We start from the raw sequence: 219156 nt of genomic DNA, 5'->3' as shown, positions 1-219156 counted from the left end.
ATACATAACTAAATGTAAGCGAAAACTATTAACTAATCCTGAAAGGGAGGATGTTAGAGGAGGGTATGACAGGAGGGGTGTCATTTTTTGATAGTTCTGTAACCAAACAAAGTTTATGGCTATAAAAATTATGGTTTGTCTAAGCGATGACGATTTTATAATGAGTAATTTACGTTTAATTTCGTACTTTGTGGAGGGGTGGTGGATAAAATAGAGGAGAAGATGTCAAAAGAAAATGTGTAACATTACGGGAAACTCAGGACTTTAAAAAACATTGTTTTATAGAATTAATAATCTACAACATAAATTATTAGTTAAGATTTTACAGTATACTAATTGGTATAACATAAACAAAATGTATTTTAATACAATTTTGAATGTAAGACATCAAAAGTTTGCGTCATGAGCAGTTGAGGATACCAGGGACGAGAGGGTTAGTATGTTAAGTTTAACAAAGTTAGGATTAGGTGTATTCTCTAGACATAAAAAAACAATAAACATTTAACATTCGGAAGATAAGATTAGGATTAAACAGATGGATAATTAGTAATCCTCTTCTTTTTGGATTTCGTGGATTGCTACAGATACATCTCCAGCCGGAGCTTAATGAGTTACATGACTATGAATAAACTTAAGGATTTTTCCGTCCTCCCAGTAGCTCAACGGTATGTCTGCGGACTTAGATCGCTAAAATCCGGGTTTCGATACCGTGGTGGGCAGAGCACAGATAGCCCATTGTGTAGCTTTGTGCTTAATTAAAAACAAAACAAAGGATTCTTCCAAATTTTGCTTTATTGCGTGTGTCACTACATTCTTTAAATCTAATTGATTTTCTAAAGTTTTACAAGTTGTGAGTGAGACAGCTGATCTTTTGTCCTTAAATTTACTAAAACTTTTATTTTGTTTAAGTTATGATTTATTTCACTGCGACAGAAACATATACAAAATTATCTTTCAAAAGTTAAAGGAACCCTCTATTATTATTTTTTTATCGTTTAATGTGAATTAGTAGACTGTAAGTTGACGGTAGCCTTAGTTGTGTATCAGATTTTCTTTCTTGCATTTAATAGCAACCCCAGTAACAACTTCTCAATTCTTTGTTACTTCTGAGCACCCTTTAACTTCCCATTCTCTCCTTTCACATCATTGATCACAACTCCAACCTGAACACAGTTTGTTTCTCTATCACGTATCTTTCTTGTTGTTTCACTGAATTTTAGCTCATGTATATCCCACAGATTATTTCTTGGGGCTCGGGCTACTACACCCTGGTTACTGGTTCATGAGGATACGGAACCTGTGAACAGGGTTTTCGTGTTTAAGATATGGACATAGAAAACAGTTTGAGTTACTGTCTTAAGCTGCTTGACTTTGGAACAACTTATTGACCTTTTCTGGATTCTTAGGATGTGGTTATACATGAGCCACGGGTACTGGTTTACTTCATGTAGCCACGTGCTCATGTAGTCACGTATCGTTTTACAGTTATAAATTAAAATAAGTTGGATTTTTTTTTTAATTTCGGGAAAGGTCATTGATTAAATCTTTTAGTTTTTATTCTAATCGTTTGTTCTTGATGACTCTACTACGGTTTTTTTATGTTAACATTCACGGTTCGATTCTCCGTGATGAACACGACCGAACGAGTAGCTTGGGACCTAACAACAAACAAATGGTTAAACATTTATTAAACATCAATTTATTCAGCAAGGTGATTTCTTAGGCCACATTAAACGTATCAGATTACGTGATAGTTTAACTTTTAAAACTTTAATATCTAAATAGTAGAAGTAAAAAAAAGCAACATTTATTTCTAACAGTTTGTCGAACGTTACAGACTTTAATTAAGAACTACACCTCTGTTTTATCAGATATACTTGTTCTAATAAAACCACGCGTCTCCTCAATAACATCGAAAAATTCTGATTTACGCCCTAATCTATACACATACAATGAAAACAACGTCTTTTGATTAAAAGTATAAATCCAGAATTTTCAAATCCAATTTCCTTCTCACTAAAAGTATGACATCCTAGCACCACCGTGTAGAATAAATTACAATTAAAAAAGTAGAAAAAAATCAAATTTTCTACATACTGAAATCATGATATCCTAACGCCATCGTGTGGAATACACTACACTTAACAATGTAGAGACAGACACCAATGAGAAAGTTAAGCAAATACAGCACGTGATACGTTACTTTAATTAATATGTTGGTGGAAATCGGTATGTTTAACCTATGTATAGAACATTAGTAAGACTACGCTGTACTGCCCTAAGCCTAGCTTCACGTGACAGTTTTGTCTCACTGACCAAGCAAATTGATTGGACAATCAGATAAACATTTTAGTTCAAGAAGTTGCTCGACAGGGAAACCTAGAAATTCTTCAACCTGTGCCACTGGGAGATGGGAGATCTGGGTTTGCTCAGCATGTCTCCCCAATGCTTTGTTTCTGTGGGTCCACTTCGTGAAGACAGAATGACCTGTCCAATTGCCTCGTTCCTGCCCACGGTGTCAAAATCCATTACAGTTACCACCAGGGACGTTTCTCGAATTCTCTCCCAAGAAATTACGAACTGAAACGTCTCATTGAAAATCGGGTCTAAGGTTTTCCTATGAACTTGTGTCTTTTTCTTCTCAACTCGTTTATCTCCCCGATGCAACCAGATCTTAACGTAAGGATCTACGAAACAACCAACTTAATAAACACGACTGAATTATGATATCTGGTAAAAACAACACTTTATGAACTGTAATTGCGTTAAAGACTTGCAATATGATATGAAGTTTTATATCTAATAAATACTGACAACATATACAGATAATGAGAGGTATCCATCAAATACTGACAACACATACAGATAATGACAGGTATCCATCAAATACTGACAACATGTACAGATAATGACAGGTATCCATCAAATACTGACAACATATACAGATAATGAGAGGTATCCATCAAATACTGACAACACATACAGATAAAGACAGGTATCCATCAAATGCTGACAACATGTACAGATAATGACAGGTATCCATCAAATACTGACAACACATACAGATAATGACAGGTATCCATCAAATGCTGACAACATATACAGATAATGACAGGTATCCATCAAATACTGACAACATATACAGATAATGAGAGGTATCCATCAAATACTGACAACACATACAGATAAAGACAGGTATCCATCAAATGCTGACAACATGTACAGATAATGACAGGTATCCATCAAATACTGACAACACATACAGATAATGACAGGTATCCATCAAATGCTGACAACATATACAGATAATGAGAGGTATCCATCAAATACTGACAACACATACAGATAAAGACAGGTATCCATCAAATGCTGACAACATGTACAGATAATGACAGGTATCCATCAAATACTGACAACACATACAGATAATGACAGGTATCCATCAAATACTGACAACATATACAGATAATGACAGGTATCCATCAAATACTGACAACATATACAAATAATGACAGGTGTCTAATAAATACTGTCAACATATACAAATAATCACAGGTGTCTGATAAATACTGTCAACGTACAAACATAATGACAGGTGTCTGATAAATACTGTCAACGTACAAAAGTAATGACAGGTGTCTGATAAATACTGTCAACATATACAAATAATGACAGGTGTCTAATAAATGCTATCAACACATACAGATAATCACAGATGTCTGATAAATACTGTCAACATATACAAATAATGACAGGTGTCTAATAAATGCTATCAACACATACAGATAATCACAGATGTCTGATAAATACTGTCAACATATACAAATAATGACAGGTGTCTAATAAATGCTATCAACACATACAGATAATCACAGATGTCTGATAAATACTGTCAACATATATAAATAATGACAGGTGTCTAATAAATACTGTCAACATATACAGATAATCACAGGTGTCTGATAAATACTGTCAATATATACAAATAATGACAGGTGTCTAATAAATGCTATCAACATATACAGATAATCACAGATATCTGATAAATACTGTCAACATATATAAATAATGACAGGTGTCTAATAAATACTGTCAACATATACAGATAATCACAGGTGTCTGATAAATACTGTCAACATATGCAAATAACCACAGGCGTCTCACAAATACTGTCAACATACACAGATAATCACAGGTGTCTGATAAATACTGTCAACATATACAAATAATGACAGGTGTCTAATAAATGCTATCAACATATACAGATAATCACAGATGTCTGATAAATACTGTCAACATATACAAATAATCACAGGTGTCTAATAAATACTGTCAACATATACAGATAATCACAGGTGTCTGATAAATACTGTCAACATATGCAAATAACCACAGGCGTCTCACAAATACTGTCAACATATGCAGATAATGGCAGGTGTCTAATAAATACTGTCAGTATACACAGATAATGACAGGTGTCTGATAAATACTGTTAACATATACAGATAATCACAGGTGTCTGATAAATACTGTCAACATATACAGATAATCACGGGTGTCTAATAAATACTGTCAACATATGCAAATAACCACAGGCGTCTCACAAATACTGTCAACATATGCAGATAATGGCAGATGTCTAATACATACTGTCAGTATACACAGATAATGACAGGTGTCTAATAAATACTGTCAGCATATACAGGTGTCTACTCACTATGGTTAACATATATGGATAATCACAGCCACTACTGGTACGTTTTTCATAGTTTTATGAGGTCTGTATTTACTAATATAATTTATTGAAGTGTAACTAACTTATAATTATAACTGTTTGTAAAACTTGATGTCATTATTATTATCTCTTTATGTGAACCTGGATTATTGTGAATAGTTTGGACCAACCTGAATATCCAGTTATGTCCTTTGCTTTTAGGTTTCTGCATTTCACCAGCGTGATGGATAACTCGCTCGTGCGGGGTATGTATAGTAAGGTAATTAATATCTCACCAAGCTAGAAAAAGAAGTCCACATTGACGTATTTTACTTTTCATGTAAACCAGTTTTATGTTTACTAACAAAGCTCTGTTTTATGTAAGACAGTGTAGACAGCTATCGACTTTGTTAACATTATTTCTCCAGAAAGTATTTCGTTTACTTGAAAATGCAATAAATCACGCCATAGAACATCAATATTTTATTCGTGAATTACAGAACCAGGCTTAACAAATCTACTATTTACATTCTCTTCTTAATGTGATTTGCCTTTCTTACATAACGAGTCTAGATAATGAACATTCATGTAATAGATTTATTTATTTGTGTCAGTTTCACCGATTTCTCTTTTCTTTTTTCTTTTTGTTTCCAGCTTGCTTTAAAAGTCCACAAGTTTGTCGTTAGGAAATGCAAGTATACAATACAAATGTAACTAGGAAATAGTTCAATGGAAGCACTCCATTCAAAGTGTATGAATATCCAGCCAAAGGGTAGTGTCCCTGTTTCTCAACTGAGGGATAACGTCCTAGTGTCCAAACCGACCTATAATGTCTTTGTTTTTGAACCGAGGGTTAACTTACCTCTATTTGAACCAATTTATAATCTCTCTCTGTGTGAAGGGTCCGACATGGCCAGGTGGATAAGGCACTCGAGGGTTGCTGGTTCGAATCCTCCTCATGCCAAATATGATCACCCTTTCAGCCGTGGTGACGTTATAATGTGACAGTCAGTCCCACTATTCGTTGATAAAATAGTAGCCCAAGAATTGGCTGTAGGTGGTGATTACTAGCTGCCTTCCCTCTAGCCTTACACCACTAAATTAGGAACGGCTAGCGCAGATAGCCCTCGTGTAGCTATGCGTGAAATTCAAAACACAAACAAAACCCTCTGCCTGAAGCAATTGATAATGTCTCTGTGTTTGAACCAATTAATAATCTTGCTCTGTCTGAACCAATTGATAATGACTCTGCGTTTGAACTGATAACTTACGTCTGAAATCACTCACTAGGGAAGAAGCGCGAATTACCTATTGTTCTCTCTCTCTAAATTAGTTCCAGACTGTTCGGTAGTGAAAATAGCTATAACAGTACGTATTGTTGTCTTTCTTTTGTTAAACTAAACTGTATTTCAGATTAAAGCATCTTTTTTCATAATTCGAACTTTCATAATCTTATTTTATTTTTAACATCTAAAGTATTTGTTACACATTTTAGGGTTAACATATAACTTGATGTGTGTCGGTTTATTGTCCCATCTCTGTAGGACGTCTAACCTTCTTTACCTTCATGTCTTCCGCTGCTCTAATACACTTCCACAAACAAGGTTTCTTTGTGAAGTCCACTTGGGAAAGGGGAAGATAAACTTCTCCTATTGGATCGTCACGACTAAAGCGGTCGTAATCGAAGACGTGTAAGTAAAGGATAGACTTCTGGAGCTTAGCGAGAGGATAACCTGCATGGTAACGAAAGCGCTTTAGTTGCTATTTTATCCACCAAGGCCATAGATAACAGCTTTTACTGACTAACAATATGACCTAATTAGCATCTTAAATCAGGGTGTTAATGTCTCACTGTATGACCTTATAAGTTTAATTAGAAAGTGAGCATGCATAATATGTCTGTTTCTTTTTTCTTTATATAAAGTTATTCTAGAACAATCTGTACAATCATTATTAGGCTTAGCCACAAAGCTTTTTTTTTTAGGGCGAAATATTCAAAATGGATTATTTACGTTAAATACATCTGTTTTTCAGAACTGTATACAATAATCATTCACAATAATGTGAGATTTATGTTGGTAGTAGTATCGAGCTTTTATTTATTTTTCAGGCTTTCTGTTCATGTCCATACCCTAATCAGCAGTAATTACAACCTTTCACAAGTATATTTAAAATAACGAAAATCACACAGTATACTATCTGCGTTCTGTCATCGACCCAGAATTAGAGAGTTTACCACTGAGTCGCCAGGGCATGATTACTACACTGGAATGATACTTAGAAATAAGAAATGTAAGTAAAGTAAAACGTACAATAAAACTAGGTGTCGAATATCGTGTCTTTTGAACATAACAAAAACGGAAAGTTTGAGAGCTTCGCATGACGTTCTATGATGTTACGTCATTTCCTGTTGGTTTTGTAATGAATTTCCGATATTTAAAAGTTCAATTTGTTTCATAAAATTAAAGTTAGAAAAATCTTAACTATCTATAAAAAATAGATCGATACACTTATGGGAAAAATAAAAGTATAGTATGCTCTCAGATGAACAAAATAAGTAACTAGAATGAATAATTTGTTGAATATAAGATGATTTAACAAGTACTTCGATTCACTGATTATATTCTCTAAATACTCTAGACCCCAGGTTCGTCTATGATATAAAGTTCAACGCTTGTTGTAAACTGGGATATCATGGTCTTTTCTAAATACTCTAGAGCCCAGGTTTTTTATATCTAAGACATAAAGTTCACATTTGTTCTATCCCAAGAAACGGTCCTTATCCAGCTATTAGCAGAGATTAAACCCAAACATAACCTCTCACGGGGGCAAGAGCGGGTAGACCAGAAACGAACCATCCTTCAAGTTATATGCACCAGATTCAAAAGATAAGAATAATATCGATAATTATAGTATATTATTATAATCTAGTCAATAATGGGTTTGTATGAAGATGTTGATATTCAAAACCTGGTTACAGTATATAGTGTTGGGCGTGTTTTATTGAATAAATTTGATTCAAAACATTCAACCTGGTATAAAAACCGTTTCTTATTAGATCGGAACATTAAATAGTATTCATGTGTTATAGCTATAATAACACTGTATACTATCAATAAGTTTGGATAATTTATTCTTTATGTAGACTATAGATAATCGTTTTATTTTTTTTATTGCTAGAATGGGTAAACTGACTTACCTTCAAAATAAAATGTTTCGTTCCACCGAGGGCTTAAAGTTCGATGTTTAACTTTGGTTTCAAGCTTGTGTTTTCTGTCTGGAAGCAAACAAATCCTCACATAGGGGTCGCTAGTTCCTATCGAAAAATAAACAGTTTATACGTAGCTCAAATATCAAATTTATCGAAATTTAGCTCATTTATATAACTAGGACACATTCTACGATATCGAGACTATGTACGTAAAACGTAGTACCAGAAGGGGGTTTATTGTTTTAAAATGCAATCGAAAGAGTTTATAGTTGTTTTAAAATAAATATAATTACTTTAAACTTAGAGCTATAAATACACAAGTACTGAATAGTTTTATTAGTTAGTTCTGACGTAATAATAAAGTTCTAGAAAGGACGCCTGTAGATTTCATTATAATGAAATAAGACAACAGTTCTATGTACCCTAGTAACTTGCTTCTGTTCAAATGAACTATTAAGATTATAATAAAAGTTGAGCTTTAGTAATGATAATTTATTTATTTTCTGCTATATACACTAGGATAATATTATTATGTGAAGATATATATGCGTGTTATATACTAGGATAATATTATTATGTGAAGATATATATGTGTGTTATACACTAGGATAATATTATTATGTGAAGATATATATGTGGATAATATTATTATGTGAAGATATATATGTGTGTTATACACTAGGATAATATTATTATGTGAAGATATATATGTGTGTTATACACTGGGATAATATTATTATGTGAAGATATATATGCGTGTTATATACTAGGATAATATTATTATGTGAAGATATATATGCGTGTTATATACTAGGATAATATTATTATGTGAAGATATATATGTGTGTTATACACTAGGATAATATTATTATGTGAAGATATATATGTGTGTTATACACTAGGATAATATTATTATGTGAAGATATATATGTGTGTTATACACTAGGATAATATTATTATGTGAAGATATATATGTGTGTTATACACTAGGATAATATTATTATGTGAAGATATATATGTGTGTTATACACTAGGATAATATTATTATGTGAAGATATATATGTGTGTTATACACTAGGATAATATTATTATGTGAAGATATATATGTGTGTTATACACTAGGATAATATTATTATGTGAAGATATATATGTGTGTTATACACTAGGATAATATTATTATGTGAAGATATATATGTGTGTTATACACTAGGATAATATTATTATGTGAAGATATATATGTGTGTTATACACTAGGATAATATTATTATGTGAAGATATATATGTGTGTTATACACTAGGATAATATTATTATGTGAAGATATATATGTGTGTTATACACTAGGATAATATTATTATGTGAAGATATATATGTGTGTGTGATGTGAGAAAGAGACAAAACGACCGCGCGAAAAACTTAATTCCAAGCGAAACACGAACAGATGAAATTTGTTCTAAATATTTAAACGTGGAAGTGATTTCACTCTTCAAAGTGTGAAGAGTCTTGTTTATTTATCCTTTGTCCACTGCTGGTACAGCGGTAAGTCTACAGATTTACAACGCTAAAATCAGAGGTTCGATCCTCTCGGTGGACACAGCAGATAGCCCAGTTTGGCTTTGCTAAAAGAAAAACACACACATATATCCTTTTTATTCACGAGAAAAAATACTTGAAAACAAACAAGTACAAAAAAGACTTACTCTTTGAAACGAACCTTCGAAAGCAACACAAAGAAGCACGCCCAGGAAGTAAAAACTGTTAGGTCATTTAACAATAACTTTGTTCTACTGAGGACGTGAGTTTTAAACATTTACTCCAGTTTCTTAGCAGTATCTGTTGTCTGTTTTAGAGCAAAGCCACAATGGGCTATATTCTGTGTCTACACAGGGAAACAAGTCACGGATCTTAGCAATGTAATTCCGTAAACTTACAGCTGTCTCTGATAGTGACTAAATCTAAAGAGTGCATTATCAAGGCTGTGAGTTATAGACTGAGTAAACCCTCATAGGGGGTCTTTGTAGAAGAATGATTATTGTGGACGAGGATCGTACTATATTTATGACTATTTTAGAAAGAGGATCGTCGTGAACTCGGGATTATCTTTAAGTGAGATATTTCTCCTGAATAACTAAAAGTAATACCAGTATTCTAATTATACAAGAAAGAAACACAAACTGTTGAAACTCCCGTATGCTAGTAAGTTTGTCTTTTATTACCAACCATATCCATTTTGATTCACGAAAACTACCAAAGTGGTTTTAAGCAAATATTTGTATACGGGTCTCCAAGGTGGGCCAAACCTAGATGCACCATTTCATAGCTTTATAGCGAAACAATAACAGCTATACACGAACTTGCAACATGTTAACTACCTCCTTAGATAAACAGATGAGATAAAGAGTCAAACAGATAAGATCTTAAGGTAAAAATTAGAATGAAAGTAAATCTATTATTGTCGTGTTAGTTGTACTTCTAGTTTCCCTTGATGTCCATCCTATTTTGGCCTCCACTGCATGAAAATAGGCCCAACTTCCTACATCCTATGTTCAAGTTTGGTATCTTTGAAGAAGGACAACTTATAATGTGGTTTAGTTAACCTAAACTAACGTGTGTGAAGCAGGTTTATAACGCTCAGAGTAAAGTTTGCTTGTATCTGATAGTTTTTGATTGGGTAAAATATGTATCTGATAGAGTAAAATGCTCTCTATGGATGGTGTCAACTAAAACATTCAATCCCAACGAAAGTTTCATATTCTACCAGTGACGTCTTTAGCCGGCAACCCCTTGGCTTGAAGAATCTTCAGGGTGAGAACAGACGAATAGATGTCGAACTCTAAGCTGAACTGGATCTGTCCTGCTGCCTCATCTGGTTCACTCATCTCACGTGCCAAATCTGCGGCTGCTTCTTGTTGCTGAAGGACAAACAATAAACAACAATTTTATATCTATAAAGTACAGTCACGATGTTGACTCTTGATTAGTTTCAATGTAAACTGTTGACTGGTTTCAATGTGAACTAGTGAATCGTCTTAATGTAAACTGTTGTTTGGTTTCAATGTGGACTAGTGAATCGTCTTAATGTAAACTGTTGACTGGTTTCAATGTGATCTAGTGAATCGTCTTAATGTTAACTGTTGATTGGTTTCAATGTAAATTGTGATTCATGTTAATGTAAACTTTTAGTTGTTCACAATGTAAACTGTTGATTCATGCCAATGTAAACTTAGTTCCTCACAATGTAAACTGTTGATTCATATCAATGTAAACTTTTCAATGTGGCAGGTGTCAGTCCAAAGTTATGTGGTCCAGTAAGAGAGGGCATTTAATAAGCTAACATGTACTAAGCTGTTTCATTGAATGAAGGTGTTTAATTGAGATTGAGGACAAAATTAATTAGGTGATGGTAAACAGTGAAAACAACAACAAAAATCTTTTATTTTCTCCTATCTAGAAAATAATTCGTGCTACCCCTTTTTATACGGAATAAAACCGTCTATCAAGTCTGTAGTACACTCGCTTGTAACGCTGGAAATAAACACACCATGTGCTGAGTTGACTCAAATAAATAACATACTTTCACACTAACAGCAAATGTTTATAAACATATACGTTATATGAGATATAAATTGGTCTATTTTATTTATATAACAAAGAAATATGATGAGTCTACTTTACTTTGGTTTTGTTGTGACAGCTTGCAAATCGTTCTTTTTCTATTTATTTCTGCTTAAATATACCCACTTCTTAAATATACATACTCCTTAAGTTTCACTGATCATACAATGATATTTAAAGCATCATGGGATTTAAGCTTTTTACAAGCCATCGAAGAATAATTACAATTATATTTGTTATAACATGTAAGTTAGTATTAGGCATAATAAGTTTTTAATTTAGTCCCTTTCAAGAATTAAAACCCCAGCCCAAGACGCTTTTAATACTGTTTAAACTGTTTCCTAAACTTTCAAGCAGTTTTAGTTGCTAAGCCACATTCATCACGCATGCCAAAGTTTCCCGGTGGCAAAACTACAATACAAACGTCCAAGTTAAAAACATAATGTAGAACAACACAATCAATCACTGACACCAACTACAGTTCCACTTACCTCCGCAGTAGGAAGAAGTGCCTGAAGAAAGGACATGGCACCTGCACTATTACTGCTCGTGCCTTCTTTTTCACAAGTTTCCGTAAGTCTAAAAATCATTATGGTGGGAAACACGAGTGTTAGTTTAGAAAAAGCTGGTCTAATAAGAACTTGAAATAATACAGAGTAAAACGTTAAGAGACATTTTCATCCTGCTTAGCGAACAATATCAGGCCTACTCAAGTGACCTGTAAAATACAGTACTTGCACAGTGAGTATTTAGTGAACATTAGGAGACAAAATCTACTCTCTGAACATAAATACGATTCTTACTCAACGACTATTGAGACTCAATCTACTCAATGATTATTAAAAAAGTAGTTTTACGAAGTGAAAATTCATTGTTCTAAGTAAACATTAAATTACTTTCATCTAGAAGAGTAATATAAAACTAATCTTACTTACTCAACCTGTTGCCTGAAGTTCAACAGAGGATTCGTCCATTAAGAATAACGGGAGGGTGAGAAGCAGCAAAGAAAATATGACAAATTAATATATGTGCAACCCCTACAACAATACAATAAATCAATCATGTTAGGTCTGGGTTTAATTGATGTTCATACTGTTACAGGTTACATGATTGATAACCTATTACCTTGATTACCTTTAAAACTTACAACACACGAACTAAAAAGTAAAGTTGTAGTAACAGTTGATTGTAACACACTAACTGCAACATAAAGTTATAATTACAGTTGGCTGTGGTTAGATGGTTGTAAAACACGAACTACAAAATAACGGTGTAATAACAATTGGTTGTGGTTAGTTGGTTGTAACACACGAAGAACAAGGTAAAGTTGCAATAATAGTTGGGTTGGTTAGTTGGTTGTAACACGAAATACAAGGTAAAGTTTTAATACCAGTTGGCTGTGGTTAGTTGGTTGCAAAAAAAATAACTATAAGATAAAATTGCAATAACAGTTGAGTGTTGTTAGTTCGTTGTTCGCACTAACTACAAGATAAAGTTGTAATAACGGTTGGATGCGATAGTTGGTTGTAAGACACGAACCACAAGGTAAATTTTTAATAACAGTTGTTTGTGCTTAGTTAGTTGTATCACAAGAAGTATAAGGTAAAGTTGTAATAACAGTTGGTTGTGATTAGTTGTTTGTAACACACTAACTATAAGGTAAAGTTGCAACAACAGTTGGCTGTGGTTAGTTGGTTGTAACACACTAACACAAGGTAAAGTTGCAACACCAGTTGGCTGTGGTTAGTTGGTTGTAACACACTAACACAAGGTAGAGTTATAATAACAGTTTAGTGAGGTTATTTGGTTCTAACACATTAACAAGAAGGTATAGTTGTAATATCATTTGGTTGTGGTTACTTGGTTGTAACACACGAACTAAAATATACAGTTGTAATAACAATTGGTTCTAGTCAGTTGATTGTAACACACGATCTACAAGGTAAAGTTGTAATAACAGTTGGGATTAACACTCGAACTACAAGGTAAAGTTGTAATAACAGTTGGTTGTGGTTACTTGGTTGTAACACACGATCTACAAGGTAAAGTTGTAATAACAGTTGGTTGTGGTTAGTTTTTTTTGTAACACACAAAATACAAGGTAGAGTTGTAATAACAGGTGGTTGTAACACGCAAACTACAAAGTAAAGTTGTAACAACAGTTAGTTGTGGTTAGTTGGTTGTAAAACACTAACTATAAGATAAAATTTCAATAACAGTTGGGTGTTGTTACTTCGTTGTAACGCACTAACTACAAGGTAAAGTTGTTATAACAATTGGGTGTGATAGTTGGTTGAAACACATGAACTACAAGGTTAAGTTGTAACACAAGTTGATTGGGTTTAGCTAGATGTAAAACACGAAGTACAAGGTAAAGTTGTTATAACAGTTGGGTGCGGTTACTTGGTTGTATGGCACGAACAAAAAGGTAAAGTTGTAACACCAGATGGCTGTGGTTAGTCGGTTGTAACACAATAACATAAGGTAAAGTTGTAATAACAACTGGGTGAGGTTAATTGGTTCTAACACACCAACTACAAGGTAAATTTGTAACAACATTTGGTTATGGTTAGTTGGTTGTAACTTACTATCTAAATGGTAACGTTGTAATAACAGTTGGTTGTGGTTCGTTGGTTGTAACATTCTAACTACAATCTAAAATTGCAATAACAGTTGCGTGAGGTTAGATGTTTGTAACACACTAACAACAACGTAAAGTTGTAATAACAGTTGGCTGTGGTTAGATGGTTGTAACACACTAAATACAAGGTAAAGTTGTAATAACAGTTGGTTATGGTTAGTTGGTTCTAACACACCAACTACGAGGTAAAGTTGTAATAACAGTTGGGTGTGGTTAGTTGGTTGTATCGCACGAACTACAAGATAAATTTGTAATAACATTTGGTTATGGTTAGTTGGTTGTAACACACTATCTGAAAGGTAACGTTGTTATAACAGTTGGTTGTGGATAGTTGGTTGTAACACGAACTACAAGGCAAAGTTGTAATAGGAGTTCGGTGTGGTTAGTTGGTTGTAACACACTAACTACAAGGTAAAGTTATAATAACAGTTGGATGCGACAGTTGGTTGTAAGACACGAACTACAAAATAAAGATCTAATAAGGATTGGTTGTAACACACGAACTACAAGGCAAATATCTAATAACAATTGGTTGTAACACATGAACTACAAGGTAAAGATCTAATAACAATTGGTTGTAACACATGAACTACAAGGTAAAGTTGTAATAACAGTTGTTTGTGCTTAGTTAGTTGTATCAGAAGAAGTATAAGGTAAAGTTGTAATAATGGTTGTTATTAGTTGTTTGTAACACACTAACTATAAGGTAAAGTTGTAATAACAGTTGGGTGATGTTATTTGGTTGTAACACACAAACTACAAGGTAAAGTTGCAACACCAGTTGGCTGTGGTTATTTGGTTGTAATACACTAACACAAAGTAGAGTTATAATAACAGTTTAGTGTGGTTATTTGGTTTTAACACATCAAAAAGAAGGTAAAGTTGCAATATCATTTGGTTGTGGTCACTTGGTTGTAACACACCAACTACAAGATACAGTTGTAATAACAGTTGGTCCTCGTTAGTTGGTTGTAACACACGAACTACATGGTAAAGTTGTAATAACAGTTGACTGAGGTTAGCTGGTTGTAATATAAGGAAGAATAAGGTAAAGTTGCAATAACAGTTTGGTGTGGTTAGTTGATTGTAACACGAACTAAAAGTTAAAGTTGCAATAATAGTTGGGTTTGTTAGTTGGTTGTAACACGAAATACAAGGTTAAGTTTTAATACCAGTTGGCTGTGGTTAGTTGGTTGTAACACACAAACTACAAAGTAAAGTTGTAACAACAGTTGGCTTTGGTTAGTTGGTTGTAAAAAAAATAACTATAAGATAAAATTGCAATAACAGTTGGGTGTTGTTAGTTCGTTGTAACGCACTAACTACAAGATAAAGTTGTAATAACGGTTGGATGCGATAGTTGGTTGTAAGACACGAACCACAAGGTAAAGATCTAATAACAATTGGTTGTAACACACGAACTACAAGATAAAGATCTAATAACAATTGTTTGTGCTTAGTTAGTTGTATCACAAGAAGTATAAAGGTAAAGTTGTAATAACAGTTGGTTGTGATTAGTTGTTTGTAACACACTAACTATAAGGTAAAGTAGTAATAACAGTTGGCTGTGGTTAGTTGGTTGTAACACACTAACACAAGGTAGAGTTATAATAACAGTTTAGTGAGGTTATTTGGTTCTAACACATTAACAAGAAGGTATAGTTGTAATATCATTTGGTTGTGGTTACTTGGTTGTAACACACGAACTAAAATATACAGTTGTAATAACAATTGGTTCTAGTCAGTTGATTGTAACACACGATCTACAAGGTAAAGTTGTAATAACAGTTGGGATTAACACTCGAACTACAAGGTAAAGTTGTAATAACAGTTGGTTGTGGTTAGGTTTTTTGTAACACACAAAATACAAGGTAGAGTTGTAATAACAGGTGGTTGTGGTTAGTTGGTTGTAACACACGAACTACAAGGTACAGTCGAAACTACTTCAACATTATCTTTCCAATCCAATACGATTTCAATCCTCAAAATAATGAGAAGTTAATGATATTTGAATTTTTTTATAATAATATATAAATAATAATGTTCTCGACAGTTTTTACAGAACATGTGATTTGATATATTCAGAATCTCTTGTAAATTCTCTTAAATTTCACATAAAGCCAGCTTAGAATTTCATACACGGCTCCTACTATAAACTCTTATTTATACGTTAAAGCAAAAGCAGATTAAAACCAAGAAAACAAAATCATTATAGCATAAACATGGGTACATCTTTCTGATAGGATAAAAAACAGAAAGGAAATAGATGATTTGTGACTATTGGATAAGGGAACTCACCAAAATATAGTAAATTGTTTGATATAATATTAAATTCATATTGAACATGAACTTGATGTTTCATACGAATGCTATTCCTGTGTATTTTACCCAACGACTTACAGGACAGCTTGAGTGACCATTGGTCCTGCTAACGGGGTTATGAGACGCTTTGCCGACTGCTGACGTCTATCCTCGACATTGTGACGAGCCAAATCCTTTACGTTTTTTCTAGGAGTTTCCTGGTTGCTCTGAGATGGCGCTTTTCCAACCTTTAGTGGCTCCATCTCATCTGGACCAGTTTTTTTGTTTGGTCGTTTTCTCCAGTAGAAACAACAGAAGAAGATGCTGATCCCCATGGTGACCAAAACAGCTAACGATCCAAGAACGGAAGCTATTACGATTGTTGTTAGGTCCATGATGTTTCTCCTGGATGTAACAACATGATATGGAGTTATACATTTAGTTTTCTGGAAATCGTATTAGTATTCACGTATAATTATTATAATAGAAGTTATTTGAGTGTGATCAAACAAAAGTAAACTTAAGCTATAAGTCGTATCGTTTGCATAATCCTTTCTTAATGGAGCTACTTTTATTATTAAAAATAGAATATTTCCAGCTTGTCTCCTTTTTTAAATACATTTTTTTATTTTCTATTCTCTTCTAAAAATATTATTAAATTTGCTGTTGTCTCCAAATGGCACAGTGGCATGTCGGCGGTTTCAATATCCTTAGTGAAAAGAGCACAGATAACCCTTTGTGTAGCTTTGAATTTGACAACAATAATAATTCACTGATTATATTTATATTTTATTTAAAAAAAACGTTATAGACTGTTTGACTGAATACAAATAACACCAAGACATAGAAAATAGATGATGTTATTTTACTACTTTGTGTTTACTTAGTGATTAAAGTCATTATTTCATTACAAGTTACAGCTTTTATAGTATGGAAAATATTTTCAACATACACACAACGTTTCGATTACTGACATGATCATTCTTAATTCTGTGTACTTGATAATGATCGCACCAATGATCGAAACGGTGTACTGTTTTTAAAAATATTTTCCCTTCTGTAAAAGCTGTAACTTGTAATGAAATAATGACTATAATCACTAAGTAAACACAAAGAAGAACTATCAATAAATAATTAAAATTTTTAAAAGTTTATTAAAAACAAATGGTGGCGCTAGTTTATTTAATGACGTCACGAAGATAGTTTGTGTGTATTTTTTGCAGTAAATGTTTACCTGCACTTAACAAACAAGAACTGATGAGATGATACTCAAAACAAACTGTTTCCATGTTCTTTTGTGTAAGACAGTAGTTATGGTTGTGGAACGTTCAAGAAGTTATATCAGAAGAAGAGTTGAACAACTGGCTTTTTAATTATCTTGAAGTAGTGTCTGTCCGTCTCAAACCACTGAAGTTTCGAATATTCCGTTATATTCGTGAATAAAGTTTACTTCAAATTCAGTGAGGTAAAATGTTTCTTTGCTTTCTCGGAGTAATATCCAGACAAACCATGGTGGCTGCAAATGTTTCGTCTCTTTAAAGTGACATCCGCGTCAAATTTCTGGGGGATTCAAATTTTCTTTGCTACAACAACTTTTCTTGGAGGTTGAAAACCTCTCCTTGGAGTATTTCCTAAAAAGAAATGTTGTTTTCAGAGCAACATATTTTGTTAAATGTTTCAAATTATACACTAGGATATATATAAAACATTTTGATAACTTATCACATTACTGATTCTTGATTATACGGAAGTAGGCTTACACACGGAATCCATCACGCCTTTACAGTATTCAATCGAGTAAGTCAGAATATAGTATGTAAGATAAAAAATATATATATATATAATTATGCTTGTTGTTAATTTTATACAAAACTACTTCAGGACTGTTTATACTAGTCATCCTTAACTTCTACCTAATAGATAAGAGGGAAGGTAACTAACTAGCAACACTACGGCCACTCTTTACCGATGAATATTTGGATTGATTGTCAATTACAGCCCCCCTTCACGGCTGAAAAGATGAAGGAATTTGAGTCAACGACCTACAGATGATTAGTCGATTGTCATAAACGTAAAAAAATATAATTCTGATAAGAACCACAACAGGAATGCCATAATGCGATTACTCATAGTTTTATATGAATCACTCTTGTAACAAATACACGTATTAGATTGTGTACTTCCCTTCATATACACCACTCGACTCGTAATCTAAGGATCACGAGTTTGAATTCCCGTCACACCAGACATGCTCGCCCTTTCAGCCGTGGAGGCGTTAGAATGTTACGGTGAATCCCACTATTCGTTGGTAAAAGAGTAGCCAAAGAGTTGGCGGTGGGTGGTGATGACTAGCTTCCTTCCCTCTAGTCTTACACTGCAAAATTATGGACGGGTAGTGCAGATAGCCCTTGTGCAGTTTTGCGCGAAATTCAAAACAAAAACAAATAAACAATCCCTTCACATACCCATTATATGGGACAACTAGCTCCTGAGACGTGCTACCACTAGGTAGGTTGTTTTTATATGGAACAAGTAGCTCCTGAGACGTGCTACCACTAGATAGGTTGTTTTTATATGGGACAAGTAGCTCCTGAGACGTGCTACAACTAGGTAGGTTGTTTTTATATGGGACAAGTAGCTCCTGAGACGTGCTATCACTAGGTAGGTTGTTTTTATATGAGACAAGTAGCTCCTGAGACGTGCTACCACTAGGTAGGTTGTTTTTATATGGGACAAGTAGCTCCTGAGACGTGCTATCACTAGGTACGTTGTTTTTATATGGGACAAGTAGCTCCTGAGACGTGCTACCACTAGATAGGTTGTTTTTATATGGAACAAGTAGCTCCTGAGACGTGCTACAACTAGGTAGGTTGTTTTTATATGAGACAAGTAGCTCCTGAGACGTGCTACAACTAGGTAGGTTGTTTTAATATGGGACAAGTAGCTTCTGAGACGTGCTATCACTAGGTAGGTTGTTTTTATATGGAACAAGTAGCTCCTGAGACGTGCTACAACTAGGTAGGTTGTTTTTATATGGGACAAGTAGCTCCTGAGACGTGCTACCACTAGATAGGTTGTTTTTATATGGGACAAGTAGCTCCTGAGACGTGCTACAACTAGGTAGGTTGTTTTTATATGGGACAAGTAGCTCCTGAGACGTGCTGTCACTAGGTAGGTTGTTTTTATATGGAACAAGTAGTTCCTGAGACGTGCTATCACTAGATAGGTTGTTTTTATATGAAACAAGTAGCTCCTGAGACGTGCTACAACTAGGTAGATTGTTTTAATATGGGACAAGTAGCTTCTGAGACGTGCTATCACTAGGTAGGTTGTTTTTATATGGGACAAGTAGCTCCTGAGACGTGCTACAACTAGGTAGGTTGTTTTTATATGGGACAAGTAGCTTTTGAGACGTGCTACCACTAGGTAGGTTGTTTTTATATGGGACAAGTAGCTCCTGAGACGTGCTACAACTAGGTAGGTTGTTTTTATATGAGACAAGTAGCTCCTGAGACGTGCTACAACTAGGTAGGTTGTTTTTATATGGGACAAGTAGCTCCTGAGACGTGCTATCACTAGGTAGGTTGTTTTTATATGGGACAAGTAGCTCCTGAGACGTGCTATCACGAGGTAGGTTGTTTTTATATGGGACAAGTAGCTCCTGAGACGTGCTATCACGAGGTAGGTTGTTTTTATATGGGACAAGTAGCTCCTGAGACGTGCTATCACTAGGTAGGTTGTTTTTATATGGGACAAGTAGCTCCTGAGACGTGCTGTCACTAGGTAGGTTGTTTTTATATGGGACAAGTAGCTTCTGAGACGTGCTATCATGAGGTAGGTTGTTTTTATATGGGACAAGTAGCTCCTGAGACGTGCTATCACTAGGTACGTTGTTTTTATATGGGACAAGTAGCTCCTGAGACGTGCTATCACGAGGTAGGTTGTTTTTATATGGGACAAGTAGCTCCTGAGACGTGCTGTCACTAGGTAGGTTGTTTTTATATGGAACAAGTGGCTCCTGAGACGTGCTACAACTAGGTAGGTTGTTTTTATATGAGACAAGTAGCTCCTGAGACGTGCTACAACTAGGTAGGTTGTTTTAATATGGGACAAGTAGCTTCTGAGACGTGCTATCACTAGGTAGGTTGTTTTATATGGGACAAGTAGCCCTGAGACGTGCTACAACCAGGTAGGTTGTTTTATATGGGACAAGTAGCTTCTGAGACGTGCTACCACTAGGTAGGTTGTTTTATATGGGACAAGTAGCTCCTGAGACGTGCTATCACAAGGTAGGTTGTTTTATATGGGACAAGTAGCCCTGAGACGTGCTGTCACTAGGTAGGTTGTTTTTATATGGGACAAGTAGCTCCTGAGACGTGCTACAACTAGGTAGGTTGTTTTTATATGGGACAAGTAGCTCCTGAGACGTGCTACAACTAGGTAGGTTGTTTTTATATGAGACAAGTAGCTCCTGAGACGTGCTACAACTAGGTAGGTTGTTTTTATATGGGACAAGTAGCTCCTGAGACGTGCTATCACTAGGTAGGTTGTTTTTATATGGGACAAGTAGCTCCTGAGACGTGCTACAACTAGGTAGGTTGTTTTTATATGGGACAAGTAGCTCCTGAGACGTGCTATCACTAGGTAGGTTGTTTTTATATGGGACAAGTAGCTCCTGAGACGTGCTACCACTAGGTAGGTTGTTTTTATATGGGACAAGTAGCTCCTGAGACGTGCTACAACTAGGTAGGTTGTTTTTAAGTATAAAAAAGGATAAGGGAGCGTAAAGAATAATGAGTTAATAAATCGGTTATTTTTCACATTTTATTTATATCTTTAATAAAGATTAGTTATTAAACAGCTGCGACAACCTTGGATTAGCACTGTATATTAAACGATACAGAAGTAATTTTGTTTTATTTCTAAAGGGGCAAATAATCAGAAATGAAATCCAAACAGTCTCTTGAAATTTCAATGTAGATTGAAGCTTTAAAGTTTAGTAATGACGGAGGTTAAAGTCTCTCATTAAAGTTTATTTGTTTTGAATTTCGTGCAAAGATACACGAGGGCTATCTGCGCTAGCCGTCTCTATCTTTGCAGTGTAAGACTAGAGGGAAGGCACCATGTCATCACCACCCACCGTTAACTTTTGGGCTACTCTTTTACCAACGAATAGTGGGATTGACCGAACATTATAACGCCCCCATGGCTGAAAGGGCGAGCGTGTTTTGTGTAACGGGGATTCGAACCCACGACCCTCGGATTATGAGCCGAGCTCTTTAACCACCTGGCCATGCCGGGCCCAATCGAGTCTATTGTCTATTTGTTTAATGACGATGTAGTTTTGCTATAAGAAACACACACAAACCCACTCCTTTATAATCGAATAATAATGAATAAGAAGGATGCTAAGTAAATTTTTATAAATGAAAATGAAATTATGTAATTCAGTCGATAGTAAGAAAATAATGCACAAACAAAAAACAGCAAGAACACTGAAGTAAAAAGATTGATAGAACTTTACAGCATAATAACAATACAACAGAAGTAAAAGGATTTGCAAGTCTTTGAAACACCACAACAATACAACAGAAGTTAAAAGGTTGGTAGATCTCTGAAGTAATAAAAACAACGAATTAATAAATAGCATATTTTAAAAACAACACAAGAACAGAAAATCAAGAAATAACTATTGTAAAATATAAACTACAACCCAAAGAAACTTTATCTAATTAACTAACAAAAACTTTAATTTGTTTCCAAATCAAATGAAATAATAGAAAAATAATATAACATAAAATTATTTTAAAGAAACAATATTAAACAATTACTATCTTTAAAGATATAACTTTAAACACTTCACTATTTTTAAAGAAGCAACGTTCAGCAGTTAAATGTTTTAAAGAAACAATATTAAATATATAACTATTCCTAAGTAAACAATATTAAATACATAACTGTGTCTCAAGAAACAATATTAAATAGATAACTATTCCTAAATAAACAATATGAAATAGATAACTGTGTATCAAGAAACAATATTAAATGAATAACTATTTCTAAAGAAACAATATTAAATAGATAACTATTTCTAAAGAAACAATATTAAATAGAGAACTATTTCTAAATAAACAATATTAAATAGATAACTGTTTTTAAAGAAACAATATTAAATGATTAAATTTTTCCAAAAAAAAAAATTAAACGTGTACTATTTAAAAACAACAATATTAAATAGTATTTATCATATTTACCTTGACAAGGAAATCATGAAGATAAAAGCAAACTACAACTAAAAGACAGTGGTGATCACTTCCTTGTTTACATATGTAAATCCTTTCGTAAATATTTCAGTATTTGGACAAATTCTACTCAGATAGTTTGTTTACCTCAAAATGTCACCTCTTTAGGTATTGAATAAACAAAAGATTAAACCATTTCAAACAACAAGCTTTATTGGAATTACTTATACACTTGTAAAATCCTTCAACGCAGGGAGATAGATAACTTTGTTCAATAGTGGAACTGTAGTTTGTTTCTTTTGTGAGAGGTATTTCCATGTTTAAAATCAATCTGTTCATCCTACATTGTATTTGTCTTACGTTTACTTAGTGAACAGTCACGTCTTGTGTATTCTGTACGTTTAAAATGTCTATAAAATATTGTAAGTATAACTTTTAAGGTCAAGCTGTCAAAACAATCATTTTATTTTATTAAATCTAAGAATATCACATTTTTTATCAGTTTATTTGGTTTTTTATAACTTTTAAAGATATATGGAACAAATATCAAACCAATTTAGTAATTTGAAAGAAGTCTTTTGCATGGGATACAGAATTGGGATTACGACCGAAAGCATCGATAGCAGATATGATAGCGAATTGATTAAACACAATATTTTAATTACTTTAAGTTTAACTTTTATGACACCGCATACTCCTGGTTATGTTAATGGAGTAAATTACTTTTACTGAACTTATCGTTAGATCTTGTCTATGTAGTTAGTTTACTTTGATTAGAAGTTTTCTGTAATAGCAAGAGAAATTTTGAGAACTTCATCTTTTGTTTTGTATGTTTTTTATTACACGAAGCTTTAAACGTTTTATACAGCTGTGCATGTGAAGAAAGTTTTACACACGGGAGGGTTTTCTGCACTTTATAAGACAATGAAATATTCAACAGATAGAATTGAAGCGTCAACTTCAATCTTTATGACTTCTAATGCTATTTTATTTTTCTCTTCTGATAATCTGAACAGATTACTACAGACAAATGACGATTTCAAAATTGCTCAGAAAAAACAAAAATATGTTAGAAGATCACATGTTTGTTTAAAATTACAGGGAAAATACAATGATCGATTTCTTATTAACCTGGTTATTTATGTAATACTACAGAAGTGAGACAATATACTTGAAGGTTTAACTGACAGGAAATTGACCAGGATGAGAGCTATCAAGCGTAATTTTCTTTGGCGTCACTAAATTTCCAAGTTAACTTAATTCTTTGACACTAGGTAAAATAAGTTTAAAGTAGTTTCCTTTTAATCATGATTCGCCATTATGGAAGACAGACAGACAAACTGAAGTCACATACATTACTGTACGTACGTGTTTGTAATAAGAGCATGGGATGTAGCATTGGTCTACTTAAAGTACAACGTGTTGGTAATAAGAATATGGGATGTAGCATTGGTCTATTTAAAGTACAACGTGTTGGTAATAAGAGTATGGAATGTAGCATTGGTCTATTTAAAGTACAACGTGTTGGTAATAAGAGTATGGGATGTAGCATTGGTCTATTTAAAGTACAACGTGTTGGTAATAAGAGTATGGAATGTAGCATTGGTCTATTTAAAGTACAACGTGTTGGTAATAAGAGTATGGGATGTAGCATTGATCTACTTAAAGTACAACGTGTTGGTAATAAGAGTATGGGATGTAGCATTGGTCTACTTAAAGTACAACGTGTTGGTAATAAGAGTATGGAATGTAGCATTGATCTACTTAAAGTACAACGTGTTGGTAATAAGAGTATGGAATGTAGCATTGGTCTATTTAAAGTACAACGTGTTGGTAATAAGAGTATGGAATGTAGCATTGGTCTATTTAAAGTACAACGTGTTGGTAATAAGAGTATGGAATGTAGCATTGATCTATTTAAAGTACAACGTGTTGGTAATAAGAGTATGTGATGTAGCATTGGTCTACTTAAAGTACAACGTGTTGGTAATAAGAGTATGGGATGTAGCATTGGTCTACATTAAAAGTACAACGTGTTGGTAATAAGAGTATGGGATGTAGCATTGATCTATTTAAAGTACAACGTGTTGGTAATAAGAGTATGGGATGTAGCATTGGTCTACTTAAAGTACAACGTATTGGTAATAAGAGTATGGGATGTAGCATTGATCTACTTAAAGTACAACGTGTTGGTAATAAGAGTATGGGATGTAGCATTGGTCTACTTAAAGTACAACGTGTTGGTAATAAGAGTATGGGATGTAGCATTGGTCTACTTAAAGTACAACGTATTGGTAATAAGAGTATGGGATGTAGCATTGATCTACTTAAAGTACAACGTGTTGGTAATAAGAGTATGGGATGTAGCATTGGTCTACTTAAAGTACAACGTGTTGGTAATAAGAGCATGGGATGTAGCATTGGTCTACTTAAAGTACACGCAATTAGGATTCATTTAATGTGGCCGAACATCGTGAGATATTGGAATTACGGCAGAAAACATCGCTAACAACAAATGAACCCAACTTATGAAATAATGCATTTTATTCATTGTAATAATAAATGTAAAAACATTATATTTAAATAGATTTTTCTATTATTAGGTAGATGCTTAGTTCTGATCTGCGGAAGTAACTTGCTTTGATCAAAAGTTTATATTAATACTATCCGTTTGTTTACATTCTATGAAGCGAGGCTACAAAAAACATACCAGAGTTTCTAGAACAGCATAAATATGTCCTGTCCTACATAACATAAGACTATTCACGAAGTCTTTTTATACTTGAATTGATTCTTGGCACCATCTAATCAGAGCTGTTCGGAGCAAAGTAAGAAATTACCATGTAAGTAAACATCTTTGGTTTCAGTCACGTCAGTGGCCCTCGAGTTCTGTTTCTAATGACGTGAGTACAGAAAGTCGCCAGAAGAAATAACGTTCCCTACGCCTACCTCCGATGTGTCAATTTCTCTTACAGAGTCCTCAGCTAAATGTTTAGGTAACGACTACAGAATAAAAATGTTTCCATCTCTTAATTTTTCCAGCGCTTTGTGTTGTTTACTGTCATCATGCAATCATGACCAAATGAGTTAAGCAATCACCAGAGGGCCACAGAGAGATAGAAAATCTCGTGCAGAAAGGGTATTCTCATTGTACTTTCAGTATTTTCCAAATCTAGGATAACGTAGTTGGTGGTTTCATTCTATATTTATACAGAATCTTGTCGTACTTAAATCCATTCGTTCCGATAGAGGGCATGGTCTAGAGAAACTAACTGACCAGGTTTTATTTATTTTAAAATTTTCGGTATGTCTGTTAATAGATTTACGTCATACTTTAATAACTGTATAATGAAGAGACACATGTCTTTCCCAACTTTATTACTATATAATGTAGACACATGTTTTTACCAACTGTATTATTTTCACTATATTTCTATAAATGTCAAATGTTTACTTTCTTATTGTAACATTTTGTATAAAACGTTTTATTCAAAACGAAAACCCTAAATTTTCTTTGACATTTCCATAAAGTTTTGATATAGTTTTGGAAGAAAATGGGGTTAGGGTCAAATACCCCCTCTCTTTTTAATAAAAACAATCAAGTTCTGTGAACTTTCCATTAATTTTGACGTATACAAAGAACTGGTATTGTCATGAGTGAAAGTTTGTTCGTTCATTCGTTTGTAGTTGAGGATAAAACTACACAATGAGCTATCTGTTTGTGCTCTGCCCAGCACGGATATCGATACCCGGTTTCTAGAGTTGTAAGTTCGTAGACATAGCGCTGTGCCACTGGGAAGGGGACAAGTAAAAGTTGGAGAGTGAGCACATCAGTTGAACATATCTCAGGTTGTGTGTGTGTATGTGTGATATCAGTGATATGCTTTTCTGTTGTCTTCCTGATGTCTTCCAAAGTGAAACATTCCAGAACTTATATCTATATATTCATAAAGTATGTTTGTTGCCATCTGTCAGTGTCAGTTTGGTATTCTTCGACTCCAAATAAAACAAATTATGCTTCGTACTATTTTCAATTCACTAGTCTTCTCGACAGAATTTCTCTTCGTTTTTTATTAAGACAGACTAATGTCTTTTTCATTTTGAAATTCGGATCTTTCAACTGTTGAAGAAATTTCCATTCCGGCGAACATTAACAAACCTTACATACTAGAAGTAGATGGATTCTTTAGTCAGGAATGCCGAGTTATGTCAGTCATTTTAAATTTACTTGAGAAACATTAAAGTAAAACGAGTTAATTTAATTCTCCATTGAACATTCTTGCCAGTGGAACTATCAGATATTGTCTACAGTTTCCTTGGTTAACCACTCGCTGTAATAAAGACGTGAGATATCAACCGCCATCTTGAAAGTTTTATGCCTGTAAAGGGTAGGTCATAAGAGCCTTTCCCCTTAGTCCTCATTAAGGATACTGACCTTGTTATAGGTCAGTTGTTGATCAAACAACGGAGAAGACAAGCGCAATAAGAAGGTTATTTAGAGTGACTATGTCCACACATGAAGTGAAATTCATTTCTTACATTATGAAACATGTGACGAGAATAAAACATAAAATATAGACGTAAGCCATCTTTCTTAGTTGTCCCTGAAGTCCTGAAATTGATATAAAAATTATTATCATTTCTATGTATTTCAGGTTTGGTTTTGGTTTGTTTTGAATTTCGCCCAAAATTATACGAGGGCTATCAGCACTAACCGTCCCTAATTTAGCAGTGTAAGACTACAGGAAAAGCAGCTAGTCATCACCACCCACCGCCAACTCTTGGACTATTCTTTTACCAACGGATAGTGGAACTGTCCGTCACATTATAACGCCCTAATGGTTAAAAGGGCGAGCATGTTTGGTGTGGCGGAGATTCGAACCCACGACCTTTAGATTACGATCCGAGTGCCTTGGACACCAGGTCATGCCGGGCCGTATGTGTTGCAGTGAGACGCTACTTTGTTCATTAACCATGTCAAATTTTATCGTAAGTTTAATCTTTGGTGACGGTATTAAGGTGACAGTCATTTCCACGTTTTGTTGGTAAAAGAGTAGCCCAAGAGTTGGCGGCGGGTATTGTTCATTAGCTTCCTATCCTTTAGTTCATCACCTCAAAATTAAGGAAGGCTAGAGGAGGTAGTCCTTACACATTAATGTTTGTGTTAAGAACTTATATAAAGAATAAATGTTACTCTTCGATCAAGGTATTCGATATTAGTCTTTGGTCGTTACTGGTCCTCTGGTGGGACAGTGATAAATCATGGATTTACAACACTAAAATACAGGGTTTGATTCTCTACAGTAGACACAGCAGATAACCCAACATGGTTTCACTATATAACAAAGAACATAACAAACCGTAAGTGTGAAGCACATTAACATGATCACTTATTTGACTTCATTATTTAAACTTTGTTCGAGAAAATATTACCGAAAGAATTGCAAAAATATTCATACCATTTTAGAGATTTATTAAGCTTGATAATTTGAAAAAAAATATTCAGTAGAACTGTTACAATAAAATTAATTATATTTCTCTAAGTTGAAGGGAATAAACCAATCAGAATCTCCAGTTCAAACGTCAAAAGAAGACAGCTCAGGAATAGTTTGAATATGTCAATATCGGAAGTACAACAGATGTTTTTATTATGTAATATTAAAGTCAACCCTGACGTTCGTGTGACATGTTAATTCTCATAAATGTCTTAGAATTCACTTGTAGTTATTAATTTTGTAAGATATATTTTTCTTGCTATTATTATGTTTAAAGAAGAGTTGTCTGATAGGGTAGGCCCGGCATGGCCTAGCGCGTAAGGCGTGCGACTCGTAATTCGAGGGTCGCGGGTTCGCGCCCGCATCGTGCTAAACATGCTCGCCCTCCCAGCCGTGGGGGTGTATAATGTGACGGTCAATCCCACTATTCGTTGGTAAAAGAGTAGCCCAAGAGTTGGCGGTGGGTGGTGATGACTAGCTGCCTTCCCTCTAGTCTTACACTGCTAAATTAGGGACGGCTAGCACAGATAGCCCTCGAGTAGCTTTGTGCGAAATTCCCAAACAAACAAACTGATAGGGTATTTAAAATAACCCAGTAAGAAATAAGCTCATTGGGCTCGTGCTGTCTAATTTCATATCAATTAATACTTGGAAAATATTTGTCTTGGCACTCTCACATTCCAGAACAAAAACAAACACGAGTTGTCTTCTCTGGTAACGTTAAGAAAAACTACATTACGAACCTTCAGGAAACAATATAAAAAGATAGAGTACACTTTTCTCACAAGAAGGACGGCAAGTGCACTCGTGAATGTTCAGAAAAATTTTAAAGTGTGCCACACCCAGAAAAGATACAAACATGGCACTATATATATCTTACTTCTACCATTTTAAATAAAAAATCACTTGCAGGTTTACTTACGATGACACTACAAACACAACACTATCTCTTTCTTCTTATACCATGAACTTCTTATATTTATGACGATGACACTAAACACAACACATTTGTAGAACAACACAATTTACTTTACTTATGACACTACAAACACAACACTATCTCTTTCTTTCTATATCATAAACAACACACCATTTGCAGGTTTACTTATGATAACTAGAAACGCAACACTATCCCTTTCTTCTTATATCATGAATTACACAACATTTGTAGGTTTACTTATGATAACTAGAAACGCAACACAGTCTCTTTCATCTTATATCACGAACAACAAAATATTCGTAGGTTTACTTATGACGACACTAGAAACAAAGTAATATGTAAAGGAAGATGATATAACGATGAATGTTTAGTTAACAGATCTAGAGCTAAAACTATGTTACTTTTAAAAAGGATTAGGAAATAATCCACTCAAAGATGAAACAAACTTATCCTAGTGTGGATTATACAACTAGCCTTTTACTCTATCAGTCTTTTCATATTTGAAAAGAGCGCAAATAACAAGCGTCAGCAACAAACATAAACTAAAGGAAATCCTCAATAGCTGCGGAATTTCGAATTTTTTTAGACAGAATTAGAGTAAAGTAATCTATGATACCTTTAGCGTAGTGAAATGGTTTGACATCCTGAGTTCAAAGTGTGATTAGGTCTCAAACTGATCAAGAGGTGAAGGAAGTATGACCTATAAGTTTGTAATTGAAAAATTCCGAGCCATTTTATCAGCCACTATGCCGCGGCTAAAAATGTACAATAAACTGAACTGCTTATTAGAAAGGAGAAATAATTAACACACGAAGTTTAATGACCTTTCTTATATGTCTTTCAGACCAAACTGTCTTTTTAAAGTATTTATGTTAAAGTTAGAACAATTTAAATCTCCAGTCGCGGCATAGCGACGCAAAGAAAGGTTTCGAGTTTTTCAAGTTCAAACTTTTATATCATATCTCCGTCATCTCTTGACCGATTTGATATCTAATTACAGTTTTGGACTCAGGAGGCCAAACCCTTTCCACTGATGTATTTTAAAGCGCCAAAGGTCTCATATATTAAATTAATTTAATCGTGCCTAAAATAATTTGAAGTTGATGGTAGGCTGGTAAAGATCCTGATGAGTAATAAAAGTGAATCAGGTTTACCACACTTGGTGCACAAAAATACAAGTATAAAACCCAAATGTATCTGGTGTGGGTATTAACACCCGGACACGTCTTAGGAACGAGAGTATAAACGGATACCGGATTGTAGGGGGCGTTGCAGGTGGATGTTAGGTTATTAATTAGTATAAGGATGAAGGTGTTCCTTTATATTGGTTTAATTTTGGTTTTAGTTACTGTTTAATTAAAGCTTCTTTGATTTTGCGTTTGTTTATATTTGTTTTCCTGCTTATTATCTGAGTGTTTTCTATGGTTATCTTGTGTTTATTTGATTTGCAGTGTTCAAAAACGTGTGAAGGTGTTTTTTGAATACATTTGGTGTTTACTGGAATGTTGTGTTTTGTTATAAGTTTTTTTCCAAATGTTGGTTATTTTTCGTTGATGTCAAGAACATATGGTATGTAGCAGTATAAGGTTTTGTTATTTGTTGTATCTTGGGATTTATTGTTGTTGGTCTGGGTGTGTGCGTTATAATATTTTTTCGCGGTTTTTTGAGGAAATTTGTTGATTTTGATAAAGTGTTGTTTTATTTTGTTGATTTCATCATTAATTTTATCTGGTGAACATAATTTTGTGGTTATGTTTATTTGGTTTCTTAATAGGTTGAGTTTTTGTTTTGTTTCATGTGCTGAGTCCCAGAGAATGTATAATCCATTATGGGTGATTTTTCTGTGGCTTTCTGTTTTGAACTGTGTATCGTTCTAGTGATTTTGAGGTTAAGAAATGTTATTTGGTTAGTTTTTTCCTGTTCACAGGTGAACTTAATGTACGGGTGTATCGAGTTAAAGTGATTGAAAAAAATAAGTGTGTGTTCTGTACATGTGAATCCAGCAATTGTATCATAAACATATGTGTTCCAATATGGTGGTGGGTGTAAGGCTGAATTGATCGCTTGAGATTCAATGTGTCATAACAATGTTGGCTAGAACTGGTGACTCGGGATTCCCCATACTTAGGGCATTTATTCGTAAGTAGGTTTGGTCATTAACATAAAGTCAGTTTTGATGGTAATGAATTCTATAAGGGTTGCTACTTGGTTGCTGAGGATGTGTATCAATGGGTTGGGATTTTGGATATAAAGTTCTAAAGCTATCTTACAGGTGTCATTGGGTGCGACTTCTGTGAAGAGGGAGATTACATCAAAACTGACCATTAAGACTTTATGATTTAATTTATAAGAATATATTTAAAGTTATAAGAGTCTCTAAAAAAGAAACCGGCTGATGTTACATATTTAGAAAATGCTCATGTTATATAATTACCGAGGTTGTAGTTAAATGATTCATAGGTCGACATTATGACTCGTAGTGGACAATCTGGTTTGTGAGGTTTGAAGGTGCCATATAGTTGTTGTGTGCATGAGTTGCTCTTTCGTAGATAAGAATAAAGGTTTTCTGAGATTTTCTTGGTGTGTTTTTTCATTTGTAGCAGTATTTTGTTTGATTGATTTTTATGTGTTTTTGGTGGAATATGTGTTTACTAGTTTAAGTTTGTTTGTATCTGATAAGATGCTGTTCATTTTTTGAATGAATTCATTTGTTTTAATTATAACTATAGTATTGCCTTTATATGCTTCTAGAATTTTAATATTGTTGTCTTGTTTTAAGTTGTTTATAGAATTAACATCTTCTTGTGTGAGGTTGTGTTTTTTTAGTTTTCTTTTCTGTGAAATTATGTTGATAGTTTTATGTGGAAATTCTTTGAAAAGGTTGATTAAGATACTGTTTTAAGGTGTTTCGCGGAAATAGATATTTTCAGTTCTACCTGGAAAGATAGGTTGCTGGTTGTCGGTGGAATTGTTGTTGAAGTTATCTCCTTTACGGTGGTTGTTTTCCGTTGTTTTGTTGGTGTTTTCAGTCTGTGTAGATGTGTTTTCATTTCAAGTGGGTTTCTCGTTATCAAGAATAATAAAATCCTACTTAAAATAATTACAAGTGCCACCCAACAGTTGTTGTAAATAAATCAAGTTTCATTGTAACCCTATAGATGCTGCCACATTATTAATTATAGTCGGTTTGTAGTTTCAGAGTTATGTCCATCGAAGGGGGGTGGGGGTTGTTGAAATAGGAATTTTAGCGTTGTGAGTCCGTAAACGTACTGGTTCACAATATTGATTAAGAAACTTTGTACTGTTTGAGATGTATTAAGATAAAATTAATCCTATTGGGAACTGAGTCCGTTTTCTTTCTGTGTTTAACAATGGAATCCCTTTTACAACAACAGTATTGATTTGAATATAAAAACATAAGTTTTAAAAATAAATATGAAACAAACCAAGTGGTTCCAGAGTCGTGCAATCTTTACTGTTTATTTGATGTAGAACTCAATAATAAACTCTCTGCTGTCTAAAGGGATAAACTTCATGACTTATAACGCTTACAACTAGGGGTTCGATCCTGCAATGGTTACAGCGCAGAAAGCAAAATGTGCAGCTCTGTGTGTAGAAACACAATAAACATATAATTTGATATCAGTGTATGAACAAGAGCGAAAAACTTCAAAATTGTTATTGGAACTGTGGAAATCGTTTCTAAAGAAACAAACATGAAGAAAAAATGCTTATTATCTTAAGAAGTGTTGAGTATTATTTTCTAAATAAAAAAACATTCGTAATAAATCAAAATTAAATAATAAATCCAGACACAAAATCGCCATATCTGTTAAGTGAATGAAAAAAAACTTTAAAAAAGGTTAATATAAGGCATGCGATGTTAGGGTTAGATTAAAAGAGTTAGTTGGCTGTTTACATGATCACAGAACAAAAATAGGGTTAACGTACTGTCACTTGGATATTTTAATCAAATAATTGATGAGGCAGTCTACAAGTTTGAAAACGTAGGTGGTTTTGATAAATTTCATGTTCTTTCAATTAGACAAAATCCGCGATTGAATTTTAGAAGGAAAAGATCAAATGGTCCCTTCAAAATTAAATTTCTTCCAAACAAAATCGAGCAAAAAAGAAGTAGAAAATGATTTCTTAATGTCTTTTTCTACGAACCCTCGACTTTCTTTATACTCAAATGTGGAGAGGGTTGGTACTCTACTGTTTAATTTTGTGTTCTTAAGTCTGATTCACAATGGCGTTTGAAATGCTTATCGAAGTCATATTTTAATTTCAACATCAGTAGCTTTCATACTGTGAATAAATCTCCGTGAAAACGATCTGTGCCTTGTGATAATTTTTATTTAATGTTTGTTAATAAGCAAAAATGTAAGAAATCTTTGTTGTCTTGTAAATATTAAACTTCTGGGGCTATAATAAGCTCTGACGTGTTTGACGTTTCATAGATCACGGAATTAAAACGAGATAGAATTATTCAGTGTATGGAAACATACATGAGACAGCTAGTTCTCTCTCTCTACTTGTGGATTGATTCATGAGTATAATTCCTCCCTAACGTTTATAAATGAAGAGAATAATGGTGTAATATGATCGAGTAAGAAGTATTATAGGATAATATATGATGATGAATGTAATAACGAAACTATAGCGAATAAGTTAAAATGATGATGAATGTAATAACGAAACTATAGCGAATAAGTTAAAATGATGATGTACATATAAATAACTGGTCAAGATAATGAAGTTTCCATGATTATTTAAATACGTTGTCTTATAGTTTACATGATTATTTAAATATGTTGTCGTATAGTTTAAATTATCATGTAGATACTAGCAAAAACCCACAAAACCTTTGTTGTTAAGTGATATTTTCATTACAACAGTATTTCTTTAAATAAAAGAGTAATTGAATAATACAAATAAAGTATAACTGCTGATACCGAAATGTGTATGTCCACTGATATTTAGGCCATGCTTTATAAAACCTCAATTAATTTTAGGCCTAAGTTCGATAAAGAGATAAATTAACACTGTACTACCGTTTACGTTTTTCATATTAGTTTGGTTAGGATTAAATTATACCTATCCATAAATACATTTATAATGCTACGCTAGGACCTAAAGTCAGACCGTTTTTTAAAAAAAACTTCAGGCTTTTAATGTTATTGTACTAAATAGTTAATAAATAAAATACTTATCCACCTTTTTTGTTATACCTTCATTTACATAGCAGTAGTAGTGTCGTGTTTGTTCTGCTTTCGAGATATTTAGCACTGGCAGGCGCTTGCACTGTTTTTGTTGTTTTTTGGGCTAAAACTCTTACAGCGCTTGCTTATAAGGCGTGCTGATAGTAGAATTATAGTACGACAAGATTTCGGTGTTTGTGTTTAAAAGTATTTTGTGTTATTCCAGAAATCCTGTAGTTAAAGAAGTACTGTTGCTATAGAGATACTAATCTTAGCATATATGTCATACAGGTCTCTGCTAATTTGTCATAATAGCACGCACGCATCTTAATATCCAAATACGCAAATACAAGTCATTTCCGTAACAAACGCACGAAGAATCGTGTTATTTTATACATATTGTATTATAGATTACATGATTTTTAGATACATATATTTTATACTCACAAGTTTTTAGATATACTGTTGTAGAGCTACATTGTTTCTTTTAGTTGCATTTCACTGTTATTCCTTAAATCTATCCACGTCTCCAATATGTGCAGCGGAAACAGGGCAGAAACCATGAACCCTCGCATTTACAGTCCGGTCGCCTTAACTCTTGACTACGTCTAGTTTATGAGAATGACACGTTTCATTCATGATAAAACTGAATCCAACATAGTAAACTAGGTCTTTACTTTTAATTTGCAGTAGTCTTAGATTAAGCTTTGATAAAATCCTGAATCTTTGTTACACTTTGTTGGTCATATTTATGGTCATTATTATTGTCTCTAACAATTTGCCTGGACTGAACCCAAATTAATATGGGATTAAATTATGTTGAAAGAGGAGCTGAGGTAATCTCGTTAACAGTGACCAACTCGTTGGACTTCAAGTTCCTCGGGTTTGAGCCGTTGTTCCACCAAACATGCGTCACACACACACTATTCCGTTAACCATACAACCAACTAGCTTTCTTATATCTGGACCATAATCTGGTCCTCAGTTCAAAATCAGGGACGGATTTTTCTGAACCCTACGGGTCACTGACTTAGTCTTTTAGTTCATGCGTGCACAATGGGTCATTGTAAGTAAACAAAGAAGCAAAAAATAGTCGAAAATTAATTAAACCTGCACAAACATCTTCGACTTTTTTTGAATTTTAAGTTAGTAAATATGCATGTGTTGTTTATAAGTAACATGTTAATAAAGTATGTTGAAGGTTTGAATAATAAAATAAGCTTTTATATATCGTTATAAACAATAAATAAATAAATATTTCATGAAAACGAATTACTTTTAAGGCGTCCGACTATAAACTGAATGATAAATTTCACACAAGCACCAAATCCTTTCTTTAAAGCTAGCGAAAACTGTCCATTTTCGACTAAACTAACGATTCACTGTAATATTTAGTGTTAAAAATCATTACAGAGGGCACTGTTTTTGTTTCACCTAGCAAAAAGAGCAATAGAAAAGTAAAATGCGGATGTGTTGGGTATGTAAAGAGATCATCTGACAAGAGAATCTGTCGAAGATTGAGTAGAGTCGATTATCTGATTGATATCAAACAAGATCAACAACACAATTACAGCAGGTGTTTCTGACTTCTGGAGAAAACGAAAAATAAGAGGAACAAGCAGAGACCTCTAGCGTGGTTCCGTAGAAGTACAGTGCAACTACCTTTGGTTTATCTCTTCGTGCTGTGAAGTCATATGGCTTTGTAAATAAATTTATTTTAAAAGAGATTGACCTGTTACTGGTAAATAGAATAGCTTTTACTACCCACTGCTCAAGAATGCTATAGGTGATTACACAGTCGTTGTGCCTGATGGTGAGGTAAGACCTTTACCCTAAAAATATGTTCCTGAGTAATGTAAATAGTCTAGACGTAATTATAATATCGTCTGTAATATACGCTTTCCTGCTAAAAGTAGATGTAATATCGTCTGTATTGTGGGTTTTTCTGCGTGACATAGCTGTAATATCAGTGATGTCGAGAAAACCCACTTGTAGAGAAATATATATGCCATTTTTATGAGAAGAGCGAACATATGGTCAAAACAAAGAAAGAAAGAGGTAACGGCTCGTTTGGGTTGAGAAAATATTTTATGTAGAAGAGCGAACAACGTTTCGACCTACTTCCCAGACACTTTCTAAAGTTATCGTCAGGTTCATATTTTAATTTTGTATTGCAACAAAGTAAAGAAACCCATACTGAGTAACGTAACTGACCGGAATTGACAAAAGTGGAACAAATTTAAAGGCAAACTTAGACAGATAAATACAGTTTCAGTACAATTCAGTAATAATTGTTCGATAAAGACGTCAATCGATAAAACTGCTTGAGAGAGTAAATACAGACATACCCTCGAAAAGCGCTGTCTATGACCTACAAAAAACCCGGTTTACCGAGCATGTTTTATGACGTTATGACGCTAGCCTGGTATACCGGCATACGATGCGATAGGGTTAAGAGCCTAACCCCGAATATGCGGGGCCGCGAATGGGGAACCGCGAATAGGTGAGGGTATACTGTATATAATTTTATTATATTTAATATAGGTATAAAGGCGTTCCTTTATATTGGTTTATTTTGGGTTTAAGTTGTTGTATAGTAAGGTTTCTTTAATTTTGTGTTTGTTTATGTTTGTTTCTTTATTTAGTATTTGGGTGTTTTCTATGGTTATGTTGTGTTTATTTGACTTGTAGTGTTCGAAAACGTGTGAAAGTGTATGTTTGTGTTCTTTCAATCTAGTTTTCATTTATCTGCTTGCTGACGATGACCAAAGAAGGTCGAAACATTGTTTGCTCCTCTACGTAAAATTTTTTCACCCAAACTAGCCGTTTTTACATATATAAACAAACAAACAAACAAAAAATTAGTATGTAGTTTAATGATATATTTTAATAATAGGCTTAACAAGCATACAAACAGATGATTTACTTGCGTATATAATATAATGAAATAGAAACCCTATAACCCTCTAAGTTACTATAATAACAATAGATTTAACAAAAATACATGAAGAGCAGAAACACTAGACAATGGAGATCATGGTCATTGAAAATGAATGACACAATTCTGGAACGTCACATAGACAAAATGAAGTTTGTCTGAAATGAAAGTACTACAGGCTTTTGTGTAACGTTCCTTCAGCATGGTATGGGTATTAAAACGTTTGTTAAAATAAAGTAAAGAACAACGTTTCGACCTTCTTAGGTTATCTTCAGATACATTTTTACGTCAAGTGGGTTTCTTGACGTAATTAATTATTATTATTTATTATATTATTTTTAATATAGGTATAAAGGTGTTCCTTTGTATTGGTTTATTTTGGGCTTGAGTTTGTTGTATAAGTAAGGCTTTTTTAATTTTGCGTTTGTTTATGTTTGTTTCTTTATTTAGTAATTGAGTGTTTTCTATGGTTATGTTGTGTTTATTTGACTTGCAGTGTTCGTAAACGTGTGAAGGTGACTTTTTATGTTCTTTGAATCTGGTTTCCATTTTTCTACTTGTTTCTCCAATATAGAAGTCGTGGCAGTTATCACATTGTATTTTATAAATAATGTTGGTGTGGTGTTTGTCAGTGTAGTTTTTACATACTAAATAAAGAAACAAACAAACAAACAAACGCAAAATTAAAGAAGCCTTACTTGTACAACAACTTAAACCCAAAATAAACCAATATAAAGGAACGCCTTTATACCTATATTAATATAATAAAATTATATATATATCCAAACATCTAACACCGCCCTCTACATTCCGACACTCAGTTACACAACCCCTTCCAAACATGTGGTCAGCTTCTGGTCAGTTACCTCTTTCTTTCTTTGTGAACCTGACGATAACCGAAGAAGGTCGAAACGTTGTTCTGGCCTCTGCATAAAAATTTTTCTCAACCCAAACGAGCCGTTTTTGCCTATATACAGCTGTAATATCGCCTGTATTATAAGCACCCACATCGCGTTATCCTATTTCTATTTCTATATCTATTGCTATTATTTTATTTCTTATGCGAGACTGGTGGATGAAGGTTAAGACTGATAGACAGTGTATCGTCACCTTCAAAACCCAGGTTACATTTTATAACCACTCATTATATCCTGTGATATTTTCAATTAGTGCAGCGTTTTTTGTTTAATTTATTTTTGTTTCGGCTTGTTTTAACAAACTTATATATCTATAGATATATAGACACATATATGAGTACATATATATATAATAATAAACTTTACAATTAGTGTAGCATTTAATTTATTCTCCTGTTATTTTATAACGACGAAATAACAAGACATTTTTAAACTAACATCTTTCAATATGTGATCATTTCGTTCTCTTTGTAATGACATAACATCAGATCTGAGCAAGTTCAAACCCTTTCACTCCATTGTTACTATACTGAAAAATCTATGTACCTTTAAGTACTAAATTCCGCATTTCTTTAACCATTATATACAGCATGTTACTATTCTCTAAAATGTGGTTGTGAAATCAGAGAGACCTCACACGGTTAGTTTTAAAATAACTACAGATTATAATGTTTCCCTAGAATTGTAGGCCTTTCGATCCTTCTCTCGGTGCGAAACTTTTCGCTATCCACAACTTTTTCTTTTATTATGCCAGAAACACGTGAACTATAAACATTTTAACTAAGGCTCATTACGATTCAACATGAATGGAACAGAGACTAAGGTGCATGATCTCGGTACATTTTTACACATACTTATGATTTGAAATTCGTGATAGACCAGTTCAGAGAAATGTACGTTTAAAAAAAATCTGTAGCCTTAGGTAAGTTTAGAAAAAGAAAAAAAGAATTAGGCTTATAAGGTTTCTCTAACATTCGTTCTATAAACTTCGACTTTTAAATAATAGTTATGGGACAGGAATTACTCCACCTATCGATCGCGTGAAGAAACGTTGTTCATAAAACCATTTAAAATACGAAGGTATGATGAAACACGTTGAATAAGGTTATAAAAAACACATAAAAATACGTACGTGATAATAAGATGGAATAATTTTCGTGAAGTTCGTAACTAAAGAAGCCTAGTGTAGAGGTGTCTGTTTCAAACAATTGATTTTTGTATATTACGTCACGATATGAGATTCACGAGAAACAGCTCAAAAATCAAACACGTAACCAAAACAAAAAGGTGAAAATACTGGACTTAAATTTTATTTGGTTCCTTCCAAATACTGTGGTTGTTAAAAGACCTCCAGTAGATTAGCAGTAAAATTACGAGTTTACAAAACTAAGATCTAGGGTTGGATCCTTGCGGAGCATAGAGTACAAGTATCCGCCCCTCGTGTAAATTTGCGCTAATATAACAATAACAACATTTGGTTTTATGAAATTTAGGGGAGAAGTAGGTTAAACACTTGAATTTTGTTTTATTGTGTTTAACCTTTAGAGTAAAAACTGGAGATAAACGTGTGTATACTCAACCAGGATAACCATAAGGTTATTATACCTGCTGGTATACAATTGCTGTTTATTTTACGTACCGGCTGACATGTGTAAAATTAATTCAAAGTGTAATTAAATATTCTTTATTTAATGTCATGAAAGATAGGTATTGTTTATTAATCTATTCAGCTCGTGCGATGTTTGTACTGTCGCTAGACCAATAGAGAGAGACTTAACAATGTTTAGACTGTCGCTAAACCAATACAGAATGCCTTAAGAATATTTTTAAGAACTTGCTACTTTTCTGAACTAGAACGAATTTAAACGGAATGCTGTGAAACTTAATGGCTGCGACATAAAACCGAGTGCATCTCACAGTGGAACTAATAAAAAAACTAATTATATTTCATTTTACGTCATAAATCAAACCGTCTTATTTGGTGTGGTTTATTTATTGCTTATGTATCTCGTATCACCACACTTTTAATAGAATTTTCCTTGGTCAGTGAACAATAATGAACTTTCATTAAAATCATTTAAGCGTACGGTTTTCTCCGAAACAGCAACCGACAACTGAAGCTCTCCTGAGTCTATTAATTTGCCCCACTTTCTACTCATACGCCATGTTACTTTCCAGGGTAATGGATAAGTCTGAAATACTTCTAAATATGATCGACTGGTTTAAAGTACTTTGTATTATTATAATTTTTTTTTATATTACGTTCAGTGTAAAAAGAATTATGGTAAAATATAATATCTCATTTACGGTTTACTTCGAGATGTTTTTACATAGTTCAACGCAAGCCCTCTGAGGAACACCAGGGGAGGGATGAGTCAAATGTTTTCTGAACTCTATACGTAGTACTAACATCACTTACAGTCAGGTTCAAGGGAATTTCATTCTGGATTACATCGGTTTATACACAATATTGACAGTTTTTTTGTTTGTTTTTTTTAGTTCTCGAGTTACACTAGATCTGGAAATACACTGCTGGCCAAAATCTTAAGGCAAATGAACATAAAGAAAAAATATGTATTTTGCGTTGTTAGACTCAACCACTTATTTGAGTAGAGCTTCGAAAGATGAAAATAAAAAAAGGAAAAATAAAAACTTTTATCGCATTTAATAGGGAAAATGTGAACACTATGAAATTAGCCAGAGTACCAGCTGGTCAAAAGTTTAAGACCATACTGAAACCAAGCGTTAATCAGTAAACACGTAACGAAATTTAGTCATTTGTGTTCAAACATTAGCGTTGTCAACATCTCCCACTGACATCTCCTGTGTTACATTGGGTAAAAACATAGCAAAGGCTAAAAAGTTGACAGAGTTTGAACGTGGCAGAATTATCGAGCTGCAAAAGCAAGGTCTCTCTCAACGTGCCATCGCTGGTGAAATTGGGCGTAGTAAAACTACTGTTGAAAATTTCTTAAAAGATCGTGAGGTATACGGAACGAGAATTTCATGTGGCCGGCCCAAGAAAATTTCGCCAGCATTGAGCAGGAGGATTTTGGTATGATCTTAAATTTTTGACCAGCTGCTATTTAGGCTAATTTCATAGTGTTCACATTTTCCCTATTAAATGCGAAAAAGGTTTTTTTTAATTTTTATTTTTCCTTTTCTTATTTTCATCTTTCGGAGCTCTACTCAAATAAGTGGTTGAGTCTAACAACGCAAAATGCATATTTTTTCTTTATGTTCATTTGCCTTAAGATTTTGGCCAGCAGTGTATGTAAATAAAACGTGCAAACACAGCACATTTAGATCTTTTTTAGAAAGTGCTCAAAGTTGTGTATAAATATATGATATAGCACATAACAAACACAGAAATAACCCAGATATATGAAGAAAAACAACATAGACAGAGTATAAAAGAAACAAAGAGGTGTACAACAGAAACATAGATATATACAACAAAAACATAGAGGTGTACAACAGAAACATAGATATATACAACAAAACCATAGAGGTGTACAACAGAAACATAGATATATACAACAAAACCATAGAGGTGTACAACAGAAACATAGATATATACAACAAAAACATAGAGGTGTACAACAGAAACATAGATATATACAACAAAACCATAGAGGTGTACAACAGAAACATAGATATATACAACAAAACCATAGAGGTGTACAACAGAAACATAGATATATACAACAAAAACATAGAGGTGTACAACAGAAACATAGACATATACAACAAAAACATAGAAATGTACAACAGAAACACGGAGATGTACAACAGAAACAGATATATACGTTGGAAACATAGAAGTGTACAAAGTTTTCTTCAGAGAAGATATCAGTTCTCACGGTAAATACTGTGTAGACTGTTGAATATCTTTAGTGACAGTTATAAATAAAGAATGAATAAATAAATAAATTCGAATAATTATGTAGCTGTAGACAGCCACGTCTTTCCTCATCTTTGGAATAGTTGTTGTAACGGTAAAGTTTTGAAAAAGTATTGAATTTATTTGACATTTCCAGACAACTGGGAGGATTTGAAGGTTCACAACATGAACGGTAATTGTTCGAATAAAGAAAACAAGTTTATATAAATATCTACTGGCATTAATTTCTACCAAATTCACGCTTTGTGCTATATAGGGGGCGCTCATTTCTGAAATAGAACGTAAATATTGCGCTAGAGCTAATGTTGTTGTTCGGTTTAATTTTGCTGAGAGGAAAAGTTTCACATTTTGTCTTCTAGATACAAATGTATTGATTCGTTTTAGTGAAATATATACGATTAACTTTTAATTTGGTATTGGAAACTAACAACGAGAATATCATTTCATACAATGTGTATGCAATTACTAATCACAGTAATGGAACGTTTCTATAAAATACCAAATGGATAAGTCCGTGGAAAGTCCATCAGAATATTTAATTTTAGAATACTTAGAAGTACACTCTTGGAAAGACATTGAATTATTTCCGTGAGTCACGTTATAATTTAGCGCATTGTAAATACGTAACGGTAAACAGTTTTTATTTCACCATTGAATGGGAAGCAATTAGTTTTGAAAAGTATAAATTATTATCATGTTTGTAATTTTATAGATTGTTTAAACATATGGAGTAGTAATATATGAGTGGCTGTATAGTAGAAAGTGTTATGAATAAGGTTTAAATTAAAACCACTGCTTGGGTGGTGTAAAGGTGTGATGTTCTCAAAAGTTTTCATTTAGAGGCGTGTCCGAGTTCCATAGTGTATTAATAAATGCAGAAATTAAAAAACAACAACTACTAAAATTGTAAACAATCAAAGTATTAGAAATAACTACAAGAATCACAATACCAAGAATACCTTTGTTTGTTTTGGAATTTCGCACAAAGCTACTCGAGGGCTATCTGTGCTAGCCGTCCCTAATTTTGCAGTGTAAGACAAGAGTGAAGGCAGTTAGTCATCACCATCCACCGCCGACTGTTGGGCTACTCTTTTACAAACGAAAAGTGGGATTGACCGTCATATTATAACGCCCCCACGGCTGGGAGGGAGAGCATGTTTGGCGCGACTCGGGCGCGAACCCGCGCCCCTCAGATTACGAAGCGCACGCCTTAACGTGCTAAGCCATGCCAGGCCCCCAAGAATATCCATTATAAAACAACAACTAATAAATTGTAGACTATCAAAGTATTAGAGATAACTACAAGAATCACAATACCAAGAATATCTATTATAAAACAACAACTCATAAAATTGTAGACTATCAAAGTATTAGAGATGACTACAAGAATCACAATACCAAGAATATCTATTATAAAACAACAACTCATAAAATTGTAGACTATCAAAGTATTAGAGATTACTACAAGAATCACAATACCAAGAATATCTATTATAAAACAACAACTAATAAAATTGTAGACCATCAAAGTATTAGAGATGACTACAAGAATCACAATACCAAGAATATCTATTATAAAACAACAACTAATAAAATTGTAGACTATCAAAGTATTAGAGATGACTACAAGAATCACAATACCAAGAATATCTATTATAAAACAACAACTAATAAAAGTGTAGACTATCAAAGTATTAGAGATGACTACAAGAATCACAATACCAAGAATATCTATTATAAAACAACAACTAATAAAATTGTAGACTATCAAAGTATTAGAGATGACTACAAGAATCACAATACCAAGAATATCTATTATAAAACAACTATTTCTACAAGTAACACAATTAGAATTACGAAAAATATTTGTGATATTATGAAATTTATTATAAAGAATTATAAAAATCTCCCTGACATTAAAATGTTTATTGCAAATACCTTTCTGATATTGCCACGTTTGTCATAAACTATATGTCTAACATTAAAATATTCATTACAAAGATCTTTTTGACGTTACCATTTAGAATTATGAAACTTCTCTTGTGTTATTTTTCTTTGTAAAGAACATACGTGTCCGACATTAAATATACTCTACCAATAATTTAGCAACCAAACAAACAGATAAAATAGATTAACGAATATAAATTCTAGAAGAGCTAATTTTGTAGGATAATTATTCAGTTTCTCGTGTAATAAACGTGATTGCCGTGTAATGGAACTTAGAATTTTGTTTTCTTCGAATAATTGAGGAAAGAATCGTTGGTAACGAGAGTTACAATAGCTGAGAATTGTCAATCACTTTGTAAAAGTCGAACATGCTCTTCAGAGAAAAGCGTTTCGAAAAGAATTAGCGAGTTTCAATAAAAGGTGACAAACAACATGTATAATTTCATGAAATATGTCTTGAGTTTCGTAACGACTCGTGTTTCAATACGGAAGTTTAAATAAAATTAAATTTCTAAAACTATTGGCCATTTAGTGATTTTACGTCAGTGTTTAGAGGCTGAATTTGCGAATATACTTTTTTCTTTTTTTACAAAAATGTACAAGTTAATCTTTCGTTTGGTATATCAACCACGATTTCTCCAGATCCGAAATACAAAACAAAAGCGCCATAACATCCATTTTTTTCTTATAGTTCGACTTTCTATCAGTACCAGCCTGGCATGGCCAGGTGGTTAAGGCACTTGACTCGTAATCCGAGCGTCGCGGGTTCGTTTCCCCGTCACATCAAACATGATCACCCATGCCAGCACAGATAGCCCTCCTGTAGCTTTGCGTGAAGTTCAAAACAACCCGGGTGTTCCACTTTTTTTCCAAACATTATGCACAAATTCTTCTTAAATTCTAGACCAAGAACACGTTTTGTCGACCACCAAGATAACACTTGAAAACAGAGTTGTCAAATACTTTTTTATTAGTTACTCAACAATGAAACCTCAAAAATAGTGTGGACATATTCCTCGCGTGTAAATGATAACAATGAACACACTTTGAACATAAGTATAAAGATAACAATAAACCAATCCTCTCTTACGTTTTGCAACACGAGACGCTGTGTATCGTCGCATTTTCAGGACTGATCTATATTTTATTCTATAAGATCTAAGTAAAAGCTGCGGTTTAAACGCCGAAATTTGATGAAATATAAGGATAACATAGGTCTAAAACTGTTACAGCTAGTGGAGGTTAGAATCGTTCATGGTTATTAAGTTAAATATTTAGGTTTCAGTGTTTTCAACTGAGGGATTCCAAGTTTACTTCAAACACTATGTTTTCAGCTGAGGGATTCTAGGTTTACTTCAGGTACTATGTTTTCAACTGAGGGATTCTAGGTTTACTCCATACACCATGTTTTCAACCGTGGGATTCTAGGTTTACTTTGTTTTGTTTTTGAATTTCGCACAAAGCTACTCGAGGGCTATCTGTGCTAGCCATCCCTAATTTAGCAGTGTAAGACTAGAGGGAAGGCAGCTAGTCATCACCACCCACCGCCAACTCTTGGGCTACTCTTTTACCAACGAATAGTGGGATTGACCGTAACATTATAACGCTCCCACGGCTGAAAGGGCGAGCATGTTTGGCGCGACGGGGATGCGAACTCGCGACCCTCAAATTACGAGTCGCACGCCTTAACGCGTTTGGCCATGCCGGGCCGCCTCTAAGTTTACTCCAGACATTATGTTTCGAACTGTGAGGTTTTAGGTTTATTGAAAAGGAATACATTTCTCATCCATCTTTCCATTTGATACTGTAAAATGTTCACGATCAATGTTTCACGTTATCTTTACATCAGAACATTATACACAAAGTTTCTTTAAACGAGGAAGTTTCATCTACAAAGGAACATAAAACTGGAAATTTAATCCTGTAACAAAGAGCAGAAAGTTTATTCGACTTATAAACCAGTTGATCGATCAATCAATCGATAGAAAGAGAACAAAAGTTTTATCGGGATGATATCGATTTAAAAACATTCATGCTTTCACCAGAAGAGACTTCAAGTCACTTTAAAAAAAACAAACATATCAAGGTTTTCGTCTGTTTTACAGTCTTACTCTGAAAACCTGCTTTTATTTTTGAATTTATGGAACAGAACCCCCACAGCAGGAGGTTAATATTATAGTTATGTGTAACCGTACAGTTAACCATTATCGTACGACGCCAACAAACAGTGTTAATTAATTAATAAAAAGGTAGTACGTATTTGAAATTGACGTACAACATTAAGTTTCGGACGTGTCACTTTAATAATACATAATTTCGATTTGGCATCTTGCCAACATTGTCTTCCTCGGTGTTGTTCATGTCCTTTATTATTATTATTATTATAATTCAAAACTGCTGTAGAAAAATAGTGAATATTAATAAAAAACACTTTTTCGTTCCATATTGTAACAAAATTCAATAACAATTTCCTTCCTCTAAATTCATTATATATAAATAATTATATTATATGTTACAGCATATAATTATTTTTAGTTGTTTGAATGCCCTAAAACGGCATAATTAAGTTATATAAAAACTTTGTTTTCTCGTTTTACTGGTTTTCAATGAAAACTGTTTAGAATAATTAAAAACTGTCTGTTGAACCATTACGTTTGAAAATTGTTAAACAAAATGAGTGTTAATGAGTTTCATAATTCAGTTTGAATAGAATAAAAAAAATTCTTGATTTTTTTATTTGCTCTCCAGAGACACAAATGTAACTGTGTGACTCCACATATAAAAACATAACTGTGAGGTCCCACAGACACTAATACAGCTGTGTGGTTCAATATATATGTAAAAACGGCTGGTACGAATAGAAAAATAACTCTATGTAGAGGAGCGAACAACGTTTCGACCTTCTTCGGTCATCGTCAGATTCACAAGTGGGTTTTTCTCGTCATCACGAACTGTGTGGTTCAATAAACACCATTACAACTGTGTGGTTCCACAGATACTAATGTAGTGGCGAGATCCCCTAACTACTAATAAAACAATGTCCCTCCACATATTCCGTCTATTCCGCCTGCCGTCCTAAATTAGCAGTGTAAGACTTGAGGGAAGGCAGCTAGTCATCACTGCCCACCGCCAACTCTTGGGCTACTGTTTTTACCAACGAACAGTGGGATTGGCCTTAATATAATAACGCCCCCACGGCTGAAAGGATATTTATGTTTGGTGCCACGGGGATTCGAGCCCGAGACCCTCAGATTACGAGTCGAGCGCCTTAACCACCTTGCCATGCCGGACCTCTGAGTATTCATTAGTTAAAGAGTTGCCCAAGAGTTGGTGGTGGGTGATGATGACTAGGTGCCTTCCCTCTAGCCTTACAGTACTAGATTAGGATAGCTAGCGCGGAGAGCCCTTGTGTAGCTCTGCGCGAAATTTAATGAGAAACAAACAAACTATGACCAATGTAATTAAGGCCAGTCTTTAACTACTAGAACGTTGACTCGACACGTTTCGTTCTCTTCTGCATGGTCAGTGTTATTAAACAGAGATGTATTTGAACATGTGTAGCGACCTTCTTTAGAAAAAAGTTCACGCGGATCTGTAAACCTGTACACAGGTCACATGACCTATTTTTAAAATAGTATAAATAAGACACGATTACGTCTTGCAAGTCACTCGTGAAGATAACGTTGTAACATCGAAACATATAGTCAACTTTCTTGGTGGTCATATCATAAGCCAGTGAAGTATAAACAGACTCTTGTATTGTCAGATAGAGTAAACATGTAATCACTACAGTGTGAATCATCAGGTAAAGTAAACATGTAATCACTACAGTGTGAATCATCAGGTAAAGTAAACATGTAATCACTACAGTGTGAAACGTCAGATAAAGTAAACATGTAATCACTACAGTGTGAATCATCAGGTAGAGTAAACATGTAATCACTACAGTGTGAAACGTCAGGTAAAGTAAACATGTAATCACTACAGTGTGAAACGTCAGATAAAGTAAACATGTAATCAATACAGTGTGAATCACCAGGTAAAGTAAACATGTAATCACTACAGTGTGAATCATCAGGTAAAGTAAACATGTAATCACTACAGTGTGAATCATCAGGTAAAGTAAACATGTAATCACTACAGTGTGAATCATCAGGTAAAGTAAACACGTAATCACTACAGTGTGAAACGTCAGATAAAGTAAACATGTAATCACTACAGTGTGAATCATCAGATAAAGTAAACATGTAATCACTACAGTGTGAATCATCAGGTAAAGTAAACATGTAATCACTACAGTGTGAATCACCAGGTAAAGTAAACATGTAATCACTACAGTGTGAATCATCAGGTAAAGTAAACATGTAATCACTACAGTGTGAATCATCAGGTAAAGTAAACATGTAATCACTACAGTGTGAATCATCAGGTAAAGTAAACATGTAATCACTACAGTGTGAATCATCAGGTAAAGTAAACATGTAAACACTACAGTGTGAATCATCAGGTAAAGTAAACATGTAATCACAACAGTGTGAATCACCAGGTAAAGTAAACATGTAATCACTACAGTGTGAATCATCAGGTAAAGTAAACATGTAATCACTACAGTTGAATCATCAGGTAAAGTAAACATGTAATCACTACAGTGTGAAACGTCAGATAAAGTAAACATGTAATCATTACAGTGTGAATCATCAGGTAAAGTAAACATGTAATCACTACAGTGTGAATCATCAGGTAAAGTAAACATGTAATCACTACAGTGTGAAACGTCAGATAAAGTAAAAATGTAATCACTACAGTGTGAATCACCAGGTAAAGTAAACATGTAATCACTACAGTGTGAATCATCGGGTAAAGTAAACATGTAATCACTACAGTGTGAATCATCAGGTAAAGTAAACATGTAATCACTACAGTGTGAATCATCAGGTAAAGTAAACATGTAATCACTACAGTGTGAAACGTCAGGTAAAGTAAACATGTAATCACTACAGTGTCAAACGTCAGATAAAGTGAACATGTAATCACTACAGTGTGAAACGTCAGATAAAGTGAACATGTAATCACTACAGTGTGAAACGTCAGATAAAGTAAACATGTAATCACTACAGTGTGAAACGTCAGATAAAGTAAACATGTAATCACTACAGTGTGAAACGTCAGATAAAGTAAACATGTAATCACTACAGTGTGAAACGTCAGATAAAGTAAACATGTAATCACTACAGTGTGAATCATCAAATAAAGTAAACATGTAATCACTACAGTGTGAATCATCAGGTAAAGTAAACATGTAATCACTACAGTGTGAATCATCAGGTAAAGTAAACATGTAATCACTACAGTGTGAAACGTCAGATAAAGTAAACATGTAATCACTACAGTGTGAATCACCAGGTAAAGTAAACATGTAATCACTACAGTGTGAATCATCAGATAAAGTAAACATGTAATCACTACAGTGTGAATCATCAGGTAAAGTAAACATGTAATCACTACAGTGTGAAACGTCAGGTAAAGTAAACATGTAATCACTACAGTGTGAAACGTCAGATAAAGTAAACATGTAATCACTACAGTGTGAATCATCAGGTAAAGTAAACAAGTAATCACTACAGTGTGAATCATCAGGTAAAGTAAACATGTAATCACTACAGTGTGAATCATCAGGTAAAGTAAACATGTAATCACTACAGTGTGAAACGTCAGATAAAGTAAACATGTAATCACTACAGTGTGAAACGTCAGATAAAGTAAACATGTAATCACTACAGTGTGAATCACCAGGTAAAGTAAACATGTAATCTCTACAGTGTGAATCATCAGGTAAAGTAAACATGTAATCACTACAGTGTAAATCACCAGGTAAAGTAAACATGTAATCACTACAGTGTGAATCATCAGGTAAAGTAAACATGTAATCACTACAGTGTGAATCGTCAGATAAAGTAAACATGTAATCACTACAGTGTGAAACGTCAGATAAAGCGAACATGTAATCACTACAGTGTGAAACGTCAGATAAAGTGAACATGTAATCACTACAGTGTGAAACGTCAGATAAAGTAAACATGTAATCAATACAGTGTGAAACGTCAGATAAAGTAAACATGTAATCACTACAGTGTGAAACGTCAGATAAAGTAAACATGTAATCACTACAGTGTGAAACGTCAGATAAAGTAAACATGTAATCACTACAGTGTGAAACGTCAGATAAAGTAAACATGTAATCACTACAGTGTGAATCATCAGGTAAAGTAAACATGTAATCACTACAGTGTGAATCATCAGGTGAAGTAAACATGTAATCACTACAGTGTGAATCATCAAGTGAAGTAAACATGTAATCACTACAGTGTGAATCATCAGGTAAAGTAAACATGTAATCACTACAGTGTGAATCATCAGGTAAAGTAAACATGTAATCACTACAGTGTGAATCATCAGGTAAAGTAAACATGTAATCACTGCAGTGTGAATCATCAGGTAAAGTAAACATGTAATCACTACAGTGTGAATCATCAGGTGAAGTAAACATGTAATCACTACAGTGTGAATCATCAAGTGAAGTAAACATGTAATCACTACAGTGTGAATCATCAGGTAAAGTAAACATGTAATCACTACAGTGTGAATCGTCAGGTAAAGTAAACATGTAATCACTACAGTGTGAAACGTCAGGTAAAGTAAACATGTAATCACTGCAGTGTGAATCATCAGGTAAAGTAAACATGTAATCACTACAATGTGAATCATCAGGTAAAGTAAACATGTAATCACTACAGTGTGAATCATCAGGTAAAGTAAACATGTAATCACTACAGTGTGAATCATCAGGTAAAGTAAACACGTAATCACTACAGTGTGAAACGTCAGATAAAGTAAACACGTAATCACTACAGTGTGAAACGTCAGATAAAGTAAACATGTAATCACTACAGTGTGAATCATCAGGTAAAGTAAACATGTAATCACTACAGTGTGAATCATCAGGTAAAGTAAACATGTAATCACTACAGTGTGAAACGTCAGGTAAAGTAAACATGTAATCACTACAGTGTGAATCATCAGGTAAAGTAAACATGTAATCACTACAGTGTGAATCATCAGGTAAAGTAAACATGTAATCACTACAGTGTGAATCTTCAGGTAAAGTAAACATGTAATCACTACAGTGTGAAACGTCAGATAAAGTAAACATGTAATTACTACAGTGTGAATCATCAGGTAAAGTAAACATGTAATCACTACAGTGTGAATCATCAGGTAAAGTAAACATGTAATCACTACAGTGTGAATCATCAGGTAAAGTAAACATGTAATCACTACAGTGTGAATCATCAGGTAAAGTAAACATGTAATCACTACAGTGTGAATCATCAGGTAAAGTAAACATGTAATCACTACAGTGTGAATCTTCAGGTAAAGTAAACATGTAATCACTACAGTGTGAAACGTCAGATAAAGTAAACATGTAATTACTACAGTGTGAATCATCAGGTAAAGTAAACATGTAATCACTACAGTGTGAATCATCAGGTAAAGTAAACATGTAATCACTACAGTGTGAATCATCAGGTAAAAAAAACATGTAATCACTACAGTGTGAATCATCAGGTAAAGTAAACATGTAATCACTACAGTGTGAATCATCAGGTAAAGTAAACATGTAATCACTACAGTGTGAATCATCGGGTAAAGTAAACATGTAATCACTACAGTGTGAATCACCAGGTAAAGTAAACATGTAATCACTACAGTGTGAATCACCAGGTAAAGTAAACATGTAATCACTACAGTGTGAATCATCAGGTAAAGTAAACATGTAATCACAACAGTGTGAATCATCAGGTAAAGTAAACATGTAATCACTACAGTGTGAATCATCGGGTAAAGTAAACATGTAATCACTACAGTGTGAAACGTCAGATAAAGTAAACATGTAATCACTACAGTGTGAATCATCAGGTAAAGTAAACATGTAATCACTACAGTGTGAAACGTCAGATAAAGTAAACACGTAATCACTACAGTGTGAAACGTCAGATAAAGTAAACATGTAATCACTACAGTGTGAATCATCAGGTAAAGTAAACATGTAATCACTACAGTGTGAATCATCAGGTAAAGTAAACATGTAATCACTACAGTGTGAAACGTCAGGTAAAGTAAACATGTAATCACTACAGTGTGAATCACCAGATAAAGTAAACATGTAATCACTACAGTGTGAATCATCAGGTAAAGTAAACATGTAATCACTACAGTGTGAATTATCAGGTAAAGTAAAATGTAATCACTACAGTGTGAATCATCAGGTAAAGTAAACATGTAATCACTGCAGCGTGAATCATCAGGTAAAGTAAACATGTAATCACTACAGTGTGAATCATCAGGTGAAGTAAACATGTAATCACTACAGTGTGAATCATCAGGTAAAGTAAACATGTAATCACTACAGTGTGAATCGTCAGGTAAAGTAAACATGTAATCACTACAGTGTGAAACGTCAGGTAAAGTAAACATGTAATCACTGCAGTGTGAATCATCAGGTAAAGTAAACATGTAATCACTACAGTGTGAATCATCGGGTAAAGTAAACATGTAATCACTACAGTGTGAAACGTCAGATAAAGTAAACATGTAATCACTACAGTGTGAATCATCAGGTAAAGTAAACACGTAATCACTACAGTGTGAAACGTCAGATAAAGTAAACACGTAATCACTACAGTGTGAAACGTCAGATAAAGTAAACATGTAATCACTACAGTGTGAATCATCAGGTAAAGTAAACATGTAATCACTACAGTGTGAATCATCAGGTAAAGTAAACATGTAATCACTACAGTGTGAAACGTCAGGTAAAGTAAACATGTAATCACTACAGTGTGAATCACCAGGTAAAGTAAACATGTAATCACTACAGTGTGAATCATCAGGTAAAGTAAACATGTAATCACTACAGTGTGAATTATCAGGTAAAGTAAAAATGTAATCACTACAGTGTGAATCATCAGGTAAAGTAAACATGTAATCACTGCAGCGTGAATCATCAGGTAAAGTAAACATGTAATCACTACAGTGTGAATCATCAGGTGAAGTAAACATGTAATCACTACAGTGTGAATCATCAGGTAAAAGTAAACATGTAATCACTACAGTGTGAATCGTCAGGTAAAGTAAACATGTAATCACTACAGTGTGAAACGTCAGGTAAAGTAAACATGTAATCACTGCAGTGTGAATCATCAGGTAAAGTAAACATGTAATCACTACAATGTGAATCATCAGGTAAAGTAAACATGTAATCACTACAGTGTGAATCATCAGGTAAAGTAAACATGTAATCACTACAGTGTGAATCATCAGGTAAAGTAAACACGTAATCACTACAGTGTGAAACGTCAGATAAAGTAAACATGTAATCACTACAGTGTGAAACGTCAGATAAAGTAAACATGTAATCACTACAGTGTGAATCATCAGGTAAAGTAAACATGTAATCACTACAGTGTGAATCATCAGGTAAAGTAAACATGTAATCACTACAGTGTGAAACGTCAGGTAAAGTAAACATGTAATCACTACAGTGTGAATCATCAGGTAAAGTAAACATGTAATCACTACAGTGTGAATCATCAGGTAAAGTAAACATGTAATCACTACAGTGTGAATCTTCAGGTAAAGTAAACATGTAATCACTACAGTGTGAAACGTCAGATAAAGTAAACATGTAATTACTACAGTGTGAATCATCAGGTAAAGTAAACATGTAATCACTACAGTGTGAATCATCAGGTAAAGTAAACATGTAATCACTACAGTGTGAATCATCAGGTAAAGTAAACATGTAATCACTACAGTGTGAATCATCAGGTAAAGTAAACATGTAATCACTACAGTGTGAATCTTCAGGTAAAGTAAACATGTAATCACTACAGTGTGAAACGTCAGATAAAGTAAACATGTAATTACTACAGTGTGAATCATCAGGTAAAGTAAACATGTAATCACTACAGTGTGAATCATCAGGTAAAGTAAACATGTAATCACTACAGTGTGAATCATCAGGTAAAGTAAACATGTAATCACTACAGTGTGAATCATCAGGTAAAGTAAACATGTAATCACTACAGTGTGAATCATCAGGTAAAGTAAACATGTAATCACTACAGTGTGAATCATCGGGTAAAGTAAACATGTAATCACTACAGTGTGAATCACCAGGTAAAGTAAACATGTAATCACTACAGTGTGAATCACCAGGTAAAGTAAACATGTAATCACTACAGTGTGAATCATCAGGTAAAGTAAACATCTAATCACAACAGTGTGAATCATCAGGTAAAGTAAACACGTAATCACTACAGTGTGAATCATCGGGTAAAGTAAACATGTAATCACTACAGTGTGAAACGTCAGATAAAGTAAACATGTAATCACTACAGTGTGAATCATCAGGTAAAGTAAACACGTAATCACTACAGTGTGAAACGTCAGATAAAGTAAACACGTAATCACTACAGTGTGAAACGTCAGATAAAGTAAACACGTAATCACTACAGTGTGAATCATCAGGTAAAGTAAACATGTAATCACTACAGTGTGAATCATCAGGTAAAGTAAACATGTAATCACTACAGTGTGAAACGTCAGGTAAAGTAAACATGTAATCACTACAGTGTGAATCATCAGGTAAAGTAAACATGTAATCACTACAGTGTGAATCGTCAGGTAAAGTAAACATGTAATCACTACAGTGTGAAACGTCAGGTAAAGTAAACATGTAATCACTACAGTGTGAATCATCGGGTAAAGTAAACATGTAATCACTACAGTGTGAAACGTCAGATAAAGTAAACATGTAATCACTACAGTGTGAATCATCAGGTAAAGTAAACACGTAATCACTACAGTGTGAAACGTCAGATAAAGTAAACACGTAATCACTACAGTGTGAAACGTCAGATAAAGTAAACATGTAATCACTACAGTGTGAATCATCAGGTAAAGTAAACATGTAATCACTACAGTGTGAATCACCAGGTAAAGTAAACATGTAATCACTACAGTGTGAAACGTCAGGTAAAGTAAACATGTAATCACTACAGTGTGAATCACCAGGTAAAGTAAACATGTAATCACTACAGTGTGAATCATCAGGTAAAGTAAACATGTAATCACTACAGTGTGAATTATCAGGTAAAGTAAAAATGTAATCACTACAGTGTGAATCATCAGGTAAAGTAAACATGTAATCACTGCAGCGTGAATCATCAGGTAAAGTAAACATGTAATCACTACAGTGTGAATCATCAGGTGAAGTAAACATGTAATCACTACAGTGTGAATCATCAGGTAAAGTAAACATGTAATCACTACAGTGTGAATCGTCAGGTAAAGTAAACATGTAATCACTACAGTGTGAAACGTCAGGTAAAGTAAACATGTAATCACTGCAGTGTGAATCATCAGGTAAAGTAAACATGTAATCACTACAATGTGAATCATCAGGTAAAGTAAACATGTAATCACTACAGTGTGAATCATCAGGTAAAGTAAACATGTAATCACTACAGTGTGAATCATCAGGTAAAGTAAACACGTAATCACTACAGTGTGAAACGTCAGATAAAGTAAACATGTAATCACTACAGTGTGAATCATCGGGTAAAGTAAACATGTAATCACTACAGTGTGAATCACCAGGTAAAGTAAACATGTAATCACTACAGTGTGAATCACCAGGTAAAGTAAACATGTAATCACTACAGTGTGAATCATCAGGTAAAGTAAACATCTAATCACAACAGTGTGAATCATCAGGTAAAGTAAACATGTAATCACTACAGTGTGAATCATCGGGTAAAGTAAACATGTAATCACTACAGTGTGAAACGTCAGATAAAGTAAACATGTAATCACTACAGTGTGAATCATCAGATAAAGTAAACACGTAATCACTACAGTGTGAATCATCAGGTAAAGTAAACATGTAATCACTACAGTGTGAAACGTCAGATAAAGTAAACACGTAATCACTACAGTGTGAATCATCAGGTAAAGTAAACATGTAATCACTACAGTGTGAATCATCAGGTAAAGTAAACATGTAATCACTACAGTGTGAATCGTCAGGTAAAGTAAACATGTAATCACTACAGTGTGAAACGTCAGGTAAAGTAAACATGTAATCACTACAGTGTGAATCATCGGGTAAAGTAAACATGTAATCACTACAGTGTGAAACGTCAGATAAAGTAAACATGTAATCACTACAGTGTGAATCATCAGGTAAAGTAAACACGTAATCACTACAGTGTGAAACGTCAGATAAAGTAAACACGTAATCACTACAGTGTGAAACGTCAGATAAAGTAAACATGTAATCACTACAGTGTGAATCATCAGGTAAAGTAAACATGTAATCACTACAGTGTGAATCATCAGGTAAAGTAAACATGTAATCACTACAGTGTGAAACGTCAGGTAAAGTAAACATGTAATCACTACAGTGTGAATCACCAGGTAAAGTAAACATGTAATCACTACAGTGTGAATCATCAGGTAAAGTAAACATGTAATCACTACAGTGTGAATTATCAGGTAAAGTAAAAATGTAATCACTACAGTGTGAATCATCAGGTAAAGTAAACATGTAATCACTGCAGCGTGAATCATCAGGTAAAGTAAACATGTAATCACTACAGTGTGAATCATCAGGTGAAGTAAACATGTAATCACTACAGTGTGAATCATCAGGTAAAGTAAACATGTAATCACTACAGTGTGAATCGTCAGGTAAAGTAAACATGTAATCACTACAGTGTGAAACGTCAGGTAAAGTAAACATGTAATCACTGCAGTGTGAATCATCAGGTAAAGTAAACATGTAATCACTACAATGTGAATCATCAGGTAAAGTAAACATGTAATCACTACAGTGTGAATCATCAGGTAAAGTAAACATGTAATCACTACAGTGTGAATCATCAGGTAAAGTAAACACGTAATCACTACAGTGTGAAACGTCAGATAAAGTAAACATGTAATCACTACAGTGTGAAACGTCAGATAAAGTAAACATGTAATCACTACAGTGTGAATCATCAGGTAAAGTAAACATGTAATCACTACAGTGTGAATCATCAGGTAAAGTAAACATGTAATCACTACAGTGTGAAACGTCAGGTAAAGTAAACATGTAATCACTACAGTGTGAATCATCAGGTAAAGTAAACATGTAATCACTACAGTGTGAATCATCAGGTAAAGTAAACATGTAATCACTACAGTGTGAATCTTCAGGTAAAGTAAACATGTAATCACTACAGTGTGAAACGTCAGATAAAGTAAACATGTAATTACTACAGTGTGAATCATCAGGTAAAGTAAACATGTAATCACTACAGCGTGAATCATCAGGTAAAGTAAACATGTAATCACTACAGTGTGAATCATCAGGTAAAGTAAACATGTAATCACTACAGTGTGAATCATCAGGTAAAGTAAACATGTAATCACTACAGTGTGAATCATCAGGTAAAGTAAACATGTAATCACTACAGTGTGAATCTTCAGGTAAAGTAAACATGTAATCACTACAGTGTGAAACGTCAGATAAAGTAAACATGTAATTACTACAGTGTGAATCATCAGGTAAAGTAAACATGTAATCACTACAGTGTGAATCATCAGGTAAAGTAAACATGTAATCACTACAGTGTGAATCATCAGGTAAAGTAAACATGTAATCACTACAGTGTGAATCATCAGGTAAAGTAAACATGTAATCACTACAGTGTGAATCATCAGGTAAAGTAAACATGTAATCACTACAGTGTGAATCATCGGGTAAAGTAAACATGTAATCACTACAGTGTGAATCACCAGGTAAAGTAAACATGTAATCACTACAGTGTGAATCACCAGGTAAAGTAAACATGTAATCACTACAGTGTGAATCATCAGGTAAAGTAAACATGTAATCACAACAGTGTGAATCATCAGGTAAAGTAAACATGTAATCACTACAGTGTGAATCATCGGGTAAAGTAAACATGTAATCACTACAGTGTGAAACGTCAGATAAAGTAAACATGTAATCACTACAGTGTGAATCATCAGGTAAAGTAAACACGTAATCACTACAGTGTGAAACGTCAGATAAAGTAAACACGTAATCACTACAGTGTGAAACGTCAGATAAAGTAAACACGTAATCACTACAGTGTGAATCATCAGGTAAAGTAAACATGTAATCACTACAGTGTGAATCATCAGGTAAAGTAAACATGTAATCACTACAGTGTGAAACGTCAGGTAAAGTAAACATGTAATCACTACAGTGTGAATCACCAGGTAAAGTAAACATGTAATCACTACAGTGTGAATCATCAAGTGAAGTAAACATGTAATCACTACAGTGTGAATCATCAGGTAAAGTAAACATGTAATCACTACAGTGTGAATCGTCAGGTAAAGTAAACATGTAATCACTACAGTGTGAAACGTCAGGTAAAGTAAACATGTAATCACTGCAGTGTGAATCATCAGGTAAAGTAAACATGTAATCACTACAATGTGAATCATCAGGTAAAGTAAACATGTAATCACTACAGTGTGAATCATCAGGTAAAGTAAACATGTAATCACTACAGTGTGAATCATCAGGTAAAGTAAACACGTAATCACTACAGTGTGAAACGTCAGATAAAGTAAACACGTAATCACTACAGTGTGAAACGTCAGATAAAGTAAACATGTAATCACTACAGTGTGAATCATCAGGTAAAGTAAACATGTAATCACTACAGTGTGAATCATCAGGTAAAGTAAACATGTAATCACTACAGTGTGAAACGTCAGGTAAAGTAAACATGTAATCACTACAGTGTGAATCATCAGGTAAAGTAAACATGTAATCACTACAGTGTGAATCATCAGGTAATGTAAACATGTAATCACTACAGTGTGAATCTTCAGGTAAAGTAAACATGTAATCACTACAGTGTGAAACGTCAGATAAAGTAAACATGTAATTACTACAGTGTGAATCATCAGGTAAAGTAAACATGTAATCACTACAGTGTGAATCATCAGGTAAAGTAAACATGTAATCACTACAGTGTGAATCATCAGGTAAAGTAAACATGTAATCACTACAGTGTGAATCATCAGGTAAAGTAAACATGTAATCACTACAGTGTGAATCATCAGGTAAAGTAAACATGTAATCACTACAGTGTGAATCATCGGGTAAAGTAAACATGTAATCACTACAGTGTGAATCACCAGGTAAAGTAAACATGTAATCACTACAGTGTGAATCACCAGGTAAAGTAAACATGTAATCACTACAGTGTGAATCATCAGGTAAAGTAAACATGTAATCACAACAGTGTGAATCATCAGGTAAAGTAAACATGTAATCACTACAGTGTGAATCATCGGGTAAAGTAAACATGTAATCACTACAGTGTGAAACGTCAGATAAAGTAAACATGTAATCACTACAGTGTGAATCATCAGGTAAAGTAAACATGTAATCACTACAGTGTGAAACGTCAGATAAAGTAAACATGTAATCACTACAGTGTGAAACGTCAGATAAAGTAAACACGTAATCACTACAGTGTGAATCATCAGGTAAAGTAAACATGTAATCACTACAGTGTGAATCATCAGGTAAAGTAAACATGTAATCACTACAGTGTGAAACGTCAGGTAAAGTAAACATGTAATCACTATAGTGTGAATCACCAGGTAAAGTAAACATGTAATCACTACAGTGTGAATCATCAGGTAAAGTAAACATGTAATCACTACAGTGTGAATCATCAGGTAAAGTAAACATGTAATCACTACAGTGTGAATCGTCAGGTAAAGTAAACATGTAATCACTACAGTGTGAATCATCAGGTAAAGTAAACATGTAATCACTACAGTGTGAATCATCAGGTAAAGTAAACATGTAATCACTACAGTGTGAATCATCAGGTAAAGTAAACATGTAATCACTACAGTGTGAATCATCAGGTAAAGTAAACATGTAATCACTACAGTGTGAATCATCAGGTAAAGTAAACATGTAATCACTACAGTGTGAAACGTCAGATAAAGTAAACATGTAATCACTACAGTGTGAATCATCAGGTAAAGTAAACATGTAATCACTACAGTGTGAATCATCAGGTAAAGTAAACATGTAATCACTACAGTGTGAATCATCAGGTAAAGTAAACATGTAATCACTACAGTGTGAATCATCAGGTAAAGTAAACATGTAATCACTACAGTGTGAATCATCAGGTAAAGTAAACATGTAATCACTACAGTGTGAATCATCGGGTAAAGTAAACATGTAATCACTACAGTGTGAATCACCAGGTAAAGTAAACATGTAATCACTACAGTGTGAATCACCAGGTAAAGTAAACATGTAATCACTACAGTGTGAATCATCAGGTAAAGTAAACATGTAATCACTACAGTGTGAATCACCAGGTAAAGTAAACATGTAATCACTACAGTGTGAATCACCAGGTAAAGTAAACATGTAATCACTACAGTGTGAATCATCAGGTAAAGTAAACATGTAATCACAACAGTGTGAATCATCAGGTAAAGTAAACATGTAATCACTACAGTGTGAATCATCGGGTAAAGTAAACATGTAATCACTACAGTGTGAATCATCGGGTAAAGTAAACATGTAATCACTACAGTGTGAATCATCAGGTAAAGTAAACATGTAATCACTACAGTGTGAATCATCAGGTAAAGTAAACATGTAATCACTACAGTGTGAATCATCAGATAAAGTAAACATGTAATCACTACAGTGTGAATCATCAGGTAAAGTAAACATGTAATCACTACAGTGTGAAACGTCAGGTAAAGTAAACATGTAATCACTACAGTGTGAAACGTCAGATAAAGTGAACATGTAATCACTACAGTGTGAAACGTCAGATAAAGTAAACATGTAATCACTACAGTGTGAAACGTCAGATAAAGTAAACATGTAATCACTACAGTGTGAATCATCAGGTAAAGTAAACATGTAATCACTACAGTGTGAAACGTCAGATGAAGTAAACATGTGACTTGAGAATAGTTACTAATATTTACTGAGGTTACAAACAACTTGTTTGTCGTTTTTTTTTTTTGGCTAAATAACGTCTTTAAAAAGAAGGTAAAATAAAAAATCAGTAAACGAAAGTGTGAAACGCAGCGATCTATTATGTTTGTCATAACACAAACAGTCAACAATAAGTTGAAGGTTTAATCAGTGATGACGAGAAAACCCACTTGTAGAGAAAAATACATATGTAAATACGGCTGGTATGGATTGAGAAAATTTTTATGTAGAGGAGCGAACAACGTTTCCACCTTCTTTAGTCATCGTCAGGTTCACAAAGAAAGAAAGAGTAACTGACCATCGGTAACTATCGGCCAGTTGCCGTTTTTACATATATAAGGTAAAGGTTTGTTCATGTTTGTCATAACACAAATAACCAAGAACAAAGAGAAGGTTTGTAGCTTTAACTTATGAATGGTTTAGACAAGGTAGATATTTTGATATTTATATCAACATGAAGTGTAGCTTCAACATGTGAATGGTCTAGACAAGTTAGACATTTTTATATTTATATTAACATGAACAATTGTGTAGCTTCAACATGTGAATGGTCTAGACAAGTTAGACATTTTCATATTTATATCAACATGAGGAGAATAGTGTAGTTTTAATTTGTGAATATTATATAAGTGTGAGGATATTTCTTGTGGTCTACAGGAGGTAATCGCATTGATGTTTATGCTACATCACAGGTTTCAAATCCCTTCATGTTAAATATCGAAGGAGAAATTCACGAGTCCCCACAGAGAGTCCTTATCGATGGGCAGTTCCAGAGACGTGTCTTCTCACTGAAGTATCATACAAAAACAAAGTACATTATTAACTTTAGTATATTTAAGATTGCTATAACTGCTGATGCTAAAACTGCAGATTTCGTAACACGCAGGTATTGGAAGCTGTTTTATATCGTAACGTTTCTGTCGGCGACCGAATGTTATTATTTGAACATTTCGAAATATATCACAAAAAGAAAATAATATAATATCGTTTTTTTTTTTTTTTGTAACTATTATATAAAACACGTAATAGTTGTTTTTGTTTTTACAGCGTTAAACTACACAATGAGCTGTCCGCGCTGTCCACAATGAAGACGAGAACTGGTGCATTATTGGAAATATATGTATATACATATAATCGTATGGTATTTCAAGCTTTTAAGCTACGAGATTAAGTCTACATTCCACAAACAACTTTAAATAAGTGCACTCGAATTTTCTGTTTTACATTACAAATTGTTAACAGTTTCATCTGAAATGGTCGAGTTTGTACTTCTATTTAACACAGAAGTTTGAACAAGTAAATGTGTATATTATCGTATTTATGTATATCAATATGGAGTCATAACCATCAATTACACATATTGCTGTTTTATATTTCATCGTATTGTAGTGACTAATCTATGCTACCTTGTTAATCAAACATGGAATTCTCTTTGTTTGTTCTAAGCGCGAAGCTACACAATTATTTATCTGTGTTCTACTAACCATGGTTATCAAAACCCCAATTTTAGCGTTATAAGTTCTCACACTTAACGGCTGTGCCATTAGGAGGGGGTTAAGGTTTGTATTGTTTGATTTTTGTATATTCGACTAAATTTATTTATTGATTAACTGCTCATAGTCTTACCTAATTTGAACTAAGAGAAAGGTAGCCAGTCGACACCAACTACCGCCAACTATTATAGTACAGTGATGGTCCCTAAATGTTGAAGGCGGTTTCTCATTTTTGGTTTATTTTTTGTGGTAACGGCTAATTAACGGAATTTGTAACTGAAGCATCTTATACACATATCTGGTACTTCAATAATAGCTTATAATTGGAAGATTAATTAAACATATTAGTATTCAAATTTTAGGCCTATTCTTCATATTTGTCTTTCTCGTATCTTCCTCGCGGCAGCGAATAATAAATAAAACGCTATAATGACGTCCACGCTATCTGCACCGAAGTAGACATGAGTAGAAAAGACGCGGCTGTTAGGATAAAAAGACTTCTTCGCGTGTAGAATAAACGGTTTAATTTTACAGAACCCTCGCACGTCATCGAATTACGAACAGCGAGTTCATAGGAATGGAATGCATGCTTCAATAAAATATTCTTTCCATTCGGAGTTCATTTTTGTGTAACCGGGAGGAGGAAAATGAATATCTGATAGTAATATGCTCAGTCTGCTGGTATAAACAAGTGAAACGGATTTGTTTAAATAATGTCGCAAGAAAATTACACGTGACGTTAAACTACAGAAGAAAAAAACCCACACCTTCATTTACCTCCCCTCGGAAGGAATAATAATTTTGTTAGGACATAATTAAGACTTCTTTTAGTTTTTCTACAAAAGGTTTGTTTGTTTGTAATTAAGCACAAAGCTACACAATAGGCTATCTGTGCTCTGCCCACCACGAGTATTGAAACCCGGTTTCTAGCAGTGTGAGTCCGGAGACATATTGCTGTGCCATTGGGAGGGGCCGCAAAAGATATTTTTTATCCTGTGCTTGTCGCAAGTCCCAAATGGGAAAAGCTATATATCTGCTGTATATCAACTGTATATAATTTCTATATCAGCTATATATCATTTCTATATCTGCAGTATATCAGCTTTATGTCTAGCTCTTATGTAAAGCTCTTATTGGTTGTTAAGGTAAAAGGAAAGGTAAAGCTATAAAAACTACCATGAAATGTGTTCATCTCACAAAACTACATCAATCATCATGAACTGTGTTCATCTCACAAAACTATATCAACCATCATAAAGTATGTTCATCTCACAAAACAATATCAACCATCACGAAGTTTGTTCATCTCACAAAGCTATGCCAACCATCACAAACTTTATTCAGAACACACATAAAAATATTATAAACTATATTACGATAATTTATCTAAGGTTACAGTTCACTTCCTGTTTCGGCCAACAAAAGTAATTTTTCTGCCTCAATGTTTCGGTCGTCATTCAGTCATCAGAGTTTTTCGCCACAAGCTGTGCATCAGACACATATTTCATATTTTTACATACTACTGTGTAGCACTAACTGTCTGATCGTTTACCTGACAATTCCCTAGTAAAACAGACGAATAAGTGTTTACCTCTTTATTAAAATACAGCGAACTATTCTCTAGTTATTTTGTCTTTTTTTTAAAGTTATCGATGAACATCGGACGACGGAAATATAGCTTTTAATCCATTATACTTGCTATGTTCAAAATAACAGTGGAAGCAACGGTATCAATAGGAATTAAAATAGTTTGTTCAACAAGACACAAATTACCATTGTTCTAAACAATATCACAAGTTTTACCACAGTCTAAAATTACCATTGTTCTAAACAATATCACAAGTTTTACTACAGTCTAAAATTACCATTGTTCTAAACAATATCACAAGTTTTACTACAGTCTAAAATTACCATTGTTCTAAACAATATCACAAGTTTTACTACAGTCTAAAATTACCATTGTTCTAAACAATATCACAAGTTTTACTACAGTCTAAAATTACCATTGTTCTAAACAATATCACAAGTTTTACTACAGACTAAAAATATCATTGTTTTAAACAATATCACAAGTTTTACTACAGCCTACAAATACCTTTGTTCTAAACAATAACATAAGTTTTACTTTGTAACTGAGCTCAGAGAAATTAAAGTAATTAAATTAAAACTAACATATAAACGTAATTAAAACTAACATATAAACCTACTTACGGTTTGGATAACGTTTCATGTTAAAAATTATATGTTCAATATTAAGGACACATAATTCGAAACTATAATTAATGAAATGTTTGTAAATTTCACCAAGGAAAACACAATCTTATAAGAAATGCTTTTGCGTGAGTAGAATTTGTACATTTGATCAATGTGGTACCTTAACTAAGTATTATACTACCAAGAACTGAACCTGCGGTTGAGTAGGGAGGCCCAAGGTTTGAGCCATTTTCATTTTTAGCTGTAAAACTCTTTAACTATGACGGTCAGTTCTGCCCATTGCTTAAGAGTTGTTGTGTAGGTAATGAATGCAGCTGATTAGTCAGCTGCTCTGAATCAAAGGCGGCTCTGCTAAACCCCAAGAGGACTATTATGTTCGTTTAGCTTGAGGGTCATATAAGGAGCTTCCCATGTTGACTGGATGAACTTATTCTAAATAACCGTCTTTTAGTCAAGAAAGTGTTTCCAGTTATAATACTTGGTAGAACAGGTGTAGGTTTGATATTTATTTTAATCGCTTACTGTAAATAGATTCTGACAATACAGAAGTACCGTTTCAAACAATATGGAGGCTAGTGTAGAACGGAAGTGTTGTGTTGAAGATATTGTCTAGTAGTGGTGCCTGAACAGGAAGTGTTCGAGTGAGGTATATCCGCTTCCGTGACAAAATTAGGATATCGCACATCACAGAAACGCTGTTTATCGTAAAATATGTGGTAATCAGGTTTCATCTTGCCATAAAGCACGTGGTAACCAAATTTAATTTTGTCAAAAACATGATTACCATGTTTCATTTTCCCACAAAATGTTTGAAAATTAGGTTTCATCCTACCAGAAACACATAGTAACCAGGTATCACGTTGCCATAAAACTAGGTTTCTTTAGTACGTATGTAAAAACTACACCCTCATCTTAAAAGTACTGGAATCATAAAGGTACCATCAATCATTTTGTTCTCCTGACCACTGGAGTCCACGCTAAGACAGTATTTTATTTCCTTGTTTCCATTCGGTGTAAATAAGTTTATATCTACTGTTATCCTGTCTATAAACTAAGATGCTATTGAAAATCATGGTTAAAATAATAAAAAAAAAACATTTCTTATAAGTTAAAGAGGTTAAACCGAGAGTTCCAAGTTATGAGTGCAAGAATAATTTCATTGTCAAATAACGCTATCTTCTCACACAAAAGTAGTCAAAAAGTTGGCGGTGGGTGCTGCTGACTAACTGCTTTTCTTCTAATCTTTCAGTTCAAAATTGGGGACGGCTATGCGTAGGTAGCCCTTGAGTAGCTTTATTTTAAAATTGCAAGCAGTTGATAAAAGTTTAAAAAGCTCTAATTTAGTTCACAGTTAATAAAGGATAACAAAGAAATCCAGAGCGTTGCTTTGCCCGAATATCCGAAACTAGTATTGTTTAACTCTCAAGTTGTTTAATTCATATTGTTTAACTCTAATACTGTTTGACTCTCTGCTTTCTTGTTACTGATAAAAATAAACGATTGGCATTTTCATCCAAATCTCACAGACACTTCATTATGTATTTATAACTTTTAAAGATTTAGTTTTTAAGACAATGCAAAACAAACTAAGCGAGAAACGATATATCTGGAAGTTTTGCTAGTTCTGAAAACAGAATAAGAAACGTTGTTGTTTATTTAGTTTGTTCTTGTCTACTAAATATTATTGTTGTTTCTTTTGTTTGTTCTTGTCTACTAAATATTATTGTTGTTTCTTTTGTTTGTTCCTGTCTACTAAACTTATTCTTTAGCTTGTTCTTGTCTACTAAACACTAATGTTGTTTTTAGTTTGTTCTTGTCTACTAAGCACTATTGTTGTTTCTTTAGTTTGTTCTTGTGTACTAAACACTATTGTTGTGTCTTTAGTTTGTTCTTGTCTACTGAAAACTACTGTCGTTTTTCTAAGTGTACTGTTGTTTTCTAAAAAATGTTATTGTTTTCGAAAGATAAAATATGAGCAACTTGCACTCAGATCACCGCGGGGAAACAAACTCCGATTTTGTATTTCAGAACGACTGGTATGGGTATTAACACTTTTACTAACAAAGCAAAGAACAACGTTTCAAACCTTTCTACATCATCTTCAGGTTAACAAAGAGAGAGTTTGCAACTGACCGTTGCCCGGCACATATCCTAGGGACGAGAGTATAAACGGGTAAGGGATTGTAGAGGGCGTTGCAGTTGTATGTCAGGTTATTAATTAGTTTAGGTATAAAAGGCTCCTTTATATTAGTTTAAATTTGGTTTTAGTTCTTTTGTAAATAAGGCTTCTTTGATTTTGCATTTCTTTATATTTGTTTCCCTACTTAGTATGTGGGTGTTTTCTATGGTTATGTTGTGTTTATTTGACTTGCAGTGTTCAAAAACGTGTGAAAGTGGTTTTTTTTTTTTGTTCTTTGAATCTAGTTTCCATTTTTTTGCTTGTTTCTTCAATATAGAAGTCGTGGCAGTTGTTGCATTGTATTTTATAAATTATGTTGGTGTTACGTTTGTCAGTGTAGTTTTTACATAATATGGACTTTAGTTTTGTTCCTGGTTTTTGAATAAATTTGATGTTTACTGAAATGTTGTGTTTTATTATAAGTTTTTTTTTCTTCCAAATAATGGTTATTTTTTCGTTGATGTCGAGAACATATGGTATGTAGCAGTATAAGGTTTTGTTATTTGTTGTATCTTGGGATTTATTGTTGTTGGTCTAGGTGTGTGCGTTATAATTTTTTTCCACGGTTTTTAGAGGAAATTTGTTGATCTTGATAAAGTGTTGTTTTATTTTGTCGATTTCATCATTAATTTTCTGGTGAACATAATTTTGTGGCTATGTTTATTTGGTTTCTTAATAGGTTGAGTTTTTGTTTTGTTTCATGTGCTGAGTCCCAGAAAATGTATAATCCATTATGAGTGATTTTTCTGTGGATTTCTGTTTTGAATTGTGTATCGTTCTAGTGATTTTGAGGTTAAGAAATGCTATTTGGTTAGTTTTTCCTGTTCACAGGTGAACTTAATGTACGGGTGTATCGAATTAACGTGATTGAAAAAAATAAGTGTGCGTTTTGTCCATGTGATCATAAACATATGTGTTCCAGTATAGTGGTGGGTGTAAGGCTGAATTGATCGCTTGAGATTCAATGTGTCATAAAAAATGTTGGCTAGAACTGGTGACCCGGGATTCCCCATACTTAGGGCATTTATTCGTAAGTAGGTTTGGTCATTAACATAAAGTCAGTTTTGGTAGTAATGAATTCTATAAGGGATGTGTATCAATGGGTTGGGGTTTTGGATATAAAGTTCTAAAGCTGTCTTGCAGGCTTCAGTTGTTGGAACTTCTGTGAAGAGGAAGATTACATCAACACTGGTTATTAAGCCTTTATGATTTAATTTATAAGAATATATACTGCTGGCCAAAATCTTAAGACCAATGAACATAAAGAATAAATATACATTTTGCGTTGTTAGACTCAACCACTTATTTGAGTAGAGCTTCGAAAGATGAAAATAAGAAAAGGAAAAATAAAAAACTTTTTTAGCATTTAATAGGGAAAAGGTGAACACTACGAAATTAGCCTAAATATCAGCTGGTCAAAAGTTTAAGACCATACTGAAACGAAGCGTTAATCGGTAAACACGTAACAAATTTTAGTCATTTGTGTTCAAGCATTAGCATTGTCAATATTTCTCACTGACATCTCCTGTGTTACATTGGGTAAACACATGGCAAAGGCTAAAAAAGTTGATAGAGTTTAAATGTGGCAGAATTGTCGAGCTTCAAAAGCAAGGTCTCTCTCAAAGTGCCATCGCTGGTGAGACTGGGCCTAGTAAAACTACTGTTGCAAATTTCTTAAAAGACCCTGAGGGATACGGAACAAGAATTTCAAGTAGTCGGTCCAAGAAAATTTTGCCGGCGTTGAGCAAGAGGATTTGACGGGTTGTCCAGTAAGATATCAGCCGATCGTCGAACCAGATTAAGGTCCTTACGAACGCAGAATGCATTTCAAGAATAATAAGACGGTATCTACGAGAGAAAGGCTTTAAAAACTGTAAACGTCTTCAAAGGCCACGCTTCCTTCCAAACCACGAAACAGCGCAGTTAAACTTTGCTGAAAAGCACCAAACCCGGGACGTAGAAAAGTGGAAGAAGGTTTTGTTCTCTGATGAAAAAAAATTAACCTTGATGGTCCAGATGGCTTCCGACGTTACTGATACAATAAGGATATTCCACCGGAGACATCATGATTTAGGGTGCTTTCTCCTTCCATGGAACAACGGAGCTTCAAATTATACAGGGGCGTCAAACAGGAGCTAGCTAAATTGGCATGTTGGAGAGAGCATCCTTATTGACTGAAGGCCCTCGCTTGTGTGGAAATGATTGGATCTTTCAGCAGAACAACGCTGCAATTCACAATGCCCGCAGGACAAAGGACTTTTTCATGGCGAATAACGTGATTCTTTTGAACCATCCAGCGTGTTCGCCCGAACTGAACCCCACTAAAAATGTTTGGGGGTGGCTGGCAAGGGAAGTCTATAGAAATGGACGTCAATTCTAAATCTTCGTGAAGCTATCTTCACCACTTGGAATAACATTCCAGCCAGCCTTCTGCAAATGCTTGTATCGACCATGCCAAAGCGAATGTTTGCAGTTATTCGCAATGATGGGCGTACAACTCACTACTGAGACCTTTTGTTGTGCATTTTCTACCCTGTTTAGGACTTCTTTTTAGTATGGTCTTAAACTTTTGATCAAATAGTATTTAGGCTTATTTCACAGTGTTTTCCCTATTAAGTGCTAAAAGTTTTTTATTTTTATTTTTCCTTTTGTTATTTTCATCTTTTGAAGCTCTACTCAAATAAGTGGTTGAGTCTAACAACGCAAAATGCATATTTTTTCTTTATGTTCATTGGCCTTAAGATTTTGGCCAGCTGTATATTTAAAGTTAAAAGAATCTTCAAAAATGGAGCCGGCTAATGTTACATATTTAGAAAATGCCCACACTATATATTTACCGAGGTTGTAGTTAAATGACTATAGGCCGACACTATGGGTCGTAGTGAACAATCGAGTTTGTGAGGCTTGGGGCTGCCGTGCAGTTGTGGCGTGAGTGAGTCGGTCTTTCTTCGGTAAGAATAAAGGTTTTCTGAGATTTTGTTGTTTTTTTATTTGTAGTAGCATTTTGTTTAATTGGTTTTCATGTGTTTTTTTATTGAATTTGTGTTTATTAGATGAAATATGTTTGTATCTGATAAGATGCTGTTCATTCATTTGTATTCATTATAACTATAACATTACCTTTATCTGCATTTAGAATTTTGAACTCGTTGTCTTGTTTTAGGTTGTTCATAGAAGTAACTCCGATTTTGACGATTTGTAAACTTCCACTGATCTACTGAAGGACAGTACTAAGTTAAGGCAATTATTTGAGTTGAAGAAATAGAAACAACTAGAAGGTAGGTGAGAAGTCTAACCATATGGAGATTAGAGGAAAAAGGGCTTGGAAGAATTATTTAAATTACAAAGAGATAGAAAAGAAGTGAAGATATTGCAATAACTGTTGTGGACACAGCATTCTTTCTGGTCATAGGTAGTGAAACGCTAACCACAAGTAGTGTCAGCTTATTTTGAAAAAGAGCAGTGGCGGAATGAAAGCAGTATTTTATAAAACATTGTTTTATATGGTTTCAGTATTCTATATGATAACATTGTTTTGTATGGTTTCAGTATTTTATATCAAAGTATTGTTTTATATGGTTTCAGTATTTTATTTGACTTTCTATCTTCTTTATATAAATACTCTTATAAAAAATTATAGCCCCTGGTATAAAAGTTATTATTGGGATAACGATCGAAATCATTCTACCAGCCAGAGTGTCCACTGATGAAACAATACATTTTAATCAGTATTAGTAGGAACGTCATACTAAGTTGGATATATATATATATATTGAATACTGCATAATGTATTTACTGTAAACAATGAATATCATGTAACCCAGAAAGATAAAATCTTACTTCTATAGTTACTACATTGGCGTAGTGGTACTGGATACTTCAATATATGTATATATACTTAGTTTTACAGCACATAGACGGTAGGAACAAATTGTGTTAAGGGATGATAATACTAGACAATGAAGCGAGAACTGATATGGACAGTTGCTACCTAAATTATCTAGAGTGTTGTTAATTTGATGTGAAATCCACCGATAACTTTGTTACCATTACTCGATTAACTAGTGGGATTTCTCCCTCATTATCAGTCCCCATACGAGCATTACCAAATATTATTAAACAAAACCAGAAAGAACTCCAACCATATATATATATACATATACATATACACACATATATAGTGATTATAAAATTTATACCTAATTAATCAAATCTAAAGCAAGCACAATCAAAACACACAGTAAAGATTAAACCTACTAACATAATCGTTATTAATCAGTATTGTTAACAGAATATTCTACAGACTAGTTGCAAAATCGTTATTAATTAGTATTGTTAACGGGATGTTCTACAACATAGTAACATAATCGTCATTCATCAGTATTGTTAACAGAATGTTCTACAACATACTAACATAATCATTAATAATAAATATTGCTAGCAGAATGTTCTACAGCCTAGGAACATCATCTTTAGTAATCAGTATTTTTAACAGGATGTTCTACAACTTTGTAAAACAATCGTCACTAATGAGTATTGTTAACAGGATGTTCTACAGCCTGGTAACATAATCGTTATATATCAGTATTGTTAACATGATGTTCTACAATTTTGTAACATAATCGTTATTAATTAGTATTGTTAACGAGATGTTCTACAACCTAGTAACAAAATCGTCATTCATCAGTATTGTTAACAATATGTTCTACAACCCAGTAACATAATCGTTATTCATCAGTATTGTTAACAGGATGTTCTACAATCTACTAAATTATTTTTCTACTTTGATTACTCGTGTTTGTACCCAGTTGTCCTATGGGGGAAGTTTGAAGTTGTAGAAAGGAACGTCGTTAGGAGCAGGATGAGATAATTTCCCAGTGAATTAAGTCTGATGTGCTCGAGTGACTCAGTTTTGGTGATCCATGAAGAACTGCTCGCGTCATTAGTCCATTGGGGGAAATTATTCTAAATCAGAATTGCATCGTCATTATCCCGTTACTTCAAATAAGAGAGATTGTAAATTATTTTTATAGAATAACTTAATTAAAAAATACTCAGATTTTAATCGGTTAGACAGAGTGGTAAGAGTGTCAACAGTTCCAGAAAGCGGGTTTGCATCTTTGAAGGCAAGGATGGATTAGATTTTCTTTTCGTACAGATATAGAGTCTATATCTCGAAGAGAGTGGCATCAACAATCAGTACAGCCCGAACGTTAGGGATTTAAAATGAATTTTAGATCGGGGAAAAGGTTTATGGGGCGTGGCTATAATAACTGTGAAGGCAGAAAGGCACGTAAGAGCGAAGAGTTGTGAGTGTTTGAGAAGTTTTATCGGTATTACATCGTCAGCTAAGTAACGAAGAGTTGTGAGTGTTTGAGAAGTTTTATCGGTATTACATCGTCAGATAAGTAACGAAGAGTTGTGAGTGTTTGAGAAGTTTTATCGGTATTACATCGTCAGATAAGTAACGAAGAGTTGTGAGTGTTTGAGAAGTTTTATCGGTATTACATCGTCAGATAAGTAACGAAGAGTTGTGAGTGTTTGAGAAGTTTTATCGGTATTACATCGTCAGATAAGTAACGAAGAGTTGTGAGTGTTTGAGAAGTTTTATCGGTATTACATCGTCAGATAAGTAACGAAGAGTTGTGAGTGTTTGAGAAGTTTTATCGGTATTACATCGTCAGATAAGTAACGAAGAGTTGTGAGTGTTTGAGAAGTTTTATCGGTATTACATCGTCAGATAAGTAACGAAGAGTTGTGAGTGTTTGAGAAGTTTTATCGGTATTACATCGTCAGATAAGTAACGAAGAGTTGTGAGTGTTTGAGAAGTTTTATCGGTATTACATCGTCAGATAAGTAACGAAGAGTTGTGAGTGTTGGAGAAGTTTTCTCTAATACTCAAATGCACGACTGCTTGAACTATGGACAAGTGAATACAGCTGTGTAATACCATTTCGATGTATAAGCGGTTATAATTTTAATTATAGGGTCGAATCCTTTAGGGGCACAACAAATAGAGCCCACCTTGAAGTACTGTGTTAAAAAAAAACACAATATTTAGGAAATATATATGTAAAAACAGATGGTTTGGGTTGAGAAAAATTTTATGTCGATTGTTATTGTTTAAAATTAAGCACAAAGCTACACAATGGGCTATCTTTGCTCTGCCCACCACAGGTATCAAAGCACGGTTTTTAGCGTTGTAAGTCCGCAAACATGCCGCTGTGCTACTGGGGGCGTTTTATGTAGAGGAGCGAACAGCGTTTCGACCTTCTTCGGTTATCATACTTCACAGATTATTCTCCTGTACTTTATTATTCCATATATTATCAATAATGTATGGAGTAATAATGTACAGAACAATAAGGTATGGAATAATAATGTAGAGAACAATATTGTGGATAGTAATAATATACACAACAATAATGTATGGAGTAATAATGTACAGCACAATAATATATGGAATAATAATGTAGATAGTAATAATACACACAACAATAACGTATGGAGTAATAATGTTTAGAATAATAAAGTGTGGCGTAATATTGTACAGAACAATAATGTATGAAGTATTATTTACACAACAATAATATATGGAATAATAACGTACAGAACAATAACGTAGATAGCAATAGTGTACAGAACAATAAGGTGTAGAGTAATAATGTACAGAACAACAATGTGTGGAGTAATAATGTAAAGAAAAAATAAAGATAATAATAATAATATACAATATAATATAGTATAATAATAGTATTATAATACAATAATATAATACAATATATACAATAATCTACACAATAATATAGTGTAGATAATAATAATTTAAATAACAACAATGTAGACACTTTTAACTTACAGAACAACAATGTATGGAGTAATAATGTACAAAACAATAATATAAGGAATTATAGTGTATAGAACAATAATGTAGATAGTAGTAATGTACAGAACAATAAAGTGTGGAGTAATATGGTACAGATCCACAATGTAGATAGCAATAATGTACAGAAAAATAATGTGTGAAGTATAAATGTACACATCAATATTGTATGGAGTAATAAAGTTCAGAACAAAAATGTATGGAGTAATAATGTACAGAACAACAATGTAGATAAGAATAATATATATAAAGTAATGTATGGAATAATAATGTAGAGAAGAATAAAATATGGAGTAATAACATACCGAACAACAATGTAGATGGTAATAATGTAGAGAACGATAATGAATATAGTAATTATACACAAAACAAGAATGTACAGAACAAAAATGTAGATAGTAATAATGTACAAAACAATAGAGTACATAATAATAATGTGCTTCACAATATTATACATACCAATAATGCACAGAATAATAATCTGGATAGTAATAAAATGCAGAATAATAGTGCACATAGCAGTAATGTAAAGGACGATAACGTACATTATAATAATGTACAGAACAATAATATAGATAACAATAGCATATTGAACAATAATGTATATAATAACAATGTAGATTGTAATAATGTTTAGGAAATGATTTAGACAGTAATAATGTACAAAACAGTAATCTAGATATCAGTAAAATACCGGACAACAGTGTATTAAGTAATAATGTACAAAACAGTAATCTAGATATCAGTAAAATACCGGACAACAGTGTATTAAGTAATAATGTAAAGAAATATTATATAAATAGTAACAATGTAAAGAAAAATAATGTAGATAGTAACAATGTAAAGAACAATCATGTAGATAGTAATAACATACAGAACAGTAATGTAAATAAAAAAATGTAGATACTGATATTTTACGGAACAATAATGTATCGAGTAGTAATGTATAGAACAATAATGTAGAAATTAATAATGTACAGAACAATAGTGCCCATTGTAATAATGTAGATAGTAATAATGCACATAACAATAGTCTACATAGTAATAATGTGCAGAACAATAGTAAACTTAGTAATAGTGTACAGAACGATAATGTATGTAGCAATAATATACTGAACAACAATGTGGACAGTAATAATGTATAGAAAAACAATTTAGATAGTAATTATATACAAAACAATAATGTAGATAGTAATAATATATAAAACAATAATGTGAATAACAACAGTGTAAATACTATTAATGTACAGAACAATAATGTGTGGAGTATTAATGTACAGATCAATAATGAAGATAGTAATAATATACACAATAATATAGCACTGAGTAATAATGTTCAGAACAATAATATATGGAATAATAATGTACAGAACAATAATGTAGATAGTAATAACGTACAGAACAATAATGTGTGAAGTATAATGGTACAGAACAATAATGTAGATAGTAATAACGTACAGAACAATAATGTGTGAAGTATAATGGTACAGAACAATAATGTATGGAGTAATAATGTACAGAAGAATAATTGTTGAGTAATAATGTACAAAAGAGTAATTGTGGAGTAATAATGTACAGAAGAGTAATTGTGGAGTAATAATGTACTGAAAAACAAAGTATGGAGCAATAATATACAAAATAATAATGTGTGGAGTAATAATGTAAAAATATTATATAAATATTAACAATGTAAAGAACAATAATGTAGATAGTAATAACATACAGAACAATAATGTAAATAACAACAATGGAGGTACTAATAATTTACTGAACAATAATATATCGAGTAATAATGTACAGAATAATAATATATAAATTTATAATGTACAGAACAATAATGTATTTAGTAATAATGCACAGAACAATAATGTATAGAGTAATAATTTAAGAAGAGTAATGTATATAGTAATAATGTACAGAACAATAATGTATATAGCAATAGTAATAATGTTCGGATCAATAATGTTGAGAGTAGTAATATACAGAAGAATAAAGTAGATAGTTATAATGTACAGAACAATAATGTAAACAGTAATAATATAAGGAACCATAATGCAGATATAAATAATATAGAGAACAATAATATATGGAGTAATAATGTTCAGAACAATAATATAAATAGTAATAATATACATAACAATAAGGTATGGAGTTATAATGTTCAGAACAATAAAGTGTGGAGTAATAATGTACAGAACAATAATGTAAGGAGTAAAAATGTACATAACAATAATGTATGGAGTAATAATATACAGAACAATAATGAAGATAGTAAGTAATAATATACACAATAATATGGCACTGAATAATAACGTTCAGAACAATAATATATGGAATAATAATGTACAGAACAATAATGTAGATAGTAATAACGTTCAGAACAATAATATATGGAATAATAATGTACAGAACAATAATGTAAATAGTAATAATGTACAGAACAATAATGTAGATAGTAATAACGTACAGAACAATAATGTGTGAAGTATAATGGTACAGAACAATAATATATGGAATAATAATGTAGAGAACAATAATATATGGAATAATAATGTAGAGAACAATAATATATGGAATAATAATGTAGAGAACAATAATATGTAGAACAATAATGTAGATAGTAAAAATATACACAACAACAATGTATGGAGTAATACTGTACAGAAGAATAATTGTGGAGTAATAATGTACAGAAGAGTAATTGTGGAGTAATAATGTACAGAAAAACAACTTATGGAGCAGTAATATACAGAATAATAATGTGTGGAGTAATAATGTAAAAATATTATATAAATAGTAACAATGTAAAGAACAATAATGTGGATAGTAATAACATACAGAACAATAATGTAAATAACAACAATGTAGATACTGATAATTTACGGAACAACAATGTATCGAGTAATAATGTATAGAACAATAATGTAGAAATTAATAATGTACAGAACAATAGTGCCCATTGTAATAATGTAGATAGTCATAATGCACATAACAATAGTGTACATAGTAATAATGAACAGAACAATAGTCTACATAGTAATAATATGCAGAACAATAGTGAACTTAGTAATAGCGTACAGAACGATAATGTATATAGCAATAATATACTGAACAACAATTTCGACAGTAATAATGTATAGAAAAATAATTTAGAAAGTAATTATATACAAAACAATAATGTAGATAGTAATAATGTACAGAACAATAGTGTATTAAGTTATAATGTGAAGAACAATAATATAGATAATTATATATAATGTAGAGAACAATAAGGTAGATAGTAATTATATACAGAACAATAATGCAGATAGTAATAATATATAAAACACTAATGGGAATAACAACAGTGTAGATACTATTAATGTACAGAACAATAAGGTGGATAGTAAAAATATACACAACAATAATGTATTGAGTAATAATGTACAGAAGAATAATTGTGGAGTAATAATGTACAGAACAATAATGTATAGAGTAATAATTTAAGAAGAGTAATGTATAGAATGATAATTTAAGAAGAGTAATGTATAGAATGATAATTTAAGAAGAGTAATTTATAGAGTAATAATGTACAGAACAATAATGTAGATAGTAATAATGTATAGAACAATAATGTAGATAGTAATAATATAAAGAAGAATAATGTAGATAGTTATAATGTACAGAACAATAATGTAAACAGTTATAATATAAGGAACCATAATGCAAATAGTAATAATATACAGAACAATAAGGTATGGAGTTATAATGTTCAGAACAATAAAGTGTGGAGTAATAATGTACAGAACAATAATGTATGGAGTAATAATGTATAGAACAATAATATAGAAAACATTAATATATGGAGTAATAATGTTCAGAACAATAATACAGATAGTAATAATATACACAACAATTTATAATGTAAGTTATAATGTTCAGAACAATAAAGTGTGGAGTAATACGGTACAGAACAATAATGTATGGAGTAATAATGTTCGGATCAATAATGTTGAGAGTAGTAATATACAGAACAATAATATGTGAAGTAATAATGTAAAGAAAAATAATGTTGATAGTAATAATATAAGAACAATAATGTAGATAGTAATAATATAAAGAACAACAATGTAGATAATAATAATATACAGAACAATAATGTATGGAGTAATAATGCACAGATCAATAATGTGTGGAGTAATAATGCACAGCAAAATAACGTATAAAATAATAATGTGCAATACAGTAAGGTATGGAGTAATAATGTACAGAAGAGTAATTAATGTATGGAGTAATAATCTACAGAGGAATAGTGTACATAAGAATTATGTAGAATGTAATTATGCACAGAACAAAAGTGTACCTAGTAATAATGTGGGGCCTGGCATGGCCTAGCGCGTTAAAGCGTGCGCTTCGTAATCTGAGGGTCGCGGGTTCGCGCCCGAGTCGCGCCAAACATGCTCGCCCTCCCAGCCGTGGGGGCGTTATAATGTGACGGTCAATCCCACTATTCGTTGGTAAAAGAGTAGTCCAAGAGTTGGCGGTGGGTGGTGATGACTAGCTGCCTTCCCTCTAGTCTTACACTGCTAAATTAGGGACGGCTAGCACAGATAGCCCTCGAGTAGCTTTGTGCGAAATTCCAAAAAAAAAAAAGTAATAATGTACAGAACAATAGTGTTCATAGTAATAACGTTAGAATAATAATGTCGATTGTAATAATGCGCAGAGCAATGGCGTACATAGTAATAATGTACAGAATAATAATGCACACTGTAATAATGTACAGAACAATAGTGTACATAGTAATAATGTACAGACTGACAATATAGATGGTAATAATGTACAGACTGACAATATAGATGGTAATAATGTTCAGAACAGTGTTGTAGATGATAATAATCTACAGAACAATAATATATGGAGTAGAAATGTACAGAACAATAATGTATGGAGTAATAATGTACAGAACAACAAAGTAGATAGTAATAATCTAGAGAACAATAATATAGATAGTAATAATGTACAGAAGAACAATTTAGATAATAATAATATGCAGAACAATAATGTAGATAGCAATAATATAATGAAGAGTAATGTACAAAACAATAGTGTACATAGTAATAATTTACATAACAATACTGTACAGAACAGTAGTGTACATAGTAATAGTGCACGGATTAGTAATATACGAAGCATTACTGTACGAAGTACGTGCGAATGTCATAGTACATAAAATAACACGGTCCCGCTCACGTTAAGGAATTATTTTGAAACATGACAGAGAAACATCTGGTTTGAAACATCTCTAAACCAACAACAACAAAGAAAACAACATATTAGATGACTAGTATGATTACTGGTCAACAATAGAGGTTTAAAAATCCATCTGTATCCCTAGTTTACTAACATGATGTTTTATGGGAGAAAGCAACGCACGCGTATAACCCTTACACTAGTAGGAACATCAGGATAATGCCCTGTTTCTGAAATGAAACGTGAGGATTAAACCTTATAAACATAATAAAAACATTAGGATATAACTGTGTTACTGGTACTTAGTAGTGTGGTATAGAACACTATAATTATATCCTAAAATTTACTCAGTAGTCTTGTATAAACACTAGAATTATATTCTAAAATTCACCCCGTAGTGTGGTACAGAACATAAGAATTATATCTTAAAACTCACCCATCTTGAGATAACTGATTGTTATTCTTAAGCACATTCTCCATTAAAGTTGGAAAGTTTTGTGGTCAGTGAAGTTGTGTTTTTCTACCACAAATTACCATTAGTCACCATTCTACCATTAGTCACAAATCCAACACCACCCGAACTTCAAGAAAATTTGAAAAATCGATCTTTCTTCGTTTTGTTCGGCATTTAGTAAATATTCAACGAGCTGGTTCTTAAACTCCATATTACGTTAGGCCTGGCAGACGTTATGTACCATTAACCAGTAAACTAATTATATTTTCCTATTAGCATTCAGCTGGTAAGTATTTACGATAAGTTTGTGTTTTTATCTACAATTTCGTCGTCCAAGTCTCTGAGAATTAAAAATGCTATTAAACTTTTATATGCAAAAGTCATGTAATGAACATTAACCTGCCACGAGGAGAAGTGGAAAATGTGGCTGTCTTTCGTAATAAATTTAATGGTATACATCACATGTTGTATTATGAGATGTAATGTGGTTTACTGAGGAGACAAAATGGGTAGCATTTCGAGATATTCCCCAGTAACACCAGAGTACATATTAGTTCACATGCATAAAAGACTTAACTACACGTTCAGCTGACGGAGTTACTTTCACGTGGATATCGCAACATTAACATATCTTGTCAACTTGTATAATTTTCAATCTATTTTCTTCTCCTGCAAAACCCCAGACAACACAAGGCTCTTGTTTTGGGCTAGCTGTGACACCAATGGCACAATGTTGCTATTTTTGGGTTTGTTGAGATATCGGTGACACAACACTGCTTTTGTTTTGCGTTGGCTGTGACACTAGCGACACAATATCGTTCTTGTTTTGGTTAACTATGACACCAGCAATGTGATGTTGTCATTTTGTGGGATTTATTGTGACACCTATGACACATTGTTGCTCTTGTTTCGGGTTACCTTTGACACAAGCGATACAATATTGTTTATACTGGCTAGCTATGATTTTTTTCTTGTAATATCTTATGTACTATGAAACTCCCCAGTGCCTGTGGACTCACAATGCTAGAAGCCGGGTTTTGATACCCGTGGTAAGCAGAGTACCGTAAGCACATCTTGTAGCTTTGTGCTAAACTACTAAACAACAACAATAAAACAAGCGTAGCATGAGAAACTCTAGTTTCTGTTAGATAAATGACAGCTCTTGAAATAAAATTGGCCAAACGAGTTTGTTAAAAAGATAAACAGAAAACAAAGGAAAGAACAAAACAAATACAATAACAAAAGTAAAGCGAAACGAATATTTTTAGTAGTTACTCGTAACACCACAATATAGCGACAGACATTTGTAACAATATATTATTTTCAGCCCACTGATGAAGTTTTCGGTGGATTAATTAGTTTCATTTCAAAATTTCTTTCGTGAATGTCCCTTCTTTGTATAGACCTAATTCTCTAACACAGATGTATAGAAGAAACATGCTGAGGATACGTTACAGTTACAAATTAACTGAAGCCACGGAAAGTAAGGAAAACAATATCTTTCAAACATTTGAAACGATCTTTGATGGCTACAGTTACGTTACCAAGAAGGGGATCGCAGTTTAACACAAAATTACTTGGGATTCTGAGCTAACAGGGGGATCTTGTTACATTGTCTTAGTTTCAAGAAAAATATATTGTTCGTGAGTGACTGTTAACCTCAATGATAAATAGTTGTTTTGGATGACTGTTAACCCCGTAATCAATAGTTGTTCGTGAGTAACTATTAACCACCGTGATAAGTAATTGTTCGTGAGTGATTATTAACCACAGTGATAAATAGTTGTTCGTGAATGACTGTTAACTTTTGTGATAAATCACTGTTTGTGAGTGGCTGTTAACCTCAGTGATTTACTAAACAAATGAAATGCTGGCTCAACCTGCATTACTGGTACAAAACTGTTATTTCCATGGAAACAACCAACAATCACCGAAATATTTAAAGAAAGTTTATGGTGGAAACAACACATTCGTGAGTTTGTAATTTATTCCATCTTCTAACGAATAATGTTGTATAATGTGGGTAGTTAAAGACACGAGAGAATCTTCAATAGCCGCAGCTGTAATTAGATCTCAAATTGAGTCCAGAGATATAGCCATGAGCCAAAAGTTTCTTCTTGAAAAAAAAAAATTCAGATCCATGATATGATGTACCATGGTAATAATGTTATATAACCTGAGTAGTTAAAAATAATTCACACTTTATCGTCACTCCATTTTATAACGATTAATATTGTGTTATTTGTCTGGTATTTTCGTATGCTATCACTTTCTTCATATTTTGTCTGTGTGAAAGTCGGCGAAAATTTTATACTTTACTTCCTGTTTTATTTGGTTTTGGTTTCGTTTTTCTCTTATGGCTCTATTCTTGGCGCCATTGAGACTTTTGATAACATCCCTTTTTGTGAGTGATGTCAGAATGACAAACAGTTCACTTTTGTTTAGTTACTTTTAATCTTAAACTTTCACTTTCATACAGTTTTGCTAAGTAGTAAAGTATATATTTTCTGTTAAAGTAACTGAGTTTTCTAGATTTCAGAATGACATTTCGAACTCTGTATTGGATGCCAGAGAAGGACTCAAAGTGAAGTCCAAGTTCTCAATCCTGAATTGTCGTCAGAAAAATCAGAAGCTTTTTGTTTGTTTGGTTTGTTTTGTAATTTCGCACAAAGCTACTCGAGGGCTATCTGTGCTAGCCGTACCTAATTTAGCAGTGTAAGACTAGAGGGAAGGCAGCTAGTCATCACCACCCACCGCCAACTCTTGGGCTACTCTTTTACCAACGAATAGTGGGATTGACCGTCACATTATACACCCCCACGGCTGGGAGGGCGAGCATGTTTAGCGTGACGCGGGCGCGAACCCGCGACCCTCAGATTACGAGTCGCACGCCTTACGCGCTTGGCCATGCCGGGCCCAAATCAGAAGCTGTATTTCAACTTTATATTCTAAGATTAAGAGAATGGTTATTTAATGTCGTTAAATGTTTTACAAAATAATCTTAAACCTAGTAACAAGATTAAGTAAGTTTCTGAATATAACAAAAATAAATCTGGTATTTATTTATAAATTAAAATGTGATTAAAAAGAAATTAGAGTAAAGAATAGCGGAACATAAAGGGTTGATAGAAAATGTATATGCAGTAGAACAAACACAAACAACACAATTTTATGGAACAAAACTACAATCCTAAGGTATTACAACTTTATATATTCGAAATTCGTAGGAAAAACTACAATTCAGAAAATAAAAATAAAACCGGGAATGAGTCACTCCACTGATATAGGGCGCGACACTTTGTAAAAGTGTCGAACTTTTTACGCCGAAACGTAATATCACGGGACTTAGAACAATACATAGTGTTTGTTTACAGTTAAGCACAAACCTACCCAATGGGCTATCTGTGATCTGCTCTCCACGGGTATCGAAACCCGGTTTCTGGCATTGTAAGTCCGCAGATATACTCAGATACTTTTGTGATATAATTAATAAAATAAAGGTACTCAGTGATACATCTGGTACAGTAAAGGCACTTAGTGATATATCTGCTATAGTAAAGTGATACATCCAATCACACAGTGGTCTTTTTGTAGAAAAACCAACGAAAGGAAAAAACTTCATAACATTATTTGTAGCTGGAGTTTAAAAAGAGAGGATTATAGATGTGGAATAGGCTTAAATCGAAATCAAAATTCATATTCTAGTATTAACTTATAAAAATGGTTGAAGATATCTGTTAATATGAAGCCCTCTAGCGTCTGGAAAAATAATACAGTAGTATTCTAGAAATAAACCACATGAAACAGAAGCAGACAATAGAAGAATCCATAAACACACCTGATAAACAGCGAGTTGGCCCGGCATGGCCAGGTGGTTAAGGCACTCGATTCGTAATCCGAGCATCGCGGGTTAGAATACCTGTCACACCAAACATGTTCGCCCCTTCAGCCGTGGAGGCGTTATAATGTGACGGTCAATCTCACTATGCGTTGGTAAAAGAGTAGCCCAAGAGTTGGCGGTGGGTGGTAATGACTAGCTGCCTTCTCTCTAGTCTTACACTTCTAAATTAGGGACGGCTAACAACAATAGCGAGTGATTTTTAACTTTATTTTCTTCGTTCTTTGTCTTTTGGAATTTGTAGTCCATACTGAAGAAACTTCCACATTTTGATAATAAAGTTAGGAAAGAAAACGGCCTTTAATCTCCAGATAATTATTAGCGATATTTAACATTACCCGATGTATCGCTTCTGTAGTTTCTTCGGAACTGAAAAGAACGTAGTTAAAATAAACGTTCTATTAAAATTATGGAAGGTAAGTTTTATGTTTTTGATTGGTTTTTCTGATCCAGCTTTTGTATTTATTATTTGTAACTAGTTGATAAAGAGAAATAAATGACTATTTATTGAAACAATAAACTTTATTATACCCATGAAAATATTTGGTATTTTAATCCTGAACGAAACCTTATAAATTACAGACAAGTCGGAGAACCCAGCATTCAGACACTGATGATTTACAAGTGATTACTAGAATGATGATAACAATTTGGCAGTATTCGCCGCCTATATAATTATTTTGAAACAAAGGGAGAAAGGTTTTCACTAGCAGCCGGTATGTTTGAACCTTAAACTTTCCAATACGCAGACCTATACGATAACCACTAGACCAACTTCGATTTATCTACTAAATAATGTTTGATAGTTTGTTTTGTTTTTGCACTCATTTTAGAAGTTTCATAAAACTCTTGATAGGTTAAGAAGCAGATACACAGCAGAGAGATTGAACTTCCTTTACTCCTATCTTTAAATCTATGTTGAAAGATATTCAGAGTACAACATTTGAGTTCAACATAAACACGTAAGGAACAAAAACAAAGTATTACAAATGTTACTGTTTCAAATGAGACGGGCTCAAGATGGCCAGATGGTTAAGATATTCGACTCTTAATCTGAGGTTCGTGGGTTCGAATCCCCGTCACACCAAACATGCACGCCCTTTCAGCCGTGAGAGTGTTGTAATGTAACGGTCAATCCCACTATTCATTGATAAAAGAGTAGACCAAGAGTTGACAGTGGGTGGTGATCACTAGTTGCCTTCCCTCTAGTCTTACAATGCTAAATTAGGGACGGCTAGTGCAGGTAGCCCTCGTGTAGCTTTGCGCGATATTCAATAAAAACCAAATCAAATAAAACGTTCAGCTGACTCCACGTAGAGTCTGCATAATTTTAAAGTTCCTTGTTCTATTACACTGCACAATAAAGTTTTTGCTTCTTGAACACTGTTGGGTGTTCCCTATAGATTTTTGGCTGCTGATCACGAAAATCGCATCCAAATTTGCCCATCACGTACCGTTTCATCGAAATCTTCAGTTTCACCAGGACATTGCTGCAATGGAAAAACGATATCAGGGCAACTGGAATCCGTCAATGCTTGCTGACTACTATTGGAACGTGATGCACCAGGCATTGAATACAAACGAAAATCAGGAGCAAAACACTTTTAATTATGTTGAACTTAATAGCGTATTAGAAAAATAAACGCAATTAAATACGTTATTGTCGGTAAACAGTTAACTGTCTGTTTTTCAAAGTTCCTACGTGTTGAAGCAAAACCAAAACTATATTTGTGCATACCCATCAGGTATGGTACCTGTCACAAATCAGTAAAAATTTTTCAGGAAGCAAAACTTTTCAAAAAAATTGTTGTACAGTGTTATTTATTCTGCCTGAGTAGCAGTGTAGTCAGAGATAATAACTATTGTACATTATGTATTTCAGCCTCATAAGTGTTTTTTATTTGTAAAGCCAAACTGGTTTATTTGCTATTACGGAGAATCAAACCTCGAATTTTAGCTTTGCACACCTGTATACCGTCTGTTATCTCACCGAACGACCCATAATGTTAGTTTTTTTCCATTTGCAATTAATAAACTAAAGTGCCACAAAAACGAAATCGTTAAAAGTACAAAGATAAAGCTACCTGATGATGGCCACACAAGTAGTCGATACATCGCAATAAAGTTAAGAAATGAATATAATCCACTCAAAATAAAGTATTTGAAAATACAGAGACATAGTTTCCTGATAATGGCCACACAAGTGGTCGATACATTGTAATAAAGTTAAAAAGTAATCTACTCCAAATCATATCTTTTATAATACAGAGATATAGTTTCCTAATGATGGCCACATAGTGGTCGATACATTGTAATATAGTTAAGAAATAAAAATAATCCATTCATAAGTTGTATCTGTGGAACTTTATTTGAAGTACATATTGGACTCTCTCATCTCTTTATTACCTGTTTTTGTTATGTAAGATTAATGCTTGTATTGACAAAATTATCATTGTTTTTTCTCGGCTAACTATTAACTGATTGTGACCAAAGCGAGTACATAACAAATCTAATATATCGATTAACCAGAAGTAGATAGTGTCAAAAAACAAATTTATTATAATTAGAAAGCATTGATCTATCAATCAGAAATAATTAAATATTTTTATAATAGCTTTCCTAGGAGACGAGGTAAACTTATTAAATTTGTGAACTAAATTAAAAATCTTAATAAATAACCCAGGGTATTGTCTTGGATACTTGAACTTCTAGAATGTTAATCCTTGTCTTAGATATTAAAACATTCCAATATTAGAACTTTTCCAATGTTAAACCTCGTCGTAGGTATTAGAACTTTGACAACCCTTAGTCTTAAATATTAGAACTATTAGAAACTCGTTAGAAATAAACATTTTCGGAAGTACAAATCCTTTAATTGAAATATATGAGAATTATTTGCCCTCCCTATGATATGATACTACGATTAACAACTTCACTATTAATCCTTGCACTGCTTAGTTTATTATACATTTTTTACATAATAATAAAACTAATCGAGCTATGCATACTTGAAAATCAAATAAAATATTTCTCTAATAGATGTTTATTTGCGGTAAACAGTTCGTTAAGCCTAACAGAATGTATGTGTCAAATGTGATATTGACCACAAGACAAGGAGGTTGTTTTTTTTCTTTTTCCATTTTTACTTCTATTTGTATTTCTTTCAGTCATAACTTATTAGATTATTGAAACTATGACAAATGTGGTTATAGATTAAACCTTAATAATATCAGGACGTGCGTAAAACTCCAAGCCCTTTCAGCTCATGTTATTACAGTTAGCTTGTTTCTTATAGTTGAAGTTGAACTTTTGTAAAGCAGGTATTCTGACAGTTAAGTACAAAATTTGCAGACGTTTGAAGACTCAACAGATTTAAAGTTGAAAAAATTATTTCTAGCTAAAATTGTGACAGTGAAATACTAGCCTTCTCTAGAACTAATTTTTAACAGTGAACTATCTATAGGCCTAATTCTTAGTAAGTATGAAACGTCTATAGACTTAATTCCAAACACTGAAAACGACGAGACTTCTATAGGGCTATTTCGCAACAGTGAACTACGAGACTTTCCATATGCCTAATTCTTAGTAAGTATAAAACGTCTATAGCAGGGTCCCCAACCGGTGGTTCGCGACAACCCAGGGGATCGCGAAGCCTTGGCAGGGGAGTCGCGTAGCCTTGTTAGAAGTAGCTTGGGATAACATTAATTTTATTTCATCAATTACATTTTCATGCTCATACATTTTTTTTTGTTTTGGTGCAAAGTAAAACGTGTGCTACGTTAGTTCAATGTCATTAGGTGATATTATGGGTGTATGTATGCGTGCCTGTGAGTGAATGTGCCTGTGTGAATGTGTATGTGTCTGCAACTGTATGTATGTGTGTACTAGTGAGTAGCGAGTATGTGAGTGCACGCGCATATACGTATGCTTGTGTGTCTGTTTAGCTGTGATTAAGTGTGTGTGTGCTCGCTGTCGACACGTGAGTCACATGTCCGTTGCTGATTGGTGGATGACGAATCGCGCGACTGGCCACGCTCCCTTCCCTCCCAATACTTATCCCATCATTACTCTACCTGCACCCCCCCACAAGTAGTCAGTGTAAGATCTACAGTTGCCAAAGCGTTCATTATTCAACATTTTTATTTTATTTTAACAAGGAGATAAGTAAGCAGTAAAGATGAGTTGTGTCCATGACTAAACGGCGCAGATACTGAGAATGCTACCTCAACATTGGCTTCACCACTGTGCTCGCCAACGACGGCATCGAGAAACCACAGTGTGTTTTGTGCCATGCTGTCCTGAGTGCAGAGTCAATGAAACCGTCAAAACTCAAGCGTCATCTCGAGACGAAACATCCAGAACATGCAAAGAAGGGTTTGGATTTCTTCAAACGGCATGAACGATGTCTTAAAAGCCAAAGAATCGATAGAAGTGGGTCGTTTCAGCAGCAGAGTGCAGCCGTAGTGGAAGCTTCATATGAGATTGCATTCGAAATTACTAAACAAAAAAGCCTCACACGATTGGAGAAACACTTTTTAAACCCTGCATGATAAAAGCAGTAAATCTTATTCTTGGAGAAGCCAGTGCAAAGAAGATGCAGCAAGTATCCCTGTCAAATAATACTATACAGAGGCGCATTTCTAAAATGTCTATGGATGTGAAGGAACAGGTTTTGACTGAAATCAAGGGTTCCCCTTTGTTCTCCTTTCAGCTCGACGAGTCAACAGATGAAGTTCATGTTCTCAGTTACTTGTCTTCGTGAGATACATTAATTCAGGTGACATCAAAGACGAATTCTTATTCTGCAGTGCACTTGAAACTACAACAAAAGCTGATGATGTCATGAAAAAAGTTTCAACTTTTTTTCAAGACGAAGTTCTTCAATGGGAAAACGTGTGTGGGGTTTGTACGGATGGGGCACCGGCTATGCTAGGATCGAAATCAGGATTCCAGTCGAGAGTGAAGAAGCTAGCACCTCAAACAAAGGTCATCCACTGCATGATTCACCGATATGCTCTCGCCAGTAAGACTCTCCCTGCCTCTCTGCAGGAAGTGCTTGAATCTGTAATCAAAATTGTAAATTATGTGAAGACTTAAGCATTCAACACTCGCCTATTCAAAGAACTATGCAAAGACATGAATGATGACCACAAAGTCCTTCTCTTCTACACAGCAGTACGTTGGTTGTCGAAAGGAAACGCTATTAATCGTGTCTTTGAAATGAAAGATGAAATAAAGCTATTCCTGGAGACTCAAGAAAGGAAAGATCTTGTAGCTCACTTCGAAGATGAAGTATGGAATAAAAGGGTTGCGTACCTAGCCGACATTTTTGACCAGCCGAACAAGCTCAATTTGAAGCTTCAAGGAAGGGAAACACATGTTCTCCTTTTTCAAGATAGTCTTCGGGCCTTTGTTTCCAAACTGCAGAACTGGCGTCGGAAAACCAATCTTGGAAACATTGCTATGTTTGAAAAACTTTGTGGAGTGACGGATGAGTCTCAGATCCAACTGGATCAGTTCCTCAAGGATGAGATTACCGAACATCTTCAGTCTCTAGAAAAGGAAGTCGAGCGTTACTTCCCTGAGCTATCACAGGAGCAGGAGGCCCTGGTAAGGAACCCATTTTGTACTAAACTTGATGTATCCAGCATCCCAGATGATATCCAAGATGAATTTCTGGATCTAAGGAACGACTCTTCAGCTCGTGATCTCTTCAACGTGAAATCCGTGACTCAGTTCTGATGCGCTATGTATCAGTCATGCTCCAAAGTCAGCATGATAGCTTTACGTGTCCTTGTTCCACTTGCTTCTACCTACTTGTGTGAGGCAGGATTTTCCACTCTTGTCAATATAAAAACAAAGAATAGGAACAGATTGGATGTTGGAGATGACATGAGACTGACTCTAACAAACGCTCGGCCACGAATTTCAAAGCTTGCTGCTGAAATGCAACATCAGGCACTAGCTGGGTTGGATAGCTGTTCAAACCTATGTTAATATTATTTTAAGAAATATATGTTCTTTTTGTGAATTCTGGTTCGACCAATGTGATTTAATTTGCTAATAAATAATTACAGAATTTTTAAATATTTTGTTTAGATGTTTCTTTCCCTCTCCTTCACAGAAAATAAAAGAAAAATTAAGCTGCTGATAGTAAGCCCTAAGTAGGGGGTCACATGGGTTTCAAACTTTTAGGTAAGGGGTCGCGAGTGCCAAAAGGTTGGGAACCCCTGGTCTATAGGCTTAATTCAGAACAGTGCAAACTATGAGACATCTATCGGCCTAATTCTTAACAGTGAACTGTGAGACGAATAATCTTAACTCCTTACAGTGAACTCGAATATGCAGTTTTTAGCAGCCTTGCAAACAACAGTCTCAAGATAAAGAGACTTCTGTTAGTGAAGAAGATCGTAAAAGAACAAACTGAAGGAGTAAGTAGACTGAGAGGTAAATCTGAAGATCCATAAAACATATCTATCTGGGCACGGTTAACCATGCCCACGGTGTGAAGAATAATCTTGAAAATCGTTAAAAGAAAAAGTTAATGTTTTGAAGGAAAACAGGCAAATAATACATTTTATAAAGATGCAAGTACAAAATTTATGACAGTATTGTATTTGTATTGAAGTTACAAGCTGTAACAATCACCCCTTTTAAACACTAAGTTCTTTTTTGTTTTACCTTTTGCCCCTTACTTTTCTTTTTTACCCTGTTTCCTTTAGTTTGCGCTCAATTATTGAAAGCAGTAAACTGTTCACATACGAGCTGTGATTCTTAAAGTCATATCAGTGAAATATGCTATTTTGCCAATATTTGAATAGAAATTACTAAAATCTACGAAAGTGTAATAAACCATGTGAAACATTTGTGTATCTCAAGACAGCTGGTATGAGCATTAAAACTTTTATTTAAATAAAGTAGAGTACAACGGTTCGACCTTCTTATGTCATCGTCAGCTTAACACTATTTTAATAAAAGTTTTATTACCCATAATAGCCTTCTTGAGATACATTTTTACTTGAAGAGGGTTTCTCGTCGTCACGAATGTAAAACATTTGTTCAGTGTCGCTCTTTACCTGCGTTTTTTTCCCCTTAAGAAGAACTGAAAACAAAGAAAGCAATAATTACTTCTAAGAGATTTTATATGTTCTGTACAAACATATTTTATTAGTTATTTTTTATTTATAAGTAATGAAATTTCATTTTTCACATAAAGTTGTGTTGTCCCGTCGCGCCAAACATGCTCGCCCTCCCAGCCGTGGGGGCGTTATATAGTTACGGTCAATCCCATTATTCGTTGGTAAAAGAGTAGCCCAAGAGTTGGCGGTGGGTGGTGATGACTACCTGCCTTCCCTCTAGTCTTACACTGCTAAATTAGGGACGGCTAGCACAGATAGCCCTCGAGTAGCTTTGTACGAAATTCAAAAACAAACAAACAAACAAGTTGTGTTGAATTCAGAACTTGGCACGTCGCCAAAGATGGCAGCTCCAGCTATTTGTCTTGCTTTGATATCTTTAATCAATCAAATTTGTTAGATTCTAATACTGTGAAAAAGATAAAATTCACCCTTCCTTTAGCTGTTAATAAATCAAGACTGTTAGAATACTGTGAAAGAAACAAACTTTACCCTTGTTTCAGACATTACATTCGGAGAATTGTTTATTGTGTTGTTCAGACATTGACTGTTTCTTAAAAAATACTGTGCCCTACATCTCTGTCTTACATTGCTCGAAAGAAAAACGTGGAATCAGCCTTAGCAAACAAATTCTGAACGTGTCCTATAATATCCTCTAATATTGCAATTTTCATTCAAAACTTAGCAAAGTAGAATCATTTATTGACAAGAATTAATAAAACAAAATGTATGATATATTTTTACATAGGTAAAAATACAATTCATATAAAAAGTACTGTTTATAATTTAAATACTAAAGGATCTGGAGCAGTAATAGTTTCACGTTTAAGATCGACAGGAATGTTGGTAGTTTTTGGATAGAAAAAAATGTGTAGAGATGTGAGTTTGAACGTAAGGCCATTTTCATATGACATTCTACAACGAGTACAAAACGCCCTATGGTTTATCTTGCCGTTGCTAAAAAAACCAACACGTTTTATCAAAGATATCCACAAAAACACAATCAGCTGAGTAGTGTTTTGGAACAAAAAGAACAAAACCGTTTGAAATAAGATTAATTAAGACTTCAGAACTAAGATTTATAAAGTAAACCTGCTACAAAATCATTCTTAAATGGCCCAGCATCGCCAGGTGGTTAAGGCACTCGACTCGTAATCTGAGAATCGTGGGTTCGAATACCCGTCACGTCAAACAATCTCGCTCTTTCAGCTGTGGGGGCGTTATAATGTGACGGTCAATCCCACTATTTGTTGGTAAAAAAAAAAAGCAGCCCAAGAGTTGGCAGTAGATAGTGGTGATAAGTAGCTGCTTTCCCTCTAGTCTTACTCTGCTAAATTAGGGACGGCTAACGGAGATAGCCCTCGTGTAGCTTTGTGCGAAATTCAAACAAACAAACATTCACTTGAGTTTAACACCTAAAATAACTTAATACTTGTAAAAAAAGTAGTGTTAGATCCATGAATTTTATTTAGAATATGAAAACAAGAATGATATCGATATAATTATACTAACTAGATAAAGAAGGTGAGGGAAATATTTCGCTACGATTGTTTATTACCTTTGTACTTAAACAGTTTTATGACCACCTTTACTTAAAGATTTAAAAGTAGGTATATCCTGATATTTTTGTACGTAAATAAACACAGACTCTCGTTAAAACACTTGTGTTATAAGCGATTTAAGAGGCTTCGCAATGATCAAGTGTTCAGATAGATTTTTGTCAGGAAAACTGGCAGGAAATTTTACGTTACAATTAAAATGTTGGTTTACGACCTCTCATTGTTAGAATGCTTTAAATAGTTAACGATAAGTAATTATTAGAATATTTATACGTATGTCTATGAAGTCCAGCCAGATTCGTTTGCTTGTTTTTGCCAGGTTTCGAATTTTTAAACCGTTTTTACTAATGAAACATAAGTAGAACTTGTGTGTTACAATAAATACATAAATACTCGACTGTTTTAACTACAGTATTTCCAGACTGATTGAAGTTTAAATATTATATTTTATGTCCATATTTATTAATTAAAGAGATCTGTTTATGGCTTAGTTTGCATGTGATTTTGTTTTTCACACCATCTACGTTCCACTGCGAGCTGACGAAAAACACAGTTTACAAGACAGAAACCTTCCCGTCTTTTGAGAGAATCTCGAAGACCGTTTCACCAAGTACCTGAGGTTGGTGCCATCAGTATCATGTTAGCTTCAAGTACAGTAGTTGTTTCAGAGTTCGTTGTGGCGCCACGAACCGTCTGACGGTCATCTACTGCTGGCAATGACAAGCACAGGTATCTCGATGATGAATAAGTACGAACACATTGTAGTCCCTGAACTATGTTCCTCTTCTAAACACATTGTAGTCCCTGAACTATGTTCCTCTTCTAAACACATTGTAGTCCCTGAACTATGTTCTTCTTCTAAACACATTGTAGTCCCTGAACTATGTTCTTCTTCTAAACACATTGTAGTCCCTGAACTATGTTCCTCTTCTAAACACATTGTAGTTCCTGAACTATGTCTAAACACATTGTATACCCTGAACTATGTTCTTCTTCTAAACACATTGTAGTCCCTGAACTATGTTCCTCTTCTAAACACATTGTAGTCCCTGAACAATGTTCCTCTTCTAAACACATTGTAGTCCCTGAACTATGTTCTTCTTCTAAACACATTGTAGTCCCTGAACTATGTTCTTCTTCTAAACTCATTGTAGTCCCTGAACTATGTTCCTCTTCTAAACACATTGTAGTTCCTGAACTATGTCTAAACACATTGTATACCCTGAACTATGTTCTTCTTCTAAACACATTGTAGTCCCTGAACTATGTTCCTCTTCTAAACACATTGTAGTTCCTGAACTATGTTCCTCTTCTAAACACATTGTAGTTCCTGAACTATGTCTAAACACATTGTATACCCTGAACTATGTTCTTCTTCTAAACACATTGTAGTCCCTGAACTATGTTCCAAATAAAAGTAAATGAATTTTTTGAATGCCGCTTCTAATTTTCCTTAATTTGAACGTTTCTTCACGAACGAACCTCAACTGATCTTCCCAGCCGCGTGCTTGAATTATTTTAATTTTGAAAAATTCCCTAAATGCTGGGAATCAATAATGGGAACAATAATCAAGTACAGAAGATTTCTAAGAATAAACTATTCAAAATATTCTAAACAGAACCTTATAATGAGAAAAAAAAATCCAATTTAACATGATTAAACAGATTATATTCAGATTATATGAATATTAGATGTATAAACATATTTACACTGATTTTAAAACTTTCGAAGTTACGTTACGTCATGCTACAGATACTGCACTGTACCAGCGTTGATCTAATGCAGTTCTAGCACTTATTGGTTCCTGTTTCTTAAACTCAGGTGAGCGAATTTGGTAACGGAATATATTTACACACTATACTGTACATCTCACTAGGTGTCCCTCCTCTTCTGTATTATACTAATGTACAGAAAATGCTTATAAAATAAATTATTCTGTAAGTTGCAGCGTTTATACAGGAGTCCAAAAGAGAATACAACCGTATTTTGCAAGAGAATGGTCTTGTGATTTCTATCAATATTAGCTGTCAGTTGTCGGGGAGACCTTGAAACAACCAGCTACAAAATACATACCTACAAATACAAGAACCGAACCACATAAATAAACTAAAACCATTACTACAACTATCTTAATGCTGTATAATATCTAGAATTACGTCATTTCTAGCAATATGAATGTTTCTCATTCTAATTTCTTTAAAACAGATCTAAACACGACAAAACAAACGGAAATGATTATCAAGTTATATCCTATTTCGTAGTTACCTAAAAAGGTAACAAAGAACAGTATGTCGTTTGGTAAAAGTATGACTCTCATAACGACAGAAGTTAAAATAAAACGAAAATGATTTTTTTTTTATTTTACTTTTATGAATTATTAGACGAGCAGTTAGTTGCTTACCACGTGACTAATGATAGTGACATATTTAAACAGAACATTGAAGTTCCAATTATATCGAACAAAAACATAGCAGCTACTGATACATTCAAGTTTCTTTTCAGACAACTCGATTATCGCAATACTAACAATAAATACTTACATGTGAATAGTATCCGATAAGAAATACATATGAACAGTTGAGAACCCTTCGCCACATGTAAATGGTATTCGATAAAAATAAATGTGAAGAGTTCAGAAACCTTCCTTTACATATAAATAGTATCTGATAACAATAACATGTTAACAGTTCAGAATCCTTGCTTCACATATAAATAGTATCTGATAACAATAACATGTTAACAGTTCAGAATCCTTGCTTCACATGAAAATAGTATCCGACAAGAAATAGATGTGAACAGTTCGGAATACTTGTTTCACACGTAAATAGTATCTAATAAGAATTACAAGTGAATAGTTCAGAATCCTTGCTTCACATGTAAAGAGTATCTCATAAAATGTAATGTGAAAGTTCAGAATCCTCGTTTCACATGTAAATTGTATCTGATACGAATTACATGTGAACACTTCAGAATCTTTGCTTCACTTGTAAATAGTATATGATAAGAAATACATGTGAATAGTTCAGAATCGTTATTTCACATAAAAATAGTATCTGATAAGAAATAATGTGAAGAGTTCAGAAACCTTCCTTTACATATAAATAGTATCCAATACCAATAACATGTCAACAGTTCAGAATCCTTGCTTCACATGAAAATAGTGTCGAGACAAGAAATACACGTGAACTGTTCAGAATCCTTGCTTCACATGTAAACAATATCTGATAAGAATTAATGTGACATTTAAGAATTCTCGTTTCACATGTAAATTGTATCTGATAAGAATTACATGTGAACACTTCAGAATCGTTGTTTCACATGTAAATAGAATCCGATAAGATGTAATGTGAACAGTTCTCAATACTTCCTTCACATGTAAATTATATAGGATAAGAAATACATGAGAACAGTTCAGAATTATCACTTCACATGTCAATAGTATCCGATAAGAAGTGATGTGAACAATTCAGAATCCCTGCTTCACATATAAATAGTATTTTACAAGAAATACTTGCGAACAGTTCAGAATCCTTGCTTCACATGTAAATAGTATGTGATCAGAAATATATGCGAACAGTTCAGAATCGTTGTTTTACATGTAAAAAGTATCCGATAAGAATTACATGTGAACAGTTCACAATCCTTGCTTCACATGTAAATGGTATCTAGTAAGAAATAATCTGAACAGCTCAGGGTCCTTACTTCACATGTAAATAGTATCCGATCAGAAATACATTGTGAACAGATCACAATCCTTCCTTCTCAAATAAATGATATCTGACAAGAAGTAATGTGAACAGTTGAGAATTTTTACTTCACATGTAAATAATATCTGAGAAGAAACAGATGTGAACAGTTCAGAAACCTTATTTGACATGTAAGTAGCTTCTGATAAGAAGTAATGTGAGTAGTTCATAATCCTTGCTTTATTTATATATAGTATCCAGTAAGAAGTAATGTGAACAGCTCAGAATCCTTGCTTTACATGAAAATTGTATCTGATAAGAAGAAATGGGATGAGTTCAGAATCCTTGTTTCACGTGAAAGTAGTGTCAGATTAGAAACGCATGTTAGCAGTTCAGAATACTTCCTTCACATGTAAATACTATCCAATAAGAAGTAAAGTGATGAGTTCGAAATCCTTGTTTGACATGAAAATAGTATCCGATAAGAAATATGTGAGCAGTTCAGAATCCTTTCTTCATATGTAAAGAGTATCCTATAAGAAATACATGTGAACAGTTGAGAATCCTTGCTTGACATGCAAATAGTATACGAGAAAAAATTATTTGATGAGCTCTGAATTCTTTTCTCACATCAAAATGGTATCTGGTAAGAAGTAATGTCAATAACTGAAGATCCTTGCTTCACATGTAAATAGTATCCAGTAAGAAGTAAATTTAAACAGCTCAGAATCCTTTTCTCACAAGTAACTATTATCTAATGAGAAATACTCTGAAACGTTTCAAATCCTTGCTTTACATATAAATGGCATGTTATAAGAAGTTAACAATCCTTATTTTACATGTAAATAGTATCTGTTAGAAAGTAGTTTCAACAATTCAAAACCCCTGCTTCACATGTGAATAGTATCCTCTAATAAATAGTGTGAACAGTTCAGAATCCTTGCTTCATATGTAAATAGTATCCGAGAAAAAGTAAAGTAACAGTACAGAATTCTTATTTCACATGTAAATAGTATACCATAAGAAGTAATATGAACAGTTGAGAATCCTTCGCCACATGTAAATGGTATCTGATAAGAAATTATATGAACGGTTCAGAATCCTTGCTTCACATGTAAATAGTATCCGATAAGAGTTAATGTGAATAGCTCAGAATCCTTCCTTCACATGTAAATAGTATCCGATAAGAAGTAATGTGAACAGTTCAGAATCCTTCCGTCACATATCAATAGTATATGATAGAAAATAATGTGAACAGTTCAAAATCCTAGCTTTACAATTAAATAGTATCTGACAAGAAATACGTGTAAACAGTTCAGAATCGTTTTATCACATTAAAATAGTATCTGATAAAAAATACATATCAACAGTTCAGAATACTTTTTTACATATAAATAGTCTGACAAGAAGTAATGTGACGAGTTCAGAATCCTTGTTTCACATGTAAATAGTATATGATAACAAGTAATGTAAACAGTTTAGAATCCTTGTTTCACATGTAAATAGTATATGATAACAAGTAATGTAAACAGTTTAGAATCCTTGCTTGACATGTAAATAGTATCTGACATGAAATACATATGAACAGTTCAGAATCTTATTTCACATATAAATAGGGTCTGACGTGAAATAAGTGTGTACGGTTCAGAATCCTTTTTCACATTAAAATAGTATCCGATAAGAAATATATATGAACAGTTCAGAAGCCTTGCTTCAAATGTAAATAGTATCTTATGATAAGTAATGTAAACAGTTTAATATCCTTGCTTCACATGTAAATAGTACCTGATAAGAAGTAATGTAAATAGTTTAGAATCCTTGCTTCACATGGAAATAGTATATGATAAGAAATACATAAGAACAGTTCAGAATCCTTCTTTTATATGTAAATACTATCCGATAAGAAATTACGTGAATGGTTCAGGATCCTTGTTTCATATGTAAATAGTGTATGATAAGAATTACATGTGAGAAGTTCAGAATCCTTGCTTTACATGTAAATAGTATCTGATAAGAAGTAATGTGATGAGTTCAGAATCCTTCTTTCACATGAAAATAGTATCCGGTAAGAAATATGTGAACAGTTCAGAATCCTTATTTCACATGGAAATAGGGTCTCAGGTGAAATAAGTGTGTACAGTTCAAAATCCTTTTTCACATTAAAATAGTATCCGATAAGAAATACATGTGCACCCAAGAGAATCCTTGCTTGACATGTAAATAGTATTTAATGAGAACTAATGTCAATAGCTCAGGATCCTTGCTTCACATGTAAATAGTATCCAGTAAGAAATGATGTTAACAGTTTAGAATCCTTATTTCACATGTAAATTGTGTATCATAAGTAATGCATGACAACAGCTCAGAATCCTTGCTTAAAAAGTAAATAGTGTCTGATAAGAAGTAATGTGATGAGTTCAGAATCCTTCTTTCACGTGAAAAAAGTATCTGATAAGAAATACATGTGAACCCTAGAGAATCCTTGCTTGACATGTAAATATTATCTGATAAGAAGTAATGTGAAAAGTTTAGAATCCTTGCTTCACATGTAAATAATATCCGATAATAAATAATGGGAACAGTTGAGAATCCTTGCTTGACATGTAAATACTGTCCGAGAAAAAGTAAATTAACAGTACAGAATCCTTCTTTCACATGTAAATAGTATACAATAAGAAGTAATGTGAACAGTTCATAATCCCCCCGTCACATGTAAATAGTATCCAATAAGAATTAGTGTGAATAGCTCAGAATCCTTGCTTCACATGTAAATAGTATCCGATAAGAAGTAATGTGAACAGTTCAAGATTCTTGTTTCACATGTAAATAGTATCGGATAAGAAATAATGTAAACACTTCAAAATTCTTGTTTCACTTATACTTAGTATCTGATAAGAATTACATGTGAACATTTCAGAATCCTATCATCACATGTAAATTTAATCTGACAAGAAATACATGTGAACACTTTGTACTCCTTTTTTCTCATGTAAATTACATGGGAACAGTTCTTAATCCTTGCTTCATAAGTAACTAATAAGAAGTAATTTGAACAGTTCATAATCCTTCCTTTACATGTAAATAGTATCTGATAAGAAGTAATGTGATGAGTTCAAAATCCCTGTTTCACGTGAAAATAGTATCCGTTAAGAAATATGTGAGCAGTTCAGAATCCTTGCTTCACGTGTAAATAGTATGTTACAAGAAATACATGTGGAGAGTTTAGAATCCTTCTTTCACGTTGAAGTAATATCTGTTATAAAGTCATGTGATCAGTTTCGAATCCTTCCTTCACATGTATATAGTATCTGATAAGATGTAATGTAGAAAGTTCAGAATTTTTTCTTCACATGTATATAGTATCTGACATGAAATACATGTAAACAGTTCAGAATCTTTGCTTCACACGTTAATTGTAACCAATCAGAAATACATAAAAATAGTTAAGAATTTTTGTTTCATATGTCATTAGAATCTGATAATAAATACATGTGAATAGTACAGAATCCTTCTTTCTCATGTAAATAGTATCTAATAAGAATTAATGTGAACAGTTCACAGTCCTTTCTTCAGTTATAAATGGTATATAATAAGAAGTAATGTGAATAGTTGAGAATTATTCTGTCACAAGTAAATATAATCTGATAAGAAGTAATGTGAATAGTTCAGAATCCTTTCTTCACATGTACATTTTGTCCAATAAGAAGTTATGTGAACAGTTCACAATCCTTGTTTCACATGTGAATAGTATTCGATAAGATTTACATATGAACAGTTCACAATAATTGCTTCATATATAAATAGTATCTGATATGAAGTAATGTAAATAGTTAAGGATCCTTTCTTCACATGTAACTTGTGTCCAATAAGAAGTAAAGTAACAGTACAGAATCCTTCTTTCACATGGAAATAGTATCCGATAAAAAGTTATGCGAATAGCTCAGAATCCTTGCTTTACACGAAAATAGTATCCGATAAGAAGTAATGTGAACGGTTCAGAATATTTGTTTTACGTGTAAATACTATCTTATAAGGATCACTTGTGGACAGTTCAAAATCCTTGCTTATATAAATAGTATCTGATAAAAAGTAATGTGAACAATTCAGAATTATTCCTTCACAAGTAAATTGAATCTGATAAGAAGTAATGTGAACAGTTCAGAATCTTTCCTTCACATGTAAATGGTATATGATAAGAAATACATGTGAACAGTTCAGAATCCTTGCTTTACGTGCGAATAGTAACTGATAAGAAATACATGTGAATGGTACAGAATCCTTGCTTCACATGTGAGTTGTTCAGAATTTTTCTCTGGAGCCAACCTCCCAGTGACACAGCGATATGTTTACAGATTCACACCGCTATAAACCAGGATTCGGCACACGTGGTAGGCATAGTACAGGTAGCTATTTGTGCAGCTTTGTGCTTGACTTCAAACAAACCGTTTGTGACCTTTGAATGAAAAGGAAAAAAGCATGGGGTAAGTGCACAATGGATTACGTCACCGGTGAACGGGAATGAATTTATTTGCTGGCTATCTAACTTTTTGAAAAATAGGACATGTAAAGTAGATGTGAATGGGGCCCGCTCAGGGTCCTTTTCACCTGAGGCAGGAGTCCACAGGGAAGGGTAGTTAGCCCTATATTATTTATCATGTATGTGAATAATATGTCACTGTCGGACCTAAATTTAGGTTTAACATCACAATTTGCTGACGATGTAGCAGTCTGGAAACGTGCCCCCACTCCTTCAATAGCAGCAACAAACCTCCAACCAGTCCTGAATACTGCCAGAAATATAGAATAAAAATAAATATTCCGAAAACCCAACTAATATTATTCATCAGATTAAATAAACTGAAAAAAGATCCACCAAAGTTATACATGAACGGATCACTTTTGCAGACTTCTGCTTTGGCTAAATTTTTAGGATTAACTTGCGATACCAAATTAACGTAGATGCAACATACTAACAATATCCTGACTAGAATCTGCAAAAGAGCAAATTATATAAGAAGTCTGCCAGGTAAAAATCAAGGTATATCACCTGATAATTTAATAAAAATCTACAAAATATACATTAGACCTATAATAGAATATGCATGTCCTGCCCGGATAAACATAACACAAAAACAGTTACAGAAACTACAAAAAATACAAAATTCAATCTTAACTTCAGCTTATAAAGTACCACGTATTACTTCATCCACATTCATGTACAAGTATGAAAACATAGAGACAATATCTGAAAGATTCTTGTATAATGCACTAAATTATTTTAATAAAAACTGGCATAAAAATGATTTACCATGTATCTACATACATGATGAACATAGTCTTAAGTAACCCTCTCCTATGAATATATATTTAATAAATATAAATCAAGCTGCCCACAATGCACTAGACACTTGAAACTAGTTTTATTTCTTTTTTTAAATGTTTTTCTTTCTTCTTTTCTTTTTTATTTGATTTTATTTATTTATTTATTATCATTATTATTTTATTTTTCTGATAAATATATATGGAAAAAGGAAAATACATATATATATATTTATGTATATAAGAATAAAAGTAAAAAAAAAGGAATAAAAGAGGAAAAAAATAATAAATAGATAAAGGGAAAAAAAAGGGCAAATCAAGACAATACATGGACATTACCCTGAAAAGGGCCGGAGTACTGTGGGTTACTCTGGCCCAAAAGCACTACAACAATAACATAACAGTAGCCGACATGAAAGCTAGGGATGGAGGAAGGGGTCTTGTGCAAATGACAGACATAAAAGCTAGGGATGGAGGAAGAGGTCTTGCGCAAATGACCCTCCTGGGTATTTAAAAATTCAATATACCCAAATACCTACAAAGAAGAAGCGAAGCGGGTAAGTGCAGTTCACGTGAATTTGTTTATTGATATTACTCTCGGATTCATGTTAGTTTAAGAGATGTAAACCTTTAAAAAGAATCTTGAAACACTCATTAGAACTCAACGTACAGCGAAGATAGCTCAGAGATATAGATAGTTATAATTATATAGAAGGACAACTCATTAGCACACGAGTCAACAAAGAAACTGTATTAACATTCATTTCAAAGACAGGGCAATTAGTCGATCGTATAATTACATAATTAATGTTGTTACTAGATGTGCAAATTAATTCGTAGGATAATCATTAATTAAATAATTGCTGTTACATATTTATTTTTGTTATGTGTAAGTGATGTGGTAATGTTTTATATTACAATAAATTTATTTCATGTCGCTTTGAACCAAACAAAACGAAGATAATGATAGACTGTGTAAATGTGTACATCTAAGACGTACAATAAATCTTTACTGAGGATGTAACGTGAATTTTAATTGTTATTTAAGCATTTACTGACGTTTACAGGAGACTTCAACTTAACATGGTTAAAATTAACTTTTTTTTATAACGACACGTTATTAAAATGCTGTAAAAAATAACAATTTCATTTCGGAAAAAATTATACATGATACGTCGTGAAATAACGAACGTGTTTTATGAATTATATTTAAACAAACGTAATGGAACTTTGTATTGTTATATGTTTGATAAAAACAACAAAAATGTACATCAAATATGATCGATATGAAAGGTTAACATATACAATAGGGTAAGTTAGTACCAGTCTGTGATGAAGGTTAACACCTGCAGTAGGTTTGTAGGCTTAAGAGTATGTGCAGTGTAATTACAGGAATGATATGTGTTTAATCAAACCAATTTCTCTTGAAAATCTTTTATGGAATGTCAGTACCTAGATTAAACAAAATAAAAAAGCTGGCCAGGCACGTTCGATTTAAGGTAAATGATCACGTACACCACGTGAGAAACTAAGCACCTGTTAACTAAACAGAAAACTGTAACTTACTTCTCACTGAAGGGTATGTGTGAAAACACTGATTAAAGAATGAACCTATCGTCAATGGCCACGATTTCATCATATGTATATTTAATTGGTGTAGTTTTGACAGGTGGCGAACAACGTCTGTTGTTCGTGTTGAAGCCAGTGTTTAGTGGGTTGTTTTATCACACTGATTCTTTAGCAGTAGTTTTTTTATCTCTACGATAAATTAATCTAATCATCGTTAGGCCGCCAAAGATTAAGTGTTGTGAGTCAACATAAGGGTATAGTCTCGTTAGCAGTGACCTCTGTATTATTTAGCGAACAGTGACACATGTAGAATTGGAGAAACAGCCACATCAGCAGTGAGTGGCCTTAGTAGGGTTGAGTCAAAATCTTTGTTCAGGAGGCCTCTGTGGTATTGAAAGAATTGCTTCGCTAAAGTAAATTAACTAGATGTTTTGTAACACAGTCCTGAGAATTTAAACTTCGTGCGAGTTGTTTTGGTTTTTATAACAGATTTTCTATTATTCAGCTAGCAGATTTTGAAAATAATATTCATTTTTTCTGTATTACATAAGGATTTTTTTTTACAAATCGAGAAGAAGAAAAAACTTACGTTATCAAATATACAACAAATGTTACAGAATATGTTTAACTTCTTATTGCCATAGCGATGAATAAATAATAGTTAAAATAATAAAAAGTATGTCAAAATGCACCTACAACTAAATATTATCCAGAAATGACGTGTTATTCGGCCTATTAACCGTTTATATACTGTCGGTGTGTTTCTTGTGGGTTCTTGAACAACCGATAAGATTCTCCCGTCGCGATTGGTCTAGAGAACTCTACAGCCAGTGGTTGTCAACATTTTAAGTATAACAAAATGTGACGCGACTTCAATGAAAATGTTTTACTTATGTAAAAGCATATGTGATGTTTTGTAAAATATTTTTTTCGTATTCAGTGTAAAGGAACTACTGTGGAACGTGTTAAAATTCCAAGACAAATAAAACCCTAGCAGGCCTGTGTAACAGAGTATTTTCTACTTCCTGGGATTGTTGCAGTCTTGTGTGTGTGTATATATATATACACACACATACATAAAATGTATCTATGATCTGTAACATACTTGAACCTAGTACAGCATGGTTAGTATCTGTAAAACTGTTTTCACGAATAACAAGAATGTTGAATTAATTTCTTTCTCCACCGTGCTTTTATTGGTACTGTGATGTTCATTTTAAAAACAATAAGTGCCATGCCGTTAGTGGTAAATTTGCTGAACATTGATAAATCTATCATTTTGTGGTGTAACATAAAAGGTGTAACAAAAGTAGGAACCAATGGAGGGCTCACTGTAACACCCCTCTTGTTACTTAAAACAAAATGAAATATTTCGAGGGTGATGTGAAGTATATGTCTTTAAAAATTAACTCGTTCACCGAAAACTCGTTTTCATAAAGACGTTTAATCCTAGGTTATTTTAGGAGTTCGAGACTAATAAAGCATTCGATATCAAGTCCAGAAACTGTAGAAATTTGAGTGTGTTTATAGGTAAGCCAATTACTGTTGAAATATTTAAGCAAGTGTTTGTTCCTTGTAACTAGTGTATGTGTATAACCGTCAACACTACCCATTATCAACTCTTACGGATTTGTCTGTCACCCTTACAACGCACATCACAGTTCCAGAGCGTGAATTTTTGTGTGGTAGTGGGACGCGAACCATGGAACCTAGTAACAAATAAAACCACACTTTGAAAGAATATGATAAAGCAACAAAAATAAATACAACTTTTAAACGTGGAATTAAAATGATGACCCAAAGTTGTTTCCTTTGTTCCGAGAGTCCATTCACCACTCTGAACAGTCGTGATAAAAGGACATTACAATTAAAAAAAAAAATTCGTATTCAACCACAGGTTCAACATGCAATCTGTTTTACTTGCCGAGGTCGGTTTAGTATTTGTTTTTACCAATGTTATCTAAACAAGAAAAAAAATAGAAGAAAGGCTTTAAAAATGATAAGAAACTAAAAGAAAAAAAAGAAACACTATAAAGTACATCACGAAAAATGTGCATGACACGATAACTGTTAATTTAATATATCGGTTTGGTTTGAATTTCGCGCAAAACTGCACGCTAATCGTCCTTAAATTAGCAGTGATAGACTAGAAGGAAAGCAAGCTAGTCAACACTAGCCACCGCCAACTCTTGGGCTACTCATTTAGCAACGAATAGTGAGAATGACCATAACATTATAACACCGCCGCAACTGAAGAGGTGAGCATCTTCGGTGACGGAAATCTGAACCCGTAAGCCGCAGATTTTGAATCGAACGCCCTCTTACTACTAGGTCATGCTTGGCCTTAAAACTACACTGCTGGCCAAAATCTTAAGGCCAATGAACATAAAGAAAAAAATATGCATTTTGCGTTGTTAGACTCAACCACTTATTTGAGTAGAGCTCCAAAAGATGAAAATAAGAAAAGGGAAAATAAAAATAAAAAAGCTTTCTTAGCATTTAATACGGAAAATGTGAACACTATGAAATTAGCCTAAATATTAGCTGGTCAAAAGTTTAAGACCATACCAAAAAGAAGTCCTAAACAGGGTAGAAAATGCTCAACAAGAGGTCTCAGTAGTGAGTTGCACGGCCGTATTACGAATAATTTCAAACATTTGCTTTGGCATGATCGATATAAACGTTTACAGAAGGCTGACTGGAATGTTATTCCAAGTGGTGAAGATGACTTCACAAAAATCATGCACTGTTTCGAATTGACGTCTATTTCTATAGACTTCCCTTGCCATCCACCCCCAATCATTTTCAAAAGGGTTCAGCTCGGGCGAACACGCTGGATGGCCCAAAAGAATCATTGTATTAACCATGAAAAAGTCCTTTGTCCTGCGGGCATTGTAGATTGCAACGTTGTCCTGCTGAAAAATCCAGTCATTTCCACACAACTGAGGGCCTTCGGTCAATAAAGATGCTCTCTCCAACATGCCAATGTAGCCAGTTGCTGTTTGACGCCTCTGTATAACCTGAAGCTTCATTGTTCCATGGAAAGAGAAAGCACCCCAGATCATGATCGAAACTCCTCCATGTCAGGTAGAAAATGTCTCTGGTGAGATATCCTTATTGTGCCAGTAATGTTGGAAGCCATTTGGACCATCCAGGTTACATTTTTTTCATCAGAGAGCAAAACTTTCTTCCACTTTTCTACGTCCCATGTTTGGTGCTTATCAGCAAAGTTTAACCCAGCTGTTTCGTGGTGTAAAAGGAGACGTGGCCTTTGAAGACGTTTACGGTTTCTAAAGCCTTTCTCTCGTAGATGCCGTCTTATTGTTCTTAAGCTGCATTCTGCATCCGTAAGGGCCTTAATCTGGTACGACAATCGGTTGGTGTCTTGCCGGACAACCCGTCGAATATTCATGCTCAACGCCGGCAAAATTTTCTTGGACCGACTACTTGAAATTCTCGTTCCGTATCCCTCAGGGTCTTTTAAGACATTTGCAACAGCAGTTTTACTACGCCCGATCTCACCAGCGATGGTACGTTGAGAGAGACCTTGCTTTTGCGGCTCAACAATTCTGCCATGTTCAAACTCTGTCAACTCTTTAGCCTTTGCCATGTTTTAACCCAATGTAACACAGGAGATGTCAGTGGGAGATGTTAACAACGCTGATGCTTGAACACAAATGACTAAATTTCGTTACTCGAGGGCTATCTGCGCTAGCCGTCCCTAATTTAGCAGTGTAAGACTAGAGGGAAGGCAGCTAGTCATCACCACCCACCGCCAACTCTTGGACTACTCTTTTTCCAACGAATAGTGGGATTCATCGTCGTATTATAACGCCCCCACGGCTGAAAAGGCGAGCATGTTTGGTGCGACGGGGATGCGAACCCGCGACCCTCAGATTCTGCAGCACGCCTTAACCCACCTGGCCATGCCGGGCCCATAAATAATTTAACGCAAGGCTGTACTTCTTCTGACATTTTCACCTTGTCAGTATATGTTTAATAACGTGTGGTTTACGGTTTGTTTGACACTAAAACAGTATATTGTAACTTACTTTTGATACTACGTTAATATTTTTGTTTGTTAGATAGATAACCATTAGACTAAAGTTTAGCTCAAACTATTAGCTATATGAATACGCCACCTATATTGCTTTAATCACTAAAGCAGCATGGGTGGCGTGTTCAATCTCAAAATGCTGTCAAAACTAACGCTTCGACATGAGAACTAGTTTTATCATGTATGTACGATGCTTTTCTAAATTGTAAATCTACGACACAAAAATAGAACGATTCGTGGGAATTAATGACAAATGTGAACAACACAAAGTTTAAAATATTTTCGTAAAAAATTACTAAACTACATTTTTCTCATCTGATTTTTTTAATATAAATTTCTCTTTTAACATGTGCACCTAAGCATTTCCGGTAGACAGGACAGCAGCCGAACCAACATTTTGTCACAGTAATTATTGGGCTTTTTTAACGTACAGAATATCCTCTCTGTAGCTAAAGGCTGGAAGTGGTCTGTGTGTAAGACTATGTAATGTTCTACTCCTATTGGTTGTCCGTTGTCACAAGAGCTATTCAGCTGCTTATAGAGGAACAACTGTTATCTAGATCTTGGAATCAACATATCATAAATATACAAAGGTGTACTTTGTTAGTTTCCTGTGCGATGCTTCATCAGTTCAGTTGTTACGAAAGCGTATAGAACAAACCCCAACAAAATAACTACTGTGAACGAAATTGACGAACAATAAAGAGACAGGAGTGTTTGAAATGATTAAATTGATAACAGAGCTATCAACTAAATATTTGGGTTATTAGTGTTTGTAGTAGAAGTGGTTGATTATAAATTGGATAATTAGTTTATATTGAAATATTTTATAGCGTATTATAAATTTATCAAATAACTTTGGACTAAAAAACACTTAACATATTCTCCTTCGTTACTCTAATTAATATATCATATGGAAACTAACTATAACAGATGTCATGGAAAAGTACAGTAGTTTTAAAGAAAGGTTATAACGGATGTCATAACAAAGTACAGTAAGTAAACAAAACTTGTTATTCATATCCAACTATTCGCAGATATAACATTGTAATAGATATTATTAAAATACACATCAAACACAAGTAAACGTATTTATTTTGAGCTAGTAAACGCTGCATATGAATAACAAGAAAAGGTATTTATCATTGAGCCACTAAAAAAGTACATATTAATAACAAGTGAACGTTTTTATTGTTAATCTACTAACAACAGTACAAATGAATAAGAAGTAAACTTATTTATTGTTGATCTGCTAACAACACTATACATAAGTAACAAGTGAGGGTGTTTATTGTTGAGCTTCTAACAACACTACAGGCATATAGGAAATAAAGGTATTCATTGTTGATCTATTAACAACACTCTACATGAATAACAAGTAAACTACTTTATTGTAGAGCAACTAACAATACTTCACCCGAATAACAAGTAAACGTATTTATTTTTGAGATACTAACTACATTACAGATAAATAACAAGTAAAAGTATTTATTGATGATCCACTAACAACAATACATATTAATAACACGTAAACGTATATATTCTTGATGTACTAACAACACTACACATGTATAAGATCTCAACGTATTTATTTTTGACTTAGTAACAACAGTGCACATGAATAATGGTAAAGGTGTTTATTATTAGGCTAATAACCACACTACACATGAATAACAAGTAAACGTATTTATTTTTGAGTTGGTAACAACACTGCACATGAATAACAAGTAAACGTCTTTATTGTAGAGCAACTAACAACACTACCTCCCGAATAACAAGTAAACGTATTTATTTTTGAGATACTAACTACATTACAGATGAATAACAAGTAAAAGTATTTATTGATGATCTACTAACAACACTACACATGAAAAACAAGTAAACGTATTTATTGTTGATCTAGTAACAACACTACACATAAATCACAAGTAAACGTGTTTATTTTTAGCTACTAACAACAGTAAATATGAATGACAAGTAAATATATTTATTATTGAGCAATTAACAAATGTTCATATTAATAACAAGTGAACGTATTTATTGTTTATCAAGTAAACACAGTATGGATAAATAAAAAGTAAATGTATTTATCATTAACCTGCTAACAACACTGTATATAAATAACAGGTAAACGTGTTTATTATTCTGCTACTAACAACACTAAGGTATACAACAAGTAAACGTATTTATTTTTATCTACTAACATCACTGTACATGAATAACAAGTAAACATATTTATTATTGAGCTACTAACAACAGTACACATGAATAAGAACTACACGAATTTATTTTTGAGTTTGTAACAACAGTGCACATAAATAACAAGTCAAGGTGTTTGTTTATTATTGAGCTACTAACAACAGTACAGATAAATAACAAGTAAACGTACATATTTTTGAGCTAGTAACAACGCTGTATATGAATAACAAGTAAAGGTTTTTATTATTGAGCAACTAACAACAGTACAGATGAATAACAAGTAAACGTATTTATTGTTGATCTAGTAACAACACCATATATGAATAACAATTAATAAACGTGTTTATTGTTTTTAAACTACTAACAACACTACACATGAAAAACAAGTAAACATGTTTGTTGTTTAGTTACTAAGAACACTACAGATATATACAAAGTAAACATATTCATTGTTCAACTACCAATAACACTACAGGTATATAACAAGTAAATGTAATTAATGTTTATCTGCTAAGAACACTATACATGAATAACAGTAAAGGTATTAATTATTAAGCTACTAACAACACTACAGATGAATAACAAGTAAACGTATTTATTGTTTAGCTGCTAACAACAATACAGATGACTAACAAGAAAATGTATCTAATGTGAAGCTACTATTGACAGTACAGATTAATAACAAGTTTTATTAATAACGTATTTATTGTCGATCTACTAACAATACTACACATGAATAACAAGTAAACGTATTTATTATTGAGCTATTAACAACAGTACAGATGAATAACAAGTAAATGTATTTGTTGTTGAGCTACTAACAACATTACACATGAATTACAAGTAAATGTATTTACTTTTGAGCTTGTTACAACACTACATATTAATAACAAGTAAACGTATTTATTGTTTATCAACTAACAACAGTACATTTTAATATCAAGTAGACGTATTTATTATTGATCTACTAACAACTTTATCCTCTACGTTTAGTTTTACCTATCGTACAATTTTGTGTGCACAGTTCAATAGTAACGACGATATGTGAGATACTAATAGAATAGACATTGCCTACCTGTAGTCGTTAGGTTAATCAATTGAACGTGCTTTGTCATGCACTGTGCACGTGTTCAACTCTCGTTCTGTTCTTTTGTTATAAGTACACTTTTTAAGTTATTCAATAATCCTACTTAGTGTGTAATATAAGTGTTATTAACATAAAGTGAACACGCTGTAAACCTGTTTTATTATTCTTCTCTTTCGTTGGCAGTGTGAACTTTAAATAGATGTCTTTTCACTCCGTATAGTCCTAACCCTTGTTAAACACACAACATGTTTTCTGAAGTTTTATCATTCCCAGGGATCCTAGGTGCACAATATTCGTACGCTGTTGTATAGTGTTATGTAAACAAACCGTTCTTTTGAACTGGAAGGGTTTTTCTTGCCCAAATATTACCTTAACCAGTACCAGAAACGGGTTAAAAAGAAATATTTTTGTTACGACATTTTCTCCGTACTTTTGATATAATAAAACAACTATTTTTATTAGTTAATTTTTTTTTTTTATCGTGGTAACATCCTAGTGAACTTGAATCAAGTTGTACACGACATGACTGAGCGATATGCTTTGGTTTTTCTTGTGTTTTTTATAATATAAGGTCTTTTCACCGTGAAGAAATAAATTTGTTTAAGATTTAGCTGGTTACAGTTTTACAACTTACCATTGTCATGTTGGTTTAGTGAAATTAATATAAAAATTAGCCAATAATCATAAAAATCACAGTTTTTAGTTCAGTGTCTATTGTATGTGTATATACTCTTAAAAACTATAAAATATATCTAATAAAACACAGTATTACCTTGTGTCCAAACGTAACCTTATCTTCTGTTCAAAGCATAGGATAAAATGAACTTCAGATGGTCGGAGTGAGATATGTTATTTTCTTTGTATTCGATTGACCATCAGTTAAATCTGAGCATATGGTGTAAGAACACCAAAACGATATCTTGATAGTTTTAAACGATTAAAAAGCCGGAATTTTTTTCTTTAAATCTATATTGCTTATTCTTTATTTACTTTGGTTTTCTTTGTCCCTCATCGTTTATTATTAGTTCATAGGTTTGGCCTTTAACCAATAAAAGAAACAGTAGTTGAGAGACTCTGTAATAAACGTTTAGTATGAATACCAGTAGGCACCCAGGACTGGTCAGTTTCATATGACTACTATATAGTAGTCTCTAATGACCCAATATCTCTGTAACTGTAGCCAAGAAGTATAAATACCAGTAGGCACCTTGTAGTCAGGAATGGTCAGTTTCATATAACAACTATATAGTAGTCTTTAGTGACCCAACGTCTCTTTAAACTCTAGTCATGACTGGTCAGTTTCATATGACTATTATATAGTAGTCTCTAGTGACCCAACGTCTCTGTAAACTGTAGTCAGGATCGGTCAATTTCATAAGATTAGTATGTAGTGAGTGGCCTTTAATGACCCAACAATGGCCAGTTTCATACGAACTGCTATATAGTGGCCTCCAGTGACCCCATGTCTCTGCAAACTGTAGTCAGGAATAGTCAGTTTCATACAGACTACTATATAGTGACCTCTAGTGACCCAATGTCTCTGTAACTGTAGTCAGGAAGTATGAACACCAGTAGGCACCTTGCTAGATACAGTAAAAATGTGGACAGCGGTAAACAGACTGCATTTGGTTCTCAACTCTTCACAGTATTCAGTAAAATATGTCAGACCAATATTTAAGGAAGACATAGAAAAGACTGGCGTGCTGCGAAGAGTTGCTACACACATGCTGCCCGGCAACGTAGTAACATGAGATATGTCCCACAGGTACGGGAACTATTGTTTCTTGAACACGTTTTTTGTCTGTAAAAACTTAAATACACAACACCTACTCAAACTTTTAACTTTTAGCATGTCACAGACTGCTGTCTCTATTGGTTAATACTTCTGTAAACTGTAATCAGGATCGGTCAGTATCATATGACTAATATATAGTAGTCTCTAGTGACCCAGTGTCTCTGTAAACTGTAGTCAGGATCGGTCAGTTTCATAAGACTAGTATGTATTGGCCTCTAATGACCCAACAATGGCCAGTTTCATACGAAGCACTATATAGTGGCCTCCAGTGACCCAATGTCTTTGTAAACTGTGGTCAGGAATAGTCAGCTTCAAACAGACTATTATATAGTAGATTTTAGTGCATTAGTGTCTCTGTAAATTGTAGTCGGGAATGGTCAGTTTCATATGTACCACTATATAGTGACCGTAGCCAGTTTACACCTCGGACAACTGGATGTGTCACAGTTGTAAGCACTTCAGCTATGATTTCAAATAAAACTGTTTGTCTAAACGTTTTTGCGCAAAACTATTAATTTCTAACTGATGGACTAGAGTGAGGGAAGACAGTCAACAGCACCTACCATCCCCAACACTTGAGGTGTTTCCATCGAAGAATGCGACTCGACTCTCGCTTTCATAATCCCCAAAGCTATTGAACGCCATTTTTGTAGCAACGAGACGAGAACCATGGAAATTTAGGTTTACAGTCCCGCACATTAAACACTAGGCGACGCCCGGCTTATGCAGTTATGATTAAAGTGTGAATATTAGTCGTATCGATCACATGCGCCACAGAGAACTTTATATTTTCGTGTAATCGATTCTCTACTGAAAAGGAAGCATTATGACCAATGACGCTAAATTTAGCAATCGATCTTAGTGGTGGGCACAGTGCAAACAGGTCATTATACTACTCTGCATTTTAAAACGAAACAAACTATTGAAATTCAATCAAATTCACGAAAGCCGTGAAGTTTTGACGTAAACTGTGGCAGAACAAACAGAAAGATTGACTGAGTGCTGAGAAACCCTTAATATCTTGATATTAAGTTTCTTGGTCGTTTTTAAACCTCCCAATTTAGAGCTAAACCCAGGTCGAGTGTCAGTGGATGCGTTTTCTTTTGGCAAAGCCACATCGGGCTATCTGCCGAGTTGTATATCCGTATACATAGAGCTGTACCAGTGGGGAACAAACTCAGGTCGAAGGCTTAAAATTCTAAAATTCCAGGTTCGATCTTAGTAGTTCGCTTGTATTTTTTTTAAAATATTTATAAATTATTAAGATTTACTAGAAAATTAATATTTATTTTTAGATATATTTAGATAGTCTAGGAATAATGAAGTTTACGCTGGCAGAAATATTAGAGATAGTACACAATGGAAAACTGAACATTTTCAACATCAGAGATGCTAATGACGTAGGAGGCCATAGATTACGGAGCAGTCACTCCGTTCTATAGTTCAAGTTTTAGTTCTTTAAACTCAGTATGAATGTTAAGCCTAATTGACGATCTAGATTTCTCTTATCAGAAAGTAACCGTGTTGTTACTTACAAAGGATACGTAAGCCACACAATGTCAAGCAGGAGATGTAGGAGAAGGTTTAAGCCTAATATCTTACTGCTATTACAGGATAGCGTAAAGTACACGAAAAAAAAAACTCACTGGAATATATGAACTTAGTATCACGTTCTTCCCTGCAGTTCGTATTCAGTTGCTTTAGGCCTGACATAGCCCGGTGGTTAGGCCACTCATCCAGCGAGTTGCGGGACCAATTACTTTCATCAGAAACGTTCGCCCTTGCGGGCGTTATAATGTGACTGCCAATCCGCTATTCGTTAAGAAAGAATAGTCCAGGAGTTGGCAGTGGGTTTTCTTGACTAGCCACCTTCTTTCTTGTCTATTACTGCTAAATTAAAGGCAGCTAGTACAGATACCCCTCTAGTAGCTTAGCAGTAAGTATAATTAGCTCTCGAGTTGCTTTAAGTGAAATTCAGAAAACAAATTACATATTTTATTTATCTCACCAGATTTAAACTCTTCTTCCTAATATAATCCGATCCAACTACAAAAAATTCTTTAACTTTGAGAGTTGTAGTCACTCGCTACTAGGAGAGCGAGTCCTGAATTTTAACAACCACCCCTCTAAAAGAAACGAAGCAGTCATTATACCCAGAATCAAATATCCAGTAAACCAGACACTGCAGTGGCAGCCATTATACCCAGAATCAAATATCCAGTAAACCAGACACTGCAGTGGCAGCCATTATACCCAGAATCAAATATCCAGTAAACCAGACTCTGCAGTGGCAGCCATTATGCCCAGAATCAAATATCCAGTAAACCAGACACTGCAGTCGCAGCCATTATACCCAGAATCAAATATCCAGTAAACCAGACTCTGCAGTGACAGCCATTATACCCAGAATCAAATATCCAGTAAACCAGACTCTGCAGTGGCAGCCATTATACCCAGAATCAAATATCCAGTAAACCAGACACTGCAGTGGCAGCCATTATACCCAGAATCAAATATCCAGTAAACCAGACACTGCAGTGGCAGCCATTATACCCAGAATCAAATATCCAGTAAACCAGACACTGCAGTGACAGCCATTATACCCAGAATCAAATATCCAGTAAACCAGACACTGCAGTGACAGCCATTATACCCAGAATCAAATATCCAGTAAACCAGACACTGCAGTGACAGCCATTATACCCAGAATCAAATATCCAGTAAACCAGACACTGCAGTGACAGCCATTATACCCAGAATCAAATATCCAGTAAACCAGACACTGCAGTGACAGCCATTATACCCAGAATCAAATATCCAGTAAACCAGACACTGCAGTGGCAGCCATTATACCCAGAATCAAATATCCAGTAAACCAGACACTGCAGTGGCAGCCATTCGTATATAATTATAAAATATATTTTGTTCATTTTAATATAGAAATGATAAAAGGTATAAGATTTTTTATCTTTACATTAAAAAGGTTGTGCGACTTTGCGTATAATTATTTTAATATATTTGCTTTTACCACTTTTCTCGAAATGCGAATGAAAATACAAACGTAATCAAGTGTTAAAAAATAAACTAATTTGGCAGTTTGATTACACTAACCAGGTAGTAGCACGCATCGTAAATTTAAAATGGTGACTGTATAGGAATCAGCATAAACTGTGAATTTAACGAATGTATTAGGACATTAGATTGAACGGCTATATCATATTATATCACTCCTATGTACCAAACGTTTTCTACTGTGACCTTTCACTCACAGAGAAGACGCCATATTTTGTACTGATGACGTCAACGAATAGGTTAACCAAGTTTAAAGTTATAACAGTTAAATGACGGAAAATAAAAACATAAGACAAATAATACGTTCATTTCTCGAACACCAGGGGCTGAATGAGAAGGTGCTTCGGCTTTTTATAAAACACTTGAGTTAAAAACACTCAAATGTGGGAGGAGAAGCTATCCTGAATGTACAACGATTAATGATGCGACAGTCTCTTCACTTCCTCTCATACCACTTCTGCACTTCATATAATGCAATGCCTCCACGTCCTCTCCAATAGTGTCTTCACTTCCTCTTACACAGTCTCTTCACTTCCTCTCAAGCACTCTCCTTACTTCCTCTTATATTGTCTCTTCACTTCCTCTCATAAAGTATCTTCTTTTTCTAATACAACGCCTTGACGTACTCTCATACAGTCTCTTCACTTCCTCTCAAGCACTCTCCTTGCTTCCTCTTATACAGTCTCTTCACTTCCTCTCATAAAGTCTCTTTTTTTTCTAATACAATGCCTTGACGTACTCTCGTAAAGTCTCTTCACTTTCATTTTCATTCATACCGTGTCTTCACTTCCTCTTAAGCACTCTCCTTACTTCCTCTTATACAGTCTCTTCACTTCCTTTTTAATAAGTATCTTTTCTTCCTCTTTTAAACAGTGTCTTCATTTCCTTTTTAAACAGTATCTTTATTTGCTCTAAGGGTTACTTTCTCTTACGCTGTTTTGAGCTACTTTCCTACTTATGACTCACATATCCAATGTTTAAAACTACTTATACAATCATTTAATTGTAGTTTTCAGTGATAAACTCCTTGACATTACTGTCCAAGCAAACAATGGGTTGGAGTGCAGTGTACCATAAAAGTGTCTGTAATTATAGCTGAACAGAAAAACAGTTGTGGCATTCCATGTTGATGACAAAAACTCTGATTTTCAGTTTAAGCCAATACTGGCAAGATGAAATAAGATTTTATGGTTTTTAGAGTGTTGTGTTTTTTTACCACAGATACGTCCTTAACCTTCTTGGTCAAGATTTAACACGTTCTTAACCTTCTTGGTCAAGATTTAACACGTCCTTAACCTTCTTGGTCAAGATTTAATACGTCCTTAACCTTCTTGGTCAAGATTTAACACATCCTTAACCTTCTTGGTCAAGATGTAACACGTACTTAATCTTCTTGGTCAAGATTTAACACGTCTTTAACCTTCTTGGTCAAGATTTAACACGTCCTTAACCTTCTTGGTCAAAATTTAATACGTCCTTAACCTTCTTGGTCAAGATTTAACACATCCTTAACCTTCTTGGTCAAGATGTAACACGTCTTTAACCTTCTTGGTCAAGATTTAACACGTCCTTAACCTTCTTGGTCAAAATTTAATACGTCCTTAACCTTCTTGGTCAAGATTTAACACGTCCTTAACCTTCTTGGTCAAGATTTAACACGTCTTTAACCTTCTTGGTCAAGATTTAACACGTACTTAACGGACTTGTTATAGAAAAAAAAGAACGAAAACAGTAAATTAAACTTTATAATTAATTTTGACTGTTTTCAAAATATTTACAGTGAATCATTAATGAAAACTCATTTTTCAATAAACTGCATTTTATAGGATTACGTTTTTTTTTATCCCGAATATTTAGGCTTATTTGTTTCCTGTTTTTCGGCATCTTTTGGCGTTTAAACCGTAAATTGCTACTATTCATATGTAATTGTTGGTTGTAATGTTTGTTTTTGAATTTCGCACAAAGCTACACGAGGGCTATCTGTGCTAGCCGTCCCTAATTTAGCAGTGTAAGACTAGAGGGAAGGCAGCTAGACATCACCACCCACCACCAACTCTTGGACTACTCTTTTACCAACGAATAGTGGGATTGACCGTCACATTATAACGTCCCCACGGCTGAAAGGGCGAGCATGTTTGGCGCGATGGGGATGCGAACCCGCGACCCTCAGATTGCGAGCCGCACGCCTTAACACGCTTGGCCATGCCGGGCCTGGTTGTAATGAGAAAAATAACAGTCATGCAAAACGGTCTTTGAAAAGGAATCTTTCTCACACACTTTTAATGCCAATCCAAATCCATTTTGTGTTAACACAGAGTCTTGCGTGACGTGTTTTAATAATGGGGGATCACGTATTATTCGATCATTTCACCATTTCTTGTATTACCACCTTTTCAGCAATCACTATTTGAGTGAGGGAAAGTTGTTACTTGCATGAAGTGACACTAATGGTACGATCTATCCAATAGTGAGTTGTTATTGTTTGTTTAAGATTTATTAGTAGTAACTTCCAGTTCTACGAGTCAATAGTTTCTACCTTAAATTCTACAGGGAGATGCTCGTTGATGGGAAATGTTTTACTTCACCGAGCGGCTGATTATACTTGAACTTTGGAAGCCATTAAATAACAACAACGAAAATCCCACTAGAGAGCTTACGTGGTTTTTGCTAGGTTGACCGGTTTGCGTAAAATTACATTACCTCCCACAATACATTAGTAAATATTTGCACGTTTCTCAAGTAATGTCGAACCGCGTTACCAGCCTTTCACAAATAAAATGTTACTCGTAAAAGTGGAAATATTCCATTTGGAATTTCATAAATAAAAATCATAAACATGGAATATTCCAGGAAAAAAACAATTAGTAGTTCAGCCCGTAGTTTAGTGATTAGCGAGCTACGGCTGTAAGCGCGATGATCCATGGCTCACGTCCCGTGTGACTATGGGTGCACCTGGAAATATGATGTTTACGTACCACTATTGAACAGAGAAGAGTGGCCCAAGAGTCAGCGGTGGGTGTTGTTGATTAGTTGCATTTCCTTTAGAGATCATTGCGCACACAAGCGTTTTATGGTCTTACGCACAAATTATTAACCGTCATTCTGTTGCGTAGGATAATATACTTATTACATGAGTTAAATTTAAATTTCATAAATTCAAGCGAACAATAACAAACAGTGTAATATTTGGTGTAAAGTATGAAGACAGAATTCTAATACCTGGAATAATTTCAGAAGAATTATAGCATATATTTCAACTTTCTTCTTCATGTGTATTACTTAGTGTCTCTGACAAGTATTTCTTTGATTTTTATATGAGGTATTTCATGTTTCCTACACCTAAGTCTGTATGTGTTTTTCTTATAGCAAAGCCTCATCGAGCTACCTGCTGAACCCACCGAGGGGAATCGAGCCCCTGATTTTAGCGTTGTAAATCCGTGGACATACTACTGTACTAGCGGGCGGGGGCTAAGTCTGTATTTTTATATAAGACATTTCATGTTTTCCACACTACGTCTGTATTTTTATACAAGATGTTTAATCTTTTCTACACCAAAGTCTGTGATTTAATATGAAAAATTTAATGTTTTCTACACCTACGTTTATGTTTCTATATAAGGTATTTCACATTTTCTACACCTACGTCTGTGTTTTCATATGAGATATTTCATGTTTCCTACACCTACGTCTGTATTTCTTAGTGGTTTCAAAATGAGATATTTAATTGTTCATACAATTACATCTTTAAGTAAGTGGAAACATAACTGGTCGACTTTTCCTAAAGAGTTACACGTGTATGTGTTATGAAAGGTAGAAATTCTCTGTACTTTATGTTGAACTAGTAGTAGAGAATATTTTATTGATTTTTGTAGAACATTTCTCGAGTGCTTCCGTCTTCAGCTATTGAAAGAAAATTTCTTGGGGACCCGATAGTCCAGAGGTCTGGACTCGTGGACTACTTCGATCTTCGTTTCTTTGCACTTTCTTAGATGGTTGGTTTATGTCTTTGTGTGAGTCCTACTTCTATATATGTGTCTTTATATGCTTTTGTTTTATTTTTTAGAGTGTTGGTAACATATTCTTAGTATTGTAATAATAGTTTTCCTCACTCGTACATGTTACAAGTCTCATCGAAAAATGTTATAACAATACCAGTGATCACTGATATATCACTTAATCAATTACTACAACAATAGAAATATTCACTGATACATCTCTCGATTAACTGTTATAATAACAAAAATACTTACTCAAACATCTCTCAATCAATAGTTACAACAATAAATAATATTTACTCATACATTTCTTGATCAATAGTTACAACAATATATAATATTTACTCATACATCGCTTGATCAATAGTTACAATAATAGATAATATTTACTCATACATCTCTTGATCAATACTTACAACAATAGATAATATTTACTTATACATCTCTCAATCAACAGCTGCAATAATATATAATATTTACTCATACATCGCTTGATCAACAGCTACAATAATATATATTATTTACTCATAGATCTCTTGGTGAACTATTATTAAAAGAGAAGTGTCTGTTGAAACGATCGGTTGTTATAATAACAGAAATATGTATCGTTTACCCACACTTGTCTTCACCAGTATCAAAATGCAAAGATCGAACTCTGAAAGCTAGTAAATTTCATAAATGTGATTCTCCAGAAACATTTAGCTAAAGAATTAGAAATGTAGCTTCTGATGGGATAAAAACTGTTGTAAGTACCGTACGTTATGGAGAAAACATCCTTTCTAATAACAACTACATATGGCTTATATCTTTCTTTGTATCAAAACACAACAGTTGTACCGATTCAATTACGCTATTTACACAGTATAAAGACTTGAAGTCGTCTTTCCTGTCACGAGAAACTGGATGCTACGGGTTCTTATGGCTTGCAGTTACTTATACACTGTTCAATACGGTTTGTTTGATTTTTTTGTTGTTGTTTTAAAGCAACTAATGCAAGAATCAATTATTTCGGTAAGGCTTAGTTCTCATATTTTAGTGTTGTATAAAAATTGGCGATATACGTATCCAAAGTTTCCAATAAACTGTATAAAGGAAGTTGAGTACAATAACAGGTCTAGAATGATCCAACACTTGTTTGTTTTTATTATATTAACTAAAAAGAATTTTAAGGGAGCTAAAATATCTGATAACTGCCAGGTTTATTATTATTAGTATAAAGTCTGGCTTTAGAAGAGCCCAAACTAAAAAGTTCTATTTCATACTGTGTAAATGTTAAATAGCATGTTTCAACATTAGTGTCGAGCATAACACAAATACCTCATTTTGTAGCTGTGGGCTTAGCAACAAGCAAACAAACTTAACGATCGTGGACAGTTATGTTAAACAACTCCCTAGTAGTCATTAAGCCCCCTGGTGGTTATTGTATAATAACGATTGCATGGTTCTTGGTATGCATCACATTATTTAGAATGGTATAAAATCACGTGTGATATTTATTGTTTTGCTTCTGTTATAACTGGCATACAATTATATATATATAATTTATAAAATAATATATAAATTATATATATATATAAGATATAAAATAAATATTTGGAAATGGTTTGTTTGTTTGTTTTTGAATTTCACACAAAGCTACTCGAAGGCTATCTGTGCTAGCCGTCCCTAATTTAGCAGTGTAAGACTAGAGGGAAGGCAGCTAGTCATCACCACCCACCGCCAACTCTTGGGCTACTCTTTTACCAACGAATAGTGGATTGACCGTCACATTATAACGCCCCCACGGCTGAAAGGGCGAGCATGTTTGGCGCGACGGGGATGCTAACCCGCGACCCTCAGATTACGAGTCGCACGCCTTAACACGCTTGGCCATGCCGGGCCCTTTGGAAATGGTCTCAGGGTTTGTGGTTTTATCGAGAGGGAACAGAAAATATTGGTCACCACATAAAGGCATTCAGAAATAAATGTCCCCGGGTGGGGGGGGTCAATTTCAGCAGTAAATTCACTGTCGCACAGTGCTAAAATCTGAGGTTCAATTCCTCTCGATGTATTATGTGCAGCTAGCATGTGTGAAAAACTTGTACATACTCATAACTATAAAAACTTTCGAAGAAAAATGTTTCATATTTATAAATGCACCGACAGTTAGATTTGGGTTTAACAACACGACCGACGATAAGATTCCAACTGAACCATGCGTGCTTTAAGTAGCCGATAACCTAAACAAGGTTCGTTAAGTTTTGACATGTTTTGATTTTCATTCAATAAAAAACCTTACTCTCCACTCGATTAACAACGGTTTGCAAGGAAATGAAGAAAGGCGGCCATTTCTTGATTACCCACAACTTAAAATGGCAAACTCAGTTAAACTTCTCTTAATAAATGTAAACTTTGGAGAGTTGTGAGGACTAAACTATTTCTCCTGTATAATCATCCAGAAAATGTTTTTAAATTACGACAATTCTTAGAGCAACAGCTGAAACATAAAAACCTTGTACATAATTCTAACCACGACAATGATTGGGCAGTCTCTCAGACAATTACGTGCTGCCTGTTTTCGTCTTTAGTTTTCGTTTTCCGTTTTTGAATACTATATCGTTTTAACTGCTTATGGAAATCGGTACATTAATCAAAAATAATTAGAAAATGTTGCGTCCTCTATCAAGAAATCGATGTTGGAAACAGAGGTAGTGTTTTAATGTCAAAATATGATGTTAGTTTATAGAAATTTCGTCTTGCTTCCATACAAATATATTTCGAACAAAATCCAAAATTAGACAAATTTAACAGTGGTACAAACAACAGCAATAAAGTAACAGTAAAACTAAGAAATAATAAAAAGTGCTGTTTTCACCACGTGAATAGTAAAGCTCAAAAGTTTCTACCAAAATTTGACAATTTTTCTTTAAAAAAGTTTGATTGTCTTCCTAAGTAACTTTTTGTAAAAGTAGCTTAAAGATCAAGGTCAAACATTTTTTTATAAGTAAAGCAAACTAGGATATTTGAGATAGAATGAGGATTATAGCATCTAATCCTAGGTTTTTAAAGGATGGAGAATTATTTAGTGTGTATCTTATTTGAGAGTGCAAAACTCTTTAGTGTGTATCTTATTTGAGGGTGAAGACCTTTGTAGTAGCTTTTTTATTTGAGGGTGAGGTCTTCTTTAGTGCTTATTTTACGGTGTCACTGAAAACAACCAAACTATGGGGCGGAGGTTTCTCTCTCTTTCACCCCTGAATGTTTTAGGCAGGTTATCAAATTAACAGCGAACTAGAAGTTCAGACTGCCTCAGATTTTCCTAAGTCGATTGATCTTCCAATTCTTACAAACCCAACACAAGTGGGATGTTTCACAAACTCGATAAAGTACACGATACAAATGTTTAATGCGTTAAGTCCGGTTCACTGACTATTTTCACATTAGCATCTTTGAAATTTTCTTCACCATATGTGAAGTCACAATATATACTAATTAGTACAAAAGGAAAGATCGTCCTTGTATCAAACTATTCTTTATGTAGTTATGATAATTGATCAAGGAATGATTTAGTGATTGTCATCTTATGGCCTTGACAACCATTCAAAGTATCTCTTAGACTCGCTCATGGTCTTCTCTGATTCACAACTGTTGTTCAAAGAAGAGAGGAAAACTCTTCGCTTATGTGGTTCCTTTTCACCAAAAGATGGACAGTATATCCTTTAGGTGAAAGAACAGAGCATGCTGAGTGGCATGCCTTCTCTCGAACCTTGGACTTTCTGATATGCTACCCGGCATGCTAACTACTAGGCGCTTCCTGGCCCTTTGTAGCAAATAACGTTTGAAAGATACACATTCTTTTATAAACAAAATATTTATCCGAATAGCTCATCTTAAATCTCTAAAGAAAAGTTTACTTATCTTTAAAATATCTCTACATCTACATTCACTATTTGGTTACTTGATCCTTCTAGAAAGTTCCATTTCATTGAGACTGAAGAAGTTTCCAAATATAAAGCTACACGCAGGACGCCTCATTAATCACGAAACGTGTCATTCAACCCAAGGTTACACTTTTATTATTTCAAACTGATGAAAAGACGCCAGATTTCTTTCTTACTTTTCCGTCATTGAAAGATATTTTAAAGATTTTTTTCTGAATATATACACAATATTTCGACAGCAGTTGCCAACTGGAGTTATATATTCATTTTGAGGTTTTCTAAACCATTCGAAGCTAAAATATTTCAAATCAATCTATAATTTATACAGCATGATACACTAACTAGCATCAGTATGGTTGACTGTAACTCTTCAACAGACCATCATTAAAGTATTACAACAGACCATCACTAAAGTATTACAACACACTTCAACAGACCATCATTAAAGTATTACAACAGACCATCATTAAAGTATTACAACAGACCATCACTAAAGTATTACAACAGACCATCACTAAAGTATTACAACAGACCATCACTAAAGTATTACAACAGACCATCATTAAATTATTTTAATTTAATTTAATAAGAAAACACAAATGCTGGACTAACATTTCAGTAACAGCAATAAGATGAGCAAGTATCACTTAGGTATTAGTTGTTACTTTTCTTGTATTCCATGCTACAGTTTCCGCTGGGTGGTTTAAAGAACATTCGTCTAGTGTCATGAGATACGTTTCTCAACATTTGTTAAATCTACAGTCTTGAGGAGCACGTTTCACGGGGTTTTCCGTGATGACAAGAAACCCACTTGAAGTAAAAATGTATTCTCAAGATAGCTGGTATGGGTATTAAAACTTTAATTAAAATAAAGTACAGAACAACGTTTCGACCTTTTCAACTCATCTTCAGGTTAAAAAAGCGAGTTTGCAACCAGCCGTTTTGAGAGCATATTTTCACAGGGTTTGTTAATTATGTTGTTCACATTTTAAAATAAAAATCTCTACTATCTTTAAAAGGTCACTGTAAGAACCAGTTTCATAAGGTTTAATCTGTTTTCAAGTTTTGAAATGAGAATATTCAGAAATATAGGTAAGTGCTTTCACACATAGACTTCGTGTTTTTTTTGCTAGACAGAATCACATACGCAATAAAAGCCAGTAACTTCACGATTACTCTAATCATCAGACTCGTAGTGACCATGAGTTGGTTTCGTTAGAAAAAGGATTATTTTGAATAAAATCTAAGTTTCATTTGACAGAAATCAACAGCCCTTCTCATGGTCAGCAGGTGGCGAGAAGCAGTCAAGTATAAAACGGGACATACAAGACAGGCCAGTATTGCATGTTTAACTTTTTTATTTAGAGAACTGGTGTATGAAAACAGATCTTCTCTTTCCTGAGATAAGTTGTCCCTCAGTACTTAAAGAGGCAGTTGCTAAGAGGTCGCTAGAATTGAAAATTAAAGAAGGAAAAAAAATTAACGCAGCTGAGGAAGTCGTGGAGCCTGGAAATATTGATTCTTGGTTTTTAAAAACTCTGAACTGTTGGAGTATCGGCAAGGTTTAAGAGTCAAGAGATCGTTCTGGAAGCAGACAGAAATGTTTGAGACAAGAGTTTATTCTTCTGCCCATTTAACATCTCTACAAAGAACGAGAAGTTCAACCATTTAAAGAGAGCAAGTAAATCGAATCGAACACCATTTCTTTTTTTTGTCTTTTGTAATTAATGTCAATTTCCCCGCAATGAAAGTTGTTAACAACATAATTAAAACCTTACATAATAAAATCGCTTATATTTGATTTATTGAATAATTTGTCTTAAAACAAAAACGTAAAGCATTAGGTTTAACAAACTGTTTGTATTATATTTATTTAATTACGGCTAGAATCTTGCAGAAAACAGTTACACAACGTGGAGATAAAATATATTAGTTTTTCCAAGAATTGGTATTCAAAACAAATAATAGTACAGAATTTAGTTTAACAAATGTCAGTTATTCGAAAAAAAAATAAACAATAGACAAGTCAGCCCTCGAGTCTAATATTGTAGTGGTGGTGGTGTTATAACCTGGTATGTTAGTGTATTTACTTGGAATGTAAAGTAGAAACACATTCACGCTATTCAGCCAATTTTTCAGTGAACTAGAAATTACAATATCTTTGTTCACAGATGCTGTTACTTTACTATCACCTGGAAGATGGTAATATTTTGTTTCCACCCACTCACTAATATAAATATAACATACACTGACTCGTTCTGCATGATAAACAAAATGTATTATTATGTCTCCAATAAGTTTTATATTACATTTCGGTATACGTCCAATCCATCCGATAAAACATAGAGAAATATTTCCGCATGCATTATACTCGTCTTCGTCGAAAAGAACGAAGAGCTGTCTTGGTAAATGTTTTATGGATTAAACCAAATATAGACATGATACTCTGTATTTGTTTACACAAAATGTTGACCTGTCAGTTATATTGATTCTAATGTGTAGCAAGCATTTCAAGAAGTTAGCAAACTTTTTTTTTCATTATCTTCAACTTGTGCAAAATTTAATCCAACTCTCGGTAACTCCTAAACGTAACAAGAGGGAATCCTCAATAGCTGTGGTTCTTGAAATTATTTTAGGTAGAATTAGCGTAAATTAATCTATGCTACCTAGGGCGTGATCAAATGCATCAGTCAAAAGAGCCACTTTTCCGCGGCTGAAAATATTTGCCGTGTTATATACCATTTATAAAAACGCTTTTCACGAACACTTACCTTCACTATAACGTTCCAGCTGCGGATACATTTAATTAACATTCTTTAATACAAAAAAATTTGCCTATTTTAATACCGTAGTATTTCGTTAACATACTTAATTTGATCATAAAATCACTGTTAAAGGTGTAATAAACCGATACTTTGAGCAGTTTCATATAGTTAATAATTTCACTTTCTTTAACAAGGCACTTCTGTTACCCTTAAATCAATGGTTCCCAACCAGAGGTTCTCACCCCAAGGGGTGCGAGATAGCGTTCCAGAGGGTGCAAGATAACATTTGTTCTGGCCACCTTCACCTTTATTCTTAAATAAATAATTGCTGTGAGGGGTGCGAGAACATATTAACATTTTTTAGGGGTGCGGAGCATAAAAAAGGTTGGGAACCACTGCCTTAGAAGATAAACCATGTTTCTAGAGCCTTTCTTTAAGGAGACACTTCTGTTACTCTTAGAAGATAAACCATGTTTCTAGAGCCTTTCTTTAAGGAGACACTTCTGTTACTCTTAGAAGATAAACCATGTTTCTAGAGCCTTCTTTAAGGAGACACTTCTGTTACTCTTAGAAGATAAACCATGTTTCTAGAGCCTTTCTTTAAAGAGACACTTCTGTTACTCTTAGAAGATAAACCATGTTTCTAGAGCCTTTCTTTAAGGAGACACTTCTGTTACTCTTAGAAGATAAACCATGTTTCTAGAGCCTTTCTTTAAAGAGACACTTCTGTTACTCTTAGAAGATAAACCATGTTTCTAGAGCCTTTCTTTAAGGAGACACTTCTGTTACTCTTAGAAGATAAACCATGTTTCTAGAGCCTTTCTTTAAAGAGACACTTCTGTTACTCTTAGAAGATAAACCATGTTTCTAGAGCCTTTCTTTAACAAGACAGTTCTATTATGCTTGTTAGGGTAACTTTGTTGTAGACATGTACATAGTGATACAAAGTGATAGAAAAACTTGAGTGTATTTTAGTATTCGTGGTTTATATATTAGTATAATCGGATTCATTTCCTGAGGAGATGTGTTCCTTAAAGTTTTTAAACAATCAAACAGATAATCCTGTATTACGTATTTCTAGGTCATTTATCACTTCATCACACCAGCTCTAACATGATTTATTTGTTGCTTGTTTGCCTGAGAAACTCTCGTCAACAGGTACCCACCCAAACTTCAGTAACCGTCAGTTTTGTTCAGCTCGAGGCATCAGGTGCGAGAAAACACAATGTATAAATGACGGGAAGAGACAAAAAAAGGTTCTTTCAAACGACGAACGTGAATCTACAGAGCAGGTGTCGTTAGCGTACATGACATTATACAGACTAAGCTAGCAGGTGAAATTAGACTACATAACATTATACAGACTAGGCTAACAGGTAACGTTAGCGTACATGACATTATACAGACTAGGCTAGCAGGTGAAATTAAACAACATAACATTGTACAGACTAGGCTAGCAAGTGAGATCAGCCTATTTGATATTAGATGCTAACATCCAAAACAGAGAGATAGATCAGTAGATAAAAAACAAGGGAATAAAGAAACAGATAATAACATAAATAAACAAACAGATAGATAAAGGAACAGAGAAATTAGCAAACAGATAAACAAGGGAACCGAGAGACAGAAAGATTAATAAACAGAAAGACAGGTAGATAAACAGGTATATAGGTAGTACATGTTATATTTCAAGGACGTTGCTACCTGTATGTGTGTAACAATTATCAAGCATTTATAACACTTGGGCGTTGGGTAGGAAAAAACCATCACAAAAGTTTTATCTTTTACTAGGCCTTGCGTGACCAGTAGTTAGGCTAGAATTGGTGGTGGAAAACTAAGTATAAGGGTTGTGAATAAACACCGACAAAACTAGATTTCCTTTTATTAACTAACAGTTGTAAGACAGTGAGTTGAATAGACGGTGAACACTGTTTGTTTTTGTTTGTTTCAAAATTAAATGTTTTTGCAAAGAGACAAATGACAGACAAACTGTTTGTTATACCTACTAATATCTATATGCAATTTTAAAATATTAATCAAATTGACAGAGATATCTCACACGAGTCTTTAAGGTTATACGGTGTTAAATATCTCAACAATACAAGCAAACTAACAGAGATATTTTAACCCGATTCTGCAAGAAAGACAGAACCCGTTTCAAGGTAGTGATATCAGAGAACTGACCACAGGAAGCTAGAACTGGTTCTCGTAAACATAATGATTTTATTCAATACAGTCGGTTTGCTGTTACTAGCATGAAAGGAAGTCTGTCTAAGAAGAGGAAACGCGAGAGATAATGAATGATGTTCCTAAGAACAAAATAGGTAAATTGTCTTTAGCTAAATATTTCCAGCCTCGTGATTGTTAGAATTCCTCTATAAAAATATTATTATATGATAGACTCCCAGTAAAAGTACATATTTAGTTTTGTTCTCCACATAATATTTCATATCCTATTATTATTATAGAATGAAACTGTGAAATTTCCTTGAAAATAAAGTGTTGATAAGTCTTACTTTGGTTTAGGGTTTAAAAGAAAGTAATTAAACACGGAATAATTTCATTGGTTGATAAGTTAAAGAAAAAGTCCATGTATACAATATAATGTACACTCTTCCCTGTCGTTCAAGTGAATGTATCCGCTACGTTGTACTCCGACGTTTCGTTCAATTCGAATATAGAAATTAAATTTTTAATGTAAGTTTGTTTGCCTGTTTTTGCGCGAGGCTACACAATAGACTACCTGCGCTGTATCAACCACGGGGAATCGAATCTAGAATATTTGTGTAAACTTATCACTGGCTCAGTAGGAGACCTGAAACAGATGATTTTCGAGTGTTAATGCATTATGTAAAATTAACTACGCTTCTTTATGAATGCTAGAGTGGGCGACTGGGGTATAGAAGAAACAGATGGTGCACGTGCTGAATGCAGTCCCCAGAATGTAACTTATTTGAGTGTTTACGTCAGAGATTAGCGCCTGTCCAAAGAGCGTGTGTTTTTCTCCGAACAATTCACGTAATCCGAATGTAGTCGCTCCAAACAAAGTTAAACATTACTGTATATATTATATGTATGTTGTGGAGTACCTAAACATTACACAAGTCCAGTGTACTGCATATACTGACAGTACACTTAGGGAAATTTTCGTTTGTTTTTAAGCTCTAATGGTAATGGTAAAAATCTACATACATTCGGCGAAACTCACTGATAGACTTATAAACATTAGGGGCTGAAGAGCGTGTTTGGGGTCAGTTATAAATAAATACAACACGACAAATTAAGGTTACCTTAAAACATCAAAACAAACAATTTTTAATTTACAATAATATTATTAAACACCCATTAAACAAAAGAAAATAAGACATTCATTCTAGTTTTGAAGAATATGGATACAGTTAGCACAATTTTATTACGTGGAAATAGCTAGTATAGTTTCACCACGTGGATACAGTTAATATAGTCTCAGCACGAGTATACAGTTAGTATAATTTAGCAAGTGGATACAGTAAATATATTTTCAGCTTGTGGATACAGTACAGTTTTAGCACATTCATATAGTTAGTTCAGGTTTAACGTGAAACCAGGAATAATAGTCAAGGACAGAAAAAAGACATACAGATAAATAGATGGATATATAATTTTGAAAATTTAATTTCATATTAAATTAATCCTCTTGTGAAAAATACAGAAAAATGGTAGAAAAGCCGTTTTATAAGGACGAGTTACAAACTTAAACCTAATAGGAGTGTCCTACATGACTCATTTAGAAAATTAAACAGCGAAAACACTTTATAACATTAAAATCAGAAAACTTTTCACATGGTAAAAAAATTCTAACTTGCTTTTTATGAAAGTTCTCAGCTCTATAATTCAGAATTAAAACAAGAATAGCCGCATCAAAAACACTTTGTTTGACAAACAACCACAAACCTGTAGACAAACAGAACAACACACATTTTAACTATATAGTAAATTAGTGTTGTAACAAAGTAACATTTTGACCACTCCTTTACAGTAAAGTAGTGTTGTAACAAAGAAACATTTTAACTAATTCTTTACAGTAAAGTGTTGTTGTAAGAAAGAACATTTTAACCAGTTCTTTAAGTAAAGTATTGTTGTAACAAAAGAACATTTTAACTGCTTCACAGTAAAGTAGTGTTGTAGCAAAAGAATATTTCAACCACTTCTTTACACTAAAGTAGTGTTGCAACAAAAGAACATTTTAACCACTTCTTTACAGCATTGTTGTAACAAAGGACCATTTTAACCACTTATTTACAGTAAAGTGTTGTTGCAACAAAGGACCATTTTAACAACTTATTTACAGTAAAGTATTGTTGCAACAAAAGAACATTTTAACCACTTCTTTACAGTAAAATAGTGTTGTAACGAAGGAACATTTTAACAACTTCTTTACAATAAAGTAGTGTTGTAACAAGCAAAGATATGATATAACATGGATCCTGCCGACAAGAAACAATACAAAAACTAAACGGTGCATTTTTTAAAATAATAAATCCATTAATTAACAGGATAACATCATTAGCCTCAACATATTATTTACATTTACTGGCAGGGCTATACAGCTTTCTTTATGTTCTCACATTAAGTTTATTTATTGGCACAGTTTAGTTCTGGACCTTCCAGTTTATTGCTTCATTATTCATGTTTATTGTTTGGAAAATAAACAAAAAGTTCGTAACTGGCTTTTAAAGGAGAAGTTTAAACCTTATTAACAAGATCTGGTTGTTAACTGGAAGAAGAGTCATTCCATGTCTTGGTAAAAACACTACATCAACTCCATTACTGTCACCATAGCAACGTTCATAGCAACCAGCAGTTCAGAATTCTAAAGAATTATTGTTATTGTACACATTTGGGTGATTTATGTATCGGTATTCAGAGATACTGGAGAGTAAATTTACGGTTGTTAGTTTCTTATGATCCATTTTCCGACGATAATAGTTTTTTTCTAATATATTTCTTTGGAATGCCTGTTTCTGTCCAGTATCTTCACCCTAGCTACCATGGTTGTTCTTCAGCCATCAGGTTTCATCATAAAAAAAATATTGTCAAACAGTACGTTCGATATTGATTGTTTATGATTTGGTTAATATTGTTAATTCTGAATAATTTTGGGGGTCCAGGGAGGAATGACAACATAACTTTTTATTTACGTGTGTTTTTGTGAGAATGAACACATTTGTGGCAGAATATTTCTCGTGTCCGCTCATTAATCACCTTCTTTAAAATAAAGATATTATTTTGTAGTTTCTTTGAAAGAAAATCGACTATCAAATCTTGTGTCTGAGACTGGCTTTACAATATTTTCGCGACTTTAACTTGAAGCCAGTCAGCTAGATTTGAATCAATGACATGAAACTGTGGCATAATTAATTAATCTCTCTCTGATAATATGCATGGGCCCTAACTGTGTCGCTCGCATCTGATTTTCCACGCCATCTTGTATTATTTTACCTTCGCTGTTTACTTCTATCTTGAGCTCAAATGATTGGTCAATTCTCTGGAGAAGATCAGAGAGAAAACAGTATTTATATGGAGAGAAAAGGTTTAGAAACAGAATATTAGAAAACACAAGTATAACGTTGTACTAGTCGTGCTTTGTTCATCGTATGTGTATATGCCTTCCGGTGGGACAGGGTTCGAACCCACGCCAGGGCTTAATAGTTAGACCATTGTGGCTTTATTTTAAAAATAAGCAAACATATGCGCACAAACTGTTTGTCTTCAGACATTCATATAAAGATACTCAAGTGCTATCTGCGCTCTTTTCCCATAAATGAGTATATAGAATAGGGAATGGTAGCACCCACCGCCTACTCTTGAGCGACATGTTGTAGTGTGATATACCGCATCCACTTTCAAAAGGTACAGAACATTATTGTTTTTTTTTTGTTGTCACGATACTCGAGCCAAGACCTATCCCACATCAATATCCTATATCATAACCACTGGACCTCATTCGGCGCACTCATCACGTTCGGACTCAATAAGAGTTAATATTGAAACTTATAAAGTTATGCTTACATATCGTCAGATGTAAAACAAGTAACCTATAAGCTAAGATCACAACTTATAAAGTTGTATTCATGTTCCATCAGATGTAAAACAACTAACCTAGAAGCTAAGATCACAACTTATAAAGTTGTATTCATGTACCGTCAGATGTAAAACAACTAACCTATAAAAGAAGATCAGAATTTATAAAGTTGTATTTATGTACCGTCAAATGTAAAACAACTAACCTTAACCATAAGCTTACATTAAGTACGTGTAAAGTACTGTTTAGAATATAAATAACTTACTTAAATAGATGATGTTCTTTGAAACGGAGCTCGAACTTGTATTAGCCCGTAAACCCACAGGTATGAACACACAAAAGAGAAAGAAGTTGCACCAGCCTGTAAACCAACAAAATATGTTTATAGGGATAGCACCAGCGCCCTTATGAAAGTAATAGAAAAGTAATCTGTATTTTTTCTTTAGAGGTTATCATAAGCTAGATATGAAGAACTACCTGCTGTAGTCACCCTATCTCCGATGTATATGCCGCTTTTCAGCTATTCAGAGCGTCCCGAAGTCGAAAACTGGCGAATAGCCAAAAACGAGAGTTCTTATTTTCGTTCACGATCACATTTCTTTAACAAGCCTAACACCTACCTACTTCTAGCAGAAACTATAATTTTATCATCATTCGATGGAACTAAACAATATTCACAATCTCTGACTACCTATATTATTATTATTATATGTAAAATGTATACAAAACTTTAAAATACACTCCATCACACCCCAGAAGCACAGTGCTATATCTGCAGACTTACAACGCTAGAAACTGGGTTTTGATACCCGGGGTAGGCAGAACACAGATAATCCATTGTGTAGCTTTGTGCTTAACTCAAAACAAACAAACAAATACATTATATAATCTAATAACCCATGTATGTCATCTTATACAAAAAAGTAAATAAACAAGAATAAAGAAACAAATTTATCATTAAATAAAGATATCTAGGGTTTGCTATCGAAGTTGAAAATACTAACCAAACATGATAAGGAAGGAACTTGATTATTTAGCCTAACTCGTTGAAAGACAAATAGGAGCTAAATATTCTATCGTCAAATGTTCTCTCTTGTAAAATAGTTACGGAAGTAATTTTCTAAAGTTAACTAAAGTGAAGATATAATGATGTTAAATCTGAGATTATATTGAAACACCAAACTTTCAATAGACAAGGTGAGCAGGGACCTGGCATGGCCAAGCGCGTAAGGCGTGCGACTCGTAATCCGAGGGTCGCTGGTTCGTGCTCTCGTCGTGCTAAACATGCTCGCCCTCCCAGCCGTGGGGGCGTATAAAGTGACGGTCAATCCCACTATTCGTTGGTAAAAGAGTAGCCCAAGAGTTGGCGGTGGGTGGTGATGACTAGCTGCCTTCCCTCTAGTCTTACACTGCTAAATTAGGAACGGCTAGCACAGATAGCCCTAGAGTAGCTTTGTGCGAAATTCCAAAAAAAACAAACAAACAAACAAAGTGAGCAAGCCGGTAATGTAGGAACCTTATTCTACGTGTAAAGCCGAGACGGTTTATTTTGCTGTGTGATCATTAGCCGAATCAAGTGATATGTCCACTTCCATCTCTGTCTTGTTTAGTTTGTTTTTCAACTTCAATAGCCAGTCCTGCATACCTTTCTTATTTAGCGAGATTTTTTACTAATACTTGTTTTTAAACAGTCTAGTGCCTATATACTATACGATAAAATAATCAAATGCTATATTCAACAATGCTACCACTCCTGTTTTTGACATTTCCTCATTAGTGCCCTTCGTGTGTACAGTCAAGCAACAATTAGGAAACGGTCCCCGAAACCAAGAAGCGAAGTACACGTGTGTGTTCAGGCGAGTATCTATCATACAATGTTCAATTAGAAACATTAATAAAGTTCTCAGACTGCTTAGCAAACTCGTGCTAGTATTGTTTCTACTTTATTGATCGCTCCACACTTTACCGTGATGAGTGAGTGTGTTGTACATTTCTCCAAACTTTATCGTAATGGGTGAGTGTGTTATACATTTCTCCAAACTTTACCGTGATGGGTTAGTGTGTTGTACATTTCTCCAAACTTTACCGTGATGGCTGAGTGTATTGTACGTTTCTCTAGATACCGTTTCATCTTCCTAAAGTTTAAAATAAGCAAAAAATTCATTAAACTAATCAAACATCCTGAGTAAAACTGAACTATTTAACATTTAATTTTTGTGAATATTTAAGATTTTTAACTTTAGTTGTGTGAATGAAAATAAACATACATATTTTGTTTTATTACATTCTGTAATGGTTGAAAAATTAGATTAAAACCAGAAATCACTGGTTGTCAACTGCAGCAGCAATTTGCGTGTAGTTAAGGATGTGTTCTGTTTTTACTCATGATGTCCTGATAATGTAGAATATGTTCTGTTTTTACTCCTGATATCCTGATAATGTAGAATATGTTCTGTCTTTACTCCTGATATCCTGATAATGTAGAATATGTTTTGTTTTTACTCCTGATATCCTGATAATGTAGAATATGTTCTGTTTTTACTCATGATGTCCTGATAATGTAGGATATGTTCCGTCTTTGCCCTGCTCTCCTCATATCCTCATATTGGCTAGATTTACTTTATTAAACCAAATAAAACTTTTATAGATGTGATAGTTGTTTAAGACTCGTAACGTACGTAAATTAATTCTACACGAACGTTTATCTGTTCTAGTTATTTTATTTCTGAGCTTTGTTACCAGAGCCTTTATCGGGAACAATAAACTGAGTCAGTATTTTAACGTAGACAAAAGTCCGTGCAAAATTACAGATAAAGCTATAGTGTGGTTGACATATTATTGTACACCCTTCTTTATTTTAAATGAAACTTCTTATTAATAATATTAATCAATAATAATTGAAGAATCTCACAGTTAAAAAATATGAGATAGTTAATTCAAAGAAGCATTAGGTCCTTTAGTAGCTTAATTATTTCGGAGCTATTTTGCACCGTCATCACCAGGTGATGCCGCCAGTTAACAGTATGAAAGAAAGAACTTGTGTATCTATAAACAGATGTACATACCACATACAAATAACAGAGCTCAGCGTTAATTACCACACAAAACCCTGACTACCTGCAGCGACATTTGCACTGCAAAGTTAATTTTAGAACCTAATTTATATAATTCCTAATTTAATGAATCTGATAAACAAGTCTAATGGTTTGTTTTTTTTCCAATCAATAAAATGATTGGACATTTCATAACGTTCATCATCATCGAAGGTGGACAGAAGTTATGTTTTCATACCTGTGTCCTGTGTGTTGCCAGCAAGATTTCTTGAAAACGACTCAATGGATTTGGACAAACATTGACATACATTTGGACTATGCTCCAATCTAGAAATTATTAGTTTTTAGAGAGTCTAGGTTAAAGGTCAAGCTCACACCATGGTCACAAATAAGTCCCTGTATGTTAACTATTTTTGTTCTATAACTTAGTAAAAATGACAGGTTTTTTTTATTAATCGTGTTGGGCATATGTAGGACGTTATTCCTTATTGTTCTGGCAAAAAGGTTCGTGTTCGTTGAATACGAGGAACTATGAACACATTTTCGTATCTTTTGTGGCAAATGTATGCGCTCTACTTAGAGCTCCCTCCGTCACTTAAGTAATGTTTATTTTCCTAGTGCAACTTTGTGATCTTTTTTGTTTCTTTGTTTTTAGTTAAGTCCAAAGCCACAAAATGGGCTATTTAGGCTGTGCTCGCCACGGGTATCGAGACTCGGTTGTGTTGTTTTAATCCAAATTTTAATTCCTACATGTCTTCTAAACTGTAGTTGGTTACAGCCTCGTTGAGCTACTGTGTGTTCATAGTAAAAAACAAAAAACTAGCTACTATCATAAGGGTACAGAAACTAGTTCAGGTAACAAACAAAAACTAGCTACAATCATCAGGGTATCGAAGCTAGTTCAAGCAGAAACTGCTAATAAAGTTACTAGCTTTCATTATATAAAATAAACGTCGTTTTCGTTATTGTTTTGATTTCAGTTAGAGTCGAAGGAATTTTTATAAAGATAAGTACTAAGGGAACATCGGAGATTGGAAGAATTAGGTAGATTGAACTTTGTTCAAATAGAGGGCTCTGTTATTCAGGGAAAAAATAAGTGGTTTGAGAGGGAAGACTGGACTAAGTCTAATATTCCAATATAAGACAAACTGATTTGGTTTGGTTGTTGTTAAAGCTCAAAGCTATACAATGAAACTTCTTATAGTATCCACTAATAGTATCGAAACCCAAATTTTAATGTCATAAGTCTGCAGATATTCAGGGCTCAGAGGAAACTTGCTTTAAGGAAGTAGATCTAGAAATTATCTATAGCACTGTTTAAAATATTTATTTGTGATTAGTAAGCGGACTTATATACACCAAAGGACACTGGCGAGGCTTAACTGGCTAGAGTATTGTCAATACTGTATGAAACTTTCTCAGGAATAATCGTTGCTAGCGCAGATAGTCCTCGTGTAGCTTTGCGCGAAATTCAAAACAAAACAACCCAAACCAAACCAACAGTTACCTTGGTTACATATCCCGGGCTTCATGTCATATGTATTATCACGAGTTTTATGAATCGATAGTTTTAATGCAGAATTTTTTAAATGTTACCTAATTATGGTGTTTATAAAATAAACACTAACAAATTATAAATTATTTGACTGTTTTACAATAAGTATCATATGTTTTAATTAATTTCCTATAGTGAAAATATCGAAACCTAACATTCTATACCTAATGTATGTGTCCGATTTTAGATTATGTGTTGTTTTATTAGACTGCTTCTAATGGATAATCTGTAGATTCAGACTCCATATAGTCTGCAATTCTTTATGGATTAACTAAAGAAGGAGGATTAACCATGAATAACATATAGATTATATTACATGGATTAGACAAGCTTTTGATGGAGGTCATGCTTCTAATGGACAATCTGTAGATTCAGACACCATATAATTTGCAATTCTTTATGGATTAATTATGGAAGGAGGATTAATTATGGAAAGAGGATTAACCATAAATAACATATAGATTATATTACATGGATTAGACAAGCTTTTGATGGAGGTCATGCTTCTAATGGACAATCTGTAGATTCAGACACCATATAGTTTGCAATTCTTTATGGATTAATTATGGAAGGAGGATTAACCATAAATAACATATAGATCATATTATATGGATTAGACAAGCTTTTGATGGAAGTCATGCTTCTAATGGACAATCTGTAGATTCAGACACCATATAGTGTCTGAATTTAATCCATTTATGGATTAAATATGGAAGGAGGATTAACCATAAATAACATATAGATCATATTACATGGATTAGACAAGCTTTTGATGGAGGTCATGCTTCTAATGGACAATCTGTAGATTCAGACACCATATAATTTGCAATTCTTTATGGATTAATTATGGAAGGAGGATTAATTATGGAAAGAGGATTAACCATAAATAACATATAGATTATATTACATGGATTAGACAAGCTTTTGATGGAGGTCATGCTTCTAATGGACAATCTGTAGATTCCGACACCATATAGTTTGCAATTCTTTATGGATTAATTATGGAAGGAGGATTAACCATAAATAACATATAGATCATATTATATGGATTAGACAAGCTTTTGATGGAAGTCATGCTTCTAATGGACAATCTGTAGATTCAGACACCATATAGTGTCTGAATTTAATCCATTTATGGATTAAATATGGAAGGAGGATTAACCATAAATAACATATAGATCATATTACATGGATTAGACAAGCTTTTGATGGAGGTCATGCTTCTAATGGACAATCTGTAGATTCAGACACCATATAGTTTGCAATTCTTTATGGATTAATTATGGAAGGAGGATTAACCATAAATAACATATAGATCATATTATATGGATTAGACAAGCTTTTGATGGAAGTCATGCTTCTAATGGACAATCTGTAGATTCAGACACCATATAGTGTCTGAATTTAATCCATTTATGGATTAAATATGGAAGGAGGATTAACCATAAATAACATATAGATCATATTACATGGATTAGACAAGCTTTTGATGGAGGTCATGCTTCTAATGGACAATCTGTAGATTCAGACACCATATAATTTGCAATTCTTTATGGATTAATTATGGAAGGAGGATTAATTATGGAAAGAGGATTAACCATAAATAACATATAGATTATATTACATGGATTAGACAAGCTTTGATGGAGGTCATGCTTCTAATGGACAATCTGTAGATTCCGACACCATATAGTTTGCAATTCTTTATGGATTAATTATGGAAGGAGGATTAACCATAAATAACATATAGATCATATTATATGGATTAGACAAGCTTTTGATGGAAGTCATGCTTCTAATGGACAATCTGTAGATTCAGACACCATATAGTGTCTGAATTTAATCCATTTATGGATTAAATATGGAAGGAGGATTAACCATAAATAACATATAGATCATATTACATGGATTAGACAAGCTTTTGATGGAGGTCATGCTTCTAATGGACAATCTGTAGATTCAGACACCATATAGTTTGCAATTCTGTATGGATTAATTATGGAAGAAGGATTAACCATAAATAACATATAGATTATAGTGTTATAAGCTTGTTGCTGAGCCAACAAGGGGGGCACATGTATATGGCTATGGCTAAAATTAAAGAAAAAATTAGATTTCACTATAATAGGTATAGCGTTCGAAATAAAATAGACAATATATTTCAATGTTTTGAAACCGACTGGCCTGTGATTGAAAGAATTAGTGGTAATTATGTATTGATAAGCGTACGTGTCCTGATAATTATCACAATATACTACGTTCATCGGTGGAGTCAGTGATAAATTCACAAACTAAAAAGCTAAAAATCTGCGGGTAGCTTTCCTGCTGTGTACAGACCAAAGTTATCGTGTAGCTTTACGCTAAGCAGAAAGAAAGCGCTAAAATTTGATGTTCGATTCCTCGCAGGTGACACAGCAGAGATATTTCACAGAGGCATTTCTGCTGACTTTAATAGCTTTACGCTTAACTTCAAGGAAATAAATTAACAAAAATAAACATAACAAGAAAATCAGTGACACATGTGTCTTAGCATCAAATGTACATTTCTTAATTAAATAGCAGAATTTTATCAATATATTGTGGGCACATTACAGAGTTCATGTTTTAAGAAAACTATAGCAATGTTATATAATCTATTCGTATATTACTTAACAATTTCTCGATTACTCACAACTTATCTCTCTCTCGGGGCAGTAAGATAGGCACAAAAAAGTTCACGTCTATAGCCCGGACGTTCTTTTTGAAGTTAGACCATCACTACCAAGAATTGATTGTTACTCTCCAACCAAGGGCTTGAAATGTTGACGAGAGACAAACGAAACAAAATGTTTATTTTCTTTGTTCTAACTTTCTTATTTGTGTAGCACTTTCAAAAAGTCAGGGCTATGCTCACACTTGACTCTGAACACCCCACGTCAAGCGCACGTCCAGGACGCATGACCAACAGTAAACGAGTAAGTTAAGAATAACTACAACAAGCAATAGGAGACAAGCTTACGAGGTTCCACGAAAGTGAGCACGATTTTCCGACATTCCTGCCATCTAGTGAAGCTGAAATTAATTAGTAATGAAATAACAGTCATGTTTGTTTGAATTATTAGTTTAAAAAAGGTTTATTGCTTACGTACTTTTTAACGTACCATTCTTTGAGTATTTTTGGATTAAGTTTTAAGATATTTTAACTTCATTGTTTTGTGACTGTTGATGGGCTTTACGCACTTACATTTAAGTGTTAAGTTCTCAGTTTGTAAGTACATATGTTATTACTTCCACTGTCATCAGAATATAGTGGTATCCTGTTGTGTGTCACCATGGTTTATCATCATAATATAGTGGCATCATGCTATGTGTCACACCATGTTTTATCATCAGAGCATAGTAGTATCTTGCTGTGTATCACGTCATGTTTTATCATCAAAAGATAGTGGTATCCAGCTGTGTGTCACGCCATGTTTTATCATCAGAGTATAGCGATATCCTACTTGTGTCATGCCATGTTTTATCATCATAATATAGTTGTATTCTGCTGTGTGTCACACCATGTTTTATCATCATAATATAGTGGTATCCAGCTTTATTTCACACCAAACTCTAGAAAGACAATCAGATAGAGCACGCTAGTAAGACACCAGCTGTCGGAAGAACAAAGTGTTTTATGTTGGCTGGTCAAGGTCTAGTGGTCATCGTGCTTGGCTGGGGATGTGAATATGCAAAACTCAAAATGTCGTTATAGTAGTAGCAGTCATCCTACTATATGGTTTAAGCGTGTAGGCGATGTGTGCGATCATCTGGTGTTTTTCAATATCACCATCAGTCCAAAATTCTTAAATTAAATACTATTATGCCTGAAACTTGGCGCCCGTGGCCTGGCGTTTAGCTCATAAGGTGACGGTCATGTTGAACATACTTATTAATATAGATTTTAGGGTTAACATTCTAGAGAAGTGTAACAAGAGTACCAATAATTGCTATCAAGTGTTTTGTAACAATGACAGCGCCCGCCCATGCACCCCCCGTGGGCCGGCGGTATGTTTTCAGACTCATACCGCAAGAGAGCGGGTTTCGATACCCGTGGTGGACAGAGCACAGATAGCCCATTGTAAAGCATTATTCTAAACAAGCAAACAATGCCAGTACTTGAGTAATAATCTATTTACAGTTTTTACACTGTAATCATTGAACATTCTGTGCTCAAAACTTTCAAACTGAAAAACCCAAGTATACAGACACCTTTCAATAACTGCCACCTTGGGATGCTACGATATGCACTTAAGGATTGCATCAAAGCTTTGTATAAAGTGTGGTTTTAATTCCAGTAGTGATCTTGAAAGTCGGGAAGCAAGGGTATGTAAGAGGTGCGCTTTTAGTGCCCAAGGCCTGGCAAGTTGCGAATCTCGGGTTCGAACCCCGTCACCGGACTTGTTCGACCAGTCAGTCAGGATGACCGTTAACTCCGTAACAGTAAATCCCACTATTCATTGGTAAAAAGAGTAGCCCAACAGTTTCCGATAGGTGGTGTTGACTAGCTGTTGTCTCTATAGTCTGTTACTGCTAAATTGGGAATGGCTACTCTCTAGTAGATTCGCGTGAAATTAAAACAAATAAACTCATCATAAACCTAGGATTGTATTACAATTTAAGGTTCAGAATGAAGGAAGACCTAAGCAGAACCTGATCCTCCCATATCCAAAGAAAGGATCTAAATATCGATCCAGAAGCCAAGAGTACCAAAATCCACGAAACCTGACGTCACTTTGTTTGTTTGTTTTAATTTCGCGCAAAGCCACACGAGGGCTATCTGCGCTAGCCGTCCCTAATTTAGCAGTGTAAGACTAGAAGGAAGGCAGCTAGTCATCATCACCCACCGCCAACTCTTGAGTTACTCTTTTACCAATGAATAGTACGATTGACCGTACATTATAACGCCCCCACAGCTGAAAGGGCGAGCATGTTTAGTGCGACGGGGATTCGAACCCGCGATCCTTAGATTACGAGTCGAGTGCGTTAACTGCCTGGCCATGTTGGGCCCCAGATGATGTCAGCTTATTATTATAAATAGCCAATAAACACTTTACTCCAATAATCCCGCACATTATCAAAACAATTATGAATTCCTTACTTATATAAAAAATTATAAATAACCTAATACCAGAACTTACATCATTAGCTCGATTAAAGTAATGATTGTGTATTGATAGGTTGTTGTTGTTGTTTTTTGTCAAACGAGGACTTAGTAATGATAATTGGAAAATGTTTAGATTATGAATGAATTGTTTGTGATGTGTTTTACACCGACCAAGCAAAGCAAAGTGTGACTATAACATTATATGTTACATACTGGAAGTACAAACTGTATTACAATCATACATATTGTAACTGTGTTTACGTTAATTTTTAACTGCTATTTGACAATATTTAAACAAAGATTAAAAGAGCGGGTAGAGGTTTAAATAAGTTGCAAACCCAACCACCAATCCAGAACCCGGCCGACTGGTAAAAATGTGATGTATAGCAGTCGTCGCGGGGATTGAGCCTATAACTTATAGTGAAAGTAATAAATTAAACAGAAATAGTAGAACTGATAAAGTGTGAGTCAGATATGACCGTATATGGACATTCAGGCTCACATGCTAGCGTACAAATGACCGCATTACAGTGCCCTATATATCACATGTTAATCCAAGCTAGGAACAGTTATTCTTAATTTTATTTAGTGTGTATTGATTCAGTGTTGAATCGAAGCCAGAAACAGATTGAAGTGATCGGCTAGTTAAGAGGTATAAAAGATAAAAACTGTTTAAGTAGCTGACCATGGGAAGAGCTACCATCTTCCTGTGTCTTTAATTAGCGTTTGTCGGTCATTTTTCTGTTTTAGTTTTCACGCATGCGTGTTTCATAGTTAAAGTTTACATTTTCGAAGGTGTTGGGTGATATCTTATAGAGAGCTGTCTGTTTATTGTCTCGTAATGTCTGGCAGTAAGAGCAGTCTTAGCAAGAGAAAATAAAACAGGCGGGCAAATATTTGTACAACGACTCAAAATAAACAAGCGAAATCGATTTAAACACAGCGGTGAAAAACAGACCAGAGAGAGAATAACAAATGATTTGAAATATGTGAAGACGGTCTGAAGATGTTGACAAGGGAATAGAAATAACATAAAAGTGTTTACTCGGAAATCTCACTACCATACAACTGAGAAGTTATCTATTGACTCCAAAGTAAACGTAATAAACATTCCAAGCGTTCCGTATACTTAAAAACCAATTTGTTCCAAATGGAAACAGACAAGACAAAAAAAATCATCTTTTATCAAACAGCTGACAGAATGAATTTTAAATATTAGCAATAAAAGTAAAAGTAGGTTAAATGTAAAGAAGGTGTTGTAATATGTATAAGTGTTGTTATAACACCAAGATAAATGTTCTGTTAGACATCTTTTGTGTTGTTGTTGTTATAACACTAAGATAAATGTTCTGTTACACGTCTTTTGTGTTGTTATTGTTATAACACACAGATAAATATTTTGTTACACATCTGTCTTGTTGCTGTCACTATAACACCAAGATAAATATGTTTGTTACACATCTTTATTGCAGCTAGAAACCCTAATGTATAAGGGGGACAAACTCCCCAGTTTCGTCTCGTGTAACTTACTGATTTGTACTTACATCTTTAAAGAGTTTGTTCATTCATCTAAACTGGCTCTTATTTCAATATCACATTTTCATACGGCTGACTTATTTTTTCTGACACAACTGGTTTTGGACGTACAAAACACTTTATATGTGTATACATAGTATAATATATATATATATATATATATATATAACAGTCACTTTAATACTGCAGAGACAAATGTCACTTTAACAATCAGTCGTGTAACAGTCAGAAAATGGATGCGATATATAAACTTAAGGGTGACAAAATGTGAATTTTTCCAGGCCATTGTATGTCTCTAATGGATGGATGGTGATGTTTCACTAGCCTCACATGGACGTATTTTATTGGTTAGGGTAAAAGTCGAAAAATGTACGTCTTGAAGATTAGCTTTTCTTCCTGTTGTTTGTATGCTGTTGTGTTTCACCTTATTATATACAGTGCTTCGCTGGACAGCGGGTAAACGCGTTCTTAGCATTAAAGCTTAACAGGGCTACTCAAACTGTTTGCTCTCATCACGTCACGCGTCAATGTCTGTGAACCTTTACGTCAAAATTCCTGGGTTGTTGGTGATGACGTTATCCTGTTGTAACCCTAGTAAGGAATTCTTTAAATGCCTAGTGATTTTTCTTCCAAGGAGAACTGGTGTTACAAACTGACAGGGAGGCTGTGTTGTGTAGAACGTCTTGACAAATTGAATTTTTAATCGGTCTTTTCTTTCTTATTTTTTATTTTTTGGTATTATTGGCGATTAAAACTCTAAAATGTAGGCAAGGCTCCTGCAATGGGTGTAGAATTTTGTTATGACGCTTTGAACGTCAGCCACATGTGGTTTTCAAAGTTTATGAGAAATAAAAATATATAATCTGCTAGTAAGCCCTCAGACACGCTCTACTCTCAGTAGGCCTTGTAGCTGTTGTTACACATTTCAGGCTTAGTAGACCATATCTTAATATGTCTTCTAACACATTTTAGACTTTATAGGCTTTGTAACAGTCTTCAAGTTTTATAGGCCCTACAACAGCTCAAACATAACCGATTCTCTAACCTCAGACATAGTAAGTTTCATAACAATCTTAATAAGCATTTTAATGTCAGCAGGCTTTGTAATACACTTAGTCTTAACAAGTCCTGTAATACGCTGTAGGCTTAGCAATCCCTGTATACTCACTGTAGGTTTAGTATACCCAATATAATTTCTCAATAAGAATATTACGTAACAGTATTTTAACAACAAACTGGTTCTAATTTCGTACAATGTAACAAGGTATAAGTTACATAACTCAAAGTTTTGTTATTATATTTAACTTTTCAGTGTTAGAGCAAAGTTCTTAAATCTTTGTTTTTGTTCAGGTATTATGTTGTTGTTTTCTAGTGTCAGCATTTCTATGGGCCATGAACTATTTAAACCAATTAACAATCCAAACGAAAATCCATGATAATATGTATTATATAAAATTAACACATACAGAAATATCTGAGCAATGGCTAACTTGCAGTTTTGAGAGGAAGCATATTGACCCAATAAACATTTATCTGTTCTCATTAGCTGCCATAGGTAACATGTAGAGATGGTGGTAGGTTTCCAAGCGGGGTTCGATTCCCAAAGGTGGACACAACAGATAACTAAATGCTGTAAAATAAACAAACAAACAAAGTAAAGTGTATAATTTTTTATTCCAAAGTAAAGCTAGCATTGATTTTAAAAAAAACATTGTTTCAGATGGGTCGTTGTTTCAAACGCTTATTTGTGAATATCATGTTAATTAGTAAAAAATTAGGAAAAAAAGTCCCTTGAACTGTGAATCCGATGATTCATGGTTCACAGTATGTTATGGTCAAGTACCGCTACACTATCAGATAACAGTTGTCTAAGTGTTGGCGGTGGGTACTCTAGTCTAAACAATTACGAATGAGGAACACCAACACGCGGACAGCCTCTGTGATTAGAAACTCTAGATATATGTACTTCCAAGCGTTTGGTTGTAACAATTCACTCCGCATATCACGTGCTCAGAACTTATTTAATTACCACAGATTGGAATTGTACGTAACAGCAAGCAGGATCACATTAAGACGGAACAATTAACAAATTGGTCGGAGTTTTGTCCTTTGCTGGTCTGTTAAAAGAGATAGGACTGGAAAATCGAAGTTCCCAAATTCTATATTACTGAAGTTAATTCTCTCCTGCGTTTATTTTCCTCTTTCTTTCTTTTGACTCTATTGCTTCGTTACGTCATTAGTAATTAAAGCAGCGTAATTATGGTAGATAACGTTATATAGTACCAAACTAGGCCTGGCATGGCCTAGCGCGTTAAGGCGTGCGCTTCGTAATCTGAGGGTCGCGGGTTCGCGCCCAAGTCGCGCCAAAACATGCTCGCCCTCCCAGCCGTGGGGGCGTTATAATGTGACGGTAAATCCCACTATTCGTTGGTAAAAAAGTAGCCCAAGAGTTGGCGGTGGGTGGTGATGACTAGCTGCCTTCCCTCTAGTCTTACACTGCTAAATTAGGGACGGCTAGCACAGACAGCTTTCGAGTTACTTTGTGCGAAATTCCAAAATAAACAAATAAGTACCAAACTAAACCCACTATTCAAAGCAATTCAATATAAAATAATATAATTGGTTTATCAAATAAATTATGTAATTTATATACCTGTAAATATTCTTCTTGTTTTGGGACACGCATAGCATAGTGTAAGTGTACTTGGTCTATGAATTCGAGGTCTCATGGTTTGAATCCCATTTCCACCTTAAACGCACTCCGCATTTTGAGACAGTAGTTATGCCAAATCTCATTATTTGGTCTGACAAAGCCATCATTTACCAAGCTTCCCTTGAATTAACTGAATCTACCACATCAGAAGGCAACCCATTTGAAAGGTCATCCACCCTTTTAGAAAAATAAAGCTGAACATTTTCACCATTAAATATGAAAAGTGTTGATAGATCAAAGACGTTAATCATATTTGCTTCAAGTCTTCTTTTTTCAAGAGAAAACAAGTTCAAGGATCTTAACCTGTCCTCGTATACAGCCTTTCTATCCCAGATATTATCCTATAACCCTCCTCTGAACCCTTTCCCACAATGGAATGTCCTTTCTAAGGTAAGGAGCTTAAGACTGAACACAGTTTACCAAATATAGCCTAATCAGTAACGTACGAAAAGATTATAATATATTTATAATTGTAATCAGTATTTCTGTAGATACAACCTAAATTCATATTTACCCTACCACTAGCAACACTACACTGATTGCATGGTTTTAAAGACTGATGAACCGTTGTACCAAGAATCTTTTCTTCCATAATGAAGGCTATTCTCATCAAACTTATACCCATAAATCATATTATTATAGCCCATATGTATCACCTTCCATTTACTGTAATTAAAAGTTATCAATCATTTATTTCCCAATTCACCAAATAATCCAAATCGTTAAGTAAGAGAAATATCCTACAAGTTTACAAACGTTTTCACGTTAACTAATTTTATCATTTCTCTAGTTTGTCTCATGTGTGTTTTTGTATTTACCTAGCTAGTAAAGGCCACGGGTACTTGTTCTAAACTAATCTAAATATAATAATACAGCGGTATGTCTCCGGATTAACAACGCTAAAATCAGGGGTTCGATTCCCCTCGGTGGCTTTGCTATGCGAAAAACACACACACATCTAGGTATAATAACAATGCTTAAGATAATATCTGTAAATTATATTTAATGTAACAGTTATTGTATAGTCGTAACTGTTACAATTATGCTTAGTGTATAATCGTAAATATTACAGCAAAGGAGTTTCCTTTCCTATGCATTATCAATTTTGTTTTATCGTCATAAATGTTCATCACTGTTGCCACCTCGTGTTCTATTTGGTAAACTGTCAAGGCACTAACTTTAAGCCTTACTCAGAATTTAAAAGATTCACGTTATTTATTATTTTCTGCTTATACAGCTCAAAAGAAGAGGGCGCTACCTTTCACCTTTAAATAGCACAAAGACGTTACGAAAAGATAAACCTTTCGTGAGTGGTACGATCCTTAGGTGACTCAGCAGTAAGTGTAATGATGTATAATGCTAAAAACTGGGTTTCGATTCATGCGATGGGCAAAGCACGAATTCCCCACTGATGACATTGTGCTTCACGACAAAGATAAATGGTGTAGTTCTTTCAGCTATTGTGATTTTATTTTAAAGCTGAGTTATACTCGAGAACAAAAACAAACAACTCGCATTGTGAAAAATGTGTATTGTTCGGAAATAAGTTCGATTTTAACAGAGAATAACGATTTCATGCCAAGTGGGATTTTAAAAATAAAACTCCAACGTTTCTTCTGTAGGGTTTATAAAACATTTTTAGCAAAATAAGCGTTGAGCACTTAACTTAGGCTCTACCGCCTGAAGAAAGAAAACGTGAAATAGGGAAGAAATGATTTCACTGTCTCTCCTTTATTGGTTTATTTTTGATTTGGCATTTCCATCCCTCCTCATGTTTTGAATTCAGAGATCTGAAGTAATATCATATTTCTATAAAACAAACAGTTTTGACAGTTACGTTGTTTATCTAATCCCACACATAGTACAGTTTTGACAGTTACGTTGTTTATCTAATCCCATACATAGTTTTGATACCAATTTTTCTTCGTTCAATTTCTTTCTTGAATTTAGTTTACTACCGTGAGATCGGTTCTTAATTAAATAACCAACTAATTAGATTATATTGGTTTCTGTAGAATGTGTTCCCTTCAGAATACCGGTGTATTTTCATATTCAAATTACAAAGAACGTAAAATTCTTGGCTTGTTAAAATAAATAAACAGATGCAAAAGACAGTGTAGTTAATCTCTTTTCTCTTTCGTCATATGCGCATGCGTTAGTCTGTATTTTTTCTTTATAAACCTAAGCTGCTTTCTTTCTTTCTTCTCGTACTTTCTTGTACACTCCGCTACGTTTTATAGTACATTTTTATTCTAATAACGTGAATAGTTAACGTAAATGACCCTGGCGTTATCATTTACGGACTGTTGAATGTTACACAACAATAAAACGTTAAACTCGATATTTGCAGTGTTAATAAGAGTGAATCCGGCAATTTGTCCTTTAAAAATAAATCAATTTAGTATTAAAAACTTTCTTTAGCATAAAATATTTAATATGAAGTGTTGTCATCAAGTAGGTATTGTTTTAAGGTTGTCGTTGTTCACGTGCTTTATTAGCAAGTGTCGCGTGATTCATTGTAATACGTTTCATTGTCATATTTATTAGTGTCACGTAATTCAGTGTAATCTGTTTCGTTGCCATAAGTATTAGTATCATGTGACTCAGCCAAACCAATAATCTCTTGTGCTTTATTAGATAGTCAAGACCATCAAGCTCAAACACTTTGGCTACTTAATCTCTTACGAATAACTACTGGGATTGAATACACATTATAACACCCCCACGGCAGAAAGGGCGAGCATTTTCGGTGAAGGGGATCCGAACCTTTGGCCCGCATATTGTGAGTCGAGCGCCGCAAACCTATCATAGACAGCTCAGTTGTTGTTTTAAATTTCACTATTAAATTCCTGGCGGCCCGGCATGGCCAAGCGTGTTAAAGCGTGCGACTCGTAATCTGAGGGTCGCGGGTTCGCATCCCGGTCGCGCCAAACATGCTCGCCCTTTCAGCCGTGGGGGCGTTATAATGTAACGATCAATTCTACTATTCGTTGGTAAAAGAGTAGCCCAAGAGCTGGCGGTGGGTGGTGATGACTAGCTGCCTTCCCTCTAGTCTTACACTGCTAAATTAGGGACGACTAGCACAGATAGCCCTCGAGTAGCTTTGTGCGAAATTCCAAAACAAACAATCAAACAAAATTCCTGGCCTTTACTTTAAACTTTGATAAATACCCTACATATATTCTTGGTGTTCTCTTCGCACGGGCTCGGCATGGCCAAGCGTGTTAAGGCGTGCGACTCGTAATCTGAGGGTCGCGGGTTCGCATCCCGGTCGCGCCAAACATGCTCGCCCTTTCAGCCGTGGGGGCGTTATAAAGTGACGGTCAATCCCACTATTCGTTGGTTAAAGAGTAGCCCAAGAGTTGGCGGTGGGGGGTGATGACTAGCTGCCTTCCCTCTAGTCTTACACTGCTAAATTAGCACAGATAGCCCTCGAGTAGTTTTGTGCGAAATTCAAAACAAACAAACAAACTCTTCGCACGTGTGAAATTACATTACACAACCAACAATAAATAGTCCATTAAAAAAAACTATTCGTTGGTAAAAGAGTACCCAAGAGTTGGCGGTGAGTGGTGATCGCTAGCTACCTTAGTTCTAATCTTGCACTGCTAAATCAGGGACGACAAGCGCAGGTAGCCCTCGCGAATCTTTGCGTGAAATTTAAGAACAAACAAACAATAATAAAAATGGTTACTTCTTCTGATTCAACTGTATCTCAAAGCTTCGATTTTGTTCAAAGAGAACGGAATTTTTACGTTTGTTACTTTAAAGCTCTTCATATTGTAAAAACTGGTTACTGTTTAACATATTCCGCTAAACAGTTCTATTGATGATTCCAGTCCTACCATTAAAGGACTTTTTATAGCCTTGGGACAACTGCTGGTATCATAACTAAACATTGTGAACATGAGATATATTCAGCAAATAGCACTGTTTCTTTGTTTTAGAACAAAACCACATTGGGCTATCTGTTGTGGCAATCGCGTGGAATCGAACCTAGGATTTTAGGGTCTTAGGTTTAATTATATTTTTCACACACCAGCTTGAATAGAAAGAGAACTTTATACGGAATTGTGTGATGTGCCTGGTTTTACAATATATTAGTTATAAACTGTCAAAATTTAACATGACTATGACAATGACGTTAATGACTATAGAATGGGTTCCTTCTGAATAAAGACCCATCCATAATTTTGAAGTACTTTGTAGTGGAGAATTCACTATAAAACACAGCAAAGAAAGATCACACGGTAAACTTTTAGTGATTACGGATAATTTTTGTTTCTTTGTCTTTAAATTTCGCACAAAGCTACATGAGGACTATCTGCGCTAGCCTTCTTTAATTTAGCAGTGTAAGACTAGAGAGAAAACTGCTAGTCATCACCGACCACTGCCAACTCTTGGGATACTTTTTTACCAAAATAGTGGGATTGACCGTCATATTATAACATCCCCTGGCTGAAAGGGCGAGTATGTTTGGTGTGACTAGGATTCGAATCCCCAACTCTCAGATTACGAGTCGAGCGCCTTAACCACCTGGCCATGCCGGGCCCGAATAATTTGAAGACATTTAAAACCAAGTATCAAGTTTGTTTGTTTACGTCAGTAGAATTTCTGGGGAAGCAGGGATTCTAAATTTGTGAATGCCTGAAAGTACTGATTAATTTCGAGTCAGTATAAAAGTGGAATTTGTTTAAAATGTATTGGTGTTTATTCAAAGTGAACATGAGACTTATACATCAGTTTTACAGTGCTAAAGTTAAAGAAATCTTTAACACAAGAAATAGAAGTAAGCAATAAACAATAAGGAAAAAGCTTGAAATAAATCGTCAACTAGGGGCATCTCTTAGTTTACTTTGTAACTAATAAATATGGTTTCTTAACAAATTAGTGCTGCCCCTTAGTGGCAAATTACAACACTATTTATTACGGAAAAGATAAAATGATTTTCTTTTTTGTGTTGTTTGGTCTTCTAGTTGTTCAGCGAAAAATATGTATTATATAAATTTGAGTATATAATTAAAACTTCCCAATGAATTTCATTGTGTGTGTATAATATTGTTACGTCTACAAATCAAAGTTGAATATTGTCCTAAAGGCTGGTAATTAATAGCCTTATCATTTTACTTATTAACGACAACCTAAAATCGAGATAATCCAAACTACCTGGATCCTGAGACACATCCAGGTTTATCAAAATGATAATATAATATTTCAGGATGCTAATACGTAACCTGTTTCCACAACTTTATGTTTGATACACAAACGTGCCATCTGCTGAGCTTATCAAAAATAATATTATGTTCTCAGATAATTCAGAAATCAACTTCTTAAAACTAAGAACGGTTTATTTTACTTCCGTTTAATTTATTAGATCGTGGTGAGTGTTACTAAGTTACACTTTCTTTTCTTGGTGAGCACCTTGTAACTGAGAGAGACGAGCGATTACTGCAAACAAATCATTTGTTGTAATGTCAAAAAGCGAAACTTAATTGGCCTTAATATTGCCTCGTTAAGAAAAAGTAATTGAGTTAGAAATTTCGTTGAACATGCGTGTTTCACGTAATGTCGGTTTGTGCTCTCGTTTCTCTACATTACATGACGATATTTCATTTATAAAAAAATAAGCTTAAATTATAGCGAAATTTGGTTGTCTTTTGTTCACACACATTTCGACAGTCATTATTGGATCGCTCATGTTCCTTGTTCTGTCGTAAATGCCTCTCAGTATATTTGCCGACTCACACCGCTAGAAATAGGGTTTCAATACCTCTGGTGGGCAGAACACAGATAGCCAATTGTGTAGCTTTGTGCTTAATTCTAAACAAAACAAAACTGTCAAAAACACGAGTAAATTAAACAGATTTTTCCATAAAAAGATTTTCTATGTAGAATGTAAATGATTTTCTAAACATAGACGTTAGTAGACACTCTCACCCTGCCCCAGTAAACCATGTAATTTTTTTAGATCAGCCATGACGATTTGTTAAGTATTTACAAGTATGAGACTTGCTAAACCAATGGCTCATCTGATGTATAAATAAACTGAGAAACCTAAAGTAATTTTTTCCTGTGGTTAAAACATAAACTTTATTAGTAAACCCATTATTAGGTACAGGTTACCACCACTAGTACTGTGACATCCATCTCATTGTTTGAAGTAAATACATTCCATTATTAACAGTGTGTGCTGATTTATATCGTTGAAATAATGATAAATAAAGTGAAAATAAAAATCAAATTAATGTGCTTAACTACAGTGCAAGTTCCACAAATATAGTACATGTTTTAAAGAACACACTCGTTTTGAAATGTGACATTTTTGTAGTCATTTCTTTTAAATTAATGTTAATAAGTTTGCTAACAACTGATGTCTATACTAGATTTCATGTTACTAACGTGAAGTAACATTAAGTTAAACTCAAAACCTTCAGAGAATTTAATTAAATATTTATTAGACCAACCCATGTAGATGTTTGTTGTGCAAATAATGTTTTATTGCCTAAAGTGTGATGGATATGTTGAAGGAATAACTCTGATACCGAGCATAAACAAATAGACAACATTTCAGGGTCAGAGTAGTTAACAGGGAGGACATCATACGGATCATAGGTTTGGAGTGTCATACAATTTTGGAATTTCACTGCCAAAGTAAACAATTATATAAAATATAAAGTTGACATGGATTAATAAAATCTATACAATTATAATCAAATCATATCACTTTAATTAATAAATAAAAAAGTAAGCTCGGAAATTATAAAAACCAAAGTGTTACATACGTATTAATACAAGAAGTCATTATGAAGTACAGTAAATACGTTATCATAAATGTAACAGACAGTTGCAATCAGTGGCACAGAATTGATAAATGAATGAACTATTTGTATACAGTAAATAAACAATGTAGTACTAGAAATATTTACTGAAAAAAGTATACAAAATTGTTCTTGTAAAAACAAAAACAGTAAAACATAATAATATCAGTGACACATGGCCATTGATTACTGTGAAAAGTGGCGGAGATACATAATGGGCGCCAACGAATATAAAAGATAGAATGTTCCAAAAGCTGACAGTCTGCTACTTCTAAATGCAACAAAAGATAAGACTTGACTTGATCCAGAATATTAAAAAAATCCTTGGACTTCTCGTAAAAATGTTTGTTCTTCGTTAACCACGAAACACGTTTGAACAAAATTTAAAAAAATACTGAAATGAAAAATGAAAATGTGGTGAAACATGCTACAGTGCAGTATTATGTGAAATTAAAAAAATGTGGAACAGACGTGACAAGAATTTCCAGAGGGACGATACAAAGCCAAAGGAAGTCCTATAAATCCATCTCCAGGTGATGCAATAAGACTTAAGTCCAAGTGGAATCCCAAAATATATGTTCAATGCAATGAGGATAATGTGGAGTTTGAAAATGGTAGAGTGAACCAGATGGAGCAGAAACATCGAAATCATGAACCTCCATCTAACAATGATGGACAATCATGACACATTGAAAATACCAGAAAGGTGGATCTGAACGCACGAGAAATGTTATGTATTACGATTTATCCCAGACGAGCTCCCAGTTTATCATGTTATGTATTATTGTTTTAAATAACCTGAAACTGAGTTGAATTGTAATTTGGATTCAGAAGTTATTCAAATAATGATATGTATCAAATTTATGATATTTGCCAACAAGATTGATACACAGTTTTCTTTCTTAATACAAATATACTTTAATATACAAACAATTTATGATAATGGCTAATTAATACAAATAATGGTTTATATACAAAAGTTTTACAAACTTACAAACAATATTAAATCTTTTATCTGGTCCAAAACTTCCTTGATATCCTATCGCAGGTTCATGATGAGTGACTTAATTTTGGGTTGATATCGGTACAGTTCAATTAATGAAGAGCTAGCTATCTCTTTACTGATCATATGTGAGTTTTTCGCAGCTGATGTTACATAATATCTTCGCAAAACTACTAATTTCCGATGCTAATCGGCTGAAGTTAAACTGTTTGTAATGTTCAAACTCTATAAATGTTTCTGGTCAAATATCTGAATTTCCCAATTAATAAGCGTCAATCACAGTTATAGCTTCTAAGGTTTACAGTATATCAGCTATAGCAAACCAATAACACACACTGTCTCTAGGCGCTTAGCATTGGTTTATAAGCATTCATCGAGATTCTAGAAACTACAGCCAAAACAACAATAGTGGTATTTACATATACATACACATTGTTGATTCCTACACTGAAAAAATCTTTTACAATTTTAGTAAATAGGTAGGAATTTCATAATACAGATTTAACCACTTGAGTTATATACATTTTTAATTTTATATATTTATCTAAAACAAATATCGATAGTAAAATTAATATATAATAATAAATCCGTTATAGAAATAGCAAGGAAATAGAATAATAAAAAATATGAATCCCGCCTCACCTCTAACAAGTAACGAGAAAGAATTGAATAGGGATAATTCTCCCTACGAGAATGTTCTCGTAAGTGAACATTTCAATGTTAAAGTAGTTAATAATGTGAAGCACTTAATTTGAATACAGGAAACCCTTCAACCTCTACGATGTGTTTTTAAGTGTAAATAAAGTCGTAAAATATTTTTTTTCTCTCCACAAAAAGGAAAATATAATACAATCAATAACTCAAGCGCTGGCATCCCTCAAAGGGAAAACATCACCTGAATACCACATGAGAGGTAAGATACATTAACAAATTAAATAATATGTGCTCAAAAGAATATATTAGCTGGACTGAAACGAATAGGACTAAACATAACTGCAGGAACAAAAACAGGTCCCTCAATGCAAGTCCAAATAAAATTAAAATGTAACATGCTAAAAAAAACATTGAAAAATAGAAAAAAATTATAACGAAAACAAATTATGAGTCCAAAATATAAATCACCTAGCTTGTTACACTCGATCATACAGCTCCAAGCTCGGCCTCACTGAAGATTTGAAGGGAGAAAAGGCTGCTATATTGATGTATTGATTTGGTGATTAAGAAACTGTTGTTATTGAACTGAGACATCAATAACAATCACACAGATCTATCAGTTGCGCAAATACTTCAGCTGCTTGATGCATTAAATATTAAACTAGGCTAGATAATTATTTGTTCATGTATTTGTTTTCAGCAAACTGTTTCAGCAGATATCATGTATGTGCAATAAAAAGGTCCAAACTACGCCTGTGTTCAAATATTGTGTGTTGTCATCTAACGTAGAAAATTGAAGCTATTATTGAATATGAAAATAGTATATGTTTAAATTGAACACACTGCTAAATAATGTTTTCCTTTTTACTATTTTCCCACAAAAATACGTGTAGCATAAGAATGGAATAACATAACTGTTGTATATTAATTAAGCTGGTATATCCTCTTTGAATAAATCATAACTAATTATGCATGTCTTCCTTACTACTCACCCATCCACTCAGGTCTTTCATTATCTAGTGTTAGTCACCCATCTATCTTGGTCTTTCATTTTATAGTATCACTCACCCATCTACCCAGGTCTTTCATTATATAGTGTCACTCACCCATCTACCCAGGTCTTTCATTATATAGTGTCACTCACCCATCTACATTGAATAACCTTAAAAAGTTTTTCATGTTCTCTGATTTTGTTTTTTCATGTAAATAGAGTTCAAATTAATTTCTGTACAGACTACGTTTATCTTAGAAACACGAGAGACTTTTATGAGCAATTCCTGATGGCGCGAAACTCACTTGAAGTAAAAATGTATCTCGGAACGGCTGATACGGGTTTTTAACACTTTTACTAATAAGACAGAGAACAGCATTTGTTTCTGCTTTATTAGTAAAAATGTTAATACTACCCATACCAGCCGTTCTTAGATATATTTTTATGAACACTTTGTGTTTGCGAAACTTGATAGCACAAATTAAACGAACATACTATCTTGAAAAGAAACACAGCTAGTAGAGAGGTCGATATATAAACATTTCTTTGTTTTTCTTCGCTGGGAGTTTAGTGTTTTCCATTAGTTGTAGATACATTGTTACAACTTGATGTCAAATGATGTGCTTGTAGGTACTGGAGAGGAAGATGATATGAACTTCAGTTTGGTTGTCATAGTAACCAGAATTTTTTCGAATAATGTATAAAATTTGGTTGTTTTTCACAGCTTATAATAGATGTACATCACGGGTAAACATAACATTGTGAATAATCAACTTATCTCCAAGCCACGTGATATATGTCTGCCTTCTGATGCGGTAAGATCGATCAGCAGTTGCTGGTTTCGAGGCTGTGACCTTGATAGTTATTATCAGATGCCTGGTTTCACAGACTTCTTTTCACTTTCTTATCTTAAACTAGGTAACACTCACGTCCTTAAAAAGAACTTCATACAAAGCACCGTTCCCACCTTCTAACAAATTCCACTGGCATCAAAAACTTCTCTCATACTTAGTTATAAAGTCAATAATTTAAAAAATTGCCTCTCAATGGCACATCGTTAAGTCTCACAATCAGAGAAACCGTGGTGGGCATAGCACAGAAAGCCCTATGTGTAATTTTGTTTTTAACTACAAACAAACATCGAAAGGTTTCTCGAAGTTCACTGATTGTATAATTTTTCTTTAAAGTAAACTGATTCTATGACTCAAATATTCAAAATTATGTGGCGGGACCACCAACTTTCTTTTTTTAAAACTTTGTTTAAAAACAAAACAAAAAAGAGTTCTTAACAATTGAATTGTCACATTTCTTTGTCGTATTGTGCACATAACTTTCTCTGTGTCTCCACACCCAACAAAAACTGTCTCAACATTTCTTTGTCGTATTGTGCACATAACTTTCTCTGTGTCTCCACACCCAACAGAAACTGTCTCAACATTTCTTTGTCGTATTGTGCACATAACTTTCTCTGTGTCTCCACACCCAACAGAAACTGTCTCAACATTTCTTTGTTGTATTGTGCACATAACTTTCTCTGTGTCTCCACACCCAACAGAAACTGTCTCAACATTTCTTTGTCGTATTGTGCACATAACTTTCTCTGTGTCTCCACACCCAACAGAAACTGTCTCAACATTTCTTTGTCGTATTGTGCACATAACTTTCTCTGTGTCTCCACACCCAACAGAAACTGTCTCAACAATTCTTTGTCGTATTGTGCACATAACTTTCTCTGTGTCTCCACACTCAACAGAAACTGTCTCAACAATTCTTTATCGTATTGTACTCATAACTTTCTCTGTCTCCACACCTAACAGAAACTGTCTCAACAATTCTTTATCGTATTGTACTCATAACTTTCTCTGTCTCCACACCCAACAGAAACTGTCTCAACAATTCTTTGTCGTATTGTGCACATAACTTTCTCTGTGTCTCCACTCCCAACAGAAACTGTCTCAACATTTCTTTATCGTATTGTACTCATAACTTTCTCTGTGTCTCCACACCTAACAGAAACTGTCTCAGTAATTCTCTGTAGTACAGTACACATAACTTTTTATCTTCCACATAATAATCCTACAAGGGTTTACTGACATTTCTCTAAATAAAATATATGATGACCTACTCTAGTGATCTAAGCTTTCCTATTTCTATAAATAATCTGATTACAACCTCACTAGTGATCCAAAAAAGCATCTTTAGTCGAATATATAAATATTATTCTAAGTCCTTTTGCATAATTTATTTTGAATTGTTAATGTGTTTTTATAAATTTTCATAAAAGAACATTTTGCGGTGAAGAGACAGAGAAAGTTTATATTTATAGAATTAGATATGTATATATGTGTGTGTATAATGAAGTTGGCCGAGATGCACGCTAGCGAAGAGAGAGGTGCAAAAGCGAAATATACGATTTTATCAGAGTTTCGTTCATCATCAAGATTAACAAAACGGAATTCTTGGAAACCAAGTTGAGAAATATGGAAACGCGAGATGTCGAAAACAGGACAGTTTTATCTAAACAAATAAAGCTACTGTTTTCATCGATCACGAATACTGGCATTCATGTATGCCACGTGTGGCTTGACGTCACCACACGTGCGGCTTAAAAGGTTGAGGAGGTCGAAGGGAAATTGTAGTTCGAGCGTAAGCAGCACGTTCTGCAAGCAGCGGTCACCTATATTAACCCCTATCTCAGAATGGGTGTCATAGGAACGAATGAAGCCGTTACTAACCCTTCCTTACCCCTTCGTGTCACCCAGCCCCTAAATGAAACAGGTAAGCAAGCTCGTGTACCTTTAAACATGAGTAACTTTATAATGCCGTGTCTGCTAAGCATATATAATTAACCTTAATTATATTAATTTGTTATAAATATAAAAAGACAGTTTGTTTATTTATTAAGCAAAAAGCTATATTTACTCTCCCCACTAGGGGTATAGAAACCAGGTTTCTAGCATTAAAAGACCGCAGACACTGCTGTGCCATTGGTGGGGGAGCTATAATAAAGAGGACATCAACATGTGTTAATTATTTAATATTTATACTCCACAGTTCAAAAATTGTTGTTTTTATAAACAGTAATAGAGCCATAGCAAGAGTATTTGTTTGTTTGTGTTTGAATTTCATGCAAAGCTACACAAGGGCTATCTGCGCTAGCTGTCCCTGATTTAGCAGAGTAAGACTAGAGAGAAGGCAACTAGTCAACACCACCCACCGCCAACCCTTGGGCTACTCTTTTACCAACGAATGATGAGATTGACCGACACATTATAATGCCCTCAGTATGAAAAGGCGAGCATGTTAGTATGACGGGGATTCGAACCCATGACCCTCAGATTACGAGTCGAGCGTTCTCATCACCTGGTCATGCCAGGCCCTAACGAGAGAGAACATCAACATGTGTTAACTGATATATGTTTTCCACAGTTCAAGGGTTCGATTCCCCTCTGTGGAAACGGCAGATAGCCCAATTTGTCTTTGCTAAAAGAACTCTAGCTTCTATAAACATACCAAGAAAATATGAAAACCTATTTGTCAGAATCCTTTAATCTTAAAGTTTATATATATGTGTGTGTTTGTCTGTGAAAGTTTCTTTTATGTTGTATATTAGTTTTCTTTTTCTGTAAATATTACATCGCAGTTGTATTAAAATTGTTATATCTAATTTCAAACGGTCTTTGACTGGTAATAACATATATTATTATAGTGATAGAATGAGTGATAAATCTGACAATTACTCAAATTATTATTACGTATGCACTGTTTCCACATTCAATACTATAATTCGTTGATTTAATCCACAAAACCATCACGCATTACAGAAATACTGCCAAAGTATGACATTAATAGCACTTATTAACGAAACTACTCTCGAGTCACTATTTCAACATTTTTACAGCCATCAGGATATTGACACTTTCTGAGATCAGATATCTAGTCAGACAACCACCATAAATCCCATCTTGTTAAGTATCAGTTATTGTAGTGTTTCATACCCACTTTAGTTTTCGTGTTCTACTTATTATCAACTTGATTCTTTTGTAACATGAACTGTCTTCCACTTGTTGTCGGCTACATTCTTTTATAACATAAACTGTCTTCCACTTGTTGTCGGCTACATTCTTTTGTAACATAAACTGTATCTTCCTCTTGTTGTTGGCTACATTCTTTTGTAACATAAACTGTGTCTTCCTCTTGTTCTTGGCTACATTCTTTTGTAACTTAAACTGTGTCTTCCTCTTGTTGTTGGCTACTTTATTTTGTAACATAGACTGTGTCTTCCTCTTGTTGTCGGCGATATTCTTTTATAACATAAACTGTGTCTTCCTCTTGTTGTTGGCTACATTCTTTTGTAACATAAACTGTGTCTTCCTCTTGTTGTCGGTTACATTCTTTTGTAACATAAACTGTGTCTTCCTCTTGTTGTCGGTTACATTCTTTTGTAACATAAACTATATCTTCCACTTGTTGTCGGCGATATTCTTCTATAACATAAATTGTGTCTTCCTCTTGTTGTTGGCTACATTCTTTTGTAACATAAACCGTGTCTTCCTCTTGTTGTTGGCTACATTCTTTTGTAACATAAACCGTGTCTTCCTCTTGTTGTTGGCTATATTCTTTTGTAACATAAACTATATCATCCACTTGTAGTCGGCGATATTTTTTTGTAGCATAAACTGTGTCTTCCTCTTGTTGTTGGCTACATTCTTTTGTAACATAAACTGTGTCTTCCTCTTGTTGTTGGCGATATTCTTTTGTAACATAAACTATATCTTCCACTTGTAGTCGGCGATATTCTTTTCTAACATAAACTGTGTCTTCCACTTGTTGTCAGCTACATTCTTTTGTAACATAAACTGTGTCTTCCTCTTGTTGTTGGCTACATTCTTTTGTAACGTAGACTGTGTCTTTCTCTTGTTGTTGGCTACATTCTTTTGTAACATAAACTGTGTCTTTCTCTTGTTGTTGGCTACATTCTTTTGTAACATAAACTGTGTCTTCCACTTGTTGTCAGCTACATTCTTTTGTAACATAAACTGTGTTTTCCTCTTGTTGTTGGCTACATTCTTTTGTAACATAAACTGTGTCTTCCTCTTGTTGTTGGCTACATTCTTTTGTAACGTAGACTGTGTCTTTCTCTTGTTGTTGGCTACATTCTTTTGTAACATAAACTGTGTCTTTCTCTTGTTGTTGGCTACATTCTTTTGTAACATAAACTGTGTCTTCCTCTTGTTTTCGGCTACATTCTTTTGTAACATAAACTGTGTCTTCCTCTTGTTGTTGGCTATATTCTTTTTTACCATAAACTATATCTTCCACCTATTGTCGACTGTATCCTTTTTAACATAAACTATGTCTTCCACTTGTCGGTTATATTCTTTTTTAACATAAACTATGTCTTCCACTTGTTTTCGGCTATATTATTTTATAACATAAGCTGGGTCTTCCACTTGTGTTTGAGTTACTTCTCTTGTGTCATTGCACAGTGAAAACCTAGTTTTATTTTAAGAATTTAAATAAATTAATGGATATACTTACAGCAACCTTATGCGTGCAGTGTCTCATGGTAACATAATAATATCGATTTGTTACTGTATTTCTCTTTCAATTAACAATTCGTTGGAAACAGAATCTTATAATAAGAACAAACACAAGTTTACTAAAAGGTCTTTTTTTTCTCCTTGAACCCCTATCCCTATTCTCAGCGATAAGTCTGCAGGCTTCTAACACTAATATTCTGGGTTCCAAGTTCGATGCACTGGATATAGTGTATTGTGTAGCTTTCTTAAATAATTTTTTTATTATATCACTTTCATAACGAAGTGTATATTTTCCTGTATGTTAAATGATAAAAACAACCTTGACATGGGACATAGGGTAGTCTAAGATTAATAGAACACTGTAGTATCCATGTTGTAAACTTGATTATGTTTATTCTCACCACAGAGACGATGGTTGCATCATTCCAAATCTGTGTTTTATAAATAGCCTTCAGAAGGTGTGAAAAAGGAACATACTTTATATTTATTGTCCCTCGGTGGGACAGCAGCAAGTTTTGGGACTTACAACGCTAAGATCCAATGTTCGATCACCTGCGGTGGAAGTAGCAAATAGTTCAATGTGGTTTTGCTCTAAACCAAACAGGTTAATTATATTTTATGATAATAATAATTCGTATTTTATGTTAATTATGCTCTATATTTTATAATAGCTATGTTTCATATTTTATGTTAATTATGCCCAGTTATTAATAAATACAAGACTTGTGGTGCTATATATAGTCTTTAAGTATGATACTTGTAGTCAAACTTTGATGTTACTCTTGTGATACAAGACTTGTGGTGTTACACGTATAATACAATGCTATATTTATATATCTCTGTTCATGAAACAGATGTACACTGTAATGTTTTATTTTACTCTAACAGTAACTTTTACTGACTGAGCGACAAAATCGCGAACCATAGAGCTACAGTTGGTGTGATCTGATCACTGATCATGAGACAAACTTACAACAATGGTATGTTTACAAGGAAAAATGTCACCTCTACCTTGAATATAGATGACATTGACAAAGGAAGAGTCAAAGATACCAGAAGATACCATCTAGATATTAGTGGAATCAAAAGAATATCATATCCATATACCATCTAGATATTAATGGAGTCAACACCGAATCACCATCTAGATATTAGTGGAGTCTACATCGTATCTTATCCATATATAAACACGGTATCTCATCCAGATTCTGATGGGGTCAACATCGTATCTTATACATATGTTAGTGATATAAATACCGTATCCTACCAAGATACTGGTGAAGAAATAGCCGTATCATATCTTAAACGTAATAAAGTTACATTTTTTCTCAGTCAGTTCTTAAGTAGGGTATTATAGTATTCTCACCGAGGAGTATAGTTTTCGACTTTGATGCACTAATGTCTTTTATTAACATTTCATAAAACATACTGTGTGTGGAACAAACAATTTCCGGTTCATTATTTAAACCAAACATCCGTATGTTGTTAGACCTGAGGGTACGACTGTTTCTGAAACACGAGGGTTAACTCTAATACTTTTTCAACAGATGACTCACAACTCCCAAGATAATTTGTTTTAATCATTTGGTAAGAGAACAGCTCCAAGCACACTCACGTGGAACTAAATCTTACAAAATAACCAGTACTACTCTAGTTACCACGGAAACACCGACGTCACAGTTGTCTGGGCAACTATCTGGGCACAAAGATAGAGAAATGTATACTTAGGTAATTATTCCAAAGATACATTTTGATTGAAAACATTTAAATGGTTTTGTTTGTAAAATATCTTCTCCATGGTTTACTCGAGGCACATTTAACTTAAACATGTAAATATTATATTTAAAGAAATTATTTTCCATTCCACCTATTGATGAGAGTCTTTACTTAAATTACGTATAACGTCCTACCTAGGGCTCCAAGCTGACGACGATAAATCTTAAGAAACTATTGAGGACTAAAGTGTCACTGTTGAACGATACATCTTAAACTACTGAGGTCTAAAGTGTCACTGTTGAACGATACATCTTAAACTACTGAGGTCTAAAGTGTCATTGTAAAACGATACATCTAAACAAACTACTGAGGTATAAAATGTCACTGTATGACAATACTTTTTCAATTAATGATATCTAAAGTGTCATTGTATGAAGGTACCTTTTAAAAAACTACTGAGATCTAAAGTGTCATTGTATGAAGATACCTTTTAAAAAACTACTGAGATCTAAAGTGTCATTGAATGACGATGCATCTTTACAAACTACTGAGGTCTAAAGTGTCACTGTATGACGATACATCTTTCAAAACTACTGATATCTACAGTTTCACTGTATTACGATAAATCTTAAACTGCTCAGGTCTAAAGTATCACTGTATGGCGATACATCTTAAGAAACTACTGAAGTCTAAAGTACCACTGTATGACGATATATCTTAACAAATTATTCAGGTCAAAATTGTCACTGTATGACGATACATCTTTCAAAACCACTGAGGTCTACAGTTTCACTGTATGACGACACATCGTAAACTACTCAGATCTAAAGTATCACTGTATGAGGATACATCTTAGACTACTGAGGTCTAAAGAAGTGTCATTGTATGACACTTTATGATACATCGTAAACTACTCAGATCTAAATTATCACTGTATGACGATACATCTTAAACTACTCAGTTCTAAATTATCACTGTATGACGATACATCTTAAACTACTGAGGTCTAAAGGACATGTTATTACGACACATCTTAACGAACTACTGAGGTCTAAAGTATCACTGTATGCTAATACATCTTAAACTACTCAGTTCTAAATTATCACTGTATGACGATACATCTTAAACTACTGAGGTGTAAAGTATCACTGTATAAGTATATATTTTAAAAACTTCTTAGGTCTAAAGTGTCATTTTACGATGATACATCTTAATAAACAACTGCGGTTTAAACTTACTATAGTGGTCACATAAAGCAGGTTTTTAATCTTGATTAGTGAAAACATCAAACTTAAAACAACATCAGAGACGACTTAACGGACTAGAGTTTCTGTTGTTTTTTATTATAAGCAAATCTTCAACTAAGCTCTAAACAAGGAAATTGTACTTACTTTATTTGAATAGTTTAGAAACAGATTATTGATCTCTGTTATCCATTGCATTAACTTGTTTTCTTTGGTGTCTTTGAACTTACACATTATGAAAACAATTTTTTCCCACAGTTTGATATGTCAAATTACAAATTATGTTGACTTTGTTCTGACCAAATATCTAAGAATAGCAAAGGAGGAAAAAAAGGAGTTGTTATTTTGATTGTTAAAAAATGAGTAGAAAAACTTCATTTAATTTTGAACTGTGATCAGAGTGGGATCAGATGTTATGTGGTTTCTCAGTGGAATCAAATGTTCTGTGATCACTCAGTGGGATCAGATGTTCTGTGATTTATGAATGAATCAGACGTCCTGTGGTTAATGAGTAGCATCACGTGTCCTGTGGTTAATTACTGAGTGTGATCAAATATTCTGTGTTTTTGAGGATCAGATGTTCTATATTTATTAAGGGGATCAGATAGTCTGTTACATATAAGTGGGATAAGATGTTCTGTGACTAATATTATATTTCAGGTACAAGATATTAATACAATTTTACACATCGTTTTACTCGATAAGAATGAGCATGCATCAAATGAAAGTAAATACGTGCATCGCTGTATTTTACCGTGTGCAAGTGACGTTTCCAAACACCTAGAGATCATTCATCTAACTATCAAAGGTTGTCTAATGACCCTACAAATTATTAGCTAAAATACAGGTACAGCTAATAATAATATTAATAAACTAAAGACAGTTTATTCATAAAAGTACGTGACTGGGGGTACAAAGAACAATAATCACATTTTAATAGAAACCTTGAGCTTTCATTTGCTCACATTTAGGCTTGCGTCCACCCATTCACTGATTCTAATGTATGGGTATTTCTTCATATATATATCAATATATTACTCAGAACTGATCGGTACTGGAGTCTTTTGACTTAATTCGCGCAAACATTCCTTACGTTCTACCATTTTAACATAATTTTGTTTCTAATCTGTCAAAGAAAATACAGAGTTTGTGTCACGTAACGCTACAAACATCGCAGTTTGAAATGTGTGTACACGTAGTGACAAGGCAGTTTCAAACACTTGATAATACTGTGAATAAACAATGCAAAACAGAAACGTTATCACCCTTTAAAACCCTCATAATACTGGGTTTCATCCTTATTCAACTATCACCCGATTAGGCCTAAGTCCAATAACAATTTGGTGATATGCAGTGTGAATTATGACAAACTCAAATCAACCCCAAATAAAAGAAAACGAAACTAGGAATAACAAAAAAAAAAAAAACACTACTGTTTCATAAGTTAGCTGAAATTGCAAATTCGTTGAATCACTCCGACACCCGAGGGTCGCGGGTTCGCGCCCGCGTCGCGCTAGACATGCTCGCCCTCCCAGCCGTGGGGGCGTATAATGTTACGGTCAATCCCACTATTCGTTGGTAAAAGAGTAGCCCAAGAGTTGGCGGTGGGTGGTGATGACTAGCTGCCTTCCATCTAGTCTTACACTGTAAAATTAGGGACGGCTAGCACAGATAGCCCTCGAGTAGCTTTGTGCGAAATTCCAAAACAAACAAACACTCCGACACTAATCTGTGAGTGCCATCTATCGTCACTGAAATACAACAGAACAGTTAATATCTTAACTGCATGGTTTACTGCAGACTCGTTTATATATCTACGTCTGTGTGAGGGAGAGTTTGAGAATAATAAATTAATTAATTAAAATTGTGTTAAATAATTTACCGGCTGAATTCAAATAAATTAAATTTGTCACTTCAGTGTCATTACACACAATTACAAAGTTATTGAGCGACTTAATAAAACACAGTTTATTAACTGCCCAGTTTTGTTTTTCTGTACGTTGTGCAACAATACCATAGCTAATTGAAATCGTCGTTGTATTGATGCTCAGTAAAAAAACCTTAACTCAAAATCCCCATTTCTTTTTGATTTTTATTATTCTTTAGGTTACGTGGCAGTATCACAGCTACTTGGCGCCATTATTGTATTGACTTTAGTAGTTCTAGGGGTGATGATGTACTTCAGCTACCAACGGGTGAAGGCTCGGTTTCAGTCAATGGAATCCTCAAGAGGGGGATGTTCATCTCTGTTACGTCGTGCATCATCATCTCCTGCTGACAGCGTCCTCTCTTTGAACATCAGCCATAGTTTGCCAGACATTAAAAAGGAATTCAGAAAAGAAACTTTTAGGCCAATCATAAAAAGAGACTCACCAGCCAGACAGGCAACATTGCCTATCGTTCCATCCAGACACCAGAAGTTCCAAAGACAGCTTTCAAACCACTTGGAATTCAACATCGTTCCTTTTGAAAGTAAGTAAGATCCAAAAATTAATAGTTGTTTCTTTTAAAAGTAAAATCGACTCTTTTTAAAATCCAATACTGTTCATATTGAGAAAAACTACAATTGCTGATGAATCATATTCAATAACCTTCGTTTCTTTCGATTTATTTTATTCTCACACTTTGCTCGTTCTTGAAACTTTATATAGTTTTGAAATTCTGTTTATCTCCAGTCCGTCGCTCGGTGTAACAGCGGTAAGTTTCCAGATTTACAACGCTAAAACTGAGTTCGATCCCTCTCAATGAACGCAGCAGATAGCCTGATGTAGTTTTGCTGTAAAAATATACATATCTAGTCCCGTCACCTTCTTGGTCTAGATATCTATGGATGTTTGAAGAATTGCCAGTTTTGGGCTTCAGGTGCTATTTTATTCCCTCCTCTAAGGCCCGGCATGGCCAGGTGGTTAAGCACTCGACTCATAATCTGAGGGTCGCGGGTTCGAATCCCTATAACTCCAAACATTCTCGCCCTTTCAACCGTGGGGGCGTTATAATGTGATGGCCAATCCCATTATTCGTTGGTAAACGAGTATCTCAAGAGTTGGCGTTGGGTGGAGATGACTAGCTACCTTTTATCTAGGCTTAAACTGCAAAATTAGGGACGGCTAGGGCGGATAGCCCTCGTGCAGCTTTGCGGGAAATTCAAAACAAACAAACCCTCCTCTAAACAACGCGTGACTGATCTCACAGTCTCATTCATGTCGAGAACAAATATATCTTTAGACAACGTAAAACGTTAATGTCTATTGTCCTTTACCTTGAAAAAGTTCTTAAAAACGAGGAAGATTTAAGAAACAAGAAAAGTTTAAATATTAGAAAACTGCAACCTTTTAAACTTAATAAAGTTTGGAGACGATTTGAATGGGTAACAAGTTTAATGTAGTAAGAAATACTAAGAATCCAGTAGTGTTCCTTTTAAAATTAGAGACCCTGACACGAACGCTGATTTTCTCTAGAGTAAAAAGGCCACTCGATTCAGTATACTGTATTTGAAAAAAAAATGGCCCCAACTTCATATTCTTTTTTAAAGTAAAAATGATCCATAATTCATTAGTGTTCCTTTTGAAAGTAAGAAAAATTCGTAATAATACTTCCATATAGACAAAAAAAGAAAATTGGTGAAAAGATGGCGTTAGTTAAAAAACACTTTCTCTTGTTGATGAAACAGAATACAAAGAGCTTACTTATTATTATGAAACAGAATACAAAGAGCTTACTTATTATTATGAAACAAAATACAAAGAAAGCTTAAATGTTTACATCAATGTTGCTTCTATCTTCCTCTCATTTCAATAAATATTGGCCTCAAACAGACGGAAAGAGTTCCATATCTGGATGTCACACTCACAAAAACACAACTCAAAGACATAGACAAAACAAAACACACCACAGATACGTTTACTTCTTAAACGATACCATAAACTAAACGCCGAATAAGAAAGAATTCGCCACTACAAGAAGAAATTACCTTTTATTATAGAATTCAGACATTTCAAGACACAATCCTAACATAGAAACACCACATAAATCAGAGCGCGGGCTTAACAACGAAATACCACAAAAGTCAGGAACTCACCTCGACCACTAATATATCACAAAAATAAGGAACAGTTCTAACACTACAATGTCAAAAACATCAGGAACACTACCCTAACACTAAAATATCACAAAAATAAGGAACACAGTTCTAATACTAAAATATCACAAAGACTAAGGGCAAAGAAAAAACTAGAAAAGAGCAAGTGTTAAACATGCTTAATAAACAAGTAAAACACCAAGTACAATAATTCAATGGCGTCTTGAAATCTAAATATTTTACAAGACACTTAACTTACCCTCTATTTTGTCCCTATCTCTTGGTTTGTTTGTGACAAGTTTGATTTACTTCCACGTTTGTCCCCACACAGCTACACCTGTTTATTCGGGTGCCTACCCTCCAAGTAAATACAAGATCTGCGTAAGGTGTAGCTTTATAAAGAGGGTGTTTTGAAGTGAAGATTATATTAGTGAGAAAAAAGGGAAAATAAGGTGCTTGTTTTATAGCAAAGCCACATTGAACTATCTACTGAGGGGAATCAAACCCCTGATTTTAGCATTGTAACTCCATAGACTTACTGCTGTACCAACGGGGAACCAGAGAAAACAATGCGATTAAGTGAAACAGTTCTTATACATAGACCTACAGAAATATTATGGTTGCCGGACATATAATAGCTTCAAAAATGAGTATACAACATATAAAGTATTCACGTTGCTTGAAATACTTTTTCAACACTTAAATGTCAAAACTTGTATTTTCTGAACAACTTTCACACAAACAACGATATATTTGTTTGGTTATAAGTTAAAAGCGTAAATCTACACAATGGATTGTCTATACTCTCCCTAGCATGAGTATCCAAGCCTTATTTTTAGCGTTATAAGACCACTGACTTTCCACCGAGTCATTAGGGGAGAGGAAGGTAGGAAATACAAATATATGTAACGGAGAACTGGACTTGTCACATGTGAACGTAGGTTATAATAACTATAACAAAAGAAGGCAGATTTCACAGCCGATGACAAAAACAATAATCTCGTACAACAAAGGACTGACTGAACAAACTTCGAAACAACATTAAAACGAAACTAACATTAGAACAATTCGGTGACACTGAACAATTATAAACAATATTTTAGTTCACCCCAAAGACTACCGCCCAATAGGGTTGGAAGTTTAACATTCCTTGTAATACAGTTCAGATTATTTGGTATGGACAAACTCGCCAGGCATTACATACACTGCTGGCCAAAATCTTAAGACCAATGAACATAAAGAAAAAATATACATTTTGCGTTGTTAGACTCAACCACTTATTTGAGTAGAGCTTCAAAAGATGAAAATAAGAAAAGGAAAAATAAAAATAAAAACCTTTTTTAGCATTTAATATAGAAAATGTGAACACTATGAAATTAGCCTAAATACTAGCTGGTCAAAAGTTTAAGACCATACCAAAAAGAAGTCCTAAACAGGGTAGGAAATACCCAACAAAAGGTCTCAGTAGTGAGTTGCATGGCCATCATTGAGAATAGCTGCAAACATTCGCTTTGGCATGGTCGATATAAGCGTTTGCAGAAGGCTGGCTGGAATGTTATTCCAAGTGGTGAAGATGGTGAAGATTGACATCCATTTCTATAGACTTCCCTTGCCATCCACCCCCAAACATTTAGAATGGGGTTCAGTTCAGGCGAACACGCTGGATGGTCCAAAAGAATCACGTTATTCGCCATGATAAAGTACTTTGTCCTGCGGGCATTGTGGATTGCAGCGTTGACCTGCTGAAAGTTCCAGTCATTTCCTTCAGTCAATAACGGTGCTCTCTCCAACATGCCAACGTAGCCAGCTGCTTTTTGACGCCCCTGTATAACCTGAAGCTTCAGTGCTCCATGGAAGGAGAAAGCATCCCAGATCATGATGAAACCTCCTCCACTGTGTCGTGTAGAAAATGTCTCCGGTGAGATATCCCTATCGTGCCAGTAACGTTGGAAGCCATCTGGACCATCAAGGTTAAATTTTTTCTCATCAGAGAACAAAACTTTCTTCCACTTTTCTACGTCCCATGTTTGGTGCTACTCAGCAAAGTTTAACCGAGCTGTTTCACGGTGTGGAAGGAGGCGTGGCCTTTGAAGATGCTTACGGTTTTTAAAGCCTTTCTCTCGTACATGCCGTCTTATTGTTCTTGAGCTGCATTCTGCGTCTGTAAGGGCCTTAATCTGGTTCGACGATCGACTGGTGTCTTGCCGAACAACCCGTCTAATCCTCCTGCTCAACGTCGGCGAAATTTTCTTGGGCCGACCACTTGGAATTCTCGTTCCGTATCCCTCAGGGTTTTTTAAAAAAATTGCAACAACAGTTTTACTACGCCCAATCTCACCAGCGATGGCACGTTGAGAGAGACCTTGCTTTTGCAGCTCGATAATTCTTCCACGTTCAAACTCTGTCAACTCTTTAGCCTTTACCATGTTTTTACCCAATGTAACACAGGAGATGTCAGTGGGAGATGTTGACAACGCTAATGCTTGAACACAAATGACTAAATTTCGTTACGTGTTTACCGATTAACGCTTCGTTTCAGTATGGTCTTAAACTTTTGACCAGCTAGTATTTAGGCTAATTTCATAGTGTTCACATTTTCCCTATGAATACTAAAAAGTTTTTTATTTTTATTTTCCCTTTTCTTATTTTCAACTTTCGAAGCTTTGCTCAAATAAGTGGTTGAGTCTAACAACGCAAAATGCATACTTTTTCTTTATGTTCATTGGCCTTAAGATTTTGGCCAGCAGTGTACATGTATTACATCAAGTCGATATTACTGATGCTTTAGGCTTAGTGTGTCCCAATTCTTGCCAAAAAGAAATCTATGTTTGAAACATAAAAAAGTATTGGCTAAATGTCAACGTATTTTTTTAAGAGTCACAGTGTGACACCTAGGAAAAATAGTAGACATGTATTTAAAAAAAATTCGAAAAGCTTTTCAACTTAATTTTTTGTGGAAATCATGACTTTTACGAGCGGTCCCTCGCTGGTTCAGCGGTAAGTCTATGGGTTTACAACGCTAAAATCAGAGGTTCGCTTCCCCTCGGTGAACTCAGCAGATAGTCCGATGTGACTTTGCTATAAGAAAACACAGACTCATTACGGGTGAAATAAAATAAATAAATTTAATAATCATCGACTATTGTGAAAAAGACGATGAGCAAATTAAATGTGTGTTTTCTTTATTATAGCAAAGCCACATTGGGCTATCTGCCAGTTTAAAGTTAACAAGTGAAAACTAGAAGTACATAGAGTTACTGTATAGACGCGCGTAAACAATAATACATCACCATTAGCGTATCTGTCACGTCTGATGACATTTTTATAAATTCACGAGAAGTTAACGCCTAATAATATATCAGAATATGTACGTTTTATTATAGTGTATGTAATCACGTCAAGTGTATTATATCGTCTATTTGAGTTTAAGCTGTGAGTATAACTTGGGTTTGAAGATAGAAAGCCTATTTATTTAAATTCATATCTGTTTTTTCAATTCCAAGTTTGCCACAAACAAACCCGAGAGAAGTCGCCAGTGGGAAAAATTCAACCTGCACTTTACCAAACCGAAGAAGTGACATGTACCAACAGTAAAGAGACACTAGGGACACCTTGCGGAAAACTACTTTTCACGCTGAAATACGACAGAGATGTAGAGGGTCTTATCGTCAGAGTAAGTACAGCTAATAGTCTTACAAAGGTAGTTCTGTTTCCTGTAGCAGTTATCCAATACAAAGTTTGGTGCTCCAAATGACAAATAAAAGTTATCCCAATTCTAAAATAACTCATTTTTAATTTTTATCCCAAGACAATTCTCACTGCCCGAGTTAGGTCTTTTCACTCCAGACGAATATTGCTTCTCCCGAGAACTCTGACACAAAGACAACACTTGTTTCCCCAGAGAACTGTAACACAAAGACAACACTTGTCTCTCCAGAGAACTGTGACACAAAGACAACACATGTTTCTCCAGAGAACTCTGACACATAGCCAACACTTGTTTCTCCAGAGAACTCTGACACAAAGCCAACATATGTTTTTCCAGAGAACTCTGACACAAAGACAACAATTTTTTCTCCAGAGAACTCTGACACAAAGCCAACATATGTTTCTCCAGAGAACTCTGACACAAAGACAATACTTATTTCTCCAGAGAACTCTGATACAAAGACAGCACTTGTTTCTCCAGAGAACTCTGACACAAAGACAACACTTTTTTCTCCAGAGAACTCTGACACAAAGACAACACTTGTTTCTCCAGAGGACTCTCAAAGACTGAGAAAATGAATCTATTGTTTCACCAAAGTAATGTCACAAAATTGGAAGATAAGAATCTAACGATCGTGTCATTTCGTCAAAAGATGAAATCTACTGATAATGTTGACTTTAGACGTCAGTCCCCGTCACACCAAACATGCCTGTCCTTTCAGCCGTGGGGGCGTTATAAATTACGGTCAATCCCACTAATCGTTGGTAAAAGAGTAGCCCAAGAGTTGGCAATGGGTGGTGATGACTAGTCAACTTCCTTCTAGTCTTACACTGCTAAATTAGGGACGGCTAGCGCAGATAGCCCTCGTGTAGCTTTGCGCGAAATTCAACACAAACCAAACCAAACGAGACGTCAGTGGAATACTTGAAAAATTAATGTCTATATAGTATGTGTTTTGATTGATAGTTTGCGCTAAGACCAATGATTTTCTTATTTTTTCTAGATTCTGAAGGCCCGTGACCTTCCTGTAAAAGACATCTGGACTATTTCAAATCCGTATCTGAAAGTTTTCTTATTTCCTGATCGTCAAAATAAGTTTCAAACAATGGTAGGAAGATATTTAGTGATATTATAGAAAACCAACTTTACGTTAAATGAAACCAACTTTACGTTGTTAATGTTTTTCTCTGTCTTGTACTCACTAGGTTCACATGAAGAACCTGAACCCAGATTTTAACGAAACGTACGTGTTTGTAGTGACCCGTGAGTTCCTGAAGACCCAGACCTTACAGTTCATCGTGTATGACTTTAACCGTTTCTCCCGTCACGACTTGATCGGTCAAGTACAAGTTAGGGGTCTAGACGAGATCTGTGACATCACCCACGAGGTGGAGTACACAATGGACATTTTGTGTTTCCCCCAGGTAACGTTATTCTTGTTTTTATTTCGTGCGATTCGCAGATGTTGGGCCCGATATGGCCAAGCGTGTTAAGGCGTTTGACTCGTAATCCGAGGGTCGCGGGTTCGAATCCCGGTCACACCAAACATGCTTGCCCTTTCAGCCGTGACGGTCAATCCCACTATTCGTTGGTAAAAGAGTAGCCCAAGAGATGGCGGTGGGTGGTGATGACTAGCTGCCTTCCCTCTAGTCTTACACTGCTAAATTAGGGACGGCTAGCGCAGATAGCACTCGAGTAACTTTGCGCGAAATTCATAAAACAAACAAAAAAATCGCAGATATTTCATGTGTCCAAGGCACGTGATTGATAGATGTTTCATATCTTCAAGACACGTGGTTCACAGATGTTTCATTTGTCCAAGGCACGTGAGATTTGTAGATGTTTCATATTTTCAAAACACGTAATTCGTGAATGTTTCTTGTGTCCAAGATACGTAATTTGTAGACATTTCCTGTTTCCAAGACACATGATTCGTAGATGTTTCATATGTTCAAGGCACGTGAATCGTGGATGTCCTAGTTATATTAGTATAGTGGCAAACAACTTTTAAACTATAAGAATATTTACAAATAATATTCTAATATTCACGCATCGAAAATTTAAGAAAATGCGGTGCTTATTTTAAATAACTGAATTGATCTGGTTTGTTCTCTTTGTGCTACGTCAAAAGACATGTACACGCGATATTTCACTATAGATCTATATTGTATTCACATATGTCACAGTTTTTATAAACACTGTTAAATGTGCCTAATATAAACACTTATTTAACTAGGAAGTGAAAGACCTGGGAGAGATTATGTTAGCTTTGTGTTATCTACCAACAGCAGGAAGGCTTACAATCACAGTCGTCAAAGCCCGAACTCTCAAGCCCGTGGATATAACAGGAACATCGGGTAAGAATCCATTTGCTGATGTAACGCCCTCTAGTGCACAACTTAACTCAAACTGGTATTAATAATAAATTAAAAAAATATTAATCAGTTTAATTAGCAACTAAAGTAACACATTTGGTGTAACTTATTAAAACAGAAATTTAACTAGCACATAGAGAAGAGTTATATTTCGAATGTGTATTGAAATAGTTAGCCTGTGTTAGCAATGTGTTAGTAAATAAGTCAGTTTATTTCTATTGTGAAAATGTCAGTAATTCGTGAAGCATTTAGTCAGTATCAGTTATCGCTTGTATTCAGGTATACAACTAATTAGCTGGGAAATTGGATTAACAAGTCAATAGTATTTCCGCTTGAATATCATTTCTAAACTTAGGCCTACAACTTTACTACAGTGTACAAACTTGTACTTCGTTGTGGAAACGTTGATAAAGAAATAAAACTTAATGGTTATTGCTCAGAGCTGGAATTCGGATTTTTTTCTTTTTTCCCCAAATAACTTGAAAGATTGCGCTTGGCAAGATAATAACGTTACAACAACACGTTCATAATAAAACCCGTATAAAGTTAAAACTTTGATATGTAGATTGTTATTATAAAGCACGCTACCAGACAAGTGCTTGAAGTGATATCTGTAAGCGTGCGTTTCAATAAGCTTATTATTCGTTCGCATAACATCTGTTTACCTTTTGAGCGTATAAAGAATAATAGCTTGTTATATATCTGTTTACTTTTCTCAAAACTCTACTTTCAATTTGTTTGCCTGTTTATAGATCCTTACGTTAAGGTTTGTCTAATGTGCCAAGGAAAGCGGATCAAAAAGAAAAAAACATCCGTGAAGAAGGGCACGTTAAACCCAGTTTATAATGAGGCTTTGGTCTTTGACGTGCCTGCAGAAAATATCGAAGACGTCAACTTGCTCGTGAAAGTTTTGGATTACGACAGGTCAGACGATTGGTGTCGCTCATAAGGCAAAATCTTTAGAAATGAATACTATATGTCATAACTGGGAGGAATAAATACCGTAATACTTGTATAAACACAAAAAACACATTGATCCTAACACTTATTAAATATACTATTTACTAGAAAATACTAAATAGATCGTTGGCCTACGGTCTACTAAAAAAGACAACAAAAACTTCAAATCTAACATTCCCTCTACATTAAAAAAATGTCAAACCTAACATGCCTCTTAGCAATAAAGTTGAAAGAAAAAGAGTGACTTTTATTCTCGTGATAATACCAAAAAAAATACTTTTTATTTCAGTCAACATTTCGACATTTATCGGGGTTAGTAGTGCTATGATTGTTCTCTTACTGACTCTGATAAAACTGTAACAACGAAACGTTGTTTATTTATGTGGAGAGCAACGGTCGTTTCTTATTTCTAACTTTATTTTTAAAATGTATAAATTTAAATTCCTCTAGTATGCACTGCAATTTCTGATGAATTAGAATCTGCCTGTTTAATAAAAAGTACACTTAGCGCCATCTATTCAGTAAAATATACTTAAACATTTCTGTTCGTAATTAGATTAAACAAGTACGTATTTCCTAACTGATCCAGTTTATGTCCATAATATAGAAAAAAACAACAACAGGGAACATGGTATAGATTGGCACAATGATCCATAAAAATACAACCTTACTTTTTAAATATTACCATTATAACCCATATTAATTCTACCTTACTTCTTATACATACTATAGTTATCCATATTAATTTTACCGTACTCTTTAGACATTACCGCAATAACCCATATTAATCCAATCTTCCTTCTTAGATATTAAACTTTTAGCAAAATGAAGAAAAACTTTATTTAATTCCAGAACCAAGTGTAATTGTTACTATATATGTCATGATTGAACTTAATAACAGCGAATAACATCAACATTTTAATAAGGAAATCGAAATATGATCATTTTATGTGTCGAAAATTCAGTTAGAGATTTTGAAAATAACTTTGAATTTTGTTTTTAGTTCACACAAAACCTAAATCATCTTCACTAGGAGTTAAATGTGCTATACATATCTTAGTCGTATTTTAATAAATAATTATAAAACAGGCATTTAAGATATGTTAATTTTTTTAATCCAAAAGAATAGAAATGCAGAGAAGCGCGTGCAACATTCTCCGCACGTGTTCTCCTGCACTTTTTTTCCTAAAAGTATCTCTTGACTACTAAAGACGGTTCCTCACGTTAAATAAGTGAATAACTTTTTGTTGTTGTCGTTTTGTTTTCTCTAGAGTTGGAATCAGTGAGGTAATGGGCTGTTGTGGACTCGGGAGCGGGTGTATTGGGCTTGGGCGAGACCACTGGCTGGAAATGATAGACAATCCTCGAAAGCCCGTGGCTCAATGGCACCCTCTAGCGGAGAACTTGCAAGATTTCCAAGAGTTTAAGCAACCGTCGGCTGTCAAGTGTATCAACATAGGTTAATTTATAGAAGAGGTTACGACTGAATTACTAAAGTTTTTCTTAATGGCTTTATAAAACTTAAAGGGCGCTAAAATCGCACTTTGATTGGATAGAATGGTAAGGTTAGTGTGAGCTCTATGACCTTATGTTCTTCTCAAATATTGTATATAATTCCGTTACAGTATACAAAGATGACAAAACAAGTATTTCAAATATACTGATAGTAATAACTAGAAGACATCAAAAAGGGTTTTGTGGATTCACAAATAACGCTGTTAAGTTTGTGTTTCGTCCCCCTGAGCTTTGGTCAAGAACCGGGAGATTTCAGTTAGATAGCAATAAGATGGTGACGTAAGTGTTTGGTATTTTTCTATTTTTTGTTTATTTATGTAAAGTTCATTAAGCCTACCACGTGAAATCTAATCAATGAGACGTCCTCGCTTTGGGCTTCGTTTTGTTATGAGCTTCATTTGTTTGTTTTGAATTTCGCGTGAAGCCACGCAAAGGCTATCTGCGCTAGCAGTCCCTAATTTAGCAGTGTAAGACTAGAAGGAAGGCAGCTAGTCATCATCACCGACCGCCAAGCCTTGGGCTACTCTTTTACTAACAAATGGTGAGATTGGTCGTTACATTATAACGCCTCCACGACTGAAAGGACGTGCATATTTGGTGTGACGGGGATTCGAACCCGTGACTTTCAGATTAAGAGTCAAGCGCCCTAACCACGTGGTTATGCGGAGTTGTGTGATCTTCGTAAAAACTTTCTAAACTTGTTATAACAAAACTTTCAGAATCAATTTTCAGCTCATATCTTGATCCTATATGAACGCCATATTCACTTGCAGTCTTGGAATGGAACAACAAGCCGTGAAGGGCATCATTATGTGTGTGTGTGTGTTGTTATTGTTATTTTCAAGCAAATATTTGATTTTTCCCAAGACATTATTTTATTTAACTAAAGTGTAATCATCGAAATAAAATAGTAATTTGAATATAAATTTGCTGTATTGAGACAAAGCGTGAACTAATTGGAGCATTCAAATACAACATTAACCTTTAAACTGGACACCACAATATTTAGGCTAAATGTTTCTTATAACCAAATAAACATTCTAGTGACGTCTTGAGTAATCTCATAACGACTCTTCAAAATTATATCCATATAATGTTAACGTCTCTATATTTGATAATTTCAATAATTTTCTTATCAAGAGGAATCAAGAAAACTAAAAAATAAGAATTTCAGAAAATATTTGATTTTTTCTTTATATCAAGTCCTCTGGTTCCTGTTGATAAGCCTCGTCCAAAATAAGAAAGGCACCGAGGAATGGCACCCACTTCTGGCTCATTTGGAAAACGTTCTTTAAAATTTTTTGTTAAGGCTCAGCCCTCGAGGATTTTAAAACGAAGCCTCAGATGCTGGATCAATTAGATGTCAACATGTTCCTGTCATACAGTACCCTGGTGTCTGCTAAAACAAACGTTCCTTTATAAACGGTATTATAAATTTTGTAAGGAAAAAGTGATCAAAAGAAGATACTTCCAACTATAACATTATGTAGATTTATAATAATATTAAAGTCAATTTGAACATTTTTAGTGTTGTAACCTGTTAGGGTAGTGTACTGTTACTGTTTAATATTATTTAATGATGACCTATTGGTTAGGGACCTCGACTTACAGTCTGTCGGCCAAGAGTTTAAAATACTGCCACTGAACATGCTCGCCCCTTTCAGCCTTGGGAGCATTATAATGTTACAGTTAATCCCACTTTTTGTTGTTAAAAGAATCGCCCAAGAGTCGTTGGTGGGTGGTGTTGACTAGCTTGCATATCACTAATAAATTACGAACAACTAGCACAGATAGCCCTCGTGTAACTTTGTGCGAATTAAAAAAAAAATTTACTGCGGATTGTGGGATTGCGTTTGGTTCTTTATTACTGATTCACTGTTTTAAACTCAACCACAAATCTGTTTTGTTGTTTATATTTTTTTATTTATCCACTACGTCTCGAAATCCAAGGTATGTCAAAAAATCGCATTTCATATAAGTCTTTTGTCTCCTACAATAAATATTTCGTTAAATACCAGAACTCACCAGTTGAGGTAATGGATACAAGGTAAAATATTGTACAAAATGATTAATATATATGCAGTATAATACTTCAGAGGAAGAACCTTATTGGTTGAGAAAATACTGTAATACTACATACTAAGAGGTTTGAAATACGATGCTTAACTAACATGGAAATAGCACAACATTCAACTGTGTTAATAATACACTGCACAAATGTTTTAACAATGAGATCTGTTGATTTCTAAATAATGTAATTTATAGATGTGTGAATATTTTAACAATGTACTGTATATACGCTTTAATAATACATTATGTGTATGTTTCAATAATGCACAATGTGTATTTTTAACAATACATTGTGTACACGTTTTAATAATGCACTGTGTAGATGTCTTGATAATATGCAGTGTAAATATTTTAACAAGGAAACCACCTATTATATAGCCTAGAACATCCATTGCTCCACCCACACCATGTAGAACTCCAAACATCTCCACCCTCTTTATGTATAATTCAGAGTTCTTTTATTATAAATTGTTTAGAATGTGTGTGTGTGTCAAGCTATTTTGACATTGCTTTAGAAACCTTTCTTATACTTACATCACTTTTGGTAGACTTAGAGATAAGTTACAAATACTTATTGAAAATAATGCTAATGTGAGATTACTGTTGCCGTAGTATCAGAAATGTCCTGTATAAAGTATAGGCGGTGCTGCTTTAGCTAGCTGTCCTAGTAATGTTCGAATAATAACATCTTGTACCTTACTGTACACTTGTTTATTTTACAGTATTCAGGTTTGTATGTTTACTGTGATATGTATACATAAAAATGGATCGAGCCTTGTCTCTCCAAACTCAGTTTTTACTAGCATGCTTCAACAGTTTAGGTATTTGTAATATAAATATTATTGTGTGTTTGTGTATATATATATTTCATTTTGTACATCAGCTATCAAATGTATTGTATTTGATATTGACTTTTGGCTGTATTTTTAAGTGGAAAAAATAAAGCTTTGTTAAGCTCAAATTCAATATCTGAATATCTTTCACAGAATTTTATTAATTTAAAATTTCGTCTGTTCATTTGTTGTTAACATAACAATAAAAACAAAACAGAAAAATCACAACTTATAACTGGTTTTATTTTAGCTTATCTTTGTCGGCGTCGCTAAAACAATAGTTACAACCAATGAAAAACAATTAAATAAATCTATTAAATATCTATTCACAACCTTCCACCAACAAACTACAAGCTACATGATTACAGATTGATAACTTACCATCACCAAACTTCATGTTACATGATTACAGATTGATAACTTACCATCACCAAACTTCAAGTTACATGATTACAGGTTGATAATTTAGCATCAACAAACTTCATGTTACATGATTACAGATTGATAACTTACCATCACCAAACTTCATGTTACATGATTACAGGTTGATAATTTAGCATCACCAAACTTCAAGTTACATGATTACAGATTGATAACTTACCATCAACAAACTTCATGTTACATGATTACAGATTGATAACTTACCATCACCAAACTTCAAGTTACATGATTACAGATTGATAACTTACCATCAACAAACTTCAAGTTACATGATTACAGATTGATAACTTACCATCAACAAACTTCAAGTTACATGATTACAGATTGATAACTTACCATCACCAAACTTCATGTTACATGATTACAGGTTGATAATTTAGCATCACCAAACTTCAAGTTACATGATTACAGATTGATAACTTACCATCAACAAACTTCATGTTACATGATTACAGATTGATAACTTACCATCACCAAACTTCATGTTACATGATTACAGATTGATAACTTACCATCAACAAACTTCAAGTTACATGATTACAGATTGATAACTTACCATCAACAAACTTCATGTTACATGATTACAGGTTGATAACTTACCATCACCAAACTTCATGTTACATGATTACAGATTGATAACTTACCATCAACAAACTTCATGTTACATGATTACAGATTGATAACTTACCATCAACAAACTTCAAGTTACATGATTACAGATTGATAACTTACCATCAACAAACTTCATGTTACATGATTACAGGTTGATAACTTACCATCAACAAACTTCAAGTTACATGATTACAGATTGACAACTTACCATCAACAAACTTCATGTTACATGATTACAGATTGATAACTTACCATCAACAAACTTCATGTTACATGATTACAGATTGATAACTTACCATCACCAAACTTCATGTTACATGATTACAGGTTGATAATTTAGCATCACCAAACTTCAAGTTACATGATTACAGATTGATAACTTACCATCAACAAACTTCATGTTACATGATTACAGGTTGATAACTTACCATCAACAAACTTCAAGTTACATGATTACAGATTGATAACTTACCATCACCAAACTTCAAGTTACATGATTACAGATTGATAACTTACCATCACCAAACTTCAAGTTACATGATTACAGATTGATAACTTACCATCAACAAACTTCATGTTACATGATTACAGGTTGATAACTTACCATCAACAAACTTCATGTTACATGATTACAGATTGATAACTTACCATCAACAAACTTCATGTTACATGATTACAGGTTGATAACTTACCATCAACAAACTTCATGTTACATGATTACAGGTTGATAACCTACCACCAAACTTCATGATACATTATTACGGGTTGATAACTTACCACCAAACTTTATGAGATATTATTACGGGTTCATAACTGACTATCACAAATGAAGAGCTGAGCGTGGCCTACTGACGAGAATGCTAATTCTGAGAGTTCAGCATCTGCATCTTTCTTCCAACCAAAAGAAAAAGAAACAAGCAAACTTGTCTTAACTTTCTAGTTGCCGTGTGTGCATCATAAGGGTGACAATCAAATACCATCACTGTTTCGGGCAAGAGCATCTCAAGAATTGACGGTGGATGCTATCGATTAGCTTCCTTTTCTCTGGTCTATCTATTCAGAATTATGAACTGGTAAAACAGGTAGTTCTTGTGTAGCCTTCCGTGAATATCTAACATAAACAAACATATAGTCGAACCGACGGTTTTAAGAAAAATAATCAGACTTAGTTATTGAAATTCCCGGATGAATGAAGTTACCAAAAGGACACAGTCCTAATAAGGTTTTCATTACCTCCCTGAGGACTGAGAGACAAAACGGACACAGTTTCTGGGCTACACCGTTTCACTGTTGGGATGAGCTAATGCTACACGTGGCAAGGGAGCTCTCCATACTGAACCTAAAATCTGATGATTTCGTTCGTTAGTCCTCTGGGAACTCTTGTATTTTATCCTCCATGCTAGTATTAAAACAAACCAGTATTTATTGTGGAATGTAAAAGCGAGAACACATTCTCCGAATAAAGACCTCTATTATCTATCTACTCAATACATTAAACACGGATTATTAGATGATTTGAAATATAACAAAAAAATTAACTAACAATATTGATATGAGCGCCTGTTAAACGAGAACGTGCATTGATTTTAATGCGTCATTGGTGACGTCACAAACTAACATGCAACAATTTATGCCACGTGCATTCAAAGTTTAAAAGCTTTTAGATTTCGATGTGAGACATTTTTTTTCACCAAGCCCTTCTTTAGAATCAACCTGTTAATTATTCATTATTTATTCTATCGATGTTTGTTTTGGATTGTGAATAAAATTAAACAACACCAGCTCCATCTAGTATCAGTTTCAGTTTCTTGTTTTGTGTACAGTGACAGTTAAGTGTGCTCAAGTTTATGCACTTGTACTTCTAAACTGAGTAACACATTTAATAAAATAAATATATTAAAAGGGTAATAGAAGAATCAACTTTATATACACACACACTTTAGCTTCCATTTTACTCTCGTGCATGTTATATGTATATATATATACTTTAGTTTTCATTCTTATCTCGTGCACGGTCTATTTACGAAGCAACCAAGTCTAACACTACAAACGGTTGTTTGCTCTGAAAATAAATTCTTTAGTCACGTGGCGCTCTATTTATGAAGCGATAAAGTAAGTAATCGAGTCCAACACCAATTAATAAATAAAACACACTGATAACAATTAGGGCTTTAAAAAGACCATTAAAAACAGCTACAAATCATAAAATGAAAGATATATACTTTTTTCCTAATAACTACATGTTACCCCCATCCAACAGTTTGTTTATTGAATTTTACGCAAAGCCACACGAAGACTGTCCACTCTAGCCGTCCATAATTAACCAGTGTAAGACTAAAGGGTGGGCAGCTAGTCATCATCATCCTCCGCCAACTCTTGGACTACTCTTTTAACCAATGATTAATAGAATTAACCACACAGTATAACGCCCCACGGCTGAAAGGGCGAGCATGTTTGGTGCGACGTGGATTACGAGTCGAACGCCTTAACCCACCTAGCCATGGCGAACCAATATTTCCAGAAACAAAGTGATCGAAACCAGTTAGTTGATAGATACAAAATCCCAAATTCCGGAAGCTTTGGTGAAAGTTTCTCACGGTGTAATAAATATTGTAAATATTTGCAATTTTAAATATATTCAACTCCAAAATGGTATAATCATTTTGTGACTAAATCTGTGAGCTTGATAACCAACAATTGTACCCCTCTTGCGACTGGTCAGTAAACCTGGGGGTTTGTAAAATTAAAAATAGTGATTCGACTCTCGCTGTGGATAGAGTACATACAGCCCATTATGTAGCGTTGCGCTTTACAACAGCCAAACCTCATCTATATACATATAATAGTTCTGTTTTTTTTCTTATATGTCCATGTAACTACTTATCTATACAAATATAATAGTTCTGCTTGTTCTATGTCCATATAACTAATTTGCAGGGTATGGATGGATCTTTAACAAAACTGGTATGGATGTTTATTAGGTCCATAAAGGGATACATATACATTTACAGTTTTGCGGTATTTATGGGTTGTTGTTTTTTACCACTACTTCACCCCTATTGGTGGATCTTCATCAAATTTGACATGAAGGTTTGGTGGGTCCATGGGAAGATACATGCAAATTTGCGGTTTCCTATTTTGTGTTTTTGCATTTTTTACGATTACATATGAGGGAGGCAGCTTTTCATGCCCTAGGCTAACCTCTCATTAATTATAAATTTACATAACATCTGTCCAGGGAATGAATACTCCAACGAATATTAAAATAAAATATATTTTATTGAAAGTAATATTGTGTCATGGAGTATCTTTTTTCGAGCAAAACCTGAATTTTATTTAAACATTATTTGGTTTACAAGGTAGCTCTAGAAAATATTCTAGTTAGTTAGACTTCAAAAGCTTTGTATTAATGATTTTATTATTAACAGATGAGGCTAAACTCGCTACAAACTATATCTTTAGTAACCCATAACATATTTGTTCACTAAGATATTTCGAATATTTATATCATATTATCACATTTGTATATCTAAAGTAAACAACCTGAAAATTCCCTAACCCTACAATTTTACCCTACAGCTTTACCCTCACGTAATGTGTGTGTTACCCATCCATCTTCCCTCTCAAACAATCAGTATAATTCCTACAGCTTAACCCTCAGGTAATGTGTCTGTGATCTATCCATTTTCCCTCTCAGACAATCAGTATAACTCCTACAGCTTAACCCTCAGGTAATGTGTCTGTGACCTATCCATCTTCTCTCTCAGACAATCAGTATAACTCCTACAGCTTAACCCTCGGGTAATATGTCTGTGACCTACCATTTTCCTTCTCAAACGATCAGTATAACCCTTATGGCATATATCTACACATGGACCCAACAAACCTTCATGCCAAACTTCACGAAAATCCATCAATAAGTAGTTGTTAAAAAAAAAACGCAAAATAACGTCCATAAAAACCGCAAAACTGTAAATTTGTATGTATCTCTCCATGGACCTAATGAACCTTGATACCAAGTTTGGTGAACATCCATCCACACTCTGCGAAATAGTTAGATGAACATAAAAAAAACAGAACTTATAGAGATTCATTTTTTAGTAAAAGTTGCTTTAAAACAAATTAATGACGTAGGAGGACTGTGTGATATTAAAAAAAGTTGATTAATGGACAGACTTTATTTGATTAAGAGTTCAAGGTCGGAATTGTCATTACATAAAATGATAAATTCTAAGTATGTTTTCGGATGTCCAGTTTCATGTCTGTGGTTCTGGATTGCCGAACTGGGTAAACTTAAAACGATGTTACCTGACTTTAGAGTTATTTCCACAATATTGTGGAAGTATTTGGTGACGAAAACTGCACAATAAATTCTTTTAAAAATACATTTCTAAGTAGCTCTTCAGCTGTGTCACATATTTTCGAAATGTAATCTAATAAAGTCGCTTTCAACCTTTGCGAAAAAACAAAAGTTTAAGAGTAAATATTCACGTAATAGCTCTGGACCTCAATAGAAATAATAAAACCTTTATTATTACATATGTATAGACTTAACACCTGGTGATTAAAATTGAAAACTGAAATGCACAGGTATCGAAATCTACTTTTAACGTTATAAATAAGCTCACTCACGTACAATTTAACCACCAGGAGTCACTTTGATCTGTCTTTGGATCTTCATTCTACAAGCTTCTCAAACATTTGGTGATATGAAATGTTTTAGAGAGAGGTTAGCGATATGTTGTTATATTGTTATATTATATGTTGTGTTATATCCCTAGAATAGTTAGAATGTTATACATTTTATTTACTTTTCATCACTTTGTTATTCTCTTATCAAAATTATCATCTCCTTCTTCTCAAATCATTCTCCTTCCTTTACCGCACTTTTTATAAAAATCATATGCTGTGAAATTTGGAAAATATGTATTTTCCCACATATCCCACAAACTAGTAGGGCGATTTCAAGAGGAATGGGTGGAGTCCCTATAAACGCCTCCATAAGGAGTGGATTAACTGTATACAGGGTCTGGGTTGAATTGTTACTAAGTGACAACTTATCTACAAACCTTATCTAGGTATACGTGAGTGTTCCCTCAATAACCGCAACTTCTAAAAACGAAAACACTTGAACAAGCCAAGCTCGAAAGCTTCGTGGTCTACTTTCGGGTCCTATTCTGCCAATTACTTGTATATCGCCCCACATATTTGTAAAACGTAGAGTAGAGACTGTTCAAGATCTAATTTAAGAACCGATGTTCAAAACTACTATTATAGTTGCTACTACAGTAACAGTAAGGTGTTGACAAAAAACAACCTAATTAGGCTTAGATAGACAATAATCAATGGAAGAATAACTTTTACATATAACAATAACAGGAACTAAACAGTATTATAGTTGCCATTACAGAAACATTAAAGTATTGATAAAAAAACAACCTAATTAGGCTTAGACTGACAATAACAACTTTTACGAAAAACAGTAACAGGAACTAAACAGTTGACTTCACCAACAGGAACAAAAGAACCTGACTTGACCAACAGGAACAAAAGAACCTGACTTGACTAACAGGTACAAAAGAACCTGACTTGACCAACAAGAACAAAAGAATCTGACTTGACCAACAGGAACAAAAGAATCTGACTTGACCAACAGGAACAAAAGAACCTGACTTGACTAACGGGTACAAATGAACCTGACTTGACCAACAGGAACAAAAGAGTGATACTTATCCAAACAGAAACTGAATGTTGGGACTTCACCAACTGGAACAAAAAGTAGGACTTCACCAACAACAAATAAATAGAGGGACTTGTCCAACAGGAACTAAAGATTGGGACAGGTACGGTTTGTTGATACAGTTACATAGATGTTATGATCAAACGGTGTGGTTTGTTTCTACAGTTACATAGAAGATGTTATGGTCAAACGGTGTGGTTTGTTTCTACAGTTACATAGAAGATGTTATGATCAAATGGTATGGCTTGTTGCTACAGCTACATAGATGTTATGATCAAACGGTGTGGTTTGTTTCTACAGTTACATAGAAGATGTTATGATCAAACGGAATGGTTTGTTTCTACAGTTACATAAAAGATGTTATAATCAAATTGTATGGTCTGTTTCTACAGTTACATAGAAGATGTTATAATCAAACGGAATGGTTTGTTTCTACAGTTACATAAAAGATGTTATAATCAAATTGTATGGTCTGTTTCTGCAGTTACATAGAAGATGTTATAATCAAACGGTATGGTTTGTTGCTACAACTACATAGATGTTATGATTAAACGGTATGGCCTGTAGCTACAGCTACATAGATGTTATGATCAAACGATATGGTTTGTTTCTACAGCTACATAGATGTTATAATGAAACGGTACAGTTTCTTGCTATAGTTACTTAGATGTTATGATCAAACGGTCCAGTTTCTTGCTACAGTTACTTAGATGTTATGATGAAACGGTACAGTTTCTTGCTACAGTTACTTAAATGTTATGATCAAACGGTGCAGTTTCTTGCTACAGTTAATTAGATGTTATGATCAAACGGTGTGGTTTGTTGCTACAGTTACATAGAAGATGTTATGATCAAACGGTGTGGTTTGTTGCTACAGTTACATAGAAGATGTTATGATCAAACGGAATGGTTTGTTGCTACAGTTACATAGAAGATGTTATGATCAAACAAACTGATATTGCTGTCAGAATGTTAAAGAATATTCCATGATAATAAATAATAGAATGTTTGTTTGTGGATTTACCCTTATCTTCCTTAAACTTACACTCACATTTTTAGTTTTTGTTTGGTTTTATGTACGTATATAAATACACACTACCCTAACATGGGTCTATATGTATATAAATAAACACTAGCCTAGCATGTATCTATAGGTACATATATAAATAAACACTAGCCTAGCATAGATCTATATGTTCACATATAAATAAACACCAGCTTGACATGGGTTTGTGTGTACACGTATAAATAAACACTAGATAAACATGGATCTATAGGTACATATATAACTAAACACCAGCCTAACATAGATTTATAATTATAGAAATGTTCAATATTTTCTTTTTTTTTTCGAAATGAGCACGTGAAACTTAGAACCCGAAAAGGATATCAAAGAAATGTGACTGAGTAATGTCTCCTTCGAGAACTAGGTGTAACAATGGCGTAGACAGTGTTTTAGTTTAATATTTCAATACAAATTCAACTTACCAGCATTAGCTGGCGTGACACCTGTGCATCATTGAATAAAATAAATTTCAAAAGTTAAAGGTAAGACACTGTCTTTTGATTAGTTATACCACAACCAATCATTAAAACTTTTGCCAACAGACTATGTTTGGTCACATACAACTGACTGGTGGGTCTGTTTTAAAAGGTATTTTTAAGCATTCATTTTACTGTAACAATTAAAATGCGTTAATTAAACGAAGCGTTAATAAATAAATAGATGCATATATTATACATAAAGCGCAATCCTTCCTACAGATGTCGTCTTACCTATGTTCTTATCATAATTATCAAAATAACTACTAACAACTTTTACTACGACACCTATAGAAATACATAGGACATTCTATATGCAGTAGTACTAAATCGTAAAAATTAAGACATAAAAATAAGTGAAGTGATAATGCTTTCAGGTGATAAAGTTTCAACCAATTCTGTCAGTATTCTTGAACTTTAGTTATGATACGAAACATCAGGCATGTAATACAGAAAATATTTTTACAAAAGAGATATCGTAATCTGTATATTACATAAAAGTTAAGCCTTGCAGGTGTGTTGTGAATATTTTACGATAGAACAAAATAAATGATTCTGTACCTACCGTGTTTTGCGTATGTTATTTGTGTGATTTTTTGTAATGGGTTCAAATGTGATTTATTAACTCTTCTTTTTAATTCCGTAGAAGAATATTAGAAATAAGATATGTACTTTTTATTGATGTTTTGTAACTGTTTCCCGTGTTTTCTTTAGATCTCTATAGAGTTTCATATTTTAATTCATTTGTTTCTCTCTTACAACAGAAATAACTGTGTGTTTTTAAATTGTGTATTTTTTCTTAGAAAAATAATATACGTTGTTGTTTTTTTACTTTCCGTAAAACATTTATACCACATAGCAATTTCATCTAGCATGTGGGATTAACTTTTTAATATATTTCTTTACATCTTGAAAGTTTGCTCATAAACATATAGTAGATATATGAATAAGTTGGTAGTTTACAAAGACGAAATATGCATTTCATTACGATTATTAATTGTTTATATCTTATATCGTCATCTGTTAATAGTTCGTTAGGTTACAAATTGTTTGTTTTGTTTTTGAATTTCGCACAAAGCTACTCGAGGGCTATCTGTGCTAGCCGTCCCTCATTTAACAGTGTAAGACTAGAGGGAAGGCAGCTAGTCATCACCACCCACCGCCAACTCTTGGGCTACTCTTTTACCAACGAATAGTGGGATTGACCGTCACATTATAACGCCCCCACGGCTGAAAGGGCGAGCATGTTTGGCGCGACGGGGATTACGAGTCGCACGCCTTAACACGCTTGGCCATGCCAGGCCACAGTTACAAATTGAATAACAATGCTAATATTTTAAAAATAGTGTAGTGATATATAATAAGGTATAGTAACTTAAAACCTTTTATTTAAGAGCACGTAGTAAAATGTGCTTTGTTTGCAAATGTCTGTGACAGTTTATTACTAATAATATTCGGTTTTGGTTTCGGATTTATGATAGACGAAAAACTTTTTGTGTTTTGTTTTTGTTTTTCAAATTAAGCATCAATTTATATTTTTCCTTTATAGATTTTTATATGAGTCAAAAAAATGTAAATTGAATAAAGTTTTTCAAATTTGATATGAGTACTCAATTTGTCCATGTTATTTCTGGACCATTTCACTAATTTATTTCGACATGTTATTTATAAATCAAACGTAAATTAAATGATATATATGTATGTGTATGTGCACATATATATATATACATATACACAAAATACCGTAAAGAAACAAGTGCTTCTTTTAAATACAGAGGCCCGGCACGGCCAAGCGCGTTAAGGCGTGCAACTCGTAATCTGAGGGTCGCGAGTTCAAATCCCGGTCGCTCCAAACATGCTTGCCCTTTCAGCCGTGGGATCGTTTTAATGTGACGGTCAATCCCACTATTTGTTGGTAAAAGAGTAGCCCAAGAGTTGGCGGTGGGTGGTGATGACTAGCTGCCTTCCCTCCAGTCTTACACTGCTAAATTAGGGACGGCTAGCACAGATAGCCCTCGAGTAGCTTTGTGCGAAATTCCAAAACAAACAAACTTTAAATACAGCGTCCTCTATCTATTTATTTTTCATAATAAGCATCATAGAAAAATAAATAGGCAACGTTGCAAATATTCTTTCATAAAGATGCGCAAAATCCTTAGTTCTGTATGCTATAAACATAGCAGAGGACAAGCTACTATTGGAATGGGGGGCAAAGTTGGGGAAATGAAAAAGGCACACTGTTATCTTATTGGAAATGTTTACGATCTGATGAAGATTTCTAATAACTGTAATAATAAAAAAATACCTAAATTGACCCAACTTAGTTCTGGTCAACAGCTTTTCATATGGCGTCTTAAATTTGTAAGTTTTCATTAGAAATATGGGTTTCAAAAACCCATTTTTGATACTTGCAATGCATTTGCTAATAAGAGGGCTAAGCATGGTACAAATTAATGGCTACGACTTATTTGTAAATTTAATTTACAAATTTAAAAGTGAAAAAACCATGACATGCAAGGAAGAACAAACGAGGTCCAAATGAAATTGTTATTATTATTTGGTTTGCAATTTAGGCCTTGCAACGGTCTTCAAATGGTAAGAAACTTTCAATGTCTTTAAATTTGTGAAACTACATCTGAAGACAAACCTTATAAGGTACATTTCTTAACTCATTAAAATAAAAGAATATTCACTCATTTATGACAATCCAATAACACTAGGATATTTCAAAACTTGAATATGGATGATTTTTTAAAATTTCGTTTATTGAAACAGTTACAAAATACTTTATTACTAACGTACTTAAGAAACAACACTTACGTAAGAATTCTTTGTTAGATAAGACAGTTGTAACCAGGTTTTCTTTAAAAACATTTGGTGTAGAACTTATAAAAATAGAATACAAGCCAATAAATAAGGTAAGGTATATTTCACTTTGAAAGTGGCCATTAAGACTAAAAATCAAAATGTCAAGAAATGCGAGTTTACGATATTGTTGAGATTCAACGGTGAATTTTATACTGTTATGTTTTCTGTTCAAGAAACTGAGCAACTTGATTAAGGTTTCTGAAGATAGTAAATATATCGTGCCTGCGGTGATAAAATTATTTAATTAACGGTTTCCGGACAGTCTTTATTTTAAAATACTGGACAAAGAGGGCACTAGTCTAGAGCTCAAAGCGTCACCAACAATTAGGTAATAAATAATGCTATTAAGGAGAAGATAAGATTGCTGTGTGATGAAGTTTATCAACTTCGAAAAAGTCCAAGTTTAAAATGATTAAACAGTCAGAGTTACTGTCGATTATCAAATCACTTAACTGTACAGCGTCTTTTGATGAACACTGCTATCAAATTTTATTTCTTACATTGTAGTCGAAAATCCAAAGTTGTCTTTCAACGTTTGTTGAAAGTATTCAAAACCTCAACCAAATAATCCAGACAAAACATGAATATATATTATACTTCTTGAAACTATACGCTACTATAAGCATTCTTCTTTTTGTATTAGTAAGACGACCATAAAAAAAACAATTCGTGGGTGACTTCCTGACAACCCAATGTTCAACTTATTGTTTTTCATTTACAATATTGTCCTTTCTTAGTTTAAATTGGTACCTTTGTAAATTGACCTCATTTAGTAAGATAACTTCACGAACTTAGTTGAAATGTTTGAAATGTCTTCAACTTTTCCTAAATATCCATTTTTGTTTATGATTAGTAGATTATTTCATTTGTCACATTTATAAATAATATACTATCTTTATAATTCGATTCTTCAAAACTGTTAATTCATCTGAACTTCAGTTTTAAAATCCTCGACATTCACATTTCTAATTATTAAAATAAATTAAAGCTATACTTCTAATCTTAGTTCTAATACTAAACATTGACTATCCAAAGTTAGACAATAATTCCTTAGACTTTCTAAATTGTAAAAATAAAATTCAGACCCTAGTCTATTTGAAATACTAAATTTTACACCGCGAGTTTCTTTCTTTGTTTTTGAATTTCACGCAAAGCTACACGATGGCTATCTGCGCTAGCCGTTCCTAACTTAGCAGTGTAAGGCTAGAGGGAAGGCAACTAATCATTACCGTCCACCGCCAACTCTTGGACTACTGGGATTTACCGTAACATTACAACGCCCCTACGGCTGAAAGGACGAGCATGTTTGGTTCGACGGGGATTCGAGCCCTTAACCTTTGAATTACCAGTCGAGTGCCTAAACCACCTGACTATGCCGAGCCTAGACCACAAACTAAAACTTTCTAATATAATTTAGATATACTTGGAATTATTAAAGATATCCTTAGGTTGTTCTATAAACAAATTGTTGCCCTAAAATTTCTTAGTTCTCTATTTTCTCATTGATGTGCTTCCAAAAATGATCACAATGGATGATTTTTCAATTGAAATGTCTGTCCTTGTGGATCCTTTAAGCATCAGTGGATCGGGGATATTTGCTTTTCATTTTAAAAAGCTAATTAAAAGTTTATCCCAGATAAAGTCATGTAAGACATATATATTCCTCAAAGTCATACGTGGCTTTCCAATCATCAAGAGCACAGCATGGTCAGGTAGGTCGCGAGTTTGAATCCTCGTCCCACCAAACATGTTCACCCTTTCAGCCGTGAGAAGTTTGTAATGTGACAATCGGTCAATCCAACTATACGTTGGCAAAAAAATAGCCTAAGAGTTGGCGGTGGATGGTAATAACTAACTTCCTTCCCTCTAGTCTTTTGCTTCTAAACTAGAGACTGCTTACGCAGACAGCCCTCATGTAACTTTGCGAGAAATTCAAAATAAATAAAACCAATCATCAATCCGTTAGGACATGCTACAATGTTTAGTTCAACAATATTTGAATCAATAGTTGAAGATTTATTTCTAATAACTCCTGGTATGAGTGTTTCACTTCTTGATGGTACAGTAGCTGAAAACTCAACTTTTTGTATAGCAGTTGCCATGTAGCACACAGAAATTTCATAGTCATATATTTTAAATCTATGAGATATATCTCTACACATCATTATATGTAATTAACGTTGAAGACGAGTACGTATTTGAAGTTTATTTCATAGAGAAATATATCTTACAGTAAGCGTGTCTTCGAACTTCCATCTTGCTTGAACTTTACGCTCACCTGCTTTTAGTATATATCCTTCTTCTTTCTTCATCTCGTACGTAGATATAATATACCATCTCTAGTTGTTAGATGAAGCTTCTTCCTTATTACGTCATTACTGTTCCAAACTAACAAATACTAAAGTACAGCATTGAAAATATAGCTTAAAAAGATATCTGTATTTCAGTCTTGTTACAGTGTTACGCGTTTCAGGACCAGAATAATCAAATGCCAGATGTACATTAAACATCTAGATTGTGTAATTTCCATATTTTAAATTTATAATAACTAGCCAATAAACAAGAAAGATGAACAAACGGATCCTAAAAATTCTCATAAAATCACTCTTATCAACTCAGTGATGTCGAGAAAACCCACTTGTAGAGAAATATATATTACTCTTATCAACTGTTACCATCTTATAATAAAAACAGTCAAATATTCAATGTTTTATTTTTTAAATATAAATTATATTTTCGAATGTAATATTCGTATTTAATATACGAAATAATAATTTTAAAATGTTTGAATAGTTTTAACAGAGGGCCAAGTCGTTACACTGGTTTTTAAGAAAAGTGGCGTGGTCCGAAAACACTGAAGTGTAGGCTTGGTAACTTTTGTTTGATAGTGGTTTCGCAACGTACTCCCTTTAGTCGGGTGAATTTTGACTTTTAAGTTCCAAAATGGTAAGTTATTGTAAGCTTTAATTAAATATTATGTATAATTTAAGGAAATCTGTAAAAGGTCAGTCACTTCTTTATGTGCTAAAAGATATTCTTATAATATCGCTAACTATTATTATTGCTTGTTGAGTTTCAAAACTCTAATGACTCAGTATTACTATTAGGCCTACTTGAAGCACGCCCAGTTTATAAATGTAGTAAAATCGATTCATGAACATACTTCAAAGAAAAAAGCAAGAAACATGACTAGTTTGGAAACCTTTGGTGTTCTTATTTTAAATTTCACTGTTATGAATTTAAAATGTCCGGCATGGCCAGGTGGGTTAAGGCGTTCAACTCTTAATCTGAGGGTCGCGGGTTCGAATTCACATCGCACCAAATATGCTCTCAATTTCAGCCGTGAAAGTGTTATAATGTTTGGTCAATCTCACTCTTCGTTGGTAAGAGTAGCCCAAGAATTGATGGTGGGTGATGATGACTAGCTGCCTTCCCTCTGGTCTTACACTACTAAATTAGGGACGGCTAGTGCAGATAGCTCTCGTGTGGCTTTGCGCGAAATTATAAAAAAAGCTGAAAAAATGAGTATATTATTTTAGTTATTCTTCTGTTTGGGAATTATTTTTACTGTTTGGTAATGAAAAAAAAATTCCTCTGTATGACTTACTTTCATTACTTAAAAGTATTAAGAAGAAAATTAAATGTGTGTAATAAGAAGGTTGTTGATTCAATGATAGATATATTAAAATTTTCATTTACATGAAAAATTTCTGATTTTTAATGTTTGCCAAAACTGATAAACATTAGTCTTAAAATACAGGTATGAGCTGAACAAGTCACATTAAAGATCTCTTGTGACATACATAAATTTATGTAATAAAGCCTTTGCTATCTTGTGAGAAAGAAAGCCTGTGAAAAAAACAACTAAAAGTGTGGGCCACTGCTGTTCTGTTAAAGCAAAATATTTGTGGAAAAGGAACTTTTATACTTAAAATGCAAAAGTAACTTTCTATAAATTACATGGGATGTCTGTGAAATCTGTGTAGTGAATGTATGGAATAAAAGCTATAATTACTCTAAAATCACATTTACTCATGTGGTGTGTCAATTTTATTGGAAATTTTAAATAATGTGATCAGTTTTAGTTGGCATGATAAACATTTAATGCTAATGTTTCTTTTTTATTAGGCATTGTCCCTGAATCCAGTTCGTATTTTGAAAGGAGAGGCAGAAGAAGAAAAGGCGGAACATGCACGAATGTCGTCTTTTATAGGTGCTATCGCTATTGGAGACTTGGTGAAATCAACTCTAGGACCCAAAGGAATGGTGAGTCACTCAAATACATGTAATTTTTATTAATACAAATTTTACTTACTGATCTTTTAACATTCTTTATAAAGGTTGCTGCTTACATTGATGACAATACAGGTGTGGGTTTAATTGAATTGAATTTGTGTTAAGCATATGATGATAAAACAGCTTCTTAAACAAATGGATCTGGATGATAAATTAGCTTATTGAATTTAAAACTAGCTGGAATGAGGAAAGTCAATGATTTGTATCATTGATATTCGTAGATTAATGTCACTCGTGGGGTAGCTCAGGGCTCTGTTTTAGGACATTTGGTCCTTTTGATTTACTTTAGTGACATAAATAAAGGAATGGTCAATAAATTTCTTAAGTTTGTTAGTGATATTAAGGTGTTGCTGGCTGCTAGGAGGATGGTGCTGGTATACAAATGGGTCATTCCATGTAAAATCATCCAGGGGGCTGCAGGTGACCCCCACAGAATGCCTTGAAACAATTCACATGTGCTCATCTACCCATATAATGAACAATTGCCAAAGATTACATCAATATCTATTATAGTTTCTGATTTACAGCCATGTAAAATTTAGTTAATTTTTGGCAAATTCATTTTTGGGCAACTTTGTCTGCTTAAAGCTGCAATAGTAATGGTGGTAGAAGGCTAAAATGTGCTACACCAACTGAATTAATCTCACAGAATTCAAAAATGGTCTCAAACCAAGTTTATCTCTCTTAGGACTTGCATGGTGAGGCTGTAAAATCACCTGAAAACCCAAAATCGTAAAAAACATTGGTTTATGTAATAAGCCATAACTCTAGGACTTAATATGATACAAAGCTAAATTTTGTTTTCTAATTTCCTATAACATATCAGTTGATAAATCAGCAATTGTTGTAACTAAAAGTCTATTAGATCTCCTGTAAACAAATGTAGATGCATGCAACATTTTATGATTTAGCTAAAAATAGCCCTACTTCAGGCCACAGTTTGACCATGTCACCAGTTATTCAGCCTTTTCAGGTTTTTACCATATATTCTTACATCTCTGAATATGATCTACAAAAAAAATCAGGATGGTGTTCAACCTACTTTTTGGGTTATAATTTTTTAAAGTATCCTCTGACCATACGTTGTTTACTTGACAAAAAAACTTCAATTCAGGTGTGTTATTGTGTGCAAATATATCCAAACAATTTTGAAATAATTTATGAATCCCATTGAAATATTCTAATCAGCCTTTACCATATATTCTTACATCTCTGAACATGATCTTCAGTGATCATTACTCTTGCAGCTTTAAGCAGCCAAAGTTGTCCGAAAATGAATTTGCCAAAAATACAAAAATATTAACTAAATTTTACAGGGCTGTAAATCAGAAACTATTAAATATATTGATCTAATCTTTGGCAGTTTTTCATTATATGGGTAGATGAGCACATGTGAATTTTTCAAGGCATTTTGATGGGGTCACCTGAAAAATTTTCCAAAATCTGGATGATTTGACATGGATTGACCCAAAGTAATTGAGATGATTTGATGGGTTGCACAAATAAATTACCTTTGGTGATAAAAACTGCAAGGTAGCGTATGTGCATTATCAAACTTCAAAATATAATTTTGTAGGAATAATTTGGACAATATTTTGAAGAAAAAAAAAAAGGATTTTGGTGTTCTTGCACCATCCAGGCTGTGTGCAGGTGGGTCAAACAGGATTTTGTGTTATATGTACAGAAATATTAAACACAAGTCAAAAGTGGTTATTATATCATTTAATGGTTATTGGTTAGGCATCAGTTGGAGAATTTTTTGTCATGGGTTTATTAAGAAAAACCTTGTATTGTTGGAAAGGGTTCAAAGGAGTTCTACAAGGATGATAGCTGGGATAAATGGTTATCATATGACAACAGGTTAGAATATCTGGAAGGTAACAGATATAGAGGGGATTTGTTTTTCATATTTAATGGTGATAATGGGAGGACAAAAGAACACAAGTAGAAATTTTTAAAATGAGAATAATGTTCAATGTAGAGAGCTTTACTTTTATGACAGTGGTTGTTTTTTTTACTACATTACTTACATTAAATTAAAAATAATTCCTTGTTATTTTATTAATTAGATGCACATAAGAAGTGAAATCCTGTCAGACCAGCAGTCAGTAAACCTTCTCAGCTTTTGTATTTTAAGTTATAAATTTTCTTAACCCTTTTCATTTGGAATACTATTTTTTATAAATACTTTAATGTTTTTTTTTTGCTTGTCTGTGTAGGATAAAATTCTTTTATGTGAAGGAAGACAAGAGGGGAAGGTAGAATGTACAAATGATGGAGCTACAATTTTGAGGTCGGTTGGTGTGGACAACCCAGCTGCAAAAATACTTATTGGTAAGGAAACAAAAACATTAAATATGTCAGGGAGCTGCTGCTTATATATTTCTACTTTTTACTAAAACCTTCTTTTGGAAAACTTTAAAATTTATATTTGTTTAAACATAACATTAACAAGTATTTTCTCTTCCATTCGTTGTCCACAACTGGTGTCTGATTTATTGATTTTAATTTGTTCATATGGTCCAGTGTTTCACAGTTACAGATTAGAAGTGATTTGAATGAGTTTTTTTATATCATGGATCTAATGAATAATTTGACATTCTGTTATCTAATTCAAAATCATGCTTGTTTCATGTAGAGCTATACAACTAATGGAATCAGATAAACATCATACTAACTGTTGACTACTTTCGGCTAATCAACCGTGCTGTCGACTACTTTCACTTAATCCATTGTGCTAACTGTTGACTACTTTCAGCTTACCAGTCAAACTGTCATTTACATTCTCATTAATTCAGTTTTGTAGGGATATGAGATGGAACTATTTTTTTCACAAACAAATGTTTTAGTAGAGTAAATGACTCATTTAATGCTTCCATTGTAACTACAGACATTTCCAAGGTTCAGGATGATGAGGTTGGTGATGGTACAACATCAGTAGCAGTATTTGCCTCAGAACTTTTAAAAGAAGCTGAACAGTTGATCAACATGAAACTCCATCCTCAAACAATTATTGCAGGATGGAGAAAAGCTGTCACTGAAGCCAGGGATGCCTTAACCTCCTTTGCAAGGGATAACAGGTGAGCTAACATATGGTTGGGTTTTAAATTTAACAACTATCTTTTGTTGTAGATAAAAGTAAAAACCTTTATTACTTGATTTTATCAGTTATTTATTCACTTTGAAAACATGAGTCAACAGTTCCTCAAACCATGTATTTTAGAGAGTAATGTCACTTCCTTTCAAAACTTAGACTGAATCTTGGAGGTTTTGCCAGTTTTCTACCAAATCATTAAACACTGTCTCTGGTATTGTAGGGATCACTTTCATTTTGAAACTTGGCTGAATGGACGTCAACTGCCTGTTGTAGAAACACATGCTTAAAGGACAACGTTCAAAAGTCTTCACTGAAGACCAAAGGTGGAAGAATGGAAATATTATCATCCGTAAACACTTGTTTCTACAGTAGGCTGTTGCCATCCATTCAACTAAGTTTTTTTGTGAATGCTCTGTCTAAACAATCTGTCAAAAAAACGCTTTCATATTGTACATCAATTTTTCTCCTTGATTTTTGGTAACTTGTATATTACATAACACTGACTTCATTTTAAATGTTCTTTCAGTATCCCAATTTTCTGAACTATAATTATTTGATTTGCAGTTGTGATATGGTTCTAAAAAATGTTAAGCTATCCAAATGTCTGAGAATATTATAATTTAAAGTAAAACATTTGAAAAATTGCATCTATTAGTTATAATAAAACATACTTTTCTACTCATCGGTGGGAAAATATATCTCTTAAACTTCTATGTTTTTATACAGAAACATGTCAATACCTTTGATCATACTGATAGGATAAATATAGAAATTTATGTATACATTATGGTAAAAATGCTAAAATGAGAATTGCTGGTGAAAGATTATTATGAAGATAGATAGAAGTTTAAAAGATTTATTTTTCCCACCGATGAGTAGAAAAGTATGTTTTTTATAACTAATATATGCAATTTTTCAAATGTTTTACTTTAAATTATAATATTCTCGGACATTTGGACAGCCTAACATTTTTTGTAAATAAGTTAACTTTAAAAGCTAATCTGAACATAAATATGCTTGGTAACCTAAATAAGTAATGTTCTGTCATAGGAACATTGGCAGGAAATCATCCTGTGTAACTTCAGAAGTATTGCATCTTGAGAATAACTTTCATGTAATATGTCTTCATCTTAACTTAAGTTTGGACAATTTTGTAATTATATTATCAATGATTGTGTTTTCTTATGGTATGAACTTCTTTAATTTTTGTTAAACCTATTTTTTAGTGGTAACCAAGAAAAGTTTTATGAAGATTTAATGAACATTGCAAGAACAACTCTGAGTTCCAAGATTCTCTCACAAAGTAAAGACTTTTTTGCTAAGTTAGCTGTTGATGCAGTTGTACGACTAAAAGGCTCGGGAAACCTACAGGCTATCCAAGTTTTGAAGAAACTTGGGGGAAGTTTGACTGACTCTTTTCTTGATGAAGGTGAGAAAGTAATAGAACATTTGTTATATGTTGTTGGTTGGTTGTTAGTGCAGAGTTGTAAAAGAAACTGCAACTTACAAACCAAAATAACCTTGTTAAGTTCTTGAAATAATTTGTGGGTGTGATTACTTTAGTCTCACCTCGGGTATGGTTTTCTTTTATAAATGATTTATATGGCATCTTTAGAAAGTTCAAGTTTCTAATAAAGCATTCCTACCAAAAGTTCATATTTCAGTTTTCATGACCTCTCTAACTTCCTGAATGAATATCGAAACTTATTTCTGTAAAACTTTACATTTGTCATCCATTTTTCAGTGACATAAAAACTGAAATATAAAACAAAATGAAGAATGATTTTTTCTTTGAATCCAACATTTTGTAAGATTTTAATGTATAGATAAGTTTTAAAAGGTCTAAGCAGTTATAGACAAGAATTGTGATAATGAAAACCAAGCATTTATACTAGCTAGTGGTTAGTGACTAAAGTTCCTGTAGAAGATAAAATGTTTTATCCATTGGCTGTAAAATAATCAACTTTAATTGTTAAAAATAATGGACAAGGAGAGGTGGCAGGGGCTTCTCTAATATATCAGTATCTTGCAAAATCATAGATTCATCATGCTGTTTGTGTTTTTAGTTAACTGGAAGTGTAAAAACTGTAATGTAGATACATCTTTAACTGAGAATTAAAAGTACAGATATATCTTGTGACATGGGAGTAATGATTGAGAATTTGATATTTAATACTTCCTTTTGAAAGTAAGGTTAGGAGTGATGAACTCTGTTTTGATGCCAAGTTTGCTGAAATATATTTATAATAAAGATGTTCAAATGAAACTGTACTTGGACCCAATCATACAGAGAGATAAAGAATTTACCAACACAAATTGGTGAAATAATTAATTTACTTGGTAAAACATAGAGGGCACCTCAGATGTAATTAGTGGGATTGATTGGACTATTAATATCTTTGTATAACTCCATGAACTCTGTATCTAACTGTCATGGGCCCACAGACAAATGGGGATTTGTGTATTTTGTTAATTTTTATACGTGGCTTTCTTTCTTTTTTTTTTCAGGATTTTTGTTGGATAAAAAGGTGGGTGTGAATCAACCTAAGCGGATTGAAAAGGCTCGTATTCTAATTGCGAATACCCCCATGGATACTGACAAAATTAAAGTGTTTGGATCACGAGTGCGGGTAGATTCAGTTGCAAAAGTTGCAGAATTAGAACTTGCGGAGAAGGAAAAAATGAAAGACAAGGTAAGAGATTCTCTATAAAATAATGAATTAAAACATTTGTTGAACCAATAACATAGAGAATTTTTGCAATAACTTGGTTTATGCTTAATGTATTTAGTGGTTCAAGGTTTTGTGGATAACATAACCACCTAAGTTTCTTTATTAATTCCATATAGAAGCATGTAAAGTGCATTATCTGGCTTCATGTTAGGAACAGTCATTTATCTGATGCATAGAATCCTTAACCTACTGGCTGGGATATCATTTTCCCATATATTGCATCATGTATTTTTGTAAGTTGTATTTGTTTTGTCTTATTATTCAAATCACAGAAAATAGAGATTTTCAGAAAAAAAATACATAGAAAATGGGATCCAAATTTGAACAACTCAAAGTTTAAATGGAGCCACTTGTTTAAAATTAAGAAATGAAATGTGTTAAATACACTCTCTAGGGGTGTCATTACATTATTATAAATACCCTCTTTCCGGGGGTGTCGTTATATTATTTTGGATGTATAAATTCAAGTTATAAAAGTTATTTTAGTGGGTTAATTAGTATATTTTACAAACAGTAGCAGATGTAATATACCATAACGAATAACGGGGGGATGGAATGCAAGAAGATTGTAATGTTAAGTTTGTTACTAAAGGAAATGTTACCTGTTTTACAGTATTTGTTTTAAACCTTGCGGTTAGACCTTACACACTAATGATTGTGCTGTTTCAACTATACGATTTATGGACCCAAATTTTTTCCACCTGAAAGAAATATTTACTGGAACTACATGTTAGTTTTGTTTGCTGCTAATACTGAAAAAAGAGAGGAAAATGTTAAGAGAAAAACATAAGTACTTATAATTCATGGGATAAGTATAGACAACTAAATACAACAAAATATATGGTTGGTTTCAAGTCTTTTTTTTTTTTTTAATCTGTTGCATGCCTTTTACAACATGTTTAAAATATATTAGCTTACACTTCTGTTGTGTGTCATAATATTTTACTTAATCAATTTATAGCTGAGATCTTTATTAATAAGCTGTGTTACAAGAAGTGTACTGTTGTTAGTTTAATATTGATAAAGTGTGTACTTGCTTGTTTGTTCTTGTAAAAAGAACAGTCAGGTACTATACCCATAGTTTGTGTTCAATTTACCTTCTAGGTGGAAATGATTTTGAAACACAACATCAACGTTTTTATTAATCGCCAGCTGATTTATAACTACCCCGAGCAACTGTTTGCTGATGCCGGTGTCATGGCCATTGAGCATGCAGATTTCGACGGCATTGAACGACTTGCTTTAGTGACAGGTATTTGTCTTCTCAGCCTTGTGCTTTTCTTCACTAGATTTTGTTTTCTTCACTTTGTTCTGTTGGTATGTATATGCAAACGTCTTATTCCTTACTTTCACTTTTGACCTGGCTTGACCTACCCTGTTTGTTTGTAACAAACTCTGTACATCAGTTTATTTTGGGCTTTATTAATTTTGTTTTCACACACCAGTTGGATTATTTGCTATATTTACTGTGATTTATTGATATTGACTGAAAAATCCAAGTTTGAAGAACCAAGTTAAACTAATCCTTTAGGTCTTCATCAAAGCATGATGTATGAGTGTTAACTGTGTTTAGAAACTATCTTGATAAACATAATAAAAAATTTACAAAAGTTAGGTTTAAAGTATACAACCAGTAAACCAATGATTTACAGGTAGATGAATTAAACTGATACTTAGGGAACTGTTTATGGTATCAAAATATAAAAATACATGTTTATGTAATTTAAATTATATTTTCAAAACACTCAAAAGTAGGTACACCACCCTATATATTTTGTTTTAAAGAAGAAAAGTCCACGTTTTAGACATGCTCTAGTTAGAGTTTTTATTTCATTTCTGTAAAGACTTCTTGAACCTGTGTTTTTCTAACATTATGAATTTTTTTTTTGTAACTTTAATTCACATGTGGTCTTAATTCTACTTATCAAAAATTATGTACAAAAGACTTGGAAACACAAGTCCACCTACCTGCTGGCAATTACTCTTTTAGTGCTTGTTATAATTTTACTTTAAAATTAGTTAGCCTATGTTCTTGAAATTTGGCAGATTTTTAGTAAATATTACAATGTTTTTCATACACAATATCTTTTAAGGAACTTAAGACTTAAGAAAAAAATGTTTTTCTCAAATGTATCTCAGAATGGCTGGTACAGATATTAGCACTTTTAATAACAAGGAGCAAACAATGTTCCTAAGTCGTCATCACGTTAATAAAGAGAAAGTTTGAATGTGACTATTGACGGACATGTCTTGGGGACGAGAGTATAAAGGGTACTGGATTGTAGGGGGCGTTGCAGGAGGATGTTAGGTTATTAATTGGTATAGGTATAAAGGTGTTCCTTTATATTGGTTTAATTTTGGTTTTAGGTGCTGTATAAGTAGGGCATCTTTGATTTTGCATTTATTTATATTTGTTTCCCTACTTAATATCTGGGTGTTTTCTACGATTATGTTGTGTTTATTTGTTTTGCAGTGTTCAAAAATGTCTGAAGGTGTATTTTTGTGTTCTTTCAATCTAGTTTCCATTTTTCTGCTTGCTTCTCCAATATAGAAGTTGTGGCAGTTGTTGCATTGTATTTTATAAATAATGTTGTGTTGTGTTTGTCAATGTAGTTTTTACATAGTATGCACTTCAGTTTTGTACCTGGTTTTTGAATAAATTTGGTGTTTAATGGAATGTTGTGTTTTTTAAGTTTTTTCCAAATGTTTGTTATTTTGTCGCTGATGTCGGGAACATGTGATATGCAGCAGTATAAGGTTTTGTAGTTTGTTGTATCTTGGGATTTATTGTTGGTCTAGGTGTGTGTATAATATTTTCCATGTTTTTTGAGGGAATTTGTTGATGCTGATGAACTGTTTTATTTTGTTGATTTCACAGTTAATTTTATCATACCCATTTATACTCTTGTCCCTAAGACGTGTCCATCAATGGTCACATTCAAACTTTCTTTCTTAACCTAAAGATGACTGAGGACAGTCAAAATGTTCTCACCTTATCATTAAAAGTGTTAATACCCATACCAGCTGTTCTGAGATACATTTTTATTTCAATTGGGTTTCTCATCATAAAGAATGTTTTTCTCATTACTTTACTTTTACACATTACCTATTCAACATGCAAAGTAATTTTCATTTTAAGATTAAAAATACTTTTCAAACTTCACATGTGAAATCTTTATCCAGATAGTTTTATCAAACGTTTCTTAAGAAAAAAACCTTTATTTTGTTATATTTCACTGACAGATCTGTGCAAGTTCAGTTAATTTGACCAATCTCATAATTACTGTATAGAATTGGGAAATGAAAATAAATTATACCTCGTCTTAGAATGACTACTAATTATAAATTGAAAACATGAGTATTTAGACTAAATAGCTTAAATATTATAACAGTATGTATTTATTAAATTTATTATTGATTTTTCAGCCTTGCCTGACTAGCAATATTGAAGTTACAATAACATAGTACTCATGTTACAGTATCCAGTAATATAAAACCGACCTTTAGTTTTAGGCTGTCTATTAGTGGGCTAGTATTTGGTAAAATACAGTCACACTTCAGTTATTATAAATTGTATATGTATATAGTGTTATTATTTCGAAATTTATTTGTATTAAGACCTAGAACAGTAACTATAGTACACAGTTATTTCTAATAGTTATGACCTTTGTACTTATTGGTACTTGTCTTAACTTGCCAAGCCTTAAAACATTTCCCACTTAGAGAATGTAAAACTAAATTCTTTCTTTAGGTTTTATATACATGCACTAAAAAAATCATGAGCTACTTCATAAATTCCATTATGATTTATCAAGTATAAAAACAAATCTGTAGTTAAATCTTCAAATATATGAAGTTATGAAGAGATTAAAGAATCAACTTGCTAGTTTGAAGGTTTGTTTTGAAAAGAATATCATTATATTTAAAACTACTAAGAGTACATTTGGAGCTTATGATTGGCTATTCACATCATGTATAGAAGTAACTGTACATAAGGGACTATTTCAAAAATGGAAAGAGATGAGTGGGAACCATTGTATTTACAAAATACAGTGATAACTTGGCAAATTGAAAAGATTAAAATGTTTTTATTTATATTCTGGCTTGTCAGTATTGGTAATATGAGTTTATACAAAAATAGACTTCGTAAATTTGACATCACAAATGTAATTTGAACCAGTGCTACATTCAGTGTACTACATTACACATAAATAAATGTTTAGGCATATTTGTTTAATATGTATAAAATGAAAGCTTGAATTATAATCTGCATAGTTTGTTTTGAAAAGAATATCATTATATTTAAAACTACTAAGAGTACATTCTGAGCTTATGATTGGCTATTCACATCATGTATACAAGTAACTGTATATAAGGGACTATTTCAGAAATGGAAAGAGGTGAGTGGGAGCCATTGTATTTACAAAATACAGTGATAACTTGGCAAATTGAAAAGATTAAAATGTTTTGATTCCAAACTTAAGGAAATAAACTCATGAAATAGTAGTTCAACAAAATTTTTAATACAAGTCAATGAACATGATGACATGGCCTTCAACTCATGACTTGTGTGGCAAGGGTTAACTGTAAAATAGATTAGTATGAAACATTTTTCTGCATTATTACATGAGCAGAAGATTTGTAGTCAGTCCTTGGACATTATCTCAGGTTCCATGCCAATGTTTTATTCAGCTTCAAACAACCATACGTAAGATATTAAACCTATCAACTTTCACTTGGTTAATATATTCATGATGTTAAGATGGGTTTATAAATGTACGTAATAATCTTTTTATTTCATGAAGGTGGGGAGATAGTGTCTACTTTTGGATGTCCAGACAAAGTTAAACTGGGCTATTGTAACCTGATTGAAGAAGTCATGATTGGAGAAGATAAACTGTTGAAGTTCTCTGGAGTACCACTTGGAGAAGCATGCACCATTGTTCTACGTGGGTCTACGCAGCAGATTTTAGACGAGGCTGAACGATCACTGCATGATGCTCTCTGCGTGCTATCACAAACTGTAAAGGAAACCCGTATTGTGTTTGGAGGGGGGAGTGCTGAGATGCTTATGGCTACGGCTGTTGGTAAACTTGCCGAGAAAACTCCAGGAAAAGAAGCTATGGCAATAGAATCGTTTGCTAAAGCTCTGCGACAGGTAAAGTGTTCATTACTTGGAAATCTGCAATAGAATCGTTTGCTAAAGCTCTGCGACAGGTAAAGTGTTCATTACTTGGAAATCTGCAATAGAATCGTTTGCTAAAGCTCTGCGACAGGTAAAGTGTTCATTACTTGGAAATCTGCAATAGAATCGTTTGCTAAAGCTCTCGCGACAGGTAAAGTGTTCATTACTTGAAATCTGCAATAGAATCGTTTGCTAAAGCTCTCGCGACAGGTAAAGTGTTCATTACTTGGAAATCTGCAATAGAATCGTTTGCTAAAGCTCTGCGACAGGTAAAGTGTTCATTACTTGGAAATCTGCAATAGAATCGTTTGCTAAAGCTCTGCGACAGGTAAAGTGTTCATTACTTGGAAATCTGCAATAGAATCGTTTGCTAAAGCTCTGCGACAGGTAAAGTGTTCATTACTTGGAAATCTGCAATAGAATCGTTTGCTAAAGCTCTGCGACAGGTAAAGTGTTCATTACTTGGAAATCTGCAATAGAATCGTTTGCTAAAGCTCTGCGACAGGTAAAGTGTTCATTACTTGGAAATCTGCAATAGAATCGTTTGCTAAAGCTCTGCATGACAGGTAAAGCACACAGGTAAAGTGTTCATTACTTGGAAATCTGCAATAGAATCGTTTGCTAAAGCTCTGCGACAGGTAAAGTGTTCATTACTTGGAAATCTGCAATAGAATCGTTTGCTAAAGCTCTGCGACAGGTAAAGTGTTCATTACTTGGAAATCTGCAATAGAATCGTTTGCTAAAGCTCTGCGACAGGTAAAGTGTTCATTACTTGGAAATCTGCAATAGAATCGTTTGCTAAAGCTCTCATGACAGGTAAAGTGTTCATTACTTGGAAATCTGCAATAGAATCGTTTGCTAAAGCTCCACGACAGGTAAAGTGTTCATTACTTGGAAATCTGCAATAGAATCGTTTGCTAAAGCTCTGCGACAGGTAAAGTGTTCATTACTTGGAAATCTGCAATAGAATCGTTTGCTAAAGCTCTGCGACAGGTAAAGTGTTCATTACTTGGAAATCTGCAATAGAATCGTTTGCTAAAGCTCTGCGACAGGTAAAGTGTTCATTACTTGGAAATCTGCAATAGAATCGTTTGCTAAAGCTCTGCGACAGGTAAAGTGTTCTGTTACTTGGAAATCTGCAATAGAATCGTTTGCTAAAGCTCTGCGACAGGTAAAGTGTTCATTACTTGGAAATCTGCAATAGAATCGTTTGCTAAAGCTCTGCGACAGGTAAAGTGTTCGTTACTTGGAAATCTGCAATAGAATCGTTTGCTAAAGCTCTGCGACAGGTAAAGTGTTCATTACTTGGAAATCTGCAATAGAATCGTTTGCTAAAGCTCTGCGACAGGTAAAGTGTTCATTACTTGGAAATCTGCAATAGAATCGTTTGCTAAAGCTCTGCGACAGGTAAAGTGTTCATTACTTGGAAATCTGCAATAGAATCGTTTGCTAAAGCTCTCATGCACAGGTAAAGTGTTCATTACTTGGAAATCTGCAATAGAATCGTTTGCTAAAGCTCTGCGACAGGTAAAGTGTTCATTACTTGGAAATCTGCAATAGAATCGTTTGCTAAAGCTCTGACAGGTAAAGTGTTCATTACTTGGAATCTGCAATAGAATCGTTTGCTAAAGCTCATGACAGGTAAAGTGTTCATTACTTGGAAATCTGCAATAGAATCGTTTGCTAAAGCTCCATGACAGGTAAAGTGTTCATTACTTGAAATCTGCAATAGAATCGTTTGCTAAAGCTCTGCGACAGGTAAAGTGTTCATTACTTGAAATCTGCAATAGAATCGTTTGCTAAAGCTCTGCGACAGGTAAAGTGTTCATTACTTGAAATCTGCAATAGAATCGTTTGCTAAAGCTCTGCGACAGGTAAAGTGTTCATTACTTGGAAATCTGCAATAGAATCGTTTGCTAAAGCTCTGCGACAGGTAAAGTGTTCATTACTTGGAAATCTGCAATAGAATCGTTTGCTAAAGCTCCATGCGACAGGTAAAGTGTTCATTACTTGAAATCTGCAATAGAATCGTTTGCTAAAGCTCTGCGACAGGTAAAGTGTTCATTACTTGGAAATCTGCAATAGAATCGTTTGCTAAAGCTCTGCGACAGGTAAAGTGTTCAGTTACTTGGAAATCTGCAATAGAATCGTTTGCTAAAGCTCTGCGACAGGTAAAGTGTTCATTACTTGGAAATCTGCAATAGAATCGTTTGCTAAAGCTCTGCGACAGGTAAAGTGTTCATTACTTGGAAATCTGCAATAGAATCGTTTGCTAAAGCTCTGCGACAGGTAAAGTGTTCATTACTTGGAAATCTGCAATAGAATCGTTTGCTAAAGCTCTCATGACAGGTAAAGTGTTCATTACTTGGAAATCTGCAATAGAATCGTTTGCTAAAGCTCTGCGACAGGTAAAGTGTTCATTACTTGGAAATCTGCAATAGAATCGTTTGCTAAAGCTCTGCGACAGGTAAAGTGTTCATTACTTGGAAATCTGCAATAGAATCGTTTGCTAAAGCTCTGCGACAGGTAAAGTGTTCATTACTTGGAAATCTGCAATAGAATCGTTTGCTAAAGCTCTGCGACAGGTAAAGTGTTCATTACTTGGAAATCTGCAATAGAATCGTTTGCTAAAGCTCTGCGACAGGTAAAGTGTTCGTTACTTGGAAATCTGCAATAGAATCGTTTGCTAAAGCTCCATGACAGGTAAAGTGTTCATTACTTGGAAATCTGCAATAGAATCGTTTGCTAAAGCTCTGCGACAGGTAAAGTGTTCATTACTTGGAAATCTGCAATAGAATCGTTTGCTAAAGCTCTGCGACAGGTAAAGTGTTCGTTACTTGGAAATCTGCAATAGAATCGTTTGCTAAAGCTCTGCGACAGGTAAAGTGTTCATTACTTGGAAATCTGCAATAGAATCGTTTGCTAAAGCTCTGCGACAGGTAAAGTGTTCATTACTTGGAAATCTGCAATAGAATCGTTTGCTAAAGCTCTGCGACAGGTAAAGTGTTCATTACTTGGAAATCTGCAATAGAATCGTTTGCTAAAGCTCCATGACAGGTAAAGTGTTCATTACTTGGAAATCTGCAATAGAATCGTTTGCTAAAGCTCGCGACAGGTAAAGTGTTCATTACTTGAAATCTGCAATAGAATCGTTTGCTAAAGCTCTGCGACAGGTAAAGTGTTCATTACTTGGAAATCTGCAATAGAATCGTTTGCTAAAGCTCTCACGACAGGTAAAGTGTTCATTACTTGGAAATCTGCAATAGAATCGTTTGCTAAAGCTCTGCGACAGGTAAAGTGTTCGTTACTTGGAAATCTGCAATAGAATCGTTTGCTAAAGCTCTGCGACAGGTAAAGTGTTCATTACTTGGAAATCTGCAATAGAATCGTTTGCTAAAGCTCTGCGACAGGTAAAGTGTTCATTACTTGGAAATCTGCAATAGAATCGTTTGCTAAAGCTCTGCGACAGGTAAAGTGTTCATTACTTGGAAATCTGCAATAGAATCGCTTTGCTAAAGCTCTCACGACAGGTAAAGTGTTCGTTACTTGGAAATCTGCAATAGAATCGTTTGCTAAAGCTCTGCGACAGGTAAAGTGTTCGTTACTTGGAAATCTTTATTTCATGACATCGTATTTAATTCTCAAACTTTTAACCTAGTTCATATTTTACAAAGTTAGTTAAGGATATAAAAATGATCTTTTTAAAAGTGTGATATTCATCGTGAAATATCGCATATAAAAAGTAACTTTCTAGTTAAAACATTGAGGATATGTCATGTTTTGTTACAAACCAGTAAACATATAATTTATTTTTAATAAAATATAAAGTTTACAGAAAACACAATAAAAAGTATGTTGTATGTCAGTGATTAATGTTAAATGTGTGATTTACTCCAACAGATGGTTACAATAATTGTTGATAATGCTGGTTATGATAGCGCACAGCTGATATCTGAGCTTCGAGCAGCCCATGCTGAAGGAAAGAACACCTATGGGATTGGTGAGATGTTTTACTTTTTGGTGAATTTTTAACATATCTGACTTTCTTATTAATAGTAATTATTTTATCTTTGTGAAAAACTAAACTATCGAGGGTAACTCCAGATTGTGTTTGAGTGTAAGCTGTCAAAGTAATATGAGATCTTAGTTATTGTTACAAGATACAAGGTGCTGTCTATTAGATATTTATTTTAAGTTGGACTGTTAAATGTAACTTTACTCAATTTACCTCTGGGTTAACAAAATTTGTAAATGGATCATTAGTGTTGTGTTTAATTAATGTTCTGTGGTTGTTCATAAAGTTTATATTGTAAGAATTATAAAGAACATCAGTATTTGTTTGAATATTTTCTTTTTTGGTGTTTAAATTTGATAATTTTGGACCCTTTGTTTTCGTATAGTACATAGTACCATGAAATGAAATTAACGTTGTTTTTTTCTAATGGTGGCATTGAAGTGTTATATTACTATAGTGTATAATAAATAGGGCAAGAACATTTTTTATATAACTTGTTTTCTTCTAGAATTAAAGTAGATTGTTTTATATGAATTTTTATCTTTGTTATGTATATGTATTGAACTCTAATTCTCTATTTGTTTGCTGGATTTTAACCCTTATATCACAAAATATCCTTTAGGTGTAGAATACTGATCACCAAATATCTTCGTTAATATCAAGCTTCCAGTTTTAAATGTATTTTAATTTGATAGCATATGTTTGTTTTAGAAAGCTAAACATGTGGGTGGAACTTAATGATTAAAATAATCTTTGTTTTTAACAGACATAGAAGAAGGAGTTATAGCAGATGTTGAGAAGATAGGTATCACAGAATCATATGCTGTCAAGCGTCAAGTGTTGTTGAGTGCTTCCGAAGCAGCAGAGATGATTCTTCGAGTTGATGACATTATTAAGGCAGCTCCTCGCAAAAGAACACCAGACCTGGGCCACTAACTTGCCTCTTACTTGTAGTAGAAAAATTCTTAAAATATGAACTGCTTTTTAATCATACAAAGGATGAATGTTTTTCAGTTGTTGTTTTTTTTAATACTAACTTAAATATGTTACCCTTATTTTTATTTGTACATGTTTTGTTCTTCACTGACCGTCTTGAACCGATTAAACCACCATATAAAATAGTCATTGCGAGTATCTTCTGGTTAGTTTGGTAACAAACAACATCTTTATAATATTACAGATACTGTTTAATTACATTCAGTGTCATTCCATGTAATCTGTGAATAAAGTTATGTTGCATGAATTTTTACTTTGTGCGATGTTTTATATGTTTCATAAACTATTTCTTTTCTCACTGAAATCTTAAAGAACCCTTTGTAAGACAAACTCGCACTGGGATATTGTTCTAGATTGTTGCTCAGGGTTAAACGAATATTACACAAAATTCAACACATCCTGATGATCCTACACAGGATTCAACTAGTCCTGGTGCTCCAATAAAGAACATCTTAAGCCTAAAAAATGTTAGAGTATTGCTAGAAAAGGGACACATATTTTTGTATAAAATACGAAATTTCTTTCATGTAACATGTACCAAAACTACAACAAATATTAGTGTTACGTTTATAACATACAAGTGAATATGTTGACGTTGGTTATAAAATTGTCTGAAAAAGAAAGTAAACTATGAAATAGATAGTATTAGGGTTCCAAACTCCCTAAGACCCCTATTGTTAATATTAGGATTCTATAAATTAATTCGGCTACCAAAGGTCTGTCAACAATACAAGGCGTTAATAAATTCTTATAAACTATATTTATAATATTGTAATTTGTTTGAATTTGATGTTATTGGAGCTAGTGGCTCATACTGTTAAAATAAAAGTTTTATGAATACACTCGGAGTAAGTGTAGATTATAGGTTAATTGGAGCGTGGTTACGTTGAGAGAGGATGTGTGAAATACTACATTAATAAGTTCTAGATTGATAAACGCCAATCACAAGTACAGCTTCCGAGGTCTGTATTATACTTCACACTTTAAAAAGTTCTTTCTACGTTGAAATGAAAGTTTTTTTATTATTGAAATTTTTTCAAACCAAGTGGGCTTATTTACGTAGTTTCACATTCTCAAGACGTCAAATACATTAAACTAAAGCATAAGAAAATATAACAGTAAAACAATTACACACGGAGCAAGATAAATGTTTTGTGTTTGTTAAAATATAACGATGCCCATAGTTTGCAGTTTGTTCATTTAGGCTTAACAACAAATTTTGTAAAGACCGGTAGTAAAAGAATAATTTTGAGAGTTCTGCAACCTTATATATCGTAAAGCAAGGAACAATAAAGGATAAAATAATATAGTTTATTCTCGTTACATGGAATAACATTAGAACAATCTAAAATTAATTAAAGAATATTAGTTAGGGTAGAAACAAATTCAATAAATTGATCACATAAAGCCAGTTTTTGTGTGTTTGAAAATGTTTTTTAAGGTAAAAAATTACAAAATGTAATAGAGAGAAAGAGAAAATATAAAAATGACTACGAATATAAAATAGAATTGTTTCGAATTTCATGTCAAGCTACGCGAGGGCTATCTGCGCTAGCCGTCCATAATTTATCTAAGACTAGAGGGAAGGCAGCTAGTCATGGGCTACTCTTTTAACAACAAATAGTGGGATTGACCGTAACATTTTAACGCCCCCTAGGCTAAAAGGACGAGCATGTTTGGTATAACGGGGATTCGAACCCGGACCTTTGAATTAGGAGTGGGGTGCCTTAACCGCCTGGCCGCTACAGGAGAGTCGCATGATCTGAAAAATTATAACTAGACATTCTAAGCAATTATAAAGATAACAACAATTATTTTTAAAATAGCAATTATAATATACATTTTATTATTTTTATAAGGATGCTTATCGATAAAACAACGTATATTCAACTGTTAAAAACTGTTTTTGATGGGGTTTTTCAATCCTTTTAATATACATTGTAACTTCTTTTCTTTAAACCATAGTAATGTACTGAAATTTTTATTATAAATAATTGCCATAATTCCAAAAACGATATGGTTTAAACAATATAGATCAATAATAATTTTGTTGGGAACCTACTGTTAGTAGGATTTAGAAATAGGAAAAATAGTGACAAAACAAAAATATTTCACTTTATTATGGCGTAGTTATGGTTTTAGAATTTAATTACGCGTAAATTATGATGAAATATGTTAAATAATTAGTTGGATTATGTAACAATAAGGAATTTATATCTTCGAAACGCGTAATAATTAGAAATAAGAAAAACTTGAATGCACTGCGTTCCGAAGAATGAGAAAAACATAAACACTATAAAAATTACTACGAAAATAAAATAGAAAAAAACGTTATATTAAAGCCAGTTATTGAGTGATAAGGACAATGTAGTATAAAAATATTAAATTAGAAAAAATAAAATATTAAATTTTCATCTATTCATAATTGTAAAGTGTTAATCTAAACCACGAAATCATTTGTAAATGTTGCACCAAAGACTGTTCCTTTTCTTCGTTTTTATATCTACCATCCTCGAAAAGGATTGCTCGCAAAGATACGTTGTAACAAACGGTATGAGTATCTCAAGGGCTTTCTTAGCAATAAGAGGATACGCTACGATTTGGTGACACCAAAACATTCAGAGCGTTGTTGTTCTGAAAAGTTGCTGTTGAACCCGGCTCTGCTGAAGTTTAATGATTTCGTCCAGGTATTCATCATTGACATCTGCTGTCGCAACGCTAAACGTGAACGGCTGTCTCACCCATGCTGGATATGACTCTGGTGAGGAAGTATCTAGGGCTGTGACGATTACACGATTAACCGGTTACTGCTCTTAACCGGTAACAGATTTCCTAAGCGGTTAATCTAAGATTTTTTTCCGAGAAAAATAAACGAGGGAAAACAATACGATTATCGTATATGCAAAAATGGCTCGTTTGGGTTGAGAAAATATTTTACATAGAAGAGCGAACAACCCAAACGAGTCGTTTTTTGCATATATATTTCTCTACAAGTGGGTTTTCTCGACATCACTGAATACGATTATCGACATTTGCGTGTAAATATTCCATTATTTCACCTTGACATTGGTATGTTTGCCTATCGCGATTTTACGAACTGCTTGTCTTTTTGTTTGGTTGAATTATCGTTGTTGTTGTTGTTGAAAGCCTTTAGAGTTTTTGTTAACGTTCGGTGCGGCCGTCACGCGCAAATTCCTAGGGCTGTGACGATTACACGATTAACCGGTTAAAAAAGTCCGTAATCGTCGCAGCCCTAGAAGTATCCGTCAAGAGACTTTGCGAGCTCATCCAAGTGCATGGCAATTGCTTGCTTCAGTTCCCCGGATACAGAAATGTTTCCTATTTCAGACACATCTTCGATCTTACTTACACAGTCGTCCAGCAGGGGAAAGTTTGCAAATATATCATTCTCTGTTCGTCGTTTCCATAACGGTAGCGTTTTTTGAAAAGCCTTCAGATTTTCTTCCGCTACGATGATGTTGACTCCACCGCCCTGCATCTGTTGATTGAGAGCATTGAAGATATCGGCCATGTACGCCAAAATGAGAATGAACTTAAATTTTTCGAAGCAATCTGCATGACAATGTTGGTGCTCTAGCAAAAACAGGACTAATTCCACATGCATGGCAAAAACACGATTCAGCACCTTTCCCTGAATTCAGAGCCCATTTCATTACACAGCTCTTTGAAGATGTGGTGCTTCAGGGCACTATTTCGCACAAAGTTCACACATCCACTACAATTTTTAATACTTCTGCCAGTTTTGCAGGCAAGGATTTTGTTGCCAACGCATGCGTGTGCAGAACACAGTGTGTTACAATGATATGTGGTGTATCGGCTTTCACCAGCGCACCAAAACCAGAGTTTCGTCCCATCATGACTGGAGCTCCGTCCGAACAAACTGCAGAAACCATATCCCACAAAAGATCGTTGTTTCTGAAGAAGTCATCCACAAGTTTCTTCACGTTGGCTGCCTTAGTTGTTGTTGTAAGAGGCTTACAAAATAAAAAATCATCTTTTATCTCGTTGTTCTTCACATAGCGCACAAGCTGGCTTAGATTGGAAACGTCAGTGGTCTCGTCGAGTTGAAGGCTGAATTTTGCTGGGCTTGAAATCAGATCTGCAACTACTTGAGCCAAGATGTCATTGCTCATGTCATCTATTCTGCTGCTGATGTCATTTGAAAAAGGAATTTGGGATAACTTATTTTCAGCTACTTTTTCCAGCATGATATTCACCATCTTCAATGCAGCTGGTTTTACGAGTGCTTCACCAATGGTGTGTGGTTTGCCCTGCTTTGCGATCAAGTACGCAACTTCGTACGATGCTGTGAGGATCGGTTTGTCGAAGAGTACAAAGCCGAGAACAGGGAAAGTAGCCTTTTCATCGAACCTGGCTCTCTTTATCTTAAATTTAGCAAGCCTTGTGTTCTTGTATTTCCCGTCTCCATGCAGCTTTAGGAAGTGTTCTCTTAGTTTTGCTGGTGCCAGACTAGAATTGCTCAACTGGGCATTGCAAATCATGCATTGAGGATGCTGACTCCCATCATGTTCCGTTATACACGTGAATCCATATTGTACGTATTCGTCCGACTACTTTCTGTTTTTGCTCGACATAGTTAGTATGAAGGGATTGAAAGATTAGGGAAAAATCACAAATGGCGCATGATTACTACAGTCACAAGTCGACTGTTAAGCGCACAAAGTTCCTTGCAGCACAGATATTAAGGCCAAGTGATGTGACGTGATCAGCCGCAGCCAATGATGGCCAAGTGGAGCATGACGTCACGAATCATGAGTGGAGTGAACGGAATGGGGACACAGTGTATGTGTCTTGACCTCCGCCAAACTCCTGAGACTGACTCTCCGAACCCCTGGGGTTCGATTGAACCCATGTTAAAAACCACTGTTCTAGCATGTGGTGTTGGTGTTCGTTTCGTTAATATTTTTAAGGCTCGTCTTGAAGCTAACATTTATTTCGATTTCTCATGGTTTCGGCTACGCGAGAAATTGTCATATTTCTATAGTACACTGGTGGCCAAAATCTTAAGGACAATGAACATAAAGAAAAGATATGGATTTTGCGTTGTTAGACTAAACCATTTATTTGAGTAGAGCTTCGAAAGATGAAAATAAGGAAAGGGAAAATAAAAATAAAAACTTTTTTGGCATTTAATAGGTGAAAATGTGAACACTATGAAATTAGCCTGACAACGAAATTGTGCCATCAAACACCAGATGCACTGAAAAGTTTGACTAAGTAAAGTGATTCTATATTGAAAAGTCAGTATGTAATCGCTAGATTCCTCGTGGTGAACATATCAGACAGCCCATTTTGGTTTTTGTATGAAGAAAACGATCAGCTAAAATTCGTGACTTTATTCTCTGTGTTGTGTGTGTGTATTTTCTAAAAGCAAAGCCACATCGGGCTCTCTGCTGAGTCCACCGAGGGGAATTGAACCCGTGATTTTAGCGTTGTAATCTGTGTTGGACAAAGTACAGGTTGAAACTATAACATCTTTACACTAAAGCATAAATACTATTTTTTCTAGAGTTGACGGAAAAGCACGAGTTATCTTAGGATTACGAGAGATATGTATATCAAGGCCTATATAATCGTTTGTTTTTGAAATTTTGCGCAAAGCTACTCGAGGTATATATGCGCAACAGAACAGAGACACGTGCGAAGTTTATTATACTCACAGTTTTAATTATAAAGGAAAACCTGAAAAACAACTGTAATTCTAAAAACAATTTTCTTTTCTTTCTAGGAATATAGATATTGTTTGTTTGTTTTAAAATTTCGCGCAAAGCTACACGAGGACTATCTGCGCTAGCCGTTCTTAATTTAGCAGTGTAAGACTAGAGGGATGGCAGATAGTCATCACCATCCACCGCCAACTCATTTAGGTAGGAGACGAAGATTTATTACTGTTCTTCTATAGACATACTAACACTTACCACAGTTCTATTAAATTTACTCCATATTACTCCACTACCAAAATAAGTTTCTTATATGTAAATCTAGCATTAAAATACGGTGTCTTACATAATGATATGTACCGAAAACCATTGGATAAAACACAATACAATGCTCAAGCATGTAGATTAAAGATATGTTCTGACAGTAAAAGCTATGATCGTCGCATTAATTCTTTGAAGCAGATTGTAACTAGAAGTTGAAATCGAACACTACCACCATTCAATTTGATAAAATTAACAATATACCACCTCCTGAATCTGCCTTGAAACAACTACCTGAAAACAATTATTTTCGAGTTCCACTGGTTGTTAACTATTACCAAAAACTAAAAAAAAACAACTAAAACAAACGCTTTTACCTCCTTCAACTTAATGATAGACTAAAATCCATTTTTACAGAAGTTCCTGTTTGTTTCTTTCAGAAAAAATAAAATTTTGCATTTACACTTAGTTTACACTAAAGTCAACTTTAAGTCGACACCAGGTGGAAGTCATTATTGTAACAGAAAACGATGTCAAACCTGTAAGTTCATGCAGAACTACTGATAAATTTTCCAATACAGACAGCCACTCAAAATCACTAAACCGATAATATGTTCTGCAAGAAACGTTATCCAGTGTCAAAAGTGCAACTTCCATTATGTAGGTCAAACTAAAACAACTAGAGGGTGACGTTTTGCCCCCTCTCCTTCGATATAGCGATAAGTCTACTGATTTACAACGCTAAAATCAGGGGTTCGATTCTCTTTGTCGTTATTTAATTTCTTTTTTTTTGTTATTTTGTTTTTTCTTTATAGAAATTGGTTAACATTATTGTAACTTAAGTCTTTTACGTACTTTACACGTATCTTTAGGCACAAACTAAACCTGATGCAAACAACTCTAGGTTATGATTGGCTAGTTCTCAAGGCCAACTCATACTGAATATTAGATTTACGTGACGTCAACATCCGTGCCCATACATTTTATTGCACTTATGAAACACAATTTTGCCGAAAGTGGGTTTTCTCAAAGTACTTACCTCCACACACACACATATCAAACTCTGGACACGGTAAATGTGAACTCACAATATCGGCTGTTTATTAATCTTATTAAGCTTTCAGTTTATTCAACTTATCCAAAGTTCGCTAATTAGGCCCACATCACCTCGTATCCACAAGCGGGCCGAAGGAAAATTGCTTAATCTTCGAATGCTCCTAATGATTAATTATTTCTATGAAATTAATTAATTTCACATCAAAGCAACTGTCTGATAAAAAAACATAATCTTTATTCCCTTAAGTAGAATAATCACATTCCAAAGCGTTTGAGTTTTGGGTCTCGCTTGAAAACATAGGTACATATATAACAGCAAACAGACTTGATAAACAAATGAAATTTCTTTTAATACGTTAAAATTATAAGGAGATGAAATATCCTTTAATTGTCCCTATACAATGAACATTTGATTTTTTTTTTTTTTTTTGAAACTGACAATTTTGAAATCGTTCTTATAGGAAGAGAATGTTTACGCTTTTAACATAGGCCCCCCCAGGTTTCCTCAATTATATATATATATGTGTGTGCTATATACCTATAGTCTTGTGGTTTGTTTTTGTGTATTTTTTCTAATAAAAATTTTCATGTCAATACTTCTTCCACTTTCACTTACATCACTGACACAGTACGATATAAATGTATTTTTTTATTATTTTCAAATGTGGCGTCATTTGCGTTTAGATCATTTTCAATAATGTTGGGATATTTCTATGCTATTCTAAAGCTATTTCTTCTTTAATATTTCTTAACGAGAGCCAGGTGAACATTCACTTGTCTATTATTTTTAATATAAAATTATATTGATTATATGCTCGAGTTTTGTTAACACACCACATTATACATTAATAACTTCATATAATTTTCTAATTATTGTAAATGTTTTTATTTTATTATATGTTACAGCTTTTACAGTAAGGAGGAATTTTATTTTAAACCAGATATGACGTTTCGAAAATTGGTGCATTTTTCTCAAGTATTAAGTTTTAAATACAAAGAAAGATTTAGTATCTAAATAAACATTCGTTGTTGTAATCATATTAATTATGTCGAAAGTCATCTTAGTGCTCTTGTTTCAAAGTGTTCAGACTTCGTGTAAGGATTTTATAATTTTAAATTATGTGACAATTTTAGTACATACTATTTATTGTTACTGTTCGAGCAGCAGTTTTATCATAGTTTTAAACGAGCAATTTCAAACTCATTGTCAAATATTTACCTTTTGGGTGTCGCTTAAAAGTCGGTACTTTCCTGTACACAAATAAAGATCAATTCGCGGCATTGTTTGCTCAGGCTTGCGACTGTAGTCAAGTGCGCTGTAAAGTT

General features: G+C 33.9%; 3 protein-coding genes and 1 long non-coding RNA gene across 9 annotated transcripts; 3 read left to right on the top strand and 1 right to left on the bottom strand.

The window, feature by feature from the left end:
- Positions 1-774: 774 nt before the first annotated feature.
- LOC143244126 (synaptotagmin-7-like) lies at positions 775-139371 on the bottom strand. 5 transcript variants are annotated; one of them, XM_076488255.1, is made up of 11 exons: positions 139076-139358; positions 132062-132157; positions 34806-34966; positions 17715-18111; positions 16580-16885; positions 12030-12117; positions 10682-10835; positions 7914-8030; positions 6278-6447; positions 4906-5014; positions 775-2687 (listed from the first exon to the last, which is right to left on the bottom strand). In XM_076488255.1, exons 5-11 carry the CDS (start codon positions 16873-16875, stop codon positions 2380-2382), a joined length of 1242 nt encoding a protein of 413 aa, XP_076344370.1. In that variant the 5' UTR covers positions 16876-16885; positions 17715-18111; positions 34806-34966; positions 132062-132157; positions 139076-139358; the 3' UTR covers positions 775-2379. The 5 variants fall into 5 exon arrangements, with proteins under 5 accessions (XP_076344370.1, XP_076344368.1, XP_076344371.1 ...); XM_076488253.1 differs by lacking the exon at positions 34806-34966 and having other exon boundaries at positions 139076-139371; XM_076488256.1 differs by lacking the exons at positions 17715-18111; positions 34806-34966.
- LOC143244127 (uncharacterized) lies at positions 6004-6452 on the top strand. The gene is made up of 2 exons (XR_013024907.1): positions 6004-6082; positions 6259-6452. It is a non-coding gene; the product is annotated as an uncharacterized LOC143244127 (long non-coding RNA).
- An 18499-nt stretch (positions 139372-157870) lies between the features above and the next one.
- Positions 157871-179382, top strand: LOC143244125 (synaptotagmin-10-like). 2 transcript variants are annotated; one of them, XM_076488252.1, is made up of 9 exons: positions 157897-158022; positions 161194-161391; positions 165854-166219; positions 171329-171498; positions 172538-172642; positions 172740-172958; positions 173771-173891; positions 174662-174833; positions 176141-179382. In XM_076488252.1, the coding sequence occupies exons 3-9, from the start codon at positions 165919-165921 to the stop codon at positions 176331-176333; spliced, it is 1281 nt and encodes a 426-aa protein (XP_076344367.1). In that variant the 5' UTR covers positions 157897-158022; positions 161194-161391; positions 165854-165918; the 3' UTR covers positions 176334-179382. The 2 variants fall into 2 exon arrangements, with proteins under 2 accessions (XP_076344366.1, XP_076344367.1); XM_076488251.1 differs by lacking the exon at positions 161194-161391 and having other exon boundaries at positions 157871-158022.
- Positions 179383-193297: 13915 nt separating this feature from the next.
- Positions 193298-211064, top strand: CCT2 (chaperonin containing TCP1 subunit 2). The gene is made up of 10 exons (XM_076488250.1): positions 193298-193436; positions 194619-194756; positions 197006-197120; positions 197677-197866; positions 199110-199312; positions 200392-200576; positions 201720-201867; positions 205421-205773; positions 209701-209800; positions 210582-211064. The coding sequence occupies exons 1-10, from the start codon at positions 193434-193436 to the stop codon at positions 210749-210751; spliced, it is 1605 nt and encodes a 534-aa protein (XP_076344365.1). The 5' UTR covers positions 193298-193433; the 3' UTR covers positions 210752-211064.
- The last annotated feature ends 8092 nt before the right edge of the window (positions 211065-219156 follow it).

This window comes from Tachypleus tridentatus, chromosome 2 (assembly GCF_004210375.1).
Source record: "Tachypleus tridentatus isolate NWPU-2018 chromosome 2, ASM421037v1, whole genome shotgun sequence".
Classification (NCBI taxonomy): domain Eukaryota; kingdom Metazoa; phylum Arthropoda; class Merostomata; order Xiphosura; family Limulidae; genus Tachypleus; species Tachypleus tridentatus.
Note: the sequence above shows the minus strand (reverse complement) of the source record. Positions and strands in the feature narration are given on the sequence as shown.

Bases quoted from the DNA above. Each gene is read 5' to 3' on its own strand.
- LOC143244126 (XM_076488253.1), bottom strand. From the start codon at position 16,875: ATGGACCTAACAACAATCGTAATAGCTTCCGTTCTTGGATCGTTAGCT. The intron at 12,118-16,579 runs GTAAGTCGTTGG...AATGATTTTTAG, and splicing joins ATGGTCACTCAAGCTGTCCT to ACTTACGGAAACTTGTGAAA. The intron at 10,836-12,029 runs GTAAGTGGAACT...TTTGTCCTTCAG, and splicing joins CACTTCTTCCTACTGCGGAG to CAACAAGAAGCAGCCGCAGA.
- CCT2 (XM_076488250.1), top strand. The intron at 197,867-199,109 runs GTGAGCTAACAT...CCTATTTTTTAG, and splicing joins TCCTTTGCAAGGGATAACAG to TGGTAACCAAGAAAAGTTTT. The intron at 201,868-205,420 runs GTATTTGTCTTC...TATTTCATGAAG, and splicing joins ACGACTTGCTTTAGTGACAG to GTGGGGAGATAGTGTCTACT.
- LOC143244125 (XM_076488251.1), top strand. From the start codon at position 157,944: ATGGGTGTCATAGGAACGAATGAAGCCGTTACTAACCCTTCCTTACCC. The intron at 171,499-172,537 runs GTAAGTACAGCT...TATTTTTTCTAG, and splicing joins TAGAGGGTCTTATCGTCAGA to ATTCTGAAGGCCCGTGACCT. The intron at 172,959-173,770 runs GTAACGTTATTC...TTATTTAACTAG, and splicing joins ACATTTTGTGTTTCCCCCAG to GAAGTGAAAGACCTGGGAGA.